This window comes from Amblyomma americanum, chromosome 3 (genome assembly GCF_052857255.1).
Source record: "Amblyomma americanum isolate KBUSLIRL-KWMA chromosome 3, ASM5285725v1, whole genome shotgun sequence".
Classification (NCBI taxonomy): domain Eukaryota; kingdom Metazoa; phylum Arthropoda; class Arachnida; order Ixodida; family Ixodidae; genus Amblyomma; species Amblyomma americanum.
In genome coordinates this window covers 157,300,604-157,584,035 of record NC_135499.1, presented here as the reverse complement: position 1 = coordinate 157,584,035, position 283,432 = coordinate 157,300,604, and the positions used below count along the sequence as shown (strand labels likewise).

At 46.6% G+C, this 283,432-nt stretch overlaps 9 protein-coding genes and 1 pseudogene across 28 annotated transcripts in view; 4 read left to right on the top strand and 6 right to left on the bottom strand.

The window, feature by feature from the left end:
* The first annotated feature begins 55,169 nt into the window (after positions 1-55,169).
* Positions 55,170-77,004, top strand: LOC144123407 (multiple C2 and transmembrane domain-containing protein 1-like; annotated as a pseudogene). Its single transcript, XR_013313085.1, has 15 exons — positions 55,170-55,805; positions 56,890-57,020; positions 59,289-59,485; positions 61,184-61,239; positions 63,066-63,207; positions 63,957-64,053; positions 64,399-64,500; positions 65,708-65,785; positions 66,317-66,436; positions 67,403-67,519; positions 69,851-69,886; positions 71,060-71,163; positions 72,407-72,516; positions 74,176-74,282; positions 76,605-77,004. The product of XR_013313085.1 is annotated as a multiple C2 and transmembrane domain-containing protein 1-like (transcript).
* Positions 77,005-83,556: 6,552 nt separating this feature from the next.
* On the bottom strand, positions 83,557-91,208 carry RpL36 (ribosomal protein L36). The gene is made up of 4 exons (XM_077658520.1): positions 91,096-91,208; positions 90,763-90,857; positions 90,547-90,681; positions 83,557-83,697 (listed from the first exon to the last, which is right to left on the bottom strand). The coding sequence occupies exons 2-4, from the start codon at positions 90,853-90,855 to the stop codon at positions 83,593-83,595; spliced, it is 333 nt and encodes a 110-aa protein (XP_077514646.1). The 5' UTR covers positions 90,856-90,857; positions 91,096-91,208; the 3' UTR covers positions 83,557-83,592.
* A 127-nt stretch (positions 91,209-91,335) lies between these two features.
* LOC144125268 (pentatricopeptide repeat-containing protein 2, mitochondrial-like) lies at positions 91,336-108,954 on the top strand. The gene is made up of 10 exons (XM_077658513.1): positions 91,336-91,443; positions 91,652-91,744; positions 92,052-92,190; positions 93,106-93,223; positions 94,163-94,342; positions 96,080-96,193; positions 97,452-97,526; positions 98,503-98,619; positions 99,552-99,735; positions 106,591-108,954. Exons 1-10 carry the CDS (start codon positions 91,356-91,358, stop codon positions 106,701-106,703), a joined length of 1,221 nt encoding a protein of 406 aa, XP_077514639.1. The 5' UTR covers positions 91,336-91,355; the 3' UTR covers positions 106,704-108,954.
* LOC144125271 (peptidyl-prolyl cis-trans isomerase B-like) lies at positions 108,803-115,380 on the bottom strand. Of its 2 annotated transcripts, XM_077658516.1 has the most exons (7): positions 114,958-115,380; positions 113,622-114,459; positions 112,496-113,500; positions 112,179-112,301; positions 111,994-112,102; positions 110,051-110,235; positions 108,803-109,085 (listed from the first exon to the last, which is right to left on the bottom strand). In XM_077658516.1, exons 3-7 carry the CDS (start codon positions 112,709-112,711, stop codon positions 108,951-108,953), a joined length of 768 nt encoding a protein of 255 aa, XP_077514642.1. In that variant the 5' UTR covers positions 112,712-113,500; positions 113,622-114,459; positions 114,958-115,380; the 3' UTR covers positions 108,803-108,950. The 2 variants fall into 2 exon arrangements, with proteins under 2 accessions (XP_077514642.1, XP_077514641.1); XM_077658515.1 differs by lacking the exon at positions 114,958-115,380 and having other exon boundaries at positions 112,496-113,786.
* LOC144125269 (uncharacterized) lies at positions 113,770-119,051 on the top strand. The gene is made up of 7 exons (XM_077658514.1): positions 113,770-114,489; positions 114,787-114,849; positions 114,978-115,067; positions 115,131-115,273; positions 115,363-115,465; positions 115,680-115,795; positions 116,350-119,051. The coding sequence occupies exons 1-6, from the start codon at positions 114,043-114,045 to the stop codon at positions 115,776-115,778; spliced, it is 945 nt and encodes a 314-aa protein (XP_077514640.1). The 5' UTR covers positions 113,770-114,042; the 3' UTR covers positions 115,779-115,795; positions 116,350-119,051.
* A 124-nt stretch (positions 119,052-119,175) lies between these two features.
* LOC144125272 (coiled-coil domain-containing protein 124) lies at positions 119,176-126,343 on the bottom strand. Of its 2 annotated transcripts, none has more exons than XM_077658519.1 (5): positions 126,149-126,343; positions 125,748-125,916; positions 124,887-125,040; positions 121,647-121,767; positions 119,176-119,814 (listed from the first exon to the last, which is right to left on the bottom strand). In XM_077658519.1, exons 2-5 carry the CDS (start codon positions 125,901-125,903, stop codon positions 119,616-119,618), a joined length of 630 nt encoding a protein of 209 aa, XP_077514645.1. In that variant the 5' UTR covers positions 125,904-125,916; positions 126,149-126,343; the 3' UTR covers positions 119,176-119,615. The 2 variants fall into 2 exon arrangements, with proteins under 2 accessions (XP_077514645.1, XP_077514643.1); XM_077658517.1 differs by having other exon boundaries at positions 126,163-126,332.
* A 7,592-nt stretch (positions 126,344-133,935) lies between these two features.
* On the top strand, positions 133,936-179,740 carry mute (gon-4 like protein muscle wasted). 4 transcript variants are annotated; one of them, XM_077658509.1, is made up of 24 exons: positions 133,936-134,245; positions 134,711-135,216; positions 137,183-137,338; positions 137,996-138,115; positions 139,762-139,902; positions 142,104-142,272; positions 142,932-143,048; positions 143,526-143,625; positions 145,821-145,980; positions 146,208-146,294; positions 147,292-147,472; positions 148,096-148,228; positions 151,947-152,118; positions 157,770-157,883; positions 158,909-159,283; positions 160,841-161,125; positions 164,033-164,170; positions 166,185-166,337; positions 169,882-170,063; positions 171,758-171,992; positions 172,602-172,706; positions 175,120-175,193; positions 177,570-177,666; positions 178,814-179,740. In XM_077658509.1, exons 1-24 carry the CDS (start codon positions 134,188-134,190, stop codon positions 178,883-178,885), a joined length of 3,930 nt encoding a protein of 1,309 aa, XP_077514635.1. In that variant the 5' UTR covers positions 133,936-134,187; the 3' UTR covers positions 178,886-179,740. The 4 variants fall into 4 exon arrangements, with proteins under 4 accessions (XP_077514635.1, XP_077514634.1, XP_077514636.1 ...); XM_077658508.1 differs by having other exon boundaries at positions 145,818-145,980; XM_077658510.1 differs by lacking the exon at positions 160,841-161,125 and having other exon boundaries at positions 145,818-145,980.
* Positions 179,741-181,548: 1,808 nt separating this feature from the next.
* On the bottom strand, positions 181,549-183,294 carry nop5 (nop5 ribonucleoprotein). Its single transcript, XM_077658512.1, has one exon. It carries the CDS (start codon positions 183,163-183,165, stop codon positions 181,570-181,572), a length of 1,596 nt encoding a protein of 531 aa, XP_077514638.1. The 5' UTR covers positions 183,166-183,294; the 3' UTR covers positions 181,549-181,569.
* Positions 183,295-189,701: 6,407 nt separating this feature from the next.
* Positions 189,702-270,659, bottom strand: LOC144125264 (tudor domain-containing protein 1-like). Of its 14 annotated transcripts, none has more exons than XM_077658495.1 (22): positions 270,486-270,621; positions 267,811-267,900; positions 266,179-266,328; positions 264,538-264,601; positions 262,075-262,166; positions 261,783-261,918; positions 261,554-261,641; positions 261,035-261,075; positions 252,781-253,051; positions 242,776-242,872; positions 242,250-242,388; positions 240,575-240,709; positions 240,218-240,304; positions 236,024-236,224; positions 225,590-225,860; positions 221,576-221,888; positions 213,030-213,420; positions 209,739-210,098; positions 204,944-205,249; positions 203,002-203,346; positions 200,082-200,366; positions 189,702-190,359 (listed from the first exon to the last, which is right to left on the bottom strand). In XM_077658495.1, exons 3-22 carry the CDS (start codon positions 266,307-266,309, stop codon positions 189,841-189,843), a joined length of 4,272 nt encoding a protein of 1,423 aa, XP_077514621.1. In that variant the 5' UTR covers positions 266,310-266,328; positions 267,811-267,900; positions 270,486-270,621; the 3' UTR covers positions 189,702-189,840. The 14 variants fall into 14 exon arrangements, with proteins under 14 accessions (XP_077514621.1, XP_077514622.1, XP_077514619.1 ...); XM_077658496.1 differs by having other exon boundaries at positions 266,179-266,316; XM_077658493.1 differs by lacking the exon at positions 267,811-267,900 and having other exon boundaries at positions 266,179-266,316; positions 270,486-270,659.
* A 6,359-nt stretch (positions 270,660-277,018) lies between these two features.
* The window catches only part of LOC144125263 (methyltransferase-like protein 25B), a 13,083-nt gene continuing 6,669 nt past the window's right edge, over positions 277,019-283,432 (bottom strand). Inside the window, exons 10-12 of the mRNA XM_077658492.1 lie at positions 281,549-281,678; positions 279,099-279,286; positions 277,019-277,175 (exon numbers count right to left, since the gene is read on the bottom strand). Of these exons, the coding sequence (XP_077514618.1) occupies positions 277,060-277,175; positions 279,099-279,286; positions 281,549-281,678 (434 nt within the window). The 3' untranslated portion in view covers positions 277,019-277,059. The remainder of the gene's footprint in view (positions 277,176-279,098; positions 279,287-281,548; positions 281,679-283,432) is intronic.

Here is a 283,432-nt window from a genome sequence, read left to right as displayed (position 1 = left end):
GACGAAAGATCTGATTAAGAAACACCAAAGCATGAAAGCACCTAATGTCATAGACAGAATAGAACTGGCAGAGCTATCAGAGTTAATCAATAAGCACAAGTATCCGACATTATGAAGTTTGATATGGAGAGACCGGAGCATGCTCTAAAGAATGGATGTAGCAAAAAGCGGTGACGAGGAAACTAGGCATATGAAAAAATCAAATGTATGCGTTAAGATGCAAAGAGGGCAATGTCATTTGCAAATTTGATAGTTAACGTAGCCGAAGAGTTCTACTCAAATCTATACAGTAGCCAATGTAATCAGAGTGTTAATGAAATAGAGAGTAACGCACAGCAAAGCGTCATCCCGCCAGTAACGAAAGAGGAAATAAAGAAAGCCTTAGGAGCAATGCAAAGGGGAAAAGCAGCTGGTGAGGAGCAGGTAACAGCAGATCTATTGAAAGACGGAGGGAAAATTGTGCTACAGAAACTAGCCACCCTCTATACGCAATGCCTTATGACCTCGACCGTACCTAGAAGCGTGGAAGCATGCAAACATTATCTTAATTTATAAGAAAGAAGACGCCCAGGACTTGCAAATTTTCATTACAGAGCGATCAGCTTACTGCCCGTTGCCTATAAGGTATTTACTAAGGTAATCGTTAATAGAGTCAGGACAACCTTAGACTTAAATCAACCAAATGATCAGGCAGGCTTTCGTAAACGATACTCGACGATAGACCATACTCACACTATCAATCAGGTGATATGAGAAATGCGCAGAATACAGCCAACCCTTATATATAGCCTTCACTGATTACGAGAAAGCATTTGACTCAGTAGAAACCTCAGCAGTCATGCAGGCGTTGCGGAATCAGGGTTTAGAAGAGTCTTATGTAAATATACTGAAAGACATCTATTACCACTGCACAGCTACCATAGTCCCCCATAAAGTCAGCAATAAAATTCCAATAAGGAAAGGTGTCCGGCAGGGAGACACAATCTCGCCAATGTTATTCACCGCCTCTTTATAGGACGCATTCCGAGATCTGGATTGGAATGGAGAATACCTCAGTAATCTGCGATTCGCTGATGACATTGCCTTGCTGAGTCACTCAGGAGATAAACTGCAAAGCATGATCAATGGGTTAGGCAGGCAGAGCAGAACGGTGAGTGTAAAAATTAATATGCAGAAATCAAAAGTAACATTCAACAGTCTCGGAAGAGAACAGCAGTTTACAATTGGAAGAGAGGTGCTGAAAGTGATAAGGGAGTATATACATCTACTTAAGGCAGGTAGTGACCGTAGATCCGGATCACGAGAGTGAAATAACTAGAAAAATAAGAATGGGGTAGAGTGCATTTGGCAGGTTCTCTCAGATAATGAATGGCAGTTTTCCAATATCTCTCAACACAAAATACGGTACGGGTTTAACGTGGTTAAACCGAGCAGACGTGCGAAAGCAGATGTTTATACTTCAATTGGAGGGAACACTTAAGCTCCGCCTTAACGGTATGACACGACAGCTTTGGAGGGTTAATGCCCATATGTGCAGAATCGATCATTCTCTACTTAACATTCATAGATGGTGGCGAGTCATCATACCACTAGCCGCAGTTCATAGTGCAGGCCACAGTTCTTTGCGAGAGCTTCGTCGTCGTAATAGGAAGCGGGATGCATTGTAACGCTTGTGCAAACGTAAACGAAGCGACGACGGCTGATAGATGCCTTCAACGTCCGGCCGGCGGTAGTTTTGTTATTTCGACTGCTCCTAAGCTGCACCGCTATAACCGGCGATCACGGAGTCCTCGTTTACGTCAGTTTACGTCACTTTTAGGCTATTTTGTAATCAGAGAGTCCCGAGTTTGAATCACAGCAGTGGGGAAAACCTTTTCAACTTCAAATCCAAATCTGTTTGCAATAAATGCACTTCTCATTACCGAATCAGCGGCAGCAAAACCACGAATTGCCGAACCATCCGATTTTAGTAGCAAAAAAAAATAATATATGTGTTCTCAATGTTCCTTTAAACTACGTTTCAGTTCTCCGAGATGAACGAAAAATAGAAAATAGAAAGTTCGCAAAACCACATAGACAACGCGCCTTGGTGCATATACGAGTACAGCCTGAATGTCACAGGAAGCTAACTGCAAAAGACCGGAAGAGCAGACTGGCACAATTCCAACCGACAGAGATGCAGCAGGGGCGTAAGCAGAACGGACCATATATACGTCTTCGCTGACGTTGACGCATCGCAGTCAGCACAGAAAACCCGTTGCCGCGCGAACAAGAGCAGCAGCGAGTGCGCAAAACCCGGCCCGGCGCCGACGCTCGCTTAAGGGAGCTCATTCCATGGTTGCTACCGCATGCTGGTCGTGCGAAAACTCCGACTTATTCTTTGCATGCGCCAGTGCTCCTAGGAAAAGGAAACATGGACCAGTCAAGTCGCGAAGCCGATGCGCGGATAGAAGCTCCTCGATATGCCGCATTTTCCTGCATATTTGTCGATCTGAGTGTACGCGAGTACTACCAAAACCAAAACCAAAAAAAAACTAAACTCTGGGACTTTTCGCTCTGCCCGAGGGCTAAGGAGTAACGAAGATTTGTATCGCGTTTGCAGTTCCAGCTCAAGCCGCCTATACAGTGCAGGTGCTCAAATAAGCTCAACGATGGCATCTCGGGTCACGAACTGTGCCGTTGTAGCCAGTGTGGAACATTCCTTGTTAGTATGCCCATGCTATTCCTGACAAGCATCAAATTTTTCTCTGCGCAACCGGACAATCGTGCATGACAGCTCCTTCCGGGTTGTGTTCCCTGAGGGATTACGTTCGAAGTGAGAGGCGGGAGGCAGCTAAGCTACCCCTAGGCATTTTAGAGGACGCCAGCCTCCTATGTCAATCATGTACTAGGGGAGATGCAATTCTTTTTTCCCTTTTTTTACGGGCAGAGCAATTGACGATGTATTTATTGTAAGGCTAATCCCATCATGCACTTTAAAGGGTACAGGCACAGTGTTTTTTTAGAGCACTTTTTTTTCTGTTAAAAGAGGCATGCAGCCCTAGTAATCTTGAAAATGCATAGAAATGGCAAGTGCACAGCGTAAATAATTAATTACTCACAGGTCGTTTTGTAACTGAAGTTTCGGTTTCGGTCAACGCTGGCGCTGGACTTCTACGTAACGTCAAGCTCAACCGGTTGTAACGTTCATGATGACGTAAGCTCAGAAAACTGTGACGAGAAGAGTTACTATGCTCGCGCCTTCAGCGCGTGTGTTGTCGCTCCAACCATTGCTGCATGGTCACGTCATAGATGTCACCACCGTTTGTCCAGTCTTCTGATGTAGACGATTAATTTCGTCCCAGCGCTCCTACTGCGTCAGCAGGATCGAGTAATCATTTCAGGCTACGCCACCGTGGGTCAGCCCAACCACGCCGCGCGCCTCCTCCAGTTTCCGTGGCCATTAATATCGATATCTGCCGCTCGCTTTTTTAGCTGGCTCTTGCTTAGCAAACAGCTCGCGTTACTCGCTAAATTAGTACTGCTACACGATAAAGCATATGCGATAATGCGATATTGTCCGCAGGAAGGCGTAGATGTCGACGACTGCACCCCAGCACGGCTTTTGTTTACATAGCTGTAAGTGCGGACTATACTGCTCATTCATTGAAACGGAAGATGAGCTCTATTTATACTAAATAACGTGTTCTCTTATGAACCGGCTGCATATTTACTTCTTACGGAGGGCGATAACTGTGAAAGGAGCGCCTGTGAAAGACAAAGCCCGCTTTGAAAACGCTTGATAGCCGGATTGACACCGCGTACACGACCAGCGCTTATCGAAGAATATATGGCTATAGGTTAGGTTATTGCGGTTCAACGTCTCAAAGAGACTCAGGCTATAAGGGACGCCGTAGTGAAGGGCTCCGGAAATTTAGACCACCTGGGGTTCTTTAACGTGCACTGACATCGCACAGCACACGGGCCTCTAGCGTTTCGCATCCATCGAAATGCGACCGCCGCGGCCGGGATCCAACCCGCGTCTTTCGGGTCAGCAGCCGAGCGCCATAACCACTGAGCCATCGCGAAGGCTTAAGCGTCGATTTCAGGACACTTCTGCCAAAGCTATACTCGGTGACTAGTTTAATTCCCTAGAACAGTAAATGTGCTCTCTGTATATAGAACCTCACAATCACTCTCTACAATCTGTTTTTTTTTTTTTTTCCGCGAGGAATATCGAGGCGCGAACATATGGAGCGCAGTACGTCTCTTTTTTCGCTAACTTGACATATTAGTAAGGCAGACAGAATTGCAGCTATTCAGGTTGTTTTCTCACCGGCGTAAACTTGAACTGCCGTAGTCTGATCGAGAGACCGCCCGCCGATTGGTATTGTCTTCGTCGCAATGTTAAGTACCCTTGAAAGGAATGCCCGGCCTTCAGTAGTGCTGCCGTCGCGTTCGGTCTTGTGTCACTACGGAGCTTTTTCATAAATGTGAGAAACTGGCGCGTTGACGACGGGTTTTACCTAGAGCAACCCACCAATCGCCGACGTTCGCGTCGTCGTCAAGCGTCCTGTGCCACTGAATGTTGAGACGCGGGTATGAAGAAGTCACAATAGTTGTGGCTGTTCACCTTGTCGTCATTCGATGCTGGCGGAAATGTACAAGCAGCTCATCGGTCAGTATTCCGAATCATATTAAATTATGTACCGCTCAACGCCTGCGATTGATACTTGCTTGAATAAGACTCCTTGAGCGAGTCAGTACCCCTTTTGCATCATGATCGCCAACCCCAGCACCAACCCTCATGACTGAAGTTAACGGGAGAGTTTTTAAGTTTTGTGTTACGGCGGCGACGGCGGTCTTAAGCGCATAGGAAAACATGTAACCATTTCCATTCCCCTCCATCCCTCCATCCCCCCTCTCCCCCCCTCCCCGAATTCAGTAATAATCTTTTAAGCTGTAAAACAAAAAAATAAAGACAATATCAAAATCTTGAATGATACCTTTGCACCAGCATAAGACTAAACCAGCAGTCATTGGTTTTTGGGGAAAGGAAATGGCGCAGTATCTGTCTCATATATCGGCGGACACCTGAACCGCGCCAAAAGGGAACGGATAAAGGAGGGAGTGAAAGAAGAAAGGAAGAAAGAGGTGCCGTAGTGGAGGGCTCCTGAATAATTTTTTATAAGGTCCAAAATTTTAAAAGATAGGGTTATTGAGGTAAAGAGCAGCTTTTTTCGGCATAGTAATAACAGTTTTGACGGACGTCAGAAAACTGGCGAATCATGCTAGCAAGTAAAGTGATTGGCTAAATTCTAATAGTTAACTTTTTAATCATTAGCGATAGGCGCCTGATTGCAATTAGAGAGCTGTAGTCGGCCTTTAGTGAGAGTCATATCGGTTTCAGAATTTTGAAAGTGGGATTACCCTCGCCGCTAGCACGGCTGTTCGCGCAGGCAAAGTCCGCGCCCAAAAACTAGTTCGCCATTGGTCAAAAGTGAGCACAAGCATATCTGTTGCGGCAAACGTTAAGTGCCGTGACTGGCACCTCCTGGACTTCCTTTTACTTCTTGCCACATTTTCTTGCCGCGACTCATCGAGACTCCGAGAAGCAAGAATTGCATGCGGCGGCATAAGTATTTGGTAGGGTGAAACGCTCCAACTCAATCCGCGCCCCAAGAAGTAGCTCACAATAAGTGAAAATTATAGCCAGGAGGGCCCGAACACTGAGCGCGCCACAGTTTCGATCGTGATTTTCAATGTTAGCGAATCGTTTTATTTTTTTTCATTGGTTTTGAGGGAAAGGAAATGGCGCAGTATCTGTCTCATATATCGTTGGACACCTGAACCGCGCCGCAAGGGAAGGAATAAAGGAGGGAGTGAAAGAAGAAATGAAGACAGAGGTGCCGTAGTGGAGGGCTCCGGAATAATTTCGACCACCTGGGGATCTTTAACGTGCACTGACATCGCACAGCACACGGGCGCCTTAGCGTTTTGCCTCCATCAAAACGCAGCCGCCGCGGTCGGGTTCGGACCCGGGAACTCCGGATCAGTAGCCGAGCTAATCGTTTTATACCGCTCTTTGTTTTCGTCCAAGCATTAACCGCATGCAGTTTAGAGAAGAAGAAATGACACGTAGCGGAGTAGCATGGTTTCGGAAACGCACTACTTCCGCAGCCTCTGCAACGTTTGCCTGCTATGTATGAAACGGAGTACAATTTGGGCCATTTCTCGCACCGTTCGAAAACCGTGGGCTTGCGGGAGGGCGCAGAGCGGCGTCAATCAAATCGCGACACTCCGTGACGCACGTACAAGGTGACATTCCCTGCCCCGCCCGCACTGGAGCAGTGAAGTGGCGAGGAGCGGGACGCACTGCCGCACGGGCGGGGCTGAGATTGTCACGTTGTACGTGCGTCACGGAGTATCGCGATTTGGTTGGCACCGCTCTGCGACCGCCCGCAAGCCCACGGTTTTCGAACGGCGCGAGAAATGGCCCAAATTAGTCGAGCCACAGCGGCGAGGGTAATCACATTTTCAAAATTATAATAACTGATATCGCTATTATTAACGGTGGGCTACAGATATAATCAGGAGCCCATCGGCAACAGTACGAAAGTTAACTATTAGCGTTTAGTTAATCACTTTACTAGTTAGCACGATTCGACTGTTTTTTGACACCCAAAAACACTGGTATTGCTAAGCCGCAAAAATCTCCTCTTTACCTCAAAAACATTGTTTCAGAGCGAAAGCTCTACTTCACGACAAAGCTGCAAAAGCCGGGCCATCGCTGAAGCCTTGACCTTGAATAAATAAATAAATAAATATTGCCACGACTGAGATTCGAATCCGCTTAACTATGCTGTCGCCGCAGCAGATCGCGCCTCGTGTTAAACTATGGCACACTCTCGCGCTGTGCACTGCACATCGTCGTCTTCATCGACTTCCATCTGTGATCTGGACGAGAAGCGCTCAGATCAGCTGAATATTGATCAAAGCTTAACCTGAATCCAATACCGTCGCCAGACGTGCCGACGACCCAGCGATGCAAAAACATGAGCCGATCAGGCTAAACACATGCTTTCGCACGTCTAGCCGGTTTAACTACGTTAAAACCCTGCCATTTTTTTTTTTAATTTTGCCGCAATAAAAAAAAACGCAATATCGCTCCTCTTAACGTCCTATCAAAAGACGACCTCGAGCAGGCCAGTTATATGCGCGTATATGCGGCAAGTCATAGGAAGGGCAGGCGGCAGGCGGGAGTACGGGGTCCGCACTTCTGCTCCATGCATGCAAATTTTTCTTTTTGTTCGAGAAGTGTGCCATAAGGCATAAGTTGAGGAAGGGGGAATAGAATGCAGGAGATAGAAAGTTAAAAGGACACACTTGAACTTCATCGCCAGAGCCGAGCCAACTTTCGGGATAGCGAATAACACTACGTATAGCACAAAACTAGACGCAAGCTGTATGTAGCTGCCGTGTGCTCCAAGAAATGCCTTATATATATTCGACCAACAAATTTAGATCCTGAGTGCTGAAACGAAACCAAAAATGATGCATGCGTTGTGACTCCGCATACAAAACCACATCTAGCTGACCACTTCCGGCCTGCCCTAATGTCCTTGACATCCGAAAACTTTTCGACAGAGACAGATGGCAGACGGTTAGAACAGGGTATACCAGCCGCCAAAGTTTCAGCCCTTTTTTAGTATGCGAAGTTCACGTTAGTACAGTTTAGTTTGCATTTGCAAGAGCGCCTGAACGTTTGTTGCGAACGAGTTGTGTATTCAGTGCCCCATGCGGCCATATCAAACTGTCAAAGTTGGAGACGAGAGCGATCATTCGCTTTCTGCGCGTTAGTTTGCGCTCCACAGAATTCTTTAGGAGCCGGAAAACTGCTTCGAGCTAACTTCGTTCATTTTCTGCCCATCGTCACTTGTCAGAAGAACTTGTCAGTATAATGAAATAACACCATTGAAAGCTGACGCCATGGATAATTCATTTGCTTGCAGAAGCTGAAAAATCAATCTTCAGATAATTTCCATCGTTTGTCATGCGGCTGTCCACACGCCTTCTGCGCAAGAAAGTTTCTGGCTTGTGCTTTTTTTTTCCTTTATCGGGCTGTAGCTGCAATGGTTACGTCATCTTCGACGCAATCATAAACCTCCAGCGGCTGGGTTTTAGCTCCTGTTCATTAAGTTGAAAGCTGTCTGCTTGGCAGCAATTGGCCTCTTGCCGGAGCGTCCTGTGCTGCTTGGATGCAGGGATCCTATCATGGCTCCCTTCTAGAGTTCATTTGCTCAACAAACCTTTGTCCATTCAAATAATTCGTGCCTTTTGTGTCTTCAAGCACTTATAACTGCTGAACACGCCGGTGATTTCGCAACACAGCCAGGACGGCCGCAATTTTTATCCCCCTTTTTTTTGATGATTTAATGGAGCTAAGAATGCCTGTTTTTTCATGCCCTGGCATCGGGATCTGGCAAGGATCCTGGAATGTGTCGTAAGGGACAGACTTCTTTTCATGCAGTCTCGTCTTCACAAAGTTTGTCTTGAGGTGATTTTTTTTATGCGGTAGCGTTAAAAGCCTCGCCCAGAAAAAAAATGTGTCGTCGGTCATAAAATTCGCCATTTGGCTGGAGGGAAATGACTCACTAGATAGGAAGTGACGACCCTTCCCGCAAACGCATCAACCGCTTCTAATGCTATCGCACTGCCAACGCATTAGGTAATTAGGCGCCCCTGTGATCTTTTCTTTATTTATTGGCTTGTGTATTTGCTTGCTTGCTTGCTTGCTTGCTTGCTTGCTTGCTTGCTTGTTTCAGAATACCCTCAATCCCAGATCATAGTAGCGAGAGGTTGGTCAGATGGTTCTTGATAATCACAAAGTGAACGATGGAGGGAAAACCTCAGGATGCTTGCCAGCGTTTCGACAAGTGGACTTGTCTTCGTCAGGGCAAAGCGTTCGTCCTTGGAGGGGTTCAAATAGGGCCTTCACTCCGAAGAGGACGGCCTTCCCTCACCGGGCCTTCTTCTTCGAAGGGAATGCCCTATTGAAACCCCGCCAACGATGAACACTTTGCCCAGACGAAGAGAAGTCCTCTTGTCGAAACGTTGGCAAGCATTCTGAGGTACCCCCCCCCCCCTTGTTCTCAATCCTAGATGTAACTATGAAAGAAGTACGTACATGTGGCAGCCAAGCAAGTACAATGGAAACCTCACAGCAAACAAAATCAGCAAAATGAAATACTGGTGACCACAGTCGTAGTGAAAAACATAGTGACCTTCAGAAACGTAACTAACCTCGAATGCAATGGTTAAATTGCTACCAGTGGATCATATTGAAGTACGTAACCAACTCGACCAAAATATTGTATTATAGAACTTTATTTCTAGTACAAAAGGCTCTTTTGCATATGGAACTACGTAACCAACTCGGTCAAAATATTGTAGTATGGAACTTTATTTCTAGTACAAAGGGGTCTTCTGCATATGAAAGTACGTAATCAATTCGCCCAAAATATTGTATTACTGAGAAACACGATCAAACGCTTTTTATAACTCCGTAAAAATTATATATGCGAGCATCTTTAACTAATTGTTCATGCTTTCGGTGCGATCGTGAATAGTTTCTACAAGCTCGTTGACGTTTGATCGACCATTTCTGCAGTCGTGTAGATTTGAGCTGAGGAAATTGATTGATTCCACAAATAACGTGAAATGTTTCAAAATAGTTTGTTCGAGTATATTAGAGCATGTATACAGTTGGCGACAAAACTCTATAGGACGCATGAGCCATAAACGAAGTTATTAGCTCTATTATTGTCGTAAGCATCGAGACCGCACTTGTTAAGGTGAAGGTTAAACTGAAGCTCTGTAGTGTGTGGCGGTGAAATGATGTAATCGCTGACAATAATGGCGACTGTGAGCCTAAATCTCTTTCCCAGCGTCCTAGAGATTTCTGTTCCTATAGTATAGGTTTGCTGCAGAACCACTCCGCAACGGTCCTTCTCAGGAACACCGAAACGTCTGCTTTGGCCATGGGACTTCGGCCGTCACGAACCAGAGCTGCTAACCTACGACCTTCTCTCTTAAACTGCCGGTAAAGATTTGAGCCGGTAGTTAAATAAGGACGATGAATAGCCTAATTTTAGTATCTGAATGTCTTTTCCAACCGCTCATTTAACTGGAAGGCGACCTTCGCGAATCGACTTTAAGAAAATTTGTGAATAAACTTGTTCGCTGGTTTTGCATACTTATAAAAAGGTGTTCGCAGCGTTATCTATACCACTGCTTTTCTTTTCAGGCAAATCAAACAAAAGAGATAATACCTCAGTTGCGATATTGTTTAAACGACTGCGACGCTTTGCTTGTGTCTAGGTGGATAGGCGTTCAAAGAAACGCGGCCTGTGGTGACAGCTGGGAAGGGCTCTTTCTCCTGAGAAACGGCGTTGGAATTAGTATGTCGTAACGGAAAACTGCCGCCTTCACCTGTTATCCAAAGAGACCGCCTACGTGTTGGCCAGGAGGGTGGAACCTCTCGAGCGTGTGCTCGGCGCGGTCACGTGATCCAAGTCTGCATGGGTCGCGTGGGCCTTGGATTTGCTCCCCTCATCCCTTTGAGACCTGAAACGACGTTATCACAGAGCAAGGGTGTATAAACCATAGGTCAGTGACCTTGTTGCGCCCCAGGCTGACCCACTGACACGTGACCTTGCTGATTCATGGTGACCTTGCTGATTCAGCGTGACCTTGCTGATTCAGCGCTGCCTACGTTTCAGTAAGATTTCGAAAAATAAAGAGACAAAATTTAGCGCAACGAGCAAAAATAACAGCTTTCTGCTGGACGCGTAAGGCTGAGAGCATCATACATCAACGCCCAGGCGTGATTTTGTTCCGCATTGAAGCTCTTCGATCTGTTCCGTCGAAGTCATACTTCGCACTGCACTTCCGTGACTCCGCTCACGCAAGGCTCGCATTTAAATCTGGAATGGCTGGCGTGACCGGATGCCAGCGCACAGCGCTCTCGCTTTCGATAAAACCGTTCTCCCCCCTCCCCCCCTGCTTCTTTTTTTCTGTTTTTCTTTTTCTTTCTTCCTCTCCTTTTTTCTTCCCTTCTCTTTCTTTCCTTCTGTTGATTTCTGTTTTGCAAAGGGAAACAGGTTTCTTGGAAGGAAGCCCAGGTGCACACGCTCGGAAGGGAGGAATATATTGGCGGAAATTTTGCCAATACTTGAACCGACTAAGTTGCCACGCGCCGGAGAGCTTACGAATTCCAATGGGCCGTGAATAAAGCAGTGCAAACCTTGAGCCGTGCGTGTTTATAGAATTTAGAATTTAGGCACCCCGCATACAGAGGGTGACCACGACGTGAAGGGAAAGACTGGGAAAGTAAAAATATTTGATCGCCACATTTGAGCGCAAGCGTGTAGCTGCTTGTCTCTGCATTCATTCATTCATGAAGCACCACCGTATAAGAACGGAATATATCTCTATCTCTCCATCCGTTTGTCCATATCTAGAACGACGCACGCCCAGTAGTACCACACATCTATTATGAACATACCTATCTCTCAGTATACTGGAGAATCAAATTCCGAAACTTGCAGCAGCGGCCGACCAGCTTATCTCTGGCTCGTCAATATGGTTTTCGTTCACTGTGTTCTCCTCTCCAATGCTGCTCTTTTCTTTTGCTCTGCTTTTGATGTACCATTGCGGAGAGAATAATATGGACCACGTACACTTCCGAATTCTAACTCTTCTCTCGAGTTCCGCAACTGAAATAGAAAGGTTTGCTGTCCTTACGCACGTGCGCGCATGTATAATCAACTTGCATCAGTATTAGACACCCATTAATTTTCTCTGGGTAACGCGACAGAATGGTTTGACCACTGCATCGTGGTTCGCGATTGTACAGACATGCTCGCTATTATTGCACCTCTTCTTTCTAATAAGGTCGCACATCACGGTTAACTTGCGAGGACGTGAAGCAGGCTCATTATTTTCACAGACTCACATTAGCAACCTATTAACATCATCGATTCCCAAATTTTTCATCTCCATTATCACCGAAGTACGTAAAAATTTTTTGAAGCTATAGTAGCTGGCTTCAGTTATATTGGCACAAACTTTAGACTCCTGCGCCAGTTCGCACAACGGCACAGCAGATATTTTATCTGGCTTTCTCCAGAATTCAATGTGTTATTAAATTTTCTCATGGACTGAAGCAGAGCTGCTCCTAGCAAATTTTAACGGCATTCTCATGCGTATGTTAAGAACGCCCCGTGTAAACACGTCAGACTCCACGCGTGTTCTCCAAACGCAATATCTGCGAAGTGTTGATAAATCGTATGCTTGAAAAAAGCTACTCTTAGCAAGAGTAGCGGCAACGTGAACGTCGGTATGGTTCTTACACTACGAGAGCACTGTGTGGGTTTACGCTGCAGTAAGTATCTGTTTGTGAATGCAGTAATTTTTATTTGATTTCATTTCACTCAGGGAAATATAGGTATTCAGTCGCCAATAACACAGTGAGTGGTGACGATATCCGCTACCCCTTCCTCCACTCGTCTTTGTATGCAGGAGGAAGAGGAACTTCATTGAGGGCTAGTACCAGGGCCCAGTGTAAAGGAGCTCTTCCCTCACCAAGGCCCATTGGTGGTCCACCTAGTCCGAGTGGAGCCAAAACATTCAAAGAGGAAGTGGTAGGGTACAAAAAATGGAGGCAGGTTATGCCAAAGGTAAATACAAAATTTGTTCTGTATCTGCACTCTAAGGAAGGGACTCCAAGTGCGTCAGTCAAGAACTATACGTCCCAAAGAGAACAACAATCAGGCACGTATCAAAGGGGGAGGGCACGAGGGGGCCTGGCCCAAACCAAGCTTAATTAACACGAGGCGTGATGCCTCGTGTTAATTAAACTGCGATAAACTCTCGCACTGTGCACTCTACATCGTAGTTTTCGTCAACTAATCCTTCTATTGAACTAATATATACCCTCGCGCTGTGCTTTGCATATCGTTGCCTTCAGCAACTAATACTTCTATCGAACTAATATCGTCGCCAGCCGTCCCGACGATCCAGCAAAGTAAAACCATGAGCCAACCAGGCTAAACATATGCTTTCGCGCGTCTACTTGATTTAACTATATTAAACCCAACCACTTTTTGTTCATGTACCGCCCAGCAGCACCTCCCCTTCCAACTCGACACAGAAGTTACCTTGGGTCCCTCCAGAAAAAAATAATGCTGGCTACGTTCCTGACAGCAATTACTCGCTTCGAGTAATTAACTGCAAAGGGGCGTCGCCACATTTAGTGTCCGCATGGTCTAACCGTACCGCTTGACCACCATGTGGCGCTGTTAGTCCCTTTTTACCCGGTTTTTGTTTAAAATGTGCCCTGATTTCTGTACAGTTGAGACACTGAGCTTTACCACACCACACGGAATTTCAGTGTTAGTGGGCTGAGGAGTGTGTTAGGTGATCAGTGTGGAGGACGTGTGTTTGCTTCCTGTTGAATGACGGGTGTGTCTGAGGAAATAAATAGGTCTAGCACATTGCGAACCGCGATCCGCTTCTGTGGGAAACTACGTGCGCATGCGCAGATGGGCCACGAGGGCCGCACACCGGCCGCTGTGGAGGCGCATCTTGGTCCCAGCCTAAGCGGGCCACGGTAGCGCAACGCAGATTACGCTATAATAAATCTCTCTAATCCGGCTCGCTGTCGGTTCCGCAAACAAAACTAACGCAGCCTGGCCCACAATGCCTGCACAACCGTGTATACTATCTTTATTTTCATTTATTTAAGGATGCTGCAAGCCGTAATCATGCTCTTACAGGAGGTTGCTCTGGGACTCCTGGCTGGTTTGCTTAACTAACGCGGATTTTTTTCTTCTGTTGACCTATACGCTTAGGGAGAGATTGGTGCATGATAACACTCGCTACTAACCTTTACAAAGCTGGACGAAACAAAAATATCGAGCACTAACTAACAAATCAGGCGGGAGAAACGCATAACTGTGCTGCTTCGAGCGCTCCCTATATAATGAGACGAAATTACATCATACCAGCCCTGGCCTCTGTCACGGGTGCAGACTACTTGCTTTTTGCACGATCCAGATACTCCACCCCCTCCTTCGCACACGGTCATTTATTAAAAGGGGAGCACGATGTGGAACTCGGGCCACTGCTGGCCTTGCTTCCGGTACTGCTGTTGCTACTCGCGTTGGCTCCCTCCCCCTGGAGCCAGGGTCCTGCCAGGTGTCTCCCGAGACGACCAGTATAACCCGCTGTACGAGGCCAGGACAAATTGCGGGCAAACCGAGAGAGAAAGCCGGTTTCTTGTTGCATCAGGGTGGAGAGTGTATCAGTTCTTAAATCTCGCAAAGAACGTCGCTTGAAGTAGATGCTCTGCCCGCGGGCTAATGCGCTCAAAACGAAATCGGGCTAATTTAAAACGCACCGAACAGCGAAATCGAGTAGCCTGGTTGGTACAACAGCCCCTGCGGCTGAGTGTGAACGCGACTGCTGCAAAATATATCAAGTATTAATTCCAGCGCTGACACAGAATCTCTACCCCTGTATTAATTTGGACGTTAGACAAGTCTGACACTGAGGGCTCGTTTGAGGCCGTAATTGAAGTAGGGCACAAGTAACGGCATGCCTAAGCTAGCTACATGCACGGTACAATTAATTTTTGTTAATGCGATATCATTAGACGACAATGAAGGCGAGAAATCCTCCAGACCTCACCTGCCAACGATGTCAGGTGAGGTCTAGGGGGCTTCCCTCTCTCCACCTGCCACTTGCCAACCATCCCCTCCCCCCTCTCTACACTTGTAGGAGAAGAGGTAGACGCCGAAAGAAGATTGATTCAGCAAATATGAAAATTACTAAGAAAATGTCTCGGACAACTGCAGGCCTACGCGCAAAATAGACAGTCTCCCGAATAACTAGGTATCTGTACAAAAATGAGGTCTGCGGGAGCACTTTCTTCTCGCATTGCTCGGGAAAGGAAACCTGGGTCTCACCAGCCCTACCAGTGCCTCTGTGTTTGAAAGAGCCACCTGCCGGTGCAGTGGCGCATCGCAACAACTGCGCCACTGCGTAAGTAGTAGTAGTATAGAACACTCGCCGCTGCTCCTGCAATTCACATGACGTAAACCTGTCAACAAACCTCTATTAAGTTCTTATAAATGAAGCGAAAGAAATTGTAATCTTAGACAAAAGTGGCAACGGGGACAGTGCTCACCCACACCGAAGGAAGTCAGTTCCAATTTCTCCACTAGGGTAAACCTTTGGAAGCCGCCATCTAAGAGATACGGCTAAGCGCCGCAAGTCCCACGACGTGAACAGGCCAGCCCATGTCCCGTAGGCCGTGCGATAGTTCGCATCACTGGCGGTACCCTTTAACACGTTTTCTTCACACTTACCCTAGTAAGTAAATTGGCCGTCACGGTCACCTCCTTTCCTTATTTTTCCATACAGTTCCTGCTTCTGTTTCCTTCTCCCCATACAAAAATGGTCTATTGACAGTCTATAGACTTCTTACAGACTCTATTGCCTTCCTATAGATATCTCTTTTTGTCTATTCATAGTCTATAGACTGACTATAGACAAAAGTCTACTAAAACTGTATGGCCTTACATTTATAGATTGTCTATAGACTGTCTGCGGGATTTGTATTGCCCATAGACTGTTCTGTAGGGTTTGTCTATAGAGAGTCTATAGACTTTATAGACAGAAGTCAATGGACAGTGTATACACTGTCCAAAGAAATTTTTGTAAGGTTCGCCATACATCCCAATAGTTCAGCAGACAGCAGCATTACCAAAGAGTGGCGAGGCGTGTTTACCAATTTTCTAGCAGAGATATTATGTTTGATTACTGCACACACGCACAATATAACCGCATAACAGCGCGTCAGTTGATGAGCCTTCTACTCGCCGATGCCTATAGTACTGCGTTGTGATCTAGTTCAACCTCTATGGTTCTATGACCCGTCATAGACCTCGCCTTGTGAAGAAAAGGTACCTTGTGCCATGGCACTCTATAGCTGCCATAGCTGCCTTTCCGATATAACAATCAATCTTCATCATTATTTCAATCTCTCTCTCTATTACCCGGAAGAAGTGCTGGCAGGAAACATTGGTACATAGAGAAAGCTGGAAAAAATACACTTACAACTGGAGCTATATTAAAAAAAAAGAAACATGGCAATTTCGGCGAGTTGGTGCAACATGACTTCAAAAATATAGCGCAGCGCCTCCTCAGCTGACTTGTATTTACGCTGCGCTATATTTTTGAAGGAAGTCGAGGCGATTCCCGTTGCGGAGCGTCATCATAGCATAGCACTTCAGCTGATCGCCAGCTAGCTAAGAGAGCTCCTTGTGTGTTCGGTTTGATGGCGCCACTCTAATGCGCGCGTCCACAGGCGATAGGATCTGACACTCTACCGCATTATCCCCAAGTCAGTGTACCCCGTGGATTCCTCATCCTCAAATAGCGTTGTGCAGCCGCACTCAGCTCCCATAAGCAGATAGCTGAGCGCCGTTCGGGGTCCCTGGTGCCGCTGCATACTGTATGAGATTATCAGCGCGCCGGTCCATTACACTTCGTCGGCGACACTGGTCGTTGAAGCCATCTTCGTTCTCTTACTATGCTTGGTTTGATAGTATAGCAGCCCGGATTGCCCCACGCTGTCACGGTAGTGAAATTTGAGTCCCCCATGAATATCGCAGTACACATGCTGTGATAGAGAAGCCGCTAGAGCGCGTTTATTATACTGGTTATAAAGCCTGGAGATACAGTGAACAGACTCTCATTCCCTTGTTAAGGTAAGCAGTGTCGGTAAACTATCGAGTCCACGGCACGACGCTGGCTCCGCCTATTGCAAAGTGAAGACTTCATTACAGGACGCAGCAGAATATGCACTTGTGGCTGCTTGTCGTCTAGGAAGACAGCGCGGTGACAGGGGCTGAAATTTTTCGCTTGTTCACGCGGATAACGTTGGTACTCTAAGACGTGCCAGAAAGAAAACGGAAGCAATAAACGGGGCAATTGAGAGTGGTGACGAGCCTCCCATGAATAAAACTCTCATACAGAGAATATAATTAAGGGCGTCATTACGCAAACGCCAGCATCCCGTATTCATTACGCGGCACTTGACGACCGCGTCACCCTCATTCGTCCGGGGAGCTTCAAATTTCTCGAGGGAAGGCAAAGTTGTGAATGATGTTTATTGTTAATTAATTTGTTTCTTTCTCTTCAATTTAAAACGTCGTTTCGTGTGCGTGCATGCATGCGTGCGTGTATGCGTGTGAGTTTGTGTAACGCTTATTTTTCTGACACACACACACACAAAATGTTTTAACCACTATTGGCGCTAAATGAGCCTTAAGCGGAGAAGCAGTTTTGTAAGTTTCGGATGAGACGTCACAGTTCGCTAAAACGGACAGATCGTTGCCAGAATGTATGCAATGACTTATTCCAGAAAAAAAAAACTGATATATTACTAAACGCCTTTTAATGCGAAGCAACCTTTCCTCGTTTCTGATCGTTACACATTCACAAATTCCCTCTCGTACCAACACGCATTGCTGTCGCAACTAAACAAGTCTCGGATGTTAATCATTTTCACGGTGCAATGCACTTCCTGAACACATCTTAAACAGTAGAGAGCAAATGCAGCTTCGCCAGAATAGAATGTAGCCACCCCGGCGTAGCATTTACTCGGTCACCAATTCCTAAATGAATATAGCAATGGCACTAACGGCCGTCAACGAGAGAGTCATCTGTACTACAGAGGACATAATTAATATGATGATGATGATAGTACGAAAGAAAAGCAGGACTTCCTCACTTTGTTTCAGCCTGCTGTTCACGCCGTCTGTCCCTGGGTTACAGCAGTCCCCGGTATCTTGCGCCTGTATACAGGACGGCTACTCGGGTAAGCCGATTCCCTGCCGCCGTCCGGCGTTTGCGTCAAGACGGGCACGCGCACGCATTTCCTCGCGTTTACGCGAACAGCAGCGCCGTCCTGTGCAGCGCTGCTAATCTGGGTGGACAGCGTCGTTTTACTTCGTTACCCCTTCTTTACCCCGTGGGACTAAACACGCTTGTGCACAGGCTTTTCCTTACCTCGAGGGGACTTTGCCCTGCTTTTTGCTTCGATCGACGCAACTGCGTATTGTGCGGTCGTGACGGCGCAGCTAAAACCCGGTCATCTGCTCGCGCCTTGTCGCACTGACAGCGCACCAGCAGCAGTGCGTGTGGGAATTCCCGTCAAGGCGAGTCGCGTTCGATGACTGCGCCCCTTTTTTTTGTATTCGTTTTTCTTCGGGTCGGTCGAGATCGTTTCCAGCCGCTTCTGTCCGAAGTTTGGGAAGCGCGTGTGCCTCACACTCGAGCTCCTTCGTCCCAATTAGTTGCTGCCACTGTCTTCGCGCCTCGTTTAACGTCGGGGCTTTTAATCTTTCTCGGATCGCTCGCTTCCTTGCTAGTCTGTTTGTTTCTTTTTCTAGTTTTTTTTTTCTTCGCCGTAAAACAGCGGCATTTTCCAACGGTCGCAGGACCTTAACTTTGCAAGTCCACGTGCGCGAGCTCTGAAATGACACGATAATTATTGGCCGCGAAGTATGCTTGGGATGCTTTCTGTGCCTATTTTATTATTCACGTTACAAGTCACATGCTTCGCGGTATTTAGTGTTATCGCTTCTATTCACTTAGCATTATCGCGTAAATAAATGTTTGTTTACAACACACGAAGAGTGGCTTATATCGCCGGGACAGGAATTGTGGCCTTTAACAAATGTGTGAAGTCAATTTTGTATTCAAAAGCATTCCAACTTGTGACGAAGTCAAGCGATAGCGAAGCGAAGCGAAGCGAAGCGAAGGGAGCAGGGAAGTGGCGGGGAGAAAGGAGCACTGCATGACTAAATTCCCGGAAACTCGCAACCCAAGATCCCATATTGTGGGGATGTGAGGTCAAGCCTCCACCTCATATGCTCCTGAAAGCTCCCTCCGAAGAGATCTGTAATCAACTACTGCTGAAGCAATAGAAAACACAGGACGCTGTTGTTAACTGCGCCTTGGAGGTCACACCTGTATGGGGGTCACACTAAGGTACAGTCGCCCACGATCTACAGATCCTTGGCAATAAAGTTTTTTTTTATTTCTCCCTCTCTCTCTCGCAGCGAGGGCGGGGCAAAGATTGTAACGTGGCACGTACGTCACGGTTTGTCCCTATTTGATGGACGTCGCTTTGTGCTTATCTCAGGCGCTTGGCTTTCGGATCGCGGAAGAAATGGTCCAAATTTGTTGAGCCACAGCGGCAAGGATATATAATCGCGTTTTCGGAGCTTTAAAAACTGATATTGCTATTATTAAAGGCCGGCTACAAGTCTATAATTGCAATCAGATGTCTATCGTAATAGTTTAGAAAGTTAACTACACTACTGTGCGATATCCGTGCAGGCTAAGGAACCCCAGGTGGTCGAAATTTCCTGAGCCCTTCACTAACGACGTCCCTCATTGTCTGAGTCGCTTTGGGACGTTATACCCCCATAAACCAAACCAAACCGCAATCGAACGCCTTTATAACGAGGCGCTCGGTAGCTCCAAAATGCTTCGTTATAAAGGTTGCGCACCATATCGTATACAGTAGAGGAGGCTAAGCATGTTCAGTAAAAGAAAACCTCTATTTAGTGTGAGTTGGAGAGATACTTAATGAAAGAAGTCGCTTTCTCCAGGACACCTTGTCCTATGGAATGTGCAACTGCAGCCGATCTCATCGAGGTTGACAGCATACTGCAGGGCGAATCCCGGGGGCGGCGCAATGCATTATAGCTGCAGTGCGTAGAATGCCGCTATTGTCTCTCTTGTTAATTTTTCTTTGTCGCGCCCGCGGGCTCTTCATCATTGCTATCTTCGTCAGCCTTCGCCTCCTCCCCGTCCTTGATCGTCATCAGTCGTCAACTTCGAGCATATCATCACGTCATCTTCAACCGCGATGTTTTCTTCAGCCGTCACACCTGCTGTCGTGTTGCAAAAATCGGCGTAAAAGTTGAGCGATCCCTGGAGCTTTACAGCAGGACTGTAACAGTCGTTGTCATCGACACGCATGTCAAGCGCGTCTCTAGCGCTGTCCTGATCTGTAGGAAGTCCGCACTTCCGACAGAAATTACGCGCCACCTTTGCCGGCATGCTCCACCAAGGGTTGGTAATCATTACAATGGCTTGGAGGACGTTTAGCTTAGCTGGCAACTCATATTTGTGCTCGAGGTTCAGCAGAATTCCCTTCAGCATCCGCGCAGTAGTGTGCCAAAGCAGACCGCGTTATGCCTTTATCTAACGGCTACAACAGGGAGGTGCAGTTCGGTGGCAAGAAAATTATATTCACGTGATCTAGCACGGGGATCTTGTTATGTGCGGCACAGTTGCCGACTACGAGGGCAGTCTTTCGGTTCTGCAGTCGCATCTTTTTCTCCGCCTGCAAAAGCCAGGCTTGAAACAACTCCGTCATTCAGTAGTCTTTGTTAGCCACATAGTCAGCCGGAAGGTTATAGGCATGCCTTTGAAGTACCGTGGTTTCGTAGGTCGTCCGACCGCCAATGACTTAAGCTTCTCCGTACTTACAGCGTTACAACACAACAGCCCAGTAGAGCGTCGCTCTGACTTCCTGCCGCCTTCGCAACAATCTCTCTTCCCGCAGAGTGTTTTCTCAGGAATGATCTCATAAAAAAGGGTAGTTTCGTCACCGTTAAATGTACGTATCTTCCGGTATGTGCTCCTGCAGAACCTTGAACAGCTCTGACACGTGCCACTTGTCTGACACGCGCGTCGGCATCTCAGGAATTTTTTTCGCGAGTATGTCTGTGAACCACGTGTAGACGATGGCGTAAACGTCATGGAAAGTCGCTGCTCGAATCCGCTTGCGTGACGGGTCCGTCTGACGTTGTGTTATTAACGCTTCTATCTTGTCCTTGTCTTCAAGGAATGTCTACAGCGTCGATCCACTGATCCCATACTCCTCTGCAACGTCTATCTTTTTACGGCCACTCGCGACTGCACTGACAATTTACAACTTTTCTTCAAGAGAGAACTGTCGACGCTTCGATGCTCCTGCACTCCTTACATTCATGGCGGCCATCCCAACCCCGAGACGAAAGCGCTCGCTGAAGTTAACTTCATTTCGTCAACTCCCAACTGGCTCAGTGCGAAACGGCTCTTTGCAACGGCGGCTTCGTCGGCATGTTCGCGCTTGTTGTTCACAGAGTTCGCCAGTGTTGGTTTCCGAATCGCGGAGATCGTTGTGCCGAGTTTTGCTTTTCTCGCAGCAGGTACCGCTAGTGCCACTCATCTAGATGTTCGGCCTTTCGGCCCGCTGTGCATTTTTTTTTCTTAGCGCTGGTGAGGCGGGTATAGCAAGGCTACTAAGGAGCTTGTAATCTCCCGTGCTGCCTTTGCTGTGGTGTCGACCGGCGCTCCCTAAGTGCACCGCAGCTCAGTGGTGGCTGCGGAGGCACTGGCTGCGCCGCTACGGGCGTTCGTTGTAAAGCAACGAATCGGGCGTCGGGGGCGCCTAGATTCGTTCGTTCTACAAGCAAATTCGTTGTAGTGGTGATCTCTGTTGAGGCTTTCATAATACATATGAAAGATAAGAATTCGGCTTGGACATACGAAATCCTTCGTTGTACAGGTCGTTTCGTTGTAGAGGCCTTTGTTGTAGAGGCGTTCGACTGTATAAGAATCCAGTTAATCACTTTGCTAGTTAACATAGTGCGCCTGTTTTTATGTCGTCCGCCAACACACGTAACACTGCGCCGCAGAAAGCTTCTCTTCACCTCAGAAGCTCTATTTTGAAAAATTAGTGAAGGGCTTCTCTGAAATAGCTGGTTTAGGGCTTGAATGCAACTTAACGCCGTCTTGTAGTTACGACTGCAAAGAAATTTAAAATCTGGTGCCAGCCAAGTTGGGAACGATATAAACAGGCTTACGGGTACCAACCTGCGCATAAACACCTGTGTTTTCATTAAGATACCTCCAAATTTCCTCGTGGAAAAGAGTAAACTCATGCGGGTGTTTGCCATGCACTCTAGCAAACACATTATCCTAACCGCAAGGCTCTCTCTACAAGCGTATCAGTCATGTGACTCACACTAGCCTTCGCTCTGTTTTTGTACTTTTAGTTTACTCGGTGGCGTATTGGGAACCCCTTTCCGAAGTGTATTTAGATGCAAAAGAAAGCAGTTAGTGTTCCAACCCAATTATTTGGGAGTTGTAATTAAGCAGCCCCTGCGCAGAGCGAACGCTCATATTCATGCCGACTATTAGAGCCGTTGCTGCCGGCACATTTCCACGGGCGCATCCATCATCGGCCTGGCACCAAGAACGCGAGCAATCTGGGCTTCATTAAGGGCACAGGGAGAGGAACTGCACGAAAGCTCTTCCTGCGAAAAGCACCGGAGAAGATGAGAATGTTTAGCATCACACAGCACTCAATTCTGTTACAGTGTTTATCTTCTCCGGGAGCGCAGCCGAAACTCACGGCAGAGGCGGTGACACGCCGCGAAATAGCCGCCGGGAACATGCATGCCATGCAAGAAGTGTCGACTCTTGCCTGCAGTTACGTACAGAGAGAGCTCGTAGCATTACTGTAGCACAGTGAGACACAACAGTGACAGTTTCGTCGTATTGCGGCAATAGTTGCGCATGAGGTATACACTTTAGGAGTTTTGGTGCTAAAGCACTACTTAACGCGGTCCCAACCAAGAATCTTGTAGGAAGCCTCAGAGTAACTCGGTTAGGCTCGGGAAAATTCGAAGGATCGTTGTGCCAGCTGTAGCCAATGGGAGGGTGACCTTGAGGGTGACCCTGGAAAAACCCAGCGTAGCAACAGGCCATGCAAAAAAATAAAACAAATATTGCCGACACTGGTTTCGAACTTGGGGCGACGCTAAAAGATCAGCTTCGCTGGCCATTGCACGAGAGCACTACGCTACCGCCACAGTTTTTTTTTTCTTTATTGCATGGAAATAGTGCCGAAAAGAAAATTCTAAGCAGGCTTACGCCACAAAACACCAGGTCACCATACCTCTGCATGACCCCGCCTTCCAAAACATCAAAAGTCTGGGGGGGGGGGGGGGGGGCACACACATGCATCCAGATAGGGGAGCAAGCTAGGCGGCTCTTGCAGGGCCGCATATACTCCCCGCACCAAAGGGGATTGCCCACGAAATAATGATTTCGACAACCGTGGTGATTCGGCGCGGCGGTCCATCATACGGCTTTTCCGGAGACAAAGTCTCCGCAACACAGAGATCATAGGGCACAGCGCAGTTTTTCTCCACAGGCAAAAAACGGATACTGTAGGGTGTGATGTCAATGTCCTTCTTAATTGTTCGTTGTAATATATCCCAGAAGAGCACAGCATCAATGCACAGAATAAAACAATGGTCAATTGTCTCTGGTGTGCTGCACAGGCGGCAGTTCGCCGACCATGGCGCAAGCATCTCCTTAGCATGAAGCCGTGCTTTCACAGGCAGCGTATGTGTGTCATTTAAAGACGAATGTTTTTGCAGCAGGAGAAATGAACATTCGCCTAACACGTTTTAAAACAGTGGTGTCAAGGAACTACAGAAAAGGTTGCCGATACAACGGTAAAGGGAACAAATACTCTGTAAGTGCCTGAGTCAGCTGCCTTCTGGAGAGGCTGTACGGGTAGCCTAAAGAAAAGCGCACAGTGAGGAAATTGAAGGTGTCAGCAACATCCTTAAGGAATCCCCATAAAGGGCCCTCACGAGTGTATCCTGTCGGCGCGAATAGGAAAGGCAAATGAGCCCTGAGACGCCTAATAACCACAGCTACTGAAAGAGGTGGCTTGACGATTCGAAAAAGAAAAAACGCGAAACAAGCTGATGCACGAATAAGTGAAGAAGGCCGATTACACCAGATCAAGAGAAAGAAATAGGCTATCGCGACGCATGGGTTCCAATTTGGGAACGCCATACGAATGTAGCAAATATTATGTGCATCACCTGCACTTTCTTCCTCGTACAGTGGAGAACCTGCAACACATAGGCAAGTTTTGCAAATAAAAAAAAATGTTGCAGACTTGAGCCCAAGAAAACACTGATAGTTCCCTACCAATTCAAGCCTGGGTTTGTCGCCTCATGGAGACTATCTGTGAATCCCAGTAGGCGCGACTGTTGCGAATTTAGTGAAGAGGAACCCCTAGGTAGTGAAGGGGCCCGCAGTCCCAGCTTATGCCACCATAATGACTTGGCGTTGTACCCCAATGGCCCAACCAAAACCCCTTGGATTTATCTAGATTAAGAGCCGCACCTAATACCTCGCAAAACTGTGCAGTCAAATGTAATGCCTGAAGCACACTCTTTTTGTCAGAACAAAAGAACGCGACGTCATCTGTATAGGCTAAAATCTTAATTTCGCACTGCACCAGGGAGAAACCATGGATAGTTGCGCAGTTAATAATACTGAGGCAAAGGGGTTCAAGATATAGGGCAAACAACAAAGGCGATAATGGACAGCCTTGGCGAACAGATAATTTCAATGGAATAGGTGTGGTTAGCTCTTGATTAACAATTAGCCTTGTATAGGACTCCTTATAGCACAGTCTTATGCCCATAAGCAAAACGTCTCCAATATTTGCATGCTCTAGTACCGCAAACAAGAAATCGTTACGAACTTTATCAAAGGCCTTGGCAAGGTCAAGCTTAATTAGAGCTACTTGTCCGGACTCATCTGATACTTTCTCCACTACTGAACATGCAATATGAATATGGGTTTGGATGCTGCGGCCTCTGATATCGCAGACCTGATGCGTGCCTATTAAGTGAGCGACAATTAGCTGCAGACGATTGCAAAGAACATTTTCAGAAGGTTTGTAATCTACATACAGAGGGAAATTGGCTACCGCCGCAACCGATCACGCCTCGTGCTAAACTGCGACACACTCTCGCGCTGTGCATTGCACATCGTCGTCTTCATCAACTTCTATCTACGGTGCGAATGGATCAAATCAGCTTAACCTTGATCGAAGCTTAACCTCAGCCTTAGCTGTCTCAGCTCAACCGCCGCCATACGTGCCGACAAACCAGCCATGAGCCAACCAGGCTAGACACATGCTTACACCATTATTCAAAATTTATCACTGCACGTGCACCATATTCTCATTATAGCTGTAGCGTGTAGCGTGCCGCCAAATTCAAACAGTCGACGCTACGGAGGTCTTTCATTTTACTTTCCTACTACTTACAGCAGCGGCGGATCTGCATAAAGGGGTCCCTAGGACAAATGAACAGCTGACTTATGGAGTTTAGCGGCGGCAACCCATAAGAGATTGGCGGATACACACACCTATTCCGCCATGACATAGATGAAATCTTCCCCCTTTCGCAGCGACCCACTGTACGTCACTCACAGCCGAAATTCACTCATTTCCCGCTGTTCGTTCGCATATACTCCGCGCACAATTCAGAAGCGCTATTCGGAAGGGGGGGGGCACCGTTACCAAGCCCACTTCGAACCAAATTTGATCGCACATGTCACCTGCATGTCCGAAGCCGTTCCCCAGAAATAGTCTTCGGAACTCGGCATTTGCAGCCCTGTGCGACTGCGCCGCTTCAGGCTCCGCTATTAGCAAGGCTACGTCCTGGCTTCTTTGCAAACTTGGCCGTCTCGCAATGCCGGCATCCCGCTGCGCTTCATGCTGTTTGTGGCGCATTACACGCACTGCTGCGGCGTTGTGCTACCTAGCTTTTTGCTGTTGTGCATGCCTAGGCTTGGCTGGCGATTCTCACCCTCAGTCGCTGCATCTCTCATTTCGTCAACTTAGTGTGTGCGTCGATGTGCCACGTTGTTGTTGTTGTTGTTGTTGTTGTTGTTGTTTTTGTTGTTGTTGTTGTTGTTGTTGTTGTTGTTGTTGTTGTCGTCGTCGTCGTCGTCGTCGTCGTCGTCGTCGTCGTCGTCGTCGTCGTCGTCGTCGTCGTCGTCCTCCTCCTCCTCCTCCTCCTCCTCCTCCTCATACAATAGCACATACCCACAGAGGGGGATCGACCAAGCATTGGGGTGCACAGAGAGTTTTCCAGATGAATTTTTTCATGGAGTAAAATAAAATTTGCCGCTCTGTGTACATACAACGGCGGCCTCGTTTCGATGGAGGCGGAACGCAAAGGCGCCCGTGTGCTGTGCGATGTCAGTGCACGCTAAAGATCCCCAGGTGGTCTAAACCATTCCGGAGCCCTCCACTACGGCACCTCTTTCTTCCTCTCTTCTCTCAGTCTCTCCTTTATCCCTTCTCTTACGGCGCGGTTCAGGTGTCCGCCGAGATGCGGACAGATACTGCGCCATTTCCTTTCCCCAAAACCCAATTTTCAATTTTTTTTCTGTGTACAAGCGACTTCTTCCTCAACATCTAACACTTGTTTCTGCGTAATTGAGGCTGCATCCCTTGCGCCTTTCCACTCTGTCCTAACTGCCCACACATGCATACCCCGCGAGAGACTTCTTCTTCTTCTTCTGTGGTTGAAGGAAGAATGGAAAGTGGGAAGACACGGGCTTGTCTACTGGAGAGCTGGCCTCCACGCCCACTGCCAGCGTGTCATAGGAGGGGGAGGGGAAGAAGATTAAAAGGAGAGGGTAGCGCGCAGCCGCAGTGATCATGTCAGATGGCATGTGCTGTCCCCTGAGGCCTATAGGCGGCCAGAGAGGCCGGTGGCCTCCACGAAGGAGAGGATGTGCCGGAAAGCCTTGGCAGGATGGTGGCCGCCGGGGAAGAGAAGGTGATCCACTGAACAGCAGGGGAGGCCCAAGGAGCGATAACCCGCCTACATGATTGTCCTGCTACCCGCCTTTTATATGTAGAGACATTGAGAAGTAACTGGAGACAAAGTGTGCGCCACATTTCTACAGTGCAAAAACTTGGTAAGAGAACCCCACGTGAACTGCCGGGAGCTTACCAGATAAGAAAAAGGGGGCTCTGACTGGTTGCTTAAGCGGTGCTTCAGTTTTCTTGTACAAATCGGAATACGACCTTTTCTCGGCCACAAGACACGATGTTTCTTACGGTGTACGTCGGCTCTAGGTTTGCCTTTGTCACGTGTCTTGGTGTATTCTGTGCGCACACGCGTGACGCAGCCAATATACAGGGTGTTTCACCTAAAGTTTACACAATTTTTTAAACAGGCTTTTTAAGTAAGAACAGCGCTTTCTTCGGCACAGCATTATCAGCGGTGTAATAGATCAAAATACAGCTTAGGAGTGCTACTAGCTAACGCGTCGACGTCGCGCTGCATATTCCAGCAATACTGCATGCGTATACACGGGGCTTCGGCATGTTGACGCTGGTTTGGGTCGTTAATCCGCAGATGCGTTTCCAGCAGGAACCTACTTGACGGAGAGAGCGAAGAGAGGAAATTGAAAGCAGAAAAACAAATATAAAACTTCATCCAAACTTGATTACACCGGAAGAAAGATGGGCAGAGAAGGTCGATTGCGCTGAAACTCGGGATAATCCCATCTCCACACCACTTCGCTTCGCATCTGGAACGTCTGCTTCAGCATACTACAGAAGCGAAGTCCCAGTGACATGCGGGCCACACCTGATGGTAATATATGACGGAATCTTCCCTTCGGTTCCTGCGACATCCGTCCCTTCTTCACGTTCATCCAAGCTGGGCCGTTCGATGTCCGCGGCAGCCTAAGAGGTTGCAAATGAGTCACAACAACGTTTATGCGCCCGTTGAAGTAAGTCGCGAGCTCGAAGAATAAGCCACGCTCCACATCCCACGTCCTCCCAAACAATGAAGAAAGTTGAAATGATCCCGTTATATATTACCCCGCTTTGCGTTATAACACTTTCACGCAGTTGCGGAAAGCTCGTATTTTAAATAGTCGTCAAAAAAGGGACCGTGATATCAAACGCGCCTGCGTAGGAGCTCGCCATGGTATCGACACGTCGCTCCGTTGTTCATTTCGTTGGCGCTTCCAAAGCGTAATATAATACCGGCAATATCGCCAGCATTGCGTGGCAGAGAACACCGCAGGTGCAAGCGTCGCGCTTCTTTCAAAAAAATATCGAAAATAAAAGACTAACAGCAGCGTTTCCGTCGCGGTCTAGCGTTCACACGCATCACTCGAAAGTGCTCCATTCATCTCCGTTTACCTCCCACATACGCGCGCAGGGAACGGCAGCAGCCGAATGGAAAGAATGCGCTCCAGCGGCGACGGTACGTAATGCATCCGCGCTTTCTTCGCCCCGATGCCATAGAGAACACACACCGCGCATCAGCACTGGCACATTGTCCCGCCGGTATTGCGCGCGTAAAAGTTTGCAGTCATACGGCAAAATCGGGAGAGGTGAACAGCTCCGCGTCCCCGTTCGACTTTCATTGCGATGTCGGCGACAACAAAAGTCACCGAGGCGTACAGGCGCGGCCAAAAGTAAACGGAGCACGCTATTGCCTTCTAACATTTTTCACTCGCTTCCTAATTGAGACTGGCAACTGTGGTATGTGCAGGCTAGTAGTAGACGATAGTTCGCTTTCTCATGAACAAATAATGTTTCACCACGTGCTATAGGAAAGGCGGCATTGCAATTAGAACAAAATGGAGTGCTCCGTTTACTTATGCCCGCGCCTGTACGTCTGCGTACTGTGGTAGACCTGGTGTATAAGGGAAAGCCCACCACTAATATTCAAAAATAAGCTTTTTTTTAGGTAAAATAGGTTGCTTCGGGGCATAGCAATACCAGCCTTGGTGGACAGCGGAAAAGTGGTGAATTTATTTGTTGATCTATTCTGAATACTGCCAGTCTCAACTGAGACTTTAGTAGGGGGGACGAGCAAGATAGAAAAAAAATTCTAAGTTCAAACACTGCACTCACAGATTGCGTGACAAAAAAATCAGTCTGAACACATATAACAACTTAAATTAGAAATAATAAAAAATTAATCATACATAACCTCTGTAAGCTGTGCGATGATTGGTAATACTCGGTGGAATTCGGGTTGGCTTGGAAATAATACATTGTGAGTATCAAGAAAGTTTTTAAGTGCCTAAGGATGATAAAATAAGCTGGAGCATTTTACAAGATGCACTGCATGGTTGAAGATATTGGTCTGCAATTCTTAAATACTGTTCTGTAATAACTTAGGGAAGATTGTGAGGCAGTATTACGGAAATCTTCAAATTGGAAAGGCAATTACAGACGAACTAATTAAGATCAGTTGATTAAACTTCGTACACTGCACTAGCTTGTTCTCCGTCCCAAAGTCATAAAAATATTTATGCTGTGCACTCCGATGCACAGCAAATATTCATGCCCACAATAGCCAAACGCTGCTATATTACAAGGCTGCCGATCAAATACAAATCAAAGAACACACATTCTGAGACCATATTATACTAGATAAACATCCATTTAATACGAAGGTCATACGATACTATCCTAAGTGAAGCAGTTTCTTCAGAAATGTTCTCTGAAGAAGATAATATTGCTACGTGGCTATATGCAGCATACGTAATCTGCGAGTCTGTCTGTCTGTTGTTGCCAGGAAGAAAGAAAAGTGCACAGGCCTGCCCACTGGCTCAAGCAGAGCCACAATCGCTACCACGTGCAGATAGTAGGAGAGTTGAAAGATAGATGGGATAGAAAGACAGGATAGTAAAGACGCGCGGTATAAAGACCAAAGCCGATCCCGGAGGCAGTGCAATACCGGGAAAAACCGGTGGCGGAAGTGAAGCAACCTTCAAACTCTCCGCCGCATTTCCAAAAATAAGTCCAATTAGGACCCGTAACAGATATTCTACGGGGTCCGTAGAATATCGAGGCTCTATCGATGTATAGCGAGGCTCTATCGAGGTTGTTGTTGTTGTTGTTAGCCTATCAAAATATGGCACATACCCACACTGGGGGATCGGCCAAGAATCGAGGTATAGCGAGGCTCTGTTCGTAGTCGTAGTCGTTCGAGACACTTCGTCGTCCCTCGCCCCAGCGCCTGTAGCAATATCAACGAAACTACCGACTTCGTCACCTGCAATACCACATCTTGTGCAATTCATAACGCAGCTACACTATAGTAGTGTGCATCTATCGAGTGAGTGCACATTTGGATTTCGAATGGTGCCTACATTGTGATTTTTGAACAAGAAAAACGCGCAGAATGCTCGCGCGAACGTAGCATAAAATGGAGCATTCGCGCTGCCGGATTGCGACCCCAGCTTGAAGTGCACAGATTGTCGAAGTTACTACGGAGCAGCCAATTAACTGTGCGATGGGCCTCATAGTCATAAGCCCTGCTTTGACAGAATGAAGGCAAATCTGTTCGTACTCCCATTCTGTAAGCGAGGCAAGCACTTTCAGTACTGCGCACATGCGTTACCTCGACTGTTCTTAGTTACCTTTTAATTAGCCATTCATAACTGCCATCTTGTTGATCATCTAGCGACTTCGCGCTTTTCGTACTCACGTCAGAAACTGACGTGAGTACGAAAAGCGCGATCAGAACTGAATATTTTCCCCTTCCTTCTTTCTTTCTTTTTTTTTTTTGCTGGTTCAAACGCATTTCCCATCTGTCTGCATTTTGTTCTTTGCTGGAAGCGGGCTAAGTAGTAGTAAGTGGTTTTTATTAAAAGAATAATAAAAAGGAAGGAAAAGATTCGTGCTAGCCCCGGCATCTGCCATCGATACTGAAGCACTTGAGCTGGGGAAGCGGAAATAAAGGATAGCAGACAGAATGGAAAAATGAAATAAAAGAGGAACCGGGCTAAAAAAATGCCTTTTCATGCGAATGTCCCGCTTTTTTTATGTCCTATGCTTGAAAGCCATTCCCGGTACTGTCATAATCAAGCGCTATGCGTAGCCGAGGTCATATTCTGCGATATAACAAAGTCGCAGAATTCCCCATTAAAGCCTATTCCCGCTTTTCCTTTTTTTTCTCTCAAAAAATCATCCCCTTTGGCTGCGCCGAAGCAAAAGTATTTTCTGGAATCAGGCGGTTCCTGAAAATCCCTCTCGATTCCCGGGAGTCCCACCAACGGCCCGACTGCCTTCTCCCTATTCAGTTTTTTGAGGACTCGTGAATACCATCCGGAGGACGTAGGAGAGCTACCACGTCCACCAACCACATATCCCGCCCGAAGGTTAATATTAGATGGGACCGCCGGCTTGTCGAAATCTGTCTTTCCACGAATGCTCCGTTTAAGCAGCTGCAGCGTTTTAAAAAATTGGCAGTGGCTTAACTTGGCTAACATTGGAATTCAGCGAAAACAAAATACGCTTGCTAAGCGTCTGAGGCTCGTTCATGGCAGCTCCGCTACATGCTCGCGACAGCCCACACGACCACGTGGCTATGACGTGGTATCACATGGTCTTACGACACCCCCTCGGATGTCGTCACGTGGCTTCACATCACCCCATCGATTGTTAAGGTCATAGGTCAAAGGTCAATTTAAAAGTCACCAAATGTAAAAAGTCAGGGGTCAGAGCAAGATCAAAGGTCAACTGAAGGTCATGGGTCAAGGTCAGGAGTCAAGGGTCGGACGCCATACTGTACCACATATGGTCACATGGCTAATGTGGCTGGGCTGAAGGTCGTTCAAGGTCGTTCTCCGGCCTAAGCGACGAATGCTCTACCTAGCGTAGTGAAGCTTTCCGCTTCAAGATAAAAATGCAAATTGACCCGACCGCGGCGGCCGCGTTCCGATGGAGGCGAAACGCTAAGGCGCCCGTGTGCTGTGCGGTGTCAGTGCACGTTAAAGATCCCCAGGTGGTCGAAATTATCCCGGAGCCCTCCAGTACGGCATCTCTTCCTTCCTTTTCCCCGCCGCGGTGGCTCAGTGGTTAGGGCGCTCGACTACTGATCCGGAGTTCCCGGGTTCGAACCCGACCGCGGCAGCTGCGTTTTTATGGAGGAAAAACGCTAAGGCGCCCGTGTGCTGTGCGATGTCAGTGCACGTTAAAGATCCCCAGGTGGTCGAAATTATGCCGGAGCCCTCCACTACGGCACCTATTCTTCCTTTCTTCTTTCACTCCCTCCTTTATATAAACCCTTCCCTTACGGCGTGGTTCAGGTGTCCAACGATATATGAGACAGATACTGCGCCATTTCCTTTCCCCCCCCCAAAAAAACTATTATTATTATTACTTCCTTCCTTTCTTCTTTCACTCCTTCCTTTATTCCTTCCCTTATGGCGCGGTTCACCTTAGTTTCTTCTTTCACTCCCTCCTTTATTCCTTCCCTTACGGCGCGGTTCAGGTGTCCAAAGATATAAGACATACTGCGCCGTTTCCTTTCCCCAAAAACCAATTTATTATTATTATTTTTTAGGAAAAGAAAGGCGCAGTGACCCTCTCCCTCCTCGGTGAACGCTTCAACCGCGATGTGAGAGGAGAGAGAAAGAAGAGAGAAAGAGGAGTCGTAGTCAAGTGCTCCGGAATAATTTGGACCACCTGGGGATATTTAACGTTTCTTTCACTCCCTCCCTTGTCCCTTCCCTTACGGCGTGGTTCAGGTGTCCAAAGATATATGAGACAGATACTGCGCCATTTCCTTTCCCCAAAAACCAATTATTATTATTAACGTGCACTGACATCGCACAGCTAATGGGCGTCTGTTATTTAGCCTCCATCGAAACGTGCCCGCTGCGGCCGGGTTCCTGTGTCCATCGAAAATGAGATAGTTACTGCGCCATTTCCTTCCTACGAAACCATTTTTTATGGTTAGCGAAAGATGAGGTTGTAAACAAAGGGAACGTGCGGTAACTTTTTTGCTTTGCGTGGACACGTGAGACGGATAGTGAGGGACGTAATGAAGGGAATGGAAAGAGGAAGAAAGAGGAAAGCAGCTGTGTAGTTACAGGTAGCTCGAATAATAAGGGCAACAGGCTGTCCAGACACAAGAACAAATTCTTTTACATGCAAAATGCCTCTTGGGAATCGCCGATTGAGAGGAAAAACTATTTAAAACAAAAGAGAAAAAAATTTGATTGGGACTCGCGCTTACGAAACAATTATGGGCTGTACGCGGATGACGGGTTCCCTTTATTATTGAATACTACCTGTACGTATAAGAAAACCTTTCCACTAAGAGAACACGAAAAGCAGATTAGTTTTCTTTTCTCTCTTTTTTTTTTTGCCCCGCAAACCAAACTTTTCCTATCTTGATGTTCCTGCGCATTAGTCCTCGCAATTACGGCAGCAGGTACGGGCGATCTCCGCTGAGGAAGCTTCTCTCACGGCAACAGCTGCGGCGGCGCGCTCCGTCCGTGCTCTCGGCAGCCGCGCCTTCGATCAGGCTCGGACGACGGGCCTGCTTTCCAACTCCCAATTTCCGGTCTCGAAAATCTGTTTACGCAAGCTGCAGGAAGCCCCGATCGCTCTCCCGACGAGCACCGGCCATACGTGGGCGTTTTTTCCCTCAGCGTCACTCGACGCGCGCTTGCGAAGCACCCCCTCTTCTCCCCGTGTCTCCTTCTTCCCCTGCGAGCTCCTGAGGATTTCGCTGTGGGCTCTCCCATTTCGCGCGCGACATTGCGAAATATTTCGCCATGTCCATAGAAACCTTTCTAACGGACGCTTCGTTCGCACTTTATATATATATATATATATATATATATATATATATATATATATATATATATATATATATATATATATATATATATATATATATATATATATATATATATATATATATATATATATATATATATATATATATATATATATACAGGACGTGCTACGTCCGCCGCTATGGACGAGGGTGGCGCTGGTGAACACTCTCAAGGTTCGCTTACAGGCAATAAACATAAATACCCACGAGAGCAGCAGATTGGACAGCCGTCGCCGTAGCTCAGTTGTTAAGAGCACCGGACGCGATATTCGGAGGACGTGGGTTCGGATCCCACCGGCGGCATGGTTGTTTTTTCTGCTGCTTTATAAGTAGTTTTCTTTAAAAATCAAAGCTTAATTGAAGTATTTTTCTCCCACTAATCCGCACAATTACTTATAAAAAAAAACATTCCCCAATGCACCTTGGTTTCGGTGACTGTTGGCTTCCTTCATGTGTATATATATAGCCGCGGTGGCTGAGTGGTTATGGCGCTCGGCTGCAGGCCCGAAAGACGCGGGTTCGACCCCGGCGGCGACGGTCGAATTTCGATGGAGGCGAAATTCTAGAGGCCCGTGTGCTGTGCAATGTCAGTAGTGCACGTTAAAGAACCTCAGGTGGTCGAAATATCCGGAGCCCATCACTCCGGCGTCTCTCATAGCCTGAGTCGCTTTGGGACGTTAAACCCCCAAATAATATATATATATATATATATATATATATATATATATATATATATATATATATATATATATATATATATATATATATATATATATATATATAAAGAGTTTCTTCGTGTAATCATAGTAATCTCATACCTCCATGAAGATTACACGAAGAAACTTGAGGCGCGGCCTATCAACCAGCGCACGCCGGATGTGTTTCATCCAGAAGGCAGACATGATGCCCCTGGCGCAAGCGACCGAAAAAAAAAATTATGTCAATTTTCCGTGGTCTTTTTTTGTTTCTAATCTAAACATAAGTTCGACCTTTGTCGTTCATCACCTACTTTCGGCAAACAAGTCTGGCATGCTTCAGTGCGCGCGCCTTACCACTGAAATGACACAAGTATGACGCCAGTATGGCGCCAGTATGGCGACCGTTTTATCCGTTGCAGGTCAGGTTAGGTGAGGTTAATATTGGATCGTGTTAATGGCGATGAATAAAAATTAAAACATAAGAAAAGTTGCAGCTGACCTCATCTCGAATGCACCGCGCGTTCTTTGTTGACGCTCAGTCCTCGACGCTTAAACATTTCCGACTGACTACACCGTACGCAGACATGTTATACGGATCGTTCGGTCAGCAAGGAGACTACGCATTGTTACTGCGACCTCCCCCGTTCCTTCCCTTGACTTTTCCTGAGCTCACAAACGGGGCGAGCCATTTCTTAACTGGCGTCTTTGTTAGTCCCTGACCATTGCACAGTGGTCCGACGTTTTAGTGGACATTCTATAGGCGGCTGTTAACATCGCTGAGATACCTCAAAGAAGACGCCACTTCGGCTTTTCTTGCAGACTTGACTGAGGATCCCGTGAGTAAACATTTGCCACGGTCCTCCGTTGCTCTGAGTAAATTTATAGTCGCATGTAGCTTGCAGCGCTACACAGGAGTTGTTTTTATGTGCCCTTCTTGCTCCCAAAGAGCATCTGTTTACTTTTTTCCAAAGGATTCGCCAAAATTTTGGAAGTAGTCCCACTCCCGAAAAGAGATTAAAGTGGATTAGTTTTGATTAATGGTTGGATTCATTAAAATTAGTCGGGATTAGGGAGTGGATTTTATGCATTGCTTGGAATTACTTGGCGGATTAAGATTGCTTATAGGGGATTAGTGGGTGGATGATTGTAGATTCTGGGGATCACTTGATGAATTGTTGTGGATTATTTGATCGGATCAGTGAAATCCAATATTATAATCCAATGTAGCGTTTTGGGACACTCTAGATTATAGAAGATGATGATTCATGCATACAACATAAGGGCAATGGAATCGGGTTCCAGCCGGCGGCAAAGTCGCAACATTAGACACACGTTGTAGATAAATAGCAGGCAACCAAAACGCTGTCACATTTTCTTCTTTGAGAATGTTTTTCAGAAGGCCTCCGCGTTTTTGTCCTTGTTGCTGCTGGCCTCTGCAAAAATACCACACACGGAATGGGGTCGGCCAGGGTTTCCTGGAGTCCCAAAAGAGAGAAGGAATCCTCTCAGTTGAGCTTCGTGGCGCCCTTTTTCTCTTCTTCTCCTCCTTTCTCTTTCTCTCGACTTTTTTCTTCTTTCTTTTGAGTGAAAGTTGGGAATCAGAAGCTCTGGATTCTCCCAATGTATTGCCGGTTTAATGTGCTTTGACCCAGCGTACATTAAACCGTACATACCACACGTTCTTTCGATCCGTCGATCCCCTACTCGTCTTGAGGCAGCAATACAACCAAGTCGAAGCTCGCGGAGCATAAACCAATTTAACTGCGACATTACAAGTAAGGTTAAATGACGCTCAAGTAATCCGCAAGTAAAAAAAAATAAAATGATTCTTGAGCAAATCAAGCTGGCCAGTCGTCCGCCTCTTGAGTCACTGTTTGTCCTTCCCCAGCTTATAGCTACGGCATTCCGAGAGGCTGCAACGAGTTTATACACGGGTGTATTTACAAGTGCTTGCGGGCCCGACGGAGCTGTACTCGAGTATGCGGGTGTTTTCGTTTACGGTTCCTCGTTGTTGTCCTCTACGACACTCGCTGAGCTATGCGGCCCAGAATACAGCGCACTCGACTCTTAACCGCGCAAATATTGCCTTGACTCTCTCTGCGCCTTTCAATCCACCGGCGACTGACCGTGCTTGAACGCGCGAAGAGTGTATGCACGCGCCCGTATAGTCGCGATGGGGTGTATAAGGGGGTCACAGCGCCCCGTAAGCAAGTAGTTGGCGGAGCGATAATGAATATTCACTTCGCATCATACACTTTGCGCAACTAAGTCGAAGCTCGTGGAGCATAAACCAATTTAACTGCGACATTACAAGTAAAGTTAAATGACGCTTAAGTAATGCACAAGTAAAAAAAATTCAAGTGATTCTTGAACAGATCTAGCCGCCCAGTCATGTTCCTAATGTTCGTCGGACCTGTTCGTCCGCCTCTTGAGCCGCTGTTTGTCCTTCCCCAGCTTATAGCTTCGGCATTCCGAGAGGCTACAACGAGTTTATACACGGGTGTGTTTACAAGTGCGAGTGCTTGCGAGCCCGACGGAGCTGTACTCGAGTATGCGGGTGTTTTCTTTCACGGTTCCTCGTTGTCCACTGCGGCGCTCGCTGAGCTATGCGGCCCAAAATACAGCGCACTCGACTCCTAACCGTGTAAATATTGCCTTGACTCCGTCTGCGCCTTTGACTGCCCGTGCCTGAACGCGCGAAGAGTGTATGCACGCGCCCGTATAGTCGCGATGGGGTGGATAAGGGGGTCACAGCGCCCGGTAAGTAAGCAGTTGGCGGAGCGGTAATGAATATTCACTTCGCATATTGCGAGTCATCCATCATCTCTGCTTAAGAGATGGCAAGACGTTGGTGGCCATCAACAAAAAAGAGGGGACGAGGAGGATTACTCCTCGTGCAGATCGCAGACCTGTGGAGCCATGAACGAGTGGCCCCGTCGCGAAGAGCAAAAGGAGGATGGGACAGCTATGACGCCTAGCTGGGAGAGCAATGAAGGAAAGTTTGTTCAGCGCGGCCGAATATATTTTGTTTATTTATCCTGCGAACTCGTTTTCGTGTGGGCGTTTTTTAGTGTAATCTGTTTCTTGCCGTGGATAGTAGATAAGAAATCAATTCCTCTTTCATTTTCTTCTCGTTTTTCATCCTTCAGTTACTGCACGTATATGGTTCAACTTCGATCCAGCCGAAGCGTAGCTCGAAAAGTAAGCGTTTGAGTTTGTAAACATGTAACTATATCAGAAGTAAGCTCCGGGGTACAAATTTGTCCTGTCTCTAAACGTCCCTGTGAAACATACATTCCACCACTGTCTTTGTTGCTCCGCAGTAAGTCAATTAATAATAATAATAATTGGTTTTGGGGGGAAAGGAAATGGCGCAGTATCTGTCTCATATATCGTTGGACACCTGAACCGCGCCGTAAGGGAAGGGTAGAGGGAGTGAAAGAAGAAAGGAAGTCAATTACTGCCACTGAACAATTACGGTTGGCCCAGCAGAGACGCTGCCCATCTACAAATATGTCATTTCGCAAGGCTTATCCCGGAGGTCAAGTAATCAGCCGGCCAGAATATGTCAGGCTTGTTCTGTTTGTCCAGCGAGCTTAACGCAAAGCCGAATAAAGCATTGCTCGGAAGAGATCCGGATAGCCCGGTCGTCATTCGCCATTCAAGCTAACGAATCAGAAATTTGTGGTTGGGGTTCTCGTTTTTTGTTCACAACCTTTGCTTCTCTCCTGGCCGGTTACTTTTAATCAACGCTGCGCCGTGCCACAGCGTTGATTGGTGCCTCCGCATGCATATGCTGCGGAGGGCCAGGAAGTCTAATACAGAGAGATCCTATAGGGTAATCAGTTAGGGATTCCCCGAAACCAACCCATCTATAAGCTTCCATCGGCTTGCACGCAATATGAGGGATTCGATCGAAACGCCCACAACACGGAGCTGCGGGAAGAAGTGATGACAGAGGAAAAGCAAGCGTATGGCAGAGTGCGCAAGAGTGCAATCCAAGCTAATCCGATCATTATATGCTCACGCGTTCTCGCGGTTTATACCGTGCCTGCGGGGGAAGACGCATCTGCTGATGTCGGCACACCATTCCGGAAGGCGAGTCAGCACGGCTCGGCCAATAGCGACACACGCATCGAGTAGCAGTATCCTTCGCCGATGCAGCCATTAGGCAACACTTGCAAAACGTGCACTTGCTGAATACGGGGTCCCCGGGCTCCGCGACGCCTCCGCAGCCCACGAAAAGCGTTCCGCAATGATTAGGGTGCTGCAAATCAGACATTGTCGCCTCTCGCTCTGGCAGCCGGTATGCTTCGACGGTACGCATGCATGCCGCTGCACGTTGCAGGCCTGTGTATATGAAAGATGGCTGCCTATGCTGAACAGCGGACGGCAGAAAGTAGTTACTTCAGCCACTCTTGATTTTTGCAGGAGCAAGCTATGTGAAGTCCTTATTTTCTGCGCGAGGTTGCGAGTCCCCTGGCGAAAAAGTTGCTTTATGAGAGCATAAAGTGTGACTAGGAGATCACACAATACAGCAGTGATCGCAGTATAACACAGTAAGTTAAGTTCACTCATCTTAAAGAGAAGTATCAAACAAATGCATGATAAAATTGGCGCTATTATCAATCGCTCTCAGAAAAATGCACTTCAAAACAAAATTTTCGATGATGATATCAGAAAGAAGTGCCTAAATTCGCAATTAGCGCTTCCAGATGTGAAGAATCTTTGGGTTATGTTCATATCTAAAGTTGGCTCATATGTTAAGTTATACGCGGTAAATGTATCAAAATTTTATTAAGGCATGAACGCAATTCCTCAAAGACCACAATAAAACACGAGTGCTGTTCGTCGGTTGTTTTAAAGCCTTATAAAATACTCTATCAATTGTCTTTCAGTAAACGTTTAATTCTGGTACGTCGTGCACGGGAAAGATAACGCACTGAAGCCTTCTCGATATGAGACCAACCTGGCTGCTCTCGCCAGTTTGAGGTAATGCGTCACCCGCACCTGACAATGCGGCCACCTTTCCTCCCACCCCTAGCCATCTCGCCGGTTCTATTCTGGTTAAACTTGGCATGCCTTACCAACTATGGAATGGAATCCTCTATGCTCCTCGGTTCCAGTGACTGTTGGCCTCCGTCATGTATGTCGTAACGAACACCTCTTTTCATTCCCTTGTCAGCTGAATAGTTCAACGAGGGCCTCGAATCTGGCAGTCTTGATGCCATAGGTAGCATAAGAGGGTTCTCGCATAGACGTTCGACCACGTTCCTGCGTGGCACTCGCGGTAACACAGGACGTACTACATCCGTCGCTATGGACGAGGGTGGCGCTGGTGAACACTCTCAAGGTTCGGTTACACTGCACATAAATACCCACGGAATCAGAAGTATAGACAGCCGTCGCCGTAGCTCATTTGGTACAGCACCGGACGCGAAGCTCTGAGGTCGTTGGTTCGGATCCCAGCAGCGGCTTGTGGTTGTTTTTTCTTCTGCTTTTATTAATCTCCCACTGGTTAAAACTACAAATTAAGAAAAAAAGACATCCGCTATGCTCCTTGGTTTCGTTGTTATTTGAAACCAGGGCATGCATTCTTTGCGGTTGCTGCAATGCAGAGCAAGATTTCATTCGCGTAAATTTCTTTTGCGCAGGTTTTCGAGGCTATTATCCTGTTCTCGGAGCCGGTCGTTAAGGCACCGGCCCGTTTGTGCAATGTCGTATTTCCCGCAGCTTAACGGGATTTCATAGACCAGACCTTTGAAAAGAGTTTGGTGTATTTTGGCACATTGTGTTCGCTTTACGCCACACGTTTGAGTAACGTTGAAAAGCCTAGACAATTTATCCGGTGCAGAAAAGACCACTTCCAAGTTTACTCTGTTGCCTATTTCACCACGTTTCCCCAGTTTCGAATGGGCCGAGCTGTCCGCACACCATGGAAGGGAGCTTTAGTCAAGAGCCTAATAGGTTGAGAGAATCCGGCAACACGGAACAGCTTATCATCTTAGCGGCTGAAGGTATTTATAGGGAAATTAAAAGACATAGCAAGGAAACCACGCTTAACTCGGCGGAAAGCAAACGGAAACTAAGCCTGGTTGTGATACCCTACTTTCACAGTATATCGAACACAATGTGACAAAATAAACTCCTTTTATACCATGTAGCACAGGTCTGGTCTATGAAATCCCGTTGAGCTGCGGGAAATGCTACACTGAACAAACGGGCTGGTGCCTTATCTACCGGCTCCAAGAGCACAATAATAACGTCGAAAACCTGCTCAATAGAAATTTACGCGACCGAAATATCGCTCTGTACTGCAGCAACTGCAAAGAATGCATGCCCAGGTTTCAAAGAACAACGATCATAAGTAGGAGCAAAAAGCAGATAAGAGAAATTATAGAAGCAGAAAGAAGCCATCAAAACAGAAAAAAAAAAGGGGGGGGGGGGGGGGGGGGGCGTGTGCTTCAGCGCAGCGTCCGTAATGCTCCTCGACAAAGAACTAGGATTTCTGCAGGTAGCGGAAGCACACACATAAGGCTCGACATTCAGTTAACGGGCTAGTCCTTTCGGGTATTAAGGGGGTTTTAAAGTGTGATGCCATACTGTTTCTTATGCTTTTATAGTTTTTAATCCTTTCTTGTTTTTATTGACAACGGAAGCCCATGTAGAGCTCGACCCTGCTATGTCATTTGATTTGTTTTCATTTTTTTACCATTTTCCCACGCTGTTGAACGCAACACTAGTTTCGGAAGGCACTTGTTTCATAACAACGGAAGCCCATGTACACACTGACCATGCTATGTCTTTTGGTTCGTCACTATTCACACTCTTTTCACCGTTTTGTTATTTAGCCATTGTTTGGTTTAGGTTTATGGCGTTTTACGTCCCAAAACGACTCACGCTATGAAGGACGACGTAGTGAAGGGCGACGGAAATTTCGACCTCCTGGGGTTTTTTACCGTGCACTAACGTCGCACAGTACACGGGCCTCTAGAATTTCGGCTCCATCGAAATTCGACCGCCGCGGCCGCGTCTTTCGGGTCAGCAGCCGAGCACCATAGCCACTGAGCCAACCGCGGCGGCTTTTTCAACCATTGTGTTTTAATAATAATAATTGGTTTTTGGGGAAAGGAAATGACGCAGTATCTGTATCATATATCGTTGGACACCTGAACCGCGCCGTATGGGAAGGGATAAGGGAGGGAGTGAAAGAAGAAAGGAAGAAATAGGTGCCGTAGTGGAGGGCTCCGGAACAATTTCGACCACCTGGGGATCTTTAACGTGCACTGACATCGCACAGCACACGGGCGCCTTAGCGTTTTTCCTCCATAAAAACGCAGCCGCCGCGGTCGGGTTCGAACCCGGGAACTCCGGCTCAGTAGTCGAGCGCCCTATTTTAATAATGGTTTCAGAAAGCACGTATAATATGACGTTTTGACTTGTACTGCATCCCATGTCACAGAAGCTGCTCATAAATGTCCCTTTTTTCAATTCGCTAGCATTACTGGCTGCGGTGAGTGGTTTCAGCGGTCTGTGCCTGCTCCTTGTGTGCCACACAAACAGAAAAAATCCCAGATAAAAAACGTTTCGCGGGTCGGATTCGAGCCCGGGAATTTCTCGTCCGCGTACGGAAGCTCATAGTAGCGACGAGTGGCAGTCTGTGCGGAAAGGCAGCAGTAGCGGCTGAACGTTCCATGACGTTGTCCTAGGCGGCGTGAGCGAACAGAAGGTGGATGACGTATGCAAACTCCGCCTGCGTTGACGTCATGAAAAGCTACCACGCGCTCGCCTCTAAAACCTCTGCGCGTCTCCCAGTCGCATCGCCCTCGCGCCAAACACCGCCCTGCCAAAATGGGCAATGCCTTGGGGTGTCTTAAACAGTGTCTTACACGCGCCACTGCTGCGAATAAAAGCAACAATGTATGAGTGATGCAGTGTGAACAAGACGGTAGCGGAAATGGTGTCAGTGGTTCAGCAGAAGTAAAGAGAGAATAAATGAAGGTTTTTGCAATAGCCAACAAAAGGGGTTTGCAGTGGTTTGAAAAATAGCGTGGTCAACTGATTGCTAACGCATTCAGACCTTGTTCTTGCAGAGCAGGACTTGTCAATTTTTTTCAATAAAGCTCAGTTGAAACTCGGCACTGTTTTCGTCTTCTTCACTGCCCGTCCTTGTCTGTGCGCGCCGTTTGAACCGACATCGTGGAAGGACTAAAGAAGGAAGCGAAAAATGAAAGGGAGTAAGAGGTGCCGTAGTGGAGGGCTCCGGAATAATTTCTACCACCTGGGGATCTTTAACGTGAACTGACATCGCAAAGCACATGGGCACATCTTGCGTTTCGGAGGGCTCCGGAATAATTTCGACCACCTGGGGATCTTTAACGTGTGCTGTGCGATGTCAGTGCACGTTAAAGATCCCCAGGTGATCGAAATTATTCCGGAGCCCTCCACTACGGCCCCTCCTTCCTCCTTTCTTCTTTCACTCCCTCCCTTATCCCTTCCCTTACGGCGTGGTTCAGGTGTCCAACGATATATGAGACAGATACTGCGCCATTTCCTTTCCCCAAAAACCAATTATTATTATTATTATTCATCGAAACGTTGCCGCCGCGGTCGGGTTCGACCCCAGCTACTCCAGCTCAGTAGCCGACAGCACCTGAAATTAAGGTTTATTTTCTGCCAGCTTACAGATATAAAAGCGTCGTACATTATTTACTTGTTACGAGAACGCAGGAACTGTTACTCTACCTTCTATACTTACACTTGAGTAGCCTAGCATTTTGCCTCTCTCTCACTTTCTCTCTCCCTGTGCTGTTTTTTTTTTTCGTTCCAGAATGCCACGTTGAAACCGCAGCAATTTGGACAAAGGTGACCGGTCTGCAATCCATTAAGTTACATCACTCAGGTAGCTCCAGCACAAACCAAGCAGCTCTCTTGTTCTAGCACTACTTAGCAACTTTCCCGGGTGGATACACTACGGGCCCCTTTTTTCGTGCTTTACAAGCTTCCTCTATCAGGCGCTGCATTACGGAACGAGAAACCAACGCTCGTAGCGACTACGAGAGATCAGCGCCCGCGTCGAGCCTGCAAGTATCATCGACCAGCCCTCGTTACACACACAGCCGCTAGAGGCCGGCACACAACACTCTTACCGTCATTGCCGTTCCGTGGCGTCCTCGCCACTAACAAAGGCACCAGAAAGACAGCAAAGAAGCGCGTTGTCACCTGCTGCAAATTTCATCTCTCTTACTGCGCGTATTTAGGTATTTCGTAATTTTTTTTTTCTTTTTCCACCTCCGCCGATTCGTGTCTCGGCTCCATTCACCTGATAGCCACCTTTGCCCAGAGGAATGGCTCGCCAGGAAGGCCGGCCGCTTTGAAGAGTTTTCTTTATCTTTATGTGGTCACGTGGAAAAGGAGACCAGGAGAAGTTTGGTGGCGAGGTTCCCGGCGGGATTTGGTTCAGGCCGCTATCGCTTCCCGACGCTGAGACCGTCTTTTTGCGCTGACCAAGAACGCCAAGCACTTAGGTTAGGCCCGGAAATTGTTTTTTTTTGTTCGTCGTTGCCCTTGTGTTATGTGTATGTGTGTCGTTGATAGACGTGTACTTTCTACAGCACTTTTTCTCACAAACAATCACAAGAGGGCACTTGGTTTTCACAAATGGGTCTGGTGAAAGAAGACACCATTCAAGGCACGGGCCAAATGTTAACTGTTCTTCGAAGTTTATTCGAAAGATTCTCTTTGTTAAGCACGGTCAACTACAACGCCACTGCAAGGTCCAAAAGCAGCATATAAATCAAACTAAAGTAAACCCCTATTAACTTATAACGAGTAGTCAGATGTCAACATGTCCTTGCATCACATCTAAATGAAAAAGACCCACACTTACGCGCTGCATTTAAAGCCAAGGTATTCTGTGCAGAAGCAAGCAAGTGAAAACTTAGTCGCCGAACTAAGAATTACGCTTTTTTGCATTGCACCGCCGTGGCTTCGTTGTCTTCAATGTGTTTTGGATGCCTTGCAGGTGTTGTGATAGCGAGGTGATTGGCTTTTCTTAAAAATGCAACGATCCTCACTTGGTGGTAGCAGTTCCCCCACTGGTTTGCTCGTCAAAGACGTCCCAGAACAACGCGCTGCTACCGAAGCATATATCGAGTTCCAAACCTCGGAGCTCGCGTGCGCGCAGTCGGAGCCGTGTACGTTATAGAATGCTCCGCACGCCCACGGTGGACAATGGGGGCGAGTCGTGTGCTTCGCAATCATTTTCGGCCTCCTCATCGCGCTCGCCACGGTGATGAGATTGGGAAGCTACTAGTGCGCACTGATTAGAACCAGCAAGAAGGCAACCCGTAAGCTTTCGCAGAGAGTATTAGGCCCGGTGTGCGAGAGGCCGAGCGCGAATAGGACCTCCTCCATTTCATGAAAGGGGAAAACGAGGAAAGAAGAAAAGGAAAGAAACAAAGAAGAAGAAAGGGAGGAAGGAAGCAAAGGGGAACAAAGACTGTAAGAAAGAAAGAAAGAAAGAAAGAAAGAAAGAAAGAAAGAAAGAAAGAAAGAAAGAAAGAAAGAAAGAAAGAAAAAGTATGCTGTGGCGACCTTGGGCAGAGCCACCGCATTTTTCTGTAGCTTAAAGGCGTATATTATACTGCCCTAGTATTCGTGGAATAAAGTTTTATAAATTCGAGCTGGCTTCTGAATGCATGAAAAGTCAGAGAGGTGGTCTCGGTGGATGTTGGTTTATATATACGTGTGTGTGTGTGTGTGTGTGTGTGTGTGTGTGTGTGTGTGTGTGTGTGTGTGTGTGTGTGTGTGTGTGTGTGTGTGTGTGTGTGTGTGTGTGTGTGTGTGTGTGTGTGTGTGTGTGTGTGTGTGTGTCATACATAACAAATTTACTTTTGAAAATTAATTAAATTACACTGCTAATTACCTTCCTGAAAATCTCGCGGAAGTAATTACATTACAAATTACTGGTCTCAAAAAGCAATGACATTACAATTCGTGCCTTAAGTAATGAAAATTACTTTCAAGTTACTTTTTAGTTTCAACGCCAGAAAAGTTGAGCATTGGTCATAGTTCCTGCAAAACTGTCAGATGTTTTGTTTTTTTTTAGCACCGCCACTGAGCTTGAAAATGGGCGCCGCAAATTTTGCGCCTCTTTGAAGATCGCGTCGATCGACTAAGCGCTTACCAGTGGCACCACCGAGCGGTAGTCGGCGAAAACATCCCAGTCGATCCTCTCTGCCTGGCTCTGCTACGCCTACCACGACGTTTGCATTGCCTCAGTTTTGGACAGGACAGCGTGTGCGCGGAAGATAACGCGACAGCAGTGTAGCGTTTCTACGGTACGAAGCAACACAGCAGGAAAAGCAAAACAACCGGAGGATTGGTTAGGGTTATATACGATTGCCTAAACTAGCACCACGCGTCCCCATAGCGCCGGTTTTGTTGTCGCCAGCTTATCAGCACGCGATCGTTTCGCAAAGCTCGGTTCGCATTCGCTCCCGTTTCGACGACGCCATGGTGCGAAGGAAGCTCGAGCGCGGCTCTCGAGGCCATCAGGGGGGGTTATTGATGGCACCAGGATGCAAGGACCGAAGTGTCGAAACGATTCTTCGCATTCAAGCACCAGCTCGGCTAGCGCCTGTTTCGAGCCCCACACGAGACCTTGGGCTCCATCGATCAGCCACGGCGTGAACTTTCAAATGGAAACAGTATACACCGCGGCGAGCTTAAGCGCCTCCTGTTTTCTTGTTCGCTTCTTCTTTTGTCTTTCTTCTCCTTCTGTCCAACAACTTCAGTACGCAGTGTGCCGTGCGGTACGGTGGCCGCGACCAGAGCGGAGTTTGCTCGGCCGGAGTTTACGAGCCACCTGGTGGGTCGATCGGAAAGCTCCAGCCCAAAGGGGCCTCGCAGCGTGTGAATTGCATTTGCAAAGCAGATGCCGGACCTCCCGGCCTTGCTTTGAAATTCCGAACGGGCAGTGTTCGAAGTGCGGGTGCGCGCGTTATTCCGCATCACATTATTTGCGGAATTAAATGAAATGGTCTCATCCTCAGCGCTCATTCTAAACTCGACACACGGCGGTGGGCGTTGTTGATAACATGCTAAGGCCAGAGTGAGACTGCGTCGAACGCGACAGGCGTGGCCGTGCAACGCGCTTTGGCATTGAAATTCCGCGTATAAACTTGGGGCAGTCGCGGACAAAGTGTAGAGACAAGCTCGTTGCGTAAGAGCAAAACAGCAAAACAGAGTCGACTCCACCGCCATCTATCTCTCTCTCATTTACAGCGGTAGCTACTAGTACGACATTCCTCAGTTTGACGTAGCCGCTTGAATAATAATAATAATAATTGTTTTTTGGTGGAAAGGAAATGGCGCAGTATCTGTCTCATATATCGTTGGACACCTGAACCGCGCCGTACGGAAAGGGATAAAGGAGGGAGCGAAAGAAGAAAGGAAGAAGAGGTGCCGTAGTGGAGGGCTCCGGAATAATTTCGACCACCTGGGGATCTTCAACGTGCGCTGACATCGCACAGCACACGGGCGCCTTAGCGTTTTTCCTTCATAAAAACGCAGCCGCCGCGGTCGGGTTCGAACCCGGGAACTCCTTAAATCGAAATTGGTTTTTGAGGAAAGAATTGTCACATGTCCGTAAAGGAAGGGAAAGAGGCTGGGGTGGCCAAGCATATATGCTGCTGGACTGCGGAGTGGGCCTTGTTCGTTCGCTGAGGCACAGCTTTTCCCCGATGGCTTGGGCGCTCAGGGTGCCGGAGGAACAGCTGCTCAGCGGTGTCGTCTCGGGCCTTGCTCCTCTCTCTCTACTGCCCCGCCTTCCTTGTTTCCCCGTCCATTCGGGCGATCCATCTTCCCAGGCTGCAGTGTCTCCCTGGCCCCCCCCCCCCCCTCTCATCGCCGGCGCCTGCCGGATTCTCGGTCTTCCCCGGACCTCCCGCCACCTTGGCTCGTTCCCCCCACAGCCGGCGCCCCTGTCATTTTTGCGGGGTGTTCAGCTGCTGTTGCGTCTCGACAGCCTAACTGGGCTGGACTCTCCAATGTGGCGCATGCTCATGTCCACAGCGTCGCCGAACGCGGGCAGCTTAGTCCGAAGGGAGGGGAGAACGGAAGGAGGTGAGGATTGTTTTCCTGCCGACTCTGCAAATGGGCCGTTCACTTCATGCAGATCACCGCCAGTCCTCTTGACCAGTCGAATGCTTGTCGGCGCGCGAATAAAGACGACGTCCAGGCTGTCGGCATTCGGACCCCTAATGAGCGTTGGCCCCCGACACCCGACGGTTCCTGGTGCCATACAGCCTCTTGCTCAAGCGCCTCCGGGGTCCCACAAAGGGCAGATGCCGCCAGAGATAGCGGACCCCCGGAGACGCGTGGCGCACTGTTACACAGCTATACGCTTCCAAATTCGTACAATCCGGATTGCGCTTTCTGTGGTGAAGTGGCTAACTTATACCATTCGGAATGGGCATGTCAGAACAATTCAGTTATTCGAAGAACCAATAACCCAACAACTGAGGACTGGGAGACAGGCAACGCTGTCCAGCCCACATTCGGAAGATCAGCTTTCGCTGTTGAAACGGGCAAGAGCGGCGGCAACAGCCAATGGTCTCCTGGAATGAGGGCGCACCCAACCAACTGCTATTTCCTCTATGCATTAAACGTTTTCCCACTCACTCACAGTGGCCGCCGAAGTGATGGTTGTGTTCTCTTCTACAGTTATGCTTCTGCTCAGGCAGCTGGAGGTTGAACTGCAGTGAAACGAAAAATTGTCTAGTACATTGCGCAAAACGCTACTACACCTCATTGATGTTTTTCACTGATGGTGCTTCGCAGGTGGAATTAGCACAGAACGTCGCCTTTAGCATGCTAAACGTTGTGTAGCATTTAAAGGCTTTAGGCGGGGTAAGCGAATGTAGCGGAACTGCGTGCAACGTTCTCGCAGGGCACATCGTCTCGAGAAAGGTCGTGCAGTCTTGCGCAAGATGTTTCCGGGCTTCAGTTGTGCGTCAGTAGGCTTCCAGCTTGCTGCCTTTTTTACATCTTGAGGGTAACCGGGTGAATAAAGAAGTTGCGGACTAATCCCTGCTATCCCTGGATTAACCTGCAACAGCAATGAACGCGTGATTTGTAGTGTTTTGTCACATGTACGTAGCGAGTATTCTGACCAATATGGCCACCAAACAGCGGAGACCGAGCACTTATGTCATGTCTGCTTAGAGTCATTTCCTGCTCCTGGCGTCTTGGCGGGGAAATTTGTTCGTGTTCAAAATTTTTTCCCGTGCTATCACGTGTTCCAGGAGAGGCCAGTCAGGGGAAATAATAAAGGAAGAGGACACAAGCGTTCGCACAAGCGCACACATTTAATGCACACAACGAAACTGTACTGACCTTCGGCTCCAGAATCTTCAGAGCCTGGCACTTAACGAAGAAGACGACGAGAAGCGCCGAACGCTCCGTCCCTCGTGCGGGCTCTGGACTGACCGCTGCCTCTGGTCTGTACCTGGACTGTACCGCTAGTTGTTCGAGCCGCAGCGCCTTGCAAGACGTTCGTTATTAAGGCGCGTTGACGTCACGTCGGCCAAAGCGAGATCCTCAATGCTCCAACTGCACTTGACCGCCGACGCGTTCGGCGGCTTCGGCGCACTCTGACCGCACTTGCGGAGACTTGGAGCATGTCTCTATTTCGCGCCGAGTGCGCCAACCGCCACCGGGCCGTCCAGACCGGTTCCGCCTCTTGTCGGGGCGGCGCTGCTTCGCAATTCTACAAGAGATGGCGCGTGGAGCGTTCTGCGCAATCTGCGCATGCGCTACTGCTGGCGCAGCCGCTGAGCCGCGTCGGAGCGGTCGGACTGTAGGAGGGCCGAATTCGGACCTGGCGCGGCGTCGCCAGCCTGACGTGACTGACCTAAAGCTCCTGAATAGACTAGGGACTTTAGACTGGCCACCGTCGGCGCTCGCCGGCGCCGAGGACACCGGAGTATAAACGCGCCTTAATTACAACTGGTGTAGGTGCGGGGTACCTCCACTCAGAAAACTCAACAAACAGTCAACACTCCACTCAACACTCAGAATACTACCACACACGAAGAAAACAAACTCGCCCAAACACTTGCGAGCGCCTGCAAGCGCACATATGAGGAAGGCCACAAATGCGTGATCGAACGCTTAAAAGAATGCATAACAATAAAAGACACTCCCTCCGTTTGTTAGGAAATAATAAATGGTCTCTTTTCCATTAAACTGAAACGCGCAATGGTAAATTCTTCGTATCTCATACAGTAGCATTGCTTTTCATTACAGAGAATTGCTTATCGGCATATTTTCCAATAACATCAAAGCCGGGAGTGCCTCCAAAGATTATGTCACCTGAGAGATCGTGTCTTTCCAATTGTGCTTTCGTTTCCCTTTCGTTCGCAATCTGCGCGTCATTTCTGTTTGATATGGTCTGTAGGTCGCATGCATTGTCGTTTCATGCCACCTGCGTTTGATGTAGTCTCTGCTGGTCCTCAGGTTACTTTAGGCAAGTAACAAATGAAATAATAAATAAACAGCAGTCACAATAGCACTACTATCCACATTTTTACTCTTTCACATTTGTCTGACGTTAATAATACTAGAGAGAGAGAGAGAGCATGAAAAGGAAACGCAGGGAGGTTAACCAGATGTGAGTCTCCGGTTAGCTACCCTACACTGGGGATGGGGGATAGGGGTTAGAAAGATGACAGAGAGGAAAACGCAAAAAAAAAAGGAACGTGCACACGTGGAGACACACACACACACAAGGCGTTCCATTTAACTTCTTTCACACAGGTCGGTAGATTGCAAGAAGCGCAAAAGCGCTTGCACGGCCTTCTTCTGCGACGGTAGGTCCTTTCGATGTTGTAGAATTCTTTTTTCGGATAGCGGTTGGTCGTCCAGTTGGTCAAGTTCGTGGCTAAGGCATGCCCTCTGTGGACTGTACTGCGGGCAGGAGCACAATATATGGCCAATTGATTCTTCATGGCCGCAGTGGTCACGGGTTGGGGTGTCGGTCATCCCTATGCGGAAGGCATAGGCTTTAGTAAAGGCAACACCCAACCAAAGTCGATATAAAAGCGTGGCGTCTCTACGGCGAAGCTGTGATGGCGCTCGAAGACTTAATGTTGGATCAAGTGAGTACAGTCACGTATTTCTTAAATGTGGCTCATTCCATTGCGACTCGGTGCACTGCCGAGCAAGTAGGCGGAGCTTCCGTGCCGCGTCAGTTCTAGAAAGAGGAATTGGGACGTGGCGCTCCTCAGTATGGGCTGAGCGGGCAGCGTGATCCGCCCGTTCATTGCCGATAATCCCACAGTGACTTGGAAGCCACTGGAACGTTATTTCATGGCCGGCATCACTTACATGGTGTAACGTCTCTGCAATATGGAAGATTAGTTGTTCGTGCGGTCCGCGTCGTAGAGGTGACAGTAGAGACTGCAGTGCCGCCTTCGAATCGCGGAATATTGTCCATTTGTGTGGCGCTGCGAGCTTACTTCCGAAAGTCAAAACTAAACTAGTTATGGCAAACAATCCGCTTTATTTTCAGCAATCACTGTCTGGAACTCGCTTCCCAAGATCATTAAATCATCCCGTACCGAAGCATCATTCCATAAAAACTTGAAAAAGGATTTAAATTTTAATTACCCTCCATTACCATGCCAATGAACCCTGTATTTACTGTGCATTGCTTTTATTGCTCTAGTGCTTTTAATTACTATTGTGTTATATTTTTCGCCGTGTTTCTAAATATGTGTGTAAAATTGAGCATGTTTATTGAAATTTTTTGCTTTGAATATTAATTCCCACTGCACCTGTTTTCCGCTATGTAGTTGATATGTGCCATATTTTTATCATGCGTCATAGACGCAGTTAATAACAGGAGGTCACCCCTTTCAGTTTCTACTTTGGGACTTCCTTCTGTACAAATTAATTTCAATAAACCACAGTCGCAACCACCCCTTCTGCAATGTTCCCTTTGCTGCACCAAGTGCACGACCTGCGAGGCCTCCTTTGGTACCTTATTAACCAGCCTTGACTGAAAATAAAACCTACGCAAGTATACTCTAAACACGAAAGGAATAAAAAGGGAGTAAACCGTCCCCCAGCGCACTCCCTTTAAGAGGCAGGTATACTGCCCAAGCCGTGGGGTAGATTCCCATCACTAAAAATACGGAACACTTACGGATTGCAACGGAAAGAAATTCCCTCCTCAAAAGACGCGTAGTTCAGCAGTTACGAAGATTTTAGCCGAGCTTTCAACCTCGTCTATTTGCTTACCTCATGATATCCGGTGCCGCGATCAAAACCTTCCTCCCATTGCTAATAATAATAATAATTGGTTTTTGGAGAAAGGGAATGGCGCAGTATCTGTCTCATATATCTTTGGACACCTGAACCGCGCCATAAGGGAAGGGATAAAGGAGGGAGTGAAAGAAGAAAGGAAGAATAGGTGCCGTAGTGGAAGGCTCCGGAATAATTTCGACCACCTGGGGATCTTTAACTGCATCAAATTGCTACGCTTTGCAGTGGGAATATACCTCCGTTGCCAAGAGTAAGCATTTCGTATATTTCGAGATCGAAATCTACTCCAAAACATCAGAAGCAGCATACCCTGCCCCTCAAGGAAGAGGACAACTTACTCCTTTTTTACTCCCGCATTGGCCTATTTAGAGTGTAAGCGCTCGTTGAAGTGAAGGGCAAGTTCTGGGGCAGTTCTGAGACAGGCGCAAATGAGGGGAGCACAGAGGCCCACTGGGTTCCCGCTGCATTCGAGTCATCCCTCCGGACATAGTCGTCGGCCTACCGCAGACGCTGTAAGTGCTTGCGTATAGAGCCCTGAGAACCGACGCGAAAATGCCCGTCGACGTCGTTCGTAACAATACGGCGCAGCAGCAGCTGGCACTATCCACCCCGCAACGCCGTTTGCGATGATGTCGGCCCATTTCAACCGCCCAAAGTGCGCTCCGCGATACGGCCGGTCCTATGTTCCTTTTGTCCCTTATCTTTTTTTTTTCTTTTTCTTGTCCTTTACCAAAGCAGTGTTAGCGTATTTGAACTTCCTTTTCCCCGGGTTTCCCTAAGGCGGCAGTATTGCGAAGGAAAAAGGAACATCGAAATATGAAGTACAAAGTCCTGTCTGTCGCGCGGAACAGACTGGACAGACGGCAGACGGAACATGAGCCTGCGCCGTATGCCTGTATCACCCAGACCGCACAGCCATACCACGCTGAAAGTGGAATGGTCGCGAGTGTGCCGTGTTGGGATTGGATACACCTCAGCACGCCAGAAACTTGTTTGCATTAAAGCATCGGTGTTTCAGACGACGAAACGAAGCGCTCGGAGGAATTTGGCCGCGTCAGCCCCAGGCCGGAGCGCGCGAATCTCTGCATAACTAAACTATACGGAGCACGTGTGTTGTAGATGGAAGCTGCCGCTTGCATCGTCAGTAAATATTGCTCGCCGTTTGAAACAGGAATACTTGCCGGATATACATATTTGGTGTTTTTCACACGCGGTGAAGAACAAAAAGAAAGATCAGCCTGCTTTCTCGGTTATGATGACGACTCTCTTCAAATTGCAAAGCTATTTGTCAACAACCATTCGCTGGCGTTTTCTTGATCGACTCTGTTCCGCAATGTGTAGCCTCTCGTCCTTACTGCCCACGTTGAAACAGGTTCACGGGGCTTCTCGTGACTTCGGAAATAAATAAAAACAAAAAGAGAGATTTTAATGCAAGGACAGGCATAAGAAAAAAGCAGTGAAGCTTTAAAAGTGATCGCACTACGCTCCATTAGCACCCATGGTGTTCTAGAAAGCCCGCCTAACTATCCCGGCAAAAGTTTTCATCGATCTCCACACAGGAGCTAGGAAAATAATTTCTCGCAGGAATACAGGCAAGCATGGCGTGCATCTCGATTCGAGGGGATTACTGCGAGCGCGTGCAAAATGACAGCAAGGTTATTTTTTTTTCTTTTTCATTCCAGATTTTAATGATCCGGATGTAGGCACTTAAAGAAGATTACTTTTACACCTCACATGGACCACGTTACCTTACATGGACCATTACTCTACGTGTACAACACGACCACAAATGCAGAATTCTAGAGAGGGCCACCCTTACAAATATTTCGGTTGACACGGACTGCATATAAGATCTCTATAGACCGTCCAAAAAGTTTTTATGTCTTAAGACTGTCTGTATAGGTCGCCTAAAGAAAATTTTACAGCGTCGCCATGGATTCAAACAAATCTCATGTTATGTTCAAAAAAATATCTTCATAAATATTCAAGAAATATTCAGAAATATTGGCACAACAAAACCGCTGGACAAAGCCGCGTGGCTAAGCCACTCGTTTTCTTTTTTTTTCCTGCGAAGAGAGACTCACAGAGGATTTTTTTTTTTTCTGAGTAAACAATGTCGACTAGTCCTGTCTCCGTGGGAGTATAGCGCAACCGAAAACCACACCCAATCGCACGCGGGCCGACGACAGCCGACACTCGGTTAATCAAGCTTGACAGCGACTGAAAATTTGTTTGAATTGCGCGTAGTTCGAATTTAAAAAAAAAAAAGTCTTTTTTATACGCCTGATGTTGACGGGACCAAAACGTCGGTTCGAATAAACAGGGTGTTCGAATTAACCGAGTTCGGATTAACGAGAGAAGTTTTTATATAGGCGGGGCGCAATTGGGCTCTTCCTCAAGATAATGACCTATGTAGTCACATGATTCAGGCCTGATCCTTTTGAGGCGCGTACTGCAGTCTTATGGGAAAGGGGTGTGGGGGGCAAGGGCACTCATCTGGCCTACAGAGAGCAAGCCAAAAGCCTCGAGTTAATCTGTGTCTGTTTTCTTTCTTTCATTCCATTTTAAACACAATCAAGGACGGCCGAGAGAGTAAGATGAAGCGATAGTTGAAGAAATTTTCGGGACTAGCATGGCCGGAGCGGACGCAAATGCAGCAATTGAGGGACATTAGGAGATGCATTTGTACCGCAGTGGATTTGAACTAAACGCGAATGATGATGGTGGTGGTGATGATGATGATGATGATGATGATGATGATGATGATGATGATGATGATGATGATGGCAGTGATTCAAGTTTGCATGACAAATTCGACCAACGCAGAAGTTTACATGAGCTGACAGCAGGATAATTCGCGTACGTTCTGAACCTCTATTTAATCAACGAACTTTGTCTATTCGCGATATGTTCCTCGGTCCTCTCACGACTACTCAGTGGACTGATTGCTTAACATAGACAATGGAAAATTATGGCTCCGTGCCGTCACCAGGAGAGACAGTAAACGGGTCCTGGAACAGGCACCTCGTCTCTCGAGTCTCTGTTGATCTTGAGTAACGTTGCACTCAGCTATCATTTCTAAACACGCAAGCAAGCTGTGTGAAAGTTGTATGCAACACACGAGGCGCCCGTAACTGTGCAAGAAAAAAAATGTTGTTTTTTCAGGAAAGGAAATGGCGACTTACCTGTCTCACTACTAGGTGGACACCTCAACTGCACCGTAAGGGAAGGGATAAAGGAGGGAGTGAAAGAAGAAAGGAAGAAATAGGTGCCGTAGTGGAGGGCTGCGGATTAATTTCGACCACCTGGGGACGTTTAACCTGCACTGATATCGAACAGCACAAGGGTGCCTTTTTGTGTTTCGCCTCCATCGAAAAGCGGCCGCCGCGGTGGGGTTCGAAACTACGGAAGAAGTGAGAACACAACGGCAGTTCAGGACAAAGCGGAAGAGGAAAAAGAAGCGCCGCCGTGATCCAGCTCGTGAGCGCGGAGATCGTGCTCGGCTCGCGCAGACTAATCCAGTGAACGCGAACGTTCTCTCGATCCTGAACGACGGCCAACCTGCGGTCAGAGGGGGACGTCAGGCTTCCCAATGGCTACCAACAAGAACAACAACATCAAGGCCTGGCTGCAGAGCTTGCAGATGGACGAGATGCCCGAGCCTCCAATCCCGCCCGTGCCCCCCGTGCCCCCAGTGCCCAGAGTTCCGCCATTGTTGAGGCCCTTCCCACCCTTCAAGCCCGACGCCGATGACCGCGACGTCTTGCCTCTGCTCTCGCCCCCTTTGCCGGACAACAAGGCACCGCGGCAGAAGACCTTTCAACTACCGACCTCGCAGGACGGCGCCTCGAGTCCGCCATCTTTTCCTATCAGCGTTCCTTCGACCCCTCCGGCGGCGCCGCCGCAGCCGAGGTCGCCTCAGCCTAAGAAGTCCCCACCAAAGGGGCCTCTGCGATCCGTGCTCAAGAAGACTAAGAAGCCGTCGGTCGACGCCACGGGAGCACAGCGAGAGAGTGATGCGCCGTTGCAGCAGTTCGCCTGTCGCGAAGACACCGTGGTCAGGTTCCTCCTGCTCAAGGCCCACGACCTGGACCCTATAGACGACAGGGACACGTGCTACCCCTACGTCATCTTCAAGCTGGGAAAAGAGAAGTACACCAGCAAGGTGAGCAGCCGCTCGAGGCCATCGACATTCGTTGTTGAACGAGCTGGTGCAAACGTAGACAAACCAGCACGTGAGCCCCGTTGAAATATGCCTCCTTATGAGCGCTTTTTTTTATTCACTTCAAAGTACCGCATACATCGCACCTTGTTTTGGTTTTTAGGAGTATACGAATCTACCCGCCGCGGTGGCTCAGTGGTTAGGGCGCCCGACTACTGATCCGGAGTTCCCGGGTTCGAACCCGACCGCGGCGGCTGCGTTTTTATGGAGGAAAAACGCTAAGGCGCCCGTGTGCTGTGCGATGTCAGTGCACGTTAAATATCCCCAGGTGGTCGAAATTATTCCGGAGCCCTCCACTATGGCACCTTTTTCTTCCTTTCTTCTTTCACTCCCTCCCTTATCCCTTCCCTTACGGCTCGGTTCAGGTGTCCAACGATATATGAGACAGATACTGCGCCATTTCCTTTCCCCCAAAACCTATTATTATTATTATTATTATTATTATTATTATTATTATTATTATTATTATTATTATTATTATTATTATTATTATTATTATTATTATTATTATTATTATTATTGTTATTATTATTATTATTATTATTATTATTATTATTATTATTATTATTATTATTATCCATATTTTGAATCCATATACGAATCTGTCACTTGGTCGTTGCAGGTAACTCGTGAAGCAGCAGGTTACATCCACAGCTTAACCGAAGCGTGACCTGGAGTATTTCATGACGCCTACGTCCTTGCTAGTGCGCTCACTCTTGAGCATCCTTTTTTCAGTCTTTAGGCCAGTAATACTGGCCTACGTTATTTGCTCTTTGCGATGATACTGCTGCGCCAAACACTAATAAAACACCAGGTCCGTTACTAATAAAGACGTTGTATGCCACTTTTTAACTTACACTAAACGAGGTGTCGAAAGTGACAGCAGTTGATAGGCACATTGTCATTCAGAAAGCATGTCGGAAGGCTTAACAGGCTGATATGCCTAAGCACATCGTGGTGTGCGCCAATTTTTGGTGAGCACACCCTGGATTTGCGCAGAACCCTAATCCTGTTGTTGCCTCCGCAGGTCATCGAAGACACTAATGACCCTGTGTGGAACGAGTCCTTCGACATATTCGTTCCGGCGGGTAAAAGCCTCTTTCTGCAGATCATGATAATGGACAAGCACCCGCTGGCCACCTCGGATTTCATTGGCAGGTCAGACTTATTACCGTTTTTTCCTGCGTGGTGCACGCATCGAATGCAGGAATTGACGCTCATGCAGCGATGCGTCCTCTGCCCACTATATGAAATCAGCCCTGTCCCATACCACCAGTCAGAAAACATCACCGTTAAAACTCAACTTTCTCCGAATCTTTCTGTAACTTGATATGTTGGTTTATGAGGTTTAACGTCCCAAATCGACCAAGGCCATGAGGGACGCCGTAGTGGAGGGCTCCGGCTCATTAGTTCACCTGGGGTTGTTTAACTTACGCTGACATCGCACAGTACACGGGCGCCTTGCATTTCGCCTCCATGGTAACGCTACCGCCACGGCGGCGATCGAACCGAGGTCCCCGGCCATTCATTCCAGTGTGAAGATAAAGGCATTGTTTGCCAGTATATCATTCCCTGTCACTGCGTCCATCCGAGACACACAAAATCAACTTTATTTCAAATACAGGTTTTAAACCTTCCCGAGAAAGCGACTTAGTACAACAGGCCTCTGGCCTTCCCTTCGATGCTGGCACGGTCTATCATCTTAAAGGGCAATTGCAAGGGCTTTCCTGACATTTTGGGTTGATAGTCGCATCATAATCCCAGAGTTCCTTCACCCCGCCACAACAAGCTATTTTTGTTTATTCAAATACCAAATGCAATCAAATACCAAATGCAAATGCAAATACAGCGAAATCTGCAAACCAATAGCGACACTCGGTACGTGGCCAGGGATGATACTGCGCGTGATGCAGCGATGGTGTCAAAAACTTCAGAAAACCTCGTTCGCAAATTAATCGCTGAAGAAGCTACTGAGAAGTATGAGTCCTTTAGTAAAATGCCTTAGACGATCTAGTGCAAGCATCAGAATTTTGTTAGTGAAGCGAAGGGTGGCGGGGAATGTTTGTGACGTCAAAAATTTACATGTAGAAATTATCTCAACTGAGGTCATGGAAACGACAAAATTTAAAATCAGTTTTCGCCGGCATGAAATATTGCATGGTTGCCATACTTGGTGGGTGTAATCGGAAATGATGGAAAAATTTTGCAGTATAAGTTTCAGTAGAATGCGGTAACATGGAGCAGCCCTTTAAACATCTGGCCGGCTTGTGTGGGCAAATGAAGGGGAGGGGGGGGTGCTTAGTAGGTGGTACAGTGCGCGGGAGGGACAAGGGTGGAGTGTGAAAGTGGTGGTAGCGTAGCTTCGATACTCTGCGCACTACTTGCAATACGTAACTAAAGGTGCTTGTCGCCTATGACCTAGCTTCGACGAGATAAGTACTTAAAGGATCCCTGAAAAGGGTGTTTGGGGTTGCTTATAATACCCTTGCATTATGTAGAGTACAGGCCACCGAGTGTTCATGCCGCGTACAGTACTTCAAAAGCGAACCGACCATTTACAATATATTTTTACAAATTCGCGCTTCCACGCCTCGCGGCGACATGCGGTGCCGAGCGTTCGCCCGAATCCGCGCTCGTTACGTCATGCAGCGCTCGTTACGTCAGCAGCGAAAGGCTTTCATTGGTTCGACGTGACGTCTGTTTCTGACGTCACGCACCTCCCATGGCCGCGGCCGGAAGCTCCACCCCTCCCCCCTCCTACCGCGCGCGTCAGCAGCCGGCGGATGTTCGGAACAGGTGAGGGCGGCGCAGAAGCGCCGACATTTCAGCGTGCAAAAAGTGACTAGAGGAGAAAGGCACGATGCTGCGTAAATTCAAATTTTGGCTACAGAAAAACGCTAAGGCGCCCGTGTGCTGTGCGATGTCAGTGCACGTTAAAGGTCCCCAGGTGGTCGAAATTATTCCGGAGCCCTCCACTGCGGCACCTCTTCCTTCCTTTCTTCTTTCACTCCCTCCTTTATCCCTTCCCCTACGGCGCATTTCAGGTGTCCAACGATATATGAGACAGATACTGCGCCATTTCCTTTCCCCCAAAACCAATTATTATTATTATTATTATTATTATTATTATTATTATTATTATTATTATTATTATTATTATTATTATTATTATTATTATTATTATTATTATTATTTATAACTCAGCTTCATCAAAACTCATTAAAAAATTCCTGCTGAAGGATATTTGTGAAGCGGCGTCTCTTAACGTCGTAGACATACCGCAACTTTATTCGCAGCTTCTTTCAGAGCCCCTTTAAAGAAAGAAACCGTTCCTGCGCCGTCTATTCTTGCGCTGTTTTATTTCTATTCTTATTTGTCGATCCAAATATAGCCGAGTCTCGAGTACGTCGGCTCGGCGGCGCGCAGGTTCAACATGAACCCTCTGGCCGACTACCAGTACCACGCCACGTACGAGGTGCAGCAGGACCCTGGACGACAACGCCGGCAGGGTCCAGTTCCGCATGGTCCTGGAGAGGGTTGGGGGAGAGGAGTACGCCGAGGTGAGCGAGCTACCCACCCGGCAGACGCTGGCGATCCTACGGAAGCGCATCGCCGCTATCTACGTGAGTCATTGGCGACCTGCACTGGCCCCGATTTCTCTGCTGTGCACTCGAAAGCTGCCGGCGACAGCCGTTTGTCGTCATAGCGAACCCATTAAGTTTGGTTACGAGCTTTTGTTAAGGCGAGCGTTAGTTAAGTCTGTAAAAAATTGCTAGTCCATCAGCGTATCCGTCATATACACTCGCTATGAGTGGCTTAGGCACAGCATGGCCGCTTGTGTCTCAAGATATGCTTAAGCAGGAGAAGCTCATTCTGCGGTGCGTGGCAACCCTACGATTCCCAGTATAAGTAGCGATTAGACTTTCCGTTTTAAACAGAAAAAAAAAAACGATAAATGTACGCCGAATTCACTCTTAGAAATTCGGTTTTAATCGAAAAAAGCTCAGTATTTTTGGGCTGAAAAGCGTAGCTAGCTGGCTGCTGAATGTGAGTTATACTCACTTAGAGTTGATAATTAACTAAGTAAGGAAGCCGGGGAAGCTTAGTTGTGCGGTTTGCGCTATTGCTTCGCTAGCTTACACGCCTCTGCAGACCAAGAAGCATAATCTCCTCGCCGTTTTCTAGCTAAGCACTTTCTTCACTATCATCAACTGCTTAGATCAGATAGTCGGTTCATTAGGTTAATGAACTGCATGTAAGACATCGACGCGAAACAGCGAATGGGCGTCACGAAAAAGCATGTTTTGGCTACCGCGACGATTGAGCGGCAGTCTCACCACTGCCATCAACACGTAGACCACGTAATTCCCCGCCCTCGCGCTCAACGCAAGCGTAACAACCAAGCGATAACACGCCGACTTAGTTCCCAGAAGTAAACTTCCATTTCCCTTTTTGTCTCCCTGTTATCTCATTTAACTAAGTTACTTACACGCACAGCTTCTAGCATTAGCATTTCCACGTTAATCACTGGAAAATTGTTCGGGATGACCGAAAAAAGTCAGTCCTTCATTCGTCGAAAATAATATTCGCCGAAAAAAAAATGAAATTAGCGTCCTGAAATAAAAACCGAAAAAGTGCGCCAAAATTTTTAAAAATGACATAAAAGTCCTACCCCTAAGTATAAGTAGGTTGGATCCTGCTTAACTGAGTGTAAACTCGTATTTGATGAAGGCCCTTAGATTTATTTGAATCTCGAAGTCATGGCGCTCCCACGGCTTTCTCAGAGCGACATTTCGGCTTCATGCTTTGGCTCATATAGTAGATTTGAACAGTGTTTGAAGCACCTGGGTATTTTACTTCCGGTTCTATATTTTCAATTCATTGCCGAGTCGTACGATTACGTTAGTTAGAAAGAAAGCAGGTGCTTTACTGGCTAAAATTTTCGGAGCACTAGGATTGCCGATGCCTCCGGTGCTACCTCGTGAATTCGTTCAAAATTTCTGGACAAGACTCTAGTCCGAAGTAAGCTGTCGTCTTGTTTGAAAGCTCCTGGCACTTCTTTAGCATTTGACGCAAATATGTATTTTTTGCTCGAAATTATCTCATATCAACTATAGCCGCTCTACAGTACACCGAAAATCCAGTGAAAATAGCACGTGACCAATTCAAAGCAGTGAGCGCTGTCTTGTTGCCCTTATGGTAAATTGTGGATTACATATAGAAAGTACGAAGTCGACTGAAGAAATAAGCGCTCAATATGCTAGGTGACAACTTTTGTAAAGGAATGGGCTTCCTCTCATTTTCGCCTGTCTCATTTGCAGGGACGCTGGAGTTTGAAAGGCGCACTACCAGATGTCCGGCGAAGTTCTAGTCATAGGTACGCACTGAGAAACGCTTTGCAGAGTCCTGGTAGTAAGTGTTGCGTGAAATTGCCCTCGCAGACAAGAGCTCTCTTAGAAAGCCCGTCTACCCTCTTGCCTTCTGCACCCGACCGTGAGCAGTATTCTTCAGAAACGTCATTGTCTTGACGCAGGAATACGTTGTAGCTTTAGACAATGTAGGGTACACTTAATTACATTGCGTGTTAAGAATGCGATAGCATTAAAGTCTGGAGTCCCGCTCGGCCCAGCTTCTCCTCCTCCCTCATTGCGGCTCTCCGCATACGCTGATCATTTGGAGCAGCCAATAGTCCATCTTAGCCGATACACCATCTTCAGCGACATGCTTCATGGTCGCCCTCTCCGCTTGTGGGGGATTGTCCACTACACTACACACGCACGGCGTTGATTCTGGCTTCATTCTAACCCGATACGTGGAGCTATATTAATACGTGAAGCCCGCCATCGCGCTGGGTCATGTCACGTGGGCAGCTCACTGACCATTTCTTCCATGTTACGTGGTTTCATGACAGCACACACCCCGTCGACAAATGAGAAAACCATTTTTGATGAAAATGCTGGATGCCACTACGGCCTCGTCAAGAGACGGAAAGTATCGAGGGGCCTTAGGGTACGAGGGGCCTCTAGTAAGCAATTACGCAAGCGCGTTCTGTCGCTGTTAGAAAGCTGAACTTGTTTGTGCAGGCTGAGACATTTTCTGGAAATATAACATATACGGTGGGAGTTTAGTGAAAGCGCATTTACAATGTGAGTCTACAAAGAGAGCCGGATTAAATTTCTCACAAAGGAATGAAAGAAGGCTAAGGAAATCAATGAAATGATTATTGCTTCGTGTGGAGATGATGATTTTCCTACTACGAAATAAAAGTTTGTGGCCAAGCAGTTTAAATGCGGTATAAGAAATGGATTGAGTCCAATAAGGACGACCTGTCAAGCATCGTCACACGAAATTTGCAATAAAGTGGACGCCATGATTTTGTAAACAGTCGGGTCAAATTAAGTGTTACCGCTCGCGGCTCGGATATTTCAGTTCCCATTGCTTCCAATATCATTCATAGAGCTTTGATGGCGTCGAAGGTCACTTCCCGGGGGAGCCACGAACGTTGCCGCCTTACAAAATCCATATCGCTAATGATTTACTCGAGAGAACTGAGACAGACAAAATTTAAGAGACATTTATTCTCGAACTCTTACGGGTGATAAAACGTTTGTTCACCACCATGATCTGAAGCGGAAATAAGAGTCAGTGGTATGAAATCAAAGGGGGTGACCAAGTCTAAAGATTAAATTTCGTGTGCAGCAGTCAGCTGGAAATATATACAACAGTTTTGGGGGATACATTCATGCCACACAAGGTAACAAATATTGGAGACACCTATGCTTCAGTAATGAAAAGATTACTTGAGGCAATCAAGGAAAAACGGTGTGGAAAGTTGTCGGCAGATGTGTTGCTGTTTGGCGACAATGCGCCAACTTACAAGTCTTATATCAGGGAACGCGGCCTTAAGGAGCTTAACCATCCGCCCTACATACCAGACTTGGCTCCCATTGACTACTTTCTCTTTCGTAACCTGAAGAAATTGTTTCATGTGCTACGATTTCGTGGCGATAATGCAGTCAGAGGCGGTAACAGGCTGTCTGCAGCAACAAGAAGGCTTTCTGTTTTGACAGCATTCGATCACTGGAGGCGAAATGGAATGGAATGTGTTGAATTCAAGGAGGATTGCATTAAAAATCAGTCTGTTTAATGTTCTAAAATTTTCCTTTCATTAATTCGTTATCTTTTTTTACTCGTTCGTGTCAGCTCACGGGGCGAGCACGATCGCGCCGCCCTACAGCGAGGACAAGCTGAACGCCATCTGCGTGGTCGAGCTTGCACCAAAGATGCTCTGGAACCGGGGCGACCCAAAGACCGTCAACCCCACCTGGAACACCATGTACCGCATGTAAGGTCACGACACTTAATATCAACACTCTAAACACTAATACGCCTATATGGGAGTAAAATGAGAGTAGGCTGTTTTCTATAGCCCACTCTTTTAAAAAGGGTGTACGCTAGAGAGCAGCTTACTCTTTTTTTACTCATTTCTGTTTAGAGTGCAGTGCAGTTGGAGATCGCAGGAGTGTGACCACCATGTGCAACACTGTTTATCAAAGCTCGCTTCTGAGGTTTGCTGTTTACCGTAGCTGCTCACCATCGACGCCGTCGCTTTAGGCAGCATATCGATCACTTGGCGCTAATGCTACAAATGGTCAGCGTCGACCTTTATGGTGCCTCACTCCAGCAACGAGCCGAATGTCTGTTGTGGCTGCACTTGTTCAAAGCAGAGCTCTTCACCTTCAGGAAATTGAATAGTGAGGTCATCCTACAGTCTGTGATCACAGAAGCTATTTTCTGTAGCAGCACAAGACAAATGTCCAGATATGAGCATCTGGGCAAATACATTATCGAAGATGGAACTGCTAGTTTTTCTTGTCATGCACGAAATGACCTTGGCAAGAGACTACGCGTAAGCCTGAGTGTTAGTGTTTCATCCAAATTAACAAACTCGTATGCATTGCTGTAGCATCTTATTAGCTCTTTAAAGTCTGGTAACTCCACCTGTGGCTGTACACGGGGAGAGACAACGGCGTTCGCGTATACCGAACACTTGTAGCAGTAAGCTCCTTGCCCGACGCCCGTCCGCCTCTGCAGGAAGGTCACAGACATCCACGCCGTGCTGCAAGTGACTGTGCTCACGGACATCAAGAGGCAGGAGTTCCTCGGCACCGTGGCCTTCCCGCTGATATCGGTAAGGTGCAACTCCGCCCCGGCTCACCGCCGGCTTGGCTTCAAGGATCACCTTTTGATTGCCTCACAAAAAAAGGCGCTGTCGCTCGTTGCATTTTAGTTCATGCCCGCCCCGCTAGGGGCGCCTGTGTGGTCACAAAGATGACACAACACCCTGACTTTGGCGAAAAGGGGTTTTAACGATGCCGCATTGAAACGGCTGTGTAAATGTGCTGTACGATAACAGTTCACGTTAAATAACCCAAGGTGGTCTAAATTAATCCGGAGACCTCCACAGCGTTTTCCCATCTGCGTGTTGGGCTCGACTTCTAACGCTGTTTTTCTTATTTTTCATTGTTCTCTTTAGGCGGAGATCCAAAAGAAGCAGTGGTTTGCGCTGAAGGACCAGAGCCTCGAGAAGCCCACGGGAGGATTCATACTGCTGGAAATAGACCTCATATACAATCCCGTACGTGGTTTTGCATTTCATTCTTTTAACTCTTGTAGCGGTTGGAGTTGAAGGTTGTGCGACTAGCGGGCGGTGCCTGACTATTTAGTAATTATAACAAATTACCTTTACAAATTTAAAACTGATGCGAAAGACACATGGCTAAGAAAGAACCACAACAAGCAAGCACATGAAGGCACACAAGGGATCCAGTGTGGAGTTCGAGATTCTTGTTCGACAAAGTTACCAAGCAGCCCACTTGTTACGCTATTGGTCAATATTTGTAGTAAACGAGGGTTATCATGCGGCCATCATCAGCCTAGCTACAACCTCCGCAGGACAATGGCCTCTCCCACAGACTTACAATCAGTCATGTCCCACGCCAGCTGCGACCAGCCTATCCCCGCAAACTTCATAATTTCATCTCCCGGTCTCATGCAGTACTTACGCGAAGGGATGAGTGATGAAATACTGTCCACTTCCTACGTGTTCTTCCAAAGCGGGCGCACCGGATTTACTCTTTTGTAAACTACTACGAATGACCTGCAATTTCTAGAATCAATGAATTACTGCTTTTATATACCGGCTACACAGCAGCAGCTGCGCTTTTTGCGTAAAAAGGCTCGTACGAAAGGCACGTGTCCTGACAGATATGACTACTGAGCAAAAACAGCACACAGGGGGGTGAAATGCTGCAGTGCAGCGCGTGGTAGATGCCATGAGCCACCGGACATAGCAGCTGATACCTTTAGCATAGCGCGTACTGCTACCGCCAGCGCTTACCGCGTACCGCCACTGCGCAAGTGATTGGTACCGACGCGGCAGGCTTGCGGGCTGTTGACGGGAGCTTGGCGCCTTCTGAGCTGCGCAGTGGCGGCTCACGGCACGCGGTAACCGGTAGCGGCAGCAATACGCGGTAAGCGGTGACGGTAGCAGCACGCGGCTATGCTGTAGTATCTAGCATCTTCGTTAACGTTATTTATTAAGCTGAATTTTCTGCCACTCACTTCTGTAAACACTGTGAGAACAGCATTTCTGAAAGCGCTTTCTCTCGCACTGTATTTTCACTGCCATATCATGTATCCCATTACTGCCATAGCCCCTGAATAGGGGTGGAGTATTTTTAAATTCAAAACATTTCACAGTAAGGAGACACAGGAGTGTACTGTGACCGCGCACGAGTAGCTTAATTCAACGTTTCACGGTGAATGTCACAAACCCTTTGCAGCTGAAGGCCATGGTTCAGTGCTTCAAGGACAAGGGCCCCGGTCCGCCAGCGATGAACGACACTGAGCTAACAAGATCTGTAAGTATCCGAGATCATAGAAGGGCGGTGTTGTTACTTACGTGCACTGTATAGTAAAACACCGTGTTGAGTGGCAGCGTAAGGTTGTCCGAGTGCTAGCTTTTTTTTCTTCAAATTTTGAATTTCCAGATTGATTGATCGATTGATAGATAGATAGATAGATTGATTGATTGATAGACTGATAGACTGATTGATTGATTGATTGATTGATTGATTGATTGATTGATTGATTGATTGATTGATTGATTGATTGATTGCGTACTTGAATAAGCATTTCAGGAGAAAGTGTTTTAACCCCTGGTACACCTCAGGCAGCTATGTAAAGGGCCGCTGCAGTGCAGTTCCCCCAGCTTGCACCCATCGCCAGTAGGCCATAGGCCACTTGTGTCCTTGGGGTGCACTACATAAGCTAACCAAGCCCGCCATGTCTATCAAGACGTGTTTGGTGAGACTGCGGAACTACAGGTGTCACTCAAACACTTTCATCGGGCATATGTGATGATGCGGCATCAATCGGCACTCTCGACGCAGGCCCTGGCACGGAACATGTCGCGGATCAAGGCCGTCTACCAGCGCTTCAAGCGGCTCAAGCGCTTCCTCCTCGGCTGCTTCTACTGGGACTCCGTAGTCCGCTCTGTCGTCTCCCTCGTGGTAAGGGGGGCTGCATACTATATACTGCCGCCACCACTTTTGGACACGTTATCCGCAACAGAGCTCACCCTAGTCGGATACAACTCAACAACGAAGCGGCGAACGCCCATTAAAGGCGGTTCTGCGGCAATAGGCGTCGGCCCATTGTCATGGCGTCACGGTCAACTGCTTTGCATCTACTCGTGTGGCATCAGAGATGGCTATTTGCTGGTGCAAAGCGATTGACCGCGACTACACGACAGTAAGTAGACGCCAGTGGTTAGAGCCCTCTCCAAGGGGCATTTGCCGCTTCATTTTTTACTCGTACCGGACTCGTAGCAGTTTCTTAATCGCCCACTTGCCTCTGCCGTATCAAGAGTCTTGTATTGAATCTGGCGCAGTAGTATCACAAAATGCACAGCCTGTCTCACAATACTTTGGAAAGTCTGCAGACGACGAGAAAGAATCCTACGAGACTTCCTCAGAGCCTTATAGCCGCGCACCTTTCGTGCACATATTTATATATTTGGCGTGTCAATAGACGGTCCTCAGGCGTTTCTTGTGGATCTTTTATTCGGATATTTTATTGGGTATACTGTCACCATTGGTTACGTGCGCGTAACCGGACGACGAAGTGAATATGTGTTGTGACACCGATGACGCTAAGGGTGCACACATGTTAACTGTCAAGTCGAAACTATTGGGTTTGGATAACGGAGTGCAATCCTTTGTGAGCTTTTCGAGCGTTGTCGATAGACTGCGCCCCTTTCCGGGAGAGCTAAACTTTTCTGTAGATTGAAGATACGGGCTGAGGCCTTCAAAATGAATGCACGAAACGCCAGACTAGTCAGAGTCAGCTAATGAGCCAGTCGTTAACATCGGGTACTGTCACACTAGGTCGTTTAATTTGACCCGGCTACATAAAGTTTCACACCATGCTCCGCTGGCAGTTACTAAAAACAACAGCACCGTGCCCCATGTGTGCAGCTGTTCGTGTGGCTCACTCTGAAAGGCGAAGCGTACATGGTGCCGCTGATCTGCGCCGTGATGTTCTTCGTCGAATTCATCGCCGCCTGCTGTTGTCCCGATGACGAAGAGGAAGAGGTAGGGACAACAGTCGCGGTTCTTTTTTCACCAAAATGCTGTCTGTTATTTAACTGTCAATATTGTTCTGTTGTTTTTATTCATTCATTTTTCAAAATTCACGATTGGTGCTACAATTTTGTCGTCATCTTCCATGGAAACTTCTTTGTTTATTCAACTACACCTTGGCCAATCCCCCCGCGTGGGTATGTGCCATATACCCGGGGTGAAGAAGAAGAAGAAGAAGAAGAAGAAGAAGAAGAAGAAGAAGAAGAAGAAGAAGAAGAAGAAGAAGAAGAAGAAGAAGAAGAAGAAGAAGAAGAAGAAGAAGAAGAAGAAGAAGAAGAAGAAGAAGAAGAAGAAGAAGAAGAAGAAGAAGAAGTCGCAGTGCTCGCGTACAGACGCGAAGGTATTTACATAATGCTGTGGGCCTCGTATGGTCCAAGCAGGAACGGCAAAAGTCAAAGTGGTGCATTTTTATAGCACCATATAACTGATACAATAAACATGAAGAAATGTATATATTTTACGGCATAATGTATTTGCAGTTTCGAGGCATAACAAAGTGACACGAAACACCCGCCGCTGCGTGTCAGGTTAGGACGCTCGGCTACTGAGCCGGAGGATTTTGGTTCAATCCCGGCCGCGGCGACCGCGTTTCGGTGCAGGTGAAACGCAAAAAGCTCCCATGTGCTGTGCGATGTCGGTGCATGCTAAAGATCCTCAGGTGGTCGAAAATATTTGGAAGCACTTCACTACGGCGTCCCTCGTAGCCGATGTGCCGATTGGCGACGTCAAAACCCACAATATACAATTTTACAAAAAGTTACTGCAAAAGACATTTGAGTTTTTCAGATAGTGTTCGAGGACTTTTCAAGTATAACAGCTGCGGACAATAGCTCTCTCATCAGTCATAGTTCGTAGAAAACGTGAATATTTTGAAGTTTCCTTTTTCAAAATATGGAATTAAGGCTTTTTCGTATTTTTTCGTGCGTTGATAGTGTGACGTGCGTAATAAGAAATTACGGGAGTAGAGAAATTACAATCGGGCAATTTCGAGGCACTTCGAAAGTACAGGCTTGAGGTCGCCGCGGCGCTAGCCCAGCAAGAATGCGCAGTAGGGCGTCAGGAGTGCAAACAGCACAGATAAAATGTCATATCACTGACAGTGATATGACATCACCAGCCACGTAAAACAAGAGGCCTTTACCCATGCAGCACAAACTGGATTATAAGATTGGGTGCCGCTGCTGGCCCGAAGTATACGCAGCGCGTGAGAGGCCGATGTGGTTTTTGCTACCCTGCAGTAGGCCCAAGCGGACACTTAAGGCTGTGGCAGCCCATCTAACTCCTACATCGGACGCAGAGCGTGTGGCTTGCCGCTATCGATTGCGCATCGGTCCCATATCTATATTGGAAGGGTTAACACACGTTCTACATAAAACTTGCATCGGTGCCCTTTCAGCTTTGTACGAGGCAGAAAAGTAGCACTGCCAAGATTGGGCCGGTAAATACGCCCGAGCCGCCGCGGTAGCTGAGTGGTTATGGCGCTCGGCTGCTGGCCCGAACGACGCGGGTTCGATCCTGGTCGCGGCGGTTGAATTTCGATGGAGGCGAAGTTCTAGAGTCCCGTGTGCTGTGCGATGTCAGTGCACGTTAAAGAACCCCAGGTGGTCGAAATTCCCGGAGCCCTTCACTACGGCGTCCCTCATAGCCTGAGTCGCTTTGGGACGTTAAACCCCCATAAACCATGAACAATACGCCCGAGTTACAAGGCCGGCGTTCGGCCCCACGTGACCTGCCCATATATCGGTCCAAGGTAAGCAGGACCGATGGGAAAGCTCGATGGGCTGCGCACTTTGAGCCGATGCTGGCGCGAGTTGCAGAACCCACGCAGGACTCGCAGTGAGCTTCGGGCCCACTTCATAGCACTCTTTGTGTTACTGGGCATGTCCGCATCTTTAGGGCAGTAGTGGAGGAGAACGAAGGGCGTAAACCACCCGAAGACGAAAAGGAAGCAGTATCACTGTTAGAGTAGGGCGCAGTGCTATATGGTTGATAGTAAACTAGGCACCGTGGTAGTTGTCACCACCCCTTTACCAAGAGAACGCCTCCGGACATCCGCTTAGCAGTGCATCAATTTGCCTGGCAACGCTGAAGTAGACGATTGCAAAGCTGTCGACGGTTTACCTAGCTCTTCACTGGATGCGGAGTGGTTCAATGTCTCCGTCGAAAAAGTCACCCGGCAAGCAGTGTGGTTGTCGGATGTACCCTGCCTCACAAAAAAAAAAAGGCTGCAGTGCAAACGTGCAAAACATGCCCACGTTTTTTCTTGCTTTCAACGTGCAGGAGCTCCAGATGGATGGCCAACAGGACAACGACGACGCCGTGAGTATCTATTGTCTAAGTGTGCCCGTAGATGTGTCGCCCACGAATTAAGCGCCCAATGGAGACCCCTGAAAGCCTCACGTCGGAGCTGCCTTTTTGCTGTAGAAATCTATTCTGGCGATGGGGGTCAACTTCAGAGGTCAGCACAAAAATAAAGTGCATGACGTCACCGCAGTTCTGTTGCGAGAACGGCCTGCGACGACGATACCTGTATTCCGTTTTTGGTCTTTTCTTGAATGTGAAATATAAAGCCTTTTTTTTTCGTAACTCGGTCAACCACTCGAAGTACTTCAGTTTTATACTGACTTCAGCATCCCTTTAAAAGCCATGTAGGCATTGCGCAAGCCTTACATGAGACCCACTGTTCCGGGGCTCCACGTTGATCTTCAGCGTGGTTCCTTGGCGGGAATCCGCTGCCTGCTGAGGAAAGCAGCACGAGTCCCAGATGTCCAAGGAGTCTTGCACGTCGCACCTCCTACGGACGCCTAATTTTAAGAGGGGCACTGAAGGTCATATCAGGCTCAGTGATAAATAATCTTTGGAGAAATCTAGCAAGGTTCCGCTGTGCGAAGGAGTGGTCTTGCCGCGCAGGAAAGAGAAAATTGTTGAAGCCGCGCAGGACACTATACGTCAGGAATACTTCGTCGACGTCTGAAATTTTGTTACTTTTGGACAATACATTTCGAAGAAAAAGATTTAGTGTTACATTTTGAGGAACCGGCTGGGCGTGTGCGCGGCTTAGGCTTGCGCATCTGGAGCCCGGCAGAAGATTTAACGCCTTCAGGCAGTACATGGTAACGGTAAGCTAAGACGCCGGGTACAAATGTGCGACGCACAATCGCTTGTCCTCTCCTGACATAAATGCGCGCTTCTCTTTTTTTTGCGCAGATATAAAAAGTAAAGCAGTTTGTGTGACGTGTTTAATACATCCTGTTTACATAAGCAGTGGGAGAAAAAGTAAAGCCTAATTTTGCTGCAAATACTTGCTGTTGTCTGGTCCTAGTCGGCTCCAACTGGGTTGAAAAAGGCAAGCGCCGTTGCACGCATTAATCTCCCCAACCTTCTTCTACGGCTAAAAGCCGTACTTTGGAATCGCTCCGCACAATCGGAGAGAATGCGTAATTTATCATGAAAGATGCCGATCCGTATTCTCCTTCTCGTGCAACTGTGCAGTCTAAGCAGACGCTCAAGGAGAAGCTGGTGCGGCTCCAGGAGATCGCGGCCATGATGCAGAACACCATGGGCACGGTGGCCTCTTACGGCGAGCGGCTGCACAAGTCAGTGGCTATCCCCCTCTCCCCCATTCTGAGATGACGTAGAACATGTCGATTTGCTTGCCGAGACAGACTCGCATGCGTGAGCGCAGCAGCGCTCTGACAGAACAACGATAAACGCCCCGAGACAGTCCGTGTCTAGCTCTTTAGCGAAGATTCTAATGCAGAGCTGTATTCCATGGGGTTTGCACGCTATATTATCCGGGACGACAATAAAGGAGTGCTGTGTGTACACGACCCCATATAATGTGTACTCATCTTCATACTGGGCTACGTCGGTAGGAGGATAGGTTATTCACGTTGAAGATTAGAAGGAAAGATAAAGAAAAGGTAGAAGTGCAGTTAACTTAAAGTTCCCATGGAATATCCGGTGGTGTAAATCAAGGCTTTGTGAGGTGTCAATGACGCTTCTGCAATGCAGAATCCCTCACTTTTGTGCTTATGCAGATGTGGGTTCGCTTCGACAAACCTTTCTGTATCATGTGGGCAAGTTGAAACAATAGATCATTTTCTCCTCTCTTGCCGGCGTTTCGCAGTTCAGAGAAAACAGTATTTGGAGGTCCCTCTTTCGAGGTTAGGACTCCCACTGTCTCTTCCAGTTATTCTTTCATTCGGTGCGAGCGCAAAGGAATTCCCGTTAAGCAGTGTCTACGGCTACCTTCATGATTACATCAGTGCAACTGATCGATTACCTTGTTAGCTGTACGCAAAATTTTGTCGCATGTCCAAAAATGCTCGATTCTATTCCTGGTAATTCATATTTCTTTAATTCATTTGACTTTTCCAATTTTTATATTGATTTAGTCTTCTCACGCCTCTTCTTCCCCGCGCAAATACCTCATTAGGATTATCTACTAAACCTTGGCCAATCCCCCTGCGTGGGTATGTGCCATGCTTACTAAGGAGAAGAAGAAAAAGAAGATAGCCTCGATAGAATACACGGGCTTGCTGTATGGGCAATCTGGTTGGGAAGCATTTCTGCATCAGTTGCACCCATTGTTGCATGTGTGTACAGTCGTGAGCTATATTAGAGTGAACAAAGTTTGAGCATTCATTGATTACTCCATAATTACATGTGGAAAGCACAGTTTCTTCTGTTTTCTAACTGATTTTCCTCTTGGCATATAATATCCAAAAACTATTATCCGATTTAGAGGAGAAATTGCCAGAAAATTCGCAATTTTGTGCAAAAAGTTTGCTCCCTCTAATATTGCTCACGACTGTAAACCTGTTAACATCTCCTCAGCACGATGGTGTTCGCTGATCCGTTCGTGTCGAAGATGTTCCTCGCCATCCTGCTCGGCGCCGGCTTCCTGGCCTATATTGTCCCGGCGCGATACTGGATCCTCATGTTGGGTGAGCTGCCGTTTACTCTGCTTCGGACAACTCAGTGTCGGGTAACAGTGCACGCGTGTAAAGTCGATTCCTGAGGCACACCCGACAAGAGGCCGCTACGGCACAGTTAAGAATTAGGCCTGCTTGAAAAGCCGAAGCCCACTAATTATAAATTGGTCTGTCCGCACTGTGCGTAGGCATGAAGTAATAAAAAGACCGAATGACCAAAGGATGACTTCATTCTTTTGCGGACGCTCAGTGATAACAGGGGCTAGATGGATAGGTGTAAAGGACTGGTTTTTCTGTTACACTTCAGTTTAATATTTTTTTTTAAAGTAAAAAATATATTGTACTCTTGCTTCTCTTGCTGCTCTTGTTTCAGCTAAGCAGGTCTTCTTGTTTCGCAGCTTTTTATCTACCGAGTTAACAGTGTAATGGAATGGCACCAGTAAACCAGAAGGTTTCTGGCGTAGTCCTCGTAATTTCTTGTTGCTACTTCAATCCAAAGCTATGAATGCTTTCTTGCAGACATGCAGTATAGCATTCGGTAGAGAGATAGTATTTCTGACTGACCCTTTTTTGTCTGGTATTTTTATTCTCTCTTTATGAAGGATGGTTGCTATAAAATTTCGGCACTTTGTTTCCAATACATTTATCTGCGGTTTCTCAACGCCTTCATTACGTAGTGACTGCCCAGATGCATGTTTAAGTTTTTCCTGAACCAAGTGTTTTTTTTTTCTGCAGCGCCTTTTTGGATCTTCTCTCTCTTTAAGTTCCATTTCAAAAGTCCAGAGACATAATCGATGGGCGAAGAGTACAATCGTTGTCTGTACCGGCCAGTCACACTGCTAGTGGTTTGATCTCTACGGCTGTTCTGGCGGCCTAACTGCCAGTTTGGAACATGACTGTCTATTGTTTCAGCAGTGCCATGGATGCGAGAAACATATCACCGCAACTCACTCAAAACACGATTTACCCTATATGGGAGTAGAAAGGGAGAAAACACTCCTCTATTGCACTCCCTTCTAGGGGCATGGTATGCTGCTCAGGTACTCGGGTTACATTTCGATCGCTAAACATGCTTACTGTTGGAAACTGGCATATCCCCACCTCAAAGCATAGTAGCAGTTAGAAATGGAAAGAGGCTTTTAAACTCGCCACCGGAGATATAGGGGTTAACAAATGGAGAAGGTTGAAGCCGCGGTTAAAATACCATCGTAACTCTTCTCGTGTTTTAAAGAGGAAATCTGTTTTCGTTTCCAATCATACCGTGTTTTTAGTGGTGGAAATCTACCCCAGGGCTTGAGGTAGAATTCTACCCTGCTCCTATTTGGGAATGCGCTAGAGAACCGTTTGCTCCCTTTTACTCTCTTATAGGGTAAGTCATGCTTAACATGTTAATTCATGTTAATTCATGATAACCGCGGGTCCTTGAGGGTAACGGAGTGGATTCCATGACAGGTCAAGCGTAGCTGGGGGCAGCAAAAGGTTAGGTGGGCGGATGAGACTAAGAAGTTTGCAGGCATACGGTGGGCGCAGCTCGCAAAGGACAGGGTTAAGTGGATATACATGAGAGAGGCCTTTGCCCTGCAGTGGTGTAGTCAGGCTGATGATGATAATGATGATGACGTTGTTTAAAGCGCACGACTGCACTTTACGGTGCGCTCTGCTACAACGCAGGACTTCGCAAGTACGTCCGAGGGTTTATGAGGAAGTACGGTGGTGCTAAGGACAGCGGCTACGACCTCCTGCACCTCTTCAACAGAACCCCCGACAACTTCGAAAAGGTAACTCGCAACTCAACGATGTCATAGGCTTACTCCGCTGAACGTACCGCCATTCCGGGGCATCCCACGCTTTCACCTTCCACATCACTACGAAAAACTTGTGGGATGGAGTATGTCACACGCATCCTTCCAAAAAATGCAAAAAACACGTACCGAAAAATTGGTGTCTCAAGACCTAAGTACATGCACACTAAACACGAATACTGCCAATAAGGAGTAAAAACAAGTGCGCAAGAGGACTATCCCCCTTCACTCTTTTCCGTTTAGTGTGTACTTCTCACCGGTTCAATGATGACAAATCTGAAGAAGCATTTCTTCAAGCATGAAACGCTTTTAGCTCTCATTCTTTTGAAATCCAAGCCAACGTCGTCTGGAAACTGCGGCGAACCGCAGGCCCAGCGTGAAGCCGAGCTAATCTGAAAACTTCGTTCCATAGGTACACAGCAGAAAGCAATGTCGGTGCAAAAAAAAAAAAAAGCAGCTTCGTTTCTGAGTTCCTTAGACCAGTCGGCTATCGCCGCCGCATCGTGCGTTCTGTGTTCAAACTGGTTGTCTCGCCCTTGTGGAACTGCTTTAATTCATCTCTCATCCGTTAGTTAAACGCTTCGAAATTACGTCAGCGGCGCACCTGAAAGAGAAACGGTTCTTCAAGCCTGGAAACCAGCAAGGAAGACCATGCACGCTGCCTGAGTCGAAGGAGGCCGCCGAAGGACAAGGGAAATACCTGAGTGCGGTTACCACATATTAGGCGTCTTAGATGTGCTACGCTTTTCCTGCTAAGCACTTGATGATTGCACCTACTCTCCACGACTTTATAGTCGGTAAAGCAATTGTGCGGCACATTCTGGCGACTACTCATAAATCGCACTGAATAATAGACGCATACCCAGACAGGAAGCCACAGAAGAGATACGGTAAAAGAAGGGTAAAGGATCGGGCTAGTTAGTGCATACCTCAGAAGCGCTGCAGACAACACGGACGCAAAGAAATATACAGAAAAGGACGAGAGCTCGTCCTTGTCTTTCTCTGTGTCCGTGTTGAAGGCAACGGTTCGGAAAATGACATATGAGGTCACATCCCCTAGATGCCATCACGCCGACTATAGCCGGATACAACTCATGAAAGAAGAGGAATGTCCCTCAAAGGAGGCCCTCCAGCCAATGGCGTCGACCGATTTTCATGGCATCGCAGTCCATCCGCGCGTAATCCCCTGTATCGCTTAATCGCTGCACCACTGCACCAGTAGTATGAGGAACACCAGAGATCTAAGAATGTAAAGTCGAGGATGACCAATTCCTAGGTTAGGTTAGGTTAGGTTAGGTTAGGTGTCTCCTCCAATTTTTCGTTCTCTTAGAATTAATCCCGCTACTTTAACGGACCAGCGGTTGTCTGTTGTTTCCACTTGACAGGTCTCATCCATGCCCTTTTTCTCTTCTTGATTTCGGTTACGTTATCGTAAAATAAAAAAATAAGTCAGGTCTGAATAAAACGACGCGCTGGATACCTATGCGCACGAGTAATACGGGACAATGCGCTTTTTCTTCAGTACCGTCCTGCGCACGCCCGTGACCACCTCGCCACAGCTTTCGCAGGGCATATCATGACCTGCAAAATGGCGGACGAGCCACGAATGCAGTCTTCTCGACGCGGCACACTGCGGCACAATAATTAGGTGCAGTGCTAGAATTTCGTACGACCACGCATATGCGCGCATGGTGCGCGCATGCACCAGCCACAAGTGAGGACACGTGGTCCGGTTCTCAAGCGTCCTTGGGCCATAGCGGGTACAGCAGCACAAAGCAGACACACGTAAGAGAGGCACACACGACAAGTGCCGCAGAGGTGGCACAGTGGTTACAGCCTTTGCCTCGCTTTTGGGAGGTTCTGGTGTCGATCCCCAGTGCCACCTGGTATACCCGCCGGTACAAGATTTCCGACCCCCTGGCGCAGCTTTTCCGGGTTGAAATGATTTGGAAATATCCTTGAAGCGCAGAACGAGGCGGAGACGCACGCGCCCACGTTGTGTGCTTACTGTGTTCCGAGTCAAACAAAACCTCTTTTCAATGTCTCGCCGCTGCCAAACGCAGCCCTCGAAGGCTTGAACGGCCGCAGTTTCTTTGAGCGTGCGCCAAGCTGCATTCCGTTCGGACGGAAAATTTCGCAAAGTTCGTTTCATGCTCGAATTTCAGCGCCACGTTCTTATCCGGTTCAATATATTCGCCTAAGTTTGCCGAGAAGGGGAGTTGAAAGCATTTCATGTTTAAAAACGTCTGGAAACGAGCGACATCATACCTTTACTGCGCCTGAATGCACTCCTCGCAGTCCCGGTACAGCGAGCCCCTGCCGGACACGGACACCGTCCCTCGCGGCACCTTCGCCGCGAAGCGCACCTTCTCGCTGAACTCGCTAAGGCGCCTGTTCTCGTGACCCACGTCGTGCGCAAGGGGCCGGCCCACTCATGGCGCAGCGCCTCGCCGACGAAGTGTGTAGTGCTCGGAGTCTGGTGGCGCCCCCTCCGGTACATCGCCTCGCCGACGAAGTGTGTAGTGCTCGGAGTCTGGTGGCGCCCCCTCCGGTACATCGCCTCGCCGACGAAGTGTGTAGTGCTCGGAGTCTGGTGGCGCCCCCTCCGGTACATCCTCACCGCTCCTCGTCGTGAGAGTCAACAGAGATGCAGTGTGCCGCGCCAATCGTATTGTGTGCCACCCGCATAGCCCTCATCGCGCGGTCTTAAAAATAATGTTTGGTGTTTCTATTTGGTTTTGACAATTATTTATTAAGTTGTTGCTTATTCATTAAAGATCTGTTCGCACTCTTGGTCCAACATCGTTATCCTTCAATCGTCTGGATCAAACAGCACCGAGGAAACTAAAGTGCGGCAACATGAGGACAGGACAACTCATCCTGCCGATTACTCGCTTGAAGCCAGACTTCTGTCCCTGCGTTCATCTTTCTTACAGCCGCGAGTGACGTACAGTCTACTCATCGTAAGTACTGAACCACAAATAAGACGGAAAGCAAGTGCCACACATTTTTCCATATTCATGGATCATTCATCGGTTCAGAAAAGTTACGACCATGAATTCTGCTTTGCGCTGAACATCGTCGCAAATCAGCCGTTTGCTCAGTGAAACGTAGATGCAAGCCTACATTCAGTTGCTTATTCTTAGTGTCATCATCTGTACCTCATTGGCAAGTTGTCCCATAAAGTTCATTTTTCTGTTCTGCGTGCCAGGCGGGTACGCAACGCAACGCACGCAAGGCATGATTGCGGCGATGGCGTAGAGGTAGAGCATCCGCCTTGCGTGCAATAGAACCGGGGCTCGAAACCCGGTACCGCGTAATTCTCCACCGGGTTCGAAAAAATTCCGCGTGTCAGTGAAATTTTATAACCGGGCTTGGGGTGCGGCCGAATGTTGTGTCCACAACCGACAACGCACTACCTCATCAGAGCAGGATTTGGCCACCCTGGTGTACTTCGCCATAACCTTCTATGAACAAACCAATTAACACACGGCCATCAGTCCCGAGCAGCTGCGAAGCAACTGACCAAGGTAGCGGTCATACCTGTGACGCAGCGGAGAGTACTAAGAATCTCTGGCTCTGGACAGGCCACCATTGGAAACTCAACCTGCAATGTTTAACGCTAGAACCTTATAGAGCGAGGGTAGCCTCTAGCAGTGCTGTTCGAGGAATTAGCGGGCATTAGCTAACAGACGAGAACTATGTGTGGGATTCCTCATCAATCGGGATATAGCTGGACACACAGAAGAGCTCTATAGTATTAACGAGAGGGTGGCAGCTATCGCAATAAGGCTTAAGAGCTGCAAGCTGAAAGTGGTGCAGGCCTAGGCGCCTACATCCAGTCATGATGACCAGATCGTCGAAAGCTTCCATGAAGATGTGGAATCGGCAATGAGCAAAGAAAAACACAGTACTGATGGGCGACTTCAATGCGAAGGTAGGCAAGAAGCAGGATGGAAGGCCAGGCGGTAGGCGACCATGGCATAGGCTCCACGAATAGTAGGGGGATTAATAGTAAAGTTCGCAGAAAGAAATAATGTATCATGAATACCTTCCTTTGGAAACGAGAGAACAGGAAGTGGACGTGAAAGAGCACCAACGGTCCCTTACAAAAATTTCTTTAGACAGTCTATAGACTGTCCATAGACACCTGTTTATAAAGTCTATAGGCTCTCTATGTACAAACCCTAGGGAAGTCTATAGGCAATACAAATCCTATAGACAGTCTATAGACAATCTATAATTTTTGGTCGTACTTTTAGTAGAACTTTGTCTATAGACAGTCTATGGACTATGAATAGACAAAACGAAATATCTATAGAAAGGCAATAGAGTCTATAAGACGTCTATAGGCTGTCTATAGACCATTTTTATATGGGGTGACACTAAATACGAAATACTTCATACATGCGCTCTCCCTGGTATCGTGCAGGATGTGGAGGTCCTCGGAAAGGGACGTAGTAGCGACCACATAATGGTAAGGTCTCGAATTAGCTTAGACCTGAAGCGGGAACGGAAGAAACTAGTGAAGCGGAAGCCCATTAACGAGTTAGAAGTAAGAGGGGAAGTAGAAGAATTAAGGGCATCGCTGTAGAACCAATATTCGGTTTTAACTGAGGAAGACAATCCTAATGTTCAAACAATGAACGATAATCTCGCAGCTATCCTTATGGAGTGCTCAGTAGAAGGAGGCGGTGATGGTTCGACAGGATACCGGCAAGCTATCTGAGGAGACTAAAGATCTCATCAAGAAACGCCAAAGGATGAAGGCGTTTAATCCTACAGGCAAAACTGGCAGTGCTATCAATAAGCGCAAGGTAGCAAGCATGCTCTAAAGAACGGAGATAGCCTAAAATCAGCGAATACTAAACAAGGAATAGGTAAAAACCATATGTACGTGTTCAGAGAAAAAGAAGGCAATGTCATAAGCAATATGGACCACCCTGATGTACTTCGCCATAACCTTCTCTGAACAACCCAATTAACACTCGGCCCTCAGTCCCGAGCAGCTGCGAAGCAACTGACCAAGGTGGCGGTCATACCTGTGACGCAGCGGAGGGTGCTAAGAATATCTAACTCTGGACAGGCCGCCATTGCAAACTCAACCTGCCGCGGTGGCTCAGTGGTTAGGGCGCTCGACTACTGATCCGGGGTTCCCGGGTTCGAACCCGACCGCGGCGGCTGCGTTTTTATGGAGAAAAAACGCTAAGGCGCCCGTGTGGTGTGCGATGTCAGTGCACGTTAAAGATCCCCAGGTGGTCGAAATTATTCCGGAGCCCTCCACTACGGCACCTCTTCTTCCTTTCTTCTTTCACTCCCTCCTTTATCCCTTCCCTTACGGCGCGGTTCAGGTGTCCAACGATATCTGAGACAGATACTGCGCCATTTCCATTCCACCAAAAACCAATTAAAAATGTTTAACGCTAGAACCTTATACAGCGAGGGTAGCCTCTAGCAGTGCTGTTCGAGGAATTAGCGGGTATTAGCTAACAGACGAGAAACGAAAAAGGAAATAGAGAAAGCCTTAGGAGCAATGCAAAGAGGAAAAGCAGCCGGTGAGGATCAGGTAACAACAGATCTCTTGAAGGACGAAGGAGATATTGTGCTAGAAAAACTAGCCAGCCTGTATATGCAATGCCTTATGACCTCGAGAGTACCAGAAGATTCGAAGAACGCTAACATTATCCTAATTCATAAGAAAGGAGACGTCAAGGACATGAAAAAGTACACCGATTGCCTACAAGGTATTTACTAAGGTAATCACTAACAGAATCAGGACAACCTTTTGACTTTAATCAATGAAATGATCAGGAAAACTTTCGTAAAAGAGACTACAATAGACCGTATTCACACGATCATTCAAGGTGATGGAGAAATGCGCAGAAAGCATTTGACTCAGTGGAAACGTCAGCAGTCATACAGGCTCTGCGGAATCAGGGTGTTAGAGTCTTATGTGAAAATACTGGAGGATATCTATAACGACTGCACAGCTGCCATAGTCCTCCACAGTCAGCAATAAAATTCTAGTAAGGAAGGGTGTCAAGCAGGCAGACTCGATCTCGCCAACGCTATTCACCGCTGGTTTACAGGAGAGAGAGAGAGAGATATATAGAGCAAACCGTTATTAAGGAAATAGAGAGGGGTTGGTGAATGCCGACATCTTGGTCAGCGTCCCTAATCCGGGATGCCGCCAGATCCCGCCGCCTCTCGAGCCCGGCGTGCGAGGGCAGCTTGTGCCGTCGCACTCGAGGAGCAAGGTCTCCCAAGCCTCATTAGTGGTGATGGGGTGGGGAGGGAAGTGGGGACTGTGTTGACAGGCCCACACCATGTAGGATAGAGAGCAGAGCTCGTCACAGTGTGGGCACAAAAGATTCACTTTCGGATCATAGCGAGCAGCCATGATGGGACACCAGTTGGTGCTCGTCTGTAGCTGTCGCAGAGTGCTTTCTTTTGCCTTCGACAGCCCCTTTGCCGGTGGAGGGAACTGGCAGTGCATGTCTTAGTAATAGTCGATGATTTCTCGAAACCGGAGGAGCGGTCAGCTAGGCTCATCGGTTGGGGAGGACGCGGAAGTAGGTGATTACAGGGCCTGTTCCGAGGCCTGTATTGGGAACAGTTGGGGACAAGAGTTAATGGAGAATACCAGTAATGTGCGATTAGCTGATGGCATTGCCTTGCTAAGTCACTCAGGGGATGAATTGCAAAGTATGACCAATGACTTAGGCAGACCAGAATGGCGGGTCAAAAAATTAATAAAATGCAGAAAACCAAAGTAATGTTCAATCTCGGAACGGAGCAGCGGTTTAGAATTTGTAGCGAGACGCTGGAACGGGTAAGGGACTAAGTCTACTTAGGGCAGCTAGTGACCGCTGATCCGGATCATGAGAGGGAAATAACTAGAAGAATAAGTATGGAGTGGAGCGCATATGCCAGGTTCTCCGAGATGAATAGCAGTTTACCAATATCCCTCAAGAGAAAAGTATACAACAGCTGCATCTTACCTGTACTCACCTATGGGGCAGAAACGTGGAGGCTAACGAAAAAGGGTTCAGCTCAAGTTACGGACAACGCACCGAGCTATGGCTAGAAAAATGATAGTTAAGGGATAGGAAGCGGGCAGAGTGGGTGAGAGAACAAACGCTGGTTAAGGACATCCTAGCCGAAATCAAAAGGAAGCAATGGGCATAGGCAGGGCATGTAATGCGAAGGCAGGAAGGCATGCGTAGCAGGGGGCTGCAGAAAGTTCGTCGGATGACATTAAGAAGTTAGCGGAAATAGGGTAGGCGAAAGAGGCATTTGCCCTGCAGTGGGCGCAGTGAGGCTGATGAAATCATGACTGAGGAAGTCTAGAAGCAATGTGTGCACTGTGTCGTGGTTGACGTGGTAGGCAGTTGGGTGACCCGACGTCAGACTACGCCTTGTGCGCGAATTAAGTTAAATTGTAATAGTAATAATTGGTTTTTGGGGAAAGGAAATGGCGCAGTATCTGTGTCGTATATCGTTGTACACCCAAACCGCGCCGTAAGGGAAGGGATAAAGGAGGGAGTGAAAAGAAGAAAGAGGTGCCGTAGTGGAGGGCTCCGGAACAAGTTCGACCACCTGAGGATCTTTAACGTGCACTGACATCGCACAGCACACGGGATGTCAGTGCACGTTAAAGATCCCCAGGTGGTCGAAATTGTTTTGGAGCCCTCCACTTGGTTTTTGGGGAAAGGAAATGGCGCAGTATGTCTCGCATATCGGCGGCCACCGAGCCGCGCCGTAAGGGTACAGTGCCTAAAATATACTGGCATTCTAGTATATCCTAGGCACTGTAGTAAGGGAAGGGACAAAGAAGGGAGTGGAAGAGGGGCCGTAGTGGAGGGCTCCGGAATAATTTCGACCGCCTGGGGATCTTTATCGTGCACTGAAATCGCACAGCACACGGGCGCCTTAGCCTCCATCGAAACGAAGCCGCCGCGGCCGGGTTCGAACCCGTGAACTCCGGCTCAAGGGTTCCGGAGCCCTCCACTACGGCACCTTTCTTTCACTCCCTCCTTTACCCCTTTCCTGGGCGGTTCAGGTGTCCGCCGATATGCGGCTCTAAAAGCGTCAATTGCCTGCTTTGCGGAGGAGGAAAAACTTTTGAGCATAAATACTGGGTGGGTTTGCAGAACGTCAGTCACTTTGACGTTGTGTTCATTCATGCGTTGGTTATGAAGGTGCAGCGGCAGCTACCTTAGTGTTTGGTTTTTGCGCTCGTGACCTTCGAAATTTCTACGAGTGCTGCGAGACCCCCACGGATACGACGGGACCGCTACCTGTGTGCGCTTTCTCCGCAGCCACTGCTCACTTCGGCGCCGTGAATCATGCACGATTTATACACTTCTGTTGACAATGCAGTCATTGTTTGGTCCGCAGAAAAGTCGGCGCTTCGTGGGAACCGATTACGCAACTATGTTAAATGACACTGCTGCCGCATTTAGCATGGACAGTGAAGGCCTCTGCGCGATAGTGGCTTTTCTTGTTTACACAAATAGTAAACGTTTCCTGCGTTACCTACGATTGTAAGGTACATCGTACAGGCATTAAACTGCGTGCACACGTGTACGGAAAGCTGCGCGAGCTTAATATGCATGTAACGATCGTAAATTTATTGCGTCAATTATGCACGAAACTGCAAATGTCAAGCGCGAACGTCCGGTGCGTCGACGCGAATTAAGTGCACTGTACGGAATGCTGGAACACAGGCATACCATACATAGTGTACCTTGTTAGTCTCGATTAAAAGGAATGGGAAGGATGCGTCAATAAAATCATGCTATATTCTCTGTACTCCCTACATTGTCCCAGAGCTGTTAGCATTACTGGCCTGCAGCGCAACGATTTTTAACATGCAATAACGGCAAAGAAACGGCGTAAGCGCGGCCGCGCGCAGAGCAGGCGGACGATACATCCGACCCCCTCGCGTAGCGGGCAGATTTTGGACCACTCCGCGCTGAGGCACATTTTCATGAAAATATGTCATTACAACACAATTATTGTTGCAGACCAACTTAAAATGATGTCTGTGCCATTTAGTTTGTTTTAGTGGTATGTTAAAGGTACTGTCACAATGAAAGTAAAGGAAGTCATTCATTTGTACCCAGCTGTTTTAGGCGCAGTGCTTTCATGCATGCCACGAGAACATAGGAACAGGCAACATTCTTTTTTTGCACATCAGTTCTTCAAAGAATGCACACATATGCCTATCCAAGACAACTAAAACGTGTAGTTCTTGCACACTTTATTACATGACATGAGGTGGTCACTTGTGCTCAGTCTTTTCCTTGTGAGCCTGTGCTTTCCTTTGGGCCAACAAAACGTTGCTCAGCTCATCACGCTTCCTCTTGCCACGGAGGTGGGTGCCCAACTAAATGGGAAAAAGAAAAAGTATATTTACACAAGCAAAGAAAAGAACAATTCTCTGATTCCAGTAGGGCATCAGTACAACGGCACTCCAACTCCATCAAAATGCCACTATGGTCTAATACACAAAATGCCACTATGGTCAAGAATGAAGCGGCAAATGCCCTTCGAAAGAAGCTCCCTCCAGCCAATGATGTGGACAGATTCTCATGACAATGGTTAATCCCCTTTGGCCCGATAGTGTCGAATTGCAGGAGGGAGGAGGGGGGAAGGCAGATGAAAGGGGATCAACGACAGCTTAAGACTAACCACAGTGTCATGAAAAACAATGGACACTACCACTCTGATGGGACATCTGCCACTTTGTTCTTGAGTTGTATCCCACTACAGGCAGCCAAACCTGGCAGGATCCAAGTAATACGAACAAATACTAACAGGCTATAAATGGCTTTAACTGCACAAAAACATGAACACAGCCAGGGCACAAAAGAAATTGCAGGAGACACTTAATCTCCACTATAAAGGTATGATGCAATAGCGTAATGGGTTAATAATGCCCATATATGCGGAATGTCAGTCTAGACTTTATACTCAGATTCCTGGGAGTCATGATACCCCTCCTCGAGCAGTGATGAAGCGGATAAGGATGCGCCACTGCCCTGCACTGGCAGGTGCTGCCACAGGTGGGGCTTGTGCGACCCAGCTTGTGTGACCCGAGCAACCAAACATAATTTAACTGCCATCTGCCACTGTGGTCAGTTTGCTGACAGTCCAGTGGGCAGGTTGTACTGTCATAAGGTCATGTGACCTAGGTGGCCCACCTGGTTGCTTCTCCGGAGATTTCGCTAACACTGGATTTACTGCAGAACGGGAGCCTTCGCACTATCGCATTAGGACGGAGCCGCATCAAATACATGAACATAATAAAAGAGCCCTGCTAGTTTTACCCAGCAGCAGAGCACTGACTACATCCTTACCCCAGTTGTAACAGTGTTTTAGCTAAGGCCTTCACTTCAGAGCCATTGTGCTAACGTAACTCCATCAGTTAAGCACAATGAATGGTCAGGGTGCTGACCTGTCACGATCAGAATGGTGACAGGTAGCCATCACACTGATCACATCACCTACGTGTGATCAGGGAGCACGGCCATACCGGATGCTTAGCTTTGTACTCAAGTCAACTGTCAGCCTGCCATGCTTAGACAATGTTCAGTTCTGTGCTTCTGCAACAAGCTGTCCTAGTGCCATTCGTCTCTTTTCTTGCACATGATTTATGTAATCTTTCCACTTGGTCAAATCCTTCAGGCTTGTTCATGGCATCAAAAGTATGACTGTCACCATTACAGAGGACAGTGACTGAGTAAGGCCCTGTGACCCTGCACAGTCCAAGGGAGGGTGCACATACCCTCGTTTTTCTAAAGGCACCCCTATATTTGAAACTTTTTTTACACGACAGGAAATCTTGTTGAATAGTGCCGGAAGAAGAGCATGTACATGAAAGGGCACATTGTTCATAGCTGGCTTGTGATGGAAGAAATCACAAAATAAGGTCAAATAAAAATGAGTACCACTTTTCTACCCCAACCCCCAACCGAAAGAGCTATTAGACCCCACAACTTCAAATCATATGGAAACCTCGGTCATGCCACTCAACAGATGTCAGATAAAATGAGACCTGCTGCTACCTCAATCTTTAGTGGCACTGATGCTTTTCCTTGCATTTTAAAGCGAAAGCTTTACTGGCCGCGAACTTGCGATTTCGCCGTGGCGGTGCTCCGAGGCACATGACATCACAATGCGCGCCTCGTCGAGGAGCCGAACCGGCGGCGCCTGGCGCACTCGGCACGAAATAGAGACATGCTCCATGTCTCCGCAAGTGCGGTCAGAGTGCGCCGAAGCCGCCGAACACGTCGGCGGTCAAGCGCAGTTGGAGTATAGAGGGTCTTGCTTTGGCCGACGTGACATTGCCGTGCAGCGCGCGCACACACGCATTATGCCGGAGTATAAAGGCGCCTTAAAAGAGCATGCGCTTAAGCGCTAACCAACGTATTCGGTGGCGGCATCTATGAGAGCCACTGACTGAAACCCCCCCCCTGCACACTCACTGAATAATAAAAAAAAACCTGTGCCGCGGTCCGGGATCGAACCAGGGCCTTTGGCGTTTGAGGCGAAGACGCTACCACTCCGCCACGACGGCTCAAGCTTTCGCTACGTAATATCATGCTTTCGCTACGTAATATCCTGGCCTAAACAGAGCTAGGCCATCAGCAATTTTTCATATCCTCTTCAAGTCAGATTTGAGACTGACTTCACGGCCTAAGAAAAAGTTGCCCAGCACATAGCCAGTGAATACCTCAATGACAGCTCTTAACACCAATATGCGAATGGATACATATCACCTACGCGCAGACCTAACATTTGGCAACGTTGTTTTAGCACCCAAAGCCACGGTGTAAGAACATATTTAGGTGTCGACACTGACCGCCCACAGCTACGGTGAACGCACACAGAGTGTGCACATTCTCTAGTACATGCACTGACCGCCGCGGAGATATCAACACAGAAATAAAACATAGTTTGGACTGAAATTCTTGATAGAGCGCTTCAACCAGCCGTGAAATTAGACAAAGCCCGCACAGAGACATGTAGCTCTGCAGAGGCCTTTTGCAAGGTGGTGACGTGCCGTCTTTCAGCAACATGGCAATGCCAAAGTCAGTTTTGTCATCCATGTCGTCTGTGTGCCGTCCATTGAATGTGCGCAGTTTCCCCAAGCTGGCGAAGCAGTAAGCTATAAATGTTCTTGAAGCGTTCAATGTTGAGTGCAGGGGCAGTTCAAATTTGAACTCACTCACCAGAAGACTGCAAAACTCATGCAGGTGAGCGAACTAACGCAGACTGAGAAGGCAGGCAAAGTGTTGTCACTGAAGAAGTGTTCTTGCGAAAAAAGCCATGAGCAGACAAAGGAGCTGTACGATTTTGACCTGAGCATGTTGCGAAGGGTGGTGCACACCTTCCAAAGAGGGTAAATACCAACCATCGCCAAGGCGGTGCAGCATTTCAAACAGGTCAGCACGCTACCCAACCGTGTACACAGTGACGATGCAAAGTATGCTAAAGAAGCTTGACTTCCAGTATATAAAACTTTCTCGGAATGCACTGCTGATCAAAGCGACGCGTATTGTGCAGTGTTGTCGCTAGTATTTGTGCCAGACAGCGGAGCTGTGATGCCAAAGTAGGCCGCCCACATGCATAGTTGGGTATGGACTGATGGCACCATCCGGTCTGCACACAGAGCACGTCGATCTGGACTGTCTACTGGTCTTCAAACCAAAGTGCCAAAGGCGGCAGCCTTATTTTGAAACTCTGCATTAGCAAACGTGGTTTCATCGAAGGCACAGCAGAAGTCTTCCGAGCTAAGAAAAGCTCGGGCAACTATCACGAGAAGAGAACTGGGACAACTACGAAAAGTGGTTCACCCAGAAGCTGCTCCCACAACCACCACCAGGCAGTGTTATAGCCACGGATAAATATTCTGTGAAGCAGGATCAAGTGCCGCGTATGAGTAATCTCAAAAAGAACATGTAGGCTTGGCTGTCCCGGAAGGGTGTAGTGTGGAGCGACATGGTGAAGGCAGAGCTCATGAAGCTTGCCAAGAGTATAACACTGTCCCCGGACAGCATCGCTGAAGCTGCTGATAACCTCGTTATGCACCTGCCAACTGAACCCCATAGAGCTTGTTTGGAGCGACATCAAGGGCTTCGCGGCGAGTGCAAATAAGACGTTTAAGCCCCAAGACATGGAGCCCCTGGTTTGGCAAGGCATCATGCAAGTGCCTGCTGACAAATGGAAGAGCTATGTGGAGCATGTTCTCAAACAGAATGATGCGATGAGAAAACTGGACCACATCAACAATGTTGTTGATCAAGGTCCTGCTGTTGCAATCAACCTGGATGACTCAACAACCAGCAATGCTGATCTGAGTTGTGAAGAAGACGAGATGTGAACCCCTCTAATGGGCCAGTGATTTACTTGTTTGCATACAAGTCGGGATCATTCATTACTGTCGCAGTGAGTAGCGAAAATGAGAATGAGGATGTTTCCGATGAGCTATGGCAGGTGTGAAAGTGGAGGCCTCCGGATTAGTTCTGACTGCTTGTGGGTTAACAATCGCACAGCACACGGGTTTGGTTTGCCTTTCGCCTCCACCAATATAGGGCTCACCCGGCCTGTAGTTGACCCTGCTTCCTTGGGCAGTGGCCATACTGAAGAAAATATTTGTATATACATGTAGCAGAAACATTGAAAACAACTTTGACGTGACAACAAAAGAACCGATACGAACTGATGGCAATTAAAAAAAATGTCCAGCCAGTAGTTCCTTTGGAACGGGCTTTCGCATATCCAACAAACAAGAAAAATACAAGACGCCAAGCGCCACCTGCTACAAAAATAAAACAGCTATATACTAGTACACCTTTTTTTTACATAGATGGAAACACCTGTTAAGTTCATGGGGGCAACAGATATAGGAATACAATTGTGTAGTGCACTCCATCAAGATTGGCTCAAGGTGCTCCTACCTTCCACAGCGCTGCAAATAGCTTGTTAGACGGAGTATAAACCCACAAAATCGTGGCACGTTTCGTGGCAGGCACTCTTTTGCACAGATATTTTGCAAGAACAGAAGGAGTGTGCATGTCCTAAAGGACTACAGACACCTCATTGGACACACTGTAATTGCATGTTTTCTTTTCCGTAAAGATGCATGTCCAAATACATGGATCACCATGTGGTATTCGCCTATGACCACTAAATAATTTGTAATTCAGTTTCTTCTCTCATGATGTCTCAGTTTCATCACCTGAACAATGGCTCTGATGTGTAGAAAGTGTTTAGGTCATGTGAGGCAAAAAAACTTGCAGCATAACTGCCGACACATCATTTGTTGTCATTCCAGCTCTCGAAACAGATTGATGCTAGCATTGTAGTGAATAAAAAGTACATATCGGCAATTATAGAGCAGTTTTTTTTGTCTAGCTTAACGCTTCTTACAGGTCATAGCCATCATTTGGCTGCTGAAACCAATACTGATACAGCAGCAAGAAGGAATTTTATGGCTTATGGGGGTTTTAACGTCCCAAGGTGACTCAGGCTATGAGGGAAGTTGTAGCAAAGGGCTCCGGAAATTTCAACCGCCTGGGGTTCTTTAGCGTGCACAGACGTCGCACAGTACACTGGCCTCTAATTTCGCCTCCATTGAAATTCCGCCACCACGGCCAGGATCGAACCCGTGTCTTTCGGGTCATAACCACTAGGCCACCACAGCGGCTGTCAATTACAAATAACTTATCGGCCGTTGGGGGAATACCATGGGGCTATTCATGTATATTAAGTGTACCTGTACAAAATCCAGTCATTTCTGATGACATGTAAAGTCTGTTCGATTTGGCTGCACTCGTTACACTGATATCGTGAAGTTCCCTAGAACTACTATAACCTTGCAGCACCTGTTCAGGCAGTTCAAATGCAGATTGGCACTAGCACTTTGGCTGTCTGCTTGCCACGGCATCAACATCAAATCTGCCTTTTTCACACGGCCACTCTGTGCCTCTTCACTTCCATTAGTTAGACAAACCGCCAGCTCCTACTGCTTATGTGCAGTTCTTGTTAGCAATGAGCACAAGCAAACGCTGGCAGCAGCTGTCAAGCACATGCTCGCCATTTCGTAGGTGCAATACGCACCTCGTCGAACCAGAACTCTCCTGCATCTCCAACATGCGTTTGTGTTCAACTAGTTTTTGCACACTCGCCAATTCATGTGAAAAAGCCGGATTGTAGCCAGCTGCATGTCTCCTACAACAAAGATTGCAAACAGCCCGAACCGTGCAAAATTCCACTCTGCAAATAACGGTGAAGAGTTACCAAAATTGTTTTCCTCAACAAAGTAGTTGCACATATCATTTGCAATTTACGAATATGCAATGAAGTGCTACCTACAAAGCTGGAGTGCTCAAGTATAACTCCCCGACATCCACTTACCCCTTTAACAAGAGAACTGTCACAGTTTCTGCAAGACTACAGTCAGATTTTCTCAAACCTACTAGTGCCTTATCACCCTGCTGCACTTCATCCATTCTGGTGAGTGCAAGCAGCAAAAACCCATGTTGAACAAGGCGCATATTATTATTGTAAGGTGAACACTAAGCAGCCGAAATAAGACCTGTGCATCTGCACAAGAACACCTTAAGTGTCACACCAAAAAAGCACGCATGAAATTTACCGGACATGTCGCAAGAGCTCTTCCCAACAGCATTAGTAATGAAACAATGATACCAATACAACAGTGGCAGGAAATTTGCGGCATATCAGCAGAAAGACCTTTGGTATCTCAAGTCCCATCGGCCCGGCCATACGATCCCGCAACGTTGTTCTTCCCACACCAAGCGCAACATAGTTATAAAATAATACCAGTGAAAGTTGAGACACACATCTCGATTATCAGCGCTGACAACTACCAAGGCGACTAGCGGGCAGTTTGCTTACAGTGCTCTAGGTATGACGACGCTAGCAATTATTACTGCAAATGGCACACACTGCAAAGAGTTCCCCGTGGAATCCCATTGACACGTCCGCCGATGAACACTATACAACCCGCTCATAGCGTCTCTAAACAGCTTAACGTGACCATGCTTTTCCGGTGAAGCCAACAGGTCCATATAGCGCCTTCCTAACTACAGCTCCTCGAAAAATGCGCCATGGGAAAAAGATTCCCGAAAGGCGAAAGCAATGCAAAAGCATCTTGAAAGTGCCCCAAAAGAAGAATCAAATAATGCAGTTCAACTGTAACACTTGCCCTTTTCTTGATAAACTTCAGAGCCCGCTTATCCTTGGATACTTTCAACAACTCCATGGCTCTTCGCTCGAACGGTGCAAAACCACAGACCTCCCGGATGAGATCCCGGACGAACTTTGTGTGTTTTGAGAGGGCCTGTGCAAGACGAAGCAGTGATCAATATCACATGTACGAAGGATGGGCGCCGAAACAACATCACACACACAAGAAACTTACGCCCTTTCGCCGTGATGGCCTCGGCTTGGATTCATTTTTCGTGACCCTGTGGCCCTTCTCAAGGCCAACAGCCAATTTGTAATGAAGTCCCATCGCTGTAATGTAAAGAATAAACAGAAGATTAGGACGAAACCACAACGGCCAGTGAACACAACTCTGACAAAGACGCACCAACATTCACCGTGCGCTCACAGTGTGAATTCCGAAAACATAATTACACTTCTCCACAAAAATATGCACCCCAAGAAGTCCAAATGACAAGATTTCTGCTATTGCATCGCTGAAATAGAGGCGATTAGAGTCGATTTCACTTCACGCCAAAAAATTACATACCTGCTTCGCTTGATGGCCGCAGCCGAAAAGGATTGTGGGAATGAGTAATGTGGTTGAGTAACTCGAAAACAAACAGCCGCAGTTAGCGTATCAAAAAAAATATGTGACATTCAAATATAAAATTTATTATTATCTCAAATATATAAGAGAACAAATAGTGCACACTTTGCATAAGCAAATGTCAGACTTGTTAATTATCAGCTGGAAGGTACGAGTGTTCCAAATTACAATGCTACAATTCAGCGGCTTAGAAGTTGAAAATGGCGGCTGCTCTAGCAAGACATGTGTCTGCTCGCGCGGTGTTAAACTCACTTTCAAAGTCATGTATTCCTTCTCTCCTCGCTCAAAGTGAGATTTTTCACTTGTACAATCCTGTTTCGCGTTCCAGACCTCAGCGATTGCAAGCCTATCATCTAGTCTGTTCAGTTTTTCCTTTCGGAGAGATGTCTAGTTTTGGTTTTGTTGCCGGCACTTGAATTCGTGTGAAGGGCAGGCTTGAATTTTGCATCTATGTGTAGAAAGAAGGTTGATGGGAACTGGTCACTTTCCTTCGCAGATTCGCGGCATCTCTACGGTGCGGCAGTTCTTGGCTTGGACAAGTACCTCGAGCAGAGAGAGAAAATGCAGCATCAGTTTGCCGACGCTAAAGGTTGGTTCGGGCTCTTTTCCCAGCACCCAAGATTTTCTGATGACATTTTTTTTTTTGCTTCTCAATAGCTCGAGCGACTTCCTCTAATTGATGGTGGCTGGACTCCCAGCGTCTTTCCTTCTATTGCCTATTTATATCTCAGTATTAACACCCAGTTTCTGAAGGCAAAGTAAGCTAGAAAACAGGGGTCATATCCTCTAAGCTGGGGCCTACACTGTGCATTTAGCAGCAGATGCTATTGCGTTGTCATATGTTCCCCATGAACGAGCCCACACTGCAAACCCTTTTTTTCCTCCCCTTTCCTCAGACAAATTCTTTCAGCGAATAAGCCAGTACTTCAACACCGACAATCCTGCCATGGTATTTACGGAGGACCTCAAACACGTCGCCTATTTATGTGAGGACAAGGACTCTGACATCGAATTGGTGGTCAAAATGATGAAAAGGTAAGACAGTGTAATTTGCTTTTTCTTTTGCTATTTTTCTTGTTATTTAAGTGCTAATTGTGAGATCAGCCCCATATCAGCCACTGAATAGTATTGCAACTCTGTTGTGTTTGCTTTCCCTTTCCCTGTTCCTATATGTAAGGTGAGTGACTTGTTTCAGACATTCCTCATAGCCTGAGTTGCTTTGGAGCGTTAAACTCTATATACTTATAAACACAGTTCTTCGAAAAATTTTTGCAGTGCTTGTCTGTAGCTTTGCACAGGCAGTTCTTGTGTTCACCTCATAATGTTTCTTTTAGTCAGGGTTTAGAATTAAGTTAAGCATAAAATGGTGGGGCTCAGAACAGCAGCTCATAACCATTACTCTATGCTTTTCGTCAAAAAGTGTTCATTATGTCTTTACTACATCACCAGTGCCTCAAATAATGAGGGAGGCAGAAACTGGACTTGTTGAAAAGTCTGCCATTGCCAAGTTTGCACATGTTTCAGATAAACTTAACGTCTTGTATTACTGCTGTTTTAAGTGGTAACCGAGTTTTAAAGTGAAACTCATCATCATCACGTTTTTCAGCAGTCATAAGTGCCGTCTAAGTCGGCTAAATAATCACCCACCTATTAGAAATGCAAATGCATTTCCCTTTTGATTTGGGAGACAAGAAAACAGTATATGGTCATAGACTTTACTGAAACACTCTACCATTGGCCCAGTGGAAACAGGTGCTGTGCACTGGCAGAGGCTATTATGGCATGTTATTCTGGTTAGCAAATTTACAAATTAGCCTCTTGTTCTGATTGCCAGAAAAGCTTACTAAATTATATTTATTTTGAATGTAAGCATAATGTTTAGCAGAGGCGGTTCATTATGACCAAATAACCATTTTACGGGTTCTTACTTAGTTCTGTTTGATGTTCCAGGTTCAACCGGCAGAACAAGGAGCTTCGCTTTGGCACATTTGTCTTTGGACCCGTGGCACTCCGGCTGTTTTACCACTTAAAGAAACCAGACGTAGTTTTACAGTTGCTAAAGGATGAGGTCAGAATACCAGCATTTCTGACCTTTGTGTAATTGAGTTGCTAATCGGTTCACTTTATTTCGTATTCACTTGAAATAATTAAAAAATAAATAAATTTCATGGGACATAACAGGAACCAGTGCTGTGGACCTGTGAACAGCTTTAGACACACAAGCATTTGTGTATACCTTTTTTGATTATCTTGTCTCTCCTTGTGCAATGTTCCTTTCAAGATTGGGAAAAATGAGCCAATTTTCCCAAAAGAAGCTTTACTCAAGCTTTTATAAAAACAATGTTGTTAATGTTGTTGCTTAGTGGTGTGATATTAACATATGGTAATGCAGCTTGTGCATTTATAATGGCTTTCTCTGTCCAATGGCGCAGCTGCTTATAGCTTCTTGCTAGCTTAGTACATGTCGATTTCACACAAAAGCAAGGCTCACAGATTCTGGCTGCTCGCTGTGGTGATCATTTTTCTAATGTTCAATCCCACATTTAACTTAGAATTTTCATTTCTTTTTTTCATTTATGTGATGGGTTCTGTCCATTTTATCTCATATTCTATTTAGTTAATGCAGAAAGAAGGCCTTCAATCGTAACAACATAGCTGCTGATGAGTGCAAGCATTTAGGGGTCGTTGGCTCCATTTTCATAATGGCTGCCCTCTGGTTCCATCACTGCCTGGCAACACAACCATACACAATTTCTACCCTCCCTAATCTATCATTTGCTCCATGGCTTTTTCTTGGCGTCAGAAGCTGACTGTAGGGCATTTTACCTTATTCAGTTTCGTGTTTCTAGACCACATTCATTGCAATACTTGACTCGCAGGCAATGTACCCATGCATTTTTTAATCCTTCACTGCCGAAAAGGTATTTGGATGTGGCTTTGGTTCAAGGCGAGTTATTTCTTGCTTATTTAAGTAACCATCCCATGTCTGCTTTCACGATCTCTGCAGGAACTGGATGGCTTCTTCGACCAGTTCTCGTCGTATCAAATTGCCATGGACCTCCTGTTCAAGGAGCAGCGCTATCAGGATGTGCTGGACATCTTCAACAGCATGCAGCAGAAGCAGCTTTATGGCACCAAGTACCCGCGTGAATGCGTCGTTCTCGCCCTGGGTGCCTGCTACAAACTGGTGGGCAGTAGCAGCTTCTTTCTTCTTAGGGTCATGGCAGAGCTCTGCTGTTAGTTATGAAAATCAAGTAAGCACTGAAAGTGCTCACCGCACCTTAATTCGCTTGAGTGAAATGAACTAATTAATCTCAGATTGCCAGGCCATGTTTATTGCTAACAAAGGTGGAAGATTGACAAGTCTACTGCAAGAGAAGCTTTAATACTGCCTTCATTCAACACTATGAAAATGTGCTTATATGGCTGTGAGTGACAAAAGCACATTTTGAAAGGACAAACTACAAGTAAAATGGAAGTATATTTTTACTGCACGCTGCTAACGTATTTGAAGTGTAACCTTGTTGTTTAGAGTCATTCAGGTTTTCTGAGCTCCAGTGTTTTCTGAGGTGCATTCCACTGAATGGCACTTTTGTGCTTATGATAAGCACTTAATCTCATATTCCTGAAGCTTTGCAGACCATTCTAGTGACTCATAATAATGTTGACCTACAAAATGAGTGTGTCATCCACATGGAATTTTAAGATTGTGTGCACGAATAACTTGCCAAGCATACTTTAAACATTTACTGTAAAGGATTTTAAACAGGGGAGCCGTTTCAATGCATGGTGCAGGTTTCCATAATGCGTGGCAAGGTGTAGCTTTTTGCATTTAGTGCTACAACTCTCAAGGTGTTCAAGTAATGGGCAGTGTGCAAAACTTAAGTTGTGTGTGGATATGTCAATTGTATTAGCAGCAGCATACAGCAGCTTGGAAGTTTCAGTGCACAAAAAAAAAACGGAACACGCAGCCCTGATAACAGGGAAGTACCTTTGGATATGCAGTCGTGGTGAAAGGGAAAGGCACCACAGAAGGGAGGGAACCAGGCATGCCATTTCCTTTTCTAAGCTACCATTGAATTAAAGTCTGCATTACTGACGATTTGGGGATTACCTGTGGGATCAGTTACTGTACGGAAAGGGATTGTACAGGGATGGGTTCAGCAACACTTAAACTTCGGCACCACACTTGAAGCTATTAAGGCAAAGCATGAAGAGAACAAATATACTAATATTAGTGTTTTAATGCTTTTTATTTAATTACTGTATATTCCTTTTTCTCCTGTGAGGGCATTTGAATGTATATTCTGTGTTTTTGCACAGCAAACAGCCTGTATGTCCTTCGTTCAGCAGTGTAAAGTCAAGAACATGTCTGCAAACTAGGGCAGATCATTTGCCGTTCTCATATTGAGACCTTCATGAAACTGTAGCCACTTTATATATCTGTGTATCTAAAACTGAAATCCAGGTTGCAGCCGCTGTTGGCTCATCAATAAGCGATAAGATGATTTTGTGCAATTTCAGCTCTTTGCTGACAGGCTAAAGAGGCTTGCCAGTCTCCACTTGGATTTCGTTATTGTTCTTGAGTGTATTCTACAGACTTCGCACATACATTTTAGTTTTTTGTATCTTGCCCTCTTCACTTGCATTGTCTTTCAGCAGTGACAGCTCAGCCTGGAGCAGCAGTGAAAATGCCGGCAGCAGATAAAGCCTCATTACACTGCACATTGTTACGAAACATACACAGAAAGTTAGTTGAACAAGCTGTAGGTCACTGCCACTGAACTGAAAAAGAAAGCAAACCTCGTCCAATTGCACGTTCTTCTTCTCCATCTGTTAGCAAGAGCGTATGCTGCTTTTGGGCTTAATACTGTGCATGTATTCTCCAGCCACTTTTTCACATATTTTTTTCTCCTTCCGGCAGAACACCCGTGAGTCCTACGAGTATGCACTCAAGCTGATTCAGGATGCCCGCACCGTGGGAGCTTTGGTGTTGCGTAAAGGCCTGGCCTTCGCAGCGATGCTAGCAGTCAATCACGTGAGTTGCCACTTCTTGTCACTCTTACAGGCAGATTTATTGTTTTCGAGCTCTGAGGGATGAGCGCAGAGGTATGACCTGTGCATGTGATTCGAAAAGAGGGGATGAAGTTTGTGCTCTGAGCTTGCGTGAGGCGAACCTCAACTTTGTGGGCAGTAATAGATAGGGCACAGCTGAAAGCAAGCTTCCCCTGCATGCTCAGCAAAGAAAGAAAATAGAATCAGACTGGCAGTCCTATAAGTCTATTTTAAACAATTTGGGTTTAATGGAGGCAGAAGCGGCTGCTGTTTCGTCTTAAAAACTGTCAAACATTCCACTACATGAACTCAATGCAGACTACCAATTGCAGAGTAATGGATTTGAAAGGTCAAAGGGGTGATTGTCCATTGACTGAGGTTAAGGGGAAAAGCAAGTATTAAATAGATAACCAAGTCTCCTTTTTTCCAGCTTTAATGGACATCAAAACTGATGCTACTCTTTATGAGTGGTAAAAATATTGCAATGGGGTTAAAATTATCCACCTTGGCGCAGCTCTTTTTTAAGCACTGTGGGGCATCTGCAGGGTTTGTACAAATCCTTTAAATCCTTAGAATTCTGAAGTACATTTGATTTTCAAAGATTTTTAAGGACCCTTGAAACTCCTGAAATTTGAATGCTGTCCTTAGCTCTCAGCAGCAAAGCTACACAGTCACGGAGCTGAAAAACGAGTATGCGGAAGTGCCACTTTTGCAAAAATACATTCTCTGCAAGCTTAATTTGACAAGTTATGGAATTTAATGTGTTACAGCTTGCCCCCCACCTACTCTCCTGCATGGCAGTAGCTGCTACATAGTGTGGCAACTTGTAGTAGTAAGTGGTTTATTAAAATAATAATAAAAAGGAAGGAACAGATTTTTGCTAGCACCGGCATCTGCCATCGATACTGAAGCACCTGAGCTGGGGCAGCGGAAATAAAGGATAGCAGGCTGAATGGAGAAATGAAATGAAAGAGGTAAGGGGACAGGAAGAGAGGGTAGTGCGAGAGGTAATATACACAAAAACTATTTACACAATAATAAATATGTACAGGTTGTAGCAACTTGTGCTAAACCTTCGTTCAGTGCATATCAGCAATGCAGTTTAATGCAAACAGTCTTAAGCATATTTTTCTTTACCATATCTTAAACATATTTTCCTTCAAAACAAGATAGGGATGCTAAGAATTTTCTTGTGCGTTCAGTTGATTGCCCCTGGTTGCTTGTTTTTTTTGCATGCGCAGAATGAGCCAAAGGTTGCTATGGAGCTGCTGGCCCTGTCAGCGCAGCTCAATTACATCACAATCCGTAACATCAGGGTAAGCTATTTTTTTTAGCATAGCTCTTTTTCTGCAAAATGTGCGCCTTACCATGGTTATCTCCTTGCAGAGCATTGCCCTTGTTCTCTACTGTGTAAAAGTCAGAACAAGGAAATCATATTTTTAGAAGCAGCACTAACTAAAAGTCAAAACTTACGGCTGTGGTGTGTGTTTATGTTGCAAGGAGTGAAAGTGATCTTCCAGCCTAGTGAAGAAGTCTGGACCTTGCGACCATGCCATAATACAGTCTTCCGTGGACGTTGAGAAATGGTGGTACACTGGCCAATTTGGCCAGGTTGCAAGAGTGGTGTCATTTATTTAATTTATTTTACCTCTGGTCGTCATGCACACATTGGCTACTGGACAGTGGCTAAGAGGCCAGTGGCCATTAGGCTAAGAGAACATCATTTTTGCTCCAGGCAAGCCCAGCCGCACACGCTGGGCGATGCTCTGCAATAAGTGACGCAGAGAATTTGTTTTGCCACGGGGACAAGGTAGCAAGTGCAATTGCTGAACCTTTTGTTATAGCCTCTAGAGGAGCACTTTGTAAAATTCGGCCAAAAATGTTTTTTATGTTTACCTATTATATTTTGTGCCTCGTGAAGCCATACATGGTTCTTTTTTTTTTTGCAAAGAAACCCAGCTCCCGTTAAGTCTAGTTTTCCTTCTAACGCTTTATGTCTTGTTCGGACTGTTTTCTTCGAGCCTTAGAGCAATGGCTCTAATTGGAGTATAACAGTTGCAGTGTTGGTGGCAGGTATAATGCGGCTAGGCTACTTTTCATGGCTTCAGTTAGCGCTAAACTACCCAGAGTATTAAATGATTACACCTAACCTCTGCAGTAAGATATGCCACCACAATTTTTTTTTGTGTCACACACATATGCACACATCCTGGAATGTTTCATATGGCATTGCAGCGTCTGCTTGTCATAGACTAGCCATAACAATGCTTGTGACCTCTGACATACATGCAGATGATGGCGTTGTCAGACCTGGACCGAGTGGATGATGTGTTCCTGACCTTGCGGTCCATCATTCACCAAGATGTGCCTGTGCAGTCGCGAGTGGAACGGCAGGTCTGCCAAGAAACGGTGCGTCACCGCAGATATGTCATTTTAATCGTTGGAATGAAATGGTTGTTGGTGTCATTGCTCGAAGGAACACATTTCGTACACGTCACTTTATGGCTTTTGGACTGCTAGGTCAAGGTAAGCTTGGGTTTATGAAATGAAAAACATGTTACATTATGGCAGTAATTTGGGTTGTGTTTTCTGGAAAAAGAAAAAGAAACAAATATTAAAGGCTGTGCAGCAACGACTGCCTCAGTTTCTCTCGCCATAGTAAGAGACTGCTGTGACGAGTGTTGGAAAGATTGTAGTGAGCACTTCAACTAGATGTAGTGTTGCAAACAAAGCCTACATGCTGTTTTGACGTTTTTAGGGTAATTAACTAAACTTTCATTCATTTCACTTCATTGACAATGGTGCTTAGCTGCTGAGCCCAAAGTCTTGGGATGACATCCTGCCTACCATGACTTCATTTTAATAGAGACAAAATCTTTTCATTGATGTTTAACTGCTTTGAAACCATGATTACTGGAAACGGAAAATTTATTGGTGCACCAGCATCCTTACTCAGCAAGTCTGCATTTGAGTGACATTTTCTGTCAAAAAGCATCCACATTTGTGTTGTGATGTATCAGTAAAAAGTGATAAAGTTTACTTTATGTTTGACATGCCCTGTTTCCACAGTGGATATGGTTGGCTGTAGTGCAACAAGTGTTAGCTGCGTGCTCCCTCTTATAATGCAATGATGAGAGAAAGCGGCATTGTGCACATGTAGCTAAGGTTGGCAAAAATTAATTTAACTCATTATTGGCTATTAGCGCTGATGCTATCAAGGCAGTTTTCTTCAGCAACTGTGAGCGAAAAGAGTGAATTATTTGTCACGTTTGCATGGGGGACTATAGTGACTGCAAGAAATGCAGTGCCTCCGCTCCCGTTCTCCTTAACACTGTCCTCAGGTGGATAAAGTGGACAGGTGCCTGGCCCGGCTAGGTGACAAGGAGAAGACGCACATCTTCGAGCAGATGAAGCGGGCACTGCGTGAGAACAACCACATCTCGGAGCAGTCTCTTGATGAGCTCCTCTGCCAGCCACTGCTCACACGACCAACTCCCAGGGACAGGGACGTCGACCGCACAGCAGGTGAGCATGGTGCTACCTCTTCGTGGCATGTACAGCTGGGAGCCCCCCGTAATACTGTACACTTCTGCACTTGTCTGATTAGCTTAAAATTTTTGTCTTCCTTGAAGCACATCATGAACAATCCTTATCATTGCTATCATGAAACAGCAGCAGCCGCTGTGGAACACGATGTGTCTATGCTGTTACAGCAATAAATTGTAATTAAAGGCATCTGCAAACAACTTTCCAGAAATAAGCATGTGATAGACAATTACACTTGTCGTACATCTTCTGCTGTTTTTCTACTACTGCTGAATTTTCATTCGTAACTTAGCAACTCTTTTTGTTAATCTCATGCCAGTGGTGCTCCCAGTGTTGGCACAGTGGAAGTAATTGCACATTCCTTTTGATTTTTCAATCATTTGATAGAGCCATGCGCCAAGGTTGTCATGCTGTCATGACAAGGAGGAATTAAAATAGGTTTTTGAGGCATTGCAGCTGCTATCAAGTGCTACGTGAGAGAGAGAGAAAGACAGAATAATGGAAAGGCAGGGAGGTTAACTAGGCAGAGTCCAGTTTGCTACCCTACATGTTGGGAGGGGAATGAAGGGAGCAAAGGAAAGATAAAAAGAATGGAAGGTCAGAGCACAGTAGGGAATGCATCCATAGGGGCCATTAATTCGCGATAACACAGGACGCACACCGAGAGGCTAAGATATTCAGCTCATACCTGTGTCCTTGCCTGTTGGGCTTGCATCTCAACAGTTTTTCCATTTCTGAGGTACAGTGAAAGCTCGTTAATTTTGAAGTCGGTTAATTCGAACTGCCAGCCGGTTCCCGGCATAGCCATGTGTATTTCAATGGGGGAAAACTCCCGATAATCCGAACAAGTCGGCATCCGCTACATTTAATTCGAACTAGGAGCCCCTGGCTGACACCGCTCCTCGTAGATAGAAGTTGGCCCATAGCGAGTACAACGCGCTGCAAGTTTACTAGAGATGTAAAACAATGGAAAATAAAAAAAGCCAAGCACACGAGGCTGGCGGAGGTCGCGCTCCGGTGCATGCCGAAGCAGGTGTTTACTGCCGGAGCACTCGCCCGCGCCGCCAATGTACACAACGCAGTATGGCTACAGTGCCTAGAATATACTGGTATATTCGGGGCACTATAGTATGGCGGTTCGGACACCGGCGTCGTGCTTTTTGTTGCCGCGAGTTACATGGACAGCAGTGTGGAGAAGTTGCAGCCCTCGAGTGACGCCGATATAATTGAGGCAGCATGCTGTCAGCAGACGCCACGGGGCTCACCGGCGATGAGCACAGCCAACAATGATTAGTCAGACTGCGGCGACGAGCCTATGCCATCGCCAAGTGCATATGAAGTAGCGTTGGCGCTCGATGTTGCAGCATGCTACTTCTCTGCTAATGAGAACTCTGACATTGCGCTGGAGCTATTATTAAGCCTGAGGACATCATCTTTATCACCAATCTCTGCTGTTTTCACGGCCACACCTAGGGTTTCCTTTTCTTCTGTCTTCGAACTCGCTTCGAAGACAGACTCATCTGCTGTACTCTCGCAGAGCGCAGCGAACTCTCGACACCCTGTTGAGACTGTCAACTTTCAACTGACTCACGAACCACCTTTGCAGGCTGATTGTGTTCGAAACTGATTTTGCCCCGGAGGGCGCAGCGGGGTTTGTGGAGCTTCTTCCAAGCATACACCCCTGAGGAAGCCGGGCGCCGGGCCGGGGGACGCTTGTACCCATTTTTACCGGTGGGTTGCCGGCGGTGGGTTTCGAACCAGCCACCTTCCGCAGCTTGGGCGTCCGCAGCTGAGGCGGACGCCCAAGCCCCTAGACCACAGACCACAAGCTGCAGATGATGCTGATGGAGTCTCGGCAGAAGAAGCGCAAGCAAATGTCCATCACTGATTACTTTTAATTTCTAAAACCCTTCCCCATAAGTAAACATATTCCAGCACTAAAGCTCGCTGCTCACATGAATGCATTCCAGCTTTTGTTTCTGGCGCTTAACTGGCCAATCAATTTATTTCATTTGCCACTGAACCGCATGAATTTTCAAAATCGCCCGCCATAAACGTGTAGTAGTGCCTAGCTCACAATAACGAGTGTAGGTGTGATTGCTTCAGATCCTGCCGCGTGGTAGGGCGCAATGACTGCTCATTCTAGCGCCCACTCGATAGTTCGAACTTCGCTTAATTCGAACAGTTTTCCATTCCCCTTCGAGTTCGAATGAACGAGCTTTTACTGTACTAGGGAAGAGGCCACGTAATGTTTGAGCTTTGTGGAAAAAAGCAAAGAGGACTCACCAGCCATCCGATTAAAAAAAAAGTAATAAGGTGAGAGGAGTCCTATTCTGTGACACAATACACTGAGTCTCCAAGGTAGAAGGGTTTGCTACTTTGTTTCCCATTAGTTAAGCTACACTTTTGCTGAAAGCAACTAAATCCTAAGCATTGCGACTTGCACAAAAGAGGATTGAAAGCACTACTTTATGTTTGTCTGTTGGGAACGATAAAGACTTGTGGCCCATGTGCTTTTGTGTTTTCTTTTTTCACTATGACACAGCTGCACAAGGAAACAATTTTTTTTTTTTAATGGAAAGTCTATCAGCAGTTGGCTTTTATGAAATTCATCGGGAGCTAATGAAACTTTGTATGTTGCTGTCATTCACATTGCCTTTGCTTGCTTATCCACTGTGGTGTAAAAAAAAAAATTCTTGGAAATGTGCTTCTATAGTCAGATACAACTTAGGTCTGCAGTGACGCTCCGCCCACATTCAGGACCGCCAAACAGAGCTCCTCCACTAAGAAAAAGTAGTCTGTTGTCGAAACTTTTCTTGTTAAGGGGTGATGTGGGGCAAAAATCACAATTTTCACGAAAACAACGTGGTTTTAAATTTGTACTGTCTTGGATACCTTATTTAATAAAAAAACATCTCACCAAGTTTGGTTGTTATCTGCGCTGTAGAAAAGAGGAAAATGAATTCGTTTCATGAGATGGTGCTCGTTCGCCGTCAGAAGCGCCTATGAACACTTTTTTCAAGACGCGGGCGCATAGCGGATGAAAACCGAACACGAAGTGAATGCCCATGTTATAAAGTTTGTTTTTTGCGCTTTGTAGTCATGGAAGACTTTCTTTGTAAAGTACAGTAGACTACTAACGAAAAATTAAAAATAAAGGCATATTTTTGGCTGTGGCAACTGCGAATTGGCTGGCAAACCAAAACAGAAGCTTGGATTGGCAGAAACACAGCATATGAACTTTCATGCCACTAAGAGTCTTGCTAGGCCTCGTTTCTCCTGTGTTCGAGGCTGGTTATCTGTTTATTTTTACAACCAACCAAGCAATCAAGGAAACAATTTTACGAGCGCATACAAGGGTGCAAGACAGCTCTAAAGCTGATAAAAAGAGAAAAATTGAAGCAATTACCACACAGCAGTGCTGCATGGAAGAAGAGGGCCCAGCCTATGGAGCTGGGCACTGATTATTTTTGGCCGTTGAATTAAATAGCACGTACTGAAATCTTTGAATCTGTTTTTCTCTGGTAACACTCTTTGGGAAAACAAAACCGTTAGGAAAACTATCATTTTAAAACGGCATCGTGAAAAGCTGCCTTGTTGCTGTGTTCGACGCTGGCTATCTGTTCTACAAGCAATCAAGGAAACAATTTTACGAGCGCATACAAGGGTGCGAGACAGCTCTAAAGCTCACAAAAAGAGAAAACTTGAAGAAATTATCACGCAGCAGTGTCGCATTGAAAGAAGAGGGCTCAGCCTATGGAGCAGGGCACTTTGATTAATTATTTTTGGCCATGAAATTAATTAGCACGTACTGAAATTTTTGAATCTATTTTTTTCTCTGGTGGCACTTTTTTGGAAAACAAAACCATTAGGAAAACTATCATTTCCAAACAGCATCGTTAAAAGGTGCTTTCAAGGTGGTTTCTAGACAATTTTGTCAGGAACAAAATAAGGTACTTTTTAGGTCCCTAAATTTTTTCTAACACAGAGAAATTGTCAGATATCTGACGTATAATGACAACAAAAAACATGAACTTCGGTCTTAATGTGATGAAATTTCACAAAAATGACATGAAAAACACGTGGTTGGCCTTATCCTGAACTACAAACCACCGAGAAGATATATAATTGCAAACATTTTTAGTATATCTTCATTATTTTTGAAATGAAAGTTTTCCTAAGATGACACACCTAATTGCTCTCTCTATAAGACAGCTACAAGTTTTTTTTTTTCCTCTGTTTGCTATGGTAATGGAATTTGGAGTATAGTCTAATGACAAGAAGCTAAAACATCCCTGAAAATTTTATCAAAATTGGTACAGCAGTTCAAAAGTTAGTAACTCTTCAGCCTAGCATCCCCCTTTAGCTAAACAAGAAGCTTATCACAAGAAAAAAAACTGTAAGCTCTAGAATTTTGATACTTGGCTTGTTTAATATACTAGACAGACATTAAAGGGGGACACTGAGGAGAACCCTATCAAAATTTTTTTGTTAGCAATATTTGATAGTTCGGCATTTCATGGCTTTGTTGACGCTTGTCCGGGAGCGAAAGATGCATTTATTTCAAAGAAATTTGGATTCGAAGTTGAAAAATTTTTTTCCCGCCGCTCCGATTCAAACTCGAGAACTCTTATGACGACACAGAACGGAGTGACGTGAAACGTGACGTAAACGGAGACTCCGTGATTTCTGCAGGCTAGCGGTGCAGTCTAGCAGCTGCCGAAATGAAAGCTACCGCCGCCGCACGTTGAAGGCATCTATCGGGGGTCGCCACCGTCGCTTCGCTTACGTTTGCACCGGCGTCTTGCCACCGTTACGATGGATCCCGTTCCCGAACCCGACGACGTAGTTCTCGCGAAAACTCTGGCCTGCATTTCAGCGACCTCAGCCCCACAGAGCGTGCGATGCTTTTGAGGGAGCACGGTTAGGTTAGGCGCCGGCGGGTGGTTTCCCCATTCCTCAGAGAGCAGCCGTTGCAAACTAAATATCATAACCCCAGTGCGGGGAGTCGCGAGGGGTGCGTTGCGCCCATCGGAGGCTGGTCGGGGCTTTGGGGCCAACGGATTGTGATTCCTTGAACGGAGCGGTTGCACGGCGCAGCAGGCAGCGTCGAGGTCTCCCACGGTTGCAAGGGCCAAGTTATTTATTTATTTTTTTGCCACAAGAAACAAATGGGTGCTCGACGGCGGTCGCATTTAATGTCGGCGGCTTGAAACCAAAGCCGGCGCACGACGCTTCAACGGCTTCCGCTAGATCCAACGGGTCCACTGGATCTGGCTCTCTCGCCAACTTGCATGTACCTTCAGATATGTACTGTGAACGGAATAAAATAGCCGAGCTCGAAAAGAACAGCTCCGTCGAACTGCCGCAGCTATTGAATATAACTCGCACCTCGCCGCGGAGCCAAATCAGTCTGGCCGGGCCGGCGGCGGCTGGCGCACTCGGCGCGAAATAGATACATGCTCCAATCTCCCCGCCAATGCGGTCAGAGTGCGCCGAAGCCGCCGAACGCGTCGGTGGTCAAGCGCAGTTGGAGTATAGAGGGTCTCGCTTTGACCGAAGTGACATCGCCGTGCAGGGCGCGCGCGCGTGCGCCTCGCCGCAGCATAAACGCGCCTTAACAGAGCCTGCGCTTAACCGCTAACCAACGTATTCAGCGGCAGCATCCATGGGAGCCACTGAAACCCCCCGCCCACTCACTAAATAAAAGAAAAGAAGTCCGGTGCCGAGGTTCGGAATCGAACCTGGGCCTTCGGCGTTTGAGGCGAAAACGCTACCGCTCCGTCACGACGGCTCAAGTTACAGCCGTCAATAAAGGCGCATCTAGTGAATGCACTCTTCTGATGCAGAAATCTCCGAGCTTTCGCTAGGTATATCCTGGCCTAACAGAGCTAGGCCATCAGCAATTTTTCTGAACTGCCTTGTACCTTGCCTCCCGTCCCTAATAAGCGATTTCCGTTAAGTAGTTTGAAGTTGACTGGCACAGCCGGGAATGTTTCGCCGGGCAAGAGTGCGAATACACAAGTGCTGCCTTGTACTATCACCGACCATCGTGCCATCATAGCTTTTCATCGACCGTGGCGATCATCTGACAAGCCTTAACAGGCTACTTCAAAGGTTAACTATAGCACTTGAAGCGGCACTTAGAGTTGCTCTGCTGTTCGGCGCTTGTAAATCGAAGCGCGTCAAAAACCACGGGGCACGCAAAGCTCATAGACGCGATGCGCCATAACAAATCGAAACTCTCCTGGCCGCCTGTGGCGCCACCAAGCATCCGTTTTCTTTGCTCCCAACATTCAGGTTGTCTTTTGCCTACCTTCCTTGTGTGATAAAAGTGCACTATTGGTTTTAAAACAAAACTTTCTTTAATATTGAACCGTGCAACCTTCCTTTGTCAGCCTCAGAGATTCGCGAAACCATGTAGGATGGAAAATTCCTCCAAGGTGGCGTCTCTTGTCCTATGGCGTCACCACGCTTGTACTTGCGAGATTGGCCTGTGGTGGCGATACCTGTATTTTGGTTCTTGCTATTTTCTACCTTATAAGAGCTTTGTTTTCAGCAAGAGCGGCGTTTTTGTGATCAGGGGCTGGTATTCTATCGATACAAGCCAACTTCAATTTCTCCTCAGTGTCCCTTTAAAAAGCTGATTATGTTTACTGTTGGGATTGGCCAGCAGAGCCATTCAAGACGCCGCAGACCATGGCTCAGTGTTAGCAACTGCTGTTTTTGAAGTTGTATCCTGCTATAGGTATTGCTCTTCCTTGTAATCTTCCTTATGGCCTCATCAGTTTATTTTATTTATTTAATTTTTTCTCTGTTTTTCTTGCCTTACAGGTTCCGGGATTGGAGGCACATACACATCAGGGTATCGCATGCCATCAAAGGGCTCCTCAGGTGTTCGTTATCCAGTCCGACATCGGCAAGGGCTGGGTGACATTGACGATTAGTAACAAAAACCTTTATTAATCTGTGCCTCAAGTTCTGTAGTGTTGCAATTTGCATTACCGAAGCTCTCGAGGACTTCTGGCCGGATGCCATGTACTTATATGGTCCTTAGGAGTGCGGGAGATTGCTGCTCTAGGCATATCCCTATTTAGAATTTGTATAACGATTTCGATGTCAGCGGTGCAGCATTGCTGTCGTCTATTAAAAGCATGCTCTGAAATTTGGTCTTAACTGACCGGTCCTACGTCACTCCAAATCAATAGGAACAATTCTGTTGCATATTGTGAGGTGATGCATAGAGGTCCAACAGTATGCATACCTGAAACAATGCACATCATGATTGCACATTTTTATCAATTTGCAGAAGAGCTTTATAATGTAATAATCCCCCCCTCCCAAAAAAAAAATGGTTTAAGTGCTGTGTTGCAGATTGGTGCATGTTCAATAAATTTTTCCAATAGCTTATGGAACACGGTTAATACCAGACGAAAATTTATCTGTTGTCACTCTAACCTCGTTTGGTTTCAGAGATTCTACAGGACGCCTTTAGAGGCATTTTTTAAAATGCCCCCCGATGCTTTTCAGACAATTCATGTACACTTTAAGGAGACCTATGCACACGGATGCACATGGTGCAACTTTACACAAAGTAAGCTTTGGGCTGTCTTTTCATCTCCTTTCCCTAACTACTAGTCCCTATGGTTTATCTGCTAGTTGGAAATTTATTATGCTACTAGGAGCGAAAGATAAATGAATTTATTGCCTCAAACGAACACTGAGCTGCTGCATAGGGGCACTTGAGGATAACTCCATGTGAGTATTCTCAGTAAAAAATTGATTCTCTGGCTCCTCCTCGCTATGTTGGATGTTTGTCCAGCAGCAAAACTTGTACTCATCTCCGTGACAATTGGTTTTAAAAATCTTCGTACCATTCACTTTAAACTCACGACGTCCTTACCGAAAAGGAGGTTCTATATTTAGAAAAAAAAAGAAACGATTCTATAGTGAATGACACACACGTTTTCCTTGCGAAATGAGCCGGTGACAGCGACCTTTTTTTTTGTTTTCTTGCTTATGAAAGCCGTTTTCAGAGAGTGGTCTCTTTGCAATAGAATGCGGTACTGTCTCGACACAAGCTAACTTCTCTCCTCAGTGTCCTTGTAAGCACACTGAAGAAATGTGCTGGGTGTCTACAGCACAATGTTGTGAACTTCTCAACCAAATCACTTGATCCTGTGCGGGACTGAGGACTCGAGAGTGCAAAGCAAGGTTTTCTTTGTTGCTTAGAGTACACCATTATTCTACTCTTTTGTCATTACCAAGCTGCAACAGAATGGCTGTTTGTCTTTCACCAGTGCCCCACTGCCGCCAGTGCAATCACTTCAGTGGCAAGAGCAGTTAGTAGACCGCGACAACTGAAAACAGCTTGGTAGGTGCAGTGTCGCTCAGATATGTTAGGAAAGAGAAAACCGAGAATGATGGAGGCTGAGAGAAGTGGCTGAGCTAAATAAATACTATAACTTTGATTTCTCTGTTCTTGCTGTGCATTTAGAATTAAGTTTTCAAAGTAAGAAAGCCCCAAGCGTGACCAGAAGAGTCTCTGGGTCCATTGGAAATGCCTGTAATGTTGCATGTAGCTTCCTTGCCCAGAAAGCATTGGAAGCCATGCACCACCATCCTTCGAAAAAAGAAAAAAAAGGTGCAGCTACAGTGCAAACAGAATAAGCATAAGCCAAGAACCTTGTTACATTTTGCCGAGCTGTTGTTCACTTATGTATATCTGATATAACTTGGAAAACTGGTTGGATTGCCCTGTATAATCATGTATTCTCTTGGAGCTGTTTATATGTTATTAGCTATGTCCACACAAGCTCGAGTGTTGTCATTGCTTTGTTCAATATACATACCAAGCACCTTAACAAGACACACAGTGCTGTAACAACTAATGATGTATACTAGCATTTGTGCATATGGATGTCTCAAAACTGCGGGGATATTGGGCAAAGAGGCACAGTTGTTACAAACAGTCCAGGCTGCACCTTTCAAGTGAGAGTGGCCCATGTGGGATCACAGAGAAAAAAAGAAACCAGACTGCGCACAATTAACAAAGTAACCGTTTTATTTACACTGCATTTTGAGAGAGAGCAGAAATGTGAATGCCAAATCACAGTATCATTCTGTAGTACGAAAAGGAATGCATATTAAATGAGCATGAGGTGATTGTGCACCCTCTTCTAGATGCCTCGACATTAATCAGTGGCGTCAGCACGAGCTGTGGGAAAAGGAGTCTCCACGGTGAGCACTCCAGAGTCTGTAATCACAACGTCCTTCGTTGGCTTGTCTCGGCTGTCCGTTGACAGCTTCTCCACCTTGCGCACAACATCCTGCGGAACAGGGGAAATAAATGGCCATGCAATGTAGTTGGTGTCACATATGTGCACATACAGAAATCTTAACATATAATGCACTAGAATAATGTGCAGGAGGCTACAGACCAAGCCTATTGCTGTACAAGTCTTTCAGAGTGCGACAAAATCACGATGCTCGGACCCGAGCTTGTCAAAGCACTGAGCATGTATTCCATGCAGGCGCATTTAACATACGTGGGCAGTACATGTGCACTTGCTGCTGTATAAGGATGTTTTGTTGCAACCGTGTCAATAGTCAACAGCAAATAAATTAAAAATTCATGCTTTGCTTTGAAAGGAGAAAGCTAAGGACAGAAGTTCGGTGCACCTAAAGGCACAACGATATGCACGACAGTGAAAGGGTAACGCATGCAGAAGCAGCCATGAGAAATTGAAAACAGTGAAAGGTCAACATATATGACAAGGCAAGCTATGTGCATTGACCTTTTGTTCCTCATTCTTTTACTTGATCCCTCAAGGTTACAGTGCAGCTTTGATGAGAAATCTGACTGCATTGGTCAACTTTTTAAACCAAAATTTCAGACTTCAAGAGCACAACCACAATTATCAAATTTTTTTTCACAAATTTCACCATCACAGCAACAATCTTGTGATAAGCAATCAAATTGTTGAATACTACAATCATTCCAAAAAACACGCCATTCTGTCACAGGCCAGATGTAAAATTCTGAATATGTACCTAACACAGCTTTCTCACGAAAAAAATTTTACCCCCCCCCCCCCCCCCCCCCAAAAAAAGATTAACTGCCTTTCACCTTAGTGCTTTTTTCCTTTGTGCTACTTTCAAAGATTTTCAACAAAAGTGTGCAAGAAAAATGGTCTTCATCTGAACCAGCAGTCCATTCTTCGACCTTCAAATTCATTTACCACTTCAGGAATGCGACCAAAACAATTGTTCCTTTGCTATGCCATTAGCTCACCATTCCCTTGATGACTTTGCCAAATACAACATGCTTTCCGTCCAGCCAGGTAGTCTTCTTGCACGTGATGAAGAACTGTGACCCGTTCGTGTCTTTGCCAGCATTGGCCATCGAAAGCCAGCCAGCGCCGTAGTGCTTGAGCTTGAAGTTCTCATCAGGAAAGCGCTCCCCAAAGATGCTCCTTCCTGAACATCAAAGAAGAAATGCAAGTTACAATGCACTCAAAGCAAGTAGCTTGTAGCCCTACACAAGTCCTGTTTCTCAGATCAAGTTCCATAAGTAGCTTTTTTTTTTCTTTACTGATGTTACGTTACCAACAACCTCTTGTACATTTTTTTAAGCATTCTGTACCACTGTATGGCGGCTTCATATCGCAACTAGGAGCTAGCAAGTCTGCACAGTCATGTTCTTATACTGCATGTGCCCACTACGCTGCCTTGTCGCATAATGAAATAAAATTTCTTTGTTCCCGCTGTTGGAATAAGTCAGTCTCAAAAAGGAATAAGAACTCCTATGTGGAAGTTTTGAAATGATTTCCACAACTGGCTTAAAGCAGTGTGTGCAGCAGACATGGCAAATTAACATTAACTCATCACACCTCCATTTTACTCTCTGTGTACAGCGAAAACTTCACACTGAAACAGTGCTCTAAACGAACAAGTTACCGGTTCCAAATGCATGTCATCACAGGAATTGAGCTGCAGCTCCTGCATAAAAATTCCAGGTCTTTTATTCACTTCAGTTGTGGTCTATTGTACTCCTGCTAGATCTACGTTCATAACCGTGGACATCACTAGAGCAGCCAGTTCATACAGAAGGGGAAACACCAACATTTGTCTCTACCTTCATGTGGTCTTTGTAGTCTTTCTCACTTCAAAAATGCACGCTGTCACTTTAAGTATTATATTAAAAATTTGAGTTCCATTAGAAAAACTGCACCATCAAAAAGTGCAAGAATAACTACGCTGCACTATTAAATCCTTAACACAATTGGCTGCTCCAGAAAGACAGCAGGTGTCCTGGCAGTTTTCCAAGATGGCACACACCACTATCTGAAAGTACTGATAATGCTTGTGGCAATCAGAGGACAGTGCTGCAGATATTGCCAGCAACACATTCAAGCACTGCTACAATTATCAAGTTTTCCTCTTTCTACTTCCTCTATAAAAGGGTAACTGTCGTGATTGTGGAGCACATTATGCAGAACATGTGTTCGTCTCACTACTGCACAGAGCTAGCTAAAGGATGTGTGGTCAAAAAGAATGACGACACAAATGCTTGCACATCAGGTACTAGCTATATGTCAAAGCACACCTACCGGATACTGGAAAACAGACCATCACGCATTTTCACCTTTCACATTAACTAGTGGAATGAAGTGGAAGCAGCCTGTGAATGCTCAGAATCCTTAAATATTATGTACTGCTCCAAATTTCAGACCTAACCAGCTAAAGTTTTGGGGTGAAATCTTTCGAATATGGCAGAAGTTTATTTCGACCCATCTTGCACAAGTAAAAAAAGTTCTGCACTGCAATAAAAAATGCTACCAGTGCTGCTGCCCACATCCACTTTTCTGTTTAACAGTATTGCACAAATTAAGTGCATCAAGCTGAAAGCTTTCTATTTCAAGATAAAATAATAAGCTGCAATGAACAATACTGCTTAAATATATGCAGTACACGTGTTTTTTCAAGCATTTTTCAATATACTGCCAGTCATTACAGAGCAGTGTGCCACATAAACAATGAAAAAACAAATTCATCATGCAGCCTACTATATGTGCTATATATAGGTGCATGCTTTTTTCTTTTTTTTTAACAGAACAAGGATATCTCTGCTTCTAGATTTGCCGCTGGTGCTCAATTCGGCTGAACCTTAACGTTTAAGGTGTTCTACCTGTTCTGAGGTGTACAATGCTTGAGCCACACGCTACATAATCTTACCTCCAGTGCCATCTCCTTTCGTGAAGTCCCCTCCTTGGATCATGAAGTCCGCAATAACACGATGGAACTTGCTGCCTTTGTAGCCAACTAGGCTACCATCACTTGATTGCTACAAAAATGAATAATTATGACGCCATGCAACATGTACTACAAGAGAATAAATGAACAGAACAGCGAGAACTGACCTCAGTCAAATGTTTTGTGCACAGCTCCTTGAAGTTCTGAACTGTTTTCGGCACGGTCTTGCCGAAGAGGCCAATTTCGATCCTCCCGGCTGGCTCGCCTCCTATCGAAATGTCGAAGTACACCTGCATGCGTGCACGCATTCAGTTTTGAGCTCGCTCGCAACTTCTACAAGTACGAACGGAAGCTAAAGAAGAAAAATGAAGCGGTACGCCGGAGTTCAGTAGCCACTCTAAAACGCATGATCCGTTACATATTATAAGCGATTTGTGTTAGACATGCTTATCAGTTTACACGTTGGCAGCACGGTGGACCTCACCTTGTCCGTAACTTTGGGACCCTTCACTTTTTCTTCGGCAGACCACACCATCGTGACGAGGGCCAGAAGGCCCAGCGTTCCGATGAGAATGTTCATTTTGTAGCACTTGAAGAGGTTCTTTCCTGCAAACCGCTGAAGCAAAGATTCCTTCCACGAGCGCTTCCAACCGTCGCGTTCGGTGATGAGAACGCAGACCGAGCTGGACGGCTCTTTCATACAACTAATCACCGACCAAAGCCGGGTGTAAAAACATAAAAACACAAAAAAGGCGGTGTTCCGTGGAGCATTGCGATTGGTTGATCAGTGTGTTTGGCTTGGCCGTAGCACGTCGCTCGCCGACGAACTTGCTTCTGCGTGCGTGCGTGGCAAGACGCTATTGCAGTAGAAGCAGTAGACGTGAAAGATCAGCCAGCGTTCGCGTGACTGCCCTGTTGTCACAACAGCTGAACGTGCGCCTAAAGAAAAAAAAAAACTATGCGGCAGGTGTGTGGCGGGAGGTTCAAAACAGAGTTGCGTGACGAGCTGCCGCGAGAAGCGTATACACCTATGACAATTTTGCGTGCTGGCTTCAGGACAGAACTTTGTTATCAAATTTCTGAATTGGCGGCAGGTCCCTGGCTTTGTTCATTTGCATGCAACACCTGAATTGGCTGAACGACTTCTCAAGTACGTCAGATTGACACACTCAGACACCCAGACTACACAGACCCAAATCGCCCGAATTCCTGACTGCCCGTCCACTCCAGCTGTAGTGTACTACATAGTGCTGTACGCGTGTGCTTTTATCTATTTGTTATGAACAAAACACGCATTCAACATGTACTTATATTTTAGTGTAAATAGCCGAGCCTATTCGAGTATTTTCTCCCCTATCCCTTCTATCCCGTCACCTCTTTCATTTCATCGCTGCATTCTGCCTGCTATCCTTTATTTCCGCTGCCCCAGCCCAAGTGCTTCCGTAGCGATGGCAGACGCCGGGGCTAGCAAAAAAAAAAAAATCTTTTTCTTCCTTTTTGATATTTTATACTACTACTGCTATTATACTACTGACTGACTGGCCGTCGCCCCGCCGCCAGGTCAACATTTGATATCGTTTATAATTTTTTGCTGTAGCTCAGGCAGACGCTTTTGCGGCTTAGTTTTGTATCTAGATCAACCTGCAAACTTTTTGCGCTGTAACGTTAAGCTGGAAGTTTAGCTATCTTTGCTCATAATCAGGCCTGGCCTGGCAGAGGTAATCGTAATCAATATTGGCAGCAACCGCTCGTGCTGCCATCTGGGCAAGCGTCTTCAAACTGAGCCGCGAGCGCGAGCGCGCTTGTTTGTTTTTGTGACTGTTCTGTAGTGAGTTGATGAATGTCGGGATAATCTTTTGGAATGCGGGGCATAAAGTTTAAACGAAAGTCTGTCGCAGACAGTGGGTAATAGGTAAAAATCGAGACGAACGCGATACCAGTTTTCTTTCCAACCTAATCGAAGCTTTCGGTCGACACAAGGAAGGGAACGGACCGTAGTTTACTTTAATTCGATGCAACTGCCTCTGTAGAATGCATCAGGCTAAACGGACGATGTTACGCGTACTAACGTTACTTTCAGCGCTCATGATCAACAGTGTCGCGTATGCCGACAACTCATTGGATCGCCGGAGTTCATCGATCAACAATGGCCCATGCGAGGTCAGCGATCTCGAATTTGACGTTGGTAGCCACCGCTTGAAAGTTCACGGCAGTGTCGCAAGCACTGCCACGTGCGAGAAGCTGGGACCGGCATGGGATGTGACGGACGACGCCCCCAGATCGAAAATGGACTCTCTATTGTGCGACCAAGTTTTTGAAAAAGGATACCTCTTCAAATTCAAGGAGCAGCAGCCAGCCGGCACATTTCTTCGAGACGTATCCATACCGCTGTTCGTAGCGTTTGGCCCAGATGCGTCACGAGAAACCACAGACGATCAAGAAGTCGTCCTGCCAGCAGTCGAACATGCGGACAACGGTGTAAGTGCAACGCTGACCACGGGGGAAATGGTACACATTGAGGTCTATGGGACGTGAAATGCCATATAGAAGTTGAATTAAGACGGTTACTAGCATATCGATACAAAATGTTGATCAGTGCATGCTCGGGCAGGTACTCCAGGCTTACGTTTTCTGTAGCTTGGCTATGTTCAGGTATATATTTAGCAAAATCTTATGGTATAGTTAAATGGCTCGACGATTTTTCATTCATTGAACAGAGCACTGTTTTTATATATTAATGACATGGTAATGACAGAAAAGCACTTCTATTTTCAGGCAATAGAGTGGGAGACCGACTTCTTCCTCGAATCTCACCAGTTGAAAAATCAATTGGCACAGGCAAGTTCTACTCTCTGACTACAGGGTTGCACATGCCTTGGATGAGCAAGTATCTAGAAGTGATTGCCACTCGTAAAACTTTTCTGCCTCTTTAGTTTCCTTATTTACCTTCTTTTCTTGAATTCCAGGCAGTAGCAAGAGGGCGTAGCGTGTTGCCCCTTGATAAGCGCCTGTCGGCTGTCAACAAGACTTTGTGCTTTAGGAGAGCCTACTTTGGGGTGAGTCTGCACACTTTCACTCATGCATCGTCCTTTTAACTGAATGCCTATAATGCTTCGCAGGTGCCAGAGTTGAGTGACCAAGAAGCAGCCAGTGCACTTGCTGCATTTCTGAGGAGAATCAGAGAGACATTGGCAGTTCATGATCCAAAGCCAGATTCCAAACGACAGCCGAGGATTGGGCTGGCTCTTCCTGTTTCACACATGTAAGACCATCTGCACAATATGCCGCTCATTAGCCTTTCAGTGCAAACACTCACATTGTGGACTTTTTTTTATTTTTCATGCTTGGCAGAACGACAGGTGTGCTACCAGATGATAGAGATGCCATCGCCAAGATCTCCAGCTTTGCCAAGACCATGAACATTGATTACAGTAGATTATCTCTAAAAGAACAGGTACGCCCTTTTGGGGTTCCGTCAGTATTCTTGCCCAAGAATGTGCCTGAAACATAGTTATGTGAATGCATTTCGTGAACAATGAAGGAAAAGAAAGCCCTGCTTACATGATCCTTCGCATTTTATGTAAATAAGTTTATAATAGTGTCACTGCATCCAGTTTGTTTTGCAAGTTTCCAATTCGCAAGATTTTCTTTGCGAAATTTTCCCGCAGGTGATGCAGACACAAGATCTGGATGTGGTGCTTGTAGCCAGCGATGATGCGACATCACTTACTAGTGCCCTTTACCTGCCCCCATGGGAGTGGCTGTGAAGCTCATCACAAGCAATGTGAGTTCAAGTTATCAGATGATTAGCATGACTGTTGTTGCCTGCACCTAATCTGTTATTTGAACTGTTAAAAAAACTCAAGATCACTGGTTTGGATTGCTGTGTGAGCTTTGCAATTCATTGAGTACCTACTTAACATGTGCCAAGGCATCCCAGGGTGTTTTCTTTAGTCTGTAGATCATTTTTAAGTGCACATGCTGTGCAGCCGAAGGTGCTAGCAGTGTTAAACTCTATGCCTGCAGCTTCTAGCATTTCCGATTTATGTACTATTCTGGTTCCCACAAGCTAAACACTGTGATGGCGACACACTATCTAGCCTGGAGATGTCGCCAAGCCAGTTCCAAGACAAATTATTAAACTAGTGTCAGTGTCATTTGTAGCACAGCTTGCATTGTGAATGTGATATGCGGTGCTGCACACAGTTAAGCCACACCTATCGGCCATATCTTTTTCCCTTCTGCAGACAAATGGGTCCTCGAGTGGACTGCGTGCTTGGCAATACTTAAATGTGAAACAGTGCATCCAGTGATGTTTGTGGTCTCCTTTCTGTACAGAGTGGGCGGAAGGAGGAAGACCCTCTTGAACGACTTTTGGAATCACGGGGTGTGGTTCTCACGGCAGCTGTTTCTTCGGAAGCAAACACAAGCCTCAATGATGTGCCGTCATTCAGCAACAATGCCATCGTTGATGTTGAACACATTCTCCGCAAAGCTGTAGCGATAGTTCAGCACAATTTGCAGAAACTCTGAGGATGATGCCAAGGAGCCTTTGCAGACATCTCAAAACCATTATGTGCCGGTGACCAAGATAAGTATTAGGTTTAATGATGCTACAATTCTAGCTAAGGGCATAGAGTCCCAAATCTTTTTAGTGCACAAAGTAATAGTCTACACAGCTAAACACTGCCTGGCAGCTTACAGACATCAGTTATCGTAAGTACTTAGTGGTCTAGTATTCACTGTGTAGTACTCTCCTCACATGGTGTAGGAAAAGTCCAATGCATAAAAACCTATCAAAGAGCAAAACTTATTGCTGGAGGAATGTAACAAGGCATCCATTTGAGCTTCCACTTACCACAGTTGCCAATATTGGTCCTTGCAAAAGTGTAAATGACACATAACTAAAACTACCTTATCAGTTTTTCAGCAGCTTATGATAGGCACAAGTAAAGATAGCACTATAACAGTATCAAACCCTGATGATAACAGAATCTGAAAGTAGAAAAAATAACATGTTTTCAGCTTATAAACAGGCAGGACTCTGTTAGCAGAAATACTAGCACGAATATGATGTCACTAAAACATGCCAGCGAGGTTGTTTTTTTTTTTCAAGCCCTAATTTAGCTTGTTGCTTAATGTTTTAAGTGAAACTGGGGAGCTAGTTGACACTTAATTACATTTAAAAAAGATAATCAAGGCCTCAACATAAGTTACTTTGGAAAAAAAAGCAGAAAATACACCGTTCTGCATGCGTATATCACCGATTAGGTACCCTCTCCATTAAGAACCACCAATTTCACTTCTGATGAAAATAAGCATTCTGCTTCTTATCAAGGAATAGCAGCCCAAGAATTGCGTCAAATGCCCCCACAAAGAATTGACATCCTTGCGCCACGTTTATTGCTTGTGTCACGGCTGCAAACAGCTCTGGTTTATAGAGCATTTTGCTTGCCAAGCAATCTCGCACTAATGGTGGATGTGAAAAAAAACTACACTTGCTGGTGCACGTTTTATGCAGCTGTACTCAAGACGTTATATATCATGCAGTTTTGCTGTCAGTCATTGCACAATACCCTGAGAAGGTTGATTAATTGCCAAAGTTCATTTAGGTCACAGAGTTGCAATTTGCAGAAATGTCCAAGTCTGCACTTTGTACATTTATATCATCACATAAAGTAGCCGGGATAAAAGCGCCGTGCTTCCACCTATTTGAACTTCCTTACTCATTCACATGCAGGCCCATAAGGAAATGCATGTTGCATGTGAAAAATCCAGTTTTCCCTATGCTTTGAAAGGGCACTAAAATTGATTACCTACTTGTTTTTTCCATGTGCACTGCATGTTTATTTGTAAAACACAGATATAGAGAAGGAATCTATTAAGTGACGCTGGAGACCAAGTTCAGCACCAGGAACTACAGTGCAATATCTTGCATGCCATTTGTTGACATCTGAAGGTTTTATACTCGGTCATTTTCACCGTTACAGCCGTTTCTGGCCATATTTTCTTCCAAAATCGTTACATTACTCTCATACATACTTTTATTTGTTACGAGAAATGAGTTGTGTTGTCGCCTTTCTTGAGAAGCTACTAGATTTTCGGAGTCGCAAATGATGTCACCCCGGCTGCTTCAAGAGGAAAAGCTATTTTAAAACACGTTTCTAGACGAAAAGAAATGCATAAAAACTTGTGCAAAAGCAGTAAGAATGATCTGTAGTAGGATACAACTTAAGAAAGGCAGCAGTTAACATTGGGCCACAGTCCACAGCATCCTGTATTAGTCCACTGGCCAACCACAACAGTAAACGAAATCGGATTTTTAATGTTTGACTGTATATTAAGCATGCCAGGTATCAAAATTCTAGAGCTTACAATTTTTTTTTCGTGATTTGCTTCTTGTTTAGGTAACAAGGAAAGCTTTAATTATGGACTACTTTTTTTTTTTTGTCGTGAAGAAATTCTATGCAGCGGTCCTGAATGAGGGTGGAGGTTCACAGCAGACTTATTAAGTTGTATCAGACTATAGAGGCACTGTACTTTGTAACAATTGCATGGTGCATAAAATAGTATTAATCAAGAAGATGCATAGCTTAAGATGTGTTTGCACTTCTTGTCTTAATACCAGGAACACAATCTTGCTGTAAATACACTGCATGAAAGATAGACGTCTTACATAATTGCACTTGGGAGTATACAAAGATTCGCTTGTGGTTTGCCTTGTGGTGGCGACTTTCACTCAATTCTTAGGCTAGAACTGACTGCATGGCTTGCTTTAGTGTGATTAACTATTTGTGCTGTGTGTGTACGAGCACATTTTTGTTCACGTTTTGTCCTTTTGTTGCATTTTAACACACTCAGGTATTGTATAAATGTCAATGTATCTCAGGGAGAGTTTACATTAATCGTTTTACACTAAATACAGCGTTCATCTATTTGCTAACCAAGGAACATCTTTACAGTTCCATGGACAAACCTCATCTGATGGGACCAATTTTGTAAAAAGGAAGCAATAAAATGTGCTTTTAAAGATAGCCTGCCTTTTACTCTTGTAACCATGTATCCTGGAGCACGTGATGTCAACTAACATACACCCTAAGCTATTTGGTGCCCCCAACAATGACTCGCTACACCTATGCAACATAACAAAAGCCAAACATTGCGTGTGAGGTAATTACACTTTATTTGTCAGCACTGCATGCATGCAATGAAAGGTTAAAATGAAGCAACAAAGCTTTACTTAAACCTTCCGATCGCTCTTCAGGTTGTGTCGAGCCCCCACTTCACTACAAGCATTGATCACATTGCACAGGTGCATTCATAATCACCCAATCAGCTGTATAACAGCCATAACTAAATCGGGGGCCAGAAGGTCATCATAGCAGCAAAATGAGTCTCTACTGACCAAAACTAAAACTGTGCACAAGATGGACACTGGAGTCTTAACTGCCTAAACTCCTGGCATATGATCACTGACCCATGACACCGTGTCTTCTTTCCCACATGGCCAGTTCACTGCAGTGCAACCTGTGCCAATCACCAGACTGTTTACCATAGCCACATCTGAAACAAATGGTATCAAGGGACTCAATATTGCAAGGCTGTCAGAATCTGCCAGCCTGAATCTGGTTGAGAGGGTTCTCTGGAGACTTCATCCAGTCCTTGCGGATCATTTGCTTCAGCTGGGAAAGCCGTAGGTTGGGGTTCTCTGCTTTCAGTTCCGGAAGCTTTTGCTTCTCGAAGGCATCGTACGCTGCCTTGGCTCTCCTCTCCGGGTGCCTGTCTGCTGGTCCATCCTTCACACTGCAAGTGGGAAAGCATCCACTGTTGTATAGTATTCATTGGGGTGAACGAGCACAGTGGTGTGCATTATGACCTTTTAAATGAATGATATCCCCCCCCCCTTTTTTTCTTTCCAGTTAAAAGTCAAAATGACTCACTACACCTATGCAACATAACAAAAGCCAAACATTGCGTGTGAGGTAATTACACTTTATTTGTCAGCACTGCATGCATGCAATGAAAGGTTAAAATGAAGCAACAAAGCTTTACTTAAACCTTCCGATCGCTCTTCAGGTTGTGTCGAGCCCCCACTTCACTACAAGCATTGATCACATTGCACAGGTGCATTCATAATCACCCAATCAGCTGTATAACAGCCATAACTAAATCGGGGGCCAGAAGGTCATCATAGCAGCAAAATGAGTCTCTACTGACCAAAACTAAAACTGTGCACAAGATGGACACTGGAGTCTTAACTGCCTAAACTCCTGGCATATGATCACTGACCCATGACACCGTGTCTTCTTTCCCACATGGCCAGTTCACTGCAGTGCAACCTGTGCCAATCACCAGACTGTTTACCATAGCCACATCTGAAACAAATGGTATCAAGGGACTCAATATTGCAAGGCTGTCAGAATCTGCCAGCCTGAATCTGGTTGAGAGGGTTCTCTGGAGACTTCATCCAGTCCTTGCGGATCATTTGCTTCAGCTGGGAAAGCCGTAGGAGGAAAGTAGCATACATAATGACCTTAAAAATACATATCCTCCCACTGCCTTTTTTCCCCAATTTAAAATGCAATTAAAAAATATGGGAACTCTTGGAAAACTTTACCACAAGCACATCACACTGATACAAGCATGCAAACCAGGTGTGTGAAACCTTACCGGAGATTTGTGAAGGAAAGGAGTGCAAGCTTTACAATGCTCTGTACGTGCAACAAATGCACTCTTAAGATTTCGCCTCTTTGAGTACATTACAGGAAATGCTCATTAATTCAAACTCAAGACAGCAGTAAAATTTTCTAATTATCTGAAAGAAATTATCAAGTGACCCCAAAAATGGCAAGAACTGCTTGCATCATGGTAAATTTATTTGGTGAAAGGCTGGGCAGTGATAGTCTGTTTTTGAGATGAGGGCAGTGCTACGGTCGCCATTTTTTCACACTTCCGTCACTGCTTCATTATGTACATGCTGTCTGGAGCGTTGAAGCAGAACTTGGTAAGGCCATAACTGGCATTCTTCATGATGCGATGCAGTAGTGCCGGAGCCCTCTTCACAAGCGGCTCTATTGAGCATGAGCAAGCTTCACCACACAAACAGTGGATGGCACGTGATGAACGCACAGTTTTGGCACAATGCAAGAATGTAAGAACCCCGCTGATGTAAGAGAGGGAAATGCGCGCTGGGCTTGGTTGGCTGGCTGATCTGCAGCCAAAAGCTGCCGTCACTGCAGGCCGACGCGAAGCTCAAAAAAGCGGAACTGAAACTAAGCAGCCGGACTGTTCTCCGAAGCCGGAGCTGTCCATTTTTCGTCAACGTGCGCGGGCGACTCTGCAGCATACAATTCAGGTTTGAGTACAGCTATTTTGATGACTGCCTGCTGTGCAGGTCATACCTGGTCATGGCCTCTCTTTGGGAGCCGCTTGAATTAACCAGCGCGAGACTCGTGGCATCCAAATTGGCGAGCATCCAACACCATAAATACTTACATGGGCATTGGCCGGGACTGCGGCAACAGTTCGAATTATCTGGATTTCCGAATTAATGACCTTTTACTCAATTTAGAAGAGCAATACCAATGCACAGGAATACTTAGCAGACGAAATATAAGACAAGAATCAAAGCTTGCCTGAGCACAGCAATGGCTTCATCAACCGTCCGAGCTTCTTCACCCTCCACAACCACTCGGTTGATGTTTTCCTCCAATGGCTTCTCATGCAGCAGCAACTCCTCCGGGTCTTTTTGTGCCTCTGGAAGAAACAAATACATTTTGACATTTGCAAGCAGTCGCAAGGTTTTCAGTGGCACTGCAGCAAACAGGCCCACGTGAACGCAAGGACATAGAGCAAGGATTTGGCACTTCTGCATTTCTCTTACACAAGAAGAGGAAAAAGAAAAATTCAATTGAAAGTACAGGCAGTTTTGAGGCCGAATGTCCGAGGTCTCTGTCCCATATTTTTTAGTTTTTATGTGGTTGCACCGCTTTTGTTGTATGTTTGACTAAAATTAGCTTGTTGTAGCTACAGTCGGCCACACGAGTATGAAGGTAGGGAGAATTTTCTTTTCCTAATTTTGCCAATTAACTTATTTGTTTTTCAATTAACTTGACCAAAACACTTCAGAAATGCAGCTTTGCAACCACTGGATGCAACCATTGCACGACAGACCAATAGCTTCACAGTTATGCTGACTTATGTTTGTTTGGTCATAAAGGGCCGGTGTTCTCGGCGAAGGGATTGCTTGCAAAACAGAATAACAAAAAGTCAGCCACGAGTAAGTATGGTTTCAGCTCTACATCTAATACCCCTGCCCACACTTTTTGATGCTAACGGACGGTAACATTCACGGAGCTTGAGACCATTCTTGCATGGCCTATGCGCTACATCTACGACCAAGAGAACAGGTCGCTCGCACTCTTTTTCTTCAATTATGAAGGTGCGTACATGACACACATCAGCAACAACATAAAGGCATCTTTGCATGTGTATGATTTCATTATTTACAGTAGCCATGTACCCGGTCGACTTACCTTACCATTTGCCACATTGCATGAATGGCAGCGAAAAAAATTCCTTCCGTGTGCTACATTAAAAACCGCTATCAGCAGCTGCCAGCCGAATGAGTACAGAATTCTTGGGATATGAACAGTCGTAGGCTCCATCACACGTCTCATAGACCACTAGGTACTCCAAACATGCCAAAATTTGCACCGCATCATTTTAAAGATAACGGCGACAGTAATAATTAGCTTCAGCTTCCAAGATTGCTCGATTTCTGCTTCACTGCCTACAACTACGCAGAGAAGCAGTCCATAATCATAAAGCATCTCTTAAAGTAAAAGCTTCACTGGCCTAGCTGGAGCGAGCAAACGCTGCTCCGAGAAACATGAAGTCACAACCACGTGACATGGCGCTGCTGCTATAGCAATGCGTCACATGAGTTCGCCACGCCGCCGAGCCAAGTCTTTGCCGTCGCTGCACCAGGCTCCACAGCCGCGGAGTGGCTGCTACCTGACCACGTGATTGATCTAGCCGAGCCTCAGCTGGAGAAAAAAAATTAGCTGCGGTTTAACTTCTGCTGACTTGGTTACAGAGTGAAAACTATGGTGTATCTGTAACGTTGACTGCGTTCCGCACACTGGATAGGCATCGCACCCACCTTGGCAGGTGGCAGTTAGATTAATGGTTGATCCCGAGAGGTTGGTCACCCAACCGGGGGCTATTGCTGCAGTGCTGTGTGTCTGCCATTACGTTGTCAGCACTAATGCATGCAGCCCACATCCCTCTCTCACCACCGCCACCTACCTCAAAGCAGATTGAAAGCGTCCACTGACCCAGGGAGCCAGTTATGCGCCCTTCCTTTCCTCAACATCATCAAAGTCTAGAACGTTGTCAACACCAATGCCAAAGAACACAATGAACTCCAACAGCTTTTGCTTTGTATATCCTGGATTAGCTGAGCCAATCCACAGCCTTTTTCTTTTTCATATTTCTTTTTTGTTTTTCTTCATGATTCGTCATCACGGACGACTCACTTTATGGACACTTTTGCTCGGGAACCAGCGTGTCGATATTAACGAGGCACGACTGTAGATCCCCTTCCTGAACACTATCAAATTCCTTGTATACAAGGAGCAATGTCCCCTGATGTGGAAGCAATAAAATATACCAACACCTGAAAAACCATGTCATAAAACAGCATGCTAAGCATGTGAAATGAATGCAGACAAGTTTTTAAAATTGACAGTTTTGTGTTTTACAGTACATCTTATAAGGCTCCAGTCAATGTTGTTTCTCTTGCTTGTTTTGCAAGCATGAGTGCATTAAGGTGCCTAAAATGTGCTCCTTTCTGTACATTATGACCTCATATGACAGGAGAAATGAGTCAAAAGAAGTACAACTAAAACTTTAAAAGCAATTTTGAGTCACAGCGTGGACATATGAGGGCCGAGAAGAAACTGCATAAGTAATCACCGGAGAAGGCAAGAATTCTTCCTGAGGATTACTGGCATCCTACTTACAAAAATATTAAAAATCGAAAAAAATGCATCCCAACAGATAGTAAAGGACTAGAGGCAGCAAATTTTTGCTTGCGTGTTTTCCTATTTCAAATTATGTGTCAGACATTAAAATGCATGGATCACCGTGCAGTATTCGCCTATGACCGCTAAATCATGTATAATTGGATTGCTTCTTGGTGGTGTTTCGGTTTCACTTTCATCAACCAAACGATGGTTGCAATGTGCAGTTCATACTTAGGTCATGTGCGGCACAAAAAAAAACGGCAATATAACTGCTGATACATTGTTTGTTGTCATTCCAGCTCTTGAAGTAGGATAGCTGAAACGCTGCAGAGAATTAAAACTATGTATCAGCGTTTATATTGCAGGTTTTTTTCATGCCTCACGTGACCAAAGTGTGAACTACATGCCACAGCTATCTTTCAGTTGATGAAACCAAAACAGCATGAGAGAAAAAATTCAGTTATCAACTTATTTAATAACCGTAAAGCAAATACCACATGTCTAACACATTATTTAAAAGAAGGAAACATGCAACTAAAATTGGGTTTCTAAAGTCCTTTAAAGGGCATTTGCTGCTTAATTTTTTAGTTCTGTCCGGCACTTGCAGTATGTAGAATAAATAAGCATGTCTTATAGTAGTGTTAATGAAAGCACATACAGGTGCTTCAATCAGCTGGAAAGTTGAAAGAAAACAAATATGTGGACCATGTAGCCATTTGCATGACAATCATAATGGCTGCATACAACTCTGCAAGGCTGCAACAATTTTTTTTTTATCATGGGCAGCCATTCAAGTAGCATATTACAAGCATGAAAGTCCAACAGCATTTGCTCCAATGAACTCACTCTGTTGCCTTTCACCCAGTGCTGCAATGTCTGCCCTTGTCACTTTCTCAGCACGTGTCTTGGCAGCCTTGATGCTGTTCATTTCTTCATCATACATCTGCTTCAGCACGGCCTTCTTTTCGAGCTGTTCAGTCTTCTTCTTGTCTCTCTCCTCCTGCAAAACACGAACATCCGTCCAGCATTACTGCTGCATCACAACTGTCAGCTTCCCACATAGGAACGGAGTGAAAAACCACCAAAACTAAAGAAACACTAGCGTCAAATGACGGACACTAGAAGGATAACAAGTAGCGAGGACCAAACTGACTGTATGCCCATATGTAAAAGATCACAATGTAGAGCATGGCTAACTTCGCTGCGCTGCACTGTTAGCACCCCTTTTTTAGTGTTCAGGTGGTCAAAGCTTGCATATGACGCTTTGTGCAGCACCAGTTAAGTGGCATGAGCCCACTGAGGACATGTGTCGTGTCAGCGCAGAATAGACAAGGTTTCAGTAATGTATCCAACAGTGTGCCAACAGGGCACGCAGCACGCCCGCGACCGCAAACCAGCTTTGTGGTCAGTATTATGGACACGTGTGACAGAATTGTGATCAAACTATGCAGTACAGTCCACCATCACCAAAACAGGGGGTTTTATACTGAGGTAATAGTCTCCTGTAAAACACAGCACCACAGAACGAGATCAGATACCGGAATCGACGACGTATTAAAGGCTGCCTTTAAAACCTGAAATTCGACAAGAGATCTATCAGGTCTAAGCATCAGGCATTCGAGGTTTCTGCACCGATTAAAAAAAAAAAAGAGAGGGCATCGACACTGCGAAAGTCCCATCGCGTTTTGCATTTCCCGCTTGGCTTACCTTCCTTTGCTGTTTCCTGGCTATGTGCTTGTCATCGTCGTTCCATAGGGCATCTTCGGCTTCCTTTTCCTTTTTTACTTTGTCAGCTATTTTTACGGCTTCCTTTTTAGCACGAGCTTCAGCTGACTTTGTGTTGGTGCCAAATTTTTTTGGCATTGTAGACGACTGGCTGCGAGGCAATACGACAGTTGGTACAGTTACATAACGCAACACATTAGGCTTTAATGCCGAGTAAGCGCAACAGAAAATATGTTCAGACCCTCACTTCTCAACACACATATACAGTATAAGAGAATACACATACAGGATAAGGCCAGAATGCGCTAATATTTGGACGGCTCACGGCTGCTAACTACACCACTGAAAAGGCTACAAACAAGGCTTGCTATGCCACTGCATGCCTGTTTGAACTTACTTGGTTATGTGGCCGTCTCCAGACCACTTGCGCTAAAAGGGAAACTTTTTCAATGAATGGTGAAAGCTTAATTTCCTTAAATTCACTGGGTATGTATGCCAATCATGATGTCAACTTCCTACGATCACCAACGCACCAACTATGGGGCTTGCGATGCTAGCGACGTTAGCGCGGTTGTGACTCAATGAAACTATTAATTGTTTTAATTTTTAACACATTGGTATATTAATATTGTATCTCTGACTACTTTTTTAGACTTTTAGAGAAAGTTTTAAGAAAATTATTTCAGCAGACGATGTTTTTCTAGGTGGCGCGGCTGTGCTTCGCTTCTCTGTGCTTCGCTGTACAGGATGTCCTCTGTCCCCTTTGTTGTTCATGTTGTAGAGAGAGGTGCCGTAGTGGAGGGCTCCGGAATAATTTCGACCACCTGGGGATCTTTAACGTGCCCTGACATCGCACAGCACACGGGCGCCTTAGCGTTTTTCCTCCATAAAAACGCAGCCGCCGCGGTAGGGCTCGAACCCGGGAACTCCGGATCAGTAGTCGAGCGCCCTAAACACTGACTCTCTTCCTCTCTTCTTTCACTCCCTCCTTTATCCCTTCCCTTACGGCGCGGTTCAGGTGTCCAACGATATATGAAACAGATACTGCGCCATTTCCTTTCCCGCCCAAAAAACCAATTATTATTATTATTATTATTATTGTTGTTGTTCATGTTGTATCTGCAAGGGTTGGACACCAAGCTAGAGGGGGGCGGACTAGGCTTCAACCTATCTTTTTTCAAGCAAGGGGAATTGATTAAACAGACATTACCGGGACTAATATACGCGGACGATATAGTGATAATGGCTGACAACAAGGAAGACCTGCAGAAGTTGTTAGACATATGCAGTACAGAGGGAGATAGATTACGCTTCAAGTATAGTAAGTGTGAGTGAGTGAAAAACTTTTATTGAACATTTGCGTAGTTCGGCGGCAGCAGGATCCGCGTCGTCTTCATATCAGGCGATCCCGGATCCCGTCTTCGCAAGGTCGGGCCCTCATTCCAGGGCTCCGCTGAGCCGCGCTGCCTCGTAAGCGTGCTGCACCAGGGACCTTTGGACCGTGAGCTCGCTGCTGACGAGCCGGCTCTCCCATTGCTCCGCACGTGTGTGTTTGTGTTGGTTGAATTTTATGTTTCGCTCACACTCCCATGTGATGCGGTACAGCGTTGGTACCGCCCCGCACCACGGGCATGTGGCTCTGTATTGTGTCGGAAACATCTTGTTTAGTATGTGTAAATTTGGAAAAATACCCGTCTGCAGTCTGCGCCACCCGGTAGCCTCTTCCTTTGTTAGTGCCTTGTGTGGCGGAGGATATTTATACCTTAAGCCCCTGTATAGGGCCAGGTGCTCTGCATACCCCCCGTCGCAGGCTCGGGCGCAAAAGTCGTCCGGTAATCCCGCTCGGAAACTCATCGCTCGAGCATGGCCGTCCGCTCTTTCATTTCCCTTAATACCTGCATGTCCGGGTATCTAAACCAGGCTGTGTATGTGTTTTGTGTCTGAGACACGCGCTTTTCTGAGTATGTTCATGGCTGCGGCACCTATCCTTCCCCTAGTGTAGTTCCTACATGCCTCTTTCGAGTCTGTAAGTATGTTTAGAGATTTGTTTCCCTGGGAGCCGCAAGCGACCGCTAGAGCTATGGCAACCTCCTCGGCTTCTGTTGCGTCCGCAGCCTCTGCCGCTGCACAGGTGATCAGTTCTCCCTGGTGGTCGACTACTACAGCCGCGGCCGTGCGCTTCCTATCCATCAGGTACAGCGCCGCGTCCGTGAAGACCGTGTTTTCCAGATTGGCTAAGCCTCGCTCGATATACTCGGCTCTTGCTTTCCGTCTTCCTTCGTGCAGGTTCGGATCCATGTTCCTGGGCAGGGGTGCGACCCGAATGGCTTTTCTAATTCCATCCGGGACGTCCCTGTACCTGTCAAGGCGCTCTTGTGTTTCCACCCCTATTCTTTTCAGCAGTTCCCGGCCTGTTGGAGTGCCTCGGAGTCTCGTATACTGTGCCCTGATTTGGGCCTCCCTCAGCTCTTGGAAGGTGTTACTAATCCCTAGCTGGAGTAGTTTCTCGTTCGGTGTGTTCCTAGGTAGATGCAGGGCGGTCTTATATGCCTTCCTTAATATTACATCTATCTGTTCCATGTCGGCTTTGGTTGGTATCTGGTAGGGCAGTGAATAGGTGACTCGGCTGACTATCAGGCTGCTCACGAGTCTGAGTGTCTTCCTCTTTCATGCCGTACCGCCTATGCGAGACTCTGCTGATCATTCTTCCTACCTGCTCTGCTGCTTTACTTATTAGGCTGATGGTGTGGCTGCATTTCCTGCTTCTTTGCAGCCACATACCTAGCACCCTTATCATGTCTTTCTCTGGGATCCTCTGCCCCTCCAGGTAGACTTCCAGCTCCGCTTTAGTGGGATGTCTTCCGACTCTCAGCAGCTCCGATTTCTCGGTTGAGCATCTGAGGCCTCTTTCTCTGGTGTACTTCTCCACGCACGCGTCTGCTTCCTGTAGTCTGTCCTCCTTCTCCCCCAGAGAGCCCTGGGTGACCCATACCGTGACATCGTCGGCATACATCGCGTGTTTTATCCTTGGTATCCTCTCGAGTTGCCGCGCAAGCCCGATCATCGCAACGTTGAATAATATCGGTGAGATGACCGATCCCTGGGGAGTGCCCTTGCATGGTGTGCCGAAAGGGTCGCTTCTAAGGTCTCCAAGCCCGACTGTCGCAGTTCTATCGCTTAAGAAGGCCCTGACATAATTATGGACTCTTCTTCCGCAGTTGGTGTTATTGATTCCCTCCATGATGGCGTTGTGGCTGACGTTGTCGAAGGCCCCCTTTATATCGAGGGCCATGACCACGTTTTCCCCTGCTTTTGGCATCGTGGCTAGAACCTCCTCCTTAAGCTGTATTAGGATGTCTTGGGTGGACAGGTTCGCTCTAAAACCGTACATGCTATCCGGGTATAACCTTCCTCCTTCCAGATGTGTTTGAATCCTTTTGGTGATTATCCTCTCGTAGAGCTTACCTAGACATGATGTTAAGGAAATGGGCCTGAGGTTTTCGATCGATAGCTTTTTGCCTGGCTTTGGTACCATTACCACCATTGCGTGCTTCCACTCTGCCGGAACCGCGCCGGATTGCCAAAGCTTATTGAGGTACACCACTAGCTGGTCTATGGCGTTGTCGCTGAGATTCCTGATTAGTGAGTTGCTGATTTTGTCTGCTCCCGTTGCCGTGTTCTTTGTGGCCGCTCTTACCGCCTCGATTACCTCTTCCTTGGTGATAGGCCTGTCCATGTTTAGATTCTCTTCGCCTTTATACTCTTCCTTGTAGCTTTCTATCTGATCCTTCCCGTAGCCTTTTATCCTAACTTCCTCTAGCAGCTGTTCCTCGGTTCCATCATATTGATGTACCAGTCTCTAGCGACTTGCTGCCTTCGGTTTTGCTTTGGGTTGGGTCCATGAGGGCTCGGAGAATCTGCCACGTCCTAACCGTGCCTAGCGTGCCATTCAGCGAATTACTGAACTGCTGCCAGCCCTGCCTTGCCAGTTGTATTGCATATTGCTCTGCTTTTTCAGTTATCTCAGCGATTTTCCTTTTAAGCTTTCGGTTTAGCTTCTGCCTTTTCCAGCGCTTGGTAAGCCCTCGTCTTGCCTCCCATAGCCCGATGAGCCTTTTATCTACTTCCGGTGTTTGCTCTGTTCTATCCACAGCTTTTGTGTATCCCTCCTGGATTTGCCGAAGCTTTTGACTCCACTCCTCTACGGATTCGATTTCGCCCTCTATCTGCGTGCATTGCACCCTGAAAGCGTCCCAATCCGTGATTCGTGCCGTGCCATTGCAATCTTCCTTTTGACCCCCTCGGCTACCATGCAGGTTCTGACTATGTAGTGGTCGCTACCCAGGTTCTCGAGAAGGTTTTCCCATTCTACCTGCTTGTTGCCTCTTACGAAGGTGAGGTCCGGGCTCGCATCTGGGCTCACGCTGTTGCCTTGTCTGGTTGGCTGGCTCTCGTCGGTTAGGAGGTCGCACCCTGTGCGCTCTGCCGCTAAGCAGATGCCACGCCCCTTCTTGTCATCTCTGGGGTAGCCCCATCTTGGGCTTTTGGCGTTGAAATCGCCTGCTATGAGAAGGGTGTTTTGCCCTGCTAGTCTCTTCGCCTCCGCAAAGAGCCTGAGGAAGTCGCCATTTGTTTGCCTCGGCGGACTATATAGGTTAACTATTAGGGTGCTTTTGGCTTTCGCTTTCTTCTTGGGAATTATCTCTGTGGTTATGTGATCTATGTTTGTGTCCTCTATCTGTTTGTGTTCTATGGCCCCCACCTTGTTACTAATTAAGGTGGCAATGCGGCTGCCCTCTTGACATGTGTACCCTCTGAGTTTTGGTGTCGTGTTGTTTGTTTCCTGTAGTAAAATAATACCTGGTGTGGTTCCCCTGGAATATATGTACTGCTGCAAGAGGCCTTGCTTGCGTGCGTAGCCTCTGCAGTTCCATTGCCATAGCTCTAATTGTTGATTTCGCTCAGCCAGGTTTGGTTAGCGTTACTCGTGCTGGGGTTTTCAGTGCTGAACCTGCGCTCGTTAAAGAGCCTATCCCTCGCATCGTTGGCTGTTCTCTGCGTGGTTTGACTCTTAACATAGTTCCTGAAGCTCTGCTCTTGCATAGCTACCTTCTGCTGTGTCTGCTGCATTTCGCTGCGCATTTCACTACGCATCCCCTGCATTTCGTTGCGTATCTCGTTGCGCATCTCCTGTATGAGTTTCATTATTGGGCTGTCCGGCCTTATATCCTGTTGTAATTCTTCCTCAATCTGTGTTGGTGGTGTTGGTGTCCTTATTGGTACAAAACCTGCCCTGATTTCTTGTTTCTCCCTAATTATCTCTCCTAGCTGTATTCTTAGTTGCCTCATCTCTTCGCGGCACTGTTCCAATTCGCGCTTAAGACTGGCGTTTTCCTCTGATAGTTTTTGGATTTGTGTGTTTTGTGTTCAGTTTGTGTTAGAGTGCGGAGCATATAGCGATTTGGGAGGGCCGTCCCGCCAGCTCACCTGCGAGTTGCCGCCGTTCTTCTTCTTCTTCTGCTGCTGCTGTTGTTGTTGCTGCTTGGGTTGTCTTTGTTGTTGCTGCTGCTGCTGCTTGCTTCCGTTGTCCAGTGGTGGAAAGGACTCGTCTTGTCCGCTCCCCTGGTTTTGATTCCAGTGTCTGCCGCGGCTGCGACTCCGCGACTTGCTTCTGTCCGGGTCTCTGCTTTCGTCCCCGAACCATCGCGGTTTCCCTCCTCTGCTGCGGCTTCTGCTGCGCCGACCTTGCTGCTGCTGAGGTCCCTAGCGTAGCTCGCTCGCTGGCTTAAGGCGCTGCTTGCAGTCCTTCGAGCCGGCTGCGTGCTCTCCGCCGCAAAGCATGCACTTGGGTGTACACTTGTGTGCCTCCGCCGGGTTCTGGCATCCGCACTGCCTACAGGTCTTGGTTTGTGGGCTTGGACAGACGTCCATCCGATGTCCTTGCTGACCGCAGTTGTAGCAGACTTGTCTCGTTGGTTTGTATGCGTAGCACCACATCTCTCCTCCATGGTAGATCACTTGCTTGGGTAGAAAAGTGCCTTCAAAGGTGATGACGGCCGTGCTCGAGCTTCCAAGCATCCTGGCCGCCAGGATCTTCACCCCCTGCCTGCGTAGTCTGAGGTTGTCCTTGAGCTCATCCGGTGTAGTTCCTGGGTCCACCCCGTGGATGACTCCCTTCACCGTGTCCTCCGGTGCCGCCACGTGGGCGTTGACTGCGTAGGTTTTATCGCCAAATTTTAGCTGCGTGATATTTCTGATCTTCCTGGCTACTATCTCGTCGCCAGTGCTGATGATTATTATGTTAGAACCATTTCGTAGTCTTACGATGAAGTCTCCTGTCTTGCATTCGTGCCCGGTAGCCTCCGCTGCTGCCTTTGCCACTTGGTGTGTTTGCAAATCCTTGACTGTGAGTCCTCTCGGTCGGAGAACTACTTTTACGCCGTCCTTCGGGAGCGGCGGCAGTCTCCTCCTCTCGCCTCCTCCTTTCTCTGCTTCTTTCTGCGCAGCTGGTGCTCCCCTTGTAGTTTGCATTCCTTCCGAGAGAGGCTCCGGGGTCGTCTTCCCCGGGGTCCCTTGCATCTCCATTCTTTGTTGTTGCTTTCTCCGAACCTTTGGTCCTACGACTATCCAATCCAGTTCCATATCCTTGTTTTCGGAAACTTGCATGTTTCTTCCTACTGGGTCGCTGCTGTTATGCGTCGGTCTCGTCTCTCTCACGGAGCCCCCCCGGCTCTGCCGCCCGGGGTTCTCTTCGGTCGTGTCTTGGAAGTCTTCGTCCATATTTTCTGGCATTTCTGGCATAAAGCTATTCAAGCCTGTCATTGTGGGCTGTCTGTCGCTAGGGGTGTTCATCTGGAACTTCTCTCCGGTCTTTGCCCCCATCTCGTTGAGGCCGGGGAGGCCGCGGAGCACCGTACTCGTGTTAGGCCTAGCTAGGCCTACTGTCGCGCCGACCACGTGGGAAGTTCAAGAACCGATAAAAATCGAAATGTCGGACCCACCAGCTCGTATATCTTCGGCCCTCGTGGTCCTCTTCGTTATTGGCGTCGATTCCACCCCAAAAGAAGGCAGTCCAAACGGGTTAGGCGGGTCAAGGAAAAATCTGCAGTCATGATATTTAATGAAGAGGGCGGCGAGCATAGAATACAGGAGTTCGTGCTAAAAGTAGTGAATGAGTAAAAGTATCTTGGGGTGTGGATAAATAACAGTGTTGAGTATCTGACAGAGCATGAAAAATATGTAATGAATAAAGCTAGTAGGAATGCAGCTGTCATGAAAAATAGGGCACTGTGGAATTACAATAGGTATGAGGTGGTAAGAGGGATCTGGAAAGGGGTGATGGTCCCTAGCCTGACCTTCGGTAATGCGGTCCTGTGTATGAGGCCAGATGTTCAAGCAAGGCTGGAAATTAGGCAACGGGGAGTAGGGAGGTTAGCTTTGGGAGCACATGGCAATACACCAAATCAGGGGGTACAGGGTGATATGGGATGGGCGTCTTTCGAGACCAGAGAGGCTAGCAGTAAGATAGCATTTGAGGAACGATTGAGAAAGATGGAGGAAAAGCGGTGGGCTAGGAAAGTTTTCAGATACCTGTATATAAAGAATGTTGACACGAAATGGAGAAAGCGAACTAGAAAATTGACAAGCAAATATCTGGACAGCAGTAAGGAAGCAAATCAGCAATTATCGGTTAAGAAAAAGGTTAAAGAAACAGAGAGAGCTTTGTGGAAAACAGGGATGCTGACGAAATCGGCACTGGAAACATACCGGACCTTTAAACAGGAAATTGCCAAAGAAAATATCTATGATAATTGTAGCGGAAGTTCTTTGTTGTTTGAGGCCAGGACTGGAGTTTTGCGGACTAAGACGTATAGAGTCAGGTACCAGGAGATAGACACTTTGTGCATTGCGTGCGGAGAGGAGGAGGAAACGGCTGAACACTTGATACTTTTCTGTAAAGGGCTTCACCCTACAGTGGAAGGCAGCGGGGCTGACTTACCCAAGGCATTGGGGTTTAGGGATAGTGAAGGAAAAGTGGACTTTAAGAGGTTAGAAGTAACCAAGCGAAGGTTATCTGATTAGTGGCTAAAAGCAAGACAGGAGTAAAATTTCACAAGACATGGCTAGGTGGCTTGAGCCACCGCCCGATGTAAAGGTTTCAGCCGTATCCATCCATCCATCCTATTGTGCACAAAAAGGCTCTCGGAGCAACGCTATCTACGCGGACGACGCGGAAATGTTTTGCGATCGCGCGAAACACGATCATTACCGTTTAACATGTTTATGAGTGATGTGTGCAGCCCAGGATTTCTGCGGAACGCTTGTGCTTGTGTCAACCGTCGCCGATCAAAGTTTGTGACCGAAACACTCGAGGCACGATCGTGGTTCGCGGCCGGCTACTTACGGGCCGGTCGAGATCAGAATGTCCAACAATTCAGACAACAAACTGCAGGATGCGGCGCCTGAAGTTTCAACGCCCGGTAATCGTTGGACACCTTAACGGCGTTCTTTAAACAGTGCATGCTGATGCCACGTATGAAATGGCTTGTGATGCTCCCGAACGCGTTCTTTTGAAGGAGCGTCATTACGGAGCGACTATAGCATCACTTATGTAGCAGATTACAAGCCAGATTTAAAGCTCCTTGGATAATCAGTTAAATTACTGCATGCATTTTTGTGTGTGTGGCTGTGCCAAATTTGGCATTTCGGACAAGTCTCTGCGTTGGGCGCGTGCATCTTGAGAAACTAGAAAGCGTATCGGGGCCGACTGCAGGCGTTTTAACGTAGTTTGTCGAGATTAACGTAGACAAGTCTTGATCGGCCAGCCCGGTTCGCCATATCACTGAGGATTCCCCTAAACATTTGACCAACCGACCACTACTAAACGCTGCGGTTTTTGTTGTGCGCCTCATGGTGCGCTGTGCTGAGCAGTCATGTATTTACAGGCGATGCTGAGCCTGGTGATCCAGTCCCAAGCACGCTGAAAAGGAGGTCAGAAACGCCGGACCCTTGCCTCAGTAGCCCTGGCTTGGACAGTGCGCCGCTTGTGATCTGTGAGCCAGAGACGGTGGCAACGACATCAGTGGAGTGTGGTTCGGAACCGCCACCAGATGCAGAGTATGTGTGTATCCCGTCGTCCGATGGCGAATACCACCTGGAAGAGGTTCAGCCCACGGTTCCCGATGATAGAGAAGAACGCAATGTCGCCCCTCTGGCGGACCCGACTCCGATGGATGCTGCTGTTGCCCCTGCTGAGGCCAGCGGCGAAGGCGCGACGTCCGCTGGCCTACGACGTAAGCGTCCCAGGGAGGAGCGCAAAGGCAAGAAGAAGTGCAAAAAACCAAGGTTCACTCAAGTGCAAGAGCCCTATGAGACAGATCTAGATCGTTTTCTGGAAGACACTGCGGAGAAGAACAATCTCACCGTGACAAATGTCAAGAACATCATACGGGTCTGGCACTTTTATGTCTTATCATAGAGTGACTGAAGAAAGTAATGTTTCTAACGAGATTTTTTAAACGAGAAGATGGCGGTGTGTTAGTTGTTGGCTTTGATATTACTTATTGACTACTTTGTTGGTTGCGATACAGTGACATTGACTGTAGTGATCAGTTCAAAATGAACAGGCCTGAGCCATTGTGTTCGGGGTGTTGCTTGATCGCTCCTTCAACATCGCTTTCTCGAGCGCAGATAAGTGATCTAATGCATTTCAGGAAACGCAAGAGAAGATGCAACACAGATGGCCGAGGTGAAGAAAGAAAGTGCCTTTGCACCTTGTCTTTGGCCATGTTTTCTTGAGTAGTTTCTGAAATGCGTTCTTTATCAGTTAATGTACTTGTTTTATGTTTTTAAGTGTCTTGAACTTATGAAGCATAGCAATTCAGGGTACAAACTTTTATTCAACTGTCTGTAAACCTTGTTTCGATTAGAGCGTGATGCTGGACATGCAAGGCAAGGAAGGTTTGGTTTTTTTGAAGTGGAGCTTCTCTTTCGTTATAGAATGCTTTCCTGCCTGCTACTCAGATCCATATTTTTGTTTTGTTTTGTTTTTTAGGATACTTGAGATTTCTTCAGAGAAGGTTGGTCAGGGTACGCTTATATTGAGCTCACCAATTGTTGTGCAACACCTAACACACAGAGAATTTTATTTTCAGAAAATACGGAGTAAGCAGTTAGCTAGTAGTGCAAGGCCAGTGTTAAAGGCAGCCTGGATCAGCACGTAAAACCTAAGCAGTGCTGCAACAGCATTTCTGCTGTCAGCAAAGATGTGTGTAGTCTTTTGTTGGGGCGGATCAAATGCTCTTTCGACATGGCAACACTAGCCCCCCCGCCCCCCCCCCCCCATATTTTTTGGAAGGGAGTATATAAAGATTGTGAGTATTAATGCTGCGAATTAGGCGTGCTGGTACATACTTAGAAATAATGGTGGCAGCACAGAAAAGGGGACAATGGCTAATCCTTGTCTATTCTCTGTCCGTTGTCTCCTTGTTTGCGCTGCTGTCATTATTTCTAAATGTGAGCATTACTTAACTCGTTTCGCCTCCTGGTTTCGAAGCATTTGACAGTACGAAATTTTCTTCCACTCCTATTAGACAAAGACTTGCTAACTACACAACATGAGCACCATACTCAAAATAGCAGCTGCTAGATTTTGCTTCACAGCACACAGCTTTCATGCTGCACACATTGTTTATGTTTTCTATTCATGGCGGATGGCTGTCAACATAGTCTGTGAATTCCCACAACAATTGTGTCTGATCGGGTATGTTGCCAGTTGTTGCATGCAAGTTTTTGGTGAGGTGCTGTTAGCTTCATTGGAGGTGTTACGAGCTAAACTGGGTGTAGAACAATTAGTAGCACCACTCTGATCGGATGCTCTGATGCCACAGTAAAAAAACTGTGCACATTGCTTCTTGCATTACTCTAGGTGCATGGTGACAATGCTAATGAAGGTGATACATTCAGGCTCATGATGTTCTTTTTTTTGCTACGAAATATTTAGGGGGCGGGGACATGTTATGGTGTACTATATGCTGCCCTGGACGAGATCTGCTGCAGGCATGCTTTTATGAGCGGGATTTGTGCTTTGATGTGCACATCATATGCTATATAAATAGTTGGGCAGTTGAATCCAATTCACTGAATTCAGTTTAGTGGAATAATCAGCCCAATCAATTCCACTCATTTGAATTAAATTTGATCACTTGGACGGAATTTATTTCATTTGGGCTGACGCACCAACACCAGTGCACAAAAAGCATGAACAAAAATGTGTCGATGCAGCTATTAAAGACATTAAAACGGAATAAATTAGTTTCCTTTCGTACATGAACAAAACAAAAAAAATTCAGGCACATGGTGTAGCTTTATGCTACATGGTATGTACAGCTGACTGAGTTGTTATTGCTTCATTTCAGAGGGTGGTGTCAAACACTCGCGTCCTTGCCATGCTACAAAACACCATGCTGTCTCATGTTGCGGCTGAAGAAACAGGATCTGACTTGAGCTCTTTACCTTACGAACCGAAGTTTACAAGAGCCAAGGCGAGAGAGATCATGGAAAAGCAGCCTCATGTAAGTGGATAGTCAGCTACAAGTGCAAAGAATTGCTAACGTCAGAATGGAAAATGCCAAAAAGTTCTTTTTGTTGCACCCCTTCTAACTGTCAAGCATAGCTTCATTCTTTCCTCTGCGCCCCTTTTCCCCCATGATCCTTGGGCCAACCTGCTATTGGTGTGCATTGGGAGCACACGCTCGTGATATCAGCAGAAAGCATGCAGTAGCAGCAATGTCTGTGGCTTTGTTTATGTAGCACTGAAAACCCTGCCATATTGAATAACTTCCATTGTACGCGCGTGTGTGTGGTGTGCGTGTGTGTGTTTAATGCTAAATTTATTTTAGTGCTTCTGCCTCAAAAATACAAGAAATATTGCTAGGACTAAATTTAATCTTGCAGTGAAATTAATTTCCTAGTTAAAAATTAGTTGAACCGTTGTGTTACCACACCGAGCTTATTTCTTAGTGTGACAGCCACTCGTCTAGTGACCAACACTGGGGGTGACAAGGCTTGTGGCAGTTTGAACACTTTTTTCTGACAAAAATCAAGGGTATATGTACTTTCTCTGTCTTGTGTAGAGTTCTTTGTAAGCACTGCTTGTAGGCATGCCATTTGCATCTCCATAGCAACTGCCCAAAACAATGATGTGCTTTCTAACATTTTCGTCGGCACAGCTCCTGTGGCAAGTGTCTCCAATGAAGCTGTCTGCACCGAGCGGCTCACAGCAACTTCTGCAGCAGGAGTTCCCTGATGAGAGCAGTTCCGATGAAGAATACCACCCTGCGTCAGAAGAGGTGCGTACCTGCTACAGCAGTATGGCGTAGCATATTGCTGACTTTTCACACTGTTACCAGGAACTGTGAATTCGCAAACACAGTTTACCTCGGACATGATTAACATTTTCCTGTCTACGCCTATTCCCATCGACAGCCTGCTATCGATTGCTTCAAATTCTTATTTTCCTTTTTTCTAAGCACTCCTGGACAGCTAGCATCATCCAGTGGGTAGTAGAGCAACTATTTTTCAGTTTTGCTTTTCTGTTTCCTTTTTTCTGCTGTGGGGTGTTTTTTAAAACCCGTCCGGCATCCCCTCCGGAGTCAGGTGATGAGCGCTCGTAGTTTCCATGATTGGCAGCCGTGGTGCACGCTGCTGCTCCGTGGAAATGGTGCTACGTTTTTACCAATTCTGATGCATCTGTGCTCAAGTTTTTGAATGGCCGCAGCACAGTGTCATAGAATAAAACTTCGTGTCCACATCCTGTGGACCCCAAGGTTCCCCTGTTGTTCTTCCTGGAGATTCACCTCAGGGTCTCCAGTGCAAGCCCCTAAGAGTAGAGATATACAGAAAGTGTAAAATGTGCTACAAGGAACGATAAGACTAGCAGAAAAAATGTTTTGCTGTGAGACATATGCGGCCAGTCTATGTTTCACATCATCAAAGAGCTGTTTTGCACAGTGGCATGATACTCATTAGGGCTAATGTTTTCTCATACACGGACTTACATTTTTATGCGCCGGGTTTTAAAAATTCCTTTGCGCAAAATATTGGCCTAATCGAGAGCAAACTCCGCTCACAAGATAGAATATTGTTGCCTAAGTTGTTCGAGGTCTAAATAAACATTGGTACGTGCCTCTATTTGGTGGAATTAGCAAGAAACTGTTTTCGGCTATGAGCACAGTTTTTGCAGATGCGAGCTAAGCAGCCAGTCTCAGAGGCTGTGCCATCTGTCGGATGGCGAGGCAAACGACGTCCCCGCTCAGTGGGTGGGAGAGAAGCGCGCTCTCTTCGAAGATGGGGTTCGTCTGCCAGTCGGAATGAGTGTCACAAGGAACACCACTGCTTCTACTATTAAACACCGCAGTGAAAATGTGACACCAACTGCACTGCTCACACTAATAACTGATAAGTCGTCGCTTGTGAGTTGCTTTGCTGCAGTTTTGCTGACATACCTGTTAGGCTTTTGTAATCAAATTTTGTTAAGGGAGCATGTGCTGTAAACCATCCTAGCAGCGTGACCCTTCTTGATACATTCAGGGGAAACACACCACGTCGTTGTCAGGCTTTGACTGACACTTGGAATTGCAATGCAACAGGCATTATTGAATGGCAACTGGCAGTGCTAGACGTGGAATTGATTGAATACCAGGTTGAGGTTATCAGTGGTTGTGAACATCTGTATATTGTATCTACCAGCTATGTATTGAGGGTAGCACTTGTAATTTACCTCCTTTTTATTTCCTACTGATTTACAACTACGTGTGTTTGGGCAAACACTCGAGTTCTTCGAATTCTTTTTTTAGTCGTGACTGGAGGCTCCATCGTGCCAGTTTAAATTAGACAGCAGTGCATGTAGCATTCTGTCATTTTGTACTTCTTGGTAGTGCAGCTGTTAGCTGCGCAGGTTTCTTTTTCTATTCACAAGTGATGGTGCCTTTTGCAGAGTGAGGATGAAACTGAACCACCATCCTCAGTGGCGACGACTGTTCCACCATCACCACCTGCCTCGGACGCAGCATTGGAGAGCCCCGAAAAGCAAGAACCCAGTGATGCAGCAGCTGCTAGTTCTGCGGATGCAGAAAAGGCAAGCATCATTTATGAGGGGATAAAGGAGTGTCATAACAATTTCTCTGGTGTGGCTCAAGATAAAATGCTCGCTACCATTTCAGCACGAACTGCATAGCGTTTTACTGTGGGCTTTATTAACATTGTCACTGTAGTAATGGGAATCGAATAGTGTTTGGGCATTGCAGGCAAATTAGGAAACTGAATCAAATGCAGCAGTAACTAGTTAGTGTCTGCATTAATAAAATTTAACAGTTTTCACAGTCGCCAAGCAATGGAGCTGGCAATTTTCATCTAGCTGGTGCCATGGGCGCTTTAGAGAGCAACAAGCACCTTCTTACCCACTGACTAGGCCACCAGAAATGTCTCAAGCACTGCAGACGTTCTACTACATGGCTCAGTGGCTATTTTGGTGTTGTTTGGGACGTTAAACCCCCATAAACTAAACTATTTTGGTGTTGCGCAGAGCAGCTCGAGAGCTTTTGATTAGCTGTACATCTCTGTGGAAGTCAGTTGGCTTTGTAACTGGTGTTGATACATGATTCCAATCTTGTATGCAAAAAGTCTGAACTCCAGGAACCAATTTTCAAAAGCTTACAGTCAGTGTTGCCACAAAACTGATCTGCCACCTAGGCACAGTTGCACAATTCTCTGTGTGCACTGGTAATGTTCAAGTCGACGTCATTTGCTTTTATTATTGTGACCGGCACAGGCATGAAGGTGGGTCCCAGAGAAGCAATACAAGTCAGAACTGCATTGTTTAATACTAAATTTCTGTTAGAGTTAACTGTCGTTCCAGCTAAACCCAAGTTGTCCCGGCTAATTCTTGCGGCTAGTCCACTCTAGTTCATTGCCATTGCTGTGTTGTGTGTAACGAATACAGCACTTTAGCCGCCATGGTGGCTCAGTGGTTACGGCGCTCGGCTGCTGACCCGAAAGACTCAGGTTCGATCCCTGCGACGGCAGTCAAATTTTGATGGAGGCAAAATTCTAGATGCCTGTGTACTGTGCGATGTCAGTGCACATGAAAGAACCCCAGATGGTCGAAATTATCCAGAGCCCTCGACTACGGCATCCGTCATAGCCTGACATGCTTTGGGACGTAAAACCCCCATAAACCAAACCAAACCAAACTGAATGCAGCACTTTCCTTGTGACGCCTCATGGTGCAGCTATGCAGCCATTGCACTGTGGATAGACCTGCCTCAATCATTCTTTTCCTGTATTTTTATTTAATGTGAACTGCCAGTATTGCATGACAGCTGTGGTAAACTGAAAGTCGTGTGTCAAACAGTTTTCTAAATCATGAGAACAAAAAGTAAAATGTATTCCCCAAAGGAAAGGGAAAGGGAAAAGAGTTCTTTTACATCACAGTTTGTTTTTTCAGTAGAGGTTAATTTTAATTGAACTTTAAACTTTACTTTGAGCTGAGGTGCGGCACCATGAGGAAGGCTGGTTCAGGAGCCCTAGTGCACTCGTCATGTATCATGCAGCAGCTTCTCAGATCATTGTTTGGATTTCTTGGCTTTTAGGTAAGCCAAAACCACGATCCTTATGGAACAATTTCCTCTGTTGGGAAAAAGCCAGGCAGAGGTCATGTTGCTGAATGGTCGCTGTTTCTTTAGAAATGCTTCAAAGTGGCTTATAAAGAGGTTACTTTGAAATTTGAACCAGTACCAACTGAAAGCCTAATGGTTTTATACGAACATTTCGCCAGATTTATGTCTTGGCTTATATGTTTTAAATTGTTCAAAAAGCCTAACAGCGCCTGTTTGATGATTATTGAGACATTGAGATTATTACTGTATTTACATGTTTTATTTTAGTCGTGGATTGAAGAAGCCCTTATTAAAATAGTTCAGTTTCACTAACCTGTGTTGCTGTGTTGCTCAGCAAATTAGTTGCCAGACTTGACTATTACTTTTTAGATAATATATGGCATTTTTCCTGTAGCCTGCAGCTGATGTTCTTGTATAAGTACTTTGTTTGTAGCTGTTGTTTTACCTCTCTTTAATTCAGCTGTCACAAATATTTTCAAGAACACAGCCATCTATTAGCAGGGCACCTTCTCGCAGTCCCCTTTGGTTTTCATGGGGAAAGGAAAACAGTCCTCTTTCTAGCAAGAATAGCAAGAGTATTTTTCTCAACATGTGGGCTTCTATGTCTAGTTTAGCTATTATTAGTTCCATTCACTTGTAGTTGGCATGTTCCTGCTTTTAGGAAAGCGGCATTGCAGAAAGAACTCGGTCAAAACTTCCACTCCGCGATACACCTCTTGAATGCATTGAAGCCCAATTCATCGCTCCAGACATCACCACTGACATGTATGACACTGAGTGTGATGACGAAGAGTGGAAGGAGTTCCTCTTCTCACTCATCAAGCCTTTTGGTAAGCGCGTTAGATTTTATCGCTTTTCACTAGGTCCTCAGTCCTCCCACACCGAAATTAGTGGGTGTCTGACAGAATTGTTTAGAAGACATCTTTGGCTTGTGCACTGCTAGAAGGCTTAATGTCTTTTTGAGGTTGGGAAGTTACTGCGTACAGTGTGATTATCTGAGAAGGAAAAAAATAAATGTGGGTGTTTATATGTAGATTACAGCTTTGTTGTATGAAGAATACATGCATAATTGTAAAATAGAGCAGGCCAGTATTTTTTATTTCTCTTCACTAGCAAATTCAGGCAACCTGGACATAGCTAGTTGAGGTCAGTGTTCATAGCTGTGCCCGAAACTAGTATTCAGGAGACATCAGTCCCCATTTTACTTTCCGTTCTAAAGGAGCAAAGAGAGTGCCAAAATCACGAGACTAATTCTTCAGTGTCATTTGCCAGGAGTGTAGTTTTGTGGTGACAACGTTGCACATGAAGGGATGCATACAACAAGGAAATTTAAGTTCTCATTTCAGCCAATAAACAAAAAAGTTGAAAGCTATTATGCTCCATCTAAGCGCTTGAAGAAATGTACTGTATTGGTTTGTAATCTTTCAATCTATAACTGGAAACTTTGTGATGGTGCAGCACAAGTGTAGCGCATGTTTGGTTTTTGCAGAGCAAGAGGACAACCATGAAGATGACGTTGAAGATCCTGAGTATACCATTCAGGAGGAAGAAGATGAGAATGACGACTCATGGGACATTCGCAATGACCAAGCCGTCAAGATACCACGTAGGCTTTATTTTTCCTTCTCTGGCAGTCTTCTACTCTCTGTAAGTGCTGCGCGATGTCACAAATGGATGTTGCTAGTAATCTGCACATACATTATGCTTGTGATCCAAGCGGTTCACTTTAATTCATGCTGCAGTCACTTGTCAAGTAATTTTTTCTTCTTTTAACTTTACTGATATGGTTTGAAAGCTTTAATTTTGAATGGGTAATGTTTCGCGGTCTAATTCTCTCCCAGTTCACCTACTCACTTTGCCCACAAAGAGGAAAAACAATATTAAGACCTCATAGGGCATATAAAACGTCTGTGTAACTTCTGCCCTCAAAATCATGATGGCTTGTTTTTTAGTTTGTTTCTCATGAGGGTTCATTATGAACATTCTAAAGTGACAACTATCTTGAACTTCCGATGTTCATGACAAACTCTCGGAATAACGGTGGTGGCTGTACGTGAGCATTCGTGGCCGTCTTTTTCTTCAGAGAAAGAGGTGAATGAACTGATGACTGAGCTCATGCAAGTAGCAACACGGGAGCTTTTGGACAATGAAGAAGAAGACGAAGCTCCATTGGGTCAAATCAAGTAAGCATAAGTCCCTTGTTCAGTCCTGCACAGGTGCCATGAACTGTAATTGTTTTGTTGCTGTCAAATGTGTCCCACTCCGTCATTCATGTCATGTCTTTCCTTTTTTTGCTGACACGTTGGTATGTATATACTTGAGTATAACTTCATTTCTCTTTGTGTGGGTCAAGGCTGTTATTTTAAAAAAAAACTGCAGTGTAAAACATGGCAAAAGACAGGGACACAGGACCAGGGTTCACTTACAAATAAAATTTGATTGCAAGAACAGGAGCGTGCAAGAACGGACTCTTCAAGCAAAGAAGTAGATTTCTGGAGTTAAAAGGATGTTTTCTTCAGCATGGTGTTGTTTCCAGTGGTGCGCATAAAAAACAGGTGAGATGTGCAGGCCACACGTTAGCCAGGGTTCTCTTGGCCAGTTATCCCTTGCAGTAATAAACTCAAAACTGTTAACATCATTATCAGTATCAAGAACGTGTTAGCAGTGTAGTTAAGAAACATTTTAACTTTATTAGAGTTAGTAGAGTGGAGAGCTGGGCGAGTCGGTACATGATTGAAGAAGGAAACCAGCGCAAAAGACGAAGACACAGGAACAAGGAACACAGGACACCGCTGGACTATCGACTGTATTTATTTCAGAAACGATCACATTTATACCCTTCAGTTATCAAGCAAGCTTGCGCACACATGACAGATTAACAAGACAAGGTAAATAGCAGCATCACATACAACCGCGTGAGTTCATAAATCTAATTTCTTTATCAAATAGACTAACCGTCGTGTCACTTACACATAGATGTCTTTGATTAACGATATGGTATGCCTCTAGAATTTCACGTTGGCTCTTAGTTTTACCGCGTCCGAAAATCGTAGTCTTCTTGAAGAGCGGAATGCATTTGTGCTTTCTGCAATGTTTTGGCAAATTCGCCCCGTCATCTGTGGAAAGCAATCTTTCATGTTCTCTGAGCCGGGTGTTAAGACAGCGGCCAGTCTGCCCGATGTACACATTCCCGCAGGATAAAGGTAAGCAGTACACTACCTGGGTGGCACAGGTGACATATTTGAATTCGTGCTTGATCGTGCACTTTGAAGTTAGGCCCCTCTTTGGGGATCAGTGGCTTGTAGGGAACCATCAGTTGTGGCCATAGCAGGTTTTAGTTTTTTGAAAATGAGATTCTCATCAGTGCTGGAGTGCAAGGAATTCTAGCTCTCTGGGTGTGGAAAACTGACACCAGCTAGCCACAGCAACTACGCTTGCCACACCCACAGGCACATATCGCATGGTGGTGTGGCACACATGCTGGCACACACATGGCACACACACAACCACTTGGAATTCTATTTGTTTTGCTGATAATGCAATAGATGGCTCATCCACGCATCTGCTGCCCATACATGCACTCTCAAAAGTGCCTACAATTACTCCTTTAAGCTGATTTCTGTAAATATATAGAATAAAAATAAGCTATAAAAAAAGTATGAAGAAGCTTGCAAGAAAAATTGTTAAAGCTTTTGAGGCTGCATTGTATAGACGGTGGGTGCGGTAAGCAGCCCTTAATATTATTATCACTAAAAGAAGCAGAATTCTTTAAATTGGTGGCATGTAGCTGAAATGACAAGTTGTTATCGATGTCCCTGTGACATTTTCTTGCTGCTTCTTTCTGCAAAAGTCGATGGGTTAATAATCTCCTAATCTTGCAATAAAATTTTAGTTTGGAGTGAGTGTGGTTGTGCATCATGTTTTTTTTTTTATCGTGGATTACCAACTAGTCTAGATCTATTCTCCTGTTGAGCTGTTGTGACTGGCCTTCTCTAGAGAACAGTCCTCATTTTGCAAAAACTGCTTTCAGACTAAATATGCTTAGAAATGCAACATTATCTGCAGAGTGCATCAATAGAGTTTTGATCTCATTTTTTCTGTTGTACTTTCTTTCTTTCTTTATTGCTCACATATTTAACAACAGATATTAGATCTGAGCTTGTTTGTTGTGGAAACACTTCTGGCATAGGCAAGGACAAACAACTCTCTTGCTGCCAGTGTGATGCCGTGAACTGCCAACCAGCTTGGACATCCATTTTTGCAAACTTCATTTCTCACCATGCCACATGCCACTATGTGCGGGCTACACGACTGGCTTGCATTGGTCCGGTACACTTTTGGCCTGTACCACATGTTATGTGCTCTGTGTGTGCAGCAGGCTCACGCCAGCAAAAGGAAGTACCAGCATCGCCACAATTGGCTCTGCGGATCAGTCCGAAGCAGAGATTTTCTTGGAGGCAACCGAGAGTGTGCAGGACGAGATCCTCGCCCAGCCCACACCTCGCCAGATACAGCAGCTGGAGGAGCAGATGAGAATGGTGATGCTGCGTATTGTTCGCCGGGGAGGGGGGTATGGGATGAAAGGCTGGGTATTTTTTAAATGCGCTGGAGATAAGGTGGCAAAAGTGCTGCAAGTTGCATTTCACTTTGTCCTGAGACATTTCTCTCAACTGAGCTCAACGTGTCGTCTAATGCCTGTTATTTTCTAATGTTGCCGGAGTAGTACTAACATGGATGAACAGCTTCTGTACATTTTGCTTTCCAGCATGTCCAGCTTTTGGCCCAGATGTGCGTGCTGTGCAGCAATAGCGAGCACTTGACCAGCAATTTCGAAATGGCCCAGACACTTTTGGTAAGTGGGTGAATTTGCTCATTGGAACCACTTTAAGAAGAAGCAGAGTAGAGTTCATCTGCGCCAGCAGTTGCCCATTTCGAAACTTTCATAATAAAAAATGGGCCAGCCAGAAGCTGGAGACTAGTATAGTACTTTTTCTCGATGACTGAACACGTATGGGCAGACTTCTTGGCTGCTGGCATCATTGCATCCTTGATCTTTGCCGCACTGTTGCATAAACTGATGACCTCGACCTGCCGGTATAGTTGGGCCAGATCTTGTGCATGCACACTCTGAGTTTCAGGCTGTGTAGTTACTGTTCTCAGTATCTCACTTTTGATGCGAAAGCATTATATGTCCCAATAGCACAAAAGCAGGCATCTGTCGCCGTCCATGGCACAAAATTCCTCATTGATGTCACCATGCTCTCTCATGACGTCAGCAGTAGACCATAAGATAGTGACGTCTACAGCAAAGAAGAAAAAATAAAATTTCTTCTGGAGGTGCAGTAAATTGAACGAAGGACCTTCAGATTGAGAGGCAGGTATACAACCCAGAGGCCACAAAACCGTGTTACTTCTTGGCAAATAAAGGTGAGTCTAGTATATGCGTTTCCTTATGACTGTATGCTAATGAGTAGGTGTGTCATTAGAGAGGAAAGAATCTTTAATGATCCTCACAACAGAGCTCGCAATGAGACAATGCTTTCGCGTTCAAAGCATGTTAGCAGTCTTAAGTGCCCTCCGTATCTTGTTCATAGTGCTTTCAGACAGCATAGTGTTTGGTTTGCAAAGGCGATGCTTTGGAGCCTCATGTATAGCTTTTAATGCTTTTGAAAATACCATGTGAGCATAAAACAGTGGATTTGTTAGCAGCAAAGGATATAGTACTAGTGCGTTCCAGCACTATCATCTGGTTTTCATCTGCTTGATAGCAGGGTTGAGTCAGAGAGAGTGGTAAAGATGAGATTATTTACTAAACTGTCCGGTGCCCATGTCTGGTGACCTGTGTGCAGCGAGAACTGGCGCGCTTTGCGTCACGGCCGATGTCGCCTCCTGAGAGGCAATCGCTGTTCATGGCGTGCAACCTGCGGCCAGCCGTGCAAATGTTGGACAGCATGCCTCATCGAGGCTCTGGAGGAACTCCGGTCAAGATGAGCACCCGTGTGCTCCGTCGAAACAGGCTGAAGAACCAGGGTCAGTCATGTCTGGTATTTGTACCATTGTAACTGTGCCACTATCTGTTTAGAAGATATTGTCTGCGGTTAGTAGTGTCCGTGGTTAAGTATTGTCTATGGTGAGTCAAACCTCGGCCACAGCAGACACGTTTCGACGGAGACAAAGTACAAAAACAGCTGCGTGCTGTGCGGTGCCACTGCACATTGCAGTAACTAATTGGTAAACATTAGTCCAGAGTCCTCCACTGTAAAACTTGTTATAGTCCAAGCAAAGCTTCAGGACATTAAACCTACTTCCTATTATGTATTGCTGCTGCTGCATACTTATCTTAATATTTTAACAAAAAAAGTACAATTTTTAGTTGCTGATTATTTTGTAATGAAGGTGCAGATATAACTGTGGTGATTTCTTATTTCAGCTAACTTTGTTAAGAATAGATCTGATTGTAGCTGCTTGCCATTTCCTTATATTTTCCTGCTTCAGACCCTCGAATCTTCATGTGTCTTGACTAAGTAGAGATTTTAGATAGCTTCAGCTTGTAAAGCTTAAATATTTCATTGGCTTCTCTTGTGGTCTTGGAGCAAAAACAAGAACTGGCGAACCGGTTTTGTATAGAGCCCTCTCTTCCCACTTGTCCACAGTGCCAAGTCATGCAAGAGACATACTGCTTGACAGCCCAGTGTTCATGTACCCACACTTGCTGCCCTTGAGTCGTATGTACAGCCCACTGCATGACCCGTTGAAAAAGGTCATCTTCTTCCCTTCCGAGGACCAGTTGAGTAATTTTTCTCCACTTGATTGCATTCAAGATGTAAATCCCACAAGTTCTTTTACATCCTGCATAATACATCTATAAACAAATATTGGTTGTAATGGATATGAACAGCAATAAGGCAGGCTTTTATTTACCAGTTTATCGATCCTTTTGTAATTTTCAGCACAGACAAAAGCTTTGCTTGGTCAGAATAAAGCAATGGGGAACAAGAACCGTTAGTGTAAACTGTCTTGGGAGGTTAATTTACTCAAGTGGTTAGCTTATCTTTAATGTACCATTTGTGCTTATATATTGCAGCTTCCGTGAGATAGCAAGATTAAGAGACTCTTAATTCTGCATCCATTCTTTTTCCATAGTCCTCTCCATGTGTTTTGCTCAAGTTGTTTGCAAATGCTTTTTTAACAGTGTTTCTTAATTAGCCAATAGTTGCTGTTTGACATCTGTACAATATCGTATATTCCTCCTTGTAAAACCTGACCACAGCTTACTATTGTTGAATAGGACCAAAAGTTTACACTGTGCATCAATATTACTGGTTTTGTTTTTCGAAGTCATGCTAATAGTATTTAATACAAAAACACCTCGTTAATTTGAAGTCACTGGGAGCATGGAAAATATTTGAATTAATCGAGTTTTAATCGGGACAAAAAAAAAATGGGACTCGGGCAAAAAAATTTACTTGTGGGAACGCGCTACCTGTAGTGGATGATCTTCATGATTACCATAGAGTGCCACGTTAAAGTCTATGCCCTAACTCTTAGCCCTCTCTGGCCACTCCCCGCTTCATCCTGCCACCGCACTTTGCTCTGTAGTTTACCGTGGGATGGCATCACAGCGCTCGTGCAACTCAAAACAGTATACGCGCAACGATACAATTACTAGGTTGGCAATCTGAAGCCACTGGAGATCAAAAGCGAAAAAAAACAGCGCTCCACCCTGCCCTCCACACTTACGTGAAGCCTGACCGACTAGCACCAAACCAAACTGGAAATTGTCCTGTAGTTTCGGATTCGCAACACACACCTCTGGAGTTTATCTGAAGTTTACTTTCACGCTACCTACCACTCTTCCGAGGAAGTGACCGCCAGCACGAACGAGTTGGATAAACGGTGCGCAGTTTGAATTTTCTTTAGCTGAACCAAATTGCATATGAATTAACGACTTTTTTTGCTGCCTAGAGCCTCTACATTTTGCCGGGAACAGGCACTAACACGTGGCACGTAGCACCCGTCGCTCATCCAAAACTCCCTTGAACTCTTCATATAGCTTGGCTCCGCACATAGGATCAACATCCCAATTTCGAACCGTCATTTTTCTGAGGAAAGGTCAACTTATATGTGACAGTACTTCAAGTAATCAGAGGTGCCGATAACCTAACCTTTCTAACCACTGCACTCCTCTCAAGGAAACCGCACAGGCCGGTGTTGTGCACAGTCAATTCGTCGCGAGTGTGGAGCAAGAATGGTCGCATCACAGGACAAACGCAGGCACGCGTTTGGCGGTCTGCAAGTCGTACCATAGACTGGTCTTTGTGCTGGGAGTACTGAGGCTGAGACTCTTCACATTTTTCAAAGTGCTAAATCACGATGGACTAAGAAAAAACAGACAGGGATGAGCGGTCATCCCTGTCTGTTCTTTCTTTGTCCATGTTGTTTTAACAGTTTGAAAAATGTCATACTTGCACTAGCTAGCCCGATCCGCCACACTTCTTGACTTTTCACAAATCAAACATCGGCATTGCTCTTCGGCGCCGCCTCACAGTTCCGAATGGCCGCTGCTTCACAGGTTTGCAGCGAAATTCGGATGGGACATTCCGTATAGCACCCCAGATTTTCAAATTAACCAGGCTGGTGTAGGCCGCCACTTCGAATTATCCGGTCAGATGTTCATTAGAAATTACAAGACCGCAGAAATCCTTTGAATTGACCGGGATTTCAAATTAACTCGAGTTCAAATTATCGAGGTTTTACTGTATATATGCTTGACATTGAGCTGACTTGATAATAATTATGTGGTAAGCCACTCAAGTTGCGAATACAGCTCAGACCATTTATAACGTAACCGCTTATAATGTGGGACCGCATTATATGCGGCTTTTTGTGACAACCACTTCGCTTCCCATACAGTTCAATGTATTGGTGTACTGCTTAATACGCGGCAGTGCGTAACCGGAGACCACGTACAGTGCGGTTTCTGGAAAGCCTGGCGGCCCATGTACCGGCGTGGGCCTGTGAGCGGGCACAAGGAGTTTGCTTGCGCAAGAAGGGGGCAACAGGAGGGACGGTGGAGCGTTGTCAGCGTGATTCAAGGCAAGGCAGAAGGCAGAAGACATTATAAAATAGGAGCTGCAAAAGCAGGCATTTTTCCTCTCATTCTCCGATGCGCCTTCGTTGGGCACACTGATTGGACAGAATTTTATGGCACGGCCAACAGCTGGAGTGGCTGCAAGTGCTGCTCATATCACGCGCACGTGCAGCAGCATCTTGTTACGCCTGAGCCCATGAGCGAGATAGGTGCCGTCGCGTTTAGCAAAAACTTGACAACGTAGGCAAGTCAGCTGACAACGTGAGCAAGCCTGCCAGCCTCAGCTGTCTTCAGTTCCGGTGGTGTCTGCTCTTCCGAAAGCCAGGAAACAGTAAGCTCTCAAAACCAACCAGAGCATTGTAAGGGACGCCGAGAGCAGTTTGAAAAAGGCTACGGTGGCAAGAAAGTACGGTGCCGCCGATGCTACTATGTCTGCCATTTGGAAGAACAGCTGCAGGAAGACTCCGCATCGCTTGCAAAGAAGTGGATTCGTGCGTCAAAGCATGGTCAAAGTACTAAGATGTCACCGCTTGGTTTGAATGGTTTCACAGGTCCGGGCCCAGAGCGTTCCTGCGAGTGGCTCGATATTGCAAGCCAAGGCCAGATGCCTTGCAAATATTGTGGGGCATTATGGTTTCAATTATTGAATGGTAGTATTCTGTGTTTTAACGACTGGCACAAGATAAGCTCGTCGTCATCGCCGACCCCGACAGCATTGTGTGTGAAGTAGCCGCCACAGATGAAGACATCGCGGCAGCGGTGCGCGGTCGCGATGAGCCTCTATTTGAGGATGAGCCCGTCGAGGTGAGTGAAAGTGCAGCAGAAGTTTCGTGCAAAGACACGCTCAACTGTTGCAACAAACTGCGCCTCTACTGCACTCGAAGAAACCACAGTGAGCAAGCGCTGAAGCGCCTCACTGTTTTTGAAGATAAAGTCATTAGCAACGCAGTTCAATCGCAGCGCCAGACTAAAATAACGTGGTTCTTTCATTCGCTATGACGCTTCGACAGAACGATCAAATAAACTTCTTTGTTGCCTATGAATGCAGTGTTGTGCGTCTGATGCGTTGTCAGGTGCACTTTGAAAGGTAGGGTGGCCGTTCTGCAAACGCGAATGCATGGAGAAGCTATGTTTTGGTTACAGTGCAGTACCGCTTATAATGCGGATTTTCCCGACTCACACGGTATGCGTTATAAGCGGTCTATGCTGTAATACTTGTTTCCTCAACTCTTTCAAGTTGCTAAAATTTTCAATCAAAATGTCATAAGATATAGCTGTGGTCACCCTTGCTTGTGAAGAGTACCAGCCATTCGTTGCCCTTGGGGCTATCAACTAAAAATTTTCGATGTTTGTAGTGCCATTGAGCACAGTGACAAATCCCATTCATCAATTAATACCCACATTTTGTCACAGCCTGCTAGCCCTGGGCTTGGAGCAGTTTGTGCCACCTAGATGCTGCTCCTTTTCAACTGCCTATCTGCGCCTCATCCGAACTTTTCTCCTGCCTGTGAAGACTGAAATCCAGATTAAGGTTCACGTGAAGAACATCATCTACAAGAAGGTTGGTGAAGAGAATGCTGTGAAGGTGCGAATTTCTACCCTTTATTTTCTGTTTAGTTCTTTCTCTGGCTAGTCACCTTTCTAGCTTGCCTGCTACTAATTTAAAATTCAGAAACTGCACTCATACTTAATCAGAACTTTTGTGTGCTTAAAGCAAGTCACAGTTGGTTACACAGACAAGGCACATTATAAACACCTTGCAGTGTCGCATGCAGAACAAGGAATTTGCAGTTTCGGTACATTGTAGCATCAGCACTGTCGCCATTTTTCTATTTTTTCTTTACTCGTTACTCGGGCTATGACGGGCACCCTAGTGAAGGGCTCCGGTTGCTGTGTTCTCATTTAAGTGTCGCTATCTCTTAATGTTTTTCACTACCTTGAAATTGTTTGCATTTTCTATGTTTGTGAAGAAAAAAGAAATTGATGCGTTGTGTGCTTCTTTAATTTTTGACTCTCATTTGTCCACTAAAGCATAGGCTAGACTAGTTGGTTAGGCATGTTTTTGAAGTGAACGGTGCAAAAGAAATGATGGGCAATCTGCCTCTTGCGCGAGTGATCTGCGCATGCACAAAACTCTAGTGGCACATGGTGAAACGATATGGACGCCATTACTCCACGCCGCTTCTATAGGAAATGCATGGGAAACCACCAAAACGGCGTTGGCACTGCGAATTCTTCGCATGCACTTAGCAGTGGCCAACATGAGATTGATGCCGAGCACTTCACAAAGAGCTGAACTGCAGTAAGAGCTCTCACGCGAGTTTGTTGTTCAGCAAAGCAATGCCAAGTAAGTGGCAGCAGCGGTTTAACAGTCCGGAACACTACTGTGCGCCGCTGACTTCCGTGCATGTTGTAGTTGCTGGTGTTGGTATCTGCTTATAGCTTTTGTTACGAGCTGCTTCGCAAATGGATCGTGAATTGGCTGAATAAATGTTTAAAGATATTACTCCATGAATAAATATCTACCTAGAAACAGTGCAATCTCTTCAAGAAATTAGCGGTGAGGGTTTCAACATGATAGCGAAAATGTTTATTTACATAGTTGCTTAGGAAAACCCACTCCATTGAGGTGGACAATGTTTTGACATTTACAGCAATTGAAGATTTGCTTCCTGGTGCAATAATGCTAGAAGTTATACAATCATATTGCTGGAAAATGCTTCAGAGCCTGTGCAGTTTACGAGATCGGCGCGGCTAGGAAGGCACAGACAGCATTCACTGCAGGCATGTGCTCTTACACTGAAGGATGGAAGGCACAGTTATTTGAGAGCACAAGTGTTTATTACACAGTAAACTGCATTACAGAACACTGCACTAATCCCCAGACCTCGGTACAACCCATAGCCCTACCGCAGCACCCGAAAGTGGGCCCGCAGATCCGCGTGTGCGCAAAGCAGACTACACACGCATTAGCAGCAGAGTTAAGGGTGCCTGCGGGCCACACAGCCAACCAAAGGGTTAACATTGTGTGCAACACAGCACAAGAGAGGATGGGGAAATGCACGGATCTCGCCCGGGCGACACAGGTCGCACGTCATTGGCTTATCACACGTCACCACTGGCAATGGCCGGCTGTGACGGAGAATCAGCCAAATCAGGCCCTCCCGAATCTGAAGCGTCAGCGCCACACAGGCGGGCAGCGGGACTCCATTTGGGCGTGGACTCAAGCATACATGCATAGCGCACGCGTTTTGCCACCCGCGTTCGTGTTCCCCTGGCAAAGGCCAGGGAATCGGGACGGATAACTACGCACCTTGCTGCTACCCGAGTTGGTGGCCGTCTCCCCATTCATTTCCCGCCTGTGACCTCTAGCCAAAGCAATGCTCAAATGTCACTTGAAGTGACCCACCAGGGACTCAAGGTTGAAGCAGTAAGAACAGAAAGGACGGTGATTTACAGCGTTTCTCGAAAGAGCTTGCGTTCGAATGGAGACAACCAGCGCAACCACCTGTTTTCCCTTCAGAGACCCCACGGGAGGGGGTAGCAGCGATAGCAGTGGCCACGTGCTCAGGTCATTCAAGAGATACAATCCCCACGCACTCAGTCCCTTTTAGTGCGCTACCATTTCTAGTGGCCATTCCCCGCATTTAGCCGTTGTGTGTTTGTTTGTCTGAAGCCTACTTCATGGCAGGCTGCCCACCGGGTTGTATTTGCCCAGATGTATGCATATCTGTACACCTAGAAACCTCCCACCAAATTATTAACAAACTGCCCACTGTTACAGGTGGCCATTCGTTTAATGATTGATCGTGAGAAGTTGCTCAGAAGAGCAGCATGGGTCTCACAAGCCCCACCGATGGCAGCACCTGCCATCGCAGGACAATGGTGCCTCACGTAACCACTGCGCCACTGAGGCAGGAGTTGCATAAGGACTCGCAGGGATCTATGAATGTAAAGTAGAGAACGACCAATTCCAAATATATGAGCGTTAACCCATTACTTCTATCCGAACAATGTCTATCCGTGAAAAATGGATCTGAACACGTGAACCGAAGTGAAAACTGAAGTGCGCCTAATTTGCTTCTACTCGGCGCACTTCAAATTAGGTGCACTTCAGTTTTCACCCCTTACCCTTGTCCTTTCTTACTATTGCTCCCCGTTTTCTATCCCTCTCCCTGTAGCTTATTATTTTTCATTCTTTTTAGGTTGCCCCCAACCTAACAGATGTCCTCTCCCTGTAACGGGTTGTGCCATTGGCGGTGTGGGCTGGGCAGCATTATTTTTCTTTCTTTTTTCTCTGCCCACACTAATATATGTCCTCTCCCTGTCCTTTTATTCCGCTAGTCACAGCTCAGGTGCTTCAGGTTTCAATGGCAGATGCCACGACTAGCGGCATCTTTTCCTTCCATTGTTATTTTATTAATAAATAGCCACTAACAACAACAATCTAATTTGCTTGTGGCCTAACTGCACAAATTGATCATCAATTTTTTTTCTTCCTGCAATGTGGCCAATATTTGATTTTCAATCTGTTTAGCAAGACTATGTTTGACAGCCACTTGCATTACACAAAATGTCCTATTTACTTTGCGCAAACAATATCGATGAGTGCTCTCGGCCTTGCCTTCAGCAATGCTCGGCAGTCGCCCTGCTGACCTCACATACCGTATTTACACGATTGTAAGTCAACCTAATTTTTTATTTGAAAATCCGAAGTGGGAGGTCGACTTACAATCGAAACGAAAACATCGCACTATAAGTAAAAGCGAGACAAACGAGATGCCAGGCATGCTACAGCGTGGTTGCATTTTTGCTGCGTGGCTCCGTCGCATCGCTCTTGGTGCTGGCCTTGAGCAGCCGCTGTGTCAACATGCAAAACTGGCATACCCTCCCCGCGCATGCGGGCGGCGGCCGATGGCAGCTGTCGATAAACAGCAAACTGGCACCTCACATTCCCCACACGTGGCTGCTGACTGCGGCTACTGATAAGCGGCGGCGGCGGCCCGATAACACAATCGCGTTCTAAGGGAAGCTCAAGCGTCCAACAAGTTTTCTTTTTACTTTCAAATGCACGCTCGGCGCTCAAGGGAGCGTTGATAGCTGATGGAAGGGCCGCTGTTCCAATCGAGGCGGCACCCCCACTCAGAACGGCAGCGGTGCCGAGGAGTGTGGATAGCCGAAGGAAGAGCCGACGCCATTCACGCATAGTTTCTCTTTGGCCCTGACGCATTTGACTACTGCCGGCCGCGTTTCACAAGTTTCTAATGTAGTGCTTCATGAGTTATCATTTGTGCTTCTGGTCAGGCATGCGACCAGCGCTCGTTCACGGCTACATTCAAGTTGGTTGCCATTTTTTACGCCGAAGAAACGAACAGCTGCGCGCCGGGCCGCAAGTTCGATGTCCGCAACGGGTGATACAGGTGTCAGCTGCAGCAAGGAAAATTTTCAGCTGTTCCACGCGATGTTGTGATGTGGCTGTTTGCGAAGTGCGGGATTTCGCTGGACGACGACGATAGAACGACGTGCTGTGGGACCGCAGCAGCGATCACGACGGCAGCGCTAGTGAGGACGATGGCGCAAGTGTGGACGAGTAGTCCAGTGACAAATACATTTTCGTTTAGGAATGTGCCCATGGGCACGCCTGAGCGCAGCAGCCGATAGCGGCTGGCGATAAACCGGAACCGCTGGATAAGGCATTCGTGTTCAACTATTCAAGGCCAAGCTTAAACAACCTCGGAAGTTTTTATATTTTTTGGAAATGTGATTTAGGGGGTCGACTTACAATCGTGTAAATGCATGTAAAATATCATCCTCTTTAAGTCACTTTTGACAAAACGACACCAGTGCGTCATTTCCTGTGTAGAAAATTGTTGAATAAGCTGTCCACAATCACTACACAAAAGATTCTTTTTTTTTTTTCCTAAATCAAGGCATAAGTACATCAAGACTTGTTGCATAAGTAAAAATACAGAAGGGGGTCCCATAGCTTATGGCTGTAGCAGGACCTTATTAGGCTTTTATATATATTGGGTGCTGATTAGGCTTGTATTCACCAGAAAACTGAGCTGGTTGCCTTCAGTTAAATTATACGAGTTGGAAAAATGTTTACTGCTGGCAAGTATCAAGGTTGGAACATGAAACGTCAACACTTGCTTCGGTCCATCCTAGCTTTTTTGGCATCGCTGGCCTGAACACCTGTCAAAAGTGCAGCGCCACTCACGTGCCAGTCGTGCTGACATCGTCGTTGAGAAGTCTGCCGATATCCTGTCGACCGACAACGCCGGTGTCGTGTCCGTGTACATGTCGCATCTCCCTATAGTCGGATACAGCTCAAGAATGAAGCGGCTTTTCCCTGTCAAAGTACCCCTTTCCAGCCAATGGCGTTGGCCGATTCTCATGAGCCTGCTAGCATGACAATGAAAGGAGCGGCACGATAATGCAAGGAGGGTACTATCTCCTTTCATCTGCCACTCCCTGCATTGCTACGCTACGAGGCTCATGAGAATCGGCCAATGCCATTGGCTGGAAGGGGGTACTTTGACAGGGAAAAGCCGCTTCATTCTTGAGTTGTATCCGACTATAGTAAAGTTGAACTTCCAAAAAAAAGCACAGTGATTCAGTCCATCTGCCTGCAGCGGCATCATTGAAGATGCAACTCCAGCCCTGCGATTTTGTTCTTTTATTTTATTTTTCTTTCTTTGTTTTTCGGGCTATTCTCGTCACTTACTTGCACAAAACGTGCATTCGTTAGTCAGTTGACCTGCGGTCATATTCCACTGCACATTGCACAACTCTTTTTCTTCTGTCGAGTTATACAATGTAGCCCATAGCGCAATGCTCTCTGAGCGTCGTCTGCTATGCTGCCGTCTAGTTTATCCTAGCGGCTCCCATGTGGCGGCACCATATACTCACTTAAAAGGTGGATTCTCTTTCTCATTCTCTTTCTCTCTCTTTCTCTCATTCTCATTCTCTTTCGTCATTTCTTAATACTATTCACCTCAAGGGCCTGGTTTCTTGTACGTATGCGTATGTATGCTTTTTATATTTTTGTGTGTGCATATCCTTTTCTGTGTTGTGTAAGGCGTTTTACTTGTCACGGAGGATTGCCGGTTGTTTAGGCATTGCTTCTTTGTCACCTCCCTTGAAAACTGCCTTATGTTTTCTGGGCAGAATTTGAGTTTTAGGATTCTTTTTGTTTATTATTATTGTTATCACTTTTTTTTCGCGAAATTTCAGTACTGGCATGTGCACAAGGTCGCTCCGCCACTGGTATGGGAACCGAACCCAATAGACGCACAGAACATGCTGCCTCCATGCAAGCGGCCACCAAATAAGCTTCCCCTGTGGATGGTTAGTACCCTCCTTTCCTGTCAAAGAATGGTGCTGAAGCACTTAATGGTGTTTGTAGTTACACAACAGCAGAGAGATCAGGGATATACGGTTACATTTTATGAAACGCATGGTGCAAAGTTTAGATTAAAGGTAAAAATAAATGGCAGTGTAGATGTTATCCACAGAGTGATCCTTAGAAGAGCAATAATATAGCATTTCAAGGCATACCATCTGATTAGTACAACTTTAAATGAAATATATGGATAGATTCACATTAGTATATGTTCACAATGCAGAGGATTGCCTAAGAGCATTGTCATGAGCAGTTGAAATGACACCACTGTTGTGGTCAGGAATTCCAGCAGAAAATATAAAGGTAATTAAATGATACTATTGCCGTTGCTGCTTATGTTGCCATATAACCTTTAGTTACCACTGTAGTTTTTTTTCAGGAATTCTTTAAATTAAGAAATTAGGCAGTTCATGTGCAGAAATCATGAGTAATGGTTCCGAAAATGCAAAAGGTATGTAAAGAGGGCTGGCGGTACCTGCGATAAACAAGTGCACCGTATCTGATGTGAAGCACTTTTTCTTTTCTTTTCGTTGTAGCATGCACCTTTTGCAATTTGTGATCTTAGCTGGGAATTTAGTGCCTGCAGTGTCTTTCATTGTTTTGTGTACTTGTGCAGCCTTGTCTGTTTTTGCAAACAACTACCAGGCATTCAGGACACGGTTAATCGGAGAGATATGAGAGAGGCTTTTGTCCTGCAGTGGGCATAATGAGGTTAATGATAATGATGATGACGCATTTCAGCTTGCTGTCTTATGACTAAAAATCTTCAACTGAATTTGATTCTTTCCACATCTTTATAGAAGTTCCTTAGGCAATCTAGACACTCAGTTGAGTTCCGGATTTCATGCAAAGCTGTCATATTTGCTTGTATTCATTGAATTTGCTGAGCGACCAAAGCCTACATATGCCCATACGCTTTGTCAGAACTCCGCAGCTCGTGCAACCCGCTCTCTTACCCACCTTCCTGCAGCAAATGCACCTCTCCTCGCGTCCCTCACGCCCTGCACGGCGATCGGCAGCTGCACCAGGAGGAATGCCCACAACTCCGCCACGAATCCAGCCAGCTGCCAGCCCGCTTTCGGGCACAACTGTAGTCTGCCCTTCCAGCAGCCTCCTAACCATAGGAGGCACCGTTGTAGTATCACCACCGGTTATCTCCGCACCGGTGACGCTGACCCTGTCGCCTGCTCCGGCCCCTCGGCACACACTGGTCTCGCCTCTGAAACACATCTCCCCCATCCTGAAGAAATACAGTCAGTATGGCCGAAAAATTCTTCTCAAGATGCCTGTCAAAAAGCGGCTCAGCTATGACAAGGAGCCCTCCACATCGGCTGCTGCTGCTCCGGTAAGCCTTTACCTTGCAGAAAAGCAGGCAGGCAGGCTTGCTGGTGCTGTATGCGAGGTAACTTCTTACTGTGCGTTAGTAAAGCAAGAGGCTACATTATGTAAACTGATTACGTGAAGTCATCCCTCTAACGATGACTGTTGAACATTATGGTCTTTGCACCTTGTGCAAATTATGCAGAAGGCAGTGCAGTACTATGGAATGTTGTTAAAGTGCTCCTGAGGACAACTTTATCTAATTTTTATTCTAGGTAAAAAATCAATCCTGTGGTGTTTTTTGGCTACATTTTATATTGATCGTTGTCCGACATTAAGAAATGCATTAACTCAAGAATTGGATTTAGAATTTTTTTCCGCCACTAGATTCGAACTCATGACGTCAAGACCAAAAGGGACACCATGATCACTGTTTGCGAGTTAATGGCAGCTTAGCCTAGCCTCAGGGATCTATGTGAAAAGGTACTGTCTTGCAGCACTCAATTTTCCTTGTGAAAACAGCTAGTGGTGGTGACACCTGTATTTCATTTTCTGACCTTTTCAAGCATGTAAAAGCTCCCTTTTCAGCTAAAGTAGTGTCTTTCTTTGTCATCGGAAGGCAGTAATCTGTTGACACAGGCCAACTTCAGTTCGTCCTCAGTATCTCCTTAACCTCCCTGTAGTGATGTTAAAGTTGTAATGAAGAGAATGTGCTGTTCCAATTTATCTGGGACAGCACAGCATGTAAATACAGCTAGCATAGTCGGAGCAACAAAATTCTGCTGCATAACACAACCTCAAGATGCATTAGGAAGCAACAATAATACGTTCAGAGAAAAAGCGGTTGCAGTCAGACAAGACATTAGTTTTGGGCTTTCCAATATCTTGCCCCTGTTGCAGTCATATCAGGCTGGGGCTGGCAGTGGGGCATGCTAGCAGTAGAAAGTCGCAGTGTCTACGATATCCTTCGGGAATTGTAATCAGAGGACAACAGGTGACAGCAGATGGCTGTATCAAATCTCTTGATCAAAATCTTTCCACCTTGGAGAATTCCCTTAAATGCATTGCATAAATGCTTCTCATCAGCTTTTATGTCATGCCAGCTCAAATCAGGTGCATCAGCTTTTGCATGGTTCTTCTCCCATTTTCTCCTTGTTGTCGTCCATCCCATCTCGATTCTCTCCGCAGTGCATAACTGCACAAGCTGCAGTGACTTGATGGAAAACCAAACCAAAGAATGCCTGTAATGCACAGGGTTGACGCTCTTCTGTTAGCAGTCCACCACCCCTGCATTCGTCCCTGTCATGTTCTGCCTTTCTATGGCTGATGCCTGACATGTCTTGGCTTATTGGAGTTATTGGAGGCCAAAGTGTCATATCCTCGCATCAGCTAGCCTCGGCTTGTTCTCATTTCTTTGTGTAGCCCAGCAGCGAAGCCGTGACAAGCTCTAGCATGCCGCGACATGTACTTTTATCAGGAATCTTCAGTGCTCTGCTCTGTTTTGTATGGATGGTATGCAGTTGTGCCTGGATTCAGTGTAGTCATTACTAAATTGTGCATTACAACTTCCACTGACTGGTAGGTGCAGAGCAATGGCAGCAACAATGTGCCTGACGCTGCCTCATCAGATGAAGCCGCATCCGAGGCTGTTGATGCACCAGAGCCTGCGCCAAGTGGGGCCACATTGCCAGCAGGCACATCGGAAGAGGCTGAGGACAATGAGGGAGACCTGGCTGCATTGATGGCAGCCAGTAGCACGATTCTTCGCCGCAAGCAGGCCCTCAATCGCAAGCGCTCACGGCAACAGAAGGATGCGGAAGCCACCTTGCCTCTGCTTGTACCTGGCCTTGTGGATTCCGACCCATTGGTGGGTGGATGACCGAGACTGAAACGTTCTCTCTGAAACCACGGTGACTACGTTCCATGTGAATTCCACTCGTTGACCTAGGTCGGCAACTGGAACCGCTGAGTGAGCCCACAGGTGTCTCGTATTCAACCTTCCATTAAGAAAAGAAAGTGTCCTGCACCTTGTCACAGCAGAGGTCATTGCACAGCTGGTTTCGGAGGATCCACTTAGTTTAAATTCCAGTGGTTAATAAGGTGTGCCACACATCCTGGTTACATAGGCTGCAGCTAGAGAAATTTGGTTGTTGAATCTGCTATGATTGGCATGGTTGGTTTCACAGATGTGTTTCTGGTTTAGTGGTTTTTCTAGTTGCAGTCTTTAAAAGCTTCTGCTCTGTGGAAATGCAGCCATCTTCTGAAGCATGACAATGTGGCACAGCAATGTTGCTGTACATCCTTGAAGTTGTGCGATGCTTTTCCGATTCGCAGCAGGGGAAAAAATGTACTTCACTGCAGACTGGCCCTAAAACAGCCATTTGTTAATGTGAATGCACTCCGGAGTTGTCAATGAAAATTGATCTCTCTCTTCTGCATAGCTAAAAACAGCACTCCAAGTCAGCCAGTGAAATTCACCATCAGTGTTTATGCTATGAAGCAGCTCATGATGTCGACACGCTAAGAATTTGTGTGCAGGTCACTTATTATGGGCAGCTAGTGCATATAGAAACCGTTATAGTAGCTTGCTTATAGTAAAACCAGGTAGAGTGAAACTGCGGTCCCGTTTTGCCTTTCATAGATGACTGCACTTTTTTTTTCGTTTTTAGTAAAGACATTTTTAATAAAGAAACAGTTATATTATAGTGAAGAGCATTTGGCCATGGCGACTTACTTCCCACGGAATGATGACATTGTGGCACGTACCTGATTTAGGGCATCTTGGAACAACATACAAGTAACGGCATAATAGCAAGGGCAACAGTAGGAGGCAAAATGGATATCAAAGACAATTAAATGGCATTGTGCGATATGGTTCGACAACCAGGCTTGTTTTTTTTGCGAGGAAAAGCCAACTTCTTGAAGACCTTTGAGGCCGTGAGGTAAAGCACGCAGTGCGCAGGGAAACAAAAACAAAAAAAAATGGCTTGCAGTTTAGCATTGCTAAGCACGAAATATTGTGCAAAAGCACAGTTTTTTGCAAGTGGACACCACCACCATGTGCGATTGAGCTTTCCACAGACCCAGGGAGCCAGTTATGCGCCTTTCCTTTCCTCAAAAAAAAGGAAAGGCACGTAACTGCCTCAGTTTGTATGTAGACCCCACCACTTAACTTGCAGTGGGATTGAAGTGTCCACTGACCCGGTGAGCCATTTACACTTGCTACTCAGAGCCTTCCCACACACAGACACACACCGCTGGGGTTTGTGCAGCTAGAAGTGCTTTCATACTAAAATGAAGAGCTGGCTGTGAACATGGAAAAAAGACGGCGTGGGCCACTGTGGAAGGGAAGTCAGTAAAAGAGTAGTGAGAAGTAGGGAAGGGAAAACAAAAGGGCAAACGGTTGCATCACTGGGAAATGCAAAACGCCAAGCAGGGGCAACAAGAAGCAGAAGCACTGCAGTACTGCAGTACTGTACTCGACTGTGTCGCGAGCTTTTCTTTACCATTGCCTCTTAACTTACTCTGAGGCTGCAAAAGGCTACGCCGCGTTAACACTAAGCTTTGGATTGCATATGGACTAGATGCCACATTATATTTATGCAAATATGGTACTTCCACAATACTACTTCGACAAAATTGAAAATGTTATAACATAGAATATGATAACTGAAAATAAATCATTAGCACAAAATGAGATGATTAGAGCAAGACGGAAGATATTTTCAAGTGTTTCTTTTCTAAATCTACACGGTCTGTATGCTCGGCCTGCGACAGCTCTTCTGGACAATGAAGTGAAGGCTACTGGGGCGGAGCAGCGTCTTTAACCGTGCCATCTCGCCAAATGGTTCGGACACACGCACAACAGTGCGTCTGGCCACTTGGCGTGTTTCTCTCGCTGTGGCACATTCATTCCATTGCTAGTGCAGCTGACACCATGTATGGAGGCTTCTTGTAACTGGACTTGTCTAGAAAATTCGTTGTAATCACAAAAACTGCGTTTTTCCTTGACTTTCAACATTGAAAGTTGGCAGTTGTGTTAGAAATATATCTTAAATAATGAATATTAACAGCATACTGTTTTAAGAGAAAACAGATAAGTGCAATTGGGGACTATAATCCGGCGCATAGCAAGAGTGGGCATGTTTTGGCCCCATAGGTTCGGCACTGTAGAAGTTACTGTAGAGGGTTTAGATTAGGAGAAAAATCAGTCATCACAGTTTGGTTTAGAAGCAGCTGCGAGATCCACTGTGCAGGCATATTGCTAGTAGCTTCAAGAGTCAGTCGTGAGTATGTTCACATTGAAATTTGTGGTGCTGCTGCAGTTGCAGATTTACACAAAACAGAGCTGTCTTAAAACAATGCTTCGGGCTCTTGGCAGTCCTGCATCCTGTTGCATCAACACACTTTGTTCTGAAGAACAGTGGTCTTATGTGCCAGATTGCAAGCTAAATTTGCTTCTCTGATTTAATTTTTGCCTGCCACTAGCTATACTGGCAGGCGCTCTTGATAGTGTTCACATATTTGATGCCTGGCTTTTTCTTAAATTTTTTTCTAGCACGGAAATTTTACTTGGTGTTTGACACTGAAAGCACATCTGCTTTAATAACACCAATAATACTAGTGTTAATTATGCTCTTTTATATTGTATGTTGCATCCGTTTTTGTTTTTTTTTTCAGTTTCACTGAGCCGTCTTGTACGTTTTATATTGACTCATTTATTCTCCTTTTTTTTCTTCGTTTTCCTTTTTCCCCATTCATTCACACCCCCCAGAAGGAGGAGCGTGAGAACCAGTTCACACAGCAGTATTTGAATCGAGTGCAGGAAGCCCTGAAAGATGATGACAGTCGCCAAACAAAGTTCATGTGTCTGCTGAACAACGCCATGAGCGACAAGTTAAGCCCTGTGCAGGTACCAGTGACAACTTTTCCTCTGCTTTACTGTCTATCATTTCATGTGCCAACTTTTCCTGGTGCAATTCATGAATCGCAACTCGATGACATCAGTGAACCAAATGTCATGGCATGCTATCTGCATTTTGCAAACTGTAGATGAACCTATGCGCCAATGGCCCCACTGCCACAGTTCTTGCATCTTACATAGAGCAGCATTACATTAAAGGGTATCTGCATGGACACCTCCTTTTTTATGCTGTCCCGGAGTTTCATTCCTGAAATCGACCGGGAAGTGCTCTAAAAAAATTGTTTCCAAAACCACAGCGGCTGTGCATTGCAGGGAAACGCTTGAACAGGTCAAGACATTCTTTGCTTTTCAAATTTATAAACTTTTATTTCCTTGTATATGCAGTTTTATTCTCACTCTAAGTATGTCAATGAACAGTGCATCGCAAAAATTTCAGAACCAGAATTTGTACTTTGCCAAAAAAAATTCCAAAAGTGTCTTGACCTGTAGCATACCAGTCGGTACGCAGTGAATTTGAACCAGCCTTCCGCCACATTTTCTTAACTCTGCAGCGTTTTCACAAGAGTCAGACAAAAACGATATATTATAAAACAATTTTATGGGGATATAACAGTTGAATTTTGTGAGAGTGTCATAAAATTAGTTCTAATATGCAGAAACCCCTTTGCCGTTTGTGATGTTGAAGGGATTGAGTTAATGCCTACCACCTGTGTATTCTGATGCACAAAAGCCAGTAATTACATGTGAAAGCTACAATTCAGAGCCAGGATTTGAAACAGGTCCAGGGAATGGCAAGCACATTTCTGAGCAAAACTATAGCTCCTCTGCTATGCACTGGGCCATACTTTGCTCAGCTGTTCTTAAGCATGTGATCTAACGATGGGGCTCAAAAAAGTTTGGGAAGCCATGCTCAAGAAGGATTTCAGGGCTCCATATAGATGCATTTAGTACCTAGGTGCTTTCATGCAAAAGGAAAGCATTTATGTACATTATCAGTTTTGTTCTAGTAAATAATAAAATGAAGCTGCGGTCCCGTTTCAACTCCCATAGATGACTGTACATTCTTTTTCGGTTATAGTAAATATTTTTTTCGAACAAATGGCTATAGTAAAGAGCGTCGGGCAGTGGCGATGTATTCCCGCGGAATGATGACATCGCAGTACGCGCGAAGTCTAGAATTGCGAGGCCTTTAGATACTGAAGACAATAAAATAGCGCTTTTTGAGGTGGCTTCACAGCCAAGCTGGAAAGCCGCGAGGAGAAGCCAACTTTTGAAGAGCTTGAGGCGCGGATAGAAAAAGTAAAGCTGGCTATGAACGTAGAAAGAAGGCGGCGCGAGTCGCTAAGAAAGGAAATCCAGTAAAAGTGCAGTGAGGACTAGAAAAGGGAAGAAACGGGCGTACGTTTGTAGCAGGGGGAAGCGGCGGCAAGAAGCGGAGGCACGGTGCCACCGTAGGCGGTTTTGCTGTGCTTCGCTGTATTGCACGCGTTTCTTGACTACTACCTCTCAAATGATGCTGAGGCCATGGAAGACGGCGCCTTGTCTTTGCAAAGCTTTGGTTTTCACATGGAATCAAACTGGCGTTATGTTCGTAGCCCCCTGTATTCATGCAAATGCCGGAAACATGATAACATGTGATAACTGAAAATAAATAATTATCGCATAAAGGGATAATAAGAGCAGGATGTAAGGTATTTCTATGTGTTTCTTTTATAAACCAACACTTCGTGCTTAGTAAGCAGCCAGAGAGCATAGTCAGAGCCATGCCATCACCAACAAAGTAAAGACCCGATATATTAAAGGTTTTTGCTGGTTCGAGCTTTTTTACTAAAGAGGGGTTCTACTGTATAATTTGTAAAACTGTTCAGCTGTTCTGTTTTGAACTCTCAAATGAGAAATGTAAAATAAACAGGTTTCATCTCGTATAGATAATATGTTTGTGAACAGAATGTGGCCATGTATCATTCTTTCCGTGCTTGACACGTTTTATTTTTTTTTTTAGCTGTTCAGAGGCATTGAAGAGCTTCTTTATGACCATCAGGACTTGGTGGATGAGTTTGTGGGCTTTCTGCTGCCAGAGCAAGCCTTGCAGTGTGGGAAGCTCCCGCAGTACTTGACCTTCAGCAAAATACACCTTTTTCTTCGGAAACTGGAGGTGTGTTGGAACCTACTCTAGCATTTCTTGTAGCTGATAGTGACTAGTGTAGCTGACTGGAGTGGGGTAATGAGTAATGGGACACGACATTCTTTTCTTTCCTTTGTCCTTTTTATTGTTTTGTTCTTCTTATTCCTTTTTTTTTTCTCATTGTTGGTGATTGGTGCAGTGCCTCCTGTCACAGAAACCACACTGCTGTACATGTTTCACTGTAACTGTGTCTTGTGTGGACTTGGCTCCCCCTTTTTTTTTTTGCTTGCAGTATTGTTGGCCTTTTTTGTTTAGGAAGCATAAGTACCGTATTTACTCGAATGTAATGCGACCATGATTGTAACGCGAGGGTCGACTTTTTGGGTGTGAAAAGGGGAAAAAAAGAAAACTACGATTGTAACGCGAGGGTAGACTTCGGGCATGCGACAGAAAAACCGAAAGAACCCGAATGTGACGCGAGTAACCGACATCGCACAGTTATGAGGGTCAAAGACAACTTTATTGAAATACAAGCCAAACAGGCATTCCTATACACCCTCATCCTCACGGCAGTTGTCGCCGTCACTGTCATCATCACAGCTTGACTCTTCGTTGTCACTGGCTGCCTCCCACAGCAGGTCGTCCTCGCTTCCGTCTAGAGCATTTGAAATTGAGCATTTCTTAAATGCACGGTAGCCCAAATCATGAGGCAGCCCGTACCAGGCTCCTGAAACCCAGTGGGCAACGGTAGACGCGCTTGGGCATTTCAGCCTACCTGCAGGTGTTGTTGTTGATCCGCTTTCAATCCACTCCCAGTAATAATTGTTGCAAGCGATCCTTGAAGGGCTTGTTCATGCAAACGTCCAGAGGCTGGAGATTGGAGGTCATGCCACCTGGTATAACAACGAGATGCGTTCGGTCATGCTGTAGTTTTTGTTTGAAGGTGGGTATCAAATGACCTCGGAAAGAGTCCAGAACCAATATTTCTTCTGGATGCAACAATGCACCTGGCCTTCTTCGGTCCCACACGCTTTGAATCCCATCTATGACAAGATTCGAGTCCATCCAACCTTTTTCATGACATAAACTTCTGCGCCCAGCCTCGTGATGCCTTAAACTGGTTTTGGGTCCAACCCGTGTCCCACGCAAACTCCTTTGCTTTGCACTGAAGCATTTCAATGCTTACTCCAAGTAGTCGGGAACGTTGCTAACTAATGAACTCTGCAAGGCAATGCTCCAACTCCGGGAAGCGGCCTTTCTTGGGCCCCCGAGAGCCTTTTCACAGGCTGTTGCAGTTAAACGATTCCTCGCGATGTTTCCTCCATCCCCTGATGGTCGATTCGCTGACGTCCAGACGTCTTGCAGCCACTGAATTTCCCACTTTCTCAGCAAGCAGAATAGCGTTGCGCTTGAAGCCAGCTGTATACTGAGCGCGTGAGCACGCCATTCCGCTTGAAGACAACTCGACCGTTTGATAGGGATAGGCCTAGGACTCGAAGCACGGAACGCACAACTACACGCACTGGCACCAAACACGAGAAAGAGCGAACAAAGCGCGCTGCTCCATGTCCTGCTGCCTGTTAGTCAGGTGGCCACGTTTTTGCATCAGTTGCAAGGATTAACAGACAGATGGTGGTGGGATCGCTCACTCCTTTGCTGGCGTCTTGGCGGCGATTGCGAGCGCTCGGTTCCTCCGAGATGGCTGCTTCATTTTGCGGTCACGGAGGCCACACAACCTTGCTACAGGTTGCGAGCATTCGTCAAGAGGTGGCGCCCTCTCTTCGCGCCAGTGAAAAATAGGGCACTGTGGAATTACAATAGGTATGAGGTGGTAAGAGGGATCTGGAAAGGGGTGATGGTCCCTAGCCTGACCTTCGGTAATGCGGTCCTGTGTATGAGGCCAGATGTTCAAGCAAGGCTGGAAATTAGGCAACGGGGAGTAGGGAGGTTAGCTTTGGGAGCACATGGCAATACACCAAATCAGGGGGTACAAGGTGATATGGGATGGGCGTCTTTCGAGAGCAGAGAGGCTAGCAGTAAGATAGCATTTGAGGAACGATTGAGAAGGATGGAGGAAAAACAGTCGGCTAGGAAAGTTTTCAGATACCTGTATATAAAGAATGTTGACACGAAATGGAGAAAGCGAACTAGAAAATTGACAAGCAAATATCTGGACAGCAGTAAGGGGGCAAATCAGCAATTATCGGTTAAGAAAAAGGTTAAAGAAACAGAGAGAGCTCTGTGGAAAACAGGGATGCTGACGAAATCAGCACTGGGAACATACCGGACCTTTAAACAGGAAATTGTCAAAGAAAATATCTATGATAATTGTATGGGAAGCTCTTTGTTGTTTGAGGCCAGGACTGGAGTTTTGCAGACTAAGACGTATAGAGTCAGGTACCAGGAGATAGACACTTTGTGCATTGCGTGCGGAGAGGAGGAGGAAACGGCTGAACACTTGATACTTTTCTGTAAAGGGCTTCACCCTACAGTGGAAAGCAGCGGGGCTGACTTACCCAAGGCATTGGGGTTTAGGGATAGTGAAGGGAAAGTGGATTTTAAGAGGTTAGAAGTAACCAAGCGAAGGTTATCTGATTGGTGGCTAAAAGCAAGACAGGAGTAAAATTTCACAAGACATGGCTAGGTGGCTTGAGTCACCGCCCGATGTAAAGGGTTCAGCCGTATCCATCCCTGCATCCATCCATCCAGTGACTAGCTGGCGTCGGCTCTTGTTGGCTTGTTCTCACTGGCGTCGTTTTTTTTTGTGTGTGTGTGTGTTTGCGATTAGATTGCCGCTTTATCCTAGCAGTTGTGACCTGTGGTTCGCGTACTGGTTGACCGGCGAGTTTGAGTGCGTGATTTCGAATGACCAGTACGATCAACGCGCACGTTTGACACATGAAATGATTTTAATAGTGTGTGTCTGGTGCTCTTCGTAGCGTTTTTAAACCTAGTATTCGATTGTAACGCGGGGGTGACATTTCCTTTCTACTTTCAGTAAAAAAACTCGCGTTACATTCGAGTAAATACGGTAATAATAATTATAGCAATTGTTACCAGAAAAGGAAAGGCAGGGTAACTGTCTTGCTGGAGGCAGATGCCAAAAATAGAGGAGCTGCACACGTTACATACCCAGGTTCTGCGGTGATGGAGACAGCATCCTGGGTATATGCAGTCCCTGGGCAATCTTTCAAACTCTGTGGAACCCGGAAAATAGTCTGAATAGCCAAATGGTCAGAAAAAGTCTATGAACATCAAAAAAATCACTTTGCTTTGAAAAAGTGGCTGGAAAAATTGTAAATTTCACCAGGTGGCATGTTTCGCTTATGAGCAATAACATGAGCTTGTATTTGAGCCAGAAGAGTGCTTTCATTATATTCACACTGCGCTTGTCCGCACCACGCCTCATGCCGCGAACCTGCCACAAGCTAATTCTAAGCCAACACGCCACTCTGAGCTAGCATGATTGTTTCAGCCAGCTGAGATAGCGTGGGATGGCAGTACCAGCGCCCTTCGATGTGCCACATGGAAATGTGCACCTCTAGTGTAACATTTTGTTGACCTCATCCAACAGATCCACTTTGGTCAGCAGCCCCAGCAGCTTCAGCGACTAATGCGCTCCCTGACCCAGCTTCATCGCCAGCCGCAGTTGAATGCCGACGCCATCTTTTCTGTCCTTCAGCCGCTAGTTCGAGGGCACAGCCATCTGATGGAAGAGCTGCAGCAGCTGCTGCCAAATCAGGGTGTCCCTGAAAGGTGAGTGCTGGCACTCGGAAGCATCACCAGCCGCAACAAAACGAGTTTGATACATGAAACGCTGTTTTGACTGCTGTTAGAAAAATGGGCAAACTTTTGCGCTGCACTACATATTGCAGGAACCCAGCAGTAGTTGTCATGATTGGCCGCATGTGTGATGGAAGCAGTCTAATAAAAAAGCAGCAACACTGCACACGTAGCATAGCTTAACAGCCCATCCTACCCACCTCACTGTGTGAGTGCCTGCATGAATATCATAGATATGGAGGTTTATGCTATTAACAGCTGTCGCTGTAAAAACACTTTTTGTTTGTGAACAATTGGCAGTGGGCAAAGGTTGTCTAGTGCAGTCGAATTATTGGGGCTTTGCAACTATTTTCCTATTTGTTTCCTGTTCAGAACTGTCTCTTTCATCCGAGGAACTCGTGATAGAAAACTGAAATATGCATTCATACATTATGCATGACATCCTTGTGATTGATTTTAATCGTCTTGTGGGATGTCGTTTCTGCTGAAGGACGAATCCCAGCAGAAAAACGTAACAACTGTTTATTTGATTAGCGATGGCAGCGGACGAGCATACCAATGCTATGCTCGTCTCGGTAGTAGAAGGAAGAAAGCCGCTCTTCCCAGCCGGGCAGCCTGTTTTTGTAGCCGCCATTGGTGATGCATGCCTCGGGTGACGTAGCGGTGGCGCTGTGTTTTATCGGTAACGCAGTCCAGCGTGTGGCCGTGTTACGCTGGGCCAAATGATAACAAGGCGGAGGCTGCGCAGAATTATGTATAGAGTGTGTCGCCACAGTCTGAATGCTCTTAAAAGGGAGATTCTGGTAATGAATGAATGAAGGTAATGAAGTTTTGCTGATGCTCCCCCTTCTGCTCGAGCAAGCTTGCATGTCAGGCGCTCCCGCGCGCTTTTATGGGATGAGTCACGGCACTGGCGCTTGTTGAAAGCTGCAGTGTTATCGCATTTGCACAATTATTTGAACAGTCTGCTTCGGAAAGCACCTCTCGCTATATTTGGAACCAAACTGCGAATACAGCGTGCATTTTTTTTTTTGCAAAAGACACCCAAGTGCTGTGATGTTAGTGCACGTTTAAGACCCCCCAGTTGGTCTAAATTCATTCGGAGCCCTCCACTACAGCATCCCTTATAACCCATCTGTCATTTTCGGATGTTAAGCCACACAGTTTACAATTTTTTTTTTTCTCTTGGAGATACCCACAGTGAGCTCACCCACCAGGCTTATGAGATGCGAGGAAATGCCAACTTTTTATCGACCCTGGCCACCGAGGCGAAGTGCATGGCATGCTCTGGCGGAAAAGGGTTGGTACAAACGGGAAAAGTAGGTGGAAGACAGTGAAAGAGCCATGAGGAGCAGGAAGGAAAAAAAAAGGTCATACGGACACAGAGTTGTGCAGCTCAATACACAAAGCAGAGGAACAAGTCTCAGTGTAGCAGCCACTGCTGCGCAAAAGGCCGCAGGTGTTAATGCGCGGGATGCTTCCCGCAGAATAATACGAATTCTCTGTTTTCGGTTCACAGAATTTAAAATTTTCTGCCGCGGAAAATTAGGGGCCTTAGTATTGCCAGCATATTCCAACAACGGCACTCATTCCTGCTTCCTTGTTTGGCCGTTGTAAAGCAAAAGCCGTGCTACAGGCTACACTAATCGAGCTCATTACTACTGCAGCCTGATGGATGACTTTGAGGAGGTGACGCTACCTGATGAAGAAGAGGAGGAAGAAGAGGAGGAGAACGGAGCAGGAGGTAGTCCAGGGGGTGCTGGCAGCAGCTGCGAGGAACTGACACTGTCACCGCCCAGGGATACCCCTGGCACCTCGCAGTGCCCCTGCACATGCCACCAGCGCAGCTCTGACCCACGCTTCCTCAGCCGAGTGCGTCACTGCACGCGCTGTGGCATCAAGGTAACCGCAGCGTGCAGTGCCAACGCGCTTTGGCAACATTCAGCTCATCATGATTTGTCAGTCTTCATACTAACCTCAATGCATGCAGGTCTCTTGTTCAGCCTTCCTAGTCTGACATGATTTGAAGCTGATCACTTCAGGTTTAACCCACTTAGAATAAAGTGCTGTAGTGCAGTTTATTTTTGCAAAAAGGTTGAAAACATTAGCTAGATTCTGCATGTGAAGAAACAAGCGCTGACCAAGGCAACTGAAGAAAAGCATAGAAACATTGACGGTTGGAGATGCTTGGTTTTTCTGGAGAGAGCGATAACGAGTAGGGAGAGCGATAACTTTCCAATCATGTTTGACTACACAGAGTTTAACTTCAGCGTCAGGGTTAACTTTGCATACCTCGTCATTGTACATATACTATATGAGAAATTTCTGTTCAGAAGTACTGGTGACCTTCGTGGTGGTATGTGGTGGCACATACAGCTAATTTCGTAAAAAAGGCACAAGTGTCCACATAAGTAGACATGCCATGCACTTGTGCAAGGATATGTCTTTGTGTGCTGTGTGTATATGTAGTGCTTCTGGGTACAGAAGGTTTTCGATCTGGTGCTTTTGCAGTTTCTGGATGGCCGCGTGTTTCTGCAGACCGGCAAGGTTTTGCGTCCAGCCCGAGTGACCATTGGCAGACCGCAAACTCCTGAAACAGACACTGACACCTCAGAGGTTAGGACATCAGAAAAGCACACAGAAGTAATGATTCAATAATAAAAAAAAACTGTTTTTAGTCTGTGTATGTTTATCGTGGCTTGCAAAGTGAAATTTGTGATCGCAAAGGTTACCCAGCAAAGCCAAATCTGTGTGACATGTCTGGTTTACAAGAATATTGAAGTCATTCACAATAATGGAATGCTAAACTGGGCAGGAGCAAAACAACTTTTGTTTCTGAAATGAGCTGCCCATATCAGCACTGTAACAATTCACACACTGGGCAAAATAGAAGTTACATTTGGCACATTGATCAATTTTTTTTATTTACCCAGGTTTGGAAGAGCAATGTTTAAATTTATTTGGGCTCAGTTCTGCAGTATCTCAAAACACCAAGTGCCTGTAAACAGCAAGCAGCTCAAGTGGGGTTGTCACAAGCTCTTTGATGTTTATAAACTTTCAGCTGCAGCCACAGTCCTTGCAGCGCCAAAACTCATTAGATGTCAGTGTGCCCCAGTGGATTCTTGTGCCATGAAATCTGTTAATTCAACCCCCATTCATTTGGAAATTTAGACTTGTCATGCAAGTGTGTGGCATCGGAAAATTGTTTATTCAAACGCCCTGGAGCTGGATAATTTGGGTATTTCTTCCCCTCTCTTGAAGTTTGAATTAGCGAGGTTTTACTGTACTTTGTGCGCATTTGTTTATACCTCAGGGACTCTGTCCAATGCAGTTTGCAGCTATGGCCAGCAATGCAAGCAGAGAAGCATTAGTCCAAACACCCCTAGAGAGCTTAGTATTAAACTGAAGGGTACATCTACATCTTATGTTTCTCTGGAACGGTAGCTGTATCATAGGCATGTGCTTTGAACTCGCGAATCAGTGTGTTCCTAAAGTATTCAAAGTGTGCTACTGTTATACCTCGGCAAAATCACTAGTGCTCATTCAGGCTCCCTCACAACAGTTTGGTCAACCTACGGACTAACTCAAATTAAAAACTCACAGAGGCCCGGGCTCACTCGAACTCACTCATTTAGGTTTATGGTTTAGGGGTTTTAACGTCCCTAAGCGACTCAGGCTATGAGGGACGCCATAGTGAAGGGCTCCGGGAATTTCAACCACCTGGGATTCTTTAATGTGCACTGACATCACACAGTACACGGGCCTCTAGAATTTCGCCTCCATCGAAATTCGGCTGCCAGTCGAATTTTGATGGAGGCTCACTCATTTCAATTCACAGTTCACCTGAACTCATTCATTCTTCTGACTCATGACTCATTTGGGCTCGCTCACTCATTTCGAATCAAGACGCGCATTGGGTGACTGAAGCGCCGAAGTGGCACGCCCCTGGGCCAACCGACCGCGTGACAAAGGACCCCACCCTCCGCGCAGCACATCCCCACATGGCTCATTACCGCACCTATACCCACATAAACTAGCAAAAGGGAAGGGACAAAATGCCGTCTTCCTCGCTTCAGCGGAATCCTCTTCTTCAGTCGCCCGCAGTCGCCCAAGCTGCCTTGCCCTCAAGCATCCTTGGTCGCGGCAGTACATCATTCCTTTCCTTCGCTGTCAGTAAACAAGGAGGCAAAAAAAAAAGTCTATGTGCACACCATTGTGAAAACGCACACCATAATCTGAGCCTTAGCCCGGACTGACTCATGACTCGGATCATGACCTGAATGTGAGTTAGGGCTTGTATATGTGACTTTAGTTCTTGTTTTGGGCCAGTGGATTGTTTTATGACTTGTCTTTGTGACTGTACTTTCAAATGGCTATAAATGTCACGTGATTGAAATGTATATATGCCGGCATCCTCATCTGATAAAGTGTCTTTGGTCTGTAGTCTATCACTGGACCCAGTGTCACATCCCCATTCCCTTTGGAGGCCCTTCGCCCCCTAACACGGGGCTCACTCATGACTCAGACCATGATCTGATGCGAGTCCGAACTCACTCACGACTCAGGTCATGATCTTAATGCGAGTCCGAACTAACTCATGACTCAGATCATGAACTGAATGTCAGTCCGAACTCACTCAGCACTCAGATCACGACCTGAAGATGAGCCCGAGTGAGTCCGTTGCCCTGTGGCTACTATATATATAAAAAAAAAGGGTACAGCTTATGCACTTGCCAACCATCTATATTCTCAATCACAGGCTATCCTTCCTTGAACCCCTTGTAAACCACTAAGGCAGCACAGTAAAAGCAGCTATGGCATGGTCTTTTGTATGCCTTGGATTGACAGGTCATGCACATGCATTGTCAAGATGTGCATGCATACTTGTGAATGCTGGACAGTTAAATTTGTAGCAAGCACTTGTGTCATCAACCTCTCTGCATCTTCGTCTTCAGTTGTGTTCAGTTTTAAATTTGACTGCCAAGGTGTATTAGCCATAAAGTTGGTAATCGTGGCTTGTTTGACCCAGTGTTCCAAGTCCAAGACTGGAAGAGACGGAGATAAACCAAGCAGCAAGGAAGGACAAGCCATCATCTGGACAAGGTGTGTAAAAGTAGCTTTTAGCATACAGGTGCGAGCGATTCATAAAATTTCTTGTTCGAATATTGTGCACTCTACAAGCTGCAAGCGACAGCGCAGTGTGCATTTCGCTGGTGTTTTTGGCCACTTATAGAACGTGAAGCATAAGCTTTTATCTTTTGCACTTACAGCTGTCAGTGGCTCAAGCTGCGATATCTCAGTTGTGGAGATGTCCGCGTTATCTACAGCTGCAAGAGGAGGCGTGCACTTGAGACGTCCTGTGTGTGCCTGCCTTTCACAGCAGGGCCTGTGTTGGTAGGCTCGCGCTGGCTAGATCCTTCCTTCTCATTCGACATTACCATGATTATCTGCTCACACCAAGGGTATAGCTGCCTGCCTGTGAGAGGAGGTCATGCTATGGCCCTCTCTGTGTTCCGGGCAGTGTTGAGCAAGCACAGTATGTAGAAAGAGGGGCATGGTATAGTACAGTGTAATCCACTTATAATGATACAGATATAACGTTGTAGCGCTTAATGATCAAATTCTTTAGATTTATCAATTATCCCATTTCCCCTAGGTAAAAATTAACCATATATAACGATAAAATTGTCAGCAAAATAACGGATACAACGATAGGATTCTGGTCACCCGGAATGTGTGTACCACCACAATTTGGCTGAATGTTTGATAAAATAAAATATTTTGAAGTGAATTACATTAGAGCTTCGCAAACGGACTGGCGTGGAGAAATCCATGAGGCATTGGGTATACCGCCTTGGGGACCAAGTGCTAGCACTGTTGCAATCGCTGGAGGGAGGAAGGAAGAGCCTGCTTGGCTGCCACTGTGCAACACTTAATCACACAAACTATTTGTGCACTCATGAACTGTGTAAAAATGGCAGCGACTAAGCATAAGGCAGTATATCTGACTCCCCCCCTCCTTTTTGTCATTGAGAATTTACTTTCTTTTTTTTTTAAGCATTAGTGTTAGCTTTTCTTACCATGTTCTTCTGTTTTGCACAGTCTGCAGCGCAAACCTCGGCAGTGCGCGCTGATAACATCATGGGTGTTTATCTTTTTATATTTTGATGGGAGCTCCTGCGGAAGTGGCTCAAACTTGGCAGAGTGCCAAGACGCTGTGCGCACTTGACAGGGGCACCCATGGCAGTGGCTACATGCATAGGGGAATATGTGGGTGTTTTCTTTTTGCTTTTTTTTTCTCTTTCTCCATTTTTCTCAATGTCATAAGTGCATTGCACTGTAGTGCATGGCGAGAGGGATAGCAGCTGCATGGCGCTCCCTCTCTCAGATGTGATGGGAAAGCCAGTGATTGGAGACCCTGCTGCTGCACCTCCACTCCTCCAACTGTCACTGAATTTCGCGTTTACATTGCTATAACCATGTTTTCTGTGACTAACTGGCTCAGCTGCACAAGACAGGCTCAGTTTTGCCTCCTTATGCTTTGATTTTATGGTTTGCAAGCTTACAGCTTTCATAGCTGGTTACCTCTGCATGTTTTATTATGCAAATGCAAAGCTTTTTTTGTCGCCGCGGGCTGTGGCACAAACTCGATTGAGAGGGTTTGCCTAGCCAGTTGTTGAAAAGGCAGGATTGATTACAGCACGTGGGCCAACAGTTCAAAGCAGCCAAAGGCTAATGCGTAAGATTACCAGATCACACATTGCAGTGGTGGATGTGGCTAATTGATTGGTCTCGCAAACTTGATAGATTAGCATCCATAAGCATGGCTGCATCAAGGCAGTGCCAAGTTTAACAATCATGTTGCTGATGGTTGTGCACTGCTGTAGTTTGCTTGTTTCGCTTTATATCATCAAGCTTGCTCCCCACCATGTTCTCAAGCACATGTAATTGTGTGCTTTGCATGTTAGCTGGCACATATTTGTGTGATCGCCAGCACTTTATGAATGTGAGTGAACAACCCACAAGCTCTGCTGCTGCCATTTGGCACACCAGCATTGAATCACTAGCCATTTACTAATCTTTGAAGCTACTTGGCACAGCTATTTGTAGGAGCTGTAGTGGGGCACTTTCATCATAGCGAAGCAGCTGCATTCTTGGCTAAAGACAGGGCTTTTCGTGCTTAGAATATGGAGTTGTTTTGCTGGAAGGTCTCGATTCTTGCTTGAGAATTCTGTTTGCTGAGTGGTTAGGGTGCTCTGCTACTGAGCTGGAAGTCCCAGGTCCAATCCCAGCCGCGGCAGCCATATTTCGATGTAGCCAAAAAGTAACAGGTGCCTGTGTGCCGTACAATGTCAGTGCACATTAAAGAACCCCACATGGTTCAAATTGATGCACGGCCCTCCACTACAGTTTCACTCATAACCTATGTTTTCCATTAAGACGGCCAATTACAGTTACAGTTTCCTTTGACAATTGCAGGCAGGATGACAAGATGCTGTTGCAGTCGTGCCAGCAGTATGGCTCAGAAAAAGGAATCCAGCGAACGTCACAGGCCCTTGGAAGACCACCGGAACAAGTGCGCTGCTCAATTTCTCACTAAAAATTTTTTTTGTAATCACGACAACCTTATTGTGTACGAAAGCAAATTTGTTGGGAAGCTGTCGGGCTTATGACAGTTTTTGCGTGACATAAAATGAGCCAGGCATCCAAAATGCCTTGCTTCAAACACAGACTTCTATGCCACAGAACTGAGCATTGTCATGCAGGAGTTGTTGCAAACAAGCTCCTTGTCCGATTTATTACTGCAAGCATTTGCCACGGAATTCCTCGAGCGACAAGTACATGGCGAGGCAAGGACAAAGTCTCTTTCCTGGGGAAATGGTGGCCAGGAAGACCAAGTGAAGGAACACACAGGAAGAAGTTGGCAGAAGCAAGCGCCTCTGTCCGCCTCTTTATAAAAACGATTTTGTGTACTCCACATCACTGTTCACGTGCAACGCTTTGGAAGCTGTGCAAGTAATGGGCATCAAAAGCGCATCATACCGCCGTGTGTCACGCTTAATTCTTACGGCTCTATCCAGTGAGGGGCAGGACGAAAACATGACAGGGTACAAAACAAAATGCTAGACACACCAATCGTGGTACTTGCACATTGCCACTACAAAAGACACTTATCTACTTGCTATGTTAAGGTAGTCAGGTGTTCACCTATTACTCTCTTTTTCAAATTTCGAGTTTCTCTACTTTGCTGGGATGGCAGACTACTTTCGGGCACAAATGTAGCCAGTGGGAATGTAGCCAGTGCTAGCTTTAGCAGCTTTGTGCGTGAAGTGTGTTAGCCAGATTATAGTCAGGTTATGCGGACTTAATCAGTTATAGTTGGAAAAATTACACTTGCATTTAAGTCTGCTTGAGAGTGGAAATGCGAAAGCCTTTCCCCTTCTTCATCTCCCTCCATTTTTCATTATTATTATTATTATTATTTTTGTATATATTTTTGTTTTTATTATTATGCCACTCATGAGCCAAGAAAGGCTTATGCCTTAATAAAAAGCTTGACTAGTAGTTGAAAGCGGAATGTCCTTGTAGGCTGAGAATGACTAGACACTTTGTAAGCACCAATGACCGAGGTAGGCATTCTTATGCTTTGGAAGCACTTGTGGCTGATGTATGCATTCTTGCCTTGTAGGTTTTGTCATTCACCTGCTTGTTCTATGTTCCAGGTTACCAGCCGTTTTCAAGAGCTGATTCGTTTGTTTGAGGCAAGTAAGAGCGATGACGAAGTGGATTCATGACAGTGGCGGCGCAAGTTTGCTCACGTGGTCACCTTTTGTACATTCCATCACTGAATTTTCTCCATCATCATCCTGTGTACTGCTGAAGAGGCTCAGCTTGGCGCACAAGAAAGCTCGTCGCACGTAGAGCATTGCATATTGTACAGTTTTGCTGCCATGCCGATTCCGCATCCTCACATCTGTTGTCTAGTCATTATTTTTACCAGTGCACAAACTGGCCTAGCATCACTGAATTTGTGGACTGTTGAAAGTGGGTGCGGTGAGGACATTGTGACAGTGACTGTAATCTGAATGTTCCTGGTGCTTTTAGTGCTGGGCTCAAGTGTGGTCATATGCTGTATGTACCATAAAATCTGTTGTCACTGCTGAAAGTGTAGTGTGGTTGCTGTATTTATGCTTCACACTTAAACCCAAGCTAGCTTGGACTTTCTCCTTTTTCTTTGTTAGTGTTGTAAATACAGGCCACAGTTCATTGCTTCCTTTCTGCATTCCTCCACTTGTGGTTGTCAGGTATGACACTGTTATATGCACACACATCGTTGGCATTCACATTGTAGCAGTTATAAGTGAACAGTTAGTGATCTCGTGCTTGCTGTCAAAAGCTCTGTGAACTTTGCGTTATTGCAAAATGTGGCACTTTGGTCACTGTTGCTTTATACAGTTACTTTTTCTTCATGTGTGCTTACTGTTAATACAGTTCCTTATCTCACAGTTTTTTTTTTTTGTGTGTGAATAATATAATGCACATCATTATATGAATGACAATTAAGGTCAGGTGCAGGTTGTAAATGATGTGTGTTTCAAAGCATCATGTAACTTTTAATGTCTAAGTAAAGCATATTTATTTGGCCTTTATGAGATGAGATAAAAGCATTCATATCCGTTGCACATTAGCAGATCTGAGTTACTTTTCTCCTCTCCCTCTGTAATGGTTGCCCTCAAGGGACAGCATGGTGTGACACTAAAGCATTGCATTATGGCTATATCTGAAAGCTTGAAGGGAAAGCATCATCTATTGCTAATCGCTAATATGTGCAGCAGCGCTAAGAAAACGTCCATGTAAGGCATCGTTTTACTGGTTTGTTTGGTTTGGTTTTGGTGAGCGTTTTTGTATCCCTTGCTTTAATTAACTAGCGACATTTTTAGGGCTGCTGCGGTGGCTCAGCGGTTATGGCACTCAGCTGCTGGCCTGAAAGGCACGGGTTCAATCCCAGCCACATTGGTTGAATTTAGATGGAGGCGAAATTCTAGAGGCCTGCGTACTGTGCAATGTCAGTGCACATTAAAGAACCCCAGGTGGCCGAAATTTCCGGAGCCCTTCACTATGGCATCCCTAACAGCACAAGTCACTTTGGGACGTTAAACTCCCATAAACCATAAACCAAACCAAAACTATAATCTGTATCATACATCAGATGCAACGCTGTGAAAGGTACGGAAGTAGTCTGCACCGGAAAATAAAAGGAGGCATGTTACTCCGCACTTGTTCTGTGGCTGTGTGGTGTAAGGCATGAGAAAGCTACAGCGTGTCGTCAGCAATAAGAGTGCATTTAATCGAACTCATGACAAATGTCAGTTTCGCTCACCACAAGGAATGCACTACTTTTTGGTCACAGATGTACGCAGTGCAAACGAGAGCGCTAGCTTTGACAGCGTTGCACTTGATGTATGAAACGGAGTATAGTGACTTTTAATTGGCTAAAGCATGTACACAGAATGGGCTAAAGCTGAAGGTACACAAAACTGCTTTTTTTTTTCTAGTCGCTTTCTTTGGCTGTATCTTTACAGGTTCATGTCTTTGTCACGAGTTGGAAAAACCATGGGCCTTTTTTTAGTAAAACTCAAGGTTCAGTTTTTCTCAGTACTAGTTATTCTCGACACGCACTTCGTATGTGTTTGTGTTACTCCATTTGTCTCCGCCTCATGGCATAGGTAATGGACTTAATGAGTTTAGGGGAATGTAAATTTGTAACAAAAAAGTAATTACCCAGTGGCATCCACCCAAGCAAAGCAATATGGCTACATAGAAAAGCTATACGACTTTCTTGGAACCTTTGCAGTTGAAGAAAAATTTGTCCTGGTCTGGGGATGAAACCAGAACAGTGAGCAGATGACAGGGCGAGGCCAAATATATTAACTCGAAATTGGAATGGCTATAGTTGAGTTTAGGGGAATCGCATTATGAGAAGTAAATTTGTAAATTGTGCAGTTTAACATCCCAAAGTAACACGGGCTACGAGAGACACTCTAGATGAGAGCTCCTGGATAATCTAGACCACCTGGGGTGCAGCCATATGGCTGCAAAGGAAGGAAAGGTTTCTTTTCCTTTGTAGGCATGTATGGCTTCACTTGGGTATATGCTAATGAGCAGTTATACCCTTATTTGGTAATACTGTTTCTCTTTGTCTCAAAGGGATTGGGTAGGGCACTTTGTACCCAAGCTAGACCAGCCACATAACACTACATCACCTTGAGACCATGTCTGTGAGCCAGTATTACCCAAATTCGCAAAGATGAGTGCTTATTGCCCGGTTTGAATGCGACGTGCATCAGTGCAGCACTCTACAGATTTGTCAACATCATACAACCTCCCCCTCCCTCAACAGACCTTGTGTAGCAGGAAACAACTGCCATCAAGTCATGCTGTTTCAATAAAAGAGCCATTTAAAAACACTGGCAACAATTTATTCATCATCATCACCTTCAGAAGGCTGATGCTTTTTCTTCTTCTTTTTAGGAGTGACCGGCTCGCTCTTGACTGGCACTTGTGCTTCAGCCTGCTCAGCGCCTTTCTTCTTCTTCTTCTTGGGTGTCACCGGCTCGCTCTTGACAGACACTTCAGGCTCCTCTGCTTCCTTCTTAGGCTTCTTCTTCTTCGGCTTTTCCTCGTGAGCGACCTCTTCTTGTTCCTCCTCCGGTTCCTCCTGGAGCTTTCTCTTCTTGCCGGTGCCAGACGCCGTCGGCAGAGTCGAGTCCGCGGCCGGCTCGTACTGACGCACTGCGCTCTTGTGCTCGTACCTATCCTGCCTGGCCTTGCCCCTGGCGGTGCCACTGATCCTCCGGTTGGCCGTGCCTTCTTCGAGCATGCGCAGGCGTGTCTCCAACTTCGCCCTGTGCTCGACGCCCAACTCCGTGCCCGTGCCATCGTCTCCCAGGGCGTCCACCCTGGTCGCCAGCGCAGCCTTGGCGGCCAACATACGCGACATCTTGCCCTTCAGCTTCTGCGTGCTCTGGCCCACCAGCTGCGCGTGGTAGATGAGGCCGTACTTGGGCGTGTCGTGCTTGGTCTTGAGAGCGCGGAAGAGCGCCTTCTCGGCGCCCAGAATCTGTACCGTGGACGCCGGGTGCTTGGCCAGGTTTAGCAGAGAGCCGGCATGCGAAATCAAACGTGCCCCGACCAGTTCGCCGACCAGAATGGTCAAGTTGGGCGCCACAGCTATCATGCGGTTCTTCAGGTATTCGAACAGCTGGGCACGGTAGTCGCTCATCTGGATTATCTCGTGGCACAGGTGCTGGATGTTGCGGATGTCCTCGTCGGAAACCTCTGTGCCCATGGACACTTCAGCGAGTTCCTTCACGCTCGACTCCAGGTCTTCTGGCAGAATGTCCGACAGGTCCGTCTCAATGGCGTTGGTGCGCAGGCCGACGGTCTGCACGGTGCGCACGAACTGCATGTTATCCGTCACGACTTTCGAGAGCTCTGGAAAGTGCCAGCCGTACCACTCCTTGCAGCGCATGATGTAGTTGTTGAGCTCCTTGTCCAGATCATCCAGGAGCGACACTGCTTGGATGATCATGGTGTCGACTTTGTCGGGGCTGAACTTGAGCTTGTAGCGGGACAAGCTGTGCGCCAAACCCAGAGCCATAGCTGTCATCTCTTTCTTTGGGAGCCCTGTGATCAAACTGTCTACCTGGGATCGAATGCAACGCATAAGCTCTTGGATGGAGCTGTTGGCTACACAACTGATACTGAACTTATCTTTGATGACATTTCCGAGTTTAGCGTCCGCGACGGCAAGACTCTCGTGCGCCTCCTTGGCTACAACCTTCTTCAACACTTTCTTTAAGCTTTTACTCAGCTTTCCCTCCACGGCTGCCGTAGCTGCCGCAAGAGCTTGAGTCATGTCTTCGAACTTTTCGAAATGCTTCAGTTTCACCACACGCGACGCTTTGTCCGGAGTCTCGAAGTCTTGGAACAAGTTATCAGTCTTCTGGAGCTTCTTTTCATCGAGAACTTTGAAAATGGCGTAACCCGCCGGCGATTCAAAAAGCACCAGCATGACGGAAAGCTTTGCTTTGGTCGCAACAAACGATAAACCACTACGTTTCACCACGTGCAAGACGCCATGCCAAACAACCACCGGCACACTCGCGAAACACGCGCACAGCCACCACAGCGTGCACAAGTAGGCGGATGAATACAATGGAAGGTTGCAAGTGCGAAACTGCAGCAAATAAAAAAAAATAAGCGCTACGTATTTTTATTTATTTTTGACAATATATTTTAATCAGCTTGTTTGAAAAGTTTGCTTAGCAAACGTATCAGCGACATTAGGTTTTTTTTCTTTGAGCGCAAGACCACCTTCATTTATGTGAGTTGGTCTTGTGATGGTGATGGCGATAAAACGTCGCGCACTGCTTTATTATGAAACTTTTTAAAATAAATTTAACTCCAAAGTAATTTATATGCTCTGTTTTGTGAAGCATTTTATATAACTTGTTTTATTCATTAACGTATATCAACGTTTGACATTGGTGCGAAATTCGAATGCACAGCAGCGCAAGTCACCTTCTAATGTAACTCATTTATCAAGTGTTAATACTATTACCCAGTGTTGTCGGTAACGCGTTACCTTTTTCGGTAACTTAGTTACGTACTCGTTACCAATTCGGAACTGTAACGGGTAACGTACTTACGTTAACATTTTTCGGTAACGTGAGGTGTCACGTTACTAGTTACTTTTTGTTCCAGTTGTGACCCACTCCGCCCCTTTTTTTAGAAATAAAAAGTGCAGAGCACCTAAAATGATGTAAATAAACAAAATGTACAGCTGCTCCCGACAACCCTTGTTGGGGCTCGCATGCATGCCAGAAATCAGCTGCCCTTGACGACGCAAACTAAAAAAAAAAAGACAACAGCCATAAAGCACGAAACACGTGCACGAACACGCATTCACACACTTGCCTTCACCTACCTCCCCTTCCCAAACCACTTACACAGACAACTCTACAGAGTGGAAGCATGCCGAGCATTTTGGAACATCACATTTTCAGAATTACTCTAAATTTGTTGAGAGTTCAGCGATGTTTTCTTTGTGAAGTTAGAATTGATGATGGAGTGTCATTTTGTGTTTAATGCCACATTCAGAAGATGGCTTCACCATGTGCAACAGAGTTGGAATTTAACCCTTGTAACATCTAAAGGCAACTTTACGCCACTACAACATTGCTAAGCTCCTGCACATTTGTGCGAACTATTCTCGTTAAATCAGGATATCGCGTAAAATCGTTGTTTGGGCTAGATGTTATATGTGAAATGTGAGCTTTATAAATTTGTTATCGTAAGTTCTTAAGGTGACGAAAACTTAAAATTTATATCCATGAAGTAACGGCAAAGTAACGTGCGGTACTTTTTTTCGGTAACGGTAACGCGTTACCTTTTTTGTAGGTAACGTAGGGCGGTTACGCGTTCCTTTTTTTGTTAACGTAACCGTGTGCTGTGCGATGTCAGTGCACGTTAAAGATCCCCAGGTGGTCGAAATTATTCCGGAGCCCTCCACTACGGCACCTATTCTTCCTTTCTTCTTTCACTCCCTCCTTTATCCCTTCCCTTACGGCGCGGTTCAGGTGTCCAAAGATATATGAGACTGATACTGCGCCATTTCCTTTCCCCAAAAAACCAATTATAATTATAAGGAGTAACGTATTTAGTAACTTTTTTTCGGCAACGCCTACAACACTGCTATTACACTTGTGTAGAGTGTAGAGCTTTTTCCTTGACACGGATATATAGTGTATTAGTGGCGCGGATTCAAAGCGGAGAGACGGGGCCGGGTAATAATAATTTTTTTTTTGGGGGGGGGGGGGGGGGAAAGCCGCAGTATCTGTCTTGTATATCGTTGGACACCTGAACCGCAGCGTAAGGGAAGGGATAAAGGAGGGAGTGAAAGAAGAAAGGAAGAGAGGTGCCGTAGCGGAGGGCTCCGGAATAATTTCGACCACCTGGGGATATTTAACGTGCACTGACATCGCATAGCACACGGGCGCCTTACAGCGTTTTTCCTCCATAAAAACGCAGCCGCCGCGGTCGGGTTCGAACCCGGGAACTCCGTATCAGTAAGGGGCCGGGTGGCAGTTACCAATTTGTGTTGCAATGAATTCGTGAACTGTTGAGGTGTTGGTACTTCGACAGCACATTAATATTATTGGAGCGAAAAGCTCCACTTCTTGCATGCAAAGCTGAAGGTCAAATGAGGATTAGATTTTACCTCTAACTTGTTTAGAGACCACTAGTTTGTTTAAATTCTGCTAATCAGGATCATGTACACGGGTCAGACAGTAGACTTCTATTGGGACATGACTGCATAGTTTAGGTTACTCATATACGAAATGCTTTACAGCTGCATGGCTACGAAGCCAAGTAGCTCAGCCCCACTATATGTACTGCGTTAAACTCTACACGGGTGTCCCCACACGCGTGCATACACGACTCAGTGCTATCCGGCAGAAACACCTGCTCTAGCGTGGACCACCCCAGGCTGTCCACCAGATGTAGAATGGATTTTTTGGGCCACACCACCGGATGTTACTGGACTTTCTTCGAGAGTCTCCAAGAGCATTTTGGAGCAGGGGAAAATTCTATTTGGAGCAGCTTCGTCCTGTTTTGTAGCAAGAGCCCGACACAGAAATGATTATATAGGATGTTCCACCTAACTAACGTAGAGCCAAAGAGCCTTCGTCGCTAGGGCCCGAGCTGCCATGGAAGCCACAGGGGTCCCGGACTAGGGACCTTTGCTAGAATTCATAAGGGGCTGGCCCGTAAGGCCAGTCCCCATTCTCTCCTGTAAATAGCCTTGAATAAATGTTTTCCGCCACCACCGCCATCACCTAACTGGTGAAAAATTGGCTTAAATATTTTTTTTAGGAAAGGAAATAGGGCAGTAATATAGTCTCACACCTCTGTGGACAAAATTGACAATTGGTTTTTGGGGAAAGGAAATGGTGCAGTATCTGTCTCGCATATCGGCCCACACCTGACTGTGCCCTAAGGGAAGGGATCAAGTAGGTACTGAGAGAGGAAAGGGAGAAAGAGGTGCCCTAGTGGAGGACTCTGGAATAATTTGACCACCTGGGGATCTTTAACATGCATTGACATCGCACAGCACACGGGCGCCTTAGCCTCCATGAAACGCGGTCGCCGTGGTTGGATTCGAAGCCGGGCAGAGCCCAGCGCCCTAACCACCGAGTCACTGCGGCGGGCCACACACACCGCACCATAAGGCGAGGAAGGTGAAGTGAAAGAAGAGAGAAAGAGGTGGCACAGAGAAAGGCTCCGGAATAATTTCGACCACCTGGAGATCTTTGAAGGGTCAATGAGAAGGGTGTCTGAGGTTAGGACACCGATTGTTCATGCCGCGTACATGATCGGTCAAAAGCGAACCGATTATTTACAATATATTCGCGCTTCTATGCCTCGGGGCGACCAGCGGTGCCGGGCGTTCGCCCGAATCTACGTGCAACGCTTCATGCAGCGCTCGATAAATCAGCAGCGGAGGGCTATCATTGGTTTGCAGTGCCAACTCCTTTCGACGTCGTGCAGCTACGATGGTCGCAGCCGGAAGAGAGGGGAAAGTGCATGGGAAACAGTGCCGAGGGCGTAAGCAGGGTGGGAAAGGTATGGTGCCGCATCAACATACACAGCGTCGGACTTTGAGCCTACTGGACTGGTGGAGGAGCACGGACATTTCAGTGCGCAAAAGTGACGAGAGGTTAGAGAATGACGCGAAAATTCGGAAATTTAATTTACCAACTACAAATAACTCTGCTGCCACAAAACCCATTAACAAAATTCTTGCTACAGGATATTTGTGAACTGGCGTCCTTTAACATCCTAGACACACCGCAACATTATTGACAGCCCCTTTAACATGCACTGACATCATACAGCACACGGGCGTCTTTGCATTTCGCCTCCATCGAAACGCTGCCACTGTGGCCGGGTTCAAAACCGGGAACTCCAGCTCAGTATACGAGCGCCCTAACCTCTCAATTCAAGAAAACTCATCCTGGTCCAGGGTTCCAGCGAGCATGAATGAGGGCCGTGAAAAATAGGTATCAGCTCTAACAAGTTCGAAACCTTACTTGTGGGCAAACATTTACCCTACGGGACAGGGAATCGTGCTGCACAATCATTATATAAGGCTCTTCAAAAGCACTTTTTTTTTTCCGCATATGCATCTGCCACGTTTGTTTTGGACAATATTGCCAGCGTCGTCAAAGCAGATATGCAAAATGCAAGCATGCCGTGTACTAACAGTAAACGGTAAAGGGTTAACAAGTAAATTGAAACGGGGCGGATTTGAACTTCACAGCTCATCTTTCTCGTCTTACACTGATAGCAGAAACCAGCCTCATGTCTGTGCATTTTCTGCGGTTACCTGTGCCACCTCAGATTCACTGCAGTTCTTGGTTGCTGGAATGTCATTCTGGCGCAGCATTGGCGCGATTTCATCAAAAACCACCTTTGTAGCAGCATGTAGCAGCTTTAATGAAATGGCACAGGTTGGCACAAGTGGCACATCATACCCATCACTAGTAATGCGTAGCACATCCCACATCCACCTCTACTTCATTTCCTCACGCGAATGCTTTCTCTAGTGGCACAGCAGTCATATTTCCAAAAGGCCACGTAAAGAACAGTGTATTATGTACTACCTCGATGGAAAGAAACTCAAACAACCTGGCGCCAACATGCCTCGCTGTTTCAATTTCTTTTCACCGCGCTTTTTACTTCGGTGATAGCAAGAAGACCCTACACTCGTCCAAGATACATTGTAGGACGTCTTTTTCATACCACCCAGGTAAATGCGCGATGAAAATAAATTCCAACAGCGGGGCGTGTTGGCGCTGGGTTGTTTGTGTTTCTTTCCATCGAGGTAGTACACAGCTGAGAATCGCAAGAATGGTAGCCAAGAACTTGTGCAACGTGAACATTTTATTTTTTTTTAATTACTGTCTTGTTCAGTGGAGTGCCTTTTTCTCTTGCTTGTATCCTTTTTTGTGTTAGCAGCATACTTAACCAATAAATTTTCTAAAAGGTTCGCACACACTACACTGGCATTTTTTTAGTTTGGAAGTATTATAAATAAGCTACAGTTTGATGTATTACATTGCACAGTGCATTTAGCACTTCTTGAAGAAATAATTCTTATTTTAAAACACTCAAAATCGCTCATTTTTTTCACAGTAAGGAAAGAATTAACCCATCAGGGGCTGTCAAGAGCTTGAAAAATGAAGACCAAGCAGCTTGTCTGCTTACAAGGTATTTACTAAAGTAATCGCTAAGCAAATTAGATCAACCTCAAATTTCTGTCAATCAAATGACCAGGCTAGCTGCCAGAAAGGTTACTGTACAACAGACTATATTCACAACATCAATTGCCATCACGGACTTTTCGCAAAGAAAAAATTTTATGCTTTGACAAGCAATTGTTTTTAAAGCTGTGGACCACTTACTACCAACTTCGGGATATAACGAACGAACGCCGCATGACGCTCATGTTCGTTATAAGTGGGCTCGACTGTATAACCAATGTAATTGTTTCTATATATAGCCTTCATAAATTACGAAAAGCAGCATTTGACTCAATCGAAACCTCAACAGCGATTGCGTAATCAGGGTGTACATTATGCCGGAAAATACAATGGCTACACAGCGACCATGTAAGGAAGGGCGTTGGACTACGGTGTTTGGTAGGGACACACAATCTCTCAAGTACTATGCTGCGTGTTTTTACAGTTTACAGGAGGTATTCAGAGTATTTGATTGGGAAGAGTTGGGGATAATAGTATGGAGGATACCTCAGTAATCTGAAATTTTCAAATGACTCAGGGGACAAATTGCAAACCATGATTGAGAACCTCGAAAGGCAAAGCAGAACAGTAGGTCCAAAAATTAATATACAGAAAAACTGAAGAAATTTTCAAGTTTCAGAACGCAATAACGGTTTACAGTAGGCAGAGAGACATCTATAGTACTTAGGGCAGATAGTGACTGGAGATCCGGGCCACAAGAGTTAAATAACCAAGAGATTAAGAATGATTTAGAAAGCATTTGGCAGGTACTCTGATTATGACTGGTAGTTTACCAGTACCTCTCAAGAGGAAAGTATATAACAGCTGTACATTACTGGTACTTGCCTGTGGGGCAGAGACATGGACGCTAATGAAAATGGTTAACTTATATGATATAATGACGCTTGTAAGCAGCAGTGTAGCTTTCGTTGTGCAGGCTTGCCAGGGACATCAACAGGCTGCAGAAGGCAACCATCAATTTCAAAAAACGGTGTGCTCCCTAATTAGGGTGCCTGAAAAAATCACTTTTCCAGAAGATGCGCCTGCAAAGGAACTGCAGGGTCATCAATGCGTCACATGCCACTCACTTCAGCAGAGGCAGGCAGTGCTGTCTGGCAAACGCCAAAAAACAGGAGCTTATTTGGTGGAGCAGTTTGCCATGCTGGGGCAAGTTCACTGACCTCATACAAATGCAAGCTGCATTTGAGGTACACTTGCATCAGAGATGAAAGACTGAAGCATGTTTGGAATGAAAAAAATGCCTGAAGTAGCACAAATGGTTTATCTGTACTGTTCCGGAACAAAAAGTTGGCATTATAGTCCAACTACAAAACAAACAAACAAACAAACAAACATCAATTTCAAAAACTCCAACTTGGGATTCAATCAATCAGGTCATTCAGGCACTGGTCCCCTGAAAACAGCTTTGCCTTGCATGGCTGGCTTGAGTCCACAACCTTGAACTCGATCTCAACATTGAGTAACTCTGACGCACTGTCCTTGCTCACTGTCTTCACTCCCTGCAGTGCCACACAGTTGGCAAAAATCTGTACGTCCTTCATCTTGTCTGGAAGTGCCCTGATATCGGGGAGTGGCACAAAGTCTTCATTGCCAAAGTCCACAAATGACACCTTGCACTTGCCGTCCTCTGGTGTGGAGAGCACACAGACTCTATACCAGAGATTATCCGCAGGATAGCGTGCACATGCTGCATCGCCGACTGATGGTGCAGGCAGTGGTGCTGTTGGAACAGAGCTGTTCAGCTCACTCATCACAGCCTGCAATTCCGAAGCCAGGCTGAGCTGCTGCAGGTAGACAAGTCCATTACCATCAACATGCGTGATGATAGCCTTAGTGCGTTCAGTGGGCAGGGGCCTCTCCAAGTATGCCTTCTTTGGTGCCTTAAAAAGAAACAAAGAAAACAAGGTGACAATGTGTTTGCTTAGCAGTACAGAAGCCGATGACTCAGCAGCCAAAACATTTAAACCATGCTATGGTTAACCTCATTTCCCACAAGTGCACACAATACAGGTAAGCATCTGTTCAGACTAGACCCATGCTGGTCATTTAGTGCACATGACTGGCAGAAAATCAAGCTTGTGGCAAGTGCTTTATGTGCACAGAGTGTGGGAGCGTCCGTGCATCCTTGACAGCCTGCGAGGCCAGCCCGCAGTTCTCACTATCTTGCCCAAAACCGGCACTAAATGCGACGCGCTGCCTGTGCTCAAAGCCAGCGTGCCACGTTTATCGTTTTTACAGCATAGCTGTTCTAAATATTACCATGAGGGAAAGCTATGCAAGTTTCTTAGTGAGCATCATCCACCGTGAGAATGCTGGGAAGACTAGGTTTCGTGTTTGGCTTGGCTAGTGCTATGCCGAAAATGTGGATAGTACCCCGAAATAGGTAATTGCGCTGCAATGCTGCTCTCCTCCGTGAGCAGATCAATTATTTCAATACTGTGCCCTTCACATCTTGAACACATTTAATGCAAGTGGAAGTTCCGTGTTGTGCTGGAATGAAAACTTTCACAGCTTTTTCTTTGAGGTTTGCCTCGAGAAGTCGGAATTTTACGAATAAATCCATGTTTTACGCCCAACAATAATCAAGCCAAGTAGGAAACCTCATCTTCCCAGCAATCCTGTGCCTCCCCATGGTAGATGAAGTGTAGTGCCACCAGCTGACCCCCAGACGAAGACAAGTCCTCTTGTCGAAACGCTGGCAAGCGCACCGAGGCTTTCCCCTCTCTTGTTCACTTTGTGATTAGCTTGCCCTCTAGTTATATTCAGAAACTGAGGTTTACAGATGCCCAAAGCTTGGTAAAAGGACTGGAAAGGTCAGTGCCATTGGCACTCACACCGCCTGTGAAGCCTGTCGCACATTTCACACTTGACAACCTCACTTCTCACTCGTACGATGTGTGTACATGCACAAGGACACACACTCACACTTATGGCGGAAAACACGAGCAGTGATTGGAGGACACTCTTCTCGCTCGCCGACAAGGAGAAAGAAAGGAGAGTAAAGAGTGGATGGGTGGGGGAGCAGACCACATGGCCCGTCGCGAGGCCACCACCGGCGAAACTTCAGTCATATCTTGGACTTCGCGCATGAGCTGGCCTGCATTTTTGCATACCCAATGGTCGATGACAACCAGTGTTGGACACCAGGAATGATTGCACACCCTGCGTATGTCCTTACAGCTTCGCCTGAATAGTTGTGCGCTGCAATGTCTATGTAGCCGACGATTTTTCGACTGCTTGCAAGGCGAGTCAAGAAACATTCCTGTAATAAGCACCTATAAGAGAACATACCGTATTTACTCGCATATAGCCTACCCCGGCGTATAACCAGCACCGTAACTTTGAACTCCACGAAAAAGAGAAAAAAAAAGAAAAAAAAGACGCATATAACCCGCACGTTTACCTGAAAAAAGAAAGAAATGAGCGCTAGAAAGATACAACTGCACACTCGGTGACCATTTAATTTTCAGAACATTTATTCAAATGACCACCACCAGGTCACTGGTTATCAGATTCTCAATCGTTGCCGCTCTCCCTGCTGTCATCCGAGGCTTCACCGCCACTCTCAAAGACGTAGTCGTCCTTGGAACCATCCAAGCTGTTAGTGATGGCACATTTTTTAAAGCTTTTACGCATCAAGTCGACCGGTATCGCTTTCCACACAACCATGATCTACTGGCACAGCAATGGAATACCGGGCCTTCGCATGCGTCCCGTTGGTGTGAGCGTAAAGGCCATCGGCCATCCACTGGGCACACAGCTGCTTCACGTGTGCCTTGAACGGCTTGTTCAGGCACACGTCGAGTGGCTGTAGCATGGACATCATGCCACCAGGTATTATAACGAGGTCGGTGCCAGTTTCGGCGACGTGAGCCTTTATCACAACACTGCAGTGGCCTTGGATGGAATCCAGTACGAGCATCGACAGGCGTGCCAGCAAGGCACCTGGTCTTCATTCCCAGATTACTAGAAGCCAGTCACCGACTAGGCCACTGTTCATTCAGGAATTTTCTTCCGCACACACAGCGATTCCTGGAGGCAGTGGTGTGCTAAGTAGCGTCTTGCAATCTGAAAATCACATAAGGGCGCAATTTTGTGCCATCAGCCAAAGCACATAACATGAGCAGCATGGCATTTCTGCCGGTCATCACGCTGGCTGATTTGGAGTTTTTTTTTTTTTTTTTTCCATGGTCATGTCCATCGGCATCTCAAAGTACAGTAGCCGATGGGTAATTCGGACTTGCAGGATATTTCGGGCCTCGATGAGACACAGTGAGTCGCCCCATAGAAGCACATACAAATTCGCAACGGATATTTCGGACTTCAAAAGTCCAAAAGTTCGATTTTTCGGATTAATTTCAGTCGCTTGCGGGTCAAAATCAGCCATCTTATCGGCTTTTCACCGGCGCAAAAGGCGCCAAAAAAGCGCCATCTTGGATTGAGGTGGTTTACGCTGCAGTTGGATTGGCTTGACATACTTTCTGTACCTCATTGTTCCCAGTAGAGGTCCCTGCGATCTCTGACACTTCGAGGTGGCAGCCGGATTGTCATAGCCGTCAACTTGCTTTTGTCGCCGACGTTGTCGGGGGCAGTTATCGCTTGTCGCATACGTTGAAAATTGGTTGTTGGGGGAAGGAAATTGTGCAGGAGCTATCTCACATCTCGACGGGAAGGGATAAAGGAGGGACTGAGAGAAGAAAGGAAGAAAGAGGTGCCGTAATGGAGGGCTCCGGAATAATTTCAACCACGTGGGGATCTTTAACGTATACTGACATTGCACAGCACTCAGGCGCCTTTGCGTTTCGCCTCCATGGAAACGCGGCCTCTGCGGTCGGGTTCTAACCCGGGTACGCCGGATCAGTAGCCGAGCGCCCTAACCACTGAGCCACCGCGGCCGGTCTCATGCGTTTGCCATTCGCCGTTTCGTCACTTGGGTTTCTCTGACCGCGTCGACCGAGTGGCGCTCAGTCTTCACGAAGTTACATCCGTTCGCCATTTTGTTATTGCGTCCGGCGGTTCCGCAGCTTTGAATGAAAAGTGCCTTATCTTTGCGCGTTTGACGAGCGGTGTGGTGCACACTCAGGATGTGGACAACATGGCCCCACCGAGTCCATCAAAGAAGCGTGGGAAGTATTCCAACTAAATGCGGTGACTTTGTTGTCTAGCGTGTACAGTGAAAGCACAACTTTGGCGCAAATGCAGGTGCAACTCATCGCCAGCAAGAAAAATTTTCCGCAAGGTAAAATCAGTGACATTTTTCAGCCGATTTCATCTCAATAAAGTGATTTTTGTACTTCACGGATTTTTCGGACTGTTCGATTATTCGGACCATTTTTCGGGTCCCTTCAAGTCCGAAAAATCTGTCGGCGACTGTATCATACAATGCGGAATATAGGTCTACACCCTTAACTTGAAGCTAAGAAGTCAACATAAAAATTATAAGGCACAAAACTTCGTTTTATTTACTGGTGCCACCAGACTCGTTGCCTGCTCATTCTTCTGAGCTATCTGTACTCCCGCCCAAAGATGACTGTGTCCCACAATATGTCGTCCTCGGTACCGTCCAACGAGTTGCCAGTGCAACATTTCTTGAATACCCGCACCACCATATCATCGGGCAGCGAGTGCCAAGCCCGAGACACCCATGTGGCCACAGTGGTGAGAGGCGGCCTGCTGGAGTCTTCGGACTGTTGCCGTTCATCCACTGATTATAGAGTTCACGCATACGGTGTTTAAAGGGTTTATTTAGCACGATGTCCAGCAACTGAAGGGTAGACGTCATGCCCCTCGTAATAACAATGAGCTCAGTCCTCCCGTCACGGAGCGCCTGCTTCACACCAGTGGTCAAGTGCCCGCGAAAGGCACCCAAGACGAGCATGCTCGGACACCGCAGGAGTGCGCCAGGTCGCCGATTCCACACGATATCGATCCAATTCACCATCGGGGCCTCGTCCATATAGCCCTTTTCGTTCACGCGAACGACAACGTCCCACGGTAAAGCCTCTTTCGGCAGCGTCTTCCTCTTCAAGATTACATATGGGGGCAGCTTTCTGCTGTCTGCAGTGTACGAGTGCTCGTTCGCACACTGTGGTGGATGATGGCATGTCGAACCAGACCAGCGTTTCATCAGCGTTGCTGATCTGTCCCAGCATGTAGCCATGCTGCTGCCGGAGACGGATAACATAGGACCGGAATTCGGCCAGCTTGTCCTCATATGCCTCTGGTAGCTTCTGGCAGATTGAAGTGCGCCGGCGAAGTGCAAATCCTTTGCGTCACATGAAGCGACTAAACCAGTAAATGGAGCCCTTGAATTGCTCCTGGGACAGTCCGGATTCACGGGCGAGCTCGACAGTTTTTGATGCGGATGAGTTCCGCTATCACTGGCAGGAATCTGGCACGATGCTCGCGGACAAAATCTGCAATTTTGTCTTCGAGCTCAAGGTGCACCGCGTGGCACCCGCAAAGAGACGTCTTCTGAGCGTTGCAGGCAGACAGCTCTATTTTCTGCGTTCGCCACTACCGAACGCTTTTCTCCAAGACGTCAGTGTCGCTGCGCAGACATGTTCCCATACACTTCAGCGAATTCAGTAACTTTTTTTTTTAACGCCGCGGTGAACTTACGTCGAGTACTGGTACTCATTTTGTGGGTTGTTGCGAAATTAATACTTAACAACGCCAAGAACGATTACCGCCGTCAACGTTTGGCCACGTCGGTCAACATGGAGGTGATAACGATGCGGATACCAAAAAGTCTGCCGCTCCCGAATGTTGCCAGACGACTGACTATTCAGGTTGTGCCAAGGGCCGGTATATAAGTCGAGCAGTGACCTTTTAGTCATTTTTCGGAAAAATCTTGATCTATATTCCGCACTATACGGTACACAGGTGTCTGATCAGCATTTCCCACCTGAGACAGCAAATAGCTGCGCTCCTTCTGAGGTGCGATGACATACCCTTGAAAGTTCAACAATTTTTCCTCGTAGGCATCAGGAAGTAGCTAGAACATAATTGTTCACCGCCGCATAGAAAATCCACGTCTTCACATGAAGCCATCCACGGCTTGCACGAAGTTCGTGTGGAATGTTCATTTCATGGGCCAACTTCAGGGCTTCCACTTGCGCAATCTCAGTCAAAATAGCATGGCCTTGACTTCTCTGCTTTTCAATGAACTTGGCAAGCTGCGTCTCGAAGTGGGGGTATGCGCCAATCTTCGGACCACAAAACACTCGCCTGTCCCGGTTCGTTGTTTCAAGACTCTTTTTTCTTCCTCCAGTCGCGAATGCACGACTCGTCGACGTCATGCTGTCTCGCAGCAGCTCTGTTGCCGATGTCTTCGGCAGTGAATATAACCTTTAGCTTCTCTTTCGCTGTGAAACACTGCCGCCGAATCGCACTCATGACGCCATAACAAAGCAGGCAAACAGTGCAAACTGGGATGTAGTACACGAAACTGTGCCTGCCACTAGGCTCAACAACATGGCGGACTACACGGGGGAGGCAGTCGCGCATTGCCGTCAAGCCGACCGACCCCCCCTTCCCCCCCATCAAAGGTAAAATTTGCAGCTAACACACACCCCCCCTTTTTAAACGCGCTTTTTCAAATTTGGGTGCGGGTTATACGTGAGTAAATATGGAACATTTCGCAACTGCAACTGGCACTGGCCGCCGGGCTCCGTCAACTACCGTATAAACGCGTGTAAGGGCCGCACCCCGTATTCCCAAAGAAAATATTTGAAAAAAAAAAAAAAATCCCTGTAAGGGCCGCACCCAAACTTTTCAGGAAACACGCAAGAATAGCCTTCGAAATACATGTGCACAGGAGCTTCGAGGTGCCGCCCATGGATGGCGCCCGAGGCCGCGGGTCATCATCATCATCTTTTCTTCTGCCGCGAGCTTCTGCTACTGTACTTCCGCTATCCGTATCGGCATCAGTATCGCCAGGTCTAACTTTGTTCTGTTCTGGCTGTCAAAGCATGCGTTTTTTGGTGGTTGTGTTAGCGTGGTCGCTCGGCATAGTTGTTGCTCTCGTGCGCTGTCGTTCTTCACTTTTTCATGAACTGCCTCCGAGCATTGTCACTGTTGCACGATGGGCAAGCACCTCAACAGCTACACGGCGGGCTTTAAACTGAAAGTAGTGGAGTTCGCTCTCAAACACGGCAAGCGTGCCGCGGGCAGAAAATTTGACGTGGACGAGAAGTAGTCAAGAGTTCGACGGAAATCCGTCTGGTCAGGCATGGTGATGCAATGAAGTGAAGTAGCAGTCACTGACCATAGTCGAAAAAAAAAAAAAAAAAAAATTCTCCGGATATAAATTTGCCACCACTCTTGTCCTGCTCACTGTGAACAAGAAACCCGTACGGGTTTTGGGACGAGAAGTGTGTCCGACGGTGGCGCGGACAAAGGGATGCGTTGAAGAATACCAGCTCCAAAAAGCACGCTTTCCGAGGCAAGCCATGCAAATTTCCTGAGCTAGAAGAAGAGCTGCTATGCTATTCAATGGAAGTGCGGAACAACGGCTACGCGTTGACGACGGACATGCTGCGCGTGAGGGCACAAGGCTTGGCGCGTGCTAAAAGCATACCGCACGAGGACTTCAAGGCTAGTGCCGGCTGGGTACGAAGATTTCTGAAGAGGAAGAGCCTATCATTTCGGCGAAGGACCACGCTGTGCCAGCGGCTGCCCCCCGACTACACCGACAAGGTGCTCAGCTTTCAGAAGTATGTCATCGGTCTGCGTCGTGAGCACAACTATATATTTTTGCAGATAGCGAATGCCGACCAGACCCCCATGTGGTTCTACTGTCCCGAGAGCTGCACAGTTGAACTGAAAGGAAAGAAGAGTGTTTTCGTGCGGACAACCGGCGCGGAGCGCCAACGGTGTACCGTTATGCTGTGCGCCACCGCGGACGGGCGGAAGCTGCCCCCCTATGTCATCCTGAAAAGAAAAACGATTCCTAAAGGCGTTTTCCCCAAGGGAATTGTACTTTGCGCCCAAGAAAAGGGCTGGATGGACGATGAGCTTGTGCTCGACTGGGTAAAAAGCGTTTGGGAGAAGCGCCCAGGCGCCATGCTGGCCCGACGATCGCTAGTCTTGGACAGCTTCCGCAGTCACTTGACGGGTAGGGTTAAGGAACGCCTGCGCGGTATCCGCACAGACATGGCCGTGATACCGGGCGGCCTCACCGGCATGCTGCAACCCCTGGATGTAAGTGTCAATCGGCGTTTTAAGGTTGAATTTCGAAGGCAGTATTCGGAATGAATGGCCAATGGCAATCACGACGTCGTTTCGGAGCGCCTTCCGTCTCGTCCGCTTCGCGAGCGGAGCTGGCGGATCCGCCTCGTTCGGCGAACGGATGGAAAGTTGGTGAACTTCAACTTTCTGGCGGACGAGCGCATCCGGCCGGGGACCGGATTGCAGCTATTGGCTGCTTTTCCCGTGACGTCAGTGACGTCCGAGCCCCTCCTCCCTCCGCCTCGGTTCTGCTCTGCCCCGGCAAGATGGCCATCCGTCGACTGAACTGGGGAGCGCGGCCTGGGCAGTGGCAGCGATGTCGCGAAGCGTGTTATATTGGCCACATCTTCATATTACCAGTGTTCAGAGCGACTGCAAACTTCGCCGCGTTCAGCAGTGGCGAGCGATAGTTCCACTAGTTGACGGAGTTGACAGAGCGCCTCTTCAAACCGATGCAAACCTGTGCAGTGGCGGTGTCACGAAGTGTTTATTTCGAGCTGTTTTTGGTTTTTGCATGCGTTTGTAATTCCTGCTGCGGCTCTGCAAACCGACGCAAGACCTGTGCAATGGCGGTGTCACGAAGTGTTTATTTCGAGCTGTTTGTGGTTGTGGCAAGCGTTTTGAATTTCTGCTGCGAGTTATTTTCCTGTGCGTGCGCAAGTTTCACAGCATAGCGACAAGTGTCCGCGTAGTGAAAGCGATTATGGTCGGTAGGTAGGATTATGGTCGGTAGGTAGGAAGTAGGTAGGAAAGGGGGGGGGGGGGGAGGGGGGAAGCGCAGTGTGCAGGGATATCGGGGTTTGGAGAGGGGGGCAGGAAAGGAGGCAAGGGAGAAGGTAGTCGGGCGCATACCGATCTGCCCCTTGGGATGCGGGAGCCCGTTTCGGCGCGTGGAGCGATGCTGGCGGTGCGCTCGCGCCGGCTAGGTTGCCACCAGCCGGAGAAGGCTATTGGACAGACGGATATGCCCGGCGCGCCAATCGGCATGCTGGGACCATCCGCCTCGCTCGCAAGCGCCAAAGTGATCGTACAACACCTTTCCTCCTCACGTCCGCCTGGCGGCCGAAAACTGGCGGACCGCTCCCGAAGCGGACGAGGCGGAAGGCGCTCTGAAACGATCGTACAACGGCCCTAAGAGGGCACCGCTCGCGACTGTGCTTGGATGGATTTTGTCCGCGTGGAATTCCGTGTCGACCGACATTGTAACCCGGAGTTTCAAAGTGACCGGAATTTCAAACAGTTTAGACGGGACCGAAGACGACTTTCTGTGGGCTGAACATTTACCTGAACACAGCACCAGCTCGGAGTCTGAAAACTCCGTGAGTGATGCCTGAACGGTAAATAAATGCCGCGCATTCCAGATTGATTCTTGAAAAAAAATTTTTTTTTCGAAAATCGCGTGTATGGGCCGCGTCCCGAAATTTGCCCCCCGAATCTGGGAAAAAAAGTGCGGCCCTTACACGCGTTTATACGGTACTTTCAAAATTAACGAAGGCGAGGAGAGTCACCCTTCGTTTCAATGACCATCAGAATGAATTTTTAAAAAATGCCCAGGGTTAACCGGTGATGGCTCAAACTGTGATAAAAACAGGAAAACATGGCTTGGCCACCTGAAAGCAACCCTCGGAGTTCAAGCTAAATCCGTCTCTTGTCGGATCAAGAGGAAGTGCTCTGCTGTGGAGCAAGTTGCTTCGAAGCAACCAGTCGAACTCGTAAATGCGATCCAGATCAACCAGTGGAACTCGCACTTGCCGCCACAGAGCAAGAAAAGCTGCTCCAGATCGACCAGTGGAATTCACCATAAGTGTCAAAGGTAGCACTTGATTTTCGAAAGCAAGTTCAGTCTGAATCCTGTGCAACTGCTTCTGTGAGTATTACTCCTACAAGCAAGAGTTCCAGCGGCTCAGTCAAGAAAAACCACCCCAGTCATGTTCACACCACCAGCGTCCAACTCCTCCTCAAGCTTGACCTTATCTAAACAAAAACCAGACAGGGCAGCTCTTTCATGCCTCTGCGGTCCACTCAAGTTGTAGGCAGACACTTTTAGCCCTGGAGACCATCCAGTATTCTGGTAAATAAAGAACTGAATTGAACTGAAGTCTGGGAAGCAATAAAGACCAGTTGGGATACGTTTCCTTTTACAGTTTAGTGTTACAGCCATAGCAACACATTACAGAGGCTGTTGATCAAGCACCTAGAAAGCTTACTCTCATACTGAGCCTCGGATATTCCAACAACAACCTGTGTGCAAGGACTAAGGGACTCTCACAAAGAATACGCAGCTGAGCAAACACAAAGCACTATACAGGAAGGCTAACCTAGTAAAGGTGTAAAGCTGAAAATTCTGGAGGAAAACAACAATGCCACTCACCGGAGATACCTGCTTGCTGCAGGCAGCCGTAGAGTTGATGCACTTTCCCTTGAGCATGAGGCGGACCAATGGTGGCCCGTCCCCGCTGTCGCTGCCAACCAGCTGCACCACCACCCGTGGTTCCCTGGAAAGGATTTCACCGGCCCTGGGCGATAGCACCGGTGTGCCCTCAAGTCGCACAGCCAGGGCGCTGGCGGGTTCTCTGGCCAGTTCTTCCTTCATCGGCAACAACAGTTTGACGGACACTGTTTCTGTGTTACCGTAGTCCAAGAACTGCACCCGCACCTGCAGATGAAAGTGGACCAGTTGGACTAGGAGCAGCGAAGGGCAATATGCAAGAAGACCAAAAAGAACTGGTAACATCTTCACTTTTCAACTGCTACTCAGTTATGACTTGCAAGAAATTGCAATGTGAATCGAACAGCAAGAACCAGATGACAACCACTATCAAAAGGTAAAATTTCGGGCTTCATTCTGCCAAGAAAATAGGTCACAAGCAAATCATTAATTTTGCTGAAAACCTGGCAATGAAAAACTGACAGGCTGGCAAGGAGCCCTCAAATACTAAAACCTTTTAAGGGGGGACGCGGGTCTTGAAATCGCGAAAAATGGTCAAAAATGGCAATTTTCAAAAATTGCGATTTTGAAGTCTTTAATGTCCCAACTATGCCTCTACAAAATATTTTAGCTGAATTCGAGCTCAAAGTATGAAAAAAAACGGCAATTTAGAAACGTCGGTGAGCTGAAATTGAACGCCAAGCGCGAAGGTTTTCCCCATCTTCAAGCTGCCGTAGCTCCGCGCGACGCGAACCGATCGGCGCCATCTTGGTCTCGTTTGAAAGCTGGTTTCCCGCTCTCCAATTTGGCGCCTTTCGGCAAGCTGTAGACCCTCGCACAGCGGAGCTATCAGCACCCGTTCGCAAGGGGGAAAGCGTCGCGAGACAGTCGCCGATTGGGTAGAACGGGCGCCTCCTCGAGGCGCAGCCCTCTGATTGGCCGTGACGCATATTTTGCCCCCTGCGGCCGCGTTGTACGGCTCCTTCCCGTCGTCTGCTTTCGCCTGCATGCCCGTCATTTTTCGCGCTCCTCTTTGTTTCCTAGTATTTTTCGTTCTGCCGTTTTCCTTATTGTTATTGTAGATATTTTGGCTATTGAATCGCTTCTTTTAGCCTCGAATTTCGTGCTTTTGCGTGTATTTGCCTGCCTGGTGTCTTTGTTCCGTGTGTCACGATGGCCCGAGACGCGCGCTTGAAATTAAGCACGCGAAAAGCAGTCGGCAAAAAGAGACGCGCATGGAATAAGTAGAGCGCTGCATCGTCGAGAACTGCAGCTTCGGTGATGCCGCAAGCTGCTGTACCCTCGGTGGATGCGGCTGGACTGAGCTCGCCAACAACAGCTTCGCCGGTGGACGCGGCTGAACAAACCCTGTTGACGCCAGCATCGCCGGTGGACGCGGCTGGACAATGCCGATCGCCGTCAACTTCGGTGTTACCGCAAGTCTCTGCAGTGCCGGTGGATGTGCCTGGACTAAGCCCGTGGAAAATATCGACTTTTGATACGCTGCAAGCCGCTTCGAATTCTGTGTCGTCGGAAGCGGCCGAGCCGCTGACCTAAGCCTAACATCGACTTCGGCGTTTGCGCACGCCGCTTCGCTTCGTGCAGACGGACGCGGCTGACCGGGCTGAACCGAGCTCGCGTGCTTAACGCTTCTACAAGCACGCGCAGCGTGGACCTTGGCAGCGCGCGCCGCCGCTGATAACATCATTTGTTTTTTTATATATATTTTGAGGAGAGCTCCTGGGGGGGGGGGGGGGGCTCGGCGAACTTGGCAGAGCGCCAAGACGTTGTGCGCTCTAAGCTGAAGCTTGAACATTCGCATTAGACACTCCTCACTGTCCTGTTTTTAACCTTGCAAGAAGCAGTTTCTCGCTTCAATTAAGGAATGGCAACAACCAGCAGAGCTGTTGCAGCACAGCTCGGTTACAGGCCTGGGAGCTGCCTCATTGGTAGGAGCCTTGAAAAAGATAAACAGAGGCTGTGCAGGTCTGATAAGGGTCACACCAATGCTGAAAAGGTGAAGAAGAGGATGGCCAAGAAGCACAAGCCTGACAGCACCCAGGACTACTGCCCAGGACTTTTGTGAATGTGTGGCAGATTCAAAGAAAATAGCAAGTGAATTTCTGAGCTTTTTTTTTGTCAAGTGCCAATGCAATACAGAGGTTTTCATAATCTTTACATGAACAGATTTCTGTAAATTTGGTGTTATTGAGTTCAGCAATGACTGGGCGGCATGCTAAAGCATTAAATTTTTCCATATGATCAGTAAACAAAAATGGCAGAGTAAGCAAAACTTTGAATGCAATTTTCTCAGCTTTGCTTTTTCGATCAAATGCCTTTGCCTTACGGAACTTTTCATAATGTTTGCATCGACTGATTTTATTGAAGTAGGTATCATTTTTTTCAGCAACACCTCAGCTACATCCTAAAGCTTTCCAATTTTCATTAAACCCAATAGACTAGCAATTAGGTCAGATGTAAGCTAATTACTCCCACATTGTTTTTTTTTCCTACTTTGTTATTCATTCATGACCTATGTGATGACTTTTTAAAAATTTCTTTAGCTTTAGGATGTGCAATGGGCCCTTAAGAATGACAGCATTACTTTAAAACTAGTTTTTTTAATTAAGAAACCACCATAATGGCCCGTAAGAAAAGACCTAAGTGGCATAAATTATTTTGCCATATCTTCATTTCTAGATGAGATATATAAAATCTGAATATATATTTGGGATTAGCATTCAAAGATATATCTGCATGCCAATTTTCAGGAAGATATGTTAAGTAATAAAAAAAAAGTTTTCAAGACCCTCATCCCCCCTTAAAGGACACTTCTGCAGAAAGTTATGAGACTGCAGTGTACCATGGAGCCGCTTTCATCTGCCGAGACCACGCGGGCACGGTACCACTGCTCATCTTCTGAGTAGAGAGCCAGCACACACTGGTTGACAGGAGGCATTTCGGTGAACTTGTAGCCGGGATCTCGTTGGGCTTTGTTAGCCAGTGCCCCCGTGACCTTCAACAGGCCTGGGGCGCGGATGATTGGCTGGATGTAGACGAGATTGCCCTCCACTGATGCGACAACAGCATCGAATGGTCCCTTGGGAACGGGACAGTCAGGAACATTTACAAGGGTCTGGACCGCAACAGGTGGTTTCTGCGGTTCCTCCTGCGGTGCTGACCCAGTCGCTGTTGACTGTGCAGGGTCCTGCAGCAAAAAAAGCAAGCAGTGCAGGTTAGTATTCAAGACATTTTCTTGCTACCAGCGCTCAAAAGATTAAATGCTCAGCAATGTTTGATATCGGCGCAGAAAAAAAATGCCAGGTTTGAACAGCCACTAGTGTTTTAGGCACAGGTGGCAAAATGTACCAGTGCCACCTGGCAATTCTGCTGCACTGAGCTCTGCAGTAGAACAGTTGACGTAGAAAATGGCAAACCTTGCTGCTGATCCCTGTGATGCCAATGGTGGCGAGGCACAAAGGTGCGACAAAGCCGGAGCACCTGCCTCTACTAGTGTTACTGCAGTTCCCATCTGCTGCACAACCTTGCCTTACATGCAGCCCAGCTAATCACAGTTCACAAGGATAACGTTTTCCTGTTGATGACGGTCAGTCAGTAATTGTTGCAGAGTGGACTGAAGTTGTCATCATATTGTAAAGGATAATGTGAACGAAGTGCAATAGTTTTATGCATGCTTTGGGCACTAAGTTTCGATCAGAGTGTTCCTGTGTGTGTTGCATTGAGTATGTCTCCTGTCATGTGAAAATATGGGGTAGGTATGTGGGCCTGAAAACCTCATGGTTCCACATGGTCTATGAGAGCCACTGCATCGGAGGGGCCAGTTTCATTTTCAAACCCCTAGGGGTTTCTAAAAGAACACCGACATCGCATAATACAAGGGTGTGTCAACATTCTGCGCCCACTAAAAAGAAACTGCCATGGATGCGATTTGATGCCACAACCTTAAGCTCAGCGACATAACATTTGTCCCTATTTGTGGGCTATGGAATACAGCCAAACTCACTAATAACAATACTGGTCAGAACATCACATCAGGTATAAGAATGGACAACTGTGGCACCCTCAGCCTTACCGTGTGTTCTATGGTAAGATAAACCGCTTATAACAATCCTACCATAGCACAAAATTGGTATAACAATTAAATCCGGTCACTGAGAACAAACCCTGCAAGAAATAAAGACAAGGAAGTGATACAACCACGCCAGCCAAACCACACTTACAAAGCAAAAACGCATGCATGTGCATGTTCGATGGATCGAGCAGGCGCAGCAAAACCGAAAAAAGCACATGACCATGCAGCATGCCATGGCAATGCAAAGTACTCACTTTCGGTAGGGAAGGCTATTACAAAACTCCATTAATTCAAGACTTTCAAAAAAGACCAGGATAAATTTTCAAATTATCTGAAGGTGGGGGATTTTGCTGGACGACAAGCTGTGGGACGGCAGCAGCGATGACGGCAGCACTAGCGAGGACGATGGCACAAGCGTGGATGAGTAGTCCAGTGAATAATACATTTACACTTTGGAATATAGACTGTGGGCACACCTTTTTTTTTCCTGAAATGCGTATGGGGGGAGTCGACTTACTTTCGAGCACTTGCAATCGGGTAAATATGGTAAATGTTCTGAAGTTCGGCATAACCTGGTTATAATAATTATCTGTTATAATAATATTTCTTTGGCACTTCAATACTGTCATAAGTCGGTTTGGCTGAAACCACAAGGTATTCCTCAACTTGCACAAAAACCTATGTACACCTGCCATCAAAACAGATCAGTTACCTTGTGAGGTGCACGGCTGATCAGGTCGTTAATGCAGGTGCCATCCTTGCGCTCCAGTCTAACAACTGGCAGACCTGCCCGAGTGGTGTCCACCTGCACGGCTGTGAACAGCTCCTGCTGCAGCAGAGCTGCCAGCCGGGAATTTTCCGTAGGCACATTCTGGGGCACCACACAGAAGGCAAAGAGTGGCTTCTCTGCAAAACTTGGCGGCAGCGGGCGCAGAGAAGATGCTGGCACCCGCTCCCTGTTGCCGAAGTCTACGAACAGCACCAGGTATGTTCCATCGGGGGACTGCTCACTCAAAACCTGCACAGAGAAGAGCAGTCGTGCTCCTTGAAGTAACCAACACTGTTCTGAAAGTGCAAAGATCAGCACATTCATGCATGCGCTGATCATTTCTCCTCAAAAGAGAAAATGTGAAGCATATTTGTACTGCATATGCAGCAAATGGACACATTTTCCCAGCGTACAATTTTCAGACAGATGGTGGCAGCTACAGAAAGTAGAAGACTAAGTTACCCCTGATTACCAGTGCCTATCACCAGAAGTCAGTGGTTCACTAGGTGAACACCTGTGCAGACAAATGCTCAAGATCTTGAACAGTTGAAAACAATGGACACAGTAACCAGAAAACAGCCATTTGCATTACGTAGACTTTGTGCGCTTACTTCACCAGTTTCAAGTTAAGGGGGGACACGGGTCTTTCGGGCCGAAAAATCTCGAAAAAATCAGTTTTTAGAAAATGTTATTTTCGAAATCAGCAGCCATTTATCTACCTCTCTGTTAAATTTCTCGCCTCTAAGGTCAGTATTTTACTCACAATACCAATTTATATAATCCATGTCGCCCGAATTTGAGCTGAAATCGGCGCCGAAAAACAGCAGTATTTCGCAAAGCGTAGCTCCCGTTTCATGCGCGGCACCGCAGCCATCTTGGTCTCATTTGAAAAAGCCGCCTTTCGCCTTCAATTTCCCGCCACTACGGCTTCCGTTCGCCCATTGGTTGCCGAGAAAATAGCAAAAAAGAAAAGGTAGTATTCAAAATCCTATTGGCTGCCGCGGATCACGTGACAGCAGGTCGTCATCCGATTGGTGGAGCTGGCTGGCAGCGTCTGCTTGATGCGTCCGAGCCGCGGGGAGACGACTCTGTGCCGGACCGTGCAGTGCAAGAAACGCGCAGCGATGCCTGGTTCAGCGCGCAAGGTGCACTCAAAGCATAAATTCGGCAAGAAAAGGAAGAAGTCGCTGGTCGATAACCTCAAGAGACGCCCTGCTGTGCGCCCCGACAATGATGAAACTCCTGCGCTGAACGATCGTGTCGGCGAGGCCGCGCAGGTAGGCCTAACGCGCTCCGCAGCACGGGAAGCTGTAAGCGGCAGCGCCCGCATCCGCCGTGATACAGTGATGCTGGAGCCCTCAGATGTGCTCCAAAATAAGACGAAGACTGAACAAAAACTGCGAGAACTCGCCTCAACTCCAGCAACGGAGCGGAAGTCTCGTTGTTTACGTGACGGCAGCGCGTCGGACTGTCTGCTCGACGAGGCAAGCTTCACGATCGTTTGTTTGGAATCGCTCAACAGTTTGTTGAAACTTGTGAAGTGTAAAACGTGTGGCGGCAATGACTTGAGCTTCGTAAAAGATGAGCGAGAATACGGCCTTGCCGTTAAACTTTGTCTTCAATGTGCGAGCTGTGGAGACGCATCGTCTGCATGGAGTTCGCCGCGGGTACGTGGCGATCAGAAGATCAACCCTTTTGTGGTGAATGTGCTCGCTGCTCGTGCAATGCAGAGCACTAGCAACCAGCAGACAGCTCTAAATGACATTTTTTCATCGCTGAACGTTTCGCACCGCGGTCTCTACAATAAAACGTGGCAAGACTATGTGAAAAAAAAGTTGACACCTGCAGCAGCTCGTGCAGCCGAAGAAGTTACACAAGAGTGTGCGCGGTCGGTTCGAGAACTTTATAATGAATTGGACCTTGGGAACCCCGGCAATATTGCAGTATCATACGACAGCACTTGGATGACACGCGGCCACACATCCCACATTGGTGTGGGAACCGTCATCGAACTGTTTACCAGGCTTGTGCTGGACTATGTTGTATTGTGCAACTTCTGTGCCGGCTGCGAGCGAGGCCCAAAAGAAGGTGACCCATCATACCAGTCCTGGAGGGCTGGGCACCTATGCCAAAAAAACTCAGAAAAAAAGACTGGAGAGATGGAAGTTGAGGCAGCCCTTATTCTTTTTGAAAGGTCGTTGAAGAAGTGTGGCCTTCGCTATACCACAATGCTTTCGGACGGTGATAGTCGGGCTTTTCTAGCTGTGCAAGAGGCAGATGTGTATGGATACATCAAAGTAAAAAAAGAAGACTGCATAAACCACGTGCAGAAACGTATGGGAACAGCGTTGCGGACTTTGTTGTCCAAACACAAAGGTGCCGAAAACCTTGGAGGAAAAGGCAAACTGACAGGCAGCCTCATAACAAAGTTAAGCTCCTATTATGCCTGGGGATAATGGGGATGTAGAGGCTACGCAGAAGGCTGTGATGGCCACCTACCACCACATTACCTCTACTGATGAGGCATCAAACCATAGCTTCTGCCCATCGGGACTGGACTCTTGGTGCCAGCAAAATGCGGCAGCAGCCCGAGGCGAATCTGCTCCAAAGCATCGGTACAACATTCCACCCCATGTTGCTAAAGCATTGCTCCCTGTCTATGAGCGACTGTCGGATAGGAAGCTCTTAGAGCGGTGCCATAGGGGTAAAACCCAAAACAGTAATGAAAGCCTACACTCTTTGATATGGGCCTTGGCACCCAAAGAGCGCCACGCATCATTGTTTACTGTTGAGGCTGCCGTGGCTGAGGCAGTAATGCGGTTCAACGCAGGCAGCAAAAGAACTTCTGCAGCAATATTACAGGAACTGGGCCTCAATACGAATGCTATGAGCGCAAGAAGAATGCGAGAGAAGGATGAGCGCCGAGAGCAAAAGTGCGCTCGAAAGCATTCCATTGCGGAAAATATTCAGGGAGTGCTCAAGAAGCGGCACCTGGATACTGCTGGCAATCAAAAGGACTACATTCCTGGTGGCTACTAGCCATTTCCTATTGTAAATATATTACTGCACTTGTAAATATTTATTAAACTGTCCACTGCTTGTTTTTGGGGCTTTTCTCAAAATGCATATGGTTGACTGCTAGCAGTCTTGAGGCCTTGATATCTCAGCAACCAAGTCACATAGAGCTGAAATTTCGGTTGCAATGGAAAGCCTAATGTATGCTGTGTGAAATGTTGGGAGCAGATTTTTTCATTTTACCTTAAAAAAATAATTATTTTCATTAATTTACCATTACTTGGTACACACATTTTTTATACTGAAATTCAGAAGGTTGTAAAATGAGTAATAATTGACGTATCAAAAATCTGCTCTCAACATTTCATAATTCACTATTCTGGCTATCTAACCATGCCTTAAAATTAATTTTAGATGAAATCATTATTTTGCTATTTGGGCCTCAAACAATGGGCATTAATTGTTAATTAACTTGAAAACTAATTGGCCTACACTTAAAATAAATGCATATTTGAAATCAGCATAAAAATTTGAACAAGTCTATGCATTTTTATTAAGATTGGTCAAAAAACAACAAAAACAGCTTTAAGACCAGTGTCCCCCCTTAACATATGAACTCGCGTAAGGGCCGCACCTTTTCTTCAACAGTTTTGACGATGCGTGGCCCTTACAAGAGACTGGCATTTTTCCATCACATTTTTTCGACTGCATTGAAGTCCCGACTATGCTTTCTTTTTTTATGCTGCAACACGAATTTTTATGATGAATTAGTGCACTCCCGGTGAATCCTTCAAATTTGAAAGTATGAATGCTGCGCACCCGACGACCGGCACGAATCAACCGTAAAAAGTAAAACAGGTTGATAGATCAGTTTACTGGCAAATGCAACATGATTCTAAGTTAAGATCAAGGTCCTCCGAAGATCTGGTGCACGAATGACCGATGGTTCAAAGCAACGCGACACGTGTGGCCGACCACCGTCAATGTAACGTGGCATCAGCCTGGCCTGCTTTTCCGTGCGCTTTACTGTCGAAGGCCTTCCGGAAATCAATTTATGTTCATTTTATTGTGAGGTGACTGTGTGATGGCAAACTGGCAACGAGGTTAGACCTGCGGCGTCAATATGAAGCACGCTAGCCCTAGCAACACCGGGTGAATGGCACACTACTATATAGCAGCCGCGGCTGGCGCGTCGCTGCAAAGAAACGTGCCGCCAGCATGAGTGCACAACATTCTAGTTTTTTTTTTTTTGTGCAGCATTATGTTTTGTCCGTTCTAGTGCAAACGCCGGGGGCAAAAAACGAGTTAGCAACGATGCGGCACCACACGTTACGTTGGAAATTCCAGACCAAGTCCGGTACGTACGATGGCTCGTGCGTGGTCATGCAGACAGATATACTAGTCTATCACAGGGGTTCTCAAAATTTTTGCCCCAAAAAACCCCAACAGCCTACATGTGGTAACACCACAATGATCAATGTGTGCCACTTCTAATGCCTTCTGTAGCTCATAAAACAGGTGCACTTTTGTTTCGGTACTGAAAAAGCATTCATCATCAGCACTGGTTACAAGTTTGTAATTTAAACGTATTTGAACGTGTTTTGAACTTCTTTCCATAAATGCAGAGAGAGAGAGAGAGAAAGCTTTCTAAAAAAAGGAATAGTTTGCTACTACTGATAGAGTATGCTTGAGCGCACGCACACACAACAAAGAGCGCAAGTACCTGGCCTCGATACCAAATGGAATCCTCGCTGAACAAAGCACAGACGTAGTCCCCCTTGGAGTACTTTGTGGTGCTGGGCTCGGGGCTGTGGCTTTTGACCCAGGCGTTCAGTGCCCCCATCATGTCTTTCAACTCCGCAGTCAAGCTTTGCTGCTGCACAAACAGCCCATCTGATGTCCTCCAGACTAGGACCATGTCAGGCCTGTCGGATGGGAGTTTCCGCTGAGGCACATGCAGAACCTTTGCATCCACATTTGACTGAAGTCTTGGTGCAGGCTGGGCAGAAGGAGTGAAGCAAGGTTCAGCTGGGGTGGGTTTGCCAAGGGCAGGCTTGGGAGGGGCAGGCTCAGTGGGAGAGAGCTGGGCATGGGAAGGAATGGGGACAGCATAAACACATTGCATATTGGTACCCCACAGCCAAATGGCATAACAGCCAGCTAAAGCTGCCTCCTCTATAAACAAAATATACACCATGGCCACCTGTTCAATCATTACATTGCGCATTAAAGTACTTTTTGGAGTTCATTAATTTAGACTAATAATTTAGGACTTTACTGAATAACCATTGAAAAATGGTCAGAATATGTGAATGTTCCAAAAAATATGTTCATGTCCCACCAAGCCTGAAAAATCCATCCGCAGCTGTACTTAGTTGCTGGAATGCTGTTTGTGCTTGTTGTTTGGTGGGTCAAACTCATGAAGAAGATGCATTAAGGCACCAGTTTAGTGCCATCGACACCAAGAGCAGCCAATGAACACAAGCACTAGCAAATAACCTTTTAAAGCTGAAACAAGGTGGCTTAAGCAAAGGACACTGTTTTTGGGTGGAACCTGATTCTCACACCCACAGCAAGTTCGGGAATTTGTTCACAGCATTCCCTTGAAAACACTAGGTGCACGAGTGAAGCAGCAACGCGCAAGTTAACACTTCACCCTCGTTTCACTGATGGTCAGTGATGCCATGATTAAGGCAAAGTTCATCATGGCAAAGCTAACTTGAATATGAAGGGGGTACATTGTAGCTAAGATAATTGTCAGTTAATATCATAAAAAAAGTAATGCTTCTTAGTCTTAATCCGTGTGACACCCGAAATGCCTTCACTTAAGCATAAGTTCAAAGCGCACCTGTTGGAAGCGAAAGTTGCGCTGAGGCAATTTGCAAGCTCGCAACATGAGCCACAATGCAATTTTTTGTGGTGGAATGAACTAACAAGTGTAACACGATTGTTGGAGGAGAAAGCACAGAAGCATCAGACTGCCCAATATTTTCACTGCGGAAGAAGTTTTATCCAAGAGTGATTAGCAATACATTTTGAAGGATTCTTTGCGTGGCAAGAGATGAATTTCAATGTAGCTAGATTTATAGTCCAGAGTTTGACGGAATATCATCTGGCGAGGAGCGAAAATTGCAGAAATAAACATACACTTGACAAAACTTCTGAAAAAAAGCAAGCACGACGTTTCGGGGCCTGTACGGGTCGCTTGATCACAGCGAGCACCGCATGAAACAATGGCAGCTGGAGAACGGTTAATCTCTGGAAGATTTCCACCGTCGCTCCATGCGGCACTCTATGCGATTAAAGAACCCGTATGGGTCCCGAAACGTGTTTTCTTTTTGTAGCGATAGCTACATTATGTTAACATCTCAAGCCTTCAGCGTGGCAGCGCCGCCACACTGTCACGTGGTATGAAGCAGCTGCCGGCGGCACGGCGCCGTGGCTGATCACGTGGTTCGTCACGTGGTTGGTCATGTGACCAAGTACCACTCAGCCAGCTGTAGCTATCGCGTCACTCCAGGTTTAACCAGAGCTAAACCACCGCCAATTTTTTTTTTGTAGTGAGAGCTACACTATGGCAGCCGCTTTGCGAGGTCAGCGTGGCCACACTTGAGCCGTGGTCGCACCATGGCTTCGAGCCATTGCCCAGCAACCGCAACAGCTGGCAGCACAGTCACTCGCTTTGCCAGCTGTGTGCATGCGCATGACGTCATAGCAGGTCACGACGACGCGGCGCGCCGGCGAAACCCGAGTTGCAACTGCCGTGCGCATGTGCGGTAGGAGGGAGAGGGATTGGCGCAGCTGTATATATAGAACACGGCTCAGTGGAGCCGTGGGTAGAGATGGCAAAGAAAGCCAGGCTTTGCCGTCGGAATGAAACCAAGAGGAGGCAGCGAGCCGAAGAAACCGAGGAAGAGTTCGCTAAGCGTCTCGATAAGCGGAGCAAGGAAGACGTGGCTAGACAGGCCCACTTAGCCTCCGACAGTGCATCCACAACGGCCGAGGACGACAAATCGAGTTCTGCGTCTCTGAAAGAAGCTAGACTTATGAGGCGAAACGAAACAAGCAAGCTCTCGCTACTCTACCAAGTTTAACCAGAGCTAAACCACAGCTAATTTTTTCCAGAAGTTTTGGCAAGTGCATGTTCATTTATGCAATAGCTAGATTTAAATGTTATGAATTAAGGTGTGGATTTTACAGACTTCGTTAGTTCGAGGTTTAACTGTACTAGCATGGAGATAGAGGAGCTGGGAATGCATATATGAGCAGAAAGTAAGCAACAGGTTGGTTGCAGAGGCTGCTATGGGTGCAGGCTATGGCTCTCGCAGTGACGAAACAGAAACCTCGGATTCACCACAGTGTATGAAAACAGACACATGGCAAGGCCAAGACATTAGGCTTCTGCATTTGCCACTGGATAGTTCCTCCTGAGGTGCTGATTGCTGTGTAGTTGTGTCATCTTCCTGTCAGTCCACATTTGTTTTTGTGCACTGTGGTGATTCAAAGGACATGGAAGCAATTAACCCGAAAATTCGGTTTGGTTTATGGTTTATGGGGGTTTAACATCCCAAAGCGACTCAGGCTATGAGAGACGCCGTAGTGAAGGGCTCCGGAAATTTCGACTACCTGGGGTTCTTTAACGTGCACTAACCCGAAAATTCATCTGAGCATATTCATTCCTGATGCTACCCCGTCAAATCTGTTATGAGCATATTCATTCCTGATGCTACCCCGTCAAATCTGTTACCCCTTCTGCATAACAAAAGATCTCATAGCACAATGAATCAACTGCTGGTGACATAAGGTATACGCAAGAACAAACAACAAAAAAAGACACCCAAATCAAGAATTATGAGATTACTGCACAGATTTCCAAGCCTGTAAAATAGGTATAATTTACAGTCATGTTAGTGCACAAAGAACAACAATAAACAGCTTAGTGAGAATAATTTACAAGGCAACGCCACAATCTAGTCGCCAGAGGTCAAGTCTGGCAAGTCAATGGCATTCTTACAGGAGTAGATGGGCTGGATGAAGATGTCTTGGCAGATCCTCCTCGGATCAGGTCAGCGTCCCAGGTCACCAAACCTAATCCACCAATTGACTTCCCGTCTTCCTCAGATGAAACAGTTCCTTGAACTGTGCCACCATAAATCGATTCAACTTTGAACGAAAGCAGCTGCCCAATTCTGAAGGATGTAGGGTCTGAGGTAAGAAGACGCACTGCCGCAGCAGGAACCTGCTTGTGCTTCGATGCCAGGAGGAAAATGGTTGTGTTGTCCTCGTCATTGCCGTAATCCACATAGCGCACGGTGTGCTTGCTACCAGTCATCTCAGTCACATAAGCACGGTACCAATGCCCATCTTCTGTTGATTTAGAAGCCACGTAATCTCCAACGGTCACCCTGCACAGTGAACACAGATGAAAACCAGGTGACTAGGCATGACAATCTTTCCCAATTATTTTTGTAAAGTAAGATACAATGACCGCAATTTGTACACACCACAGCAAGACAAGTCACCATTCACAACAGCATTAAATGACAGGTAGTTCTAGTTTAGTTTAGTTTATGGGGGTTTAACGTCCGAAAGCAACAGGCTATGAGAGACGCCGTAGTGAAGGGCTCCGGAAATTTCGACCACCGGGGGTTCTTCAACGTGCACTGACATCGTACAGTACACGGGCCTCTAGAGTTTCACCTCCATCAAAATTCGACCGCCGCGGCCAGGATTGAACCCGTGTCTTTCGGGCCAACAGCCGAGCGCCATAACCACTCAGTCACCGCAGCGGCTGTGACAGGTAGTTCAGAAAACTTCCCTTTTTTTTTCTCAAATAATGAAACACCTTTGCTCAAAACAACCCAAAAGTTTAACTCAGACCACTTATAATGTAACCGCTCATAATGCAGCTCTTTGTGACAACTGCTTCCCTTCCCACAGAGTTCAATGTACTGGTGTACTGCTTAATACACACCAAAGCGCAACCGGAGACCGTGTATAGTGTGGTTCCTGGAAAGCCTGGCGACCCGCGTACCGACAGGCGCAAGGAGCGCGCTCCCCAGATTGAGCAAGAAGAGGGCAGCACGCGGGGCGGGGGAGCGTTGTCAGCATGGTTCAAGGCAAGGCGGAAGACAGGAGAGGATAGAGAGCACAGAAAAAAAAAACAGAAGTCACAAAGCAGGTATTTTTCCTCTCTCTCTCTCCGATGCGCCTCCGTTGGGCACACTGACTGGACAAAACTTGAAAGCACATGATGGCACGGCTAGACGGGTATACTGGAGCGGCGGTGGCGGCGACGAGCGCATGGCATGACGCTGCAAGTGCTGCACCACGCGCACATGCAACAGATTCTCGTCACGCCTGAGCTCATGAGCGAGATATGCGTCGTCGCATGCAGCGAAAAGTTGACAACGTAGGCAAGTCAGCGGACAACGTGAGTCAAGAGTGGTTTGAAAACGGCACGGTGGCAAAGAAGTACGGTGTCGCCGATGCTACTGTGTCCGCCATTTGGAAGAATAGCGACATGTTGCGACCACAGCTACAGGAAGACTCCGCGTCGCTTGCAAGGAAGCAGATTTGTGCGTCAATGTATGATTATGTCGCCGCTTTGTTCGAACGGTTTCGTGAGGTCCAGGCCCAGAGCGTTCCAATGAGTGGCTCAATATTGCAAGCCAAGGCCAGGTGCCTTTCAAACATTTTTGGGGCATGATGGTTTCAACCTACTGAACGGTTGGATTCAGTGTTTCAAGGGCCGGCACGAGGTCATCACCGTCGTCGCCAACCCCTACGGCGTTGTGTGTGAAGTAGCCGGCACAGATGAAGTGAAGACAGCGTGGCAGCGGTGCGTGGTCACGATGAGCCTCTATCCAAGGATGAGCCTGACGAAGTGAATGAAAGTGCAGCAGAAGTTTTGTGCAAAGATATGCTCGACTGTTGCAATAAACTGCGCCTATACTGCGCTCAGAGAAACCTCAGCGAGCAAACGCTCAAGTACCTCACTGTTTTTGAAGATGAAGTCATTAGCAGCGCAGTTCAATCGCAGCACCAGACTAAAATAACGCCGCTCTTTCATTCACTGTGACGCTTCGAAAAAAGATCAAATAAACTACTTTGTTGCCTGTGAGCGATTGCAGTGTTGCTCAGCTGATGCATTGTCAGGTGCAGTTTGAAAAGTAGGCTGGCCATTCTGAAAACACGAATGCATGGAAAAGCTACGCTTTGATAAGCCGCCGTTTGGCTTACCATTTGATCTCACTAAAGCCACATAACCCTTTTCTCTTTTTTTACCATTTCTCCTTTCTCTGACTACTCTATAATCTGATATCTTTTACACCGGCAACATACTGGTACCTCCCCTCTGCCCTGTCCCCCCACCCCATTTATAATCCAGCTTCAGTGGCTAAACCAGAGGAGGGTGCAATATTGCCCAATGCAAAGAAAAAACACCAGGGTTTTTTTCCCTGCTTCCTCCATTTTTTTTTAGTCGATTCTTTCCCCTTGACCTCCCGGCCATGAAGAGCGACACCGCCCCACATTCTTCCATGAAGGTAGCTACACGGCCAAGCACGCTGTCGCCCATCTCAGCTCAGCTCGACACTGCTGTTAATAAGCAAAGCATGCATTACTTTACAAGCAGCGGTCGCATCTGGATATTTCTGTACAGCTTACAAGTTCACACTCCATTTTTTCGTGCGGCTCCCACTCCCCTTTGCTGCTTTTTCCTATCCATGTTTTTTATTTATTTTTAGTTGTATTAATTTTTTGTTACTTCTATCTTCTTAGTTCTATACTCTATGCCCATTTTTCGCTCACCCTTTCTCTGTCCAATATCTATAAAATGGGAAACATCAGCAACGACAAATCACTCTTTAAAAAGCAACATCGGCCCTCCTATCGAAACGTTGAGTCAAATAAAAATGTTTCCTTTGCCGATGGCCCGGTAACGCCTTAACCAGAGGTGTTCAGTGCGATAGCGAGGAGTGAACACATATCCTGAGGGAGCGGAAGGTAGAGATCCGTAGGTGCATCATCGCATCCCTTTATCTACAATCAGTGATGAAGCGCTGATGCTTCGCGATGACCCGATAACGCCATCACCGGCAGTGCTTAGCGGGGCAGCAAGAAGTGATCAGGGCAATTCCTGCTGCGTACAGACAGTGTAATCATGACTGTGCAGATGAAGCGATACCTAGGCAGTTTTCGTTGACAGCCAGCAACGGCACGATGTATTGAGTTTCTAGCTGGAGGCGTGGCGGCACAAAGTCACAAAACTGCGTCCCACAATGTGCAGAATCTGAAACCTTGACAAAATAAATTTGCTTGTGAATATTTTGAGGTGCAAGATGAGCAAAGAGCATGTATCGTTTGTTAAGGGCTGACTGCGATCACAGCGCCGTTTGCGATCACAGTGCTGTTGTGAGATAAAATCGTTCGCCGATACTTCGGGGAGGTCGCAGTGCGAAGGCACTCGTCACTGGTTTCAGCCTCCAGACTACGTCATCGTGCGCCGATACTTCGGGGAGGTCGCAGTGCGAAGGCACTCGTCTCTGGTTTCAGCCTCCAGACTAGCCGGCAATTTTCTTGTTGCAAGTGCAATTATGTCGACGGGAAATGGTGCTTCTACATCAGAAACCAGCCAGAACTCACTTCAGTGATTTCTAGTTCGCTGCTACAAAAATATACCAAAAACGTTCCCCCCCCCCCCCCCCCCTCCGATTCTTCAAAACTGCATTTTCGGCACATTCAGAATTATGGAGGAGCGATATCTCCAGTTCTATATCAACATTTACTGTAATTCTTTTCGTGGTAGAAGGAAATGCAGAGGTTATGCAATAATGCTAACTTTAAACCACTGCTTCCTTGAGAAAATTTTCAAAATAAATCCTTTGTCATCAAAATGAACTAATTCTGTCAAATTTGACCACCTCTAACTTACGACCAAGTCATCCTAGAATGCTCATTTATGCCTTATTGCACTCCTTGGCGACTTTAGATCATTTACAAAAAGAAATCTTCTCCACAAGATGGTACTTTCCATGATAAATCTAAAACTGTCTGCTGCAGGAGGGAACAGTTTGCCGTTTTGGAATCGGCACACGAAAATACACAAACAGTGAAAGTTTGGTACAAATCTGTCCATAAATAAAGAAAATAGTATAAAGAGGGGTGTCCGCCCTTAATTCGGACGGGCCCCTGAAGGGGAACCATGTGAAGATACAACATTCTCAACAGGCGATCGTCCATATACGGTGGAACCTCGTTATAGCGAAACTGTTTATAACGAAATAATGGATACCGTATTTACATGCTAGTAAGTCGACTCGAATGCAAGTCAATCCCTCCCACCCCACATCACATTTCTGGAAGAAAAAAAAAAGGTCGTTTACACTTGTTCTTTAATAACAGAACGCAATAGCACTATCCTGTGGCCTCCACTTATCGCCAGCCGCTGTCGGATGCCGTGCGCAGGCGCACCCCGTGGGCACATTTCGAAACGAAAATGTGTTAGTCACTGGAGTACTCGTCCACACTTGCGCCATTGTCCTCACTAGCACTGCCGTCCTGATCGCTGCTATGGTCCCACAGCTCGTCATTCTAACATCGTCGTGCGGCGAAAACCGGCACTTTGCAAACAGCCACATCACGACATCGTGTGGAACAGCTGACAATTTTGCCTCGCTGCAGCTGCCACACCTGTATCACCCATTGCGAACGTCAATCTTTGCGGCCCAGCGCGCAGTTGTTCGTTTCTTCGCCGCAAAGGAAGAAACAACTGAAATCTTGCATGTAGCTGTAAACGAGCGCCGGTCACTTACCGAACCCAGAGCACAAATGATGAAGCACTACATTATTACTTGTCAAACGCGGCCGGCAGTAGCCAAATAGAGAAACCACACGTGAATGGCGTCCGCTCTTCCGTCGGCTGTAGCATGCCCCATATCTCGTTTGTCTTGCCTTTACTTATAGTGCCATGTTTTCGTTTCGATTGTACGTCGAAAGTTGTAAGTTTCGATTTTAAGTTATAACGAACGTTAAACTGCCTGAACTGCATATCACATTGTCTCCCGTGCCCCACTGACGTGTGCGCAAGGACAGGAGTGCTGACGGTGGGCAGGCTCCCGTCAATAGACCGAGAGAGTGTCCAGTCACACAGTTTCATTTTCGTTCTCGTCAAACACACGCAAAGATAAGGCACTTTTTGCTCAAAGTGGCGGAACCGCCGGACACAATCACAACATGGTGAACGGATGTAATTTCATGAAGACTGAGCGCCACTCTGTCGACGCGGTCAGAGAAACCCAAGTGACGAAACGGCGAATGGCGAACGCATGAGACCTGCCGCGGTGGCTCAGTGGTTGGGGCGCTCGGCTACTGATCCGGAGTACCCTGGTTGGAACCCGACCGCGCTGGCTGCATTTCGATGGAGGCGGAATGCAAAGGCACCCATGTGCTGCACGATGTCAGTGCACGTTAAAGATTCCCAGGTGGTCGAAATTATTCTGGAGCCCTCCATTACGGCACCACTTTCTTCCTTTCTTCTCTCAGTCCCTCCTTTATCCCTTCCCGCCGAGATGCGAGATAGCTCCTGCACAATTTCCTTCCCCCAACAACAAATTTTCAACATATGGGGGTAAGCGATAACTGCCCCCGACAACGTCGGCGACAAAAGCAAGTTGACGGCGATGACAATCCGGCTGCCACCTCGAAGTGTCAGAGATCGCAGGGACCTCTACTGGGAACAATGAGGTACAGAAAGTATGTCAAGCTAATCCAACTGCAGCGTAAATCCACCTCAATCCAAGATGGCGCTTTTTTGGCGCCTTTTGCGCCGGCGAAAAGCCGATAAGATGGCTGATTTTGACCCGCAAGCGACTGAAATTAGTCCGAAAAATCGAACTTTCGGACTTTTGAAGTCCGAAATATCCGTTGCGAATATGTATGTGCTTCTATGGGATGACTGACGGTGCCTCATCGAGGTCCAAAGTATTCTAAAGGTCCGAAGGTCCGAATTATTGGAATCCGAATTACCCGTCGGCTACTGTAAAACATTTCATGGAACTGTGACGACTGAAAGTGTGGGCCGCAACGCCCAGCCAGCAGAGCCCAGACAAGACTAAACAAAAACATGCACACCTCATTAGGTGTTTTCCTGGGGCGTCTCGGGGGAGGGGTTGCACTGGGGTAAGTTTAGCCACCGGCGAGCAGTATCTCGCCGTATCTGTCTAAATTACTGGAAAACAGCCAATGAAACCCTGACGCAGCGTTACGAGATTCAGTGCGAAGCCCGGCCAATAGAGTACTTGAATGCGAAGCATTTGTCTTCCAACTGTAGATTTCTGCATTCTTGTCTTGGGGTTAAAGGTGTGAACATAGTGAGAGATGGGCATTGAATAAAAACTGACTGCTGAAAGTAAGAAAACAAACAAATACATACAGAAGTGACCGACAGCACAAAAAAAAAAGAAGAAAGGGTCCATTCACAAGCACAAGCATCAACAGATTACAACGAAAGATTGGGACCAGGAAAAGAGGAGAGAGGGGGGGGGGGTGGGGGGGGGGGGGGGGGGGGTCCCTGGCACATGTTGAAGGCTGCTGGGGTTCCTTGAGGCATAGAAGTTTGAAAACACCTGTTAGATCATTTATTAATAGAAATTTTACCCACAATGTCTTATGTTTATTAACCATGCTTCTACCAAACAGAACATACTTTCCATGATATACAGTAAAAGCTCGTTAATTCGAACTTCACGGGACCGGGAAAAAAGTTTGAATTATCCGATGTTAGAATTATCGAACGGCCTTGAAAAACCTGACCAGAACCATTTGCATTACATATATGTACCGTATTTACTCGCGTAGTGAACCCACTCGCATAATGAACCCACCCACCCCCACTTTTTGGCTAAGAATTGAAAGCGCCAGTGGTTAACGCTTCCCTCCGTTTCGCACCGTACGGTCCACAATGCATTTCTTGGCGCTGCGCCAAGATGCTGCGCAGCGATAAAAGCACGATGTGTTTACCTTTTGACGTTAGCTCTAGCAAGGGGGAGAAGTGAACTTTGCAGAGTGCCAGCACTTGTCCGGTTGTGCGAAAATTTTCAGTATGTTCGCCTTAAGGGTGACCCACATGAAGCGAACATTAAGCTGCAGATTTTGAGCTGCGCGACGGAAAATGGGCGGCTGCCACCAGACCGCTGCCGCCAGGATTTAGAAATGGCACGATTCCATATGCTTAGTAAAATGCTGAAAAGAACAGCTGTGCATTTACATTTAAGCTATTTTTTATTCAATGACGGCAAAGAGGACGAATTATTCTTTGTGACCCCTTTCTGAACCAAAATAGTTAACCTGTTAGAACCTCCCCACACTTCCTGACGTCAACCGACGCGTAGTGGCTAAGCCTAGCAGCTTTGAAAATCCAGAAGCATTCTGAAAGTCTGGCGCGTTTCATCGCTAAAACTTTGTGCTGCGGGCATCTTCAGAAAAAGTAAAGCTTCGTGCTTCTTCTGTTCGCCGTGAGCATGAGGCACAGTGTAGTGGCAACAAGAAGTTCGTGGTGAAGCACGAGGCCGCTTCGGCAGGCGCGGCCATGTTGTAGAAGCGGGCGGAAGTCAGACGTGATCGCGCCCTGATTGGTTCGTGCTGATAGCCAACGTTGGCCGCTTCCAGCCAATGGCTGACTGCCGGGCTATAGTGCCTAGAACCTTCTAGGCACTATAGCTGGGCGATGCTAAATGCCGGCGTCATGATCGCGGCTGACCGCATGCTTCCGTTGGCATCTGATGGGTGGAAGAATGTACGACACTCGCAAAGAAAGAAAAAGATTTTCACACATAATTTGTACCGCCCTTACGAAGTCAGCCTTTCATGGACGTTCGCTGGGACCGCGGCGACAGTATGGGCGTTGGCTGGGACCGCGCCAGCAGTATTTCCAGATTAACAGGGCTCGAATTAACAAGTATTTAGTTGCGAGTTTCAAAGGCTGCGCGGAAATGAGGGTAGGCAGCCGCCACCACGGCCGCCAACCCCTCCTGTCCTCTGCCACCGGCCGCCGTGCTGGTGATGGCGCCATTTAGGCTTTACCTTCTCTTCCAGTTTTATCTGGTTCCATCTTTTGTCCCCGTTAAGGACGTGCACAGCCACTATGTGAAGGTGCTTTTTTTTTTGGCCACGTGCTGTGTGCCAAGTCGCCCAGACGTGGCGGCGCGTAGTTCGAATCATCTGAAGCGGAATCGACTCGCTTTCGAATTAACAGGCTTTTTATACACAGATCTCTATGGAGCTTGGCCAGACCAAGTAGTGTACTTCGAATTATGCGAAAATTCGAACTATCGAAGTTTGAATTAATGAGCTTTCGCAGTACCTACAACTGTCTGATGAAGGAGAAAAACTTTTGCAGTTTTGGAATCATCACATGAAAATGCACAGCGAAAATCTGGAGTAAATCTGTCCATAAATAAATAAAAAAAAAGGTATAAGAGGGGTCTCCCCACTTAAAATACAAAATACACAGACTACGTCACATTTCTTTGACACATGCTGTGCCTGCCCCACACTTACTCATGAGCCCTGCTCTGGCCACCAAGTTTCATGGCTTCGTCGCGCAGCGCCTTCTCCACTTGGAGCAAGGTTGCGGGCATGTCGGGCATCAGAGCCAGGCACCACACTACCCCTTTCGCAGACACCGTCACTTGCATGGACAAAATGTCTCCGACTTTGACAAGGTCCAACACGGCGCGCATGGGCCGCCGGTGAGGCATCATGCCTGGTTCCGCTGCTGAGGCCATCACTGAAGCAGCCACGGGGCCAGCTGCTGCTTTCAAGCTGGCAGCAAGCCCTTCAGCCACCAGCTGCTGGTTGAGAGTTTGTCCACCTGCAGAGGAAAGCAGAGGCTTGAAACAGGAACCAGTCAAGACACATCTGTGCCTTGCCTACAAGCACTTCACCTAAAGAGCGAAAAAAAAAAAAGCATTCTGAACGCGACACAAAGACAACTCTGGGTGATGACATAAATAAGATGTGCCCCAATAAGGACAAACTGATGCCCACATAAAAGAAATGGTTCTGCACTCCCTGTTCTGACCCAGCATGCAGTCACATACAGACCCTGTTCACTATCAGATTTGGCGAGGGCGGTAGGAGGCTCCTGCATGGCAACCCTGTACCTCTCAGCCACCATACTCATGCGAGGTTCTAAACTAAAATCTCCAACTAAGGGGTGCTCCGGCTGCATAAAGGAAGATGAGGAGGGAGCAGTGCAATAGACATGTCGGAGGGTGCTGACAAAAGTCCCCTCCGCCGTGCCTTGGGGTCGGGGTCCTTGTTTGGTTCACTGGACAACAGGCCTGTCTGGTAGGGTACAAGAAATTGTGAATAAGATCTATAGCAGTGCTATTTTTATGAAGCTGCAACATGCAAGCTGCAGTAGAACCTTGGCAATATGCTTCTTGCTCAAACGATTTCTTGGTTCATATGTTCAAAATCGTGAGCAATAAAATTACAGTGACGCTATTCGTAAATTAAATCTGGAGCAAATTATGGAGCACTAAAATATCAAATTTGAAGCACTTTGGAGCAGACGAATGTCTATTTCGGAGCAGTCTGGAGTATCAAAATTTGCAATCCCGAGAACTTTTGAGCAGTAACACCAATAATTAGAAGCACTCTGGGGAAAGTAGCTTTTAGATTCCAAATCTCTTAGGATGGCAAACAATGCTGGAAAAATTTGAACGATGTAAATGTATGCTACATAATTATGCTTGTTATTATTGGCATAGAGTCGCACCCGACAGGTCTTCAATTTCAAATTTCATGCAGTATAAGCAAATTCTGATCGTATGATACGTTTGGCAGCCAACACTAGGTGCACTAACATACGAGGGGGCCAAGCCCAGGGGAAGGCTGCATGAGAAAAATTGCAGTGGCAGCCAGCCACCTAAGTGGCTTCTCCGCAATGCGTAAGTGCAATGGGGCAAATTATCCATAAAAGATGCCGACGACAATAAAGACGAAATGGCTACTTTCACCTGTGACGTCACTGGAATGGCCATGTTGCTAAGTTTGTTTAGCGCAAAGGACGATACAAATGCAGACAGAAGCCAAGCCTAGAACCTGCAGTCGAAAATTTAAGACTGCGCTCCTGGACAAGCTGCGCAATCCAGTTTGCCTCTATAACACCATTTCTTTGGTTTCAGTTTTATTTTTTCATTTTCTAACGTGAGGAGGCGATGTGAAAAATGGAACTGACCAGATGTAGTCCATTGGTCGCTGATCATGGTGTCCGTTTCACCACGCACTCTTCAAAGTCTAAAGGCTATTTTGCCGGTTCTTATGCAGTCTTTTTTTTTTTTAGAGCAGTAGTGATGAGTTAGGCAATCATGTGGAATGGTCGGATTTCAGTTTCGATTGCAAAACCATTTCAGAGGCCGGAACATCAGTGTGTTCGCAGTGTTTCGTTTTACCGTTCACGCATTTTATGTAGTGCACTTGAGTTGCAAATGATGACAGTGTTTTTATTTCGTGATTTAGGCTCTTTGAAACATACTGCCAAGATATTTTACCAAATGCACCAGCAGAATTTTGATTTATGATGATTTCAGGGAAGGCTATGACCCCTTTCATCCACAGAACCCATTTGCTACCAACTAAAAAAAAATTATGAAAAGGAGGAATTGAATCTCTGCTGTCGAAAACAGGAGCAGCACTCGGAACAAGTGTAATGTGCAGCACATCCCATATTTACCTCCATTTTGTGTCCTCAGGCGACTGCTTCGCTTAGAAGCATGCTGAAGTTCATGATGATAATTTTATGGCACAAGGGCATCTATGGCCAAAGAGCACCATGGCACAAGATGTTTTTCATTGACTCAAGATGGGTCAAGCCAATTCCCCAAAGAAGCCACACACTAGGCAAGGAAAAAGCCTGTGCCCGGTACCTGGCAGCATTGGGTATTGAACATCGCACATGCCGCTTCCAAGGCAGATGCTCTAACCACTAGGCCATCGCTGCGGTATCCTACAGGTCATTGCAAGTGGACACAGGATTACATACTGAACTACCTAATGGTTCACATGTTTTTTGCATGGTATGCACTTGACGCTGTAGCCCCAGCAAAATTTTGGTGCAGGTTTAGCATGCTTTTGTATTGTTGTCCATTTGTACCATACGAATAAAAAAACAGCAGGCAGTGTACATCAAGATCAGCCAGCAAATACCCTGAGGCAAGCATGTGTTTTAAATCCACCATTCTGGGATGCTTTGATGTCAGGCTTTCAAGGGCCCAGCACTATTCAAGCATTTCAAGGTTTACAATTTTGCCACAAATCAAGCTACAGACATCATGCACAACATTTATTATGTTTATCTCTAAGTACTTATGGCGAGCATTGGCATATATGACTTAAAGTGCAACAACACATCTACGTTGCCTTGACATTCACTTGCGACCTTCGCTGAAATGCTTCACATCATCCAGGTTAGGGCTTAAATTTGCTAAAATTCTGCTGTGCAACATCCTCAGTCGAAACAGATGCTCAGTTAGTTCTGAGTATACACGGTGCAGGTGAAAGTGCATCGGAGGGAATCCACCATGGAGCATTTCATGCAGCTGACAGTGAAAGTGGCTGTGCAGTGCAGTGATGGCAACTAGCCCTCTGCTCTTCACAAGTCAAGGCCTCTGACTGTGCAGATCCAGTTAACTAAGGACTCCAGGCCTTTCAACGAGGTAGCAAGCTGATCTCCATCGAATGCCCCTCTTTCCTCCCGAGAGCAACCTTAAGGGCAGGACTACCATGCATACAGTGAAAGCTCGTTAATTCGACCCCCGTTAATTCGGACAATCGGATAATTCGACCTGCACGCATGGTCCCTACAATTATATACAGGAGTCTATGGGGCAAAACTCTCGTTAATTCGGACAAATTTTACCGCCCATCGGTTAATTCGACCTAGTTCCACGGCCCGCCAAGAGCGGCGCTACTGTAAAGTTGGAAAAAAAGAATGTAGCGTAGGCCATCCGTACGGTCATCGTCATCAGCAGTGCGAGAGAGGGCGAGGGAAGCAAGGTTAGCAGTGGCCGAAGCGCCCGGTGTCTTTCTTTGTGCTTCGTTGCCTCTTGCAGTCGTGCTCAGTCGTCGTGTTAACCCTATCTTCAGCAAGTCTCGTTTTGGCGTGTGTCGTCGTTGCCCCGTGTTTCTTGCTGCTACGATCGCGGTTATTGAACCCTAACACACCTTTTCTGGATATTGCGTGCTTTGCCAGCGTGTTTACTTGTCCGTGCTGGAAGACTTCTGTGAACAAATTCCGGATGGTTCGCGTGCCGCGGAGCATCTGGCAGCTGTTAGAGCTATTGTAGCCGCTCAAATTCGCCCGAAAAAGCAGACAACGATAACAAACTTCTTTGCCAAATAAAGGTATGTCATGCTGGGGCAAATTTCATGTTTTTTGTGGTTCAGTCAATATTTCGACATTCGGTTAATTCGACAATTTTTCGCGGTCCCGTCAGTGTCGAATTAACGAGCTTTTACTGTACAAGCAGCTGGTGCCAGCAGCTAGAATCTTCCAGGAACACTCACCTTTCCTTGAAGCCAGTTCCACTTCGTGCATGTCGTCCACCAGCTTGAGTGCATTAGCGACCACTGGGCCTGCTTGAAACATGGTGGCCAGCATTGTATATGCTTCCATGGTCCAGCCTATGGCGGCAGACGCTGGGCGCACCCCATGCAGCTGGCAACGCACTGCCTGTGCTGGCAGCTGCAGGTAGCGATCCGGGAGGGGACGAATATTTTCGGGGGCCACTGGAGCCACGTTGCCATAGTCAATGAAGTACACCATGCACACTGATCCCTGAAAGAGAAAAGCAGTAAAGCTGTGAAGCTACAGCCCCGCAGCATACTATAGTCGGATACAACTTAAGAACACACCAGCTTTTCCCCAGACCCGGGTCCCTTCCTGCCAATGGCGTCGGCTGGTTCTCATGACCCTGCTAGTGCGACAAAGCAGGGAGGGGTAGATGAAAGGGGACAGTCCCCTTCCTCCATGGTCGGGGATGGAACCCTCTCTCTGTTGAGGCGCCACTCCCTGCATTGTAAAATGACAATCAGCTGATGCCATTGGTTGGACTGGGGGTCCTCAGACGGGGAAAGCGGCTGTGTTCTTAAGTTGTATCCGACTATATACAAGTGAGACCAAAAGCAAACTATGGCAATATTGTTCAGTGGTACTAACATTAATAAAGAATACAGTTCAGACCATTTATAACGTAACCGCTTATAATGCTGGACCAGATTATATGCGGCTTTTTGTGACCACCGCTTCGCTTCCCATAGAGTTCAGTGAATTGGCGTACCGCTTAATATGCGGCAGCGCTTAACCGGAGACCACGTATAGTGCTGTTTCTGGAAAGCCTGGTGGCCAGCATACCGGTGCGGGTCCGTGAGTACTGGCGGGCACGACGAGCGTGCTTCCCTGATTGCGCAAGAAGGGGGCAACAGGCGGGGCGGGGGAGCGTTGTCAGCGTGGTTCAAGGCAAGGTGGAAGGCAGGAGAGGATAAAAAGAAATATAAGTCGCAAGGCAGGCGTTTTTCCTCTCCTTCTCCAGTGCGCCTCCGTTGGGCGCACCGACTGGACAAAACTTGAAGTGATGGCATGGCCAGACTGGAGCATGCTGGAGCGGCGGCGGCGAGCGCATGGCACGACGCTGCAAGCGCTGCTCACACCACGCATGTGTGCAGCAGCATCTTGTCACACCTGAGCCCATGAGCGAGATATGAGTTGTCGCGTGTAGCGAAAAGTTGACAGCGTTAACAAGTCAGCTGACAACATAGGCAAGTCTACCAGCCTCAGCTGCCTTCAGTTCCGATGGTGTCTGCTCCTCCGAAAGCCAGGAAACGGCAAGCTCTCGAAACCAAGCAGACCATTGCGAGGGACGTCGAGAGTGGTTTGAAAAATGCTACGGTGGCAAAAAAGTACGGTGTCGCCGACGCTACTATGTCCGCCATTTGGAAGAACAGCGACAAGTTGCGACACCAGCTGCAGGAAGACTCCGCGTCACTTGCAAGGAAGCGGAATTGTGCGTCAATATATGAAGATGCCGCTGCTTTGTTTGAATGGTTTCGAGAGGTCTGGGCCCAGAGCATTCCAGTGAAGGGTTCAATATTGCAAGCCAAGGCCAGGTGCCTTGCAAACATTTTGGGGCATGATGGTTTCAACCTATTGAACGGTTGAATTCAGTGTTTCAAGGACCGGCACGAGATAAGCTCATCACCGTTGTCGCCAACCCCTACGGCGTTGTGTGTGAAGTAGCCGGCCCAGATCAAGTGTAGACAGCGTGGCAGCGGTGCGTGGTCACGATGAGCCTCTATCCAAGGATGAGCCTGACGAAGCGAGTGAAAGTGCAGCAGAAGTTTCGTGCAAGGACGCGCTCGACTGTTGCAAAAAACTGTGCCTCTACTGCGCACAGCGAAACCTCAGCAAGCAAGCGTTCAAGTGCCTCATTGTTTTTGAAGATGAAGTTATGAACAGCGCAGTTCAATCGCAGCGCCAGACTAAAATAACCACATTCTTTCATTAACTATGGCACTTCGACAAAAGGGTCAAATAGACTTCTTTGTTGTCTGTGATTGCAGTGTTGTGCGTCTGATGCATTGTTGCAGATGCACTTCGAAAGGTAGGCTGGCGATTCTGAAAACGCGAATGCATGGAAAAGCTACTTTTTGGTTACAGTGCAGTACCGCTTATAACGCGTTATGTGGTATGTGTTATAAGTAGTATATGCTGTATTTGGAGGCACACTGAGCTCACAAAGTAACATGTCCTAAGCTACATCCAACCCACAAAGCATGGCTGTAATGAATGACTGCTGATCAATGCTGAATGCCCGGAATTTTTTATTAAAGGGTAACTCCAGGGGTTTTTTCAACATTTCCAGTTAATTGGTGCATGACATTCCATGTATTCCCCTGCCTCCAGCACAAGAATTTGTTTATTTTTTAAATATACCAAGCAGAACTATTTTAAGTCTTTCCGGATAAAAAATACAAAAATCTCAATTTCCAAAAAATGGCATATTCGGACTCAATATACTCTCAAAAACCTGCCTACAAAGTTTCAAGGTGTCGCTCAACCTCCAACTACTAAAAAATGGAATACATTAGATGCCTCCGAAGCGCTGAAATGGAGAGTTCTGAGCAAAATGTGGAAGCACTTCGCACCCTTTGCTTCCCACAACCGCATCCCCGATGGCCGCCATCTGGGTCTTATTCAAAAGCTGGTGCCCTTCCCTACACACTAGTATTACAGTAAAAGCTCGATTCAAACTGATGCCCGCGTCCCGGAAAAGCCCTGTGTATTTCAATGGGAAAAAACTTCCGATAATTCGAACAAGTCAGCATCCGCTGCGGTTAATTCGAACAAGGAGCCACTGGCTGACACCACTTTTAGTAGATAGAAGTTGACCCATAGCGAGTAAACCACGCTCCAAATTTACCAGAGATTTAAAACAATGGAAAAGAAAAAAAGCCGAATGCACGAGGCTCACGGAGCCCCTGTTCCGGTGCATGCCGTAGCAGGTTTTCGCTGCCGGAGCACTCGCCCGCAGAGGGTTTCGTACTATTAACTAGAGGGAAAGCTGGTGCCCCGCCTATGGGAGTTTGCATGGAGCTTCCTCGAGACCACATCAGCCACCATGGGCGCTCAAAGAATCATGCGGCGGAGAGCTACCGACTGCAGAACCACAAATTTTGGCCAAAAAAAAAATGCAAAAACAAACATTGCTCGATAATAAAGAATGTTCTAACATTCAATATAAATTGCAACAAACAAGCAGAAAAGCATGTAAATGTAAGGTATGCCCCAAATAAGCGATGGCTTGCTCTCCTGTTGGCCAAATATTGTACATCACAAAATCCCATATTTCATGCTTAACAGGCACACTTTTAAAAATAAATAGTTTTAAAAAAAATGTTGTCGCTTCAACACTTTAAGAGGTTTTTTTCATGGCATTTCGGAAAACAAAAACCTTTCATTGGCGCCGTATGCTGTTGCATTTTCGCTACTATGGCTTTTGCGCACTACGTTTGCGCCAAAGTAGTCTGTGCGCAGGGTGTGCCGTCGACAGGTTGGGACCTCTCAGTAACGCTACTCTGAGCACCAAGCAGCTCATCGCCCCGTGATGCTTTGAGCGCCCATGGTGGCTGAGGTGCAGTGCCGCCAGCTTTCCCTCTAGTTATAGCAAGAAATTCTATGCTCGTCCGCACCGCTGATGCTTCGGCGCGAGCCGTTCCAGCTTCAACACCGACCTCCGAATGACTGGCGCATGTACTTCAAATGTTATTTCCCCAGCTTTGAATTTTTCACCAACGTGACTAGCCTTATGGAAGTTTTTGTTATGTTTTTATGATGCAATTCCAATTAATCCTATACCGTTGAATTCAGAAAGAACTGAACTATAAAGCTATGCAATTTTTTTATGGCTAAGTCGAACTAAAAAAATTTTCTGAAAAATGATGTGACTTAACTATATGTGGTAATTATAGAGCTTCGACATAACTGAACATTTTTGTATGATGAGGTATCTCTATAACAATGCAATAGCATAGCTATGCACTGCAAGTATTTGTCTACACCTCCATTTCAAGTGAAACCAAAAAATATTGAGGGGAAGTGATGATGAAGATGAATTTTTATGGCGCAAGGGCAGCTTTGGCCAATGAGCACCATGGCACAAGGTAGTTTTCATTTCACAAGGTGGGGTCAAAGAACCATTTCCCAAGCATTTCACCCTAAGAAGCCGAGCACCATGCAGGGGAAAGCTTGTACCCATTGTATCACAGGTGGGTACCCGGCGGCACTGGGGATCAAACCCCGCACCTCCCGTATACAGTCGAGCCCGCTTATAACGAACATGAGCGTCACGCGGCGTCCGTTCGTTATATCCCGAAGTTCGTAGTAAGTGGACCACAGCTTTAAAGACAGTTGCTTGTCAAAACACAAAATTTTTGTTCGCGAAAAAGTCCGTGATGGACGTCTGTTTTCGCAGCGCTGATTCGATGAGGGAGGTCTCCAGTTTATTTAAAGCAGAAGAGTGCTCTTCACAGAGGCCCTTGGCATAGACAACTTGTCTGAGGTTTTCTATGCAGCCCATTGCTACAGGCGTGCTTATAGGTGCTGGCTCCGAAGTTTCATCCTCATCCGATTCCTCCGCGTTATTCTCGTCCCGCACTTAAGAAACGATGCCCTCGTCCGTGCACGGTTCCGCGGTGTCGGCATCATCATCGATAGAAATAAAATCTTTCCAACCAATGCCATGACCTCCCATGTCGGAGTCAACGACGCGCTGCCACAAATCGCCGCCAGGCTGGTCATCTTCCGTAGCATCAAGCTGGCCATCAGACACTGTGTCGACGAAGCCAGCCTTGTGGAAGCAGTTCCGCACGCCAGTGGCCGTCACCTCCACCCAGGCCTTTTTCATCATCTCTACCACTGAATACAATAGAAATGAGCCTGCGTTCCCGTCCGCCATCCCGAATTACCACCAGGGCCCGAGATTTGAATGAAGCCAATGAAACGTACGCACCGCAACAAGAGTGACAAAAGCGTGCGACAGGGCAGACGTGCAACGTGCACAAGTGGCAATCAAGCTAAAGATACAGACGCACAGCACCAGAGGAGAGACCAATGAGGGGCGTCCGTGAACATTAGTGCAGCTACCTCTTGGCTCCCACGGAAGGCCTGCTTCACGGAGCGTGGCCTCTGCGATCAGCGGTAGCGCGGTTGGTCGTGGAGGCCACGTGCTGATTTGCAAGAGAGTGAGGAGAGGGAAGCGGGGTTGCGAGGAGGGGCGGGATGGCGATCTTGGAAGGTGCGTCGGCGGGGAAAGGGTAGCTCGCTTGAGAGCGGCACGAAACGGGGCGGGCAGTTCGCCTGCGATAAGGCATCGCGGCGCCGGACTTACGCCATCCGTTTGCTGTAACCGATCAGCAGGACTTAATGACGTTCGTTATACGTGCAATTTTGTGCCATTGAAACAATGTATATTTTGACGGCCGCTCAGGCCTCGTTCTCAGTCTCGGAGGCGGATGCTCAAACCACTAGGCCACCGCTGCAGTTGAATATTGAGGAAAAGTGTCTTACGACCCGTAAAAATACCTAATTAGGTTTGAGTTATTTTTCCATAATACGAGAACTAATTAAGGTATGCCAAAACGAATTATATTTTTAGAACAAGAGAAAAATTCATATACCAGTCTAATTTTACTACGATATCTTATAATAAAAATGTTCATATAAGCCCTGCGTCTCCTCTTAAGAGTATAAACACCTAATCTTGGTGGCATGTTTTCTTCTCTACAATGATGTGCAAGACTGCTACGCATGAATCACCACGTGATACAGTCGAACCCGGATATATCGAATTCGACGGGGATCGGAAAATAGTTCGATATAGCGAAAATTCGATATACAGATATAGGCCAAAAAAGCACTCGCGATCATAAAAAATTGTGGCTTACCAATTGGAACAGCCGCGAATCACATAGCATGTGCACACAATATGAAAGCGCTTTATTTCACGGAAAAAAAATCACTAATTTTGGGCTGCTTTTTCTTCTGGGAAATGAAGTTTAAAACACTAGTTTCAATCTTCTCGAGACTGTCTAGGTGCGAGAGCCCAGTGCCTTCCATTTCGCCGCAACAGCGCCGAATCAGGCTGAACACTGACGCCAGTTCAGTGGCTGTGCACGGACGCGTTTCTTCAAAAACACAGTTGACCTCGTTGTCGCTGGAATCACTGTCTTGAACGCCAGCTATTCCGGCCACAATGTCCTCATCAGCGAGGTCGGCTACCGCTTGAACTTTGCTGTCAGCGTTAATGAAGTCATCAACAGTAACTTCGGGCGGGACGGTGCCGGAAAAATTGGACAAGTCGCGGAACGCGTCCTCCAAGCACTCATCGTCATCTGAAGCTTCCAGACATTCATCTCTAGCCACTTCAAGGCCTGCCTTGCCAAAACAGTTGGCTACTGTGGCCTGCTTCACGTCGCCCCAAGCGCCGGTAATCATCTGGATCGCGCCAAGCAGGTCAATCTTGAGATCGGTTCCCATGCGGAGGTTTATGAGGAGCCGTTGAATAAGTCGCTTCCGATAGCCTACCTTGAATGCCTTTATGATACCCTGGTCGAGGGGCTGCAGTCTCGCTGTGGTGTTCGGCGGGAGAAACTTCAATTCGATGTGCTGCAGCTTGCAAGTTGTTTGATGGGCCGAACAGTTGTCTACCAGAAAGCAAACTCGGCGGCCCAACTTGCCCAACTCAGCGTCCCAAGCCTGCAGCCATTCAACAAAAAGTTGACGTGTCATCCAGGCCTTCCTATTACAGCCGTAGCGGACGGGAAGCTGTTTACAGTTCTTGAACCAGCGCGGTGACTTGCTCTTCCCGATCACGAATGGCCGTAGCTTGCACGAGCCGTCCATGTTGGCTGCAAGCAGCACCGACACACGCACTTTGCTCATTTTACCACCGTGGCATGTGGTTCCACGAAGAGCGAGTGTCTTATTCAGCAACATTTGCCAAAAGAGACCAGTTTCGTCTGCATTAAAGATTTCTGCAGGCGAAAACTTCTCAGTGATCTTCGGCCACTCCTCAGAAAGCCACTGCTGCATCTCCTGGCTGCTGACAGCCCCACTTTCGCCTGAAATGGCTTTTCCTACAATGCCGTGGCGGTTTTTAAACCGTTGCAGCCATCCAGTGCCACCGCAAAAGTTCTCTTCGCCAAGAGCCGTAGCAAACCATTTGGCCTTTTCGATTAAGGTCGGGCCATCCACGGGAATATTTTTCGCTCGGATTTCAAGAAACCACGTGTAGAGTGCCTTCTCCACTTTGTCAAAAGCAGCAGGGCGCACACGACACGCTCCCGAGCGACTTTCCTCACCTGCTTTAAGCTTGATGTCCTGCTTGTTCTTTAACAACGTACTTAAAGTACTCCGCGGAATGCCGAATGCGTCTGCCACGGAGGACTTCTTTTCTCCATTCTCGACACGCCGGATTACTTCAAGCTTTCTTGCAAAGTCCAGATTCTTCCTCTTTTTTATGTCCGCAGATGCCATAGCTCACCAGATGACTGCAATCACACACGGCACGTTGAAACAGAGGTACGCACAACAACACGCACGATGTGCAGATGGAGCAGTCCGAGCGAAGCCTGTTCGAGCGACAGTCAACGGGGCTGCGAAGGAACGACAAAGGGAAAAGAAAGAAGAGAGCGGGGAAAAAGATCGGCCGTCGAAGGCGCTATGTTCGTTTTTTGAGCCCTCTCTGGCTCTCTCGTCTCCCCTGGCCCACGAGCGACCGTGCCGACCCTTCACTCTCTCTCTCTCCCTTTTCCCAGGAAGCGTGGCTTGGAAACGTTGCCGCGTCTCCATGCCGCGCGCTCTCTTCGATGAGCTCCAATGCCCTTGCCCAATGCACACGCCGGCGGTAGAGGAGGAGCGAGAGAGCTCGCGCCGGTGGGGCGCAAGAACGGGGGAAAGGCTCTCCGTCTCCGTCGCTAGGCGACGGCCGCGCATGCGCAGAGGAGGAGCCTGCTGACTGACTCTGCGGAAAAGTTTACCTCTCAGGACCGGACACGAATGTCTTTGGGAAAAACGCACCTTCCAGGGGCGCGGCGCAGCGCGCCGTTCGATATATCGAATGTCCAACGAAAATGGAATTCGATATACTACGCAATTGTCCTATACTTTTACATAGTATTTTCAAGGGGGTAATCTGTGTGTTCGATATAGCCAATAATTCGAAATATGCGGGTTCGATATATCCGGGTTCGACTGTATTTGCCTATGACCGCTAAATAATTTATAATTGATTTTTTTCTGTCATGCTGTTTCGGTTTCAACATCTAAACGATGGCTGTGACGTCAGAGTGCTTTTGAGTCACGTGAGGCACGGAAAAAAAAGGCCATGTAATCGCTGCTTCATCATTTTAATTTATGGCAGTACTGAAGCCAGCCTTCCTCAAGAGCCCGAATGACAACTAATGTAGAAGCAGCGATTATATTGCAGTTTTTTTCATGTTTCACGTGACCTGTAAGCACATGTTGACGCCACAATCCTCATTCGGCTGCTGAAACCGAAACAGCGCAAGAAAAAAATGCGATTATAAATTATTTAGCGGTCGTAGGAGAATACCAGGTGGTAATCCATTTGTAATAATGCCTTATGCATCATTACAAACAAGAAAAAACGCGCCCAAAAGTTAGGTGTCTATACTCTTAAGGGGGGACACTGGTCTTAGACCCATTTCCTTATTTTTAGTCTAATCCTAATGAAACTGTATCAACTTGCTTAGTTTTTTTTTACTGATTTCAAATATTAAATTGCTTTTCAAATTAGTTTGCTGGTTCCTAAGATAATTAATTTTAATTAGTAATTTATTAGTACCTCTGTACAGAAAAAATGGCTCAATAAAAAATAATTGTTAACTCATGGCTACATAGTATGGTGAGTAAAGAGCGCAATAATCACAGCAGTCTTTTCATTTTACCTTCATTAGTAATTTTACAGCGCTTAGAATAGCAGCATTCAAAGTGTGAATATCATGCATAGATAAACTTTGCAAAATTATAAATTCTTGAAGCGTGATTGAACAATTGTGCTTCGATTATTGCATACACTGTCTTCAGCTTCCCTTACCAAACAATACGACATGTCTATCTGTCCTAGACGTTCAGATATTGATGTACTAAAACAGCCAGGAGCCCAAAATTTTCATGGTGTTAAATTGCCTGCTCCTGCACAAACTGAGCCCACACAGTGATCTCAATTTAATATTATGGTCAAAATACAAATTTCCTGGAGGAGAAAACTGGTAGAGTTGAAGAATAATAGCTATAGGCTCCAAAAATGTCATTTTCTAAAAATTGATTTTTGGTCCCAAAGACCAGTGTCCCTCCTTAAAAAGACACTCGATTGAAGTCTAATGGGCAAAATGACGAAATACTTCTTGACCCAGGTGCTATTAAACCTTCATGAGCCACACCAATCTTTGTTCCTTGATGAAGACTTCAGTTCAAAAGTGTTTGGGATTACTCGCAGTACACAGAGTTGTAGAAAGGTTCTCCCAGATACAGAGCGTTTGGAAATGAGCATCAAGACAAAGACCACGAAACACTCTAAAAATTTCACTTCTACAACTAAAAACTTTTTTTGGCACATACTGCAAGCTAATGCTTACGCAACCTGCTGTGTGTATTCGAATTTATTTTTTTTTTGTTGGGGGGGGGGGGGGGGGTGTTTTGAGTACGCCAGAAGCCACAGGTGTTCCCCCCACCCCCCCACCCGCCGCGGTTCGGGTGTCCACCAAAATATGTGAGACAGTTACTCTGTCATTTCCTTTCCTCAAAACCAATCTTCAGAACCAATTTTCAATTTTCTTCCAATGCAAAGGATATGTGCATCACTGGCTCCCTGAAACAATGGACACCTCAGTCGCATTAAAGTGCAGACAGATGTGCACTGCATGCATTAGGGTCAGCGTTCATTGTGTACATTGCCATCAGGGTTGACAACGTTCTAGACTCCACAAAGCTCTAGACTCAGATGCTTTTGAGGAATGGAAGGTGCATAACTGGCTCCCTGGGTCATTGGACCCCTCAACAGTGCTTTCAGGCATGTGGCAGTGGTAAGAGAGAGATGTGGGCTGCATGCATTAGCACTGACAAAATTGTGGCAGACACGCGGCACTGCAGCAATAGGCCGCAGCGTTCAATGGGTGACCAACCTCTTGTGATCAACCAATGATTTAACTGCCACCTACCAAGGTGGGCACATTGCCTATCCAGTGTGCGGAATGCACTCAACGTTATAAACACCAAGCCCCATCTAGTTGCCCGATACACCACAGCTTTCACTCTCTGACCAAGTTCAGCAGAAGTTAAACCGCAGCTATTTTTTTCTTCGAACCTGCACATCTTTTTGTGATTTCAAATGTAATTAAAGAATCAATCTGAAAACAACTCACCACTGCAGTGACCCTAGCACGATACCACTGGCCGTCATCTTTGAACAGGGCTGCAAAAATTTCTCCCTTCACAGGCGATTGAATCCTGCTGCTCTCAGCACATGATGCCTGCAGCATCTCCTGTAGCTCTGCCAACTGTGGCATCAGGCTGAGTCTCTGCAGATAGAACTCAGACAGGCTGGTGCCGAAGGAGAAGGCCACCTAAACAAAAAAAAAGGGGAGGGAAAGAAGAAAAAGCAGCTCAACCACTGCATCACGCACCATGGAGAAAATCCACACAAAGAGGAAAGGAAGTGTCGGGAAATGGCAGCTGTCATGAACACGGTATCAGCACCTTACTTCTGCAGTGCTTCAATTACACACTGAAAAGACACGGTTCACCGCACCGTCACATGTTGAGCAGCCATTAGGAGTATCAACCTTTAGGAGACAAACCATGGTTAGAACTGCTTGGTCGGCCATGAAAGGATTTCCTGCACTGCTTCCGTTTTTTGTGGGATGCATACTACATTTCCTCTGCCAGCCAGTGGCGAGTGTGCAAATGCAGTCGACGAGCGATTTTTCGGACCCTCTAGGGACTGCAAAAACGACCGAAAAATCAGGCAGTCCGGAAAATCAAATTTCACCGAAAAAATCCCAAACTTATTGCCATTATGCTGGAGGAAGAGGTCAGTTGTATTGCACACATGTTGTGCACAACACAAGTGTGCACCACACAGCTCGTCAGACATGCAAAGATAAGGCACTTTTCGTTCAAAGCGGCGGAACCGCCAGACGCAATCACAAAACGGCAAACGGATGTAACTTCGTGATGACTGAGCACAACTCAGTCGACGCGGTCAGAGAAATCCAAGTGACGAAACGGCGAATGGCGAACGTATGAGACCCGCCGCGGTGACTCAGTAGTTAGGGCGCTCGGCTACTGATCCGGAGTACCTGGGTTGGAACCCGACCACAGCGGCCGCGTTTCGATGGAGGCAAAACGCAAAGGCGCCGAAAGTATGTCAAGCCAATTCAACTGCAGCGTAAATCCACCTCAATTCAAGATGGCGCCTTTTGCGCCGCCGAAAAGCCGATAAGATGGCCAATTTTGGCCCGCAGGCGACTGAAATTAGTCCGAAAAATCCAACTTTCGGACTTTTGAAGTCCGAAATATCCATCGCGAATATGTATGTGCTTTTGTGGGGTGACTGACAGTGCCTCATCGAGGTCCGAAATATCCTACAAGTCCAAATTACCCGTCGGCTACTGTATACAGCAGCGTAGCGTGAACAATGAGACGCCAGCACTAAAGCTATCGCCGTTTTCACGACTTCCATGAAAGTCGATGAGAGCACAGGATGGTTATAGTAGTAGTCTCTGTTGTGAAGTAAAACTTCGATGGTACGTTTTTTTTTAAAAATGAGGAAAAATTGTATTATGCAAGAAAATGCATGACCTAAACTGCCTCATTATGAGAAATGTAACTGCTGAAAGAGGTACAAAGACAATAACTGTCAATTTCACTTCATAAAAATGTCGATTAGCATTTCTTTGCACAAGATATGAACACATCCTTTTCTAGTGCTAGCAGAATTTAGTCTGCGTTAGTGCTGTCCTAAGTGCGGAAGGAACTTCATTACGCATCCGGTAGGTCGATGGCAATGAGGAAAGTAACCAAAATCTCGTCATTTTCGGATGCCTCACCCGATAGCATCTAAGTACTGCTGGGAAGCCACCATGGCGGCTGATTGTCGCAGCGTTTCTTTTTAAAGGGGCTCTGAAAGGGGTTTCAATACAGATGCGGCATGCCTAGGATGTTAAAGGACAGTACTTCACAAATATCGTTCAGCAAAAATTTTAAATGCGTTTTGTAGAAGCTGAGCTAGCTGTAGTCAATTTAAATTTCCGCTTCTTCATGCCTTTCCCTATCCTCTCATCACTTTCTGCACCTGAAATTTTGGCGCTCCTCCGCCGGTCCCACTCACTCGGCCCCTCCACCGACTTCTGGGGAGGAGTTGGCACGGCGAACCAATGACAGCAGCCCGCTGCTGACGTAAAAGTGCTACATGACGCATTCTGCGCGGATTCAAGCAAAAGCCCGGCAGCGCTGGTCGCCGCGAGACGCGGAAGAGGGAGTTTCTAAAACTGTACTGCAAACTATTGGCTCACTTGAGGTTATTTACGCAGCATAAACACTCCATGACCTGTACTCAACATAACGCAAGCCTTTTATAGCAAACCTCAAACACCCTTTGCAGGAACCCTTTAAGCTACGCTCGCCAGAGGTGGCCTTCTCGTATGAAAGCGCATTGCTGTAGTTCACAGATGCTGAGCCCCGTTGCCCATATGTATCGTGAAGAAACCTCAGCATTTCTCCTCTTCATGTCACATCCCCGCAAAAACGGCTGTCTTGAATGCTAGCGCACAGTTTTTATTTCAGTTGTTGATCGTGGTGCTTCACCTTCGTGCATTGGTGCACTGCAGAGAAGCCACTATGGCGGGTGACTGCCACTGCATTTCAGCTATTCATATCGCGTGCTCTCGTGTTCGGCCCACTTACGTGTGTGCACATGCGTGGTTGGCCAAAAAAGGTATCATACGACCACAATTTGTTGAAACTTTAAATGTAGTAGCCAGGAAATCGTGTTTCCCAGGAACGTATTAACCGGGAGAAATACAGAAATATAGGGCCGCAATTTTGAGCGACCTGGGAAATCACATGAACCGAGAACATATCAACGAGGTTTTACTGTATAAGACGCGGCTTTCTTAAAAAAATTTAGCTAGTGCGTCCTATACAAATACGCGTCTCATAAATGTTTTTTTTTCTTGTTTTTTTTAGAGTGTGGAAATAATTTGAGTTGATGTTCAGGCTTGTTTCACCATTTAGAATGAGCGGCCGCAAGTACTGCACTGTAGCCATGATAAAATGAGCCATAACGGAAAAGAAAAAAAAGGTGTCACTATCGATTACGCGGTTATAACACTGTGTTGCTTCAATACAAGGACATCTGGGTGCAACGTTCCTATGCTAATGTTATCATGAAACAGCAGTGGTAATGACTTCCACGATTATGAAACATATGGCCGTCTCATAGGCCCCAAGAACTGATATGAAATGCCCAAGAAGGCAACAGGCACGTTTCTCGCCCGCCCACACTGCCATTGACAAGCAAACTCACATTTCCAGTCGCCATTTGCAACTTTGTCTGCTCTGTATATGGGAGCTTCGAGTAAAAATAAAGCGTTGCTGCTGTGCCTACGCAAGTTTTTTTTGGGCGTGAGTGTTGCCTTTTTTTTCCATCATTTCGCGCTGCGTAAAGACTGTTCTCACAGGCACGGAGCATTTCGTAATGCTCATGCAAGCATATATAGTCAAGTCTCATTGCCCTAGCTGGGTAAATTGAGGTGCTTCTTATACACCAACTGTTTTTTTAAAGCTTGCATTTATGGGGAGTGCGTCTTATACACCGGAAAATACGGTATTGAGGCTACAAACCACCACGATGCTGATTGCACGGCTCCAGAAAGCTGGAAGAGGCACAAACGGAAGCCAACCACCTGGCCACCAACTGTTCACGCTGCTTTATCTTCTGTGGCACTGTTGGCAAGTGTGAGATAAGGCCCCTCTAATGCGAGCTAAAGCGGAAACCATGGCACAAACGCTTGCCGCATCACCCCCACTTACTCATCTAGTAAGGAAAAGCCTGCCACCTGCCATCCGAGCGGGCACAGTTTGGCGCTAGGCAGTTCGATACATCCATTTTATGTAAAATCACGTTCGACGTTTTCGATAGACAGTGCTGAAAGTTGCATTCACCGAGAAAAGCCAGACAATAAAGGTGTGATCATCATCATCATCAGCCTTACTACACCCACTGCAGGGAAAAGGCCTCTCCCATGTCTCTCCAATTAACCCTATCCTTGTTCTAGCGTTAAATGTCGTCAGGTTCAGATTCCAATGGCGGCCTGTACGGAGCCAGAGATTCTTAGCACCTTCCGCTGCATCACAGGTCTGACCGCCGCCGTGGTCAGTTGCTCCGCAGCCGCTGGGGACTGAGGGCCGAGGTTTAATTGGTTTTATCATAGGTGTGATGGTCCATGCTAATATGACAACAGCATAATATGCACAAAGTTACTCTGCGACTTCACACACCCAGCACACACTGCATGACTGATGTTCAGGGCTGACTGGACGAACATAGCACTTACTTCAACAGGCTCTTTCAATGGCAACGTAGCCAGTTCCGGCCGGCGCCCACTTAACAGCAAGTCACTTTTTGGATGAGCTGGTGCCGACTGCAAAGAGCATGAATATAGGCTTACAACAATTTTCCATACTTACTCTCCATTGATGACAGCCCAGCCATGCTGAAAGTTCGAAACACCACCTGGCAGTTAAAATATTCCATAGGGCATTTCACCAGCAGCATTCAAGGCAATCTGCCAGTAATCCACATGGCATGGCTCATGAGAGCAACGACAGAAATACAGAGAATGACACTGCATGTGTCTGCAGTGTCTTTCAGACACTGAAAGACACTGGGCAGGGAGAAATGGAATGTGCACCTTAGGAGCTGGGGAACGAGACTGTGGGCTGGTCTGCGGCCTGCTTGGAAGCTGGGAAGATTTCTCTTGATTTCCGGATTCCTCAGAATGGCCTGGTTTGCCATGTATATTGCCCTGCATGCCATCAGGGTGCGCCTTGTATGAGGGGAGAAAAGAAAGGAAAGTGGGTTCCCTCCACATGCACAATGGACAAAAGAAGCTGAACAACTCTTGGAGCTTATCAGGACCTGGGCTTGGCAAATAAAGAGAGCCTGAATGCATCATCACTCATCTGCACATTATGAGTGACGAGGGTCCTAAAATTAATTCTATTAATAAAGTACAAATCTTGAAACCTTCAGAAAAGTAGCGCGCTGATTCCAAATATGGCATTCAATTTCATGTGAAACAAGCACTTGAGCACTTATGCATTATGGTATGCAACTGTTTTGTAGAGAGCTTTAAAGAAATTTTTGCTGCAGGAAACTTGCTAAAATGCATGCCATTGCTTTTTCGTGACATCAAGGAATGCAATAAGGGTACAATTATTATCCTGGCCATCATAGACCTTGAGCTGTAAGGTTTTGAAGCTACCACTTTACAGATGAGAACAAACTTCTCTCCCCCTCTCTCTCTAAAAGCCTTCGAGCCTGCACTAGCAGCTGTGAGGCATCCTTAGCGGCAAGCATAAAAATTTCTGTGGTCCTATGTGAATGTGTACCTTCCATATAAAGGAACCATATGTACCTCCTTTCAAAGTATACCTTAGTTGTCATCCTTCACCAGGTGAGTGGACATATTTAGGCAGTTTTCGGTTAGGGAGCAGTCCAGCTTAGCAGTCTTTTCGCAGTCACACGAGGTATACATTAACAAGGTTTCACAGTACATAGGTGCATAAAGGTTTTTTTTTTTTGTACATGAAACTGAATGACACATTTAGAATCTGCACACAAAAATACATGGTCCCTGAAGATTTCTTAACTGTGACTTCATTAATTAAAATTGTTGGCTTTGTCTTGATACAGAGTACTTGTATTACATTATGCTAGGATATCTGACGAGGCACATTACAAAATCAACATGAATCAAGCGTGGAGTACGCCAACTTGTTTCCTGCATACAAGCAAATTCTCACTGCTTTCAGTACTACTTTCATCCCAGGTACCTGTAAAGAAATCAGTGCACAGAAAGAAATTACCGCACAGAATAAGGTTTATTAAACTCCTTGCGTAACCACAGCTACTTTTGCAAAAAAAGAAAAAGACTGCAAACTCCTAACCAACCCTTAGGAAGCCGAACGCGACCGTGTTAGAAGTCACTTAGCCCTCCATCGCAACTCCTCAAGCACCATTAGAGGATGCATGCATCCGCCCTGGAGCAGTTCTTTTTGAGAAGCGCTCCTTCGCAGCTTTTGTACCCCAAGCAGCCACGTGATACATCCCAAGTACTAAGAAATGGAAACTTTTTACACTCTCCGAATGGCAGCCTGGCAGCCCACCAACCCATCGATTCTTTCAGTGTCTGACATCATACCTTGCCCTCATTGGTTGACTGTGGTGCGACGTCACTACCTCTGCCAACCAATCCTGAAATAGCATGACGACACATGCGGCTTTCTCTTAACGTCGGCTCTAATGCTGTAGCGGTAAAAACTTCAATACAGCTCCTAAACGAACAAGACAATATATACAAGTACATTTCTCTTTTGAATGCCTTGCTGCTTTGGCGAAAATCTTCCTTTATCCTTTCCAGGAGAGCTTTTTTGACTGCTCCGTCTCGACGATGATGCACCTATATGCTTCTCTGGAGACCTCTCTTGAGGTGTGGGCAGCAAACTGCGATAAAGAAAAGAAAAGCACAATTATCAAAAGGAGAACACCAGCCAGCAAAACAAGAAAGAAACCAAAACAGAGGTAGGGCACACTAGAGTACAACACTAACATAATAATGAGTTGTGAAAATAAGTAGCAGTTTTTTTTTTTTGCAGCTTAAAAGTAAAACTAAAGTGAGCGGATCCTTCTATTCACCTACAGCCAAACAATAAACAATAGATGCTCACTACCTCTGTGTTTCTTGACCTCATTATAGCCTTCTCTGAAAGTAATTCTGAACTTTTTTTTTCCCCAGTTTAAGGCACCCACCATTTGGCTGCAATCACGGAGCCTCAGTAAAGAGAAATTTGGCCACAAAGCAAGTGTTATTGCTATGAAGACTGAACGCACCCCTTTGGCTTGCAAAATTCTTTGTGTGCTGGCCAGTCCTCCAACTGGCAATCTGGTGAACAGTAGAATGCCTTGCACACAGGGCACAGGAATTCAGCTGAAAAAAAGAAAGAAAAGGCAGCGATTCCACACAGAGGTATATTAACATGCAAGCATAACATAATCTAACCATTCTATGCATTTTATTTCTTCTAGAGGTGTGTAACTATCAAAGGTTTGGTAATGAATCAAACAGAATATTCAAATAGTTTTGAATATCGGCACGAGTAGTTTACTCTCAAAACAAAGTTTTCCACGAAGTGTGGCAATGAAAAAAAAAACGTATTGCAAATTTTGTTTTCACCCGTCATGAGCATAATTTAACATGCCTGAAAGGCCTCTCAGGTTTTAAATAACGGAGAGGGAATCCTGTAGGAGTAGCAGTAGACTTAAAAATTCAAACTGTGATACCTTGTACTTTCAGTTAATTCAAACAAATTTCAACTTTTTGCTTGGCTGGATATATTTCAATGCATTTCAAATAGGGGTGTGGGAATATTGAAATTTTCGAATACGAATCGAATATCTGTTCAGTACGAAAAAAAAAAATTCAGAAAATGATAAACAAGCAAATGTTGCTGCACTTAATTTTTTTAAAAACGTGTATTACATTTGCAACTAAAATGAACAAAACTAGACTGCCTCAGTACCGTATAAAAAACGAGCACAGAAACGTGTGCTACTGATGAGACAGCATAACAGTACAGTAGAACCCCGCTGTTACGTTCCTCACTGCTGCGTTTTCCCGGCTGTTACGTCGTTTTCGTCCAGTCCCGCATAGCTCCCATAGGATCCAATGTATTGGGTACCCCGCTGTTACGTTGTAGCTGTGAAAACGTTCCCGCATGATACGTCGCAACCTGGCACCCCGAACCCGGCCGGGCGACGCGCGCCAACCACCATTTTGACGAGTCTTGGCCAGGCTTGGCTACGGAATTGGCTACAAGACCATGGCCTCAGAGATCACCCCCTTGCACGCGTGTGGGTAATCTCGGAGGCCATAAAAAGCCGCACGCGAGTTGGAGAGATTGCCACTAGATGGCCACTGCCTTGTCAGCCGAAGCGAGTAAAACCCGCGGGCCCGCAGCAATCCAGTCTTGTTTGTGCGGTTCAACCCATCCAAGTCGTCCGTGTCCTTCCGTCAACAGCTATGCTGCCTACGCCTCTTCAGGCCTCACTAATCCAGTCTCTTGTTTGTGCGGTTCAACCCATCCGAGTCGCCCGTGTCCTCCCGTCAACACCTACGCTGCCTACGCCTCGTCGGGCCTCACTAACACCGCGAGCGATTTGTCGTCCTTTGATGGCGTCGCGCAAGCGCAAGGCGCTTTCCCTCGAGGAAAAGCTGGATGTTCTCAACGCAGTCGACAGGCAGCCAGCGCGGAGTTTGTCGAGAACGATGTGCCGACCAAGACCTACTGAACTAGAGACCTGCACATCTGGCACTGCTCCAGCGCGCATGTTCTAGTTCATGCCTTTTGCTGCTGGGAAGGGCAGCTACGGGCGGCGTGGCGCTACAATTAACTTGTTGAGCAAGATGGCGTCGGTTATTTTACTTCAAGGATGTAATAGTTTTGTCATTTGTCTACGTTTTGAGTATTCATCATTCATCCATTGCCTAGCAAAGATGCCAGAAGTCTCACGCATGCATGCGTGCAAACAGATTATTCACTGCTAGGATTTAAAGAAATGTCATATTTGCATCGTTCATTACTAGGTTTCAAAATAATAAGACAGGACAAATGCACAGGGAGGCAGTGAGAGGAAAGAAATCATTTGTCAAAAGCACACGATGATGATGATCATGACACATGAACAGGTCAACCGAGCGCCCTCAATGGCCAAAAAGTTGACGAAAGTTGGCACACGCAGTCCCATAGGACCCCACCATTTGTGCAGGTCTCTAGATCAGTAGTTCTTGGTGCCGACGAACTACGACTGCAACTTGAGTCCCACGCGTTTCATACATCCGTTTCATACATCAGGTGCAACGCTGTGAAAGGCACAGAAGTAGTCCGTAAGGAAAAAATTAACGTGGATTAGCTGAGCTAATTCGGGATATACAAAACGAAAGATGTCGGCGTTCACTGTGTTCATTGGCGTTGGCGTTGACAATGTTCTAGACAGCGATGGCTTTGAGGAAAAGAAGGGCGCAAAACTGGCTCCCTGGATATGCGGACGCCTCATTCGTGCTTTGATACATGTGGCGGTGGTGAGACAGAGATGTGGCCTGAATGCATTAGCGCTGACAGCGTTGTGGCTGACATGCGGCACTGCAGCAATAGCTAGACCGCAGCGTTCATTTGGTGATCAATCTCTCGCGATCAACTATTAACTGCATGCCATCTCCCAGGGTGGCATGGAGGGCACGCTGCCTATCCAGTGTCCAGAACGCAATCAAAGCAGGCTTTTGCAGTTGGACACCAACCCCACTGAAATCGAGACTGCGGTCTCCACTGACCCACGGAGCCGGCTGGGCACCCTTCCTTTCGTGAAAATGAACGGCCTTTGCAAAGTTGTCAACACCAATGAACTCTATGAACGCTGTCGGCTCACTTGTTTTGTTTGGTTTTTGAGGAACGGAAATGGCACAGTAACGTCTACCCGCACCGTAAGGAAGGGATAAAGGAGGGAGGGAAAGGAGAAAGAGAAAACTGAAAACTGAAAGTTGGATTTTGAGGAAAGGTGCAGCGCTGTGCAGGGGGGAACACCTGTGGCTCAGTGCTACTAGTGGCGCATGCGCAGTAGTGACTAGGGGGAGAGAGAGAGAAATATCTGCGGCGAGGCGTGCGTTGTGACATCATGTGCCTCCTCGGAATGCCGCCACGGTGAAATCACAAGTTTACGGCCAGTAAAGCTTTCGCTTTAATATCAGTGGCGAGGTGCGCGTTCTGACGTCATGTGCCTCCTTGGAGCACCGCCACAGCGAAATCGCAAGTTCGCGGCCAGTAAAGCTTTCACTTTGAAACCGTGATTTCGCATTGCGATTGTTCGAAGCAAGCCGTCGGCCACCTTGTTTGCAGCACGGGTGATACTGTGACGAAGAAGACGAAGTTGGCAGTGGCCCGAGACGGAGTGCTCGCACTAGGCCAGCGGCCATTAAACCATCTCATTGCCATCAGTCATCTCGTCTCATACTTCAGCTGGCCGTCACGTAACATTTGGTGTGAGGTGCGGAGTTCATCCCCATCCTGGTCCGGGAGCTTCGGCGCATGCGGGAGCCGTGGTCGTCGGCCGTGAGTACATGGCCTGCGTCACCCGGCCGTGCCCCAGCCTTTCAGACCCGAACCTATCTCGCCGTTCTTCCCCCGTCCCGCCCACCGCCCAGACGATGAACTGAACCTGACTCAAGGACCCGACCCCACCGACCAGAGACGCTGCCCACACATGACGACACCGTTCCCCCTGCCCATGCCATTCAGCGCGTCCTGGGGCCCCGGCAGTCTGCTCCTGGTGACCTACGGCCAAGAAGCTTCGCAGGCCAGGAACCATCCAGCCACGTCCTTCATCGTGGCGGCCAGCTCCTCACCACTTTCTGCTTTCTGTCCCGCCATCCTCTGAAGCCCATCACCACTTCGCGCGTCTCTGTCACCGATCGGGACGATCGCTCGGTGGCCCCGGGTAGTGTGACGAAGAAGACGAAGTTGGCAGTGGCCCAAGATGGAGCGCTCGCGCTAGGCCAGCGGCCATTAAACCATCTCATTGCCATCAGTCATTTCGTCTCATACTTCGGCTGGCCGTCACATAACGATATGTGGGAAAGCCCACTTGTGAAATTTCGCATGAGGTCAAGCCTAGCGGCGTCTGAATGCAATCGGACCGCATGATATACGACGGAAAAGGAAGGGAATAGGACCTTTGTATCGTTTTCCTGGAATTTTTAACTGGATCGTCGCCTAATTTGCCCAGATATTGTGGTTTTGCCATGGTCGAATTTATGAAAGTCTCCGCAGTATACGATTGCTGGCAAGTATTCGGGAATTTTAGAATATTCGGAGATTCTCGAATATCATTTTCTCGAATACGAATCGAATATCAAAGATATTCGATTCGTATTCAAAATTTCGAATATTCACACATCCCTAATTTTAAAGCCGCTTAATTCGTACCATGGCTTCTCTTAATTGGCTTATTTCTAATTTTTTTGTCTTGCTCCCATGCTCCCCCCTCCAGCCAGTTAATGACAATCCAAAGGGGGGCTGTGTCAAGGTCCGAACGGCTCTTTAAGCGGTCTGAGGTGCCCTGCCGCCACACAACCGCCATTCCGCGGCAATACCGAGACATGCAAAGCTGCATACCGTTTAAGATTCTGAATGGCGCGTTGCTGGTACTGTATTTCTGGTAATGTAAGTCGACCCCCCCCATATCAGATTTCTCAAAAACAAAACAAAAACATGGCGGTCGTTTAAGCTTGGCCTTTAATAATAGAACACAATAGTATTATCCTGTGGCCGCTTCTTATCGCCAACCACTGTCCGCTGCTGCGCGCAGGCGTGCCCATTGGCACATTCCAAAACGAAAATGTACGAGTCACTGGACTACACATTCGCATTTGCGCCATCGTCCAACTAGCGCTGCCGCCGTGATTGCTGCTGCGGTTCAACAGCACGTCGTTCTTACGTCGTTTAGCGAAATTCCGCACTTCGCAAGCGGCCACATCATGACATCGCATGAAACAGGTGAATATTTTGCCTCACTCAGCTGCCACACCTGTATCACCTGGTGCGAATGTGAACTTGCGCCCCAGCGCTCAGTTGGTCTCTTCGGCGTAACGAAATACAGGAATCTTGAATGTCGCCGTGAACGAGCGCCAGTCTCTTACAGGACCCGGAGCACAAATGACGACTGACAAAGCACTACTTTGAGCGTCGAGTGGCAGTTGAAAGTAAAATTAAAAAAAAACTTGGAGGATGCCTATTAAGAGTAGAACGCGAATTAGTTATTGGGCAGCCCCCGCTTTTCAGCAGCCGCAATCTGCAGCCGTGTGTGTGTGGAGTGGAAAGGGGGTTGCTGCTTATCTACTGCTGCCATCGGCCGCCGCGCGCGGGGAGGGGATGCAGTTCTGCACCTTGACATAGGAGCTGCTCAAGGCCAGCACCAAGAGCGATGCAACGGAGACGCGCAGCAAAAATGTAACCACGCTGTAGCATGCCTGATATATCATTTATCTTTCCTTTATTGATGGTGTCATGCTTTGGAGGGGATGCAGTTCTGCACCTTGACATAGGAGCTGCTCAAGGCCAGCACCAAGAGCGATGCAACGGAGACGCGCAGCAAAAATGTAACCACGCTGTAGCATGCCTGATATATCATTTATCTTTCCTTTATTGATGGTGTCATGCTTTGGTTTCGATAATAAGTGGACCACCACTTAAGATTTTCAAATTTTGAAAAATATGTCGACTTACAATCGTGTAAATACGGTATTTGTTATTTTTGCATGCAGCACAGCATACAACAGAACTGCGGAAAATCGTCACTGCCACGCAGTTTTCACTCAAAAGCAAACAACGATTACCAATTTTTCTTATCAATTAAATTTTCTGCGGTATGAAACAGCTTTTTTTATTTTGTAGCCATTAATAATTCAACGTGCGGATAATATGGATATTTTTCCCCGTCCTTTGAGGTCCCATTAATGCGGTTTTACTCTATTGGGAATCAGTGCATTATAATTTTTTTCAACCAGATAACCAGTTGGAGACTGCTGGTTGATTACCGTATTTATTCGAATCTAGTCCGATAGTTTTTTCAAAAAAACGAGATGTAGAACTCTTATGTCGGCTTAGATTCGAGGATTTCGTTTCGAGGTTTCGTATTCGTAAAATACGAATAAATGTAGCACGCAGGTGGCGCCCCCACAAAACGCCAACAAAAGACAGCACTGTAGCCGTTGCTATCCGTAGCCGATACTGATCAAAGCACACATGAGCACTGGCTGCCATTTTGGCCTTGTTCTGTTCTCGTGCGGTGGCGTGAGCACATTCGCAGCAGTGAAGTTTTCGTGCGTAGTTTTTATCACCAACACCATGGCACCAAACAGGCGGTGCCATTATAGTGCCGCCTTCAAGCGGAAAGTTATAGTCGCTGCAGAGCAGTCGTCAAATCTTCAAGCCGGGCGGGACTTCGGCGTGGATGAGAAGAATGTTCGCCGTTGGAGGGGGCAGCGTAACGAAATTTTTGCTTGCGCGGCAACGAGAACGGCTTTCACGGGCCCCAAGAAAGGCCGCCTTCCAGAAGTGGAGGTAGCTCTGGCCGAGTTTGTGGAGACGCAGAGGTCAGCGGCACTTCCAGTGACCACGGAAGTGCTGCAAGCCAAAGCAAGAGAGCTGGCGAGAGAGCGAGGCGTCCCCCGGGAACTGTTCAAAGCCAGCCGGGGCTGGTTGCAGAAGTTCATGAAGCGCTTTGGCTTCAGCCTCCGACGTCGCACGTCCATTTGTCAAAAGCTGCCGGGCGACTTCGAAGAGAAGCTGATCGCATTTCAGCGATTCGTAATAAGGAAGAGGATGGAGCACGGCTACGCCGTAGGACAAATGGGAAACGCTGACCAGACGCCGGTATGGTTTGACATGCCAGTGGCGTGCAAAACGAACGAAAAAGGTGCCAAGGAAGTGAAAGTGCGCTCGGCCGGATACGAAAAGCAGCGCATGACTGTAATGCTGGCCTGCACGGCGGATGGCCACAAGCTGCCGGCGTATATAATTTTTAAGAGGAAGACTCAACCAGCTCGGGAAGTGTTTCCAAGAAATGTGATCGTCCGCGCCAACGAAAATGGATGGATGGCGAGCGATATGGTTGAGCAGTGGATCAGAATGGTTTGGCAGCGGCGTCCAGGGGCCCTCTTGGCCAAACGTTCCCTCCTCGTCCTGGACTCTTACCGTGGACACCTCACTGACGGCGTAAAAGCTGCGCTTTCCGAAGCCGGTACCGACGTCGCCATCATACCCGGCGGCATGACAGGCCAGCTGCAGCCTCTTGATGTGTGCCTCAATAAGCCTTTCAAGGATCGGCTGCGCAAGTACTACGTGGACTGGCTTAGTGAAGAGCGGCGCGAGCTTACACCAACAGGCCGAATAAAGCGCGCCTCACTAGGAGTTGTAGCCACTTGGATAGCTGCAGCCTGGGATGACATCCCAGAAAGCTTGGTTGCACGCTCATTCCGCAAGTGCTTCATCTCTAATGCACTTGATGGCAGTGAAGATAGTGCACTGTTCGAGGAGGCCAGCGATAAAGAAGTCAGCGATGATGATGACGAATGAGCGGGGGCTGATCCCGGGCTGGCATTGCATATGTCTCCTCGCCCAACGCCGCCTCTCCTCCTCCTCTTCTCTCAAAGCTCCTTTGGCAGCTTTTTTTTTTTAACGGTCCCTCTCGGGGCCATCAATCACGCTTCGGCAGAGCATGCAGGCACGATGCTTCCCGCTGTGTCTCACTCGAGTTCCTCTCTCTACACCAAGTCGCCTATGCGCAGACACATGGTGCAGTCGTTTCGCGCCACGCACTTTCACGTGCGCGGCGATGTAAGAACAGTCGTGTCGCGTCATAAAAATAATTGTGATAATGAGGTATAAACAGTGTTGTTTTTTCGGCCGGCCTACAATCGAGGTAAGATTTTTTTTTTCTGTGGCCTTCAACTTTCGGGTCTCGGCTTAGAATCGTGGCCGGCCTAGATTCGAGTAAATACGGTAAGGATATCAGTGTCTTGCACCCGTAGCTAATGTTGTGCTCCTTTGTAGTAAAATTTGCACAGAAAAAAAGCTTCCAAAATACTTTTTGCATGCAGACTATCCACAGAGCAAACTACATTTAGTTTTGGACCATTTTAAAGTGCACTTCTAGTAAGTAAAACAAATATCACTGGTTTCTTGAAATTTGAATTACTGAGGGTCTACTGTAACCTTGTTGTAGATCAACTAATACCTTGTTCGCTGTTCTTTGAACAAATTAATTTTCTTCGGTGAACCATGCCTAATCCTAATATGGCAGTTTGACTTAATGCTTACATGTCAAAGGAGCTTACTAAATGCCTTCAAGAAGCCCTGTAAGGTAGCCAGATATTTCATTACTGGAGGAGTGATGTCGGTGATCGATTATTGGAAGGATAAGGCATAGGTCAATGCAGGCAAAATACAACAAGACAGCTCGCAAAATGGATACAAAAGTGGCAACTAGAGCTACTATGTGAGTGGAACAGGCCCTTTCACACTCCCTGGTGCTCCCGAATACAAAGCACTAGCTGTGTAATGCTGCTCCGAACGCAGTGGTCACAGCAGCACGTAACTCGCTTAGCTCTCGAGTGTCGGTTTGGCCCAACTGCAAGCCCCATGATGGGCCCAAACATCGTTGAACATTGAAGGCGTGAAAATAAAGCCATGCCAACCACACCATGTGGTTGGCATGGTTTCGCATCTTCGGCGTACAAGCTGGCTTCAACATTCATGTTTCTCTCATAAGCTTTCTTCTTGTCCTCCGTGGCCAAAACAACAGAGTTTCTAGACGAAAATCGTGAAGGCTGAGAACATTCGCTGCGAAACAACTGCAGCAATGCAAGCAGGACAAGTTGGTTCCACTATCCTTCGCAAGCTCCACTTCTGTGCGAGCCTTTTAAAGCAAAAGCTTTACTACGCGGCAGCCAGCGAGCCATTTCAGCTCGTCGTGCACTTCAGCCGTATACCGTGGCCTTGAGCCGCCATTGCCCAGCAACGTTACAGCCGCACTCCAACAGGTGTGCTCTGCTGGGGTAGTGTGTGTGTGTGTGTGCGCTCTGCTGGTGTGTGTGTGTGCGCTCTGCTGGTGTGTGTGTGCGCGCTCTGCTGGTGTGTGTGCGCTCTGCTGGTGTGTGTGTGTGCGCTCTGCTGGTGCGTGCGTGTGCGCTCTGCTGGTGCGTGCGTGTGCGCTCTGCTGGTGTGTGCGTGTGCGCGTGTGCGTGTGCGCTCTGCTGGTGTGTGCGTGTGCGCTCTGCTGGTGTGTGCGTGTGCGCTCTGCTGGTGTGTGTGTGTGTGTGTGCGCGTGTGTGTGCGCGCGTGTGCGTGCGTGTGCGCACACTTCGCCTCAGTGTATTGTAGTCATTATGGAGAGCGCGAAAGAGACGCAATAACGACAGAACAAAGCGAGGAAGAGGAAGAGACAACGCGCTCAAGAGACGCCAGAATAACGCGCCGCACGACTTGAGAAGCGTCATAACGAAGATGCAGCTAGAAGTCATGCCACGTCCCGGAGTGACTCTTCAACTGCGGGAGATTAAGTTCTCGAGAGAGTCGGAATGAGACGCTGCGTAGACAACATGCCGAGAAAATGAATCTTTCGCAATTCAACTAGGGTTAACCAGAGCTAAACCAAAGCCAATGTTTTACCGTCTTGATAAAAAACTAGAGGATCGTTAGCACCCATTCACTTTTTCAGCCGGCATGTTCGCAGCCAGCCACTGGTTGCATCATGGCACACTGCAGTGATGTGCCACATAGTGCTGCACTTCGTTTTCCAACCCACGAGCATGCAGCGGCTCTCGGTGGCCATCAGCGCATTGGCTTTATTGCCACACACAAGCTTTTTCCGAGTACTGGCTCTTGGTTCTATGAGGAAATAGCAAGTTTATTGATGTGGCAAGTTTGAGATAGTTTAACTAGCGAACGTCATTTGGATACACTGCAATGTACTGCTTATGCAGTAGAAACAAATACAGCATGTACCGCTACTAATGTGTCATTCAAGCAAAAAGATTAGGGCACCAAAAGCTGTGTACAACTTACACCCATACAGCTTATGTTTACGAGCCATGAGACACTTCAAATCTGTGAAAAGTTTGAAACATATTGGCTGTTCACTGAAAGGACCGAGCTGTCCCGCTGCTTTAGTGCAGAAGCAATATCTGCAAACATGCGGCTACGTAATAAATAAGGCAAGGAGAATATGCAAAGTAGACACTTAACTTTAACAAGTAAGATGATGCAAAGAAAGGATAGCACTTACAGTGTGCACCACAGAGGACGCACTGTTGCTCAGGTAGGTGGTCATGAGCGTTTTCCTGTAAGGTAACCGTGCGCACCTGCTCTCCGCTGGCATTGGGTCTGATGGAAACCCGCACGCTCCTATCTCCACTGTCAGCCGGAATGCAGGTCTCAACGGAGGTGTCTGATGAGGTGCTACATCGGCTGCTCCTGCCACTGCTGCTGCCACTACTGCTGCTGCTGTACACACGTCGCTCGCCTGTGCATGCCACATCCACGCAGATGGTCTTCAGCTGTGAGCAAAGGGAACAACACAGTGAGAAAAGTGTGGCAATTTAAAGGGCCAAATAAACACCTGCAGTCAAATACTTACAGAACACAACACTACCGGACAAAGCCAATTTCATTACTACCTTTGCATTGCATGCAGCTTTGCACAAAGAAGTTCCCAGACCACTTGTCACATGACCACAAGTGGTTGCCAAGCCACGCAGTTGCTCCCAAACTTTTCTCACTAAATTGTGGCATTGTCTTGGCAAATACATTTTGCAACAACAAAACATGGGCCAACTGCCCACACTATTTCCACGCAAAAACTGCTTGTGATTGGCTCATGACAGTCAACCTGTCAACCAAGACAGCCTAGAGAATGACAGCAACACTGTTGACCAACAATAACGCATTCTTGACATCAAAGCAGTTTTTCGGATCGACCTTTCACATGGATGAGCGGCATACATGCAGTGCCCTAGTGGTGTTTTATGGGAATGATCCATCTGGCGTCTTTCCTCGCTGCTGCCACAGTCCAAGGAAAACATCAAAAACAAGGATACTGTTGGCATGCAATCAAAGTTACCAGGGCCCTCCAAGTGAGCGACCAAAGAGCAGTGGACAAAGGAGACTAACAAGAAAAGCTGCTGAGCAAGGCAATGCGCAGTGGACCAAGGCAGGATAAGAGACAATCGATGCAATGCAGTCAGCAGCGACAGTCTTCCGCTCAATGCTGCCATTTGGTGCTTGGAAATATAAATGTCCCATTAAATTTGAAGTTGGTCCAATGTTCAAGGGAATTACGTAAGGTGAAGTAGATTTGTAATAAGGGACTGTGAGCATAGGGAACAACACAGTGAGAAGGTGTGGCAATTTAAAGGGCCAAATAAACACCCGCAGTCAAATACTTACAGAACACAACACTACCGGACAAAGCCAATTTCATTACTACCTTTGCACTGCATGGAGCTTTGCACAAAGAAGTTCCCAGACCACTTGTCACATGACCACAAGTGGTTGCCAAGCCACGCAGTTGCTCCCAAACTTTTCTCACTAAATTGTGGCAATGTCTTGGCAACTACGTTTTGCAACAACAAAACATGGGCCAACTGCCCACACTACTTCCACGCAAAAACTGCTTGTGATTGGCTCATGGCAGTCAACCTGTCAACCAAGACAGTCTAGAGAATGGCAGCAACACTGTTGACCAACAATAACGCGCCACATTGGCCGGCTAGCATATGCGCAAAGTAATGCCGTGAATGGCTTGCTACCACTGAAGCGCAGCAGTAAACAGAACTGAGTGGCAGTACAGTTGGACCTCGTTACAACGAAACTGACGGGGCGCGCGAAAAATTTCGTTGCAGCGAAAACAGCCCAAAAACACTGTCAGGTTGGACAACATAGTCCCAAAACATCATTTATTTCCAAAGAAGTCGATCAGTGTCTTCTGCTTTTTTTTTTTTTTTGCCATGAGTGCCGTGGCGCGACTTTCACACACTGTGAGCAGTTGTATCACGACGTCATCGTGAGCACCAATATATCTGGGGAGCACATCAAATGCTTCCATCACTTTTAGTGTAGATGGTGGTGCTAAATCCTCTGTGTCATCACCCGATGGCGCGTCGCTGTGGCATATGCCCTCAATTACGGCTTCAGCACTCAGCTTCTCGTGAGCTCGCACTTCACTGTCAACAGCGATGTAATCACTGATGTCAACATCGGCCAACACATCTCCGGAGTCTTGAAGGGCTGCCCATGCCACATTGGCCTCTGTGGAGAGTGGAGCTATTGCACTGCAGCCTTCCTTGTCCGATGTGGAGTTCGCTGCCAGTTGAAAATCGGAGTGAAAGCTGGCGTGCACAGAACGGTTGTGGATGACACTGTGCCTGGTTGCCGTCCACGCTGCTGTGACCACCTGTATGGCCATGTGCAAATCCACTCTGTTTGCCTGACCGGTGTCGATGTTTAACACCAGTTGCTGAATCAGTTGCTGTCGACAATGCTTTTAACGCTATTGATAACACCTTGATCTAGCGGCTGGATTAAAGACTTGCGATTCGGCGGGAAGAATGTGACTTCCACACTTTGCAGCTGAACGTCTTCAACGTTATGTGCCGAGCAACTGTCGATGAGCAAACAAACCTTGCGGTTCTTTACCGTTATGTCACAGTCGAAGCCGGTTAGCCACTCTTTGAAAACGGCCTGTGTCATCCAAGATTTTTTTTATTGGCAAGATATGTGACGGGCAGGCTGTTGACACCTTTGAAGCACCGCGGCCTCGCACTTTTGCCAATCACCAGTGGGCAGCGCTTGTCAGACCCGTCCATGTTGCAACACAGGAGCACAGTCACATGCTTTTTGCTATGCTTCGCTCTGCTGCATGGCTTGCCCTCCATGTGAAGCGTCTTGGAGGGGGAAGAGCTCATAGAAAAGTACCGTTTGTGGGGACCTGCCCTGCAGCCCCCTGAGTTTGCTTTCCCGCGAGGCACCGTGCAGCGGCGGTCTCACCTCGAGGCTGAGCGCATTCCTTTGTGAGTTACATTAACTGGCAAGAAAGGGCGCCGGCATCGCTGCGCGGAGACTGCCAAAGCCCGCGCGCGGGAGGGGGGCTTCGGCTGGGATCGTCGGCACCGGGCGGACGTGTCGCTCGCGGCTCCGCTCTTCGCCGGCGGGGCGAAGAAGCGACGGGGAGACAGGCTCCCGTACTCGTCCCGTCCAGCCTGCGGAGTTTATATCCCTTGCCCTAGCGCGGGCGAACATTCGCTCGGAACCTTTCTGGTGAGTCGGACGACCTTGATTCATTAGCGTACCTTGTTGCTAGCTGGCGTTATTGTTGCTGTAGCAATAAATGCCTGTTTGTGTCAGCCAATGTGTCGTTCCTTTGTTCCCCCAGAGCAAGGCCCGGCGTGGTCGGCGAGCGCTCGGTAGCGTACGCGACCACGGGGTGGGGTCCGGGCGGCTTTGAACCGTGTCAGCCGCGATTGAGTGGCGAGAACGTACTTATCTCCCCAATTCAAACCCCACATGTTTCATCGGCATTGTAGATGTCTGATGTGGCATACTTCTCCATTAATTCCGGCACAGTAGTTGATGTCCAAGCAGATGCAGTGTCGGCGTCTGAAGAGGCCGCCTCACCGCACAGCACTTCACCGACGATTACATGCCTGGCCTTAAAACGGGTCACGCACCCTGAGCTAGCTTTGAAATCATCGATGCCCAGCATACAGGCATAGCCAAGCGCTTTTTGCTGCAGCAAGTTTCCGCTGATCGGCATCTTCTTTGCACGCACGTCGAGGAGCCACGAGTAGAGAGCCTTCTCAAGGTCCTCATGAGCAGATTGTGTCAGCTTTTTCCATTTCGCGGATGTCCCCGAAGAAGGAGCTTGGGCTATCGCGCGTCTTTCAACTTCAGGATCATTGACAGCATGCTCTGTGAGATGCCAAAGTCCGCTGCAACACCTCCCTTTTTTCCTGCCGCTGGATGCCGCACTGATAATTCGTGCCTTCTCTTCAAGAGAAAGGAACTTCCGCTTCCTAGACAAAGTCGCCATGCTCGTGTCGATTGAAACGCACAAGCACAAGTGAAAAAAACTAGCGCAAACATGCTGCTGCTGTTGCCAGGCTGCTGTGTGCTTTGGTGACGGATTGGGTGCAGCTCTGGCTTGGAAAAAACGGGAGCTTGCACCCGCGCCTTGTCGCAAAGCAGCCAGCTCGACTGTCACCACCACAAAGCAATGGCGGTCTTCATGTACGTTTGAATGAGTGGGTCAATTGGTTCCAGCAAAAGTTCAGCGAAACAAAGCAGCGTGGACATAAGGAAATACGCAGATGGGCGGCAATATGCTCGTTTTATTGTAAGATAGATTTTGAAACCCAGCTTCGCATAGCAAAAATTTCGTTGAAGTGGAAACGCGCCCCAAAAATGGTTCGTTGTGATGAGAAATTTGTCCGATTACTTTCTATGGCGAGCTGACAGGGAGAGAATTGGAAATAATTTGTTGAAGCGAAAATTTTGTTCCAGTGACGTTCGTTGTAGCGGGATTCGACTGTACTTAACATTATAGGCATGAGAACAGATCCGCGGAGGCGGTCACCTATTGAATGAAGCAGTGGCAGTGATGTTCAATGGTAACAGTCTAAGTCACATCGCTTATACCCCTGTCACATGGGCATTTCAAAGGGTCTCGAACCGATAGCCTATCGACTCAAAGGCGATCGAGCGCTGCTACACAGGCAGTTTCAATGGCGATCGAGTCAATAGCCTATCGAGTCAACGGAGCAGCGCGGAACTCCATCGAGATTTCGAGGGCCTTCGAGCGCTGCCCAAGGTCGCTAGCGTTGCTTCAATCGGCTTCAAGCGCACTTTCACGACACATTCACGGTACAAAAGCATGAACAAACATTAATCACCTAGACTAATGCAAGCAGTCTGTACAATAATTTTAAAATTGTATCAGACTGGTTTTAAGCACATTAAATGCATTAATTTTGCGTTGTGGTCTTTGCGTTCCTTGCATACTTTGCGTTGACAGCATGGCGGTGGCCTGCCCGCCCGCTTCACAGCGATAACAGCTTCGTTGCTAATCCCTCAAAGCAATATAGTGTTCTAAGCTGTTGTATTCGCCTATGATTTGCCAATTCTTACCCTCGCATAAAGTTTCAAGAGACAAATACAGGGTTCGTACAGGCTTTGAAGGCACAAATTCAACGGTTTTTAAGGACTTTCAAGGCCCCCAAAAGTTTTTTTTCAAGGACTCATTTAAATACTCAATTTAGTACCCTTTATAGTAAAACAACTTTTTTAAAACCTGTTGCAACAAATTTATTGAACACTAAGAAAAAGACGCACTTACAGACTAGACTAGTTTAATACTAAACTAAGACAGGTCGTAACAAGCGTTCATGAAAGCTCCTGAAGCTTTGTGATTATTTCTTTCCTGATGTTTAGAAGTTCTTCCATCTTGCTTTTTGCCGTTTTCCTAAGGCAATTTGACTTCACAAAGTTGTCCCCTGAAGCTTTCAGATCAGCACCGGTTGCTTCAAGTCTAGCTTTCTTTCACTTTAAGGTATCAATTTTTTCCTCAACAAGGTGCTTCTTACTCCTTTGCTTCTTCCAGTTGCTCCTACTTCTGCGCCTCCAGATATGCATGATAACGGTGCCTTGCAGCTGAAATGGAGGTCCTCAACTCCTTTGTTATAGGAATGTTAAGGATGCCACCTGCCTTATCAACGACGTCACATATAACGCGTTGTGAGACATACGACAGACTTTTCAGGTTTCCCACACAGACCTGGCGGTAGACACTAAATCCTCTTTCCACAGTGGCCTGGCCGTGGCTGAGCACAAGCAAAAGTTGGACTACTGTCCAGAGCTCAGCATAGGGTGAATTGAACTTTAGGAGTTCTATGAAAAAAATGTCTAGCCTATCAGAGCTCTTTTCAAACAATCGCAGCTTGTGCTTCTCCATCTGCAGCATTTCGGCGTACTCAGAGAGAACAAAGTCCCGTTGGTGATCGCTCAACCTTTTTGCAGCGATGAGGGCATTCAAAACATTTTTGAGTCCTGCTAGGCACTGGTCTGGCTTGGTGCACATTTGACGGGGATCCAGTGAGGAAAGGCCTCTAACCAAAGGGAATCTTAATTAAAGGACTCTTCTCAAGAACCTTTTTACATACACTAACAAGGAACTGCTTGCATTCCATTTTAAATGCAAACATATCTTTTGCACTGACCTTGGAATTCTTCAAAATTTGTTCAACTGCATAAGCAATGTCCACTTTCTCAAGTGCTGTGATTGTTCGCGTCTTCAATGTTGATTTTCAACAGGCCTGTAGTCCCAACTGATGCAGAGAGAACTGAACGCTTCACAAACTGTGTGAGAAGCTTCCTGACAATTGTTTTGAGATCCCTTGCCAGAAAAAACACAAATGGTTGGTCTGCCTGATAGTCCGTCAGGAAAGGTTTCAGAATTAGTGCAATCCCAAGAACAAAGTTAAGTTTTGCTGGGACTAGTGGGTCACTGGAGAAACTGAGCAAGTTTTGAAAGGAGGCACATTTCGGGTGGTTCACTTCTTTCTTTCTTGCAGACTCAATGTAAATTCTCACACCAAGCCACAGTGAAAGGGCTCATTCAATTACCGGAACGTTTTCAACCCAGCGATGGGCGACGTACTTAAGAGGAAATGTAGCCTGACTAGTCACCGCTACGAAGTATTCTCGCCTCGCCAGGGAATCTTCAAACAATGCACTTAGACTAGACAACAGAATGTCCACTACCCACTTGCTGGCAGTTACACCCGCCCTGTAGGCGTTGTGCACAACGTTGACACCGCAAGTGCCTAAATTTAGGCATTGTACTTGATAGTTTTTTTGCAGGTGCTCCTGAAAGCTTCTGAAAAATTTCCAGTTGACATTCGGTACGTCCATGGACACTTGTAGGATCTTAACAAGTGGTAATGGCTCCAGTGCCTTCAACAATTTATCCTCGACGTCATCTGCAGTCGCGTGGCCCATAAAAACGGATGTGAAGTACCCTGTTGTTATTTTTTGAGATGCATCCCAGTACCTGACGTGTATATCAATCTGCTTCTGATGGAGGTAACCATTTGTGGATTTATCAAACAGAATGACGTAATAGTCGCACTTATCTATCGCCCGATGAATGGATGATAGAAAGAATGGTCTAAGACCATGACACGCCAGGTACGCGCACTTTTTCTCTCCACATGTGAAGACCTTTCGCCACTTCGCTATCGGGAAACATTCTCTTGAACAGATCGCTTGTGTGGGTGGATGAGCTGTACGAGTAATGACACGTGACAACTTTCAAAGCCCACAATATTTCCGCTTCTGTCACTAAATCATGAGCCTTGCTTGCGGCATTCAAATTCGAGGACTGCGTTTCGACCACAAGAACAGATTCGCCACACTCGCGCGATGTCATGTAGCTCAACATGGAGCTACCTGCTGCGTCATGGTGTCCGGTGCAATCCAGTCTTTGTATTCGTCATGGCTAAGCCACGATCGCTGGAAATTGCACTTCCCGGGCATTGCAAGCACACACAATTACGTCCACATCCAGCGCGTGCTGCAATACACGTGCTCTGAATAAGCCAACTGGAGGTGATTAACAAGCGGTATGAGGACGGCAACTATAAAAAGTGCACGACCACAGCGAACAAAAAAAACACAACCCGACAATATGACAACACGGAGGATGAACGCCCGAACCGGACTGGATTTTCTTGGCTTGGATCGGGAGGCAACCCTCGCTTTCAATGAGGCCAGTTGATCAACGGGCAATCGCTGAACGGCGCCAATGACTATCATCACGGAATTCAAGGGTTTTTCACGCACCACTAAATATTTCAAGATTTTCGAGGCCTTGAAAATCACATTTTCAAATTCAAGGGTTTTCAAGGTGTTCAAGGACCCGTGCAAACACTGCAAATAGCTCGTTTTTCAGATATCAAGGCAATTTCCCTGGTCTTAAGCCTGACGAAGCAGCGCTCCGACGCAGTTGGACTGGCTTGGTTTTGGCTCGTCTTGTATTAAAGTGGCTAAAGCAGTGTCTGCATCTGCCTGCATCTGTCCGTGGCGTACATGCAATTAAGAGGGTTTTAAATGACATGCGCGTATGCGTGTATTTCAGTATTTAGTATACAATTACCAAGTATTTGTTAGTTTTGCAAAATCCAAATTAGCGATTGTGGCGCCACACAAGCTTGGTGTAAGACACGAGAACCATTTCAATGGCCATTGAGATTTTCCATGTAGCAGCGACACAACTCCTTCCGAGTTTAATGGCGATTGAGAATTTCGAAGGCCCTCGACTCGATGGCCATTGAAACTGGCCGTGTGACAGGGGTATTACACTATTTTCCCTAGCTGCAGAAACCCTCACATCACAGCATTCTCAGAGCCACTGCAAGTGAAATGTACAGGAACTAATGACATTTGCTCAGAACAGAGAAATCAAGGAGGGAACAGCAAGACAAACTTACCTCTTCAGGTGAGAAACGATCATATGAGAGAACACTTCTTCCTGCAAAAGTGGACAACACAGAAGCACAAGCAAGTAAGTCCCTGCAACAGTCAGCACCGAGATGAAGCACTCACACTATTAAATTGTGGGGTCCCAAAGCGACACATGGGCTAATAGAGACGACATAGTAAAAGGCTCCAGACCAATTTACACCCACCGTGTTTCATTAACATGCACTGATATCACACAGCACGCCGGCGTTTCTGTGTTTCGCCTGCACCGATATATGACCAACAGAGCCAGGCTCAAACACGACATTGAAATCAGCAGCCGAATGCTGAAGCCACTGCAGAGACTCGCACGCACAGTCAAAATATTAAGCTTGTGCAAACGCAGTGCAGCGAAAGCCACGAGCAGCACACAACTACGATGACAGATGACACAAATTCAAACAGCCAGAGAAAAGAAAGGGGCGTGAACACAACTTGCACTGGCAAATAAAGAGATTCAGTGTGGAAAAAGCAGGGAATACTCTCACCTCTCCCAGCACCCATTGGAGGAGGAACATTATTGGAAGGCAACCCATGTCTTTGCTCAATGCTTCGACGTATCTCATCTAACTCGTCCTGCGTTATTGTAACAGCAGAGGAAACAAAAAACCACAGTACACATTGAGAATAACTTAACGTTACTGCTTCCCCCCCAATACTAATATTCACTTGCAGCTCAAAGAATGACCAAAACAAGAAATAAATAGCAGCCCTTACCTTCACCCTGCCGTCTATCTTCCACCTGTCCGAGAGCGACATGTTGGCAAAGCTCACTTTCAAGTGAAATGGAGGTGTGTCGTGGAAGTAGGTAATCGCCTTAAGAGCTTCTTTCGTCGTCCTAAAATCCACAAATCTGCAAAACAGTCCTTTTGTGTCCCAGAAGCTTCACACCACTACCGTTAGTCAGTTTCACTCTCATGTGCACATAAATGGCTGGGAAAACAACAAAACATATCCTCTGAAACAAAAGCAAAGAGAAAGACTGCCAAAAGAAGTAGGTTTCTCTCACCCAATAGTCTTGTCTGGGTATTCAGGCTTTGGACGAAGCCGCTGGGCAAAAACGACTTTTCCACAGCTCCCAAACAAATTCTTCAGGCCAAGCTAGAGATCAATTTTTATTATTATTATTTTTTTTCACAATACCGCAACCAAAAAACACAATGTCTTGCTCAGCAACGTGCCCCTGACCTGATCCCTCCCTTACTCAGCGAGAGGACGTCATGTAGCATCAACTCTGCATGAACACTTTCCCAAAGCCAAAATCTACTCCTTTCTCTACCCTTCCCTTGGTCTGCCTGGGTGTCTGCACAATGGCAACTGTCCCACCCTACTCCTCTTGGTCTGTTCTGATTGCCAGCTACAAAGGGTTATGCCACAATGTGATCGTCATCATGCAATTTTTTCAACGCCAAGTTAAAACTATAAATTTTCATTTCTTCAATACTGCAGTCATTCATTCTTAAAATATCAGGCAAAATCTTTTCATTTCAACCATAATCTCATGACACTTTTTGTCAATTTGGTAGTTCCTTTAACTCAAACGTAAAGAACCTCCTTCCAATGCGACTCAGGCAGCCAGGACAAGTACAGCTAGTTATAATACCAGTACGAAAATCACTTCAGTTTCATCTGAAGGGGCAGGGACACCAAATTTTAGCTGTGTGTTCTTTCGCTGCAGTGATGCACAGGACTTTGGGAAATAAGGAGAGTCATCCAAAAAGTGGTAAATAATTTTTATTTAATTGTTTTCTCGCGCCCTTTTGGTTCCGAAGAGCTGAACAGTGGATGTGGCATAAAAGACAAGTGGAGGTCGCATAAGGCATACAAGAACTACAGTATGGGACCTGCTTTATTTGCTTTAATTCACCAAAACATTGCAGAAGCCTGTCCAAAAGCTTGGCCCGCTTGCATGAAGCAATTAGTCCATATATGCCTAGCATACTACATGCAAGAGACCGCATTTTTGTGTGGTAACTAAAAGATTATGTAAAAGCTTGTGCCTGTTAGCATAGGTTCAAAAGGGCGTAAACTTCTCCTGTACAAACGTTGCTATGTGTGAGTTTAATTTCGTGCATCGTGTGCATTGAGAAAGATATACCAGTCTTCTCTGGAAGCCATTATTGAGATTTTTGACTCCATTGACTACATTTTAATTCTGCAATAAAAACAACATTTTTGCGCACTGTCATAAGAAAACCACCGCGCATGATAAGAAATGTGATTTTGAAGTTGATATCAAATGTTTTAAAGGTTTGCCACACATAACAGGTAACGAATTTGCCTAGCATCCTATATTGTAGAACGGTTCAGAAGTCGGTGATAAGAAAAATAATTCCACCAATAAAAGTATGACTGCTTGTGAAGTGTAATAAACACTTTACATAGAAAATTATTTTAATTTTTTTCCAATCTGTGTAATTTTCCTTCTAGTTCGGTTCACTGTAACGAGTTTCATTTTTTTTTGTACTGTTTATTACATTGCCACTATGTTCATTTTGCATGTTGTTCTTCCGCTACATTTGGATAATTGTTATATTAATTTCTCGCACTTTTTTAGTTTTGTTTATTGTTCAGTTTGTCATGTAAAATATTCCCTGTCATGTTTGCATTTTTGCTGCCCCATATGGCGGCAGAAGTGTAGTGAGGGCCTTCAGGGGTTCTGGAAATAAATAAATTTCTGAAGTTACGGCCTATATGAGTTAAAGACTCCAGTTCCCGCTCTGGTCCTATTCACAGTCTAGACCGTTCACTCGGTTTGAGGAAAGAGAAGGCATGCAAATGGCTCATTCTATAGATGGACCCCTCAACCCTGACATGAGGGGAGAAAAAAAAACGCCAACTAAGAATTTCAGCTGCCAGCTAGTGCTCATTTTTTTTACTCATTCATATACAGCAGCCCAGATATGCCTAAAAGGAAAAGCTCGAACATTAGCTGGAAACTAATGTTTTCATATGGCGCTCGTGTTTTTTTTTTTTTTTTCAAAGCATGCGCAGTGTTCACCAATGAAAATAGTTATTTATATGCCTTTCCTTTCCTAAAACCCAGTAGAGAGTGTAGACTGCGAATAAGACAAGACCGGGAACCACACTGTCAATTTGGTTTGCACAAGTGGGCCCTGGAATGAGAAAAAATTAACAAGCAGCAGTTAGATTGCCTTTTTTTTATGCCTCATGTGACCTAAATTCATCTCACAGCCACTATTTAGCTCTTGAAACTTAAACTACGCATGAAAAAAAATTCAGCTGTAAATTATTCAGCTGGCACAGGCAAATTCCATGCTGTAATTCATATTTAGTAGCAATGTACTGCACATCATTCCAAAAAAAAAAAAACTTGCGTCCAAAAATTTTGTGAGTCTACTTCTTTAATTTCAAAACACGAAGAAAGCCACCTCCTTAGCATTAAGCGCCCAGAACAACCTTGTACTAGGTAAGGCACGCTGTTATCAAGCTGTAATGCAGGGCTCTTCACCTCTGTTATCTCCACAGGCAAGTTCTTCACACAGATTGTCCTTGTCCTCGTGACCTCGGTGTGTCTGAGAAATGAAATAAGTAATTGAAGATTGCATGTGGTCCGCTTCTGATAGCCACATGAACAGTTCACATACAGTGTGCAGAACTGCCAGAGTTCAAAACTCGTGCCACTACTTACTTACAATGCTCAAACAGTATAAAAACGAAAAATAAAACTCCAGATGAGTCACAGCAGCTTTCATTAGCACTGCAGAAATACATGTAAGCATACAGCTACCGCGAGAACTCAAGAATGAAGCAGCAAATGCGCTTTAAAAGAAGGTCCTCTAGCCAAAAGCGGCGACCGATTGCCATGACAGTGTTTAATCTCCTTGTCGCGGATTAACCGCCACATCAGGACAACTGGTCAATGCCATTGGCCGGAGGGCCTCCTTTGAGGGGTGCTCACTGCATCCTTCTTGAGCTGTATCTAACTGCCGGAAAAGGCTGCGTACTTATTGTAAAAATGTCATAGTGCCTTTCTGTCTAGCAGAATCATCTTTATGACCTATACAGGAAACAAGTCGGTGGCTATAGCATGACATTGGAGGTGTTAAATCAGCACAGTATTGCTAGCTTCCCTGACACTGGTTCAGGCAAGCAAATTGGACAAATATGTTCCTAACTCACTAACATGGCAGCTGCAATTGCCACTGTTCGCTCATGTTTATGATAAGATCTGCAGAAACTGCTCCTGTGCCAAGTCCAATTCGCAACCAGACCCCACTCAGAGAATTTTCAATAAGGCTATGAAGCACCTCCATGATTTCGAAATGTTTTGGAATCCTAAAATTGTCCCACCAATGATGTCGTTTGAAAGAAATCTTCCTAATGTGCAACAAGAGCAGAGAAATTATAAAGGCACAGCTTTTGCACTTTCCCTTAATTTGAGCTCTCCACGCTGTTTGCCCTCAACTTAGACATTCAAGAGCGCCGCCCAGACAAGCATCCCAAATGATGAGACATTGCACTGAGCAGATAACTGTTGCATTAATGACGAAGTCATGATAAAGCAAATCAAGTGCAGGTCGAATAGGCCCAGGGGAAAAGAAATAAAGATGCAAGCAGTACCTTCAAACTTCAGCCGGACCTTCACAAACACTGCCGCATATATAAGCCTGCGTAATCATAGGTAAAGCTAGTTTCTTGAGCTTCAGGCTTAAATTGCAACCACTACATAGGAGCAGCTGCTGAAACAAAACTTCCAGTAGAAGTTGAAGAAAAAAATGCTTTAGCTACTCATATCCTGCATAAAAAATTTTCATTAGCAGTCAGACAAGCAATAAGTAAAATGCCAGTAATCTATTCTACGCGGACACATACAAGTGTGTATGTTTATGGACAATACTAGTCTTTCCACAGAGTCATAAGTTATAACCAACATGTCTAAAATCTACTTGTACAACAAGCACAATGGCTCTACACGTCATTTTTAAACATGTGTACAAAACATGCTGCATTTGTGGTTGAATAGCACAAGCAAAGTGCATTTATGTTGCTTAAGCGAACAAACTGGCTGTTCTTCCCAGCCCTTCACTATGACTGCTACACACTAAGCTTGTAAATACAATTAAGCAAACAAGAACACCAGAAACATTACCCAGAAAAGGCTGGCAAGCACTCCAAGGGCAAGTTGGCCCCAGGGCCGTGGTTGTAACGATTGAAACACACAGAGTAATACTCTTCTCTCAGGGGGTCCCAACTTTCCAATGAACTTGGATCATCAGACATAACGCACCTAAAATAAAAACTGTGCATGTTACACTCATTAGAAGGGCTAGAAAAATGAAAATAGTGCCCTGCCTGCACCGCCTGCTGGAAGCAAGAACCTCCGTAATAGGCATCATTTTCAAGCAGAATTGATTATAATTAATTTTTATGGCGCAAGGGCAGCTTTGGCCAAGCCTGTACTTTCGTCACAAGGTATTTTCGTCTACACAAGGTGGGGTCAAAGACTCATTTCTCAAGCACTTCACCCTAGATAAGCCAAGCACCAGGACAGGGGAAAGCTTGTACTTATTGTACCACCGGTAACACGGTGGTACTGGGGATCAAACCCCATGAATGCTCGAACCACTAGGCCACCGCTGCAGTCAATCAAGCGAAATTACTTCCAAGTTTGCAGGCACATTGTGCAAGCACAGCTGTTTTTTGCAGTCGCACCTATTACGTAAGCCTCACATGCCTGACATAACCAACAGGTTTTCGTAAAACACTGAGGGAAGCATTCCCTTCCCCCTTAAATATGTCAACCTCAGCAATGTGCATTATGGACCACACAGGAGACCACGTCCTTTCAGAATGCACAATGTCTACACAAGATGGCCACATAACGAACTTGCGGGTTGCAGCACAGACCTTTTCGCTGTTTACAACTTGAATGAGTGCATATATATATGTGCATTCTGAACTGTACCACGCATGTCTGTGAGATGCACACCAAATCGTCGGGAGATTTTTCAGTGCGGTGCATCGACAGCGGAGTGTTGCATGCGACAGCCCAGCATTGCGCGTGTGCACGTGCGAGTGGTGATTGCGAGGCGGTGACGATGAAGAGTGGCGAGCACGAGGAGCGGAGAGCTAACGTGTCAGAAAACCGAGGTGTGAAGGGAGACAGCACAGTGGAGGTCGTGTCATTCAAGCGTGGAGGTGGCAGCTGTCTGACATTGGGTCCATACTGCCATGGACCTCCCTTAGATAACAAGACTCGAGCCTTCTGCTTTCCTTTCAAGCGTGGAGGTGGCAGCCAATGGATTGAGGGTCCGTGCTGCTGAGAGGCTCCCGTGGATAGCCGGCATTAATCTTACGCCGTTTCGGAATGCCATCAACAGGTCTTGGCTACACTTCTCCCGCTGCTGCCAAGTTCCTGGGGCGGCTGACAGGAGTCCATCGGCGTCTTCCTGCAGTACTCTCCGCTCCTACCACCAACTGGACCCTTTCCACAACTTCCTTCGACGCAAATGTTCATCCACCTACATCCGCCCTGTCTACAAGGCATCCCCCCTTCACCTGGGACGCTCAATATCTGGTGAACTCTTTCTTTTAACCAGCAGTGTTGCACGCGTGTTGAGTGTGTGTATTTCTTTTCGTATTGGCTCTTTTCCTTTAAATTATAAACACCGCTTCGTTTTGTTTGATCTGTTTGTTATTTTGTTTGAACCTGCACGCGATAGCGTTCCCTTGCGGCAGTCGGGGACTCGTTACAAATTCGCGACAATGTCCAATAAGCTACCTCTGTGACTTCAGCCAACTGGAACACTGCTGCCACAGCCCGGCCGCAATATGGCTGCACCCACAAGGGCAAGGAATGTGTAGACTGCACCTGCAGCAGAGTCGAGAAGGGGTGACTGAGGCACTGATGCTGTGCCCGTCACTCTAGCCTTCGTGTTTGAATTGTTGCAAATGGCGATGAAAACATGCTTGCCCCTCACTCTCACATTATATTTGAAGCAAAATATCCTACCTATGTGACACACACCATTCCCGTGCATACCAATACACGCATTTTTATATGCTGAAACATTTGCATTCGTTGCCATTTTTTTTATTTTAATTTCTGCAGTGCCAATTCAGGCATTCACCCATGTCTGAAACATCTGCATATATTTCTTCACCAATGCTCCAAGTCTGTTTGCTTTGGCTGCACTCATTAAATGCACTAGTTCCCTAAGTTCAGTGGCAGTGCCACAAATGCGCTGTGCAAGTTTGGGCAGTTCAAGAGCACTGCATTCTGAAGCTGCTTCCAGAAAATGAATGAGCTATAAAAACCCAGTAATGTGCTCACCATAACATCACTGCCAAATTACAGCCAGATGCATACCGCCTATATTAACAGCTGCTAACAGCCCAAACTACATGGTGCAGTTTCCCACAGGAAATTCCAGCAGTGTTGCCATCAGCCAACCCCTGGAAATCACTTCTCTATACGAAGTCAATGCGCATGCATTACACGTATATGAGTTGCAAATACGCACTGAACCGCTATGTGTGGGGCTCGACATGACTGCCCAGGTCTGCAAACGTGGCGCTTTAATCATTTAATTAAAATTAAGTAATCATTTAATTAAAAGGCTGTCATATCTTCTCTGACTTGCACATGGGCACTGCAATCTTGCTGCCCTTTTCACTTTGCTGAGTGCACAGCAGCCTAGCCTAGAAGTGATGCCGTACTAGACGCATACTTTTGCAGTATGAATACAGTAGTGCAGCAGGTATTTGGGGCATCAGAAAAACGAATACAAGAGTGTTGCACTTCTTGAAATGGTGCAACAAGTGCAGTCAAACTGAACAGCTCTGAAATATCAGGGGTTTCTTTTTATACTGCTTCTTACAGAAATAAAAAATGCATTCACTAAGCAGGTTTAACGTGATGTTTTACTGAATTACCTGTCATATTAAAGCAGGTCTTAAGGATACAGTTCATAGGGAAGGGTGGCAGACATGGTGGAGTGCTGGTATGTGAACCATTGGCCCTAATGCCAGCTCTGGTGAAGTACAACTTGAAAACTCCTGCTACATAGATCTGTCCACTTTCAACAACTGCAAAGGACCTGACCAACCCTGCACTTTGCTCTTGACACCACCTCTCACTGAGCACCGCTAGCACTGGAAGCTGCCAGAACAGAAACGCTCTTACGCTAGGTCCTGCACCACTGCCCGTGCGGCGGGCCCTCTCGGCACTAGGCCGGACAAGCGGCGTAACGCCGGTAACGCTGCATCTACAAGTGAGGCTTCAAAGCTTGCCACGCTCTCACAACGCGTACTATCCTCGGGGACAATGACGCTGGCCAGCGATTGCGCATTTATGTGGTGCCTTTCACACAACTGGCCTGCACACTAACGACACGAAAACATCGTGTACGTTTAAGCAAGCTCATGAAGATTTCGGAAAGGTACGTCCGGACAGTGTTATGTGCCAGGGACCCTTTCAGAACTCAGACGACGGTGGTTATCGTGGTTAGAAGCGGCGTCTCCTGCTGGTTTATAATTTCTGCACAGTAAACTGCATACCGTAACGCCGGTAACGCTGCATCTACAAGTGAGGCTTCAAAGCTTGCCGCGCTCTCACAACGCGTACTATCCTCGGGGACAAAGACGCTGGCCAGCGATTGCGCATTTATGTGGTGCCTTTCACACAACTGGCCTGCACACTAACGACACGAAAACATCGTGTACGTTTAAGCAAGCTCATGAAGATTTCGGAAAGGTACGTCCGGACAGTGTTATGGGCCAGGGACCCTTTCAGAACTCAGACGACGGTGGTTATCGTGGTTAGAAGCGGCGTCTCCTGCTGGTTTATAATTTCTGCACAGTAAACTGCATACCGCATCGATCATGTGCACAGATGTGCACGTTCTGTACCGGACAGTACTACTGCGCCGCGTTGTTTTTGTTTTGTTTTTCTTTTAAACAGCTATCCAGTTGCGTGTTCGAATGAACGCTCAAAACGCGCTAACTTTTCAAACTTCAGCCTACTAATTTCAGGCATTTTTTAGTCATTTACGAGGTGGAATAGAAACTACGTTCGCGAGTTGCTGTCTTGATTACTAACAGAACCTTGCGAAATAACATGCTAACAAGGCGGCTCTGAAAGCAAGCTAAAGACGCGGCTCAACTTGCCTCTCCTGAACAGCGCACGGAGAATTATAAAGAACTGTCTTCGCGTCGTTTCATAATCACTTACTTTCATTTGCACTCTAGTACAACCATTTAGAACGTCTGCCTGGATTAGTGCTGCGAAAGTTGACGCGCAGCACTCAGGAAATAGAGCTGTCACGCAAAGCACGTGTCTTCGTGCCCGCACAACGCATTGAAACGCCACAGGGACGCCGCACAAATTCTGCAAATATGGCCGGTTTAGAGGCCACCAAATGCGTTTATAAAGAGAATAAAGCGTAACAAGCTCACCGCAATGACTTGTCACAAGAGTGTATGCCAGGACCGCCGGTTCAAATGCACAAAGCTACAGCTCCACGCAAGACCGCCCGCACGCTCGGACGCTCGCACTAACCCAACGACAACAGCGGGGCAAAAGCAACAGCAGCAACAGGAGGAGGCGGGGAAGCGCATACGCAAAGTGGCGCCAGAAGGTTGAAGTGGTAGAAGCTTTTGAAGCGAAACAAGTCTGATAATAGCTGGAAAGCAGCGCCGTTTTAGCGTTTGTCGAAAATTTAAAAAAATGAAAATTGTTTTTTTTTTATTAAAGGAAATGGCGCAGTATCTGTCACATATCGGTGCACAAGGGAAGGGACCGCTACCGAAGTTTTAAGAGCGCTAGCTCTTACTCATCAAATTTCGCGATTTCTTGGGGTCTGCTACCACCTCACTTCGCGATGGCGGCCCCAATTGTTGATTGATTGGTGACTGATTGGTGACGTTGCTTATAAATCTAAGATTAATCTCATTCATATCAATTCTAGTAAACCGGACAGCCAACGCTCGTTACTTCAACGTGTTCCAGACGGTGCGGCAACTTTTGAAGTGAAAATTTTCACTACGCTAGGTAAAGCTGTCTTTGGGTAGGCAGCACAACGACCTTAAGCCCAATCAAGGATAGCCGTGTATGACCATATGTGGCACAGTTGTGGTTTCGAGCCATTAATTGACCCTTGAATCATGATCTTTAGTTGACCTTTGACCTCTGGCCTTTGGCATTGGGTGACCTTCCGGACTTGGCATATCCGATGGGGTGATGCGAAGCCATGAGTAACCATGTGTCTGGAGCTTTTCGCTCAATTCCAGGGTTAGCCAAATGAAGCCACTGTCAATTTATTTTTAGATTAACCTAAGCAATATTATAAGTACAACATTATTTTTTTTTCTTCCTTAGAATTCCCTACTATACAGCATGGTTAGTAGAGAGGTTTGTCCTCTTGGCCACCATTGTTTTGGGCACGAAACGCTCTCGCAAAGTTAGGCAGGCGCCTATACCCACGAAACACAAGAAGGGCTACGCAGCGTGTAACAATAAACGTCTACAAAAGTATACGGTAATGTCCAGAAGAAATCTGTTTTCAAGTGTTCTGCAGACAATGAGGCAAAAAGAGGTGTTATATGCCTGCTAATGCTCCGCCAAAGAAGACCTAGAAAACTTCTTCGTACAAACTCATTAAAAACATATTTAGACATTTTTATTTTTTGGAAATGGCTGCTTATGTGAAGCCTACAGACTAAAGATCAGTGTGCTGTATATATTTAGAAACCTCTAAATCAACCAGTGGGATTTCATTAGGTTTAGTACTAGTGCTCGTGCTTTTTTTTTTTAGAGCTGCAGCTGATTGGATTTGTCCTCAAATGCGTGACCCGCTTTTTTCCCTATTTATCTGTGACCTCTGTGCACGCTAAAATTCCTCAGTTGGTTGAAATTAGTCCGGAGCCCTCCACTACGGCACCTCTTAATTTCGCTCTCTTTCTTCTTTCACTCCCACATAATTAGCGGGTGTTGATCCCATATCCCTTTACCTGCCGCGGTGGCTCAGTGGTTAGAGCGCTCGGCTACTGATCCGGAGTTCCGGGGTTCAAACCTGACCACGGCGGCGGCTGTGTTTCTATGGAGGCGAAACGCAAAGGCGCCTGTGCACATGTGCTGTGCGATGTCAGTGTTAAAAATCCCCAGATGGCCGAAATTATTCCGGAGCCCTCCACTAAGGCACCTGTTCCTTTCTTCACTCCGTCCTTTATTTCTTCCCTTACAGGTCGGCTGATATGTGAGACAGATACTGCGCCATTTCCTTTCCTGAAAAACCAATTTTCATTTTCAATTCATCCCCCAACTGCGCAGCTGAGGAGCCTACCTGAGAGAGTTACTGCGCCATTTACTTTCCTCAAAAACCATTAACAACCGAGAAGTTAGGTAGTTATATTGCTCCCAAAAAAAACTTTTTATGCGTTGCATATTGCAATCACTCAGTTCAGCCCTTGGGCGCGGCCGGGCAACCACCATTGACCTTTAGCGCAACCACGTGACGTGACGTCACGACAGCCGGAGGAAAAGCTGCGCGCGCGGCCGCAGCCACCACCTGACTCCCGCTCCTCCCGCTAGGGGCGCTGCGAGTGCCGCCAAGCAATACCTCGCCCTCAAAAAAAAAAAGACCGCGCAATATGCAACGCATTCTTGGCTTAACCAAGCTAAGCCTGGCCATTTTTTTCCCCCTCATTGAACACTCCAGTGAGACAGCCTTACCAATTTGTCTCCATATAATATCCTCCTCTCTCTCCCAGCTTTCAGGCAGCCAAAAAACGCAAAGAGCACCAGCATATGCCAGCTGGTGCCACTCTCCATTAGGCCACCTCTTCCTCTCGATCTTACTTAGCATTCCCAGCTCCCATCTCTCACGGTGCAACTGAGGTAGTTGCAGCCTTGAGGTTTCCACCGAGAAGTGAGACAGTTAATTAGGTACGCCTTTCATATATCTCCTCGAAACCATCTTTGACCATGTGCCGTGCAATGTCGGTGCACACTGGAGATCCCCATTGGTCTAAATTACTCTCAAGCTCTCCACTACAGTGCATATGTACTCATGGCCTCCTCTACATTTTTTCATGATATATAGCTCTTTTTCTCTTCCCTTCACTCCCTATAATTTCTTCAGATAACTACACTGGTTAGCGATGTGCAGCTAGCACAAATGTGAAGGTACGTAAGGGTAGTATCTGGGATACCTGCGTTACCTGCCTGAAATGCATTATTATATCGCTTGTGGGGCTGTCTGCGGAGGCACACTGCAATACTTGCTCCATCTCTCTTTCATAAACAAATTCATGCATGCACTCGATCCTTTCAATTGCCATGCATTACAAGGGGACTGCTTACGATTATGCAGGCACTATTTTGGACCAAAGTGCTAGAGCAATATATGATCTGAAAAATTGAATTGCTATAGCATCGCAGGATTAATTAATAAACAGTTTGCATATCTCTAAAACACACAAGATGTCTTATATCTAATTTTCCACTGTATTACCCAAGATAACACCACTTCAAGTATTCGCATATATTTTTAAAAAAACATGCTTGAGCTAGAAGTAAACGCCTCTTATATGCATTGATAACTTGCAAAAAGTGTCATACTCCAAATTTGGAGAATAGTACATACCATAAAGACATCTTGTAAAGATATTACTCAATGCCTTATATCACAAAATGTTCAGAGCATTAGCAGCCTTACAGGTGTGGTGGTGAGAAATTTATTATTGGCGGAGCCCTTAAATTATAGTTCAAAATTTCAGAGGTGGGCTGGCTCCTGGTCGTGGGTGGAGGCCGGCAGCCCGTGTCTGACGGCGACCTTCTCCGCCCACTGCACTAGCCTCAGTTGCGAGGCCAGGTCGGAGCTAGAGACCACAACCTCCCACCCCTCCCGAGTCCACAAGGGCCCAATGGGCCGGTGGTTGCAGTTGTCGGCAGATGAACATAATATGGTCGAATGTGGCCCTCGGGCCCCCCACATAGAGAACATTCGGGGGTGCGAGTAGAATAAAAGCTCAAGTAGCGCTGGGGAGGGAGAAGTGCAAGCCTGGAGTTGTTGCCAGGTCGTCTGTTGTTGTTTTGTCAGTGATGTGTGCGGTGGGGGGTAGACGTTGTTCGCGGTAGTGTAGCGTGATGTCATGATATATATGAACAGCCGGTCTCTCCCGCTGCCTGTGCCTTCGGTAGACGCCGCTCGGTTGACGTACGCTCGAGCAGCGGAATGGGCCAAGCTTCGTTACCGAGATTGCCCGGATGGGCTTGGTTAAGGTGCGGTATTTGGCTGCCCTCTAGGGGAACACTGCACAGCACCCTCCGAATGGGCCGGTACCCAGACTATTTGGATGAAGCGAGCTGGTTGGGGGTTGGAGGAGAGAATTTTATAGGTGGCAGCATGTATCATGCCCACGGGCAAAATTTTTAATGGTGGTTTTGGAATCGCTCAGGATAAGAGTTGCAGTACAGGACAGCTGAAAAATTTTATGAGATGTCTTTGCCAGACAAACACGGAGTTCTTGTGATTTTTGCTTCAATGTTTTATAGACATCTGTAGAGTTTTCGCATTGTCACCAAGATCTCTCATTTATCATTCCAAGACATGTTTGATATGCTTGGTTTTATGGCTTAGGTTTAATGGGGTTCAACGTCCCAAAGCGACTCAGGCTATGAGGGAAGCCATAGTGGAGTGCTCCGGATAATTTTGACCACCTGGTGGGTTCTTTAACGTGCACCGATATCAGTGCATGGGCCTCTAGTATTTCGCCTTCATCGAAATACGACTGCTGTGGCTAGGATTGAACCCGCATCTTTCGGGTCAGCAGCCGAGCACCATAACCACCAAGCCACCATTGCCAGCCTATCTGATATGTTGAAAAGATGTTCTTGCATTCAGTAGGTATTTCATTAGCTGCAAGAAGACCTTTCCATGAGGTTGTCAATTGTGCATGAGCGGCAAAAGAGACCTAGCAGCGACACCTTCCAGGCCCAAAGGTCATTACATAAGGAGGATGCTATAAAACACAGGAGATGGGACAAGGAAAAATCACCCAACACCACACACTTTTTAGCATGCAAATATAAGAAGCACAGTTGACTTCCTATAAGACGAACTTGAAGGGACCAGAAAATCTGTTTGTCTTATCAGAAGTTTGTCTTAAAAAGAAGTGCCCCTAAAAAAGATATACGGAAACATTTATCTTACATGAAAACAATGAATAAGATAGCCTTTCAGAGAGAGAATAGTTATATATAGAGTGCATGAATAGAATATGCATGAAATGAGCTGAAGACTGAGAAGACGAAACAAGCCAACGTTATCCTACTAAGGCATTGGTCAATTCACCATTTTGCTTCCCATCATATTCCGAGTGCTTCGAAGCTGTACAGCAGGGCAGCCATGCACCTCTTGCCTCACTCCTTCTGCAGCATAGCAATCACCAATTCCATGAGCAGGCACACCGCGCGCCTTTTCATACACCACAGGCAATGCGCACGATGCTGATGCCTGGCCATCTCTGTGTCGCGATAACGCATCAGTTGAAAACGCAGCCCCGGAGCTTTTTAACCCTAAGTCAATGAGCGGGTGCACTGTGCATATACGCACCTTTGAGTCTGCGGGTGGCAACGTGCGCACAATGACAAGATCTGACCACAATGGTACCGTGCCTATCCTGTACCGGCAAGAAAGCACACTCTGGCAAGACGGCTTCCCCACAGTTTTATGTGAAGGTCTGTGGAAGCCATCTTGTGAGTGTTCGCTTTCTTGCGTAGGGAGCATTTTATATATTTATTTCTTTCCTTGCCAGTGCTGCGCAGAAGCCCTGCAAGTGCCCTTCTGCGGGGTAGGCGCAGTTCACGGTCACTATAAATGTTAGTCTTAACTGAAGGACATACGAACAGTTCCGTGTCATGCTGACTTTTCTGCATTGAGTCTATGGGAAACCAACAAAATGGTCACACATTGCTCATCTTATCCGAGCGAGAATTCGTCTTAACTGAGTTCGTCTTATTGGAAGTCTACTGTACGGTGAGAAAAACGACAACTAAAAAGGTTCACGGAGGTCATTCACTGCAAACAATATGAAAAAAAATGGCCAGGCTTAGCTTGGTTAAGCCAAGAATGCGTTGCATATCTCGATGGAGTTCCGTGCTGCTCCGTTGACTCGATAGGCTATTGACTCGATCGCCATTGAAACTGCCCGTGTAGCAGCGCTCGATCGCCTTTGAGTCGATAGACTATCGGTTCGAGGGCCCTCGAAATGCCCGTGTGACAGGGGTATAAGACTGTCCCGGCGAAGGAGCGCAGCTCTTTTATACATATGCCGTGACGTGAATCATAGCGCAGCGCCCCTAGCGGGAGGAGCGGGAGTCAGGTGGTGGCTGCGGCCGCGCGCGACGCGCCAGTTGGGGCCCAGCTTTTCCTCCGTGACGTCACGCGCCGGTGCAGCGCTCCTAGCGGGAGGAGCGGGAGTCAGGTGGTGGCTGCGGCCGCGCGAGTTGGGGCCCAGCTTTTCCTCCGTGACGTCACGCGCCGGCGCAGCGCCCCTAGCGGGAGGAGCGGGAGTCAGGTGGTGGCTGCGGCCGCGCGAGTTGGGGCCCAGCTTTTCCTCCGGCTCTCGTGAGGTCACGTCACGTCACGTGGTTTGGTGGCTGCCCGGCCGCGCCCAAGGGCTGAACCGAGTGATTGCAATATGCAAAGCATAAAAATGAAAATTGGTTTTTGGGGAAAGAAGTGGTGCAGTATCTTTTTCACATGGGAAGGGATAAAGGAGGGACTGAGAGAAGAAAGGAAGAAACGTGCCATAGAGGGGAATAATTTGGATTGTCTTTAATGTGCACTGACATTCCACAGCACACCAGCGCCTTTGTGTCTTTGTGTTTCCTCTCCATCCAAAACACAGCTGCCAGCCACGGTCAACAGACAATATAGCAGTGAAACATATTTGGTATGTGACACAAAGAAGCTTTTCACAAAGTATGGGTTTGTAAAGCATTTTTAATTGTCCATGATTTACAAGCCTAGAATTTTTCGCGTAGCTTCTCAGAACTGTGACTTCTTTCTTTAAAAGCCAACAAGACAAGATTCCTAGGTGAGAGACATGGGTCAAACAGAGGCAGCAGGCAGCTTGGTATATCTGTAAAATGTGAGAAAGTGAATGCATTATACTAGGAAGCAGTGATTAATTAAAAACATGCGTAGTGAGCAACATTATAAAGCAAATATTGACAAGCAACATGATAGCTCTGAGATGTTCTCTTGGTAAAAACACTGAAATTTCTCCTTGAGTGTCTGATTACGGCCAGTTATATACAATTATCTAGCAGTTCAAAAAGAGCTTTTGTCGCCTAAATTGCTGGGGACATGGACTCAAAACTGAAAAAAGTGCATGTAACCAACCTCCTCATTATGACAGCATAAAAGTCAATGACAGATTTTTCGGACTCTGCAGGACCCAAAAAATGGCCCGAATAATCGAACAGTCTGAAAAATCCGTGAACTTAAAAAAAATCACTTTTCTGCGAAAAACCGGTTTTAAAAAATGCAAACTTCGCCATTTCCCATCTTTTGTTTGCAAGTGGTAATACTGATTGTATTCGAGACAATCATGGTTTCGTCAATTGCATACCACCTCAGGACACCGATACCTGATTGCGACGCGGCTGCAGATCATGCTTGAACGTGCCGCAATGCACACGCTACGCAAAGCAAGAACGGCCTTTTTTCATGGACAAGAATACCCGAGTGAACCCATGGGAAGAAAAGAACAGCAACGAGCGTCTTTCTAGCACAGTATCTGACTGCACCCCCGCCACCCCCCCCCCCATCCCCCCTACACAGAGGTCATGGGCAGAATGGTTTAGCATAGCATTGCTTAGTAACGTTGTCACAGGTGGCCTCAGGCCCTGGCGTGACGCCTCACCCTCACGTGATGTCACCCTGGCCATGACACCTCAGACCACATTCCTTGGCTCGCACGCTGTTCTTTGTAAACCACCTCGATGGTGCCAAAGCGCGTGCCGTTAACTCGAGTGGCAACTCTGAGAAACAATAACCAAGCTTATCTAAGCCGGTCCACCTAACTCCATATAATTCTAAGATGGCACCCTTCATGGTGGTGATGAGCAAGTTGGTTGTGACGTACAGCAATGCCCGCTCGCATATATATGTTGGCTCGAAAAATGAACTTGCAGTCAAAAAACGATCTCTATGGTATTGCTGGCGTCTGATCCAGCCCGAAAAATTGAACTTCTGGACTACACAGAGCTTGAAATATCAGTTGTGAATATGTACACATTCCTATGAAGTGAGTGACAGTTCCGTCCATAAAGTGAAATATCATGGAAGTCCTATTGGAGTCAGAAGAATCAGTTGGCTACTGTATCAGGTTAGAATAAAAAAAACTGGACTGGACAACCATATCGTGGTCCAGTCCCTAGATGAAGGTTCAAAACTTGTGACATATCGTGGGTGAAATAGAAGCTGCAGTTACTCACAGAATAGTTCTTTGAGCATGATCATGATGCAAACCAGACTTTACAGTGTACACTGGCAATTTTCACTATAATTTGCACTACCTGACTATCTCAGATCTTGGATGGAAGTTATCATTGCAACAAAATTAAAATAAATTTTGTTCATTCCAGATAGACCTAATTAATGAAACTCAGCTGCGTACATCAACTATGACGACGCCTTTCTCTACCTTTATGTCTCGATGTACTATGACTCTTTCCCTGGTTGAAACCCACATCCAGTAGTAAAAGGATACAGGCCGAAAAAGCAAGTCGGAATTTTAATCGATAAACAGCTTCTCTTTGCTTTTTACCTTTAAAGGAACTAAATAGTCGACAGGAAGAAAGCCTAGCAAAATTGTTTTTACAGCACCGAACAAAGCAATAAGTAGCCCAAAACAAACTTGGCAAGAATAGACAAGAATCTGCACATTAAAGAGGCTTAAAAATTTTTCACTGTACGCAACCAAACCCAATCTGCAGTATAACACTAAGCAGACGTTTGCTTGCTATGAGGACATGGCACAAAGGGTGGCGACACTCACATCGGTCCCACAGGTACAACATGCGGTCGATGAGAACGAGAGATTCAATGACAGGAGCAAGGAGAAGGCGCAAGGAGAAAAAGATGACAACACGTTGCCACTCGTTCATTGCCAGCTCCAGTTCAGGCACATCCACATCTTCATCAGGCAAGGGAAACGGGAACTTCTGAAGAGCCTTTCTTGCATATCTGAAAATGTGACCATGCAAATGTTACGGGTAGGGTGGTCACATTAGATACAAGTGTCCAAGTACCATATGCATAGACAACACTCGTTCCTCCAATGACTCAATCACCTTTCTTCACGCAGGTTTCGTAACCTTGTGCTCAACTTGTTTGGTTGCAGTTAACAGAATGGGATAAAGTTTGGCATGAAAGTGGCAATCAGCCTGCAACTGTATTTCCGTCACGCGCCCACCCTGCCAGGTCTCAGTTAAATTAATGGTTGGCTGTGAGAGGCACAGGCCAAAGAACTTTGCTTCAGCTTAACTAGTTTCATTAGTTAAGTTGCTGCCACAACCTACCATAAAATATGGACCATTTCTCAAAGGACACAGCATTTTCTGCTACACCCTCAGCTAGTTTTCCCCATGCAAACATCCAACACGGCCGAGTGACCGCAAAGATGCAATGTACAGACATACACAGCTGTTTATGTGTATGACAGCATCACACAGCGAGTACACAGAGTATATTCTTGAACACCAGGTAGGCAAATAAGTGACAATATGATTCAAGCAGACAGTGCATATCATAAAGTGTAAAAGGGTTCTGCTCTCGCACCTGCACAATCAAAAGTAAAAGCATGGCAAAAAATAATTTGTTTGTTTTTTTAAATGGGGCAAATCCAGAATCCAAAACTAAGTTGAATTATGCAGCAATGGCATGTAAATCGAGGCTTCTTTCCATATCAAAACCTATGAGAATGAGAAAAGCAACATAACGCTTGCAGAACCTACATGATAGTGGTCAAGTTATCTGCACAATTTTACGTTACTTAATAGCACGGAAAACATATCATATAACAACTATTATAGCTCCACTTTTTCAGCGGAAAACAAACTTTCGCGTTTTTCTATGTTCCTGTTGAGGTCGATTTGGCCCATTTTGGTAAAAAAAAAAAACACATTTAATGAGTGATAGAGCATAGATCAGGAATGAAAAAAAAAAAAAAAAGAGCTGCGGTTCAACTACTGCTGAACCTGCTTGGAGAGTGAAAGCTGCAGTGTATCGGGCAAGTGGACGTGGCTTGGCCTCTGTAACGTTGGGCGCATTCCGCACACTGGCTAGGCAACGCGCCTACCTTGCCAGGTCTCGGTTAAATTAATGGTTGATTGCGTGAGGCTGGTCACCCAATGAACGCTGCTGCCTACTGTTGCAGTGCCCCCTGTCTGCCACTATGCTGTCAGCGCTAATGCATGCAGCCCACATCTCTCTCTCCCCACTGCCCCATACCTCCACTGCCTCGGAGAGCCAGTTATGCACCTTCCTTTCCTCAAAACCATCCGAGCTTAGAACGCTGTCAAGGCTAATGCCAATGAACACAAAGAACGCCAACGGTCTACAGCTTCGGTGCGCCGTTTCTGCTACAATGTTGTGAATGCCAACGCATGCAGCGCAGATTTGTCACTGCCACATAGCTTAAAGCGTGACTGAGGTGTCCACGTAATACTAATCTCATTAATGTCTCTTAAGTTTGTATTTGACCTTTGACATTGACCTTGAGGTGCCTGGGGTAGCATGTGGTAGGTCACCATAGACATACTATGGCTTCGTCTTGGTTTGACCTCTGACTCACTTGAAGGTCAAAACCGCAAGTACCGCAAAATTGATACAAGGTAGCGTAGTGAAGCTTTCGCTTCAAGAAATGAAAGAGTGAACACTAGACATCAGGTAGTATCTTTACTCACAGAAACACACATCAAGTGGTATCTTAACTCACATGAGCACATATCAAGTAGTATCTTTACTGACAGAAACAAATATTTTGTGTGTAGGCAAAGAAATATATGGCCAAACACACATGAAATTGCTTTGAAAACTACGCCCCCATTAAAGGGGAAGATGCCGGTGCGCATGCATTCTCAGTTTCATCTGTGTTTGGCCAATGTTTCTTTGCCTATACATACAAGAGTTTCTGTGCAGGTGGCTGATGTCTCATTCTCGGTGCATGTTCTACCAACTAGCCCAGCTTTCTGCATTAAGTACATGCAAAAAGCATTATTTTTGGAGACAGTCAATGAGAGTGAAATTTTTGGCACCAAATGCTCAATTTACCGATGCATCTAGGTGATATTACTATTCAGAGCTAAGACACCTAGCTGTAAAGACAGAAAAAAGTTTTCAGAATATCAGCAGATGCAAGAATAATATTCCCTCTAGAAACAAAATGACAGTAGAACAGCAAGCACATCAACATAAATGGTTGGCAAGTAGTAGGCTACCACTCACTGTGCAAATGTCATGCTGGAGGCATGCTTCACGCAACCCAATCCACAGTGTCTCTGGTCTCCGTAGCGATTCACAATCAGTCTCTCCAGCAAAGCTCGGTAGCAGTGAATCTTCAGTGATGTTGGTTCCTCTGCTCAAAAAGCAACCAGAAGGGTGAAATAGCTCTTGAGACAGTGCACAGCAATGCAATCCTCTGGTTCAGGCCTTCACTAGGAATAGCACGGGAAATAGGAAGCTTAGGCACAGCCTAGAAGAAAATCAGCTTGCCAGATTATAGAGGGCACCCCATGACTACATATTTATATTTGATATGACTATGAAGCTAAAACATGTACATATGCATAGTATTATTCACAGCAAAGCCACAAAATCACCACATACAACTGCCAACAGGATGGCATTAAAACGGTTACCTCACAAAAGGTAATATTCACTAGGACTCCATGCCCACATTTTCCATGACACAAATCAGCCCTGTTCGACTACTGAGACAGAAAAATTTCTTATAGAAGCTGTGGGGACTGCCTCGCCGTCCCCATTTGTTTGACTTTCCCGCGATGCACCCTGCACCAACAGCTTCGCCTCGATGCGGGGCGCGCCACGTTACTCTCCCTAGTTAACCAAGAAGAGAGGATGCCGGCATCGCAGCGAGAGACTGCTTGCGCGCGCGCGTGGGACACAGCCCACAGCATTGCTCTTTTCGGCTGGGATCGTCGGCGCGAGCGGACGTTTCGCATGCGGCTCCGCTCTTCACCACCGGGGCGAGGAAGTGGCGGGACACTTGCTCCCGTATCTTGACCCTTCCAGCTTTGGAGTATCCCTTGCCCTAGCGTGGGCAAACATTCACTCGTAACCTTGCTGGTGAGTCGGACAACCTGAATTCATTACCGTATTTTGTAGCTAGCTGGCGTTATTGTTGCTGTAGCAATAAATGCCTATTTGTGTGCTAATGTGTCGTTCCTTTGTTCCCTCAGAGCAAGGCCCGCCATGGTCGGTGTGCGCTTGGTAGCGTACGTGATCACGGGGTGGGGTCTAGGAGGTTTTGAACTGTGTCAGCCACGATTAAGCGGGGAGAATGTATTTATCTCCCTAGTTAAAACCCCACAAAGCCAAAACCTTTCTTTTATGGAGTATAAAATCCAAATCACCGTTGAAACAAACTAGGTTGTGTATTTATAAATTATGGCTCGTACAGCACGTGGCCTTCCCTTTTTCCACATAGTGGATGCTGAGGCAAACCAAAACGAAAATGAACACCCTGAAATGCCCATGATGGCGTTTAGAACCATGAATTTTTACCAAGAAGCAGCGGGTATCAAAAAGTTATAGCCAAAGAAAATTGTAATAAGCAAAAACTCGGGGATTAAACCAGTGCGTACTGCAGCCAGAGGCAGTTACTATAGTGCCATGGCATAGCACTAAGTGATCAAAAGAAGCCCGATATGCCTATTTATGCATGACCCTGTCTCTGCCACTGACGATACTGAGATACTGAAGTTGCGAGCTGTACTGGCCAGGATTTGTAAAAGAGCAGCCTGTCCGTTCATGCTTCACCCGTAATCCCAATCTTGAGGTGACTAATGCACACATGATGTAAATGAAATAGGCTGCAAAGGGCGGAGAACCTTGATTCAAACATGAGGTAGTAGGAATCAACTCAATATGCCACCAACAAAACAGAATGCCAGCAACTGATATGCCTAAATTGGTAACACCACTCAGATAGCCCAAATTCATTAGGCAGCAATCACTTGAGAGATGCATCAGTGCTACACATTCTCTGGAACCCCCACACCATCTACACAGGGCAATGTTTATGAGATGCCTGCATACAACTGGGAAGAAGCAGAGCCAGTGTGCTCACTCTTAGACACCTTCCAAAAC

Coding starts and splice junctions, on each gene's coding strand:
- RpL36 (XM_077658520.1), bottom strand. CDS start 90,855: ATGGGACTTCATTACAAATTGGCTGTTGGCCTTGAGAAGGGCCACAGG. Junction 90,682..90,762: donor GGCCATCACGGCGAAAGGGC/GTAAGTTTCTTG, acceptor CGTCTTGCACAG/GCCCTCTCAAAACACACAAA. Junction 83,698..90,546: donor TGAAGTTTATCAAGAAAAGG/GCAAGTGTTACA, acceptor TTTCCCATTTAG/TTGGGCACCCACCTCCGTGG.
- LOC144125268 (XM_077658513.1), top strand. CDS start 91,356: ATGGCGGCTGCTCTAGCAAGACATGTGTCTGCTCGCGCGGTGTTAAAC. Junction 93,224..94,162: donor TACAGTTGCTAAAGGATGAG/GTCAGAATACCA, acceptor CGATCTCTGCAG/GAACTGGATGGCTTCTTCGA. Junction 94,343..96,079: donor TGGGTGCCTGCTACAAACTG/GTGGGCAGTAGC, acceptor TCCTTCCGGCAG/AACACCCGTGAGTCCTACGA.
- LOC144125271 (XM_077658516.1), bottom strand. CDS start 112,711: ATGAAAGAGCCGTCCAGCTCGGTCTGCGTTCTCATCACCGAACGCGAC. Junction 112,103..112,178: donor GCACAAAACATTTGACTGAG/GTCAGTTCTCGC, acceptor TCATTTTTGTAG/CAATCAAGTGATGGTAGCCT. Junction 109,086..110,050: donor GCAAAGTCATCAAGGGAATG/GTGAGCTAATGG, acceptor CCTGTTCCGCAG/GATGTTGTGCGCAAGGTGGA.
- LOC144125269 (XM_077658514.1), top strand. CDS start 114,043: ATGCATCAGGCTAAACGGACGATGTTACGCGTACTAACGTTACTTTCA. Junction 115,068..115,130: donor TTAGGAGAGCCTACTTTGGG/GTGAGTCTGCAC, acceptor AATGCTTCGCAG/GTGCCAGAGTTGAGTGACCA. Junction 115,466..115,679: donor GATTATCTCTAAAAGAACAG/GTACGCCCTTTT, acceptor ATTTTCCCGCAG/GTGATGCAGACACAAGATCT.
- LOC144125272 (XM_077658519.1), bottom strand. CDS start 125,903: ATGCCAAAAAAATTTGGCACCAACACAAAGTCAGCTGAAGCTCGTGCT. Junction 125,041..125,747: donor CCAGGAAACAGCAAAGGAAG/GTAAGCCAAGCG, acceptor CGTGTTTTGCAG/GAGGAGAGAGACAAGAAGAA. Junction 119,815..121,646: donor GAAGCCATTGCTGTGCTCAG/GCAAGCTTTGAT, acceptor TCCCACTTGCAG/TGTGAAGGATGGACCAGCAG.
- mute (XM_077658508.1), top strand. CDS start 134,188: ATGTCCAACAATTCAGACAACAAACTGCAGGATGCGGCGCCTGAAGTT. Junction 139,903..142,103: donor GTTCTGCGGATGCAGAAAAG/GCAAGCATCATT, acceptor TCCTGCTTTTAG/GAAAGCGGCATTGCAGAAAG. Junction 157,884..158,908: donor ATAAGCTTCCCCTGTGGATG/GTTAGTACCCTC, acceptor ACCTTCCTGCAG/CAAATGCACCTCTCCTCGCG.
- nop5 (XM_077658512.1), bottom strand. CDS start 183,165: ATGCTGGTGCTTTTTGAATCGCCGGCGGGTTACGCCATTTTCAAAGTT.
- LOC144125264 (XM_077658493.1), bottom strand. CDS start 266,309: ATGTCTGATGATCCAAGTTCATTGGAAAGTTGGGACCCCCTGAGAGAA. Junction 213,421..221,575: donor GGCCAGAGCAGGGCTCATGA/GTAAGTGTGGGG, acceptor TTCACTGTGCAG/GGTGACCGTTGGAGATTACG. Junction 203,347..204,943: donor TCAGCCGTGCACCTCACAAG/GTAACTGATCTG, acceptor TTTTTGCTGCAG/GACCCTGCACAGTCAACAGC.